The sequence below is a fragment of the Eschrichtius robustus genome, chromosome 12 (assembly GCF_028021215.1).
Source record: "Eschrichtius robustus isolate mEscRob2 chromosome 12, mEscRob2.pri, whole genome shotgun sequence".
In the NCBI taxonomy this organism is placed as follows: domain Eukaryota; kingdom Metazoa; phylum Chordata; class Mammalia; order Artiodactyla; family Eschrichtiidae; genus Eschrichtius; species Eschrichtius robustus.
This window is the reverse complement of record NC_090835.1, coordinates 46,387,662-46,656,245: the sequence shown is the minus strand read 5'-3', so window position 1 is coordinate 46,656,245 and position 268,584 is coordinate 46,387,662. Positions and strand designations below refer to the sequence as shown.

At 46.8% G+C, this 268,584-nt stretch overlaps 11 protein-coding genes and 1 non-coding gene across 31 annotated transcripts; 4 read left to right on the top strand and 8 right to left on the bottom strand.

Annotated features, from left to right (window-relative positions):
• Positions 1–5,845: 5,845 nt before the first annotated feature.
• On the bottom strand, positions 5,846–34,874 carry KRBOX1 (KRAB box domain containing 1). The gene is made up of 9 exons (XM_068559170.1): positions 33,911–34,874; positions 31,836–32,568; positions 31,199–31,303; positions 21,688–21,770; positions 19,250–19,359; positions 19,019–19,059; positions 18,559–18,675; positions 11,233–11,363; positions 5,846–6,113 (listed from the first exon to the last, which is right to left on the bottom strand). The coding sequence occupies exons 4-8, from the start codon at positions 21,721–21,723 to the stop codon at positions 11,356–11,358; spliced, it is 312 nt and encodes a 103-aa protein (XP_068415271.1). The 5' UTR covers positions 21,724–21,770; positions 31,199–31,303; positions 31,836–32,568; positions 33,911–34,874; the 3' UTR covers positions 5,846–6,113; positions 11,233–11,355.
• An 8,670-nt stretch (positions 34,875–43,544) lies between these two features.
• Positions 43,545–56,270, bottom strand: ZNF662 (zinc finger protein 662). Its single transcript, XM_068557685.1, is given in 7 exon segments — positions 43,545–44,373; positions 44,376–44,414; positions 44,417–44,803; positions 45,836–45,937; positions 48,295–48,408; positions 49,063–49,189; positions 56,235–56,270. Coding segments are annotated over 6 exon segments (1,272 nt in total). The 5' UTR covers positions 49,097–49,189; positions 56,235–56,270; the 3' UTR covers positions 43,545–43,777.
• Positions 56,271–59,066: 2,796 nt separating this feature from the next.
• On the top strand, positions 59,067–61,839 carry CYP8B1 (cytochrome P450 family 8 subfamily B member 1). The gene has a single exon (XM_068557334.1). The coding sequence runs from the start codon at positions 59,195–59,197 to the stop codon at positions 60,728–60,730; it is 1,536 nt and encodes a 511-aa protein (XP_068413435.1). The 5' UTR covers positions 59,067–59,194; the 3' UTR covers positions 60,731–61,839.
• Positions 61,840–66,106: 4,267 nt separating this feature from the next.
• ACKR2 (atypical chemokine receptor 2) lies at positions 66,107–137,869 on the bottom strand. 5 transcript variants are annotated; one of them, XM_068557335.1, is made up of 4 exons: positions 137,805–137,869; positions 136,968–137,056; positions 110,393–110,682; positions 66,107–68,486 (listed from the first exon to the last, which is right to left on the bottom strand). In XM_068557335.1, the coding sequence occupies exons 3-4, from the start codon at positions 110,508–110,510 to the stop codon at positions 67,297–67,299; spliced, it is 1,308 nt and encodes a 435-aa protein (XP_068413436.1). In that variant the 5' UTR covers positions 110,511–110,682; positions 136,968–137,056; positions 137,805–137,869; the 3' UTR covers positions 66,107–67,296. The 5 variants fall into 5 exon arrangements, 4 of the variants coding, with proteins under 4 accessions (XP_068413436.1, XP_068413437.1, XP_068413438.1 ...); XM_068557336.1 differs by lacking the exons at positions 136,968–137,056; positions 137,805–137,869 and adding an exon at positions 114,761–114,888; XM_068557337.1 differs by lacking the exons at positions 136,968–137,056; positions 137,805–137,869 and adding an exon at positions 114,180–114,244.
• Positions 114,872–121,801, top strand: HIGD1A (HIG1 hypoxia inducible domain family member 1A). Of its 3 annotated transcripts, XM_068557340.1 has the most exons (5): positions 114,939–115,026; positions 118,722–118,838; positions 119,252–119,366; positions 120,003–120,137; positions 120,819–121,801. In XM_068557340.1, exons 2-5 carry the CDS (start codon positions 118,782–118,784, stop codon positions 120,866–120,868), a joined length of 357 nt encoding a protein of 118 aa, XP_068413441.1. In that variant the 5' UTR covers positions 114,939–115,026; positions 118,722–118,781; the 3' UTR covers positions 120,869–121,801. The 3 variants fall into 3 exon arrangements, with proteins under 3 accessions (XP_068413442.1, XP_068413441.1, XP_068413443.1); XM_068557341.1 differs by lacking the exon at positions 118,722–118,838 and having other exon boundaries at positions 114,872–115,026; XM_068557342.1 differs by lacking the exon at positions 118,722–118,838 and having other exon boundaries at positions 114,957–115,026; positions 119,256–119,366.
• Positions 137,870–138,635: 766 nt separating the features above from the next.
• CCDC13 (coiled-coil domain containing 13) lies at positions 138,636–166,555 on the top strand. The gene is made up of 15 exons (XM_068558070.1): positions 138,636–138,856; positions 140,717–140,865; positions 143,007–143,149; positions 144,727–144,816; positions 148,847–148,963; positions 150,211–150,315; positions 152,457–152,618; positions 153,233–153,409; positions 155,316–155,522; positions 157,063–157,202; positions 157,684–157,767; positions 159,976–160,098; positions 164,262–164,416; positions 165,720–165,834; positions 166,396–166,555. The coding sequence occupies exons 1-15, from the start codon at positions 138,636–138,638 to the stop codon at positions 166,553–166,555; spliced, it is 2,148 nt and encodes a 715-aa protein (XP_068414171.1).
• On the bottom strand, positions 145,562–145,634 carry TRNAE-CUC (transfer RNA glutamic acid (anticodon CUC)). The gene has a single exon. It is a non-coding gene; the product is annotated as a tRNA-Glu (tRNA).
• A 5,376-nt stretch (positions 166,556–171,931) lies between the features above and the next one.
• On the top strand, positions 171,932–181,005 carry HHATL (hedgehog acyltransferase like). Its single transcript, XM_068558071.1, has 12 exons — positions 171,932–172,071; positions 173,800–173,918; positions 174,312–174,379; positions 174,928–175,041; positions 175,168–175,362; positions 175,734–175,943; positions 176,175–176,346; positions 176,878–177,022; positions 177,139–177,174; positions 179,935–180,136; positions 180,541–180,682; positions 180,867–181,005. Exons 2-12 carry the CDS (start codon positions 173,813–173,815, stop codon positions 180,986–180,988), a joined length of 1,512 nt encoding a protein of 503 aa, XP_068414172.1. The 5' UTR covers positions 171,932–172,071; positions 173,800–173,812; the 3' UTR covers positions 180,989–181,005.
• Positions 181,006–181,350: 345 nt separating this feature from the next.
• KLHL40 (kelch like family member 40) lies at positions 181,351–189,107 on the bottom strand. Its single transcript, XM_068558255.1, has 6 exons — positions 187,782–189,107; positions 186,107–186,267; positions 185,725–185,832; positions 185,356–185,541; positions 182,716–182,862; positions 181,351–181,855 (listed from the first exon to the last, which is right to left on the bottom strand). Exons 1-6 carry the CDS (start codon positions 188,934–188,936, stop codon positions 181,744–181,746), a joined length of 1,869 nt encoding a protein of 622 aa, XP_068414356.1. The 5' UTR covers positions 188,937–189,107; the 3' UTR covers positions 181,351–181,743.
• A 4,130-nt stretch (positions 189,108–193,237) lies between these two features.
• ZBTB47 (zinc finger and BTB domain containing 47) lies at positions 193,238–207,056 on the bottom strand. 3 transcript variants are annotated; one of them, XM_068557519.1, is made up of 6 exons: positions 206,886–207,056; positions 200,955–202,523; positions 199,173–199,320; positions 197,724–197,839; positions 196,929–197,073; positions 193,238–196,665 (listed from the first exon to the last, which is right to left on the bottom strand). In XM_068557519.1, exons 2-6 carry the CDS (start codon positions 202,440–202,442, stop codon positions 196,325–196,327), a joined length of 2,238 nt encoding a protein of 745 aa, XP_068413620.1. In that variant the 5' UTR covers positions 202,443–202,523; positions 206,886–207,056; the 3' UTR covers positions 193,238–196,324. The 3 variants fall into 3 exon arrangements, with proteins under 3 accessions (XP_068413620.1, XP_068413619.1, XP_068413618.1); XM_068557518.1 differs by lacking the exon at positions 206,886–207,056 and adding an exon at positions 206,453–206,474; XM_068557517.1 differs by lacking the exon at positions 206,886–207,056 and adding an exon at positions 206,037–206,163.
• Positions 207,057–213,085: 6,029 nt separating this feature from the next.
• NKTR (natural killer cell triggering receptor) lies at positions 213,086–261,228 on the bottom strand. 12 transcript variants are annotated; one of them, XM_068557506.1, is made up of 18 exons: positions 261,143–261,228; positions 260,889–260,969; positions 246,196–246,270; positions 245,529–245,636; positions 244,974–245,018; positions 244,118–244,132; positions 243,121–243,208; positions 234,127–234,156; positions 233,459–233,604; positions 232,014–232,236; positions 231,424–231,579; positions 224,729–224,816; positions 224,089–224,234; positions 219,792–222,683; positions 217,317–217,412; positions 216,517–216,573; positions 215,926–216,030; positions 213,086–214,400 (listed from the first exon to the last, which is right to left on the bottom strand). In XM_068557506.1, exons 2-18 carry the CDS (start codon positions 260,944–260,946, stop codon positions 214,313–214,315), a joined length of 4,416 nt encoding a protein of 1,471 aa, XP_068413607.1. In that variant the 5' UTR covers positions 260,947–260,969; positions 261,143–261,228; the 3' UTR covers positions 213,086–214,312. The 12 variants fall into 12 exon arrangements, 10 of the variants coding, with proteins under 10 accessions (XP_068413607.1, XP_068413609.1, XP_068413608.1 ...); XM_068557508.1 differs by having other exon boundaries at positions 215,926–216,027; XM_068557507.1 differs by having other exon boundaries at positions 261,124–261,146.
• A 3,990-nt stretch (positions 261,229–265,218) lies between these two features.
• On the bottom strand, positions 265,219–267,912 carry SS18L2 (SS18 like 2). The gene is made up of 3 exons (XM_068558077.1): positions 267,693–267,912; positions 267,378–267,454; positions 265,219–265,488 (listed from the first exon to the last, which is right to left on the bottom strand). The coding sequence occupies exons 1-3, from the start codon at positions 267,759–267,761 to the stop codon at positions 265,401–265,403; spliced, it is 234 nt and encodes a 77-aa protein (XP_068414178.1). The 5' UTR covers positions 267,762–267,912; the 3' UTR covers positions 265,219–265,400.
• Between the last annotated feature and the right edge of the window lie 672 nt (positions 267,913–268,584).

Below are 268,584 nucleotides of genomic sequence, written 5' to 3'. Positions count from 1 at the left end.
CACGGAAGGAGAATCCGTTGACCACTTAAGGTCATTAACGATGAACAGTTTTTCTCCTTGAGAACTCATCAGTGTTTAAGTTGCTGCAGTAAGCCACTGATACCAACCTCTCCGCTAAGGATGCGAACACAGGGCCCTGTGTCCCCTGGGTCTTCATGCTCCTTGTTGGAGAGAAGACTGGGCTTGGAGTCCATAGCCCTGGAATTGGGGGCTGGCCCCTCTGTAAACAGCTCAGTGACCTTCTACCAGTGCTTGGACCTCTTTGAGACCAGTGTCCCTAAGCAGCCCAACGTTGTATCTCAGGATTCTTAACAGCCTGCAGGCAAGAAGGTGGAGGTGGGGATAGAGTCAGCAGTAGGACTCAGAGAATCTGGGAACCAGGCTAAAATATTACCCTCCAAGATTGAAACTAGTAAGAACCATTATTAGACGGACAAAAACTGGTATCTTCCCAGAAGTTCCCTGCTACAGAATGCTTTGAGGTTGTCACTGATGACAGTGCTTAAGAGGGTCTCCTTAAATTGTGTGTGTGTGTGTGTGTGTGTGTGTGTGTGTGTGTGTGTGCTGGGGCTACGACAGATGGAAAGGAAAGTATTTTTTTCAGTCCTTATCTTGTTCCAGATGCTTTCCAGAGGTTATTTCATTTCATCATCACAAGCAATCCTAAGAGAGAAATTTTGTTACCACCATTTTTCAAATAAGGAAACTGAGGATTAGGCAGTTGAAGTGACTTTCCTGAGGCCAGATAGTCAGTTAGTAGTTTAGCAAACCAAAGTCTATTTGCTAGAGCACGTGAGAAAGAGGAAGAAATCGATAAGCCAGGAACAGGGGGCAGGATGCGGTGCTGAAAACTAGAGCTTACTTGTGCATAGGGAGGACGGTGAGAACTGAGAATCTGAGTGCTGGCTGAGGAATGTGGAGGAAGGGGGAGAGGGACAGACAGTACAAACTTTTTTGTGTTTTGTCCAGATGTTTGGGGAGACGATGTGGTCTTTTGAGTCTCCTTTTCTGACTGCAACCCACATAAGATGAACATTCTTTGTCATGACCTTTTACACAAACATACACGTACAAACGTAACTAAAACAAAGTTTTATAAATCATTGTTACACGTAGTGCACTCCAATATGTTCTATTCTATTCCATCTTAATTATTTTTAATGGTGTTCTGTAATTACTCTATTTCTCTAACATCCACTACTGAGTATAGTTTGAAAAACACTGTACTTGAGAGTAGAACAGAGACATTTCTTTAATGTTTTCAAAGAGCTTTGTGGTCTTCTACAGAATGTATCTGTTAAATAGAAAAGGAATTGTAAAGGCAGGAATTTTGTTGGTCAAGTTTGAGAACACTGAGCACAGTTTTTTTTGGTTTTGGTTTTGGTTTTTGGCAGTAGGACTTGCCAGAGCCTTTGATGCTAATATATGTTGAGGTTTTCTGAGACAGGAGGAGAGTGTCCAGTTTTTCCCAGGTTTACTGGATGTAGAACTCTTTTTCAGAGGAGTCATCTCTCAGGACTCATGGGCCACCCTTGGGAAAAGCTGTTCCAGGACCTGGTCCAGACAACTGAAGTGTCGCATACGAACAGGGAGTGAAAACTCTACATTCTGAAGCCCGACTCCCAAGCTCAGCACCATTTTGTTCACCTGATACTCTGCTCAGAGAAGGATCAACTACCCGGATGGTGAATGTAGGAACTCCATTCGTAAATGAACAACTGCCACTTTTATAACCCAGAATGAATGTGAGCGGTCAGTGTCCAGGAATGACCACAGCTGAGGAAGCAGATAAACTATCCAGCTGAGGAAGCACGTGGGATCTGCAATCATCCACCTGCCTTTCACAAGATCCTGCCTAGACTCCTGCCTTCCCTTTCTTTACTAACTCCTAATTGAAACTGATTCCTTCCAGCTCTGAAATCCTATGAAGTTATATTAAATTTAGATAACCAATAAATCCCTCCTTTCTAGGAAACAGCACTTCAGGCAGTATTTACTTTCAGAACTTGGGCTGCTTGAGAGTTGGCTGCTCCCAGGATACTGGTAGGGCCTCTGGTTACACAGTGGAGCTTGCAAGTGAGAAACATTCAACTGAGACAGGTTGGCGCTAGTGAGGAATATTTTACTATTTCCACCAGAGAGAGCTTCCTACTTCATCGCAGAGTGAATCTATCTTCACCTTAACCATTCCCAAGGAGTCAGGCTTACAATTTGCTCTAATGACTTTTAGAGCTCCTTATTAATTGGTACCCCAGACAGCTGCCCAACTGGCTACTATTATTTTTTTTTTTTTTTTTTTGCTGCGCCCTGCACTTGCGGGATCTCAGTTCCCCGACCAGGTATGGAACCCGTGCCCCCTCCAGTGGAAGCGAGGAGTCCTAACCACTGGACCACCAGGGAATTCCCACAACTGGCCCACTCCTTGATATGGTTCCATGTCTCATTCCAACTCAGACTTACTAAATCAAAATTTCCAAGGCTTGAGAATCTGTCCATATTTTTTAAATTAATTAATTAATTTATTTATTTATGGCTGTGTTGGGTCTTCGTTTCTGTGCGAGGGCTTTCTCTAGTTGCGGCAAGTGGGGGCCACTCTTCATCGCGGTGCGCAGGCCTCTCATTATCGCGGCCTCTCTTGTTGCAGAGCACAGGCTCCAGACGTGCAGGCTCAGTAACTGTGGCTCACGGGCCTAGCTGCTCCGCGGCATGTGGGATCTTCCCAGACCAGGGCTCGAACCCGTGTCCCCTGCATTGGCAGGCAGATTCTCAACCACTGCGCCACCAGGGAAGCCCTCTGTCCATTTTTTAAGCACCATAATTAATTCTAAAGCACAGCTAGGCTGAGAACTGCTGAGCTAAGCAACTCCTCTTTCTTGGCTCCCATGTCTAAATGGCCATTCTAAATGATTCTGGAATCTCTCTCCTATCCATTCTCACTGCCACTTCTTTGACCCAAACTCTTGTCTCACTCGCAAGTACTCTTGGAGGGACTCCCAGGCTCTGCTTTTGCTCCTTCCAATCCATCCTGCACATCACTACAAAAACGTAAATGTGGACCTGCCACTGGCCTGCTCCCCATAACTCTTGGGATTAAATGCAAATTCCTCAGCGTAGCTTTCAAGGTCCTTCAGCGTTTGACTTCTGATGACCTCTCAGGCCTCTTACACATTTCTAAACCTTCTTAAGTGCTGTTCCCTCCATCTCAAAGCCTTTCCTTTCTTTTTTTTTTTTTTTTAATTGATTTATTTTGGCTGCATTGAGTCGTCGATGCTGCGCGTACGCTTTCTCTGGTTGTGGTGAGCGGGGGCTACTCTTCATTGGGATGCGCGGGCTTCTCATTGCGGTGGCTTCTCTTGTTGCAGAGCACAGGCTCTAGGCGCGCAGGCTTCAGTAGTTGTGGCACGTGGGCTCAGCAGTTGTGGCTCGCAGGCTCTAGAGTGCAGGCTCAGTAGTTGTGGCGCACTGGCTTAGTTGCTCCGCAGCATGTGGGATCTTCCCGGACCAGGGCTCGAACCCGTGTCCCCTGCGTTGGCAGGTGGATTCTTAACCACTGTGCCACCAGGGAAGTCCCTCAAAGCCTTTTCTTGATACACTCATTTCTAACCTGACACACCTCCACCGCCATTCACCCTCACCCCCAAATCCTCTCTATTCTGAAGACCCAGCACAGCGTGTTCCCTGAAGTTATTACCTTGTTAGTCTCTCTCATGGACCTTGGACTCCCTAGAGGAAGGGACCATTCTGGGCCTTCTGTGTCCACTTGCCTAGCACCAAGTAACTGCTCAGTAAATGCTTTTGAATGAAGAAATAAGAGAGAAGACCGTGGTTCGATAATGAATCTGCTGCTCACCAAGCATGGGTACTCAGTAAAGCAAGTCTGCTCCAATGGCTTCACGTTCCTCGCCTGACAAATAAGAACCATCATCCCTGCCCAGCCCACCTCCCTGGATTCCTACAACCATATAATGGGTTCATATAAATTACATCATCCAGAACAAAGCCTGTGCCATGACAAACTTTCAAACACATTTGTTGAATCCGTGAATGAAGGAATGAATGAATAAGAAAGAAATTTCCTTTGTGGCAGAGAATGCTAACATCCAGTTTACATTTTCTCTTTTTATCTTCACTCACTGAACCCCTGTATTTTATAGGGCAGCAGTGTACTCAGCCAAAAGAATTACGTATTTCACAACCCCACTTGCAAAAGGGGACAGTCGATGGGAAGTAAATGGAAGTCATTGAGTGGGGCCCACAGGAAGCTCTTCCCAGGGGGCTGGCATTGCTTTGATTATCGCTCAGCAAATATTCACTCCCCTTCGCCCTGCTGTGAGCAGAGCATGTGTCTGTGCCACTGTCGTTTGGCTTGGCCATGGACTCACCATAACCGTTAGAACGTGAGCAAGTAGAGGCATTATATCTGCTTGTGCAGCATCACTTGGCTTTCATTCTGGGGGTTCACCATGGAAAGAACAAGCCCTGGGTAGCCACTACCCTCTAGTCTGAGCCCTAGAATGAGACACGTGGGACAGACCTGAGCCCAGCTCACTGCTTAGAGTCACACCCAGCCGCCCCAGAGGCATGAGGATAAACGCTGCGGTTGGAAATCACGGAGTCTTAGAGAAGTTTGTTCCATGACATTATTATAGTAAAAGTTGAGGCATACAGGTAGGAGGGCCAAGCACTTAGAGAGTCAATCTAGGACAAAAGGGTCCCAGGTCAAAAAAAGAGCCCTATCATACCAAAAAGTCCCATAATAACATAATATATAATAAATTATTATACATATATGTGTTATTACTTCAACATAAAAATATAGAAACAGATGTCATATTAAATTATCTATTATTCTATATTATTTATTTTTGTTTCATAAATTCTATTATTTAAACAAAACAAAAATAGGACTACTTAGCAATAGTAATTAGTAGCAATGAAAAATATGTGTGAGAAAAATATAACAAAATTTTGGTTTCTTTCCTCTCATATAGCAATTTATTTAAACTCTTTATTGGATATTTATATAAACTATATCATTGTATATGCTTAAGCTATATAAGTGTAAGATTGCTTAAAAAGAGAACAGAAATGCAATAGGACTACTTAAACAGATATTACCTAGATTTAATTTAAAAACAACAATATGCTTCCTTCTATCCCATAATATAGTAGGATATTTTTACTCTCCTGTCAAAGATAAACTTTGACCTGTAGCTCTGCTCTTATCAAGTGTATGTTTCATTGATTCCTAGCATCAGTCCAATGTGATGACATCAAGCTAAATATCCTCTCAACAAAGGCATTCGACCATGGGAAACTTAGGATTTTATTTGCTAGGTTTATCTATGAACCTGCAATAGCAGGTTTATAAACTTATAGGAATTAGTTTCAAGCTCTCCAAAAATGTCCATCTACTTTGTATCTACAGGTTTGTTTTGGTAGAGCAGCTGTTTGTCAGTCAGGTACTTTGCATCTGTAAATTCATCAGATGGGCTATCTATGTCTGAAATGTCCATCATTTTTAAACACTCTGAAGCATGTTGGATGTCATCATAAGTTAAACCTCTCTTTCTCGGGGAAAATAGTTTAAAGCACAGAGGTAATCTGAAGTTGTAAAATTAAATTCTAAATCAGTTACAGTTTTAATAAATAAATTGGGATTAACGGATACACACTACTATATATAAAATAGATAACCATCAAGGACCTACTGTATAGCACAGGGAACTATGTTTAATATCTTGTAATAACCTATAACGGAAAAGAATCTGACAAAGAATACATATATATATATATATATATATATATATATATATATATATATATATATATATATGAACCACTTTGCCGTACACCTGAAACATTGCAAATCAAGTATACTTCAATTAAAAAAATTTTTTTTCTTTAAATTAATTGAGAAAGTCCTGTTTAAACGGGCTGCCCTTTTCTGGTGACACTCTTTTGGAGTTCTAAAGCAGTCTTACTTCCAAAAATCAAGTCATTTTTTGCTTGTATGAGTTTTTGTTGCAACCTATCCATAACATCAAATAACTCAGATGTACTCAGTTCATCCTTTTTCAGACTTTGTGGCCTCTTCAAAGATCATCAAACAGCTTTGAAGAAAGAGCATATAAATTGTTTTGCTATAATACTTTTCTCCACTCTCATTACTATATTTCCAAATTAAAGAAGGACATTGTTATAAACTGAATGTGCCCACAACCCCAAAATTCATATGTTGAAGCCCTAACCCCCCAGTGTGGCTGTATTTGGAGATGGAGCCTCTAAGGAAGTAATTAAGGTTAAATGAGGTCATAGGTGGGGCCCTGATCCATTAGGATTAGTGTCTTTATAAGAAAAGACTCCAGAGAGCTTGGTTTCTCTTTCTCTCCACATGCTCACAAAGAAGAGGTCATTTGAGCAGCCATCTGCAACCCATGGAGAGAGGCCTCACCAGTCACCAACCCTGCTGGCACCCTGATCTTGGACTTCCAGTGTGCAGAACTTTTCTCCACAGTGTACAATATGCTCTGTTTGGTTATTCACCGCCCTAATCCAGATGTACACGTCCTTCAATCTGTCATTAAAATAAGTCGTTTAGCAATGGAATAGAATAGAGAGCCCAGAAATAAACCCACACACCTACGGTCAATTAATCTTTGATACAGGAGGCAAGAATATAAAAGGGAAAAAGATAGTCTCTTCAGCAAGTGGTGCTGGGAAAGTTGGACAGCTGCATGTAAATCAATGACATTAGAACACACCCTCACACCATGCACAGAAATAAACTCAGATCGGCTTAAAGATTTAAACATAAGACACGACACCATAAAACTCCTAGAAGAGAGCACAGGCAAAACATTCTCTCACATAAGTCGTACCAATGTTTTCTTGGGTCAGTCTCCCAAAGCAATAGAAATAAAAACAAACATAAACAAATGGGACCTAATCAAACTTACAAGCTTTTGCACAACAAAGGAAACCATTAAAAAAATGAAAAGACAACATATGGAATAGGAGAAAATATTTGCAAATGATGCAACTGACAAGAGCTTAATCTCCAAAATATACAAACAGCTCATACAACTCAAAAAAAAACAAACAAACAAACAAACCAACCCAACCGAAAAATGGGCAGAAGGGGCAGAAGACATTAATAGACATTTCTCCAAAGAAGACATACAGATGGCCAGTGGGCACGTGAAAAGATGCTCCAAGTCACTAATTATTAGAGAACTGCAAATCAAAACTACAATGTGTATCACCTCACACTGGTCAGAATGGCCATTATTAAAAAGTCTACAAATAACAAATGCTAGAGAGGGTGTGGAGAAAAGGGAACCCTCCTACACTGTTGGTGGGAACGTAAGTTGGTGCAACCACTATGGAAAACAGTATGGAGGTTCCTCGGAAAACTCAAAATGGAATTACCATATGATCCAGCAATCCCACTCCTGGGCATATACCCGGACAAAACTATAATTCGAAAAGATACATGCATCCCTATGTTCACACAGCACTATTCACAATAGCCAAGACATGGAAACAACCTAAATGTCCATCAACAGATGAATGGATAAAGAAGATGTGGTACATATATATGATGGAATACTACTCAGCCATAAAAAAGAAAGAAATAATGCCATTTGCAGCAACATGGATACAACTAGATATTATCATTCTAAGAAAGAGAAAGACAAATACCATATGATATCACTTATAAGTGGAATCTAAAATATGCCATAAATGAACCTATCTACAAAATAGAAATAGACTCACAGACATAGAGAACAGAATTGTGGTTGCCAAGGGGGAAGAGGAGAGGGAGAGGGATGGACTGGGAGTTAGGGGTTGGTAGATGCAAACTATTACATTTAGAATGGATAAACAACAAGGTCCTACTGTATAGCATAGGGAACTATATCCAATCTCCTGGGATAAACCATAATGGGAAAGAATATAAAAAAAAGAATGTATGTATGTGTATAACTGAGTCACTTTGCTGTACAGCAGAGACTGGCACAACATCGTAAATCAACTATATTTCAATAAAAAAATAAGTCATTTAGCCTTCTTTTTCAGTGATGTCTGGGTCATACTGGCATTGGTAGGATAATCATTCTTGTTTTCATTATCTGAACTCTTAGAAAACATGGTCATGATATTCACAATGTCAAAAATTAAACTAGCACTATCTCAATACAAAGTCCAATAGTTAATCCACAAGCAAAATGAAAAATAGGCTGTCAGTGCTCATGATTACAACACACTTAAGGTGGACATTTAAGTCACATCATTTGGAGTGATGTTACAATGAATGCTCCATTTTTGTGAACCATAAGTCATGGTTGCCTGCATCAATGGTAAGGGAAAAAAATAAGCAACAGCAACTACAGAAGGCAGATAATCTATGCCATATCCATCTGACACTAAAAATAGTATTGCTTTCAGCCCCTATTTTTCAGGTAGCCTCGTGGGGTTCTATATTCTCCCCCAGACTTCTACATCCATCACCAAAAACTGGGACTTTTTGTGTCCTGAGGAGGGGTTTCCTGGGATGCTAAACTTTCAGTGCTAAAACTGGGACAGTACTGAGCAAACCAGGGGGTTAGTCACCCTTGCCTAAAGGAAGCTCGGAGTCTATATCAGTTATATCAACTTCCAGAATGGATGGATTCAATGAGTATAGCTATACTTACTGAGCATCCACAATGATCGGGTATATAGTGCAAGGTTTGTTCATGCGCATTTAATTTTTAAAAAAATATTTATAATAGCTCCACAAGTAGCTGTTATAGTCTCCATTTTATAGATGGAAAAAGTAAGCCTCAAAATCTAGGCTCCACCACTCATGGAATTGGGGAAAAGTGGAAAATGGATTTTTGTCCTTGCCTTGGCTAGAGAGGAACCATATCTGAGTAAACTAAGGGTCAGACACACTGGCAAAGAGGAGAAAATTCAGTAACTCTAAGGGAAAGACAACAAATTATAGAGGGGTGAGTTAGGGCCTGACAGTCCCACTGCCCTTTGCGCCCTCCAGGTGGCTCCTTTTGTTTCTGGAACATTAGGACCTTGTTTTATTAAGAGTTGCATCCCTTATGCAGTAATTCTTAAACTTTGTCTCTAGTGGCAGGTCAGAGAAAACTTAGACCCAAGGCACATGACCAGGGATGAGGCTGTAAACCACCTTATGGTCAGCATGTACTTGAATGTTAAAATAATTAATTCATTATTAAAATGTTTAAATACACTTTGACCTTGTATTTCAAAATCTTTGTCTGAAATTACTGCTCCAGAAAGCAGTAACTATGGGCAAGCTAATTAACGTTTATATTCCTTATAAAAGCAAATATAAAATGATGCCTTCCCTCTCTATTCCACAGTCTCTGTGAGAATTGAGAAGAAATAATTTACATAAGACATATTCTTTAAGCTTATTACTATTTGGGGAGTCAAGGATCCATGCTTATGTCACGACTGTATTTTTTTTTTTTCTGAAATTCTACCACTAGTTCTCACTTGTAAAACAGTCCCAGCTCAGCCAAGCAGGACATATCACATTTAAAGGCTAATTCCCTGGTCCAGACCAGAGAGTTAAGATAATCAGTATCTCATTTTCATACTTATTTATCTTGTGTTCCAAGTGTAGGCAACAAGGTGAGTATTGGCTATTTCAGATTTATTATCTTATCACCACAGATCTGAGCAACATTGTAATAAAGAGTATAACTTCATTATTGATATTTGATCACTAAGAGCTTTCAAGCCTCTTTCCTCCCTCTTCTCCTATTGCCCCACACCTGGACAGGCCTGTAAGAAACCCTGCGGGCTCCCTCTCCTGGTGCCAGTGGAAGTTCAAACCATGCCAGCCCCTGCAGGCACACTTAGAACCCTCATCCCAACGCTACTACCTACACAAAAAGAATATCCAAATGGCCAACAAGGATATGAAAAAGGTACTCAACATCATTAGTCATTAGGGAAATATAATTAAAACCACAATATGTTACATCTATACTAACACCAGAATGGCTAATATTATAAAGACTACCCAGGGGCTTCCCTGGTGGTCCAGTGATTTAAGACTCCGTGCTTCCAATGCAGAGGGCATGGGTTCAATCCGTGTTCGGGGAACTAGAAAAGACTATGAAGGAGGAGACTGCAGAGTATCTAAGACTCTCATACACTGCTGGAAGCAGGATACATCATTACAACTATTTTGTAAAACTTCTGGCAGTATCTGTCAAAGCCAAGCATATGCCTAACCTGTATGATGCAACAATTCCACTCATATAATAATTAATTAATATAAAATTATATAAATGTATCTATCTACCTATAGATATTCAAGAGATATACATGAATAGGTCAGTCAAAAGGCATGTAAAAGAACGTTCATAGTATTTACAAATGCCCCAAATCTGAAGCCAACCAAATATCCATCAACCAGTGGTATATTCAGTCAATGGAATAGCACTCAGCAATTTTAAAAAGCCTCTGCTACACGTAACAACATGGATAAACCTCACAGACAAAATGTGGTAAAAGCATCTAAACATAAAAGAGCAGATACTAAATTATTTTGTTTGTCACCTACACTAACCTATAGTAAGAGAAATCATTACAGTGGTTGACCCTTGGGAGGAGGTTGACTTGTAGGAGACATAAGGAAGCCGCCTGGGCTATCTTGATCTGGGTAGGAGGCATGAGACACCTCACTGTTTGCCTCCAGTGGAGCCTACCTTGCTATTCTCAAGCTTGCTTTTTCTTACTTAGCAATATATTGTGACCATTCCCATGTCAATAAAAGTAGCTCTCTTTCATCAAGTTTATGTTGCTGTCACCTTTTTTTATTGAACATACTTTCAGGAATCTTGTCTCCCTAAGCAAGTTACAAATGCTACAAGGGCAGGGGCTCCATCTCGCAAATCACATGAAGAAAGAGAATTTGGAGCTGTGGAGATAGTCAGATCTGGTTTTAAAACTGAATTTCACCACTTTGGGCTGTATAACCTTGGACAAATAATGTACCCATCCAGCCTCAGTTTCCTCATCTATAAAATGGGGATATAATGCCTACCTCGTGAAGTTTATTAGAAAGTTTTAAATAGACAACGAACGTAAGGAGCATAATACCTAATGGGTGCTCATCGAATGACAGCTGTCTTCTCTTCCAGCCTCATCAAGGCCTTGCTCATAGAGCCCTCCGAAAAGCTATGATGATTCTCTTACCTTGTTCCTGGAACCAAGCAGCAGTCTAGAGAATAAATGACAGGCAGCATCAGCTCAACGTGCTTCCTAATGCCAATCGCTTCTTCTCAAGGTCAGGAGACACTGTCTAGCTGATCACACCATTTAAGTACCTGAGGATGAATTCCGAGAACGCGTAGTAATGGGTATCCTGAATTGCTCTCCCCAGTCACAGACAGCAATCCCCTCAGAAGGCATAAAAATGAGGAAATGCACTGAACTTCAAGGCTGGCAGGTGGGGTTTGACAGAGACCACCTAGGCTAGTCCCAGAATCAGGAGTATAAGAGAAATGTGTTCAATAATGAGGATTTGAAGAAGTATATAGCACCCCTGAGTGGCCAATATTCCATATGGAAGCTGTTCTGTGCTTTGATGCAGCCTGGGGTTTCTCCTAACTGCTGTATCATGTCCTGGCTTCACAAGGGTGGAGACAGAACTAAGACACGTTCAGGAAAATGAGTACAGTTGGTCCCACAATCTGTTCCTCCCCAAGAAGATCTGTGGCTCTGAGCCCACTGTGCCTCTAGGGCCTCCTAGCTTCATAACAGGCATTAATTCAACAACCTCTTGCCATAGGCATTGTACAGACCTTAACCTGAGCAAGCCCCACTCCACTCCTTTTATTTTTTTAATAAATTTATTTATTTATTTATTTTTGGCTGCGTTGGGTCTTCGTTGCTGCGCGCGGGCTTTCTCTAGTTGTGGCGAGCGGGGGCTACTCTTCGTTGCGGTGCGCGGGCTTCTCATTGTGGTGGCTTCTCTTGTTGCAGAGCATGGGCTCTAGGCATGCAGGCTTCAGTAGTTGTGGCACGCGGGCTCAGTAGTTGTGGCTTGCGGGCTCTAGAGCGCAGGCTCAGTAGTTGTGGCACAGAGGCTTAGTTGCTCCACAGCATGTGGGATCTTCCTGGACCAGGGCTCGAACCCATGTCCCCTGCAATGGCAGGCGGATTCTTAACCACTGCGCCACCAGGGAAGTCCCCCACCCCCATTCCTATATTCTGCCCTCTGATCTTTCAATGTGGGTGGGATTCATGAAACTGTATTTCTTGCCAGACTCCTGCCTTCCACTGTATATGGCTGCCTATCTTCTTGTAGGTTTCCTAAGCAATATGAGGACAGATGCCATGACTAACTTATTCACAAATGTAATCTTGGCACCTATCACGATGCTTGGCACAAAGAATGAGCTTAATAAATGTCTGCCGAATAAGTGAATGTTAAAGTGCTTGAACTGTCCAATATATGCTGTAACTACTGATTGCAGAACTCATTTCACTCACTCACTTCTTGATCCAAGATTTCTTAAGTATCTCCCATGTGCCATGAACTATATGAGGGGCCAGGGTGACAAAGATGACTAGAACGTTATCCTCTGCCCACAAGGATCTCCAGGTGGGAGAGAGAAGGTGTGGAAGTGAATAATATGACTAGAGCTACCATAAAGGAAGGAGCAGGCTGCCCTTGACACCTGCCTGATAGGTGGGCTAAGGCTTCTGAGCCAGCTGACTGTTTGGGATGAGGAGGCGCTCCCTAAGTAGGCAACTCAGGAAGGGGAGGCATTCTACTCAAAGGGAACGGGACGCTGTGCATGAGGCTGGGTCAGGGTCACTTTGCATTGGCCAAAGCAAGTCTCATGGCCAAGCCTGACTTCAACAGAGTGTGAAGAATAACCCTCCCCCAGAGAGAATAAGTGACTCTCTGGTGAATGGCAATATGAGCTCATTGCCCACGTGAGCGGTCCTCCCCACAGACAGTAAGCTCCAGGACTGTTTGATACAAGTCAACGTTTCCATTCAAAGATCGACCAGAATTCAGGAATTGAGGGGAACCTACAGAGTGTCTCTCACATTTGATGATGCCAATCCGCCAGGTACTGGCTTTATCAGTTTTCTCTTTGACCGAGAAGCCCTGTGATCTGGCCATGTTGTGTGTACTTTCCTTCTTTGTCCTATTCTTCAGAATAGGATAGTCAGAGAGAAGACCCATCCATCTTTGGCTTTGTTTAATAGACCTTCTATTACTACTGAGCTATTGCAACAAATACTGACATTCTCATCTGGTCCCTCAACAGTCACTCAGTATGCCCTCTTAGCTCCTCCAAACTCAGGGACATTAATAAAACCTTGCTCAAATCTCCTCTGCTTGCTGCCTAAGAAACAGAAACTTTCTCAGAGAAGGCTTTGAGTCATCCCTCAGGATCAATTCAGATCCATCTACACAAGTCCTTAAGAAAGAAGAAAAGTCCTTAAGAATCGAGGCAAAAGGTAGTATATTGCAATTTGTTCTCTTCTCTTTTGTATTCTTGTCAGGACAAGATCAGTCACAAGGATGGGGAATTAGAGAGTTGGATGTCTGTGCTCAAATCATCATATTAAGTTAAACGTTTTTGAGTGGTATTTTAAAATATAAAATTTAAATTGGTCGTACCATATCCCTATTGGCTACAAGTTGGTAGATGCAGTGAAATTCAGAATGACATAACCCACTTTCTAACAATGTTAACAAATTTTGCTGTCAGTTCCCATTGTACTACAACACTCAATAAAAAAAAAAAAAACTTCTAATTTTGTTATAATTACACAGGCTTTTCTGAGATATCAATACACCTGGAGCAAAAACTTTATTAAAGTCAAACCCAGCAACATGGTGCTCTCAGGACATTGTTTCAGGTATTATCTCAATAACCCTCCACCTTATAGTGTCCATTTGAGGGCTTCTCCTCCATTCCAGTTGCTGGACTGGTGGTTGGTTCTCCTGGCATGGATGGCATGCACTGCAGATTCTATCACAGGGTGGCACAAGACTCAGGTGCCTAATTAGGTACCAGCATATTCTTGGCATTGGAAATATACTGAGGCATAGCCACTCCTCCTCACTAAACACTGTATTGCTTAAAATTAATTCAATTTTTAGCAAGTCCAAGCAGCTATCAGCTTCTTGTCATACATGCCTATCTCAACAGTTGGCTCTGCTACATGAACAATCAGATCTTCACATACACATTCATTTACGTAACATCGATTGCCAGCCAACACGGTTCTCTAGCCTTCTTCTCCATCGCCAGGCTGTGATAAAACTCTACAGTTGCTTTCCCCAACTCTTCTGTCTTTTGTTCCTATTATTTTCTGTAAGTGTCTGACTCCTCACCAGTAAGGCCTCTGAGTAAGATCTTCAGTTCTGAGTATGGAAGGGAAGACAGAGGCTGCGACTGGTCCTTCCACAGGCTCCGTGTACGGGAGCCAGGTCCCAGGAGGTCTTTCAGCGGCAGGGCCAGGAGTAGTGAAGAGAGAGAAGCCTGGGATACCTACCTCAAGAACCTAGAGTGGGGCACAAAGCAGCAATAGGGGTAGATGAAAAACGAAAGTGGTGCAACCATGGTCACACGTGGAGACATACTCACTGAATTTGAATTCAAACCTCTCAGTAAACCCCCATGTATTCATTCGTAAAATTCTGACAATAGGACTTCCCTGGTGGCGCAGTGGTTAAGAATCCGCCTGCCAATGCAGGGGATACGGCAAGATCCCACATGCTCCAGAGCAACTAAGCCTGTGTGCCACGACTACTGAGCCTGTGCTCTAGAGCCCGTGAGCCACAACTACTGAGCCCTCAAGCCACAACTACTGAAGCCTGCGCACCTAGAGCCCATGCTCCGCAGAAAGAGAAGCCACCGCAATGAGAAGCCCGCGCACCTCAACGAGGAGTAGCCCCCGCTTGCCGCAACTAGAGAAAGCCCACGGGGAGCAATGAAGACACAACACAGGAAAAATAAATAAATAAATAAATTTATTTATTTATGGGAAAAAAAATTGTGACAATAATAACCCCTTACTGCACAGAGCTATTATACCATTGAGATAAAGAATATAAACTCCACACCATAATACTTGGCTCACGTTAGGTGATCAATAAAGAAGATGTGGTGGACATATATATGAAATATGATGCAGCCATTAAAAAAAATGAAATAATGCCATCTGCAACAAAATGGATGGACGTAGAGGTGATCAAACTAAGTGAACACAGTCAGACAAAGACAAATATCATAGGATGACACTTACAGGTGGAATGTAAAAATTGATACAAATGACAACTTGACAAAACAGAAACAGACTCGCAGACTTCAAAAAGACATTTATGGCTACCAAAGGGGAAAAGTGGGCAGGGGGGATAAATTAGGAGGTTGGCATTAACATACACATACACACACACACACACACACACACACACACACACACACACATATAGTAGATCATCAACAGGGGCCTACTATACAGAACAGGGAACTCTACTCAGCACTCTGTAATAACCTAAATGGGGAAAGAATTCAAAAAACAACGGACTTATGGATATCTATAACTGAATCAAGTTGCTGTACACCTAAAACAAAAACAGCATTGTAAATCAACTCTACTCCAATTTAAAGTAAAAGTTAAATGAAAAACAAAACAAAAAAAATAAGGAAAGAAATGCCTACTCTATTGCCCTCAGGCCTAGTGACCTGGGCTGGTGTCACATCCCTGGAGCCTGAGCAGGTCTGGGTCCCCTGGCTGGAGTATGCAGGTGCTGAGGTAGCCAGGGGGGAGGACATGCCAACAAATGAGCCCCGCCCGGACTCAGGGTGCCCCGTCCCCTCTAGATGGGACCACGATCACCAGATCCAGGCAGGCCCTCCTACACCTAAGCCAAGCCTACTGCACCCAAAAGATGGTGGACCCTCTGGGCTCAAAGAGCGTTGACAAGGGACCTGGTCACCAGGTCCTCCATGGTAAGGTCCCCACCTCCAGCTCCTTCCTTAGAGTCGCCCCATGTACTGACGACAGCACCCTCAGCAGAGTGGTTATGCAGGGGTTGGCATCTGCCAGGGTAAGGGGAAGAAGGAATGAGGCACAAGCCCTTGAGTCTTTGTGCTGGCACACTCCCCTCTCATTGACAAGCCAGGAACACAACTTTCCCTAAGGCTCTGGTTGCCTGAGTCACCGCACTGGAGCATGAAGAAAGCCTGCCGCCTTGTGGCCGCTTCCTGTAACAACAGCTATAAACCCGGTGCTGCTGGGCACTTAATGTTCACAAGGCCTGAGGGGCGTTAAGTGACACCTGCCCTCAAGTAATGTCCTGGTGTAGGTCATCGAAGAAGAATTCAAAAACGGGAAGACTTTCCAGAAGCCCATTTCAAGAGGTAACTTTTACTCACACTGTTTAAGGAAAAAAATAAATAAAAGCACATGAAAAGATGCTCAACGTGGCTAATTATCAGAAAAATGCAAATGAAAATGACAACGAGCTATCACATCGCACCAGTCAGAATGGCCATCATCAAAATGTCTACAAACAATAAATGTTGGAGAGGGTGTGGAGAAAAGGGAACCCTCCTCCGCTGTTGGTGAGAATGGAAATTGGTTAAGAGCCGCTGTGAAGAACAGTATGGAGGTTCCTTAAGAAACTAAAACTAGAGCTACCAAATGATCCGGCAATCCCACTCCTGGGACTATATCCGCAGAAAATCCTATTTCAAAAAGACACATGCACGCCAACGTTCACTGCCCTATTGAAAATGGCCAAGACATGGAAGCAACCAAAATGTCCATCAACATATGAATGGATAAAGCAGATGTGGTTGACATACACAATGGAGTATCCATCAGACATTAAAAAAAAACAACAACAAAGAATGAAACAATGCCACCTGCAGCAACATGGATGGACCTAGAAGTGATCATTCTAAGTGAACTCAGTCAGACAGAGAATGACAAATATCATAGGATATCACTTACACATAGAATCTAAAAATTGATACAAATGAACTACTTCACAAGCCAGAAACAGACTCACAGACTTCAAAATGAAATTTATGGTTACCAAAGGGGAAAGGTGAGCAGGAGGGATAAATTAGGAGGTTGGCATTAACATACACACACTCATATATATAGAAAATATATCATCAACAAGGACCCACTCTATAGCACAGGAAAGTCTACTCAGCACTCTGTAATAACCTAAATGGGGAAAGAATTCGAAAAAGAATTCTTTTGATGTATTGATATGTATAACTGAATCAAGTTGCTCTACACCTAAAATAAACACAACATTGTAAATCAGCTCTACTCCAATATAACCTAAAAGTTAAATTAGAAACAAACAAAAAAAAAAAAGAAGAAGAAGAAGGAAAGAAATGCCTACTATATTCCCCTCAGGCCTGGTAACCTGAGCTAATGCCACATCCCTGGAGCCTGCGCAGGCTTGGGTCCCAAGGATGGAGGGTCCTGGGGCTGAGGGAGCTGGGGAGGCTGTGCCAGCAAACGAGCTCCCGCTGGCCCTGTAGTGCCTGGTCCCCTCTGCATGGGACCACCGTCACCAGATCCAGGCAGGCCCTCCTACAGCTTAACCAAACCTAGAGCACCCAAAGGATGGTGGACCCGCTGGCCTCGAAGAGCTTTGACAAGTCACCTGGTCTCCAAGTCCCCTAGCAGTAAGGTCCCCACCTCCAGCCTCCTTCCTTAGAGTTGCCCCACGTACGGACGAGAGCACGCTCAGCAGAACGGTTTTGCAGGGGTTGGCATCTGCCTGGGCAGGTGAAGGGTAAGGGGGAATCTAATAATTGGTACAAATGAACTACTTGACAAGCCCAAAACAGACTCACAGATTTAAAAAATAAACTTATGGTTACCAAAGCGGAAAGGTGGGCAGGTGGGATATATTAGGAGGTTTGGATTAACATATACACGTTAATATACATATAAAATAGATCCTCAACAAGGACCCACTGTATATCACAGGGAACTCTACTCAATATTCTGTAATAACCTATATGGAAAAGAATCTGAAAAAGAATCAGTATATGGATACATATAACTAAATCACTTAGTTGTACCCCTGAAAGTAACACAGCGTTGTAAATTAACGGTACTCCAAAATAAAATAAGAATCAAATTTTTTAAAATGTTTAACTTATTAATAATCATGAAAAGCAAAAATAATTTTTTCTATTTGTTTTGTTGATTAGTTGACAAGATAGTACTGCACTGAGTTTATCATTTTTGTAAAACTGGGAGAAACTGGTAAATGGTTATCACACATAACCAGTAAAGTACTTCGAAAAATCTTTCCACATATCCCCAGGGATAAAAGCATCCTAGTATGTAAGACACTGAAGCACGGTGTTGTGTACTCCATTTAAATAGATGAAAAACAGACCAATCAGAAACAGTGTGATTAAGGATCCCAAACACTCCATGATGCTGGGCACAGAGAACACACATTTTCATTTTAATCAAGTAAAAACAAAGGGCATTCCTTGTTTAACTCACCTGTAGAACCTGCTCTCCTGTTCCTCCTGCTTAGGGGTCCCTGGGGCTGGGTGAAACGTGACTCTTTCCCTTGCTCAAGATGAGAGACCAGAGCTAGTTTGGAAGTGGACAATGCTGCTTGAAGGGAAGAAGAAACAACACAATGAAGAGCAGAGTCACATGGGTCAGTCTCAGCAAGGAGAGGAACCCCGGGGGAACCGAGCAAGAGGTACCCTACAGAGGTACAGGAAGGGTTCTGGGAGGAGATCTTGGACAGTGCTTCCAAGGAAGCCTGAGACACTCTGGGAGGCGAATTTCTATTTAAAGGAAAACAAAATGTTTTACCTTCCTTGTTAAAGAATGGAAAATTCTCTAACTGTGGAAAACAGATGTATGGCTCCTAGGAGCAACTCCCACATGGAGACAAAGGGGCTGAGTTCTCTCAAGATAATCTGGAGGTTCAATACTAGGGTGAGGGTACCAAGAGACTGCTCGAGCCCTGGGGTACCCAGAGAATCGCCTCTAAGGCAGGTACAGAGGGAGGACAGCTTTTACGATGGAAAAAGAAGGAAAGCCTTCTTGGAAGCCAAATAGACTCCAGGGCTCTGTGTACCTGGAAACTCTTAACATCGCCATTTGGGGTCAGTTAATAGTTATAAGAGAACCTTTAACTTCTTAGGGCCCAGAGAGAACAGCAGCAGAGAGGCCTTACATAGAGTTCTCCAGCATCACGCTCCTGCACAAGGCCCTCTGAGCAGGTATCAAGCTGGCCCATTCCTTGTCAGTGAAGTACACAGCCACATCCTCAAAAGCCACTGATTCCTGAAACGACAAGTTCCTCCTATCCCAGGCCTCAGGACTTTGGTGATGGTCAAAACTGTCAATTGAGAGGCTGAGAACAGCATCCACAAGGAGGTATATTTAGTACTGGGTCCCTCATGTGCCTGAGCGGTCTTTGTGTAAAAGTTGCAAGGTGTAGAGGAAGAGGACAAAAATTAAAGGCAGACAGCCAGCCAGAGTTCCACGTACTCTCCCAGTTAAAACAAAATACATCTTCACTATGAGCTTCCAAACATATGCGACCTCCAAATAGACTATAATATAGACGCTAGACTTGGGCCTGAGCATGAATGTATACATATAAAAGAAAAACTAACATATAACGGGATATGGCTGCTACCTTAGCTCCGAGCCCCTTCCCACGTTGTATAATATATTTGGGTGATTATTTGGGCTGCTCATATTCCTGTCATTTCTCAATTGTGCGTTCATCCAAGTTCTTCCTCATTCTTGCCTCCTTTCTCACTACCCCAGGCACAATGCTCTCACATTTGTCCAGGACTCCCCACCCCCATGTAGAGGTAGTGAGGTTAGAGAAGCACAGGAAAGTACTGCTTACTTGAGATGGACTAGAGAAAAGTCTGTTTATCAAAGGACAACATTAAGAGAGTGAAAAAGTGGGAATTCCTTTGCTTTCCAGTGGTTAGGACTCTGTGCTTCCACTGCAGGGGGCCCGGGTTCCATCCCTGACTGGGGAACTAAGATCCTGCAAGCCTCGGGGCACGGCCAAAAAAATAAATTAATAAGAGAGTGAAAAAGCAAGCCACAGACTGGGAAAAGGAACTTCATAGTACATACATCTGACATAGGACTCATATCCATAATTACTACAACTTGGAGGAAAAAAATGACACACAATGTAAGAAACAATGGGAACATATCTCAACAGTGACTTCACATAAGTGGACATCCACATATGCAATAAACGTATGAAATGGTGCTCTGTATCACTCCTTAATGGAGAAAAGGCAATTAAAAAACCCCAATATGATATCAAGAAAGAATGAGAGGGGGCTTCCCTGGTGGCGCAGTGGTTGAGAATCTGCCTGCCAATGCGAGGGACACGGGTTCGAGCCCTGGTCTGGGAAGATCCCACATGCCGCGGAGCAACTGGGCCCGTGAGCCACAATTGCTGAGCCTGCGCGTCTCGAGCCTGTGCTCCGCAACAAGAGAGGCCGCGATAGTGAGAGGCCCGCACACCGCAATGAAGAGTGGTCCCCGCTTGCCACAACTAGAGAAAGCCCTCGCACAGAAGCGAAGACCCAACACAGCAATCAATCAATCAATCAATCAATCAATAAGAACGTGAATTTCTAAAAAAAAAAAAAAAGAATGAATGAGAAGTATTTGCAAGGATGTGGAGCAACTGGAACTCTCTTGTACTGCTGGTAAAAGTATAAATTGGAACAACCATTTCAGAAGATTGCTGGGCAGCATCTACTAAAAACTAACCAAATGTATAGCCTATGACCTAGCAATTTGACTCCTAAAGATACACCCCAGAGAAATGAGTGCCTGTGTTCATCAAAAGGCATAAGCAAGAATGTTCGCTGCCTTCTTATTCATAGTGGTCGAAAACTGGAAACAATCAGAATGTCCATCCACGGTAGAATGAATAAACAAAATGTGGTATAATCATATAATGGAAAACTATTCAGCAATGAAAAAGTACAAACTACTGCTATGTGCAACAACATGGGTGAAGTTCACAGACATAAAACTGAGCAAAAGAAGGCAGACACAAAAGAGTAAATTTTGAATGATTCCATTTACATGAAGTTTAAGAACAAATAAAACTAATATATTGTCATAGCAGTCAGAATAATGGTCATCTTTTTTTGTTTTGCTTTGTTTTGTTTTGGCCACGTGGCTTTGGGATCTTAGTTCCCTGACCAGGGATTGAACCCAGGCCCTTGGCAGTGAGGGCGTGCAGTCCTAACCACTGGACCGCCAGGGAAGTCCCATAAAGGTCAACTTTGGGGTGGACTGCTTGGGATGGCGCATTAGGGAGTCTGCTGAGGTACTGATAATGTTCTATGTCTCAATATGAATGATGGTCTTACAGGTGTGTATATTTCTAAAAAGTGAGCTATACAGTGAGTTATATGAATTATAAGTTATACCTCAATGAGAAAGCAAATTTACATATTTATATATATATAAAAGTATGTTACATTTATTTTATATATGCATATGTAACATATATAAACTTATATTTATATACACTTGTATACTTTAATATGTGCATATATAAATATATCTGTACATATGCACATGCATACATGCAGGGGCAGAGGGAACCCAGCTCACCTGGGCCCTGGTTGTTAAGGACGCTGTTGTCGTCATCTGACCTCTTTTATTCCTGTCTCAGGGAAAGGTAACACTCTCAGGAACTGAAAGTAAAGAAAGAAGGATTAGTGACAATAATTCTACTGACCCTAATTCTTGCATATAGCATCTGACCCATTCTTTTTGGGGGCTACATGAACTATCAATACTATTCATTAGTTATTGCCTTGTATCGGTGGCAATTCTCAAGTCACAGAGGTGAGACAGCAGGCATAAGAAGGAGCACAGAAACAGAAATCGTGTGGAGAATATAATTAGCATACAATTTCCCAAGTACATATTAAGCTGACTGGTTCAGCGAACAGATGAGAAGGTGGACTGACAAAACTAATTTTCAGTACTCCAAAGAAGACATCTTAGGAAAGAGGACAGAAAAGGAAACTAGGGCATACAGTGGTACAGTGGAGAGAATGCTATGGGCTAAAAAGAAAGCTGGAGTTCCAATTAAGATCCCTAGAGTCAGGACTTCCCTGGTGGTCCAGTGGTTAAGACTCTACGCTTCCACTGCATGAGGGTGTGAGTTCAATCCCTGGTCTGGGAACGAAGACCCTGCCTGCCGCACGGTACAGCCAAAAAAAAAAAAAAAAGATCCCAACAACCCACACAGTACAGACAGTAGTAAAAGTCAAAATGAAATTTGAAAATAGTTTATTAGGAACATCTTTTTTTTTTTAAAGATTTGATGTGGGACCTCTTTTTTTCTTTTTTTTTTTTTTTGGCTGTGTTGGGTCTTCGTTGCTGCGCACGGGCTTTCTCTAGTTGCGGCGAGCCGGGGCTACTCTTAGTTGTGGTGCATGGGCTTCTCATTGCAGTGGCTTCTCTTGTTGCAGAGCAAGGGCTCTAGGCACGCGGGCTTCAGTAGTTGTGGCTTGCAGGCTCTAGAGTGCCGGCTCAGTAGTTGTGGCACACAGGGCTTAGTGGCTCCACAGCGTGGGGAATCTTCCCGAACCAGGGCTCGAACCTGTGTCCCCTGCATTGGCAGGCAGATTCTTAACCACTGTGTCACCAGGGAAGCCCTGATGTGGAATCATTTTTAAAGTCTTTATTGAATTAGTTACAATATTGCTTTTGTTTCATGTTTTGGTTTTTTGGCCACAGGCATATGGGATCTTAGCTCCCTGACCAGGGACCAAACCTTCACTCCCTGTGCTGGAAGGCAAAGTCTTAACCACTGGACCACCAGGGAACTCTTAACCACTGGACTGCCAGGGAAATCCCATATTAGGAACATCTTGATGTCTCTCTACTACTATTTTTTTCCTCTAAATACAGATTGATTATAAGATGATCATTCAATTTTATAAGAGTGTTGGGGATAGGTGGTGAGAAGAAAAACACTACCATATTAAATGGTCCATCAACTTCATGACATGTCTCAAATACTCCAAGTTCTAAATATTGTTGCATCAGGGAAGCCAAGCAATTTTATTTGTAAACTAATAGTTCTAACTCCCTTTCTAGGGCAGTTAACTAGCTCATCATTAGGAAATAAGCCTTCTGCCATTCTACAGAATGAATCAGCACGGTTTACACATTAAAGGCAACACCTGAAATACAAATAGCTGCCATCAGTTAGACTGGAAATCGTTAATAAGCATAAAAGTGCATGCACTCGTAGATTTTAAAAACAACTTCCATTTCAACTCCTTATCTGCAGTTTGCTATTAAGCCTCAGGGTCCATCAGACAAAAGACTTTATATAGCCAGCACACGGCCCTTTCCTCCACTGACCCTACTTACTGAACCCAGAAAGCTATCCAGGAAGGTAGAGGAAGCTGAGGCTGTCAGGGAAAGAGCTGTCAGGGGAGGCTAAAAACCACATCTTGATAGTTGCAGGGATTCCAGGGGCGGGGGGAGGGGTTGGGGGGGGGGGGGGCGAGGAATGGATGGGGAAGAGTAGCTATAAGTGTAAACAAAAGAACTTTAAAAGAAAACACAATGTGGTAATTCCCTGGTGGTCCAGTGGTTAGAACTCTAAGCTGCCAATGCTTGGGGCCTGGGTTCGATCCTTGGTCTGGGAACTAAGATCCCACGAGCCCTGTGGTGCTGTCAAAAACAAAAACAAATAAAACAACACAATGCAAACCTACACAAGTAATGCTGCTAAACTCATGGATGGTTTTTGTCCAAAGGTAACAAAAGCAGTGATTCATATGGAGTAAATGGGTACCCCTTGTAGTTGTGCACTCTAATTCTCTTAAATCATGATACTGACATCATATCTTTGTAATAAACATCCCTTACAGTGGATACTTAATATTATTGACATATTACACAAATGGCCTTAAGCAAAAAGGTGTGATCTGTACAGTTGACACTATGAAAAGCAAATCATCTGGAAGTAGAACAGCAGCAGAGGCCACCCTTACAAAGTACAAAACACTCCTACTTTCCTATGGGGAAAACCATAGCTATGGAATTGAAGCATAAACAACAAGCCCAGGTGGGAAACAAATCACAACATACTTCACTAATGGCAGGGACCATATGTTTTATCTGATCGATTGTGAACCTTAACAATTACGTTATGACAATTACGTTAAGAGAATGTAATGAGGAGTGAAATAAAGGATGTAAAAAGAACTAAATCAAGAAATGTCGGGCTTCCCTGTTGGCACAGCGGTTAAGAATTCGCCTGCCAATGCAGGGGATACGGGTTCGAGCCCTGGTCCGGGAAGATCCCACATGCCGCGGAGCAACTAAGCCCGTGCGCCACAACTACTGAGCCTGCGCTCTAGAGCCCGCGAGCCACAACTACTGAGCCCGTGTGCTGCAACTACTGAAGCCCACACGCCTAGAGCCCGTGCTCCGCAACAAGAGAAGCTATCGCAATGAGAAGCCCGCACACCGCAACAAAGAGTAGCCCCCGCTCGCTGCAACTAGAGAAAGCCCGCATGCAACAACGAAGACCCAACGCAGCCAAAAATAAAATCAAATAAAATTTTAAAATAATAATAATAATAAAAAATAATGTTTCTATAGCCCCAATACTGTGCATAGGATATTATATGCTAAACATTAGACACATATTAGGTGCTTGATGGATATAACCCTTCAAGAGATTTTTATTTTTATCTATTTATTTATGTTGCACTGCGCGGCATGAGGCATCTTAGTTCCCCAACCAGGGATGGAACCCTGTGCCCCCTGCAGTGGAAGCCCCAAGTCTTAACCACTGGATCGCCAGGGAAGTCCCAAGATTTTTAGATTAAACATTCATATGAGCCAATCCAAATCCAGGGCTCCACGTTCTCCAATTCTGTGAAGGAAGTAGCCTCCATGGGGGTGGGGGGAGAAAACCATTTCAGTCTTCTCAAAACTTTGGGTACTCTACGAATCGCTTCCAGATTGGGTTTACACCTGGCCAGGCGAGTAAGGCGAATAAAGTGATCACAGACTGATTTCCTGAGACCACCTGAAAAGGGAAAGAGCGTTAAGTAGCTGTGCACAGGCCTAGGGGTAGGGCTGGGGTCTCCGCAGCCTGGACAAGCGGGGGCTGGAGCCACCGAGGGCAGTGTTCTCTGCTGACAGCGCGTCCTGGAGCTCAGACAGTCTAAAAAATTTGAGGACCTCGGTGTCAACACTTGAATTTGTGTCAGTATCCAAGTGTGAATAGGCCACAGGCTGTCCTGGGGACGAGAAACTAGGCGTCAGGAGCCTGCGGCCGGCGTCCCCGGCCCACCAGCGCCCCCTCTCGATGCGAACGAGTCGAGCATGGGCGTTGGGGTGAAGACCCCCGTGCAGCAGTAGCCCCGCCGGTCTCCCCCAGGGTCCTTCCCGTCCTGCTCTGACCAAGCCAGACCCGCTCACCGTGGGCTCTGAGTGGCCTCTGCCCCTCTCCAGCGAACAGAGCTTTGGGGAACCACTCGTGGGTCCTCACAAACCAAAACCCTCACGCGCTAAAAGCAATGGCTGAGCCGGAAGTACGTCATCACAGTGACCTGTCAGCCTATAATTTACCTGAAATTCTCTCTAGTGATCTTAGAGGACCCCACATCTCAGTGGTTCCTCCTAGTTCCCACCAGACGAGCCTGAGGAAAAAAAAGGCGAGGTAGGTGTCTTCCTCTCAGGCTCCGCGTTCTTTTTTATTTATTTATTTGGCCGCGCCGCATGGCTTGCGGGATTTCAGTTCCCTGACCAGGGATCAAACCCTGGCCCTCGGCAGTCAAAGTGCAGAGTCCTAACCACTGGACAACTAGGGAGTCCACAGGACTCCGCGTTCTGAGTCAAGGCAGAGGGCTTGGCTTGTCCTAACCTTCAGGCCGCAGCAGGAAGCAGGGCCTTCATTCCATTGGCTATCGGGTGAAGGGGCGGGGCCCAGCTGAGCCATTGAGCAGCGGAGCCTGCGAGGTCATCCTTCCTGTTGGAGGCAGGAGCCTCTTCCCTGCCGGGACAGGCCCGGCCCCTGTCTGGCAGATTTTCCACCTACCGGTGAGTCCCTCCCTTCAGGGCCTAGAGGAGAAATCAGGGACCTGGAGAGAGAGCTGAACTGGGCTGAGGGCCTGACCTGGACGGGGTGGGGACCTCAAGACAGAGGAGGCACCGAAACGTCTGCTGAATGAATGAAAGTCGAGGAACAGAGTAGCGATCTTAATATATATCCAGAAGACCCTTAGAAAGTCAAAAAGGCGGTGCTTTTCTGTCCTGCATAGGGAGAGCCACCATGAATAAGTGAGGGAGGGTGAGAAGTGAATCCAGGCCCCAGCTAGAAGCCTACACACAGTCCTGCAACCTTTCTTAGACTTGTCCACCACTTCATTTGTCCACCACTGCCAAATGGCCTCATGTGTCTAGCTCCTACCCCGGCCACTGTGATGCCCCACATGGGGCTCACAGTTTACAAGTCTTTCCATCTCACACTGCCAAGAAGGCTGTGTCCAGAGGAGCATCCAGCCCTCAGCCATACCCTACTGAGGCCGACACTTCCCCGGGATCCATGAGGCCCTTGTGTGGAACCCAGGTCACATCTTTTCAACATAACCTCAAGTCCTCAATCGTCTGCATAACCTGAGAGCTTTATAGGAGTGTCTGTGGTCACCTCCAAAAGACCTTTAAATATGGGAGAGCAAGGGTTAGGATTTCCCTGCTCAGAAGAACCTGGAGTTTAAAGCATTACTGATAACATTGTTACAGAAGAGTGTCAGCTTACTCCAGGGCACTTCAGTATTCCTGAGGAATAAACATGATTTCTCTTTCCCTCCCACCAGGATGTTCTCAGATATAAGTCACTGCTTCTGCTCTTTGACATATTTTCCATGTAGAAGATATGGAGCCTGGAAATCATGCTGACAGTTGGAGTAGGCCATTCCCAATTCCCATCAACCAAAGACACTTGGTTAGGTAGGTTTGCCAAGGCAAAATCAAAACAACCTATGCCAGGGAATTCCCTGGTGGTCCAGTGCTTAGCACTCTGAGCTTTCACTGCTGAGGGCCTGGGTCCGATCCCTGGTCAGGGAACTAAGAGCCCACTAACTCTGCAGTGAGGCCAAACAAACAAAAAAACCTATAATATAATATTCATCTTAGAACAGCAATCTAGTTTTAGCAAAACATCACTGTTCCTCATATTAAATTAATGCAATTTGAATATTATCGAATTTGAATGTTCAGTTGTAATTGTGTAATAACCTATAAACATAGGAAATTTATATCAAGCTTTAAGGGTACAATATTTACAAGCTTTAAGGGTACAATATTTTTTTACACATTTTTACACATTTTACAAATTCTTACTCATCCAGTTGCTTTAAACATAACCCATATTAGCATATTTTTAGCCATTTAGAGCCTGCCTGCTTTGCATAACTCGTGAAACTGCACCTAATGTCTGCTAGACATGGATAAGACAAACCCTGTGGCCGTAAGAGACCCCAAACCGCTGCTGCCCTTCAACGCTCTCTGAAGGGCAGAGACTCCCACCTTGCTGTTGAGCAACACTGCCTAGACAAGTAAGCCTCCTTTCCAATTCGCCTCTCCACCCCACCCCCTCCCCGGGATTCCCTGGCCTTCTTCCCCTCCTGGGTTGTCCCTTCAGTAAGGGACTTCCCCTCTCCTGCGAGCTGTACAGAGGCCGCCCAATGTAGTTTGTTGTACAATAGTGCCATCTAGTGGTCTTATCTTTTTCTTTAAAAAATTTTTTTTGTATTGAGGTATTTGATGTACAATATTATATGTTTCAGGTCTTGTCTTTTCTTGATCATCCCTCAAATCCTTGAACTCACCACAGAATTGAAACAATATAGATATTCTTGCCTCTTCAGTTCTTTAATACCATTTATTGAATGCTGCTTAGATCATTACTAGTGGCATTGCATCATCATGCCACCCATGAATATTGGCTTCCAATGACATCCTCAAAGGTTATTACAATAACTGCAAATACAAGTCTTACACAGAATATTCAGGAAAATATTAATTGTAATAAGTTTTCTGGTCATGTTAAATTTACCATTTGGAATGTTATAGTCTAATCATTGAATCACATATTTTACAACCACAACTGCTCTTAAACTGCTGTCTTTGTCCATTCAGGCTGCTAGACAAAACACTATAGCCTGGGTAGCTTATAAAGAACAGAAGTTTATTTCTTACAGTTCTGGATGCTGGGAGGTTCAAGATCAAGGCACCAGCATGGTCGAATTCTGATGAGGGCCCTCTTCCTGGTTCATAGACAGGGCCTTCTTGCAGTGCCCTCACGTGGAAGGGAGCTAAGGAGCTCTGTGCGATCTCTTTTGCAAGAACACTAACCCCGTTCATGAGAGCACCTCCCAAAAGCCCTGCCTCCTAATACCATCACATCAGGATTAGGATTTCAACATATGAATTTTGAAGGGGACACAAACATTGAGACCATAGCAACTGTTATAATCACTGCATTCCTAGAATGTGATGTCTTTCAATGTCGGTTATCCTTCTCCCTTCCATACCACCACCAGCAACGGGGAGGATAAGCAATGGGCCCATGTGAAGAGTTAAGAAGAGCAGTTCAATTCACCCAGGAAATGAATGTCCCCTTCCAGCACAGCTTAAGACTGACCCAGGACAGCATGGCGTCACTGCATCAGTGGGGGGTAAGAGAGGACATCTATCAGAAAGCCTGTTGAAAGCCCTCAGAGGAGAGAGGTGTGGCCACCCCCAGAGAACTGCCTGACATGTTGTGCAGGGAAGAGTGACCACCCTCATGGCCAAGAGTGGGGAATGCACAAGATAAAGGATATTTGCTGCCACCTCTGTTGTCGCTGGGTGTTGTAGCCCATAAGCAGCACTGCAGTATGAACGCAGAAGAGCAAGAGCTGACACAGAGGCCCACACATGCAGCCCACCCCAAGGGATGACAGCAGACCCACAGTAGCCCAGAGCCTTGAACTCAAACCTGTGCCTAAGATGAATGAGTCACCCCAAATCAGTCAGCATCATTCTGATGGCCCAGTGTCATGTGATCCTGTGGGAAAAACCCAGGCTGGCCTCCCTCCTAGAACTGAGGTCCAGCCATAGGGCCCTGGCACAACCCTATAGGTGTGCATTCTGGAGCTCCTTAGGACACCTGGTCAGCCCACACACTGAGTAAATGCTCAGAGAGCACCCCAAATGGGAGAGACAGAGCCCAGGGCCCATGGAGATCACAATCTACTCTCGGAGCACCCCATGTGACAGTCCTATTTGACCTAGCCACACCCAGGCAACAGTAGATGACTTTTAAAATGTAGAGGAAGGGGAGACTTCCCTGGTGGTCCAGTGGGTAAGACTCCACGCTCCCAATGGAGGGGACCAGGTTCGATCCCTGGTCAGGGAACTAGATCCCACATGCACGCCACAACTAAGAGTTTGCATGCTGCAACTAAGAGTTCACATGCCGCAACTAGGAGTTCACATGCCGCAACTAAGAAGTCCACATGCCGCAACTAAGACCCAGTGCAGCCAAAATAAATAAATAAATAAAAGGATAAAAGTAAACCAATAAAAAAAAATGTAGAGGAAGGAACTAAAAGTGCAGGACCTCCTGCACACCCTGGGCACATGCCCTGGGGTGGGACCCTGTTTTCCTTGGTCTAATGGTGGTGCTGGGCATGCATTTAAGTGCATGGCCAGAGAGTTGCACATACCATTTCACAATGGCCAGAGGTTGGTCACATGGCCAAACATACCTGCTGAAAAAACTGGAAAATTAGCAATTTTTATGGAAGCAGGAGAGAATGGAGACTAGGTGACGAGTAACAGTCATTATCATGTCCATTGCACGATAGAATGCAAGATAGACTGGAAATGTGAATATCTAGCTTTCCTGTACTCTAGAGTGAAAGACAGCAACAGAGAAAAATGCTGGGAAAGGCCAGAATAACCCATAAGGCACATCACTACCTATTAGGAAAGAGTAGCCCCTAAAGAGATACAATCCCATAGGTGCATGACATGGCAAATGGAACAAGGGCAGGATTTCAACTCCCATCTGTCCTTTCGACCAGTTCCTCTTTGCACGATTATCACAACCATACAGGATAGACCTGGAAATGGCTCTGGATTCAGCCACCGGTAATGTCACACACTCCTCCCCCTTGTCAACTACTTGGTGCTTTTTCAACACATTTCTCCATATTTATACAATACGTTAAAAAAAGAAAAACATATAGCAGGTCTGATCTCTATCTCCTCCACACACTGAGAAAGGCTGTAACTCTCTGGGCCACAGCTCGGCAAATATTCCCAAGGAGAAGGTCTGGGGAATGTGAGATTCATGTTATGTGTCTCATCTCTCTCAAAAATCATCACATTGCATTGGTTGCTAATGAATATCTACAAACTGTTGTTCAGCGTTTTGTTTTGTTTTTTTAAGTGTGGTCCACTTTGAAAATTTTAAAAATCCAAAAATCCACCTCTTCTCAAGATGTAGAAAAACTGAAGAAGGGACTTCCTGGGTGGCGCAGTGGTTAAGAATCCGCCTGCCAATGCAGAGGACACGGGTTTGAGCCCTGGTCCGGGAAGATCCCACATGCCGCGGAGCAACTAAGCCTGTGCGCCACAACTACTGAGCCTGTGGTCTAAGGCCCATGTGCCACAACTACTGAGCCTGCGTGCCACAACTACTGAAGCCTGTGTGCCTAGAGCCTGTGCTCCACAACAAGAGAAGCCACCGCATTAAGAAGCCAGTGCACCACAATGAAGAGTAGCCCCCACTCGCCGCAACTAGAGAAAGCCCACACGCAGCAATGAAGACCCAACACAGCCATAAATAAATAAATAAAATTTTTTTTTAATCTGAAGAATATGGCCCCACCCTTACAACAAAAAATAGCCAGACTGGGACCTCCCTGGCAGTCCAGAGATTAAGACTGCATGAGGCACGGGTTCAGTTCCTGGTCAGGGACCTAGAATCCCACATGCTGCATGGTGCAACCAAAAAAAAAAAATAGCCAGATAATCTGAAATTTTTCTTTGAACACATTAGAGAGCTGAAGTCTCAGGGCAAACAACTTACCTAAAATCTAAGGAAAGACAGACACTCTCAAGGTCATTCCTTATATTCATCTCCTTTGGGGACAGTCCATCTTCCTGACCAATCCTGCTATGGAGAAGCTCACCACTGCAGAGTTGGAAATAACATTGAGTCAACTGGAGGGAAAACAAAAAATAAAAATACGAAACAACAATAACAAAACAACCAGCATATAAATTCATTGTAAATAGAATAAGGCTGTCTTGGGAATTCCCCAGCAGTCCAGTGGTTAAGACTCTGCCCTTCCAATGCAGGGGGCGTGGGTTCGATCCCTGGTCGGGGAACTAAGATCCCACATGTCGCATGGCACGGCCAAAAATTTTTTTTTAAAAATAATAGTAAGTCTGTCTTTAAGAAAACAGACAAAAGAGGCTGTAGTGAGAAACGCAGAGTCAAAGTGGTAAGCTTCAAAAAGTCTTAAGGCTAGATAGGATCAAAGAAAGGGGAAGAGATGGGGAGAGGGCATCTGGGGGAGCAGAAAAAGTGCAAGCTCAGAGGAAGAAACTGAAACAGTGTATGTTGCAGTGAGTGGAGAGGACTGGCTGGAGCAGAGTCTGGGGAGGGCAGGAGGTACAGCTGGATTGGGATAATCAGGCCAAGAAGGGGAGGGCCTGCTAACCTGCACTAGGGGGACACACAGAACAAGATTACATTTAAAAGTTTCTCTCCAGGATGAATTCTCCAATGACGAATAAAATTTGAGCTCTGAATGAAGACTTTCCCACATTTCTCACATTCACAGGGTTTTTCTCTAACATGAAGCCTTCAGTGCTGCTTCAATCCTGAACTCTTGTTGAAGCCTTTCCCACACTCTGCATTTGTAGGGCTTCACCCAAGGGTGGATCCATTGATATTGGGGTTTTCTTTTTCTTTTTTCTTTCCTTTTCTTTTTTTCTTTTGGATCCACTGATATTGATTTAAGCTGACTTTTTGCTTGAAGGCCTTGCTGTAGTCCTTGCATCTAAAAGGTTTCTCTCCAGTGCTGACTTGCTGGTGCTGAGTTGAAGTTAAAGGCTTTGCCACACTCTTTACACACCTGGAAATTGCAGATGTGTGAACTGACCCCAACATTTTTTTCTGATTTCTTATGTGCATGACATCTATTTTTTATAGGAATTTTCTCATTATTTACTCCCTCCTTTGCTGAATCTCTCTTATTTTTCTTCATTCCATCCCTTATGAGACTTCCTGAAGGCCTCTCTATCTTGCTCTCTGATTCACAGGTAACTTGAAAACCAGGTCCCTGGGGAAGGTCTCTTAATGTTCCTCTGAGGCCAAGCCACGGGATTCACTTTTCTCAGAAATGTCTTGTTTTGAGGCCTAAAGCGCAAATTCAGCCCTGATTTCACAACCTGAGAAAAAATAATAAATGCAAATGTTAGAGAGGGAACTAGATCATCAAAGATACGACTGTATGCTGTAAATACACAGCTTTTGGATGTTTACAAGTTGGTTTCACAGAGCATAGGGAATGAAGAAAGACAAGGAAAAGCCCTGGGACCCAAAAGGGAAAGGGGCTACATCTGGTCTCATGGCCAAAGATGCAAAAGGAGACGAGATAATTATGGTTGGTCCAAGAGAGTAACATCGTTGAAAATGGAAATCTGATCATGGGAACGGCCCCAGAAGACCAAAAAAGAATGAAAAGTGAAGAGGATATTGTGTTGGGTGGGCTGGTGAGACTCCTCTTCATCAATTAAATGTCAAACAAAAAATTAAATTAAATAACTTAGATATTCCAACTTAGGGGTATGTGAGGAATGCTATCACAAAGCTTGCAAATTACCTGAAAACATAAGCAATATAAAAGATTAGAGAAAACAACACTGGGCCAGGAGAACACAGATCAAACTTTCACCCACACTGACTAACTAACCATAACTGCAAGGTAACATTTTGCCATCATGATTTAGCCCTAGGCCATGACAAAATTTCACAGACTGGATGGCTTAACAGAAATCAATTTTCTTATGGTATAGGAGGCTGGAAGTCCAAGATCAAGGTGCCAGCTGGTTGGTTTCCTCTGAGGCCTCTCTCCTTGGCTTGCAGATGGCCAACCTCTTGCTGCCTCTTCACACGGTCATCCCCCTACGCATGTGCACCCCTGGTGTCTGTGTCCTAATCTCCTCTTCTCATATGGACACCAGTCTGACTGGATTAGCGACCACCATAACAACCTCATTTTAACTTAATTATGCTTTGAAGATCCTGTCTCCAAATACAGTCACATGCTGAGGTACTGGAGGTTAAGGCTTTAACATATAAAGTTGGGCGGGACACAATTCAGTCCACCTGCCTGCCATATGCTGAACCCATCCCCCTCCTAAGCACCGAAGCCTCACCATCTCCCTATGTACACGGTCCAAGCATGTTCCCTCCTCCTCAGCCCTAGCAGTTGCTGTTCCCTCTGCCTGAAAAGCTGCCCCTAAATATCAGCACATCTTGCTCCCTACTTTACTCTGGTCTCTTGTTCAAATGTCCCCTCATCAGAGTCTGTCCCTGATCACTCTATCTATCCCTTTCTATACCCCTTCCCTGCTTTACTATCCTTCATAGCATTTACCATTACTTGCCATAAAAATTTATACATTGTGGGGTTCATCCATGTTTAACATACACCCAGGATTTTTAGAAATCATGTATGGTAAGGTCACAGACAAGGAGACAACTGCCTTTAAAAGAAGAAGTACTTACAGTTCCTGAAAAGAGGGGGCATGCCACACCACGCAGGGGGCCCACGGGGAAGCACCATGGGGTCAGTCCGGAGGCAGAGGAGGGGGCAGAAAGCATAGGCAAAAGCCTTTATTACTAGAACGGTGGGAAGTTGTTAGGTGGGGACGTTCTCCTGCTGGGCAGGAAGCAAAACACAGATGTTGGGGTCTGTGGTTGGAAGGTTTGTAATATGATTTTTGCACACCCAAAGGGGAAATATAATCAACTTTGGCTGTTAGTTTGACCCTATGATCAATGGATGCCAAATCATCAATTACAATATTTCTATATGTTGGTTAGAATAGCCCACATTTTTGGCGTTACACCAATATATTCAAATGTTGCTTAATAAGAGAATAAGGGAATGAGTTTCCATATGACTAGTTTATGCCTGTCCTCATGTACACCCATGTTCTAAGGGTAATTCTTGCTGCCACCACTCAGGTTCCAGGCTTCATCCTGTCCTCTCAGGCCAGGTGTACCTCTTCTCTTATCTGAAACCTCTCAGAGGCTCCTTTGGGTGAATATAGATGGATGCAGTTTCACCTTGGACACAGTTTCCATGAAGTGCCTGCGCTGGCTTACCTCAAAACTCAAGTGGACAGAGGTCAAAGGGAACAAAGCTCACCTGAGGCTTGGTTTTAAGGGACACAACCTGTCATCATCTAGCTTCTTCAATTCTTCTTATGGAGAAAAGTATGATTCTCAGTAGCTTAAGGCAGAGAACGATACATCAGCAAGATGGACTGATCACAACTCCCATAAAGAACCTCTACCCCAGGTTCTGTTTTAACATTTAACATTGTTTGTACTGGCAGCATGATTCTCTGCTCACGAGAGGAAGACAACAGGGACGTCTCAGAATGCTGAGACAACGCACAGATCATTCCAGGAAGGAGCCTGAGAAAACTGTAGGTTCCATGAATCCAGATTCATAATCACAGGATCACAGGAAAGCATCCAGGAGAGGAAGCTGGGGGAGATAATGGACAGAGGATTAATAAGCCAAGAAGAAATGTGGAGCCCCCAAACTGTAAATAGAGTTCCCTAGAGACTACACACCAGAGATAGGAAAACGTTTATTAAATATGCAGGCATCATTAGAGCGAGACTGAATCCACAGCCTGTGCTTTTCAACACCACTGCATCTCTCTGTAGCATGATTGTGCTGATTAAAGCTCTATTATCAAAAACCTCAATTCAAGATCCCCTTATCTGTCCCACAGGACAAGGATAGGCTATTGATGTGATCTTGCCCTTTGAAGTATTTTATTCTTGTGTACTCAATGCTACCTAGCTTGTGTAGAGTATTAATGTATTTCTATTAATATGACCCAGTAAAATTATACTAAAAAAATTAATTTTACCCAGTAAAATTAAAAGTGACAGAACTGAATGAATCAATTTGCCCACTAAACAAACAAACAAAATGTACATACGGTGTGTTGAAAAACATAGCTCCCAATATAAAACCAATCTAGAAAGAGTGACAATATATTGAAGTTCCTAGCCACTCTTGGCTAAGTTCTCCACATATGTGTGGTGTGCCTTTAGTTTATCCAATGGCCCAGTACTAATACTAGTCTGATGTTTCCCTGCCTCCCCAGCACCATTACCTCATGCTCTTTGTCATGTGTCGACACTGGCTTAAGGATCATATTTTTAATTTAAATTAATTTTATAGGAGCCTAAACAAACTATGTGATGCATTCAAATGGCAGATATAACTATTGTGAATTATCAGTGTTCCCTCCATGAGAATGGCTTACTGAGAGTTGACTGTGTCTGGCTTCATGTGATAAGAATAGACTGATGCTATTCAGTCTATTCAGTTCCCTCCATGCTCCTGGCAATGTGTGAGCAATGTGTGGTTTCCTAGCATGTAATTGCTTTTAACAGAAGGCAGCAAAAGTAACTACCCTTTGATATGTGATGTTATTAGGATATTTGTAGTTTTCTTTCAAAAGAGAAGCTGGTGTGATTAGGTACCTTTTGTTCCATTAACAGCAATAATAAAGATGCTATCACTCCTCAAAAAAAAAAAATGCAGGCAAACACTGGAAGACCTTGAAAAAGTCCTTAACTCTCAACCTCTGTCTTTTTTCCTGTATTGAAATAAGATAGTTGGACTAGACAACTTCAAATGTCCTTTTCAGCAATAAAGTCAATGAGTCAAAGGAACAAAACTGAAACAAGACTTACAGATGGTTTAACAATAAATTTTGATGACTCCCTACTACTATTTTTTTCCTAAGATATATCAATGGATTTTAAGATTATTCATTAATTTTATCGCTCTGGCAAGGGTGGGGAGAAGGTAAGTCGGAAAAAAAAAAGAATGGTAGTCATGTTAAAATTACATCCCAAGTTATAAGGCATGTCCCAAATATTACACCATTATAATAGTAACCCACTTCCAAATCCCACTCTGTGTCAGCTCCTTAGTTCATCACTGGAAAACAGGGATCCTGCCGTGGATTGATTCTACGAGGTACACTCATTAAAGACAATGCCTGCAACACAACAGCTGCCACTGGTTAGACCACAGATTCCCAACTGCATAAAACTATATGTGCTGGTGGATCTTTACACTTTAACTGGTTTGTTTTGAGACAAAATGATTGCGATTGTCACACCCAGTTCTCCTCCCTCTGCTCACACATCATGCATGAACAGCAAGACAAAAATCTCACAACCCAATTTCAGGTCTGCAGTTTCCCCAAGTTCATGGCATTCTGACTCTAAAGACTTCCAGCGGGACTTCTCTGGTGGTCCAGTGGCTAAGACTCCGCACTCCCAATGCAGGGGGCCCAGGTTCGATCCCTGGTCAGGGAACTAGATCCCACATGCTGCAACTAAAAGATCCCACATGCCGCAACTAAAGATCCCGCGTGCCGCAACTAAGACCTGGCACAGCCAAATAAATAAATAAATAAATATTAAAAAAAAAAAAAGACTTCCAGGGACGTGAGGGAAGCAAGGCATGTGGGTCATGGGAAAAGTTGTCAGATGATGCTAGACACCACGTCTTTGTTGGTAGAAAGACTCTATAATAAGGACAAAGAGTAGTTAAAAGTATGAACTGAAGGACACAAAAGAAAACACAACACAAATTCTCACAGGTAAAGCTCATTTCACAGAGCTTCTATCCAATATTAACACAGGTAGTGTTTTCTTGCCAATAGAGTAAATAGGTACTCCTTGGACATGGATGTTCTATTTCTCTTTGTACCTATTTGTCTGATACAGTAGATATGATCAACAGACTTCCACATGTGGTTGCCCTATATGAGATTTTCTTAACAGCAGCACTAATGGCATTTGGGGCCAGACAATTCGTTGTTGTGGGAGACTTCCCTGTGCATTGTAGTATATTTAGTTGCATCCCTGGCCTCTAGGTGCCCACTAGATGTCAGTAGCAGCCCTATCCCCAATTGTGACAACAACAAAAAAATGTGTCTGCACATTGCCAAATGTCTCCTGGGAGAAAGGAGCAAATTCACTGCCAGTTGAGAACCACTGACCTATACTGATATATTCACACATTCCTTGAAAGAGCAAGGTGTGGTTGAGAATGAGAAGCAGAGAAGTATGGGTGTGGTTGAGAACTAAGTGGGAGATTGAGGAGGGAGCGTAAAATCATAGATTATAACCAATCACTGACATAGTTTTGAATACTCACCTAAGGAACTTGGGTTTTGTTTTATAGACAAGGGAGAATCATTAAAGGAATTTCAGAAAGAGGGTGATATGATTTGATTTTCATTTTAAGGAAATTTTCTTGATCTAAGAATGAGGGAGGATTGAAAAGACAACAGCTATCACAAAACTCTGACGTGGTAACTATGGGGAATAGAGCAGAGGATGTGGAAAGGAAATGGCCAAGCTGCTGCATCCGTGAAATGGAATCATTAAAACATAGTCTATTTATGAGGGTGCAGGACAGAGAGGAGCTGAAGATTTCCATGAGGTTCCTGGCCTGGACAAGTGGGCAGGTGGTGGAAAAAACAGGGGTTAGTGTGTACCTGTGGGTAAGGATAATAAGTTCATTTTTGTACATGTGGCTCCCAGATGTCGTTTATTTTTATTTATTTCTTTTGGCCACACCACGCAGCTTGTAGGATCTTAGTTCCCTGACCAGGGATTGAACCCAGGCCCTCGGCAGTGACAGCAAGGAGTCCTAACCACTGGACCGCCAGGGAAGTCCCCCAGATGTAGTTTAATCCAAATGGGTAAATAATCCTGTCACCTGGTGACACTGTATAGAGTTAGAAGAGGGACAAGATTGGATCCCTAGGTGACTACTTACCTTTAGAGGGTGGACAGAAATGGAGGAAGCTCAAAGGAGGCAGGAACTAACAGGTCAGGAACATCAGGAGAAAGCGGTGACCCAAGAGCCAAGAGGACATTTTCAAGGGGTGTAAATTATCAACAGGGATACATACTGTAGATGACGAAGCCCAGGAAGCCAGGCGCTGGTAGTAACCTCGGTTCAAGGAGTTTGGAGGGAGCAAAGGTCAGTTGCTACGGGCTGAGGAGCTGGTGGACAGACAGAAGAGAAATAGAGAGTAGCTGTCATGAACCAGAACTAGTCTTTCAGAACAACTCCCACTCTGCAGGGCAACAGCCTCCAGCCCCACCTGCAGGTGGACCCGGCATCAAGGCTCTCTGGATGGACCATGCCCACCTCTTATGTTTGCACTGAGTTGATTTTCAGTTTCCATATTAACATCACCATGTGCAGCTTCCCTCAGGTGTATCTGTCACCTTTTCAGAATACTTTCGCTATATATATCCTGGGGGTTCTTTTTGTTTTGAATCGTATTTGCCACCAGTTTCCAGCATATATCACTCCCCTCTTTTTCTTGTTTCCTCTTCACCCAGGCTTGTATTTTTCAAAGGAACATCAGGGAATCTGATCGCCACCCCCAAGGCAGAAATAGTAAGGGAGCTTAGCCCCATTTGCCTGAATACCCTTTGAGCCTCCCAGGAAAATAATAAAATAAATTTGGGGCCTGGTGGTTAGATCCCTTGCACTCAGAGTTAATATCTTCTCAAAGAGAAGGGGTCAGTCAGAGTGAAAAGCCTATGTCGAGTTTTCTACTGGGTGCTCTTGTGGGAAGAGAAATCTGTAGTGTAAGACACAACCCAAGACACCAGCTGATGGTCTGCCAGACAAATGTACTGTTTGGCTTCTTCTTTCATACCAGTTCTTTCTCATTTCTTTTGATATTATCAACAGAATAAAGTTTCTGTTATATACTTGACAATGAATAAGTTTTTATCGGCTTTAGGGGGTACAATACAGTGGAAATCAGAAGACGTCGGGTCTCCAGCTGCATTCATGCTAAGCACACTTTAGCCTGGACTACGTATGCTGGAAATGGGGATAGAGGCTGAACAATTCAGTTGCTTAACTCCAACATCTATATCACTTCCACCAGACAAATATAGTCCTTCTTTCGGAGAAAAAAAAATGGTTAAAGCCAGTTCTGTTTTCTCTTTCTGCTAAAGTAAGGAAGCAATTTTCCACTCTATAATTTACATCTCAATCACCGGCCAGAGAATTGTCTTTCAACATCAGAGAATCTTCTCTAGGTCTGAACTCTGTCCCTCTCAATAGGTATTGGAACATTGTCCTACCTCTGAACTTTTCAGTTATGTGAGCCTATAAACATCTTTTATTAAACTAGTTAGATTTGGGTTTTCTGTCATTTGCAAATTAATTATACTGATCCTGGCTTATATTTGAAAGCACTGTTTTCTTGTATAGCACCTTAATATCACATTTTCTCTTAGTGGTCACACAAGCTCCTCATTTGTATTTCATCTCAGTTGCTTGGAGGTTAAGTGTCTAAATAGGTACCTTTCATGCCCTAACCTTGACTTCGTGAATCCCACCGGACTAATGTTTGTCATACCGTAACATACCTTCCAAATTTGATGAAAATATACTCTCAGTTCCAGATTCTCCAGTGGATAATTTCCAATCTCTTTGAGGTATCTTCCAGGCTCCCCTACCCTACCTATGTGAATTTTGGGTTTGCCACGTCATCAATGTTTTAAGTCAGATCATGTGGAATGCCCAGGATTTTTTCATATCTGCTAGAGACTTTGTCTTAGCGGACATCCATTTCCACGTGCTATTTCTTAATCCTCCTAGAACACCTATCTTTTGCCATGTTTTGCTAATTCTCTCATTGTGACACTTCTAAAATTTGTCTTGCCATTCCACCACTCTGCCTACAAACATTTCCATCTTTGAAAGAGAGTTCCTAGGGTTGATCAACTTCCATGATCCTCTTCTGTAAGTCCAAACTGTTTCTTCTCTTTCATAGTTCCATTTCCATGGGTTCTCATTCTTATTCATTCTCTCTCTCTCTCCCATTTTAAAATACTAACATATATATCACCTGCACTCTGGGAGCTTTTGAATATTTAGGATTTTAATGAGCACCTCCTTAGAGTCCCAATTGGAAAGTCAACCCTATTTCAACTGCTGCCTGCATAATGTTGCCACTGGTAGTGTAGTGTTGCCACTCCCTCACTGATGCTCTTTCTTAGCATTTCTCCTTGGTGCTTCCCCCTGTCCAATTCCCTAAATAGAGTTGGTATTCCATAAGACTTCATCCTGGGCCCTCATATTTTGCTGTACTGTCTCTGGGGGCAGTACTGCCCAATAGACCTTTCTGCAATAATGAAAATGTTCTACGCCTACACCATCCAATAAGGTAGCCAGCTACCACATATAGTTACTGTGTGCTTAAAATCTGGCCAGTGTGGCTAAGGACATACATTTTAAATTTAATTTTAATACCCACATGTGGCTAGTGGCTACTGTATTGGATAGTGCAGCTCTAGGAGATTACATTCATTTCTTCCCATGGCTTTAAATACTTTCTGTTCGTTTGACCGCTCTCAAAGGTACAGCTCCAGGTATCACTAACCCAGAGGTCCAGACCATATATAAAACCACCTACTTGAAATTTCTAATTGTATATCTCACACTTATTGCAAATGTTAATCCAAAATAGAGTTCTAGACGTTTCCATCTCCGAACCTATTCCCATTCCAGTCTTATTCATTCTAGTAAATGGCACCACTGCCTAACTCAGCTGCTCAAGTCAGAAGCCAGAAAGCGATCCCTGATTCCTCCCTGTCCATTACCCTTGCATCTAAGCCATTGGCAGCAGCTCACTGATTTTATTTCCAAAATATATCTTAAATCCACCTTCTCTTCATTTCCATTACCACCACCCTCTCCAGGCCACCATCATCTCCAACTTGGACGGCTAGCAGTCTCCAACATGACCTCTACTTTCACTTTCGTCCCCTTACAACCCATTTTCTATTAGCAGCCAGAGTGCTCATCATCACCTTACAATAAGAATCAAACATGTCATTCCTCCACTGAATACCCTTCAATGACTTCTTTTCACTTAGGGTGGAATTGAATGATCTGGCCCATCGATCTGTATAATCCCAACTGGTGCCACACATGCCCTGTTCGTTTTGCGAAAACCTTCTGTTTTCTTGAACGTGCCAAACTCTTCAAACATCAGGGAGTCTGCACAGCTGTTCCCTCTGCCTGCTGTTCTTCCTGTTCTTGATACAAGAGGCTCTTTCTCATCCTCTGAGTCGTACCTTTAATGTTATCTCTTAGGATAGGCCTTCTGTGAGCATCTATAGAAAGAGGGCCCCACTTTCTGTACCTTGTTCATTCCCTTCAGAGCACTTAGCAATCTTTAATAATCTTGTTCACTTGATTTTCTCTTTGGTTGGTCCCTTTAATCTTCACTAGATTAATGTTCCAGGAAGGCAGGGAGCAGGTCTGACTTATCATTCCTTTACAGCACCTGGCACAGTGCTTTGCATACAAGCAGGTGCTCGGTAATATTTGCATAATAAACAACTTCCTCAAAACACGTGTTCACATCACTCATTTCCATTTCGTAATGGAAATGAGTCTGTGAACTCATGCTCGTCTGTGTAGTACAAAATAAAATTTTTACTGCTTATTAGAGGTACTCTAGCTGGACTACACCAGACCAAGTTCTACTTACTACATGGCCTTTGGCTTCAGCAGTCAGAAACTCCAGTTATCAGTATGTTTGTACTTTTCAGGAAGCAGAAGTTTGGTCCAAGCAGGCCTCTGGCTTCTCCTCCTTGCTCCTTTATCAACAATTATATTCACTGGCTGGGAGCTTATAAAGTGGGATGCCTAAATAGCAATGGGGCAAACTGCAGTCTGGAAAATGGCTCTAAAGGTGGGGAGTCTGGAATGGATGTTTCATCTGTTTTGGCCAGCGTTCTTCTTCTCTGAATAGGGCCTTTGGTTCTCTGACTCTTTAAGATGGTTCATACCATTCATTAATATCCTGCATTTCTTCATAGTTAATATTTTAACAGCCTGTATCCCCTTTCTAAAAATACTTTATTTTACAGACTTGATTTCTAGTTAATTTTGGAATTCTTCACCTTCCCCTTACTTGCTGCGTAGAATCTACGCATGCCATTTATGTTTGATCCTGGACCTATGCAGAGCATTTGTGACCCTGACGCCAAGATACTGGATTATATTTCCACTGCTAACTGATTGAGGATACCCAATAGAGCATGAAGTGACCACTTCTCCCTCCTTTGGTGATAGCCCCACAGCTTACTTCGGGATGTAGGTATTATGGTGATGAGAAGGGGACAGACTAGGAGAGAATTTAGGATAGTGGTGCAATGAGAGGGGTTGTAGCTCTACAAATTTTTATGAAAAAAAATTCCCACTTGGTTTACATTTTCCCAGTCCCAGAGTACTCTCTTATAACACAAGGGCAATCAGGTCTCCCAAGACTCTGCAACCCAGACTATCTCCACTGCTTTCCTTAAGTTACCTTGGTGACCTAAAGGAGGCCCACAACTTCTGAGGAACAGAAGGTCCTGGAGTTGGCAAAGTAACAGCAATATCACTATATCAAATACAGTTTTAAGTGGGGTAGACTTATGGAAAGTAGTATTAATAAGTAGTTGTGCAGGCGTGTACCCAGAAAGACACAGAAACAATGTATTGTCTCTGAGGAGGACTGGGAGACAGGAGTGACAAGGAAATTTACTTTTCACTGAACACCTTTTTGAACTATTTCAATTTTTTTTTATCATGAGTATGTTATAGCTAGTCAAAAATAAATACGTTTCAAAATTTGAAAAACATAAAGAAATGCGGTGTTGATCCTCAAAGAGTCATTTAGCCGGACTAACAGCATGAGACTATTAGAAAAAATATAAGACAGCACATAATTAAATACCAACTTGGGTGGTACTGCCTACAATTAGAAAACGAAGAGAGGTCTGTTCACCTGAAGGAGCTGGGTCTTAGATGAGGAAAGGAGACTTTTAGCCCAGGGAAATTTGAGCAAATAAAAACAGGCAGAAGCAGAAATGTGCACAGATAAAGAACAATAGATTCGGGAGTCAGATAGGCCTGGTTCCAATCTTAACTCTAAACTTTACTAGCTGAGTGAACTTGAATGAGTTTATAACCTCTTTCAACGTCAGATTTCTCATTTGTAAAATGAGGATAAGAGTACCTACCTTATAGGATTAAGAAAAGTTAAGGAATGTATGTAAAATGGTTAGCACAGTACCTGACATAGAGTAGGTGCTCAACTAAACGTTGCCTAGTATGAATATGGCTGAACAGAGAGACCAGTCTTGCTGGAGTACAGGGTATCTACTCAGGAGAAGGGGCAAGACAATACTGGCTATTACAGTTAAGCAAACTGTGGGCAGTCATCTCATTTTGTGGCTGGGGTTCCTGTAGCATAAGAATTATAAACAAGTATCACCATTATGCATTCTCTAATGTTCAAGAAAGTGAGAAGTCTGACAGTTATAGGGTTTCTCTTTAGCATGGCGCCTCTGGTGCATAATCAAAACAGAATTCTGACTGAAGGCCTTCCCACACTCATTACATTTATAGGGTCTTTCCCCAGTATGGATTCTCTGATGACGAGTAAGGCGTGCCTTGCAAATGAAGCTTTTCCCACAGTCAATACACTCATGAGGCTTCTCTCCAGTGTGGACCCATTGGTGCTGAGCAAGAGCCGAGTTACACATGAAGCCTTTCCCACAGTCCTTACATTCATAAGCTTTCTCCCCAGTGTGGATTCTCTGATGTCGAAGAAGGACTGGGTTCTGAGTAAAACTTTTCCCACTTTCCTTACATGTATATGGTTTCTCCCTGGTGTGGATTTGCTGATGTTGTGTATGGCTTGTGTTCTGACTAAAGCCCTTCCCACATTCCTTACATTCAAAGGGTTTCTCTCCGGTATGAATTCTCTGGTGCCCAGTCAGGTTTGATTTCCAAACGAAGGCTTTAGCACATTCTTGACATACGTAGGGTTTCACCCCAGTGTGAATCGTCTGATGTACAATGCAGTGTGACTGGAACTGACAGTCTTCCCGCATTCCTTACATCCACAGACTTTCTTCCCATATGAATTCTCTGATGTTGATCAAAGTCTTCATTTTGATCAAAACACTTGCCACATTCTTCACATATATAGAATACCTGCTCACGTAGACCTTTCTGAGGTACAAGGTGGGTATAAATATCAGCATCCTTCAAATGCTCTTCTACTGAGATCATCTCATCCTTGACAATCACTTCTGTAATGTCACATGTAGTGTTCTCCACACTTTCCCTACTGGGGTAGGCAGGCCATCTCCTTAACCTGCTTTTCTCCTCTTCACAGGTTTTTCCAAACCAGAATTCCTGGGAACCAAAGCACTGGGGTCCACCTGATAGCACCATGTGGTCCTGTGCCTCCTCAAAAGTATCCTCCTTCAAAATAAAACCTTCTTTCTCACTCTTGGACACAGACTCTGAAAGAAGAAACCAGAGCTGCAAATGTCATCATTACCCATGACAGAGTGACTAAGGTCACCAAGTGGTATTAATATGTCCATTTTTCTCCAAGTGCCACCCCTGTGTCTAAGTGGCCCTGACCTAGCTGAAAACGGTGAAACAGAGCTAACACACAGAAAGCAACCAAAATAAAAAGGCAGAAATTAGGCAGACAGTCCCTGAGGGCTGAGAGCTCTGATTTCCAGCACCAGAGCAAGCATGGGGCAGGCAGGTGGGGAGTTGGGGGTGGGGGATGCTCTTGGGAAATAGTTGAATTGAATTCTAAGGGAGTTAAGTCAAAATTCCTTCTAGGTAGTTCAGTTTATAACATGAGAAGAACTAGCCAGGATTCAGAGCAGAGGACCTGTTCAGAAATAAAGAATATCTGTGGTATACCTGGGGACCCTGAGCTTATCACACACGGTGGGAAGCACAAAGAAGACTCTCTCATACTTCTCAACACTGAATGGAAATAAAGTCTTCTCATTCAATCCAAACACCAGGTCCACCATGAAAAGTGCTTCCCTGAATTACTTTAGGCAGTGTTGGGCAAAGTGTCTCTTTGTTCCATAGTGTCTTATTCAAATCTCTGTTACAGCATCACATTTTGTTATAATTATACATTTTTGTATAATGTCTCATCAGACTGTGAGCCTTTCCGGGATAGGAGCCATATATTACTTGATTTTTGATCCCTAGCAATGAACACAATGAGAAAAATACAGCATTTACCTTTAACGTATTGATTGACCACTGCAGCCAGATAGGTACGCCTCTGTTCAGTTTGAGCCTAAGATGAAAGATCCATCCGAATTTAATTATCTTCACTTGTCCAAATAAAAGCTGAAAGTTTAGAGTTTACATTTCCTCTGATTAATTAGTTGATTTGGGGATTTTTAGACGGTCTTTTATTTAGAACATAAATGGAATGGAATTTTAACGTTTTACAAAGGAAAGACAGGAGAAAAATGTGTGACTGGGAGAAAAGTGCTCATTTCCCTCTCACTTACCGGTACAAATTAGGCTTGGACCCTCTCCTTGCAGTTTTGGTTTCAATGGCTCTTCCACCTGCTCAAGATGGGAGATCCCAGCAGGCTTTAGAAATGGATATCCTGCCAGGATCAAGATATAAATAAGGCTGACTCAGCTGGAGAAGTGGGGCCCATTAGGAAAGGAGCTGAGACGGAAGTGGTAGGGGAGAATGAAGGTTGGGGAAAGACTGGTAAAACAGATGACCTGAAACTTGAGAGTAATAAGAATATAAAGGATAGGAAATAGAGGTTCAGGGAGGTTGTGATTCCATCAGTTCACCAATATACAAAAACTTATCACTCATTTTAAAATGTCAAGAAGAAACAGCAAAGACTAAGGTCTCTTCTGCACCTGCCCCTAGGAGCTGAAAGCCAATTCATATAGAAAAGTATCAGGATAGGACAGAATTGCAAGGAGCTGTTCCTGAGGCTATGCTGCGAAAGCACCACCTCTTACTTTCCTTCCTTCCTATCTATTCATCTACTGCCTTCTCTTTTCACAAAGGATCAACAATGGGTCTCTCTATGGCATCCATAAGAAATGGCCTCAAAGCCTCATTCAGCCATTCCCAGAAGTCACTTCTTACTCTAACAATAAACACCGCTATTTACAAAGGTCCACTCTAATAAATTCTTCAGACTTAGCTAAGATTGGTCTCTTTGTAACTCCCATCCAAATCCTCCTAAGAAACAGATCAATTCTGCAATTTCCAAATGATGACCTTTCAGTGTGATGAACTGGGAGATTGGGATTGACATATATATACACTAATAGGTATAAAATGGATAACTAATAAGAACCTGCTGTATAAAAAAATAAATTAAGTAAATAAATAAATATATGGAGAGGACTTAAAAAAAAAAAAAATGATGACCTTTCATGCTGCTGAGGCAAAGGACTGTGTGCCTTGTGAGTATTCTCTTCTTCAAGACTCTGAGTAGGGACATGAGCTCCAAGGAGGGCTGCTGCAAGTCAGGGAGTTAGGGTTTTGCTCAAGGAATAACTTAGCTGTTAGCTTTCTGCCTAAAGCAGAGATGAGAATGCCCTTGAGTGGCAGGGAGAGTAGGTACTGAGATCCTGAGAGAATGTAGAGGACACTGTAGGTGCCTCCCTACATCCATTCTACCCCTCCCCCACTAGGGAGTAGCCAGGCCCTTTGGGTGGGAGTGATCCCAAGTTCAGCTCCTGGTACAGGCCCTCACTGAGCTAAGCCAAACAGGTTCTCCCATCCCACTCACTACGTGAGAGATCCGTTCAGGGACCAGCAATCCAGGCCAAGTCAATCAGTGCACAGCTTTTCCCTGGCTGTAGAGACCGATTGAGAGCCAGCATAAGACTTAAGATGGTGCAGCAGAGCAATACTTGGGATTGTGATTCACAATGGTTAGAGCCTAAGGAAGGCCTGCTCTGTTCCTCCCCATCGGTGTGAAGAAGCACAGTCCTGGTTACAACTATCAATCACCTTACAACCACGAGAGGAGCCAGACTATAGACAAAACCAACATACGAGGAGACAGAGAAGAGCAGAGACTGAAAATTCTGATCCAAATGTACCTGCAGCCCATTCTACCTATGGACTTCCCAATTACACAAAACAATAAATTCCTCTTTTTTTTTTTTTTATTTATTTGATTTATTTATTTATGTGGGATCTTCCTGGACCAGGGCTCAAACCCGTGTCCCCTGCATTAGCAGGCGGATTCTTAACCACTGCGCCACCAGGGAAGCCCAAATTCCTCTTTTTTATTTAAGCCAGTTTGAATTGGGTTGTTACTTGCAACCAACGGTATCCTAACATGGAAAGACTTCCAGACACAGCAAGGAACTGTGTGAATGGGGAAGTTGAGGGCACAGCTCAAGTCACCTGTGCCCACAGAAGAGGCTCTGTGGGAAGAAGATGAAGTGGGGCTGGGGGGCAATAAGAGGACACAGTTCTCAGTAGGAAATTAGGAGTAGGGAAGTCCTGTGTTGGGCCTAAACAAACGCCAGGGCTTTCCCACCAGAAATCGCTGAGGAACAGGAAGTATTTGGCTCAGGGTTATTTAGACTTCTTGATTTCTAATGATAAAAATGGCCATGATACCCCAAACGGCAGTCCGAATCTTCTGCTGGAAGATTATAAGCAGGCCAGGAAAGTAGAAAGGCCACCTCAGATCAGAAAGGAAACAGAAAAGTCAGGGAGTAAAGATACATAACGGCCCTGAAAAGAACAGTGGAGATGGGGAAGAGGCAAAACAGGTGTATAAAGATGGCACACAGAGGAGCCCGGATGAATAAAGCAAGGACTCAAGAAGATGGAAAACCATGGGAACACAGAGGAAAACAAGGAATCCCACTGGTGTCTACAGCACTAGGTTAAGAGAACACACACCCATGACAATTTAAAGATTAAGACAAGGGAACTGGTCAGATGACTGGCACATGTATCCTCACTCACCTGAGGAGCAGCCCCTCGGGCCCTCTCCATCCAGAGCTCCCTGAGGAGCCAAGCTCCATGGTGCTTCCCCTCGTTCCAGCTGGAAAATCAGAGCCGGCTCGGGAAATGGAAATGCTGTTTGACAGGAAGGAAATGGGACAGGCAGGTGAGTAGGGTGACACAGAGCAATCCCAGGGCTCCTCCCAGGCCTGTGTCTTCAGGGGCGGGAGGGGAAAGAAGGGAAATTACTAGGGAGAACAAGAAAAAGAAGTCCGGGAAAAGGGACAGGAGGCCCAGGGGAGAGGGGCCTGGAGGCTCACAAAGGTCAGGAAACAGAGAGGAAGTGGTGCTCAATAACAGCGTGAGTGAGCAAATAGATGACTTCACTCTTTGAGGAACTGAGCTTTCTTGTGCTTTCCCTCTCCGAGAGCTCTCAAGTTCAGACATCTGCATGAGGATGGTTGGTATTTGGCTGGGTCTCCCAAACTGAGGTGGTGGGAACTGAGGGCTCAGAGGGGCACCAGGAATCTTCTCTCCTCCCACTGTATCCACAGCACATGAGTCAGGAGAACAGAAGCTCTCAGCCGGGGGTAAGGAAGTCCTATGTGAGGCCCGAATTGATACCAGGACTTCCTACTTCCCAGCAACCACTAAGGTTGGGTCATTAAGAATCCAAGAGCCTGAAGTTGCCACTCAGCTGAGGTTATCAAAGACTCCTGAGCCTTTGAGGAAGAAGGAGCCAAGAAATTCCAAAGGGTAGAGGCAGAGTCCAGAGGGAAAGACCCTTACCCAGGGAAGCCACAGCCCCATAATCCTCCAGCATCACATCCCTGTACAGGGCCCTCTGAGCAGGGGCCAGGCCGGTCCATTCGTTCTCAGAGAAGTAGATGGCTACATCCTCGAAGGTCACTGACTCCTGAAACAACATGTGTTTAAATGCCCTAGGACAATCCCAGGACCCAGGCCTGGAGTCTGGGTAGACCCAGGCACTAAGAGGTACTGGAGGGGATGCCCACTGAGTTTCTGGATTCTGAATGTCTAAGGGAACTCTCAACAGATTTTTGCCCCCTACTTACAAAGATACAAGGGATCAGCTACCAATCTTCTCATGTCTCTTCATTTTTACTTCAGCAAACATCCTCTCATCTTTTTCATGAGTCTCTGCAAGTTTTCCCTTTTCACTCCCGTATGTGCTCTAAGTGCCATCCTTTCTCCACAGTGTATCCTCCTTCAGAGGTCACCAACCCTTGATAACAAGAGCAACTGACATTTATTGAGTCTGTGCCAAGCACTTTACATATATTACTCTGGGTACGCCTCACAGCCTGTGAGAAGGACATTAGACCCATTTTACAGAAGGGAAACTGAGACTCAGAGATTAACATCCCCCGAGTTAAAGAGCTGGGACAGAACTCAGGCCTGTTGGATTCTCTGGCTCTTACCTACTATGGCACACTGTCTTCTATCCTCACTCCTGCCACCCCTGCCACCCCTGTCTAGGACTCTGGCTCTTCTCTCCCTCCCAGTCACTGCCACCAGCCAAAGAGGCAACTAAGGGCCCCTCAGAACACTCAGGCTGCTCGAGAAGCTGTACTCAACAGGGCAGAGCCCAACTCTGACTACTCCCTAACGCACCTACCCTACTCTTTCTTCCCCACATCCCAGTCCCAATGTTCCTTTTTCTGTATTTCTGGGAGCCCTAGCTCCTGCACCTGTTCTTTTCTTGCCTTTCTCTCTCACTCTCTTCCTTGAGAAACACAAACAGTGCTAACTTGGAGCCATCAAGACTTATTATAATTCCCAGCCACTGCCTCATTCAGGATCTCAATCTCCATACTATGGAGGAGCCAATTCTGGTCCATTCCCATCAGTCCTTGCCCGGCAATGTTCCCACAGCAACTTACCCAGCATGCCAAGGCTCAAAGACTTTGGCTGGCTCACTTTTGCCTGCCTAAAAAAGTCCAACTCCTCTGAATTGCAGACAATTCCAGTCACCATTCAGGGACCCAGCTTACTTCCCAAGGATCATCTCCTGCAAGACCACCCTCATGCCCTATACTGTCACGGTTCCGTTATGAACCCAAACCCTTTCCTTGCCCAGATCTGTATCCTTGGACCTACACCCCTCCCCGTCCCCAACCCCCCTCCACCCCCCGCCTGAAGATCCAGATCCTTCCTCCTACTCCTGCAAGCTCATGTTCTTCTCAAGACCCACCTCAAACAAAACCAGCTCTGTAAAACCAGTCGTGGAAATTCTGGCCATTCGTCGCCGCGCACAGCGCTCTGTGCAGGGACACCTCTGCCCCAGAATTGGCTCATGCCTGTGCATCTGCACGTGTGCTTCCCCTGCCGCCGCAAGCCTGGGGGATGTCGAATCCACTCTGCCCCTACCTGTTCCTCTGCAGAGGCCCTCAACTCTGGGCTGTACCCCGATTTATCGGTAGCCGCACTGCCTCCTCTCCGCCCCTCATCTGGGCCTAGAACCCGGGTCAGGGCCGAGCCAGCTTCGTGGCGCCGCCTCAGCGCTCACCGGGCCCGACCGGGGACTGCCCGGAGTCAGGGAGGGACGCTCCAGACCCGGGCGGGCCTGACATAGCGGCCCCCCGCCCGGGAGCCGCCCGAACAAGAGCCAGGCTCCAAGCCCCAGCCAGCCCCATGCCCAGCTCCCCACTTTCTGCGTGGGCCAGGTCTCTGCATGCGAGAGGCGGGGGCTGCAGCACTCTTGCCATTCCGGCTTCTCTAGGACGGTGGAGGGCTCCGCGTCTCCATGGTACTCCCTTCTCGCCAGGCAAAGTAGGGAGGGGAGAGTGGTCCAGCTCTCCCAGAGACACTGAGGGCTCCGGGCGCTGCAGAAATCAAGGAGAACGGTAGGGGGGGTGGGGGGAGGCTGGGGAGAAGGCTTCCTCTGGGAATCCTTTCCTGGCCCTTTTCTTCCCACTGACCACTCTTCTCCACCTCGTTGCACCTTTGTAGGATGGATGCTGGTATAAGGTAGCACATCCTTCACTTGACTATGCCTGTTCACATATCTGCCTCCTTTTACTAAGTTCTACATTCCCAGAGAGCAGACTATGTCCTTGATATGTTCATCTTTGTGCCTCTAACATCCGCCCAATGTCTAGCACCTCTTAGGGCCCAATTTCTTTAAGTGGCATAGAATGTTTGTTGAATAAAAGCATGATTAAATGTTGAACCAGTTTTTCAGTTGAAGAAAGTAAGGCCCAAAGAGAGGAAACGACTTACCTAACATCACACAGCATGTCAGGAAGCTATGCTTTTAAAGAAAGTTGTGGAAATAAAGGAAGACCTCCCAACTGAGAACAAGCAACGGCTATTTATTCAGAGCTTATTATAGCAAGGAAGTCAGCCACCATACTTGCATTTGGCAGAGAAGTGGGAAAGCTTTGTAGTAGGAAAAAAGGAAGGCTTCAGGTATGCTCTGAGTAAAGATTGTAGGCATGAGGGCTTACTAGAAGCAAAGCATCTTATGTGATTGGTTGGGAAGCATTATTCAAATTCTGGCTGTTTGAGGCTGGTTACTACAGGGGTTATTTTGGCTTCCTGGACTGATTGCTACAGATAGTAGTTTGAACTCTTGGACTGGTTATTGCAGATAGTGGGTTGGTTTCCTGGACGGGCTGCTGCAGATTGTGGGTCACAGTTCTATTTTTCTATATGGTTTGGCCATTGTCCATTTGTATATTCAGTCTCTTGGGTGAACAAGGTAGGAAGATGATGTCTGCTTCACAGGAATTCAAGTCTACAGGTTCAGATGCATTATAGCTACCCAGGTACTGAGAGCTTACAGATACCATACCTATGAAAAGTCACAGAGCAAAGGAGACCTCAGATGAACTCCCAGGCTTGTTGGTTGGTTGATTCGTTTCTAAGAGGATACTGGACTAACTCATAAAGGGACACTAGCTGATAGTCTGTGAGTGCTGAGAAGGAAGCAGAGACTCTTAACTTGGGGAAGATCACTAGGAAGGTTGAGCATACAAAAAAATGTTCCCATGATTTTCTTTGGGACCAGATGGAGAAAACTGAACTGGTGACAAAACAATTATGGGAGTTTTAGCTCAGAACAAGGAGACCTCAGATAACTGATGACTAAGTCATCGTCCACCTGAAAAAAAGGTCTCTTATGACTATGATCAGCGTTTGGTTCAAAATTTTTTAGAAAACTAAAGAGGAGAGAAATAGTCTATCATAATTAACCATATATTTTTACTCTATTGTTCTTCTGTCAAACACACAGCAGCAGGCAAGGCCAAGGCCAAGGCCAACTCCTAACTGATTTGACCAGTAAAGCTACAACATGCCATTTTTAGATTTATATAATAATGTATTACTTACATAAACAGCAAAAGGAAGAGTAGCCAAATATCCCAGTTCCCCAAGTCCTTGACCCACACACCAAAAACAATGACACGGAAACGAAAGGGGGCTGGATGACTGCAACGTGGGTTGTGGGATACGCCTTGCTGAGGAGACAATTTTAGACGGCAGCTAAACAGTATTAAAGTCTACAGTTATAACCTGAGGAGAGTGGGGCAGAAACCCTCATACCTCATCAGAATCTGGGAGGCAATGACAAATTGTCTCATGTCAGCCTCCCAGGGGGATAGGGACAGAAGTGGGAGATGGTCTCAAAATCTTGTAAAGTTCCTCTCATCCTCTCATGTTCTGGAATGATCACAAGATGATCTGCCAAGACTCAAATCAGCTATAGTTCAAGCCTTTGCCTGCACGGCCTACACAGATATGCATGAAATTGCCAGGGCACCATGGTAGAGCCATTCCCCTACAACTTTACCTCCTAACTTCTAACACAGAAAGAATTCTCGGGAGCATAAGTCACCACATAGGTCATCAGATACTCTAATTAATTGTACAGATAGAGGATTGGGCCAAATATATTCCATTTGTCTTAGGTAGCACTGGACAAGAGAGACCATGATTACGACTCACGGTAGTATAACCAGGCTCACTGGAGGAAAGACCATGTCAGGCTCCACACCCAGAGCCAAGCCAACTAAATGTGTCGTTAATCCAGGTGAGACAAGAAAAACTAGCAATGGCACATACCCCAGCTAAACTGGCTAGCAAAAAATCCAGGGCAATACAATTGTCCATTACCACTCATGCTAGAGAATTTAGAAAAATCACTGATCTGTGAAAAATGTACAAGAGAGTCCAACATAACAGTATGAGGCTAAAGGGAATCACGTCAATGTCCACAAAGTTAATCCTGTTCTATTGTTTCTTGATGAGGCTGTTCCTTTCTGGAGTCAATGGCTGTTGGGAGGATTCTGAGTTTTTAAACTAAGATCATTTGCTGGCCAGTAGTCAAACTGAGGGTAGTGGCAAAAGCCTGGGTTAAATCGGCCAGATATCTCATAGACAAAACCTAAGATAGATTAACGATCCCTCCCTCTGCCCCTGACTTCAGAGTCTAAGGTGTTTTCTTCTTCCCAACCAGGGTTGTTCCTCTCCTTCCACAGCCACATGATCATTACGACCAGTCTCTGCAACAATTACTTCACCTTTTCCCCAATCCTCCCCATGTCTTCCCACACTATACGCTTCAGCTCATCCCTAGTTAGCTCAGAAGTTCCTACTTATAAAACGTGTAACACCCTAGACCATCTCCCACCCTCTGACATGTGAGTCATGCCAAAATCACCTTAGGAGTTATCACCTCATAATTCATGATCATTATAATCATTTTCTATAATTGCCTAAATCCAGTTACAACTATAATTTCCCACCTGAGTACTGATTTCACTATATGCCATAAGTTTTGGTTTTCATTTTCGTTCATGTCAAGGTATTTTCTAATTTCTCTTGCAAATGCTTCTTTCAAGAAGGCATTAGGAAGCTTGTACATGGATTCTTGCAGACTCCATGTGTGTCTTTTTCCCTTATGATTTGGCTATGTACCCTTAGTACGCCACTGTAATAAATCTTAGTCATGAGTAAAACTATATGCTGAGTCCTGTGAGTTCTTCTAGGGAATCTCTGAATGTGAAGGTGGTCCTGGAGATCCCTGATATGGGTTATGAGAACTAGATGGCATAAAACATGTAAAGTATTTGGTGTAATTCTTGGCTCATGGTAAATTCTCAAAATAAGAATGGTAAAATTCTTAAATGGTAAAAAATAAGTGGTCACGGTGGCAATGGGGATGACCAGCACAGGGCCATGAACAGAATAGGCACCCAATGTCAATTATTCCAATCCCCATCCTACTCCTTCACTCTCTTCCCCTATATGCCTTCATATCTCTTAGCCTCTTAGTGAATGAACAGCCCAATACCTTCATAATGGCATCTCATTGTCGGCAAGTACCTCAAGTTCAGCCTCCTGTTTGATATAGCAGAACAGCAGGGCCCAGAAAGGTGAAATGAAATGTCCCATATCATGTCGTGAGTTGGTGACAGAGTTGAGACAAGAATCCAGGTTTGCCCTTTAAGTCCTACACTGGCTTCACTGTCACCTGGTACATGAGATGCAGACTAGGAGTAAGGTAATTAACCTGGGGCCAGGCTGTCAAGAACCCAGGTGCTATGGATGGGTTTCCTTCTCTTCCTGGAAAAAAGAAAACTTGAAAGCTAGGGAGGAAGAGGAACCATAAATAAGCCCAACTCTAAGTTAAATGAGACTACTTTCTGATCTAAAGGTAGAGTGAAATAATTTTTTTCCCTGCATCTCCATTTCAAAGGTACTGCTATTGACTCCTAGGGGTGAGGCAGTGGGCAGGAAGTGGCTAGCACTGGAGGAGGAGTCAATATCACCCAGAATTGGAACAAAGGGCAAACAAGACTCAAGGGATAGCTAGTGTATCCGGTCTAGAGCATGCCCAGAGGAACCACAGCAGGTAAACGGAATTCTTTGGCCGGTGCACAGTTGCTTAAAGTTCTGGGCCATTTATAGAATGAAAAGACATGAGATCTGACGGCACCAGAAACCCACTTGAGCCCTGTGGGTCAACCCACTCAACCCAGGGACTTCCCTGGTGGTCCAGTGGTTAAGACTCCACGCATCCCTGGTGGGGGAACTAAGACCCCACATCCCACATACCGTGCAGCGCGGCCAAAAAAAAAAAAAAAGAACTCAACCCATCCTCCGGCCCACCATATAATGTGCAAATGAGGTGAGCAACAGAGGAGCACAAAAAATGTTGAAGGATAACAGAAAGGGCGGGCTCGTATAAGAGGAGAATTCCCAGGCTTGTGGCCTTAAGTGGTGGCTTCTCTCAGAGCGCGCCCGTTGGAAACAGCAGCGGTCTAAGCAGATAGGTTAGGGGGTCCCCTGAGAAAGAGAACAAAGAATGACTTTCTTGAGAACCCATTTTGGCCTAACCCATTTTGTGATCTAAGCCTGGCTGCAACGCTTGCCCTTGAACAGGTCTCAGTAATTAATGATCTTAAAGGAGGGAATGCAGAAACACGGGAGGAGCAGTCAAGAAACCATAGTGCAGCCTTGGGGCAGCCTCCTGGTTCCTCAAGGGATATACATAATAACATATCTTTGAGTTCTGCAGGAACTAAGGCCCCCCCCCCCCACACCCAGGTGGAGGATGGAATTAAGATGTCAACCCTCCTGAATTCAATCAACTAAAGCTTGGACTCTGTCAACCTTTGCCCCGATTCTGTGCTAAATTCTGCTCCCCTCAAGCCCCCCTCATGAATATGCATGGAAATATGCATGTATCATTAGCTTAAACCTTCCCCAACTTTGCTGTTCAGGGTGACACTGCTTTGGGAAAGAGCTCTGGTGTTCTCCTTACTTGCTGCAAGTAATAATAAAGCCTTCCTTCTCCCGATCACAGTGGGCGGGAAGGAGTCAGCCCTCTCCGACAAGTCATCGTCCCCCCCCGCAGCCCCACTCCCTTACTGATTGCTCCGCAGACGAAATGAGAGACACACAGCCCTCTGCGCAAAGTTCCGCCAACTTACGGACAGAGGGCGCCTCCGGACCAAGAACTGCCTGCGGCGCCTACCTAAAGACGCCTTTATGGAGTGGGCGGGGGCCGGAAGTACGTCACCGCCTTTCCGGCCCTCAGGCCCCCCCCCCCAAGGCCGCTCTAGCAGGCCCGGAGGTCGCCTATGCTTATCGTTGATCCTCCTCGACTGCCCCGCCCACCATGGTGACTCCGCCCCCACCCTCACCCGGAGGTGCGGCTGGAGTGGGGAAGGCTGAGACTAGCTGCAGGCTTGCGGTGCTCACTCTGCACCGCTGGGCCCCGGCCACTCCGGAGGACTGGGAAGGCAGCCGCGTGGGCCGATTTCCCAGGAGCAGGCCAGCCTCCACCTGCTGGTCCATCTGGCCACCCTTCAGTGGCCCGGACCCAGACGAACGGGTGGCTGGACCTGCTGGCGTGGGAAGGGCTCAGTGCAGCGTGATGGGTCAAAGCCGGAGACTCTTCCCCCTCCTCTGAGCACTCCGGCTCCCTTGGGACGACCCTGCCACATGCTTTAGAAGCGCGGCCCCTACACCCTTACACACAGCACACATTGACCTGGCCTTGTCCTCCGGGTCTCCACTTAATTACCACCTGACCAGTGTGGCCTCCCTGACTCCCCACCCTCCTTCCCGCTCTGCCGTTTTTTTTTGTTTTTTTTTTTTTTTTATTTTTGGCTGCGTTGGGTCTTTGTTGCTGTGCGCAGGCTTTCTCTAGTTGCCGCGAGCGGGGGCTACTCTTCATTGCGGTGCACAGGCTTCTCATTGCGGTGGCTTCTCTTGCTGCGAAGCACGGGCTCTAGGCGCCCGGGCTTCAGGAGTTGTGGCTCGCGGGCTCTGGAGCGCAGGCTCAGTAGTTGTGGCGCACGGGCTTTGTTGCTCCGCGGCATGCGGGGTCTTCCCGGACCAGGGCTCGAACCTGTGTGCCCTGAGTTGGCAGGCGGATTCTTAACCACTGCGCCACCAGGGAAGCCTCCTATTCTGCCCTTCTTTGCAGCACTTAACACAATTGTAATTCTATGCTTCTTCAGTCAAGGCCATAAACTCCAAGAGGGCAGGGACACAGGGTCTATCTCATTTAGGGTTGTACCAAAATTTCTGGCAATTGAGTGCACATTAAATATTTGTTGAATAGATAGAAGGTGCTGTTCCAAGAAAGGGGGGAATGAATGGATGAGTGGGTGTGAGTGAATGAATGAATAAATGAAGGTGAGAATGAATGTAAGATGGTGCTGCCATCCATTAAAAACTGAGGGACAAAGTTCAGCTTTTTGGAGTAGACCCACAGTTTCTGATCATATATAAATATATACATATACATATATATATATATATATATTTTTTTTTTTTTTTTTTTTTTTTTTTTTTTTTTGGCCACACATCTTGCAGAATCTTAGTTCCCTGACCAGGGATTGAACCCGGGACACCACAGTGAAAGCACCAAGTCCTAACAACTGTATCACCAAAGAATTCCCTTTCTTTTTTTATGTTTTTAAAAATTTATCTATTTATTTATTTTTATTTTTGGCTCTGTTGGGTCTTCGTTGCTGCACGCGGGCTTTCTCTAGTTGGGGCTACTCTTCGTTGCGGTGCGCGGGCTTCTCATTGAGGTGGCTTCTCTTGTTGCAGAGCACAGGCTCTAGGCGCGCGGGCTTCAGTAGTTGCGGCTCGCGGGCTCTAGAGCGCAGGCTCAGTAGTTGTGGCACACGGGCTTATTTGCTCCGCAGCATGTGGGAATCTTCCCAGACCAGGGATAGAAGCCGTGTCCCCTGCATTGGCAGGCGGATTCTTAACCACTGCGCCAGCAGGGAAGTCCCAGGAATTCCCTTTCTGACCGTATTCTAAGGCTAAGGAGAGTTGGTGGAGCTGAGTACTTGCTGTGGTTGCCATGAGCAATCAGAGAGGACTTCGTGGAGGCAGAGTGTGGATGCTTTCAGCTCCCTGCTGGGAGGAGCTGCACAAGGCAAAGGGAGCTCCCTCAAGAGGGGGTGTAGGAATCTTATGGTCGTCTGAGGAGACAAAGTCCCTGTTTGCAGGTCATTTAGGAAGTTAAAGAGTAACTTGGGGGTTATCAGAACTGGTTGAATCGAGTCTGAACCTCATCACCTATTGCAACAATGAGCTAGGTTGCTTTACTAAACCCTGAGAGTCAACGGCACAGCTTTCCCCTTCTTGGGCCTGCTGGCAGGGACCTGGCCTGACATCTCACAGAAGGTCCCCGGTAAACTGTCAACTCACCTCACCCAAGCTAGAGCAGGTGTCAGAAAAAGTCTCCACTACACTCTGAACCTAGATCCTTATTGTAAAATAAAGCAGTTTGTTTGAAGTCCCTATCATCTCTGACATTTCATAATTCCAAGATTCCCAGTCTGTATTTCTTGCTAGAGAAGTATGCAAGCCAATTGGTGAGAGGCTTGGAGACTGAAGTCTGAGCCTGTGCTTGAAGGGTCCTCTGTCTGGGAGGTTCTGTGTGTCTTTTAAAGATAAGGAAGGGGTGGATGTGAAACTTAGTAAGTGCTCGGTGCATTTCTGCTAAATGAACTAGCAAATTAATGAATACATGAATTCATGAGTAAATTAAAGGAGTGAATAATCAGTAAGTCATGGGGGTGAGGATGGAGTCAAGGAAGGCCTGGCAGAGAAGATGCTGGAGCTGGGTCTGAAAAGGTCAGAACAAAGCCTGAAGCTGGTGAGGGGGCTGTGACCATAGCTAGAGGTTTCCTTCCGGGCTTTTTCCTAGTCCCGCCTCCTCCTCCCACATGACAAGGTCCTAACAAAATCCAGGGGAACGTTTTGCTCCCAGGTACTGTCTCGCCAGGGTTATTTACTGTAACTTGCAGTCACCGGGCAAGGTCCAGGTGGACAGATTTTTCTACCCTCAACTTGTCAAGACCTCCCAAACTCTCTGGCACCCAGAGAACAACGTGTCCAGAGCTCAACCTGGAAGAGCACAGCCATGGTGCTCTGGGGTCTGGTGCTGGGAGCTCTGATGGCGGCCACTGTGGCGTATCTGTGCCTGCAGGAGCTGCTCCGGCAACAAAGACCCAAGGAGCCCCCTCTGGATAAGGGCTCCGTGCCCTGGCTGGGCCATGCTCTGGCTTTCCGGAAGAATATGTTTGAATTTCTGAAGCACATGCGGGCTAAACACGGGGACATATTCACGGTGCAGCTAGGGGGCCAGTACTTCACCTTTGTCATGGACCCTCTCTCCTTTGGCCCCATCCTCAAGGATACGCAGAGAAAACTAGACTTTGTGGAGTATGCGGAAAACCTGGTGCTAAAGGTATTTGGATACCACTCCGTACCGGGAGACTACCAGATGATACACTCAGCCAGCACCAAGCACCTCATGGGGGATGGCTTGGAGGAGCTCAACAAAGCCATGCTGGACAGCCTGTCCTTGGTTATGCTGGGGCCCACGGGCCCCAGTCTGGATGCCAGTAGCTGGCGTGAGGATGGCCTCTTTCACTTCTGCTACAACATCTTGTTCAAGGCCGGCTACCTGAGCTTGTTTGGCTACACAAAGGACGAGGAGCAGGACCTGCTACAGGCAGAGGAATTATTCGTGCAGTTCCGCAAGTTCGACCGCCTGTTCCCCAGGTTTGTCTACTCCCTGCTGGGGCCCCGGGAGTGGCTGGAAGTGGGCCGGCTCCAGCGTCTCTTCCACAAGACGCTCTCTGTGGAACACAACATGGAGAAGTACGGCATAAGCAACTGGATCACCTATATGCTTCAGTATCTGAGGGAGCAGGGAGTCGCCCCAGCCATGCAGGACAAGTTCAACTTCATGATGCTCTGGGCCTCCCAGGGTAACACAGGGCCTACCTCCTTCTGGGCCCTCTTGTTCCTCCTGAAGCATCCAGAAGCCATGCGGGCTGTGAGGGAAGAGGCCACCCAGGTCCTGGGAGAGGCCAGGCTGGAGGCCAAGCAGTCCTTCAACTTTAAGGTCGGTGCCCTGCACCGCATGCCGGTGCTGGACAGCGTGATGGAAGAGACACTGCGGCTGGGGGCCGCGCCGACCCTCCTCAGGGTGGTGAACGATGACCACAGCCTGAAGATGGCCAGTGGGCAGGAGTACCTGCTCCGCAGTGGAGACATACTGGCCCTCTTCCCTTATCTCTCAGTGCACATGGACCCCGACATCCACTCCGAGCCCACCACCTTCAAGTACGATCGCTTCCTCACCCCCAGCGGCAGCCGAAAAGTGGACTTCTACAAGGCAGGCAAGAAGATCCACCACTACACCATGCCATGGGGCTCGGGTGTCTCCATCTGCCCTGGGAGGTTCTTGGCCCTCAGCGAGATGAAGCTCTTTGTCCTGCTCATGGTCACACACTTTGACCTGGAGCTGGTGGACCCTGACACACCTGTGCCACCCGTGGACCCCCAGCGCTGGGGCTTTGGCACCACACAGCCCAGCCACGACGTGCGATTCCGCTACCGCCTGCGCCTGTGGAGTGAGCTCTGCTCAGGTGGCCGCAAGCCTGGCTAGGGGGTTCCCTTGGGGTCTCCACCTCCTCTCACCCCTCTGAAGCCCCAGACCACCCCTTCCTCTGGCCTGCTTGCCCTCTCTGCTCTTCGGCCTCCTTCTAGTCACCTCACAGGCTTATTCTTCTCTCTTTAAAACACTGTCTCTCACAGTGGATTCTGCAGAAACTGCGTCTCACAGGAAGCCCAGGGAAGGGGCAGTATCTGTGGGCAACTCAGTTTGGGGGCTAATACATGCCTTGACAAGTCCTGCAGTATAGACACTGGTTACGGTGGGCAATGCAGCATCTTGCAAACGTTTAGTCTCCACCCTCCCACTCTGCTTTGTTTTTTTTCCCTCAACACTTATTCCACATCCTGTGGAATTCAGGGTTTAGGACAGTGTCATCCAATAGCAGTACGAGGCAAGCCACATGCATAATTCTTAATTTCCTAGTTGACACATTTTTTAAAAAGTAAAAAGAAAGAGGTGAAATTCATTTTTATACTATATTTTACTTGACCTGATATATCGAAAATATTAGCATTTCAACAGGGAGTCAATATAAAGGTATTAATGAAATATTTTTACATTTCTTTTTCCCTTCAAAATCTGGTATGTACTTTTTAACGCTTGATACTGAGCCTATCTCAGTTCAGACTAGCCCCATCCTAAGTGCTCAATAGCCACGTGGGGCTAGTGGCTTCTGTATTGGATAGAGCAGCTCTAGAGAAGGGCTGCCTTTCATGTAGGAGTTGTTCAAGGTCCCTCCTCTGTGCCCTCCTCTCCCCTCTGCACGCCTACCTTGGGTGATCTCAACCCCTCACTTGGTTTCCACAACCATCGCTGAGCTCAGAGCTCTCTGCTAACTCCAGACCCCCAATCTCCCCACAGGGGTCTCACAGCACCTCTGACTCAGTTCGGCCCACGCAGAACTCAGCATCTGTCCCCCAAACCTCTGCCCTGAACCACCTGCTTCTCCTGATTTCCCTGCCTCTCTTTACTTGGGACACCACCATCCACCCCCTCCCCCAAGGCAGATACAGAGGAGACACACTGGCTCCTTCCTTTCTCTCCCCCATAGGGGGAGAGTTCTGTCAGCCCGGCCCCCTGTGGTGCCACTGAACCTTGTCCCCCCCTTCCCCCCCCCCCACCCCCCACTGCCCTTCTCATAGCTCAGAACTCGACATTTCTCTCCACGTGGGGCCTGTGGGCCCTCTGTTTACCCTGCTGCCAGAGACTTTTTTTTTTCCAAAAGCACCTCTGGGTGTCCCCCTTTTACTTTTCTGGCTCCCCATCACCTCCACACACCTGACATTTAAGTTTTGCCACAGTTGGTCCCCAAATTTTCAATCCAGTGCAATTCAACTTTGGCAACTTTCTCCGGTGGCACTGTCTGTAAAGTACAGGGCTCGCTTTCACTGTTAACCCTGGTGCGAGCTACTCCCGGAAGCCTTCTTTTTTTTTTTTTTTTTTTTTTTTAATTTGGGTGATTTTCTTTTTATTTTTTAAAAGTTGTTATGAAATTGTTCCAGATACATTTTCTGGGAATGAGTTTTCCCGGAAGCCTTCTTGAACCTTGCCCATCCCATCCTCTGGCCAGAAATGGCCTCCATCCCCTGGATCTGATCTCCCCTACCACCGAGTGTATCACAGCACATCTGTTATGTCATTGCTTTCTGTGTCCTGGTTTCTGCCTCCTGCCTCCTGCTCCAGACTGGAGCCCATAGGGCTTGGTATCTTATCCCTTCATCTCTGACCCCAATTCCCTAAATGTAGATTAAATTACAGAAACATGACTTCCAGACTCAGCTAATTTACTTCATGTCCTCAAATAATTTCCTTCCCCTCCCACCTTCACTCAGCTTTCCGGCCTGTGAAATGGAGACAATCCCTGTTGCCAGGCGTGCTTACCAGGGCTGGGAGAGAGTGAGAGGGTGCTACTGCCAGAGCTGCAGCGGGCTGACGGCAGGGCCCTGGCTGGGGCTGGGATAGGAAGGGTAGCGACCGTGGAAGCTGATAGAGCGTCCTGGAGAAGGGAGGCCCAGGCAGCATGGATCCCTGTGGGAAGCATGCAGTCTTAGCCGGAGGTAACTCCTGGAGGAGACAGTATGTCTCTCACAAAAAGCAAAGCCCTTACCTTGGAATACACTCTTTTTCCCAGGCCTGAGGAATGTAAAAGAGATTAGCAAAGCTATCTCAAGCCAGGAGACCTCAGGGAACTGAGAGTCCTGGTTGTTCCTTATGGCTGGGGGCTGTGTGTGAGCCTGGTTAAGGGAAGAAAATGTTCAAGGATAGTTGTTGTAAACTTGTTGACGTCCGTGGTAGTGACTGAACTGAGACGATAAGCAATTCTATGGGTTCATTGTCTAATAATGAGTTCCTCTTCTGTCTATATAAGATTCAGTAAATTCTAAATAAAGTGCCTTGCAACCATCAGTTGTCTTGGTCCTTCTGACCCCATACTCACGGTGCTATTCAGTCCCTTACCCCTCTCCATTGGGACCTGGAAGACCCCCTGCGGTGGCTGGACCGTCGCAGATCCCCTGCAGGGACCACTCAGGGGGCTTCTCTCTGCTACCCCAACCCTACACCTCTGACTGGCCTCTTCCTTTGTCTTAAGGTTGCCTGTTTTGCCCCGAGTTTGGCCAGGATAACAGGCTGTTAGACTGGGTAGGGGCTGGGCCGGGGACAGGAGTCTGTCCTCACTAGCTGTGTGACTCTGGGCTGGGGCCTGCCTCTTTCTGGGTCTAGCTGCCCCAAAATGGTGACATCTGCCCAGAGCCTGATAGGGCTCTGACTGGCTAGGAGAAGCCAGACATCTGACCCCCTTCCACAAGGGCCAGGGGCACAAGGAGAAGAGCCCCGTGGGGAGCACAGGAGAGGGAGAAGGGGGCTTGGAGGCCAGGAGGTGTCTCTGGGCAGCTTACCAGCAACCTCCTCCACGCAGCCAGGCCCTGTGCCAGAGCAGGTGTGGGAACAGGGATAAAGACACAGGGCTTCCCCACACCTCCTTGGCCCTGCCCGGACCTGGGTGCTGCATCGCTTCATTTTCCACACACCCAGAGGACTATGGACCAGGAGCCGGGCCTGTGGACAGGCTGGGACGGGGCTGCGGGCCCGAGCCCACTAAGTCGGGACAAAGAGGCCTCAGCTGAGAGTGACCACGTGCAGATGTCCCAGGAACTGCATGGATCCTGTGATCGGTTTGAGGGTCTGCCTGGGACCGAGGGAAGCCTCAGGGGTGTCAGGTGTGAGGTGAAGACGAGCGTACCATCCCACAGTCAGGGATGTCCACCATAACAACAGCCCCCCCCTCCCCCCCCCGGGAGTGGCGAGCAGCCAGGATTAGCCTGTGCACGTGGAGGCCCATGCCCCCCTGCTGGCAGGGGAGGGGGCCCGTGGCAGCTGTAGTTGTATTCCCCCTGGCCTGGGGACTGCTGGACACACCCTCCACAAGGGCACCCTTCCTGCCCCGGCAGAGGCCTCGGGGCAGCGAAAAGACTGAGACCCACAAGGACGCATCTAGTCGCTGCCTGTCCTCACCCAGCAGTTCTGTCTGAGAACCCCTCATTTCTGCACCAAATTTTTTCTCCCTCTGTGTATCCTCTCTGAGGACAGCTTATAACAAAGCAAGATCGGGAATGACGTGCCCGTGGTGGAATTGCAGGCCCCTAGGAAAATAAAGAGATATGTTTCTATAGGCAGTAACTGCTGTGAACGCTCACACCACACTTCACCAGGTGGAGGGTGGGCAGCCCTGTTCCCAAGCAGAGCCATGCCCGCCCTTCTCCCTGGCTCAGCCGGGCGGGACAGTCTCCCTTGCCTCAGAGCCTGAGAGCCAAGAGAATCCTGGGGGCTTTCCTCAGACCTCAGGTAGGAAATACAGGTATGTTGGGCAGTGCAGACGGGAAGCCAAGCCTCGGGGTGGGCAGAGAGTGGCAGGAGGAACCAAGGTCCAGGCTGGGAAGTCAGGTCAGGATGGAGAGGGCACTGTCCTGGCTCTCTCCATCCTGACCTGTGTATGAGAGCCAACCCCCAATTCACTCCCTGACCAGTGCCAGCGAACCTTCTCGCAAACTGCGCCACACTCAGAGCCCTCACTGTGGTCAGCTGTGGTGTACGGCAACTAGACAGTGAGAGGGACCAATGGGCCACCTGCAGCCAGGCCTTCTCCTCCCCTTTAGGCACAGGCTTCAGGGCACTCCGTCTTATACACCTGTTATTCACAGAGAGCACACACCCACACTTAACGCAGCCGGAGAAAGGCACATAGGAACACACGGAAAACCCACGGGCACATACTCAGACCCACATGGACACAGAGACACATTCATGCTAGATCCATATACACAGCCATATGTGCTCCACACAGCCCCAACAGCAACACAGGCACACGCACACAGACCACACCCCCGCACACACGCAAATCCACCAATGCTGGTGACAAGCCCTGCTGGGTGTCCCTTGCCTGGCATACCTTGTCCCATCCCATCTGTGTATCATGGGCACCAAGTCAGAGACTCTGGGAACCTAGATCCTACCAGGACGGCTCAGGCTGTATCTCACCAGTCAGGCTGCCATGCGGGCAGGACTGAGGTCCCCGGTCGGGCAAGATTTCAAGAGCTCTAAAATAGAACGTCACCACCACATCCTCAGACAAACCACCACCTTCACATCCAGAGGATCTTCATTTCCCAGGGGACTGAGTGGGCGCACAGTCCTTCCTGACAGCGGGGAATCTGGGGCCTTGGGGAGAGAGAACCAGAGGCACTAGAGCTGACACAGTGGGAAAAGTCAGCCAGGTCAACTCAGGCAACATCCAGGGACAGCCCTGCTCATGACACATGTGCTGTGACCAGACCATCCAAGCTCAGGGGAAGAGAAGAAAGAGTGGGCAGGATACTGACCACCTGCTCAATTCTCTATCCATCCAGCTATTCATTCAAAAAAAAAAAAAAAAAAACGTAGTGAGCACCTACTACATTCCCAGTACTGACTGAAGCATGGGGGATGCAGATTTTACACCAGGCAGAGTCCCTACTCCCCTAGAGCTTACGTTCACCCAGCCACATGTCCTCCTGGTCTCCATTCTATCCATCTAAAGGTTTCCTTCTGAGCACTACTGTCTGGCAGGCTCTGGGCTGGGTTTTGCAGGACAGACATGGCAGGACATGGCAGGTTGTGCCAGGTGGCTCTGGGGGGTAGGAGAAAGCAGTGATGCTTTAGAAGCTCAGGAAAGAGAGACGGCACTGTAGGCCAGGGGCTCCCCGGGGAAAGGCTTCTCAGTGGACGTGTCAGTGGGCAGGAAGGATGCCGACCGTGGGAGACATGAGGCACCCAGGCAGGGCATATCCGTCAGGAATCCTTAGATCGCAAGTAACAAAACACCACCACCCCAAACTGGAAAGGAATTTATTGGTTCGTGTCACCGTCAAGTCCAGGCTTGGGATGAGCTTCAGCCGTGCCTTGATTCTAGGGCTCGAGCGCTGCCCCCAGGATCTGCTCACTCACTGCTGTCACCTCACCTTCTGAAGTTCGAACCAATGAAGGAGCAGCTCCAGACCTCACACCCCCTTGGCTTCAGTTTCATGCCTCTGTTCTAGCATGCTCTAGTCAAGTTACGTTTCACAAGCTCTGCCTGGGTCATGTGCCCATCCATAAATGAATCACTGTGCCAGGGAAACATAAGGTCGTCACTGGTCAAAGACCCATGCTCTACCCAACCTCTACCCAAAGCACAGGGCAGAGTGACCCCGGAGTGGTTTCCCAGAGCAAGTAGGATTCAGTTACACAACAAGGGTGAGGGGATACCTGGCTGGAAAATGATCCCTGTTCCATAAGGGAGCTGGAAAGCGCAAAAGCAAAGACGGGAACGTGCAGGAAAGAACAATGGGTGTGGCAACCAGGAAATGAAAAGGGAGGTGAAGGAGTACAAGGGTGAAATGGTGTATGGGATTCTAATTGTGAAAGCTCCAGCCTTAAATTGGACAAAGGTTCTGGACTTGATAGTGCAGGGTCTAGGGAGCCCTGAAGGCTCCTGAGAGGGGGCGTGGGAGGCAGAGGGAGGCAGATGCTCCTGGACCACCAGGAACACATGCTCACTCTGCCTCCCACCCGCAGACTCCCATGTGTGGAGGACCTCCAGCCCCTCCTGACTGCCAGACCCCGGAGCCACCATCAAGGCTGTGATAGTAAACAATCTTGCAATAATATTTCCCCAGCTGAGCCACAGGGAAGGCGGCAGTCTGGTGGGTGGCAGGCCTCGGGCTGCTCTGAGGGGGATGGGAGAGACGGCTGAGGGTGTTGTGGTTACTCTGGCTGCTGGGTGTAGGTTAGATGACAGGAGAGCACGAGGATAGGAAGCACATGGGTCAGCTGGGAGCCATTCAGGCCAGCGAGTGTGGAGTCCTGGCAGGCAGTGGAGAAAGAGGAGGGAGAAGACAGGAGAGAGCGAACGCTGCTGATGGCTGAGGACCAAGAACTGGCTTGTTCAGCAACACGGTCACTGAGACCTCTGAAGGGAGGGCTTCGGTGGATGCGCAGCTGAGCTGGGTCCCATCTGCTCTCGTGGACGGCGGTGCGGCCACTCAGGCTGAATTCTTCCCCGCGTCCCCCTTGTCGGGGGAGCCCTCAGCCTGCCTCTCCCCGAGGTCATTCATGCCAGTTATATCTTCTTGGCCACTGAGCCTACTACTCTCAGAATAGCTGGACGGTGGGGCCTGGGCAAGGTAAGGAGCCTGGTGTCGTCGGAGCACAGTGGCCAGGAGAGCCTTGAGGTACTGGCGGAAGCGGCGGCTGGAAAACGCATAGAGGACGGGGGTGAAGCAGCAGTGGAGGAAGGCGATGCCCTCTGTCACCTGCAGCGCGTAGTCCAGGCGCTGGCTGACCGTGCAGTCCCCAAAGACTTGCAGGTCCAGCAGCGAGTGCAGAAACAAGGTGACGTTGTACGGGAACCACAGCACAAAGAAGGCCACCACCAGGCCTATGGCCATCCTCAGAGCCCGGCTCTGGCCTGGGGGCCTCAGCCTGGCCAGGACAGAGCCAATGCGGGAATAGAAGAAGATCATGGCAAGGAGGGGGAGGAGAAACCCCAGGAGGTTCTGCTGGAAGCGGAGGAAGAGCTTCCAGATGGTCCCATGCCCCCCAAAATCCGCAAAGCAGTCCCACACGCCTGGGGCGTTCTCATGCGTCCTCACGAAGACCATGTCGGGGACGGAGGCAGCCAGGGCCACAGCCCACACGGCAGCTGCGAGGAGCAGGCTCTTGGCCCGGGTCCTCAGCCGGTGGTGGGGCTGAGCGCAAGCAATCTCCAGGTACTTGTCCAGGCTCATGCAGCTGATGAAGAAGATGCCACTGTAGAAGTTAACGGTGTAGAGGGTGCTCACCACCTTGCACAAGAAACTCCCAAAGACCCAATGCCGGGCCACAGAGATGCCCCAAAAGGGCAGCGTCACCACAAACAGGAGGTTGGAGACGGCCAGGTTCAGCAGATATATCTCGGTCATCCGCCTTCGAGGCACATACCGGAGCAAGACCACAAGGAGAAGGAGGTTCCCGCCCAGGCCCAGCACAAAGATCAGGCCATAGAAGAGGGGCAGAAAGACTCTGCCGAACGACAGCACCTCGTCCTTCCTGCAGAGCATGAAGGCCACGTCGCCCAGGTAGTACTCATAGTCATAGAAGGAGCTGCTGTTCTCAGAACCGGCCACCTTGGCGGTGGGTGGCAGAGGAGAGGCGGTGGTGGCCATGGCGGGAGGACACATCCAGGGCTGGAGCTCTGTGGGCCAGACAGCAGTGTGAACAACAGGAGACGAAGCCACCCTCTCTCCAAACCCACTTTAGCCACTGCTCTGGGGTGTCCAATAGGCTCTTCGCATTTACGCCAGTAACCCGTAGGCTAGCAAGTACGAGAACAAGCATGGGGAGCCCAAGGCTACCACTTCATAGTTATGTCACCTTGGGTAGCTGACTTAACCTCAGGTGTTCTCACAGTACTCACTTCTTTCATGATGGTTTCTCTTCTCTATTTTCCCCCTCATCATTTATAAAGACTGATAATGTCTTTCATGTTTTTCTTTATTATTTTGGGATACCAATTCACCTATCTATTGTGTACATACTCTTCCTCATGCGTGGCTTGAAATTATTCTTCTTTGTGTGGCTTATATTTTTTTTTTTTAATGAGAGCTTCTCTTCAGTGGAGCTTGCTTTTTCTATAAATACCTAGTGTGTCTACTCTGGCTTTGAGCTCTCTTTACTTCTCTCACTTGAGGATTTCCCTTCCTTTGGTTATTTTTTAAATATTTTATTTATACATATTTAGTTTTATGTCAATATCTTCATTTATAAATATTTAATATTTTAAAAATATTTTATCCACTATTTCCAGGTTTTCAGCAGAAAGGTGTGAACCATCATGTCGACAGACTCAGAACTAAACCTAATCCCTCAGTTTCCCCATCTTTAATATGATATTAATTATAGTGCCTTTTCGTGGGGTTCTTGTGAGGCTTAAATGTTATAATTCAGGCAGAGCATTTCGAGCTCTATGAAGAATGCCCAGAACATAGGAGGCACTCAATAAACATTTGCTTAAATTATTGCTTTGCCCAGAGCTGAGTTCATCATCTTCCAAACCAGCCTCTTCTCCTCTCCTTTGTCTATCTAACTGAACAGCACCACCAGCTACTTGGTCATCTAAGACTGAAACGTGGGAGACATCACAGACCCCTTCCTCACACCCCTCATCATCACCCTGTGTGTCTCTACCTCTTTACTGCTATCTCCAGGTCCCATAAAAATACATACATGATAAAAATATTTACATGATACTCTTTTAATAAAATTAAGACAAATGAAACATATATATACAACAACCACCACCTCAGGAAGGCTATAAATGTATGCTGTGAAGGAGCTCAAAGAGATGAAAGACAGGGGAAAGATAGGCACCAGACTGAAGATGGTGGCTGCTTGGGCAGGAGAAGCCAGAGACATGGGATGGGGCAGGTGACTGTCCATGGTCAAGTTCTCTCTGGGCAGCAGTTTCCCAGGTTTTAATTGTACTATTAGACATAATTTTAAAAAGAGAGCCTCACGTGAACCAGTGAAAAACGTGTCATGAACCAAGGATTATGCTCAATCCTGTTCTGTGTTCTAAAAGGAGAGAGACTTCATGTTCAGCACGTTAGATTGTTCACCAATGGGGAAGAGGGTTTGGGGAGGAGAGAGGAAGGAGATAAAAAAGAATCTGTGGCCCAAGCAGGCAATCATGCACAGGCACCAGAATAAGACCTGTAGGCCGGTGATGATAATGGGCCACAAACCCAGAAATACAAATCAACTCCACCTTGTACCTCTGTATTTTAGTTTTTATTCCTTGATTCAAATGAGGTTGAACTTTTAATACACCTAACGTATTATTTTGTATGTATGTCTTCTGTGCATGATTTATCGTTTTAATGGGTGGGATTCTCACTTTATAAGAGGTTTTATATAGTAAGGATTTTAGCTTTCTCCATATATATTGCAAACATTTTCCCCAGCCCGTCCCAGTAGAAGTTTTGTCTGGTTTTTTTTCCAGGTAGAATTTTGAAAGAAATGTTGACTCAGGTCCTCAGCTGACCCTTCTAGTATCCATGACACCGTGACCCTGTGATGGAAATATGCAATTCTGCTGAGGCAGAACCTCTCTCAGGAGAGCCCTGGAGTCCTCCTACTCCTTGAGCCTCTGCCCCACCCTTGGGCTCCTGTCAACTGGCTTCTGGGCCAGATGTTGGGGAAACACAGACGTCCTATCCCCACCCCAAGACCTCGGCCTGGGCAGCTTTAACTAGGGCTGGGCTCTGCTCCTGACTGGCCTCGAGAACTTGGCCCTGTGCCTTCCTTTCTCCATCCTTCACTCCCTTCCTGTGCATCTGGGCTCTCCTGTCCCTGAGCCCCTCTTTCCTGGGCGCCAGTATGGGCACCCCCCACCCCCAGCACATGGCTGGTTTGGGAGCCCGTGAGCTGCTGGCGTTGGGAGGAGGGAGTGCCCTTCTGCACTTGGGCCTGACTAGGGCTTATTAGTCAGGAGTTACCACTAATTAAATACCAGCTCTTCTAGTCTGTTAGCACTGACCTTGATCCTGACCTGGCTTCTGAAAGTCTCTGACTTTTGCTTCAACAAACAACCAAGTCTGATAATTGCTTTGATCAAAGCCAGAAGTCAGGGTCAGCAGGCCCCAGGCTGGACCAGGTCACCTTTACAAGGCTCCCTTCACCTGGAACACTCCGTTCTTTTCCCTCTCGGGGCCTCTGGCCTCCTGATCGTTCACCTTGGGAATCTTTCCACATTCTCTGGACCTCTGGGGCCACCAGCCCCTCCCATCACTTTCATCAATAATACCAACAAGGATGACAACAGCAACCAGCATGTGTCATACGCACATGACAACTGGCCAGGCACCTTCATATCAACTCTGGTAGTCCTGGAAGGCAAACCAGGAAGGAACTGTCAGCCCCACTTAACCCAGGAGCAAAGTAACTTCTCCACAATCACCCAGGAAGTCACTGGCTGAGCTGCATCTGAGCCCCAGGTCTTCAGACTCAGAAACAGTGCCTTGTCCTTGTCCCTGGTCCCATCTCAGTCTCGGCCTCTGTTCTGCCCTGTCTAGCAGTTATCAAAAGGGGCCACCTGAGAGAGGTGTGATTTGAGCTCAGGAGGTCTTGGTTGCCCAGGTTTCGCCCTCATTGGCTGGTCCAGCCTCGGTAGATTCCACCATTAATGCCCCCAAGGCTTTATGGAGCCTGCTTGAGAAACGTAGTCTCCCTACGGTCAACAGAGTAGCCTTCCAAAAATATCCACATCCTAACCCCTGAAGTCTGTGGATATGTTACCTTACATATCAAAAGGGACTTGACAGAAGTAATTAAGGATCCTGAGCTAGGGAGAGTACCCTGGATTATCCCGGTGGGGCCACTGTACTCACAAGGTCCTTTACAAGGGAGGCAGGAGTATCCGAATCAGAGAAGGAAATGTGACGATGGAAACAGAGGTCAGAGGGATGCGGTTACAAGACAATGGATGCAGGCAGCCTCTAAAGGCTAGAAGAGGCAGGGAACTAATCCTCCCCTGAGCCTCCGGAAGGAATGCAGCTGGGCTGACCCATTTTAGACTTCTGATCTCTAGAATTTTAAGATAATAAATTTGTGTTGCTTTAAGCCACTGAATTTGTGGTAATTTGACACAGTGGCAATAGGGTCACTTCTGGTGACCCTTTGTGCCCTCCGCATCTCACACTGAGGGAGTGAGAGTGCATGGTGTCCACCTCCTCCAACTTACAGGTGGGGAAACAGAGACTCAAAGAGAGGGAACTACTTGTGCAAAGCATACAGTGAGTCATCTCTGTACGGCTGCACTGAGCCACAAACCCCATGTCTGACTGCCCTTCGGGTCTCTGTTACCCCACCCCTAACACCCCATCTAGCCCTGTTCTGTTTTCCCTTTTTTTGTTTTTTCACTTTTCCTTATTACCTGAATTCATTTATTTGGCTTACCCAGAAACACCTTGAGGAGTGAATTGCAGTGTCAGTTATTCACGTCTTAGCAGATAGTAAGGCAACCCCGAATGAAGCTCTGGAGTAGAACCTCTGGGGAATCCGGAGAACTAGATAGAGAGGAGGCCGAAAGGAGCAGGGACAGCAAGGGCAAGGTCAGCTGAGCTTCCCGTACAATGAAGCCAAGGGCACAAGGGCAAACTACAGCTTGTCTCTGGGGCAGTAACATCATCCTGAGGCTGCTGGCCTGGGCTGGCTCCAGCTTTAACTTAGCAAGAATCTGGCTGGAGATTAATGTCTTCTCCTGAGGATCCAGGCCTCCCCTCCTCAGGCCTCTCAGAGAAGTCAAAGTTGAGGCAATAAGAGAGAGGATACTGCTATGTCCATCTAGACAGGAAGGTAGCTATGTTAGTTGAGCTCCTTCTCATTTAATCTTCACCATAGTTCTGATAAGCAGTACCATTATGATCCCCATCTTCCAGATGAGGAAACTGTGGCTTGGAGAGGTGAAGCCCAATTGCCCACAGCTTAAGATCAGCAAATGATGGGCCCAGGATTGGATGGCCCTAACAATACAAGGTAGAACTGTAACAGAGAAGAACAGACCTGACTCCACATTGGCTCTGTTGCCTGGGCTTAGCCATGCAGGCTCTGCACCTTTGTCTCATCCAACAGGAAAAGAATGATGCTTACAGCCTGAAATATACATAATAACCCTTTCTCAAGGCTCTGCCTCGCAAGCTTGACCATTAAAGGCGTAACACTTTTCATTCACATAGAGATAAAAATTTGCAGAACAGAAAATAACATTTGTCTTGTGGAAGGTTTACAGGAACATCTGACCAGTCCCACGTGGTCAGCTGCAGGAACAAAGGATTATCACATCCCCACCGAGGTCTGGCTGGTACCAAGAGGTCTGCAACAACCAGCCACACCCCGCTTCCCTTTTAGTATAAAAGAAGCCTGAATTCTAATAACTCAGGTAAGATGATTCTTTGGGACACGGGTCCCCCATCTTCTCGGCCTGCTGGCTTTCTGAATAAACTCGCTATTCCTTGCCCAACACCTCGTCCCCTGTCGTGCAGGGGAGCAGTACAAGCTTGGACTCAGTAACAGAACTGGCCCTTTTCCCCCAGCTCCCCTTTTCAACATGAACCAAACTTGAGTTTGAAGGATGAGCCCCTGATAGTGGGACTTCTGACCTCATCAATGGGTGGCAGAGAAGACTCAAAGTCAGCCATATGCTGAGGCTGGCTCGTACCGGCTGGCGAGAGCCAGTAATGCAACATCTGGGAGGCATTCAACCACCAATCGTGGAATTAACCAATTCCACATTCAGTGATAAGTCAGTAGCCTGAAATGGGTCAGGGTGGGAATATTTACACCAAGGCAAATGCTGTAAACCGGAGCTTCCCTTCCCTCGCCCACCGCTGCTGAGAATCGGCTGTAGAACCTTTACCAGCATACCTCTGACCAGGACCCCATGGAGCATGACCAAACCTGCCCGTCTTGCTGTCACCCACCACCTTCCCTTTTACACCTTTCACATCAACCCCATGGCTGCCCTCCTCCCCAGCCAAGAGGCCTTGAGGACCGGGTCACGTGTAGGTCCCCTCCCAGCTGACCACAGCACCCCCATGCTGAGTGTGCTGCCCACAGTCAGCTGAGACCAGTGAATAAACAAGATCAAACGTGACCCTAAGAGGCCACACCGGCTTTCGTAATATAAAACAAAGAATAACATTTGAGATCACTTTCAGTGGACGATAATTTTGCTGGCTTCCTTGGAAAAAGATTTATATCCTTTAAAATGCAACCTCAATCCTCCCCTCCCAGGAGGCTACCTGGGCCACGGGCCTGGTGAACCCCCTGCCCCAGCCCCCCAAGCACTCACAGAAGGTCACTCCTCAGCCTCAAATCCACCTCCCAGAAACAGAGTCACCTTTTGAGGATCACTTGCCTCCTCTGCTAGACTGGGGATTCCCAGGCGCTGGAGCTCCCCGGCACAGGGCTGACATCTGAGAGGCATTCAACAAATGACCATGCAATTAATCAGCACAGTCACCCTCTCCCTCCCTTTTTCTCTCGCCTCCTTTTTCCCTTGTCTGATTTTCTCCCTCCCACACTGCTGCCCGGCACACAGCTGAGCCAAGACCCTCCTTCCGTGAGTTATTTCCTCAGCTTGGGCAAGCTCTGCCTCAGCAGTCTTGGGAGCCTGTGACCATGGAGTGTGACCGGCCCAGAGCCCCCACTGTTTCCACTTGAGCCAAGTTCAAGGCCGCTTCCAGCTGGCGCAAGCCTCCCTGTGGCCACACCCTGCTCCCTCCCTCAGAAGGCTCCCCTGACTGCTTTGGGAGGACTAGGGTGGAGATAGAGTCCCAAGGCCTGGACTCCAACCTGGCTCAGCTGGTGATGGGCCCCCCTCTCTGCCTATAATTCTAGCATTCCCATCCCATCCCAGCCCAGCTGTGGCTGGAAAAGTTGAGGCAGGAGTTGTGAAGTGACTGACACTCCGACCACAGTGTCGGGCTGTGGAAAGTGCTCTGCTGGGGCACAGGTGGGGGACCTGGTAACAGCATTGGGATCTCTCTTTTCTTCCTCCTGGGTTTGGGAAAACACAAGATATTAAACTCTACTGTATGTATAACAATAACAACAATACCCACCACTTACATAGCACTTCCTATGGGCCAGGCTCTGTTCTCAGAACTTTACATGCATTAATTCATTTCATCCTTGCGATAACACTCTGAGGCGGATAGTTACTATCTCTATGTTACCTGTGAGGAAACTGAGTCACAGAGGGGCTAGGGAACATGCCCAAGGGCACACAGCTAGTAAGTAGCAGGGCTGGGATTTGAACCCAGGCCCAGAGTCTGGGCTAGCTCATTAAAAGACAGGGGTGAAGGTTGGGGACTAGAGATGGAGAGTGACAGGAGACCAGGCTGCCATCGCTCAGGATGCTTGAATGGAAGGCTGGTCGTGGGACTGATGGTACGTGAATAGAAAACAGGAAAAGGAACTGGGAGCCACACAAGGACAGGAGGAAAGAGGTCCAGGGCCGTGGGAACGGCACGCAGGGACAGAATTCAGGAATGACCAACTCAGGGGGCAGAGGTGGGTCTCTGCTCCACTGCTCAGTTTGGGATGCTCTTGGGCTTAAACCTTCGTGCAGCCCCAAGACAAAGGCAGGGCTCTCATCCTAAACCCTTGAATTCCACGAGGCTGTTGTCTCATCATAAAATAAATAATACTACAGCAAAGGATTTCGTGGGATTAAATGTGGTGCAGTTATTATAATGGCTAACACCATGGAGCCCTGACAGTGTGCTGGGTGCAGGGACAAGGAGCTTCACATATATTATTTAATCCTCGTATTTACTTTATAGAAATTAAACACTATCATTAGTCCCGTTGTGTAGCTGAGAACACTGAGGCAGAGAGATTAGGGAACTGGCCCAAGAGCAAGTGAGTAGTAGACCAGGAACTAAAACCCAGAGTCCATGCCCTTTTTTCCACCATGCAGCATGGCTTAGTTCCCTGACCAGGAGTTAAAACCATGCCCTCAGCAGTGAAAGCACAGAGTCTTAACCACTGGACAGCCAGAGAATTCCCCAGAGTCCATGCTCTTAAACACTAAATTACATTGCCTCTCAAAGAAAATAACAAGTGAGTTGTGGTCCCTCCCCCCGTCGCTCCCCCACTTGCCCGCCAAGCTTTATATGTGTTAAGGTACTTACTGCTCTCACAACGACCTTTTGAGACAAGCACTATTGTTATTCCCATTTTACAAGTGAGGAACTGAGGCTCAGAGAGGGGGAGTAACATGCCCAAGGACACACAGCAAGGGTACTGCAGGATTAGAAATCAAGTCCCAGCAGTTGGCTCTAGATCTGGAGCCTTGAACCACACACTGCGAGCTGCTGTGAGCCCTCGAAGACTCACAGGACCGACAGCTGCCCCCTGCACGGTCCCCCTTGGGAAGCATGGCATTTGGATTCATTGTGATGTATAAAACACAATGAAAACAATACAAACCAGTCCTGACATTTACATGAGGCTCTTTTATACCCTGGTCCTTGCAAGTCTTCCTGGCTTCCCTGTGAGGAGGGGAGCAGGTGTCCCCTCCCCGGTTTCACAGGAAGTCCAGGGCCTCACCACAAACCAGGCAGAGCTGACCCTACAGCGCTGATCACTGAGCCCTGGACCACTGCACACACTCTCCCTCTTTACGTTTTTAACGTGTATTTTTCCTGATTACAAAAGTAATATATGCTCAATGTAAAATGTGAAAATACAAGAAGAAAAATAGAAAAGAGGCTAAAAATCTCCCCATAATCCTACCTCCCTCCAAAATAACCCTTGGGAACATACTGGTGTATCTTGCCTTTTTCACGCCCAGAGCCCCCATCTCCTGCACTAACCTTCCCTAGGTTTGTGGAGTCACAGAGCCTGGTTGGAAGAGAGTGGCCTTGTCCGGTCCCCCCCAGGCAGGGGGCCCCTTGCAGCCTCCTGATAGACATGCTGCCTCCTACTCCCTGGGATCCATGAGGCCCACCCACTCCCCACTCCCTGGGACCCCACATTACTCCATGTTTCCTGGCTCTTACCAGGAAACAGAGATGCTTGTGACATTGATGAAATCATAAGAGCAACCCCTCCTCCCAAAGTTTGTTGCAATTAATAAAAACTAAGCAATTTTAGAGCCCAGCTCTTCAAGGAGCTGCTGCTGAAGATTTTCACATCTTTCCTGAATTATTTTTGCCTTTTCTTTGGGCCTCTCTTGTTGTTGCCCGAAATTTCGCTACTCGAGCTCCTCGCGTTTGCATTTCAGCATTATGCTGGGGTCAAAATGAAATACCCATTCCACCGCCACCACCCCCAGGGAAGGTGGTACACTCAGCATGGTGCAGCATGGAAGAATAGACTATAGATCGGTCCAGTTCTTAATGGCTGAGTAACCCTGGGCAAATTACTTAACCTCTCTGAGCCTTAGTTTTCTCACCTATAAAATGCTTCCTGGTGGCATTTTTATAATAATTAAATAAGTGCCTAGCACATAACTATTGGTTCCCCTCCAGACCCTAAAATTCATCCCCAACTTGGCTCAAGCTGGGATGAATAAGAGGGGATCCTGGGACTGTTTGGGGCAGATGGAGGGGCTGAGAACTTGGCAGGAGTTGGGGGTAAAAAGAGAGGATGGGGGGTGCATAAGGAGAGAGTGTGGATGTGTGCTGGGAACCTCAGCCCTGGGAGGGGGACCCTTAAAGGCCATCTCATCTGTCCCCATCACAGTACAGCCCAGAGAGGCAAGGGGATGCCTGAGGTCACCCAGCCATGTCGGTACCAACTCTCAGGGATTTCCAGAATCCACGAAGCAGATTCTCAGAGCCGGAATCAAGGGGGCAAGGGGCCAGCAGACCACCTTACTCCCCAGCTGCTGGGGCAACTGCTCCAACAGCTGCCCTAGAGACAGAGCTCCACACTCACCCCGCTTAGCACCTGCCTCTCCCCACACTGTCCACACCCTCCGGGCCACTAGATCCAGTCTCAACCTGTGGCCCCTGTGTAGGGCCCACCCCATTCCGAGAGTTTCAGAAACCTACCAGAGCCAGCCCCACTTGCCTAGGGATGTCCACCTCGCACCCAGGAGGTGAGCAGTAGCGCCTGGTCCTTCTTCCTCAGGGAAGTGCAGAGGGAGTGATTCTTCATAAGCTCTTCCCCTCCCTGGACAGCTTCCTGCACACATCCTGCCTTCCGGCTGGAACAAAGTACCTCTTTGCGCCTGCCCCAGACCCACCTCGGCTGCACAGCCACAAGCTGTTTCCCTCACTGAAAATGAGTCAAGCTCAAATGACTGTCCCCATGGAAGAACATCTCCCCCAAAGATAGTCTAATTACTTTGGAAAACATGTGTCCGCAACCACACTTCTCTGGAACGATTCCCCTGCAGCTGGGCCAAGGACAAGAACTGCCTCAGTCCAGACTTCCAGGCTTTCGCTTACCCTGTCCCCTATCTAGGTGGCCTTCCCAGCCTCCAGCTTCATTGGTCCTGGATACCTCCCCAGCAGGATTCTACCCACTCCCTCATTCACCCCCAACTCTCCTTCTCTGACCATAACTCCCTCCAAGCAGTGCTGTGTCTGTTCCACCCACAGTGTCAGCGATAGTCTCATCTCCTAGACTTTCTAGACCATCTTCCCTCTTTCCCCTTCCCTACTCCCCCTGCCACTCCCATCCTGGCATGAATCTCCACATAGCTAGCCGTCTGTTCACTTGTCTGCTCCCCTACTGGGTCACGAGCTCCCAGGGCAAGGACCATATCTGACCCACCAGCCTGAGTCCAGGGCCAGGCAAGAGCAGACTGAATGAACGAATATGTGTGTGCGACACACTGCCTGTCATATGCTTGGCAGTATGAGGGTACCTCTCCGCCAGGATGGCACCTGTGGTCCAGGGTCAATGTCTCAGCCACCTTCACCTCCAGCCCCACTGCCAGCCTGACACACAGTAGTTGCTTGGTGAATGCTTGTTGCCCCTACCTGAATTGAGCAGTAATAGAATAATGTCAGGTGGTTACAGGCACTGGCAATGGGGTCACACAGAGCTGGGCTTGAATCTGGCTATGTACCTGCTGTGTGACCTAGAGGTGGTGGCTTCACCTCTCTGAGCCGTGGTTTTCAGATCTTTTGGGGGGGTGGGGATGGTGCCTCCCTCAGACAGGCCTGAGAACTGAATGTCCCCAGAGAGGTGGACAAAGGCAGACATTTGCCTTTCTCTGGCATCGACAGGCCACAGGAGGCCAAGCCTGTGATGGGTTCTCACTCCCACAGAGGGAAGCAGGGGACCTTCCTAGTGGGTGGGTCTCCAGGCCAAATGCTAGTTACCAATAGGGAGAATAAGGCCATAGAGTCCTGCTTCCACCTTGGGGAACAACTAAGTTCTAGAACCTGGGCTCCTTCCTCACCCCCTTTTTAAAATTTAGTTTAAAAATAATTTTTAGACTTGGCAAAAATTGTGCACAGAATTCCTGTTAACATCTTATAGAACCACAATACAATGATCTGAACCATGACACAATACTATTAACTAATCTGCAGACCTTATTCGAATGTCACCAATTGTCCCACTAATGTCCCTTCTCTGGTCCAGGATCTGAAGCAGAACCCCACCCTGCATTTTGTTGTTGTGTCTCCTTGGTCTCTCCATTCTGGGACAGTTCCTCAGTCTTGCTTTATCTTTCATGACCTGAAAGTTCTGAAGAGAACTGTAGAATGTCCCTAAATTTTGGTCTGATGCTTCTTCATGATTAGATTGAGGCTATGCATTTTGGGCAGGAACACCAGAGAAGTGACGTGTCCCTCTCAGCGCATGATACCAGATGTACCTGATTTTAATATGGCTCATTACTGGCAATGTTAACTTTGATCACTTGGTAAGGTAGTGTCTGCCAGGTTTTTCCACCATGAAATTACTATTTATTCCTTTGTAATAAGCATCTCGTGGGGAGGTACTTTGAAACTATGCAAATATCCTGCTTCTTATCATACTTTTACCACTAATTTTAGCATCTACCAATGATGCTTTCTGACAACGATTATTACTGTGGTATTTGCCAAATGGTCACTTTCTATTTCCATCATTCTTTCTATATTTTTTAATTGGAATTTTACTGTAAGAAAGTTAGCCTTTCTTCCTATTTATTTATTTATATCAGTATAGACTCATGAGTATTAATTTTATTTCATTATTATCATTATTTCTTTTGCTGTTCAAACTGTCTCATCCTCTTTTGAAATATCTCAAACCATCTGCTTCCTGCTGACTTGATTTCCCAGCCACAGCACATCAAACACTCCCTGATGGGCAGGGCAGGTCATGGGAGCAGCTCAGAGTCTTTGCATGAGTGGTCAGGTTTCCCTGGAACCCACTGAGGCATCTTTCCAGCAAGAGCTGGGCCTTTTCCTGGAACAGGCAGGTTCCAGTCAGGGGAAGTCAGTCATGGCTCCAATGCCAGGGAGTTCCAGGAAGGGCTGGCCAGGTAGGCCCAGGTCCTTCCACTCCTCCCCAGTCTGTCATCCTGCTCTCCACCCCAATCCTGACCCGGCCCATAGCTGCACCGGCCAACCTCATGTCCTGAGATTTTCGTTCTCGACTCCCCCTTCTCTGCTCTGCTGCAGTGACAGTTGCTGAGAAGCCCAGGTGGCAGACAGTTGGGCAACACCTACTCAAATTCATACAGAGGAACTGCTCTCCACCTAAGAGAGAGCTACCAGCTGTCTTCCACTGGCTGCAAGGGCAGCCAAAACAGTGACTGCAGTGCACTGCAGCAAGAGAAACTAGTCAGGGGGCAGTGGGACTTTCCCATGTGGGCTGCAGGGAGAGGGCTCTGAACTCATCTTCTCTGCTCTCTTTAAGATGTGCAAAGATTATCTTCCCTGGGAAGGGAGTAAACCCAGCCTCTGAAGCCACTCAGCCAGGATACACAGGCCTCTCCCACAGGACACAATGCCCTTAAACTATAGGGTAGTGACCTCAAAATCTTTACTATTCTGTCATACTCTTAACTCACAGGACACATTTACTAATTACAGTGAAAAGGGGCATCACGTTTTCAAAACACCTGCTTCTCTCTTCAGCCAAGGACTGACTGTGACTCTGTCAAGCTTTTGCCTGCAGTCTGTCCTCCACGAGCCAGCTCCAGGCCTGTCTCCCCCCAGAAGCCTCCCCAAGTCTCTCCGGGCCTCCCTGATGCCCTGCTCTGAGCCTCCCGAGTCTGTAAGGGAATTATTATTCAGGGGCAAATCTGTCTCTCCATCATTCTGCAAATTCTCCAAGGTCAAGGGCCTTGTTCCTCTGCACGCAGAGTATCCAGTGCTACCCACACAGAACAGGAGCTAGAGAGGCGGCCAGTTGATTTGCTGATGGAGCCCAGCCAGCACTTGACAAAGTGGCTTTTAGATGAAAGAGCCCCGGTTTGGCCCTGCCTCAGCCTCTGTCTCACTTGCTGTCTCTTTCTCTCTATTTCTCTGTATTCCTTGGGCAAAGTTCACCCCATTCTGGGTTGAGCCCACAAGAGGGTCAGTCTGGTCCATCTCCAGGGTCTTAAAGTTGGAATTCTTAAATCACAAACTTGCCCCACAGTTTAGAAGTTCTGTTAGCGCCTGTGTCTAGTCACTTTGATTAGACGTTGTGTCAAAATCTCAGACCAGTTTCTTCCTATTATTCTCCATTGACGGCACAGCAGGAAGGAAATGTTCATCTCACCTCTTCCATTACCTCTTTCTGCGCCGCCCCCGCCAGCTGGCCCCCTCCAGCCACCCCAGACATGTGTTGTCTCCCCTTTTGTACATCTGCCCAGGGTCTTGAGCTCAGGGCCTTGGGAGGGGGCTGCTTTCAGCTAAGGTGGGAGGCGGTATGTAATCTTTTCACCACTTACCAGTCCCTTGCTGTGGTAAAAACATATCTGTTTGAAATCAACATATTTATTCATTTATCAAAATACCTTCAACCATATATTACATGAGCTAATGTAGTGGTTCTCCAGATGCCTTCTCTGTGGGTTAGGCCAAGCTGAGGTTATCACACCCATTTTGTAGATAGGGTTGCCAAGGGTCAGAGAGGGAATGTCACTTGCCCAGAAACCCACAGTTGATAGGAGCCCCTGGACTTTCTGATTCCCATGCCAGTGCTCTCTTGCCCATAATGTATGTGAATATTCTGTTTAATTCTTTGCTCCTTCCTTCTCCCTTCCCTCCAACTCAGATCTAGTTAGCTGTTCTAGGACAGAAATTATTTCTTACTCATCTGTGAATCCCTCACAGAAAAGCCCAGCCAGGGCTTGACATGCAGCAGACATGCAATACAAGTGTACTGGGTGAACGTATGCTTCAACACTGAAAACTCCGCAGAATTACTTACTTTTACCTAAGACTGCTCCCAGTGCTGCTTGGACACAAAGACTCTACTCCCTGGGGCTTCTCTGGAGAGCAGTTGTAGAGGGTTGGACCCGATGATGTCCATACTCCATCAGCTGGCACACTCTGTTGTTGGCTCTGGGACTTTGCCCATGAGGACATGACTGAACCCAGGATGCCTGGCCAGCCCGAGGTCAGGGACGGCAAACAGCAGCAGCTTGCACGTACCCTCGGGTTCCAAGCAAAGACAACATCATGTAGGGCTTGGAAACTGGTGCTCATAACAGAGCCTGGAAGTAGGTGGGAGGCATGGACGAGCTGAGCCGCCAGCTTTCTGTGGCCAGTTTCATTTCTGTGGAATTATTTTCTTTTAAACACTTTTAAGGTCTTGGAAACTGAGGAAGCTGACTGTTAAAACAACAGTTGAGAACTGAAAGGCTTGCCGACCACTCCTTCACCTTTTTACCCCATCTGCCCATCCAGGAGGCCCTCCCCACATGTATGTCCCAGGCCCAGGCAGCCTGACTCCTGCACTCCCACTCTCAGCCCCCAGCCCGTTGGCTGATTGCACCTTCCTTCCAAATCCAGATGTTTTCTCCTCACCACGTATGTTTTATAGTTTTATTAAGTTTTTTTATTATGGCAATTTTCAAACATACACTTCGAGAAAGTGCCAGAATAGTATAAAATAATTCCCATGTATCCATCACCCAGCTTCAACGATTATCAACTAGTGCTCAGTCTTTTTACTTGCACTCCCTCCCACTTACCCCTCCCTGTGTTATTTTGAAGCAGATACCAGACATCATATCATGTGAGCTGTAAATATTTGAGTATGTGTCCTTAAAAGATAAGGACTTTGACCACTGTCACACCTTAAAAAGTTAACACTAATTCCTTAATATCAAATATCCAGTCACTGGTCTCATAAATTTTTCCCTTCACCATTTGTTTCTTCGATTCAGGATCCAAGTAAGGTCCACGCACCGTTAGTGGTTGATAATACATTTTAAGTATTTTTAGATCTGTAGGTTCCCTCTCCACCTCTATCGTCTTGCTTCTCCTTGCAACTTGGTTGTTCATCCTGTACGTAAAGTTCCCAGAGTCTGGACTGTGCCGGTTGCATCCTCATGGTGCTCTTTAACACGTTTCTCTGCTCTCTGTATTTCCTGTGAATTGCAAGTGGGAGGTTTGATCAGATTCAGGTTTTCAACTTCACAGGTAGTTCTGTTCTTCCCTCAGGAGGCACGTACTGTGTGGTCCGCTGCCCTTCTTGCGAGGTTGAGTGGCACTGGTGCTCAGTGCCCAGCCCCATTCATTCTTTAGCACTTGTATAATGGTCCTGGCGCACCTTTGACGACTTACAGTCTCCTCCTGCACTCCTGCGCACCCCTGACCTTGCTCAAGCGTCTTCCTCCTGAATGGCTTCTTAGCTCCTGGCATTCCTTGGAACTTGGCCACCAGACTCCTGTCAAGGACACACAGTACCACACAGAGCTGGGCATAATAAGCAGGGGACAGCACAAATTCCACCTGAAACATCCCAGGTAGGGGGATGTTCTTGGGGGACGGGAGGCCGAGCTATCATCACAATGTGAACCCTGACTCCTCCAACTAAAAAAAGAAAATTCTCAGAGGGCAGACAGCAGAAGCAAGAAGAACGACAATCCTGCAGCCTGTGGAACAAAAACCACATTCACAGAAAGACAGACAAGATTAAAAGGTAGAGGGCTATGTACCAGATGAAGGAACAAGATAAAACCCCAGAAAAACAACTAAATGAAGTGGAGACAGGCAACCTTCCAGAAAAAGAATTCAGAATAATGATAGTGAAGATGATCCAGGACTTTGGAAAAAGAATGGAGGCAAAGATTGAGAAGATGCAAGAAAGGTTTAACAAAGATCTAGAAGAATTAAAAAACAAACAAACAGGGGCTTCCCTGCTGGCGCAGTGGTTGAGAATCTGCCTGCCAATGCAGGGGACACAGGTTCGAGCCCTGGTCTGGGAAGATCCCACATGCCGCGGAGCAACTAGGCCCGTGAGCCACAATTACTGAGCCTGTGCTCCGCAAGAAGAGAGGCCGCGATAGTGAGAGGCCCGCGCACCGCAATGAGGAGTGGCCCCCACTTGCCGCAACTAGAGAAAGCCCTTGCACAGAGGCGAAGACCCAACACAGCCATAAATAAATAAAAATTAATTTAAAAAAAAAGAACAAACAAACAGAGATGAACAATACAATAACTGAAATGAAAAATACACTAGAAGGAATCAACAGCAGAATAACTGAGGCAGAAGAACGGATAAGTGACCTGGAAGACAGAATGGTGGCATTCACTGCTGCAGAACAGAGTAAAGAAAAAAGAATGAAAAGAAATGAAGACAGCCTAAGAGACCTCTGGGACAACATTAAACGCAACAACATTTACATTATAGGGGTCCCAGAAGGAGAAGAGAGAGAGAAAGGACCAGAGAAAATATTTGAAGAGATTATAGTAGAAAACTTCCCTAACATGGGAAAGAAAATAGCCACCCAAGTCCAGGAAGCGCAGAGAGTCCCATACAGGATAAACCCAAGGAGAAACACACCGAGACACATAGTAATCAAATTGGCAAAACTCAAAGACAAAGATAAATTATTGAAAGCAGCAAGGGAAAAACGACAAATAACATACAAGGGAACTCGCATAAGGTTAACAGCTGATTTCTCAGCAGAAACTCTACAAGCCAGAAGGGAGTGGCATGATATACTTAAAGCGATGAAAGGGAAGAGCCTACAACCAAGATTACTCTACCCGGCAAGGATCTCATTCAGATTCAGTGGAGAAATCAAAAGCTTTACAGACAAGCAAAAGCTAAGAGAATTCAGCACCACCAAACCAGCTCTACAACAAATGCTTAAGGAACTTCTCAAAGTAGGAAACACAAGAGAAGAAAAGCACCTACAAAAACAAACCCAAAACAATTAAGAAAATGGTCATAGGAACATACATATTGATAATTACCTTAAACGTGAATGGATTAAATGCTCCAACCAAAAGACACAGGCTTGCTGAATGGGTACAAAAACACGACCCATATATATGCTGTCTACAAGAGACCCACTTCAGACCTAGAGACACATGCAGACTGAAAGTGAGGGGATGGAAAAAGATATTCCATGCAAATGGAAATCAAAAGAAAGCTGGAGTAGCAACACTCATATCAGATAAAATAGACTTTAAAATAAAGAATGTTACAAGATACAAGGAAGGACATAATGATCAAGGGATCAATCCAAGAAGAAGATATAACAATTATAAATATATATATATAAATATATATGCACCCAACATAGGAACACCTCAATACATAAGGCAACTGCTAACAGCTATGAAAGAGGAAATCGACAGTAACACAATAATAGTGGGGGACTTTAACACCTCACTTACACCAATGGACAGATCATCCAAAATGAAAATAAATAAGTAAACACAAGCTTTAAATGATACATTAAACAAGATGGACTTAATTGATATTTATAGGACATTCCATCCAAAAACAGCAGATTACACTTTCTACAATGAGGTATCACCTCACACCAGTTAGAATGGGCATCATCAGAAAGTCTACAAACAACAAATGCTAGAGAGGGTGTGGAGAAAAGGGAACCCTCTTGCACTGTTGGTGGGAATGTAAACTGATACAGCCACTATAGAGAACAGTACGGACATTCCTTAAAAAACTAAAAATAGAATTACCATATGACCCAGCAATCCCACTACCGGGCATACACCCAGAGAAAACCACAATTCAAAAAGACACATGCACCCCAATGTTCATTGCAGCACTATTTACAATAGCCATGTCATGGAAGCAACCTAAATGCCCATTGACAGACGAATGGATAAAGAAGATGTGGTACATATATACAATGGAATATTACTCAGCCATAAAAAGGAACGAAATTGGGTCATCTGTAGAGACGTGGATGGATCTAGAGGCTGTCATACAGAGTGAAGTAAGTCAGAAAGAGAAAAACGAATATTGTATATTAACGCATATATGTGGAACCTAGAAAAGTGGTACAGATGAACCGGTTTGCAGGGCAGAAATTGAGACACAGATGTAGAGAACAAATGTATGGACACCAAGGGGGGAAAGCGGCAGGGGGTGGGGGTGGTGGTGTGATGAACTGGGCGATTGGGACTGACATGTATACACTGATGTGCATAAAATGGATGACTAACAAGAACCTGCTGTATAAAAAAAATTAAATTAAATTAAAAAGTTTTTTTAAAAGAGATTCAAAAAGCAGAGGAAAAAATAAATAAAAAATAAAATAAGAAAATTCTCAACAGGTGAGGTCAAGTGTAACTCAGAGTCAGCTGAGATCACACTGTCCTTTGAAACGGAATGAAATGGGCTTGCCTCCAGCAGGGAACTGCCCCTGCTAAAATTCCCAGGAGCTTATGTTGTCACGGTCACTTCGAGCTCTGAGTCTTTGTAACCTTGAACTCCCCAGCCCGCTCACAGGTCACCTCCCACAGCTGTTCCCTGCCCCAGCAGATCCAGGAGTGGGACTCACCCTCGTCACTCGACTTTGTCTCCTCAAAATCATTCACATGACTCATTTGCGAGCATGACAGATATTCCTTAGGTTTGGGGCAATGGTTGGGTTTCAAGTTGCCGTGTGCCTGGGCCACTCTTCATCCTCTGACTCCCCTCCCCACAGACACCCTCCCCTCATTAGTGAAGATCAGCCTCTGTAATGCCTCAGGTCTCACCCAACAGCACAGAAGACCTGGCAGAGGCTCTGAGATGCCACCCTACCCTGTCCCCATTCTCACCCAGTCCCTAGGGGTAGAAGGGAAAAGTGTGGTGATACATATTCCTCCCCCTTAGAACTTCATTTTTGTGACGACAGATTTCTGGGCAATGTGGCAAAGCCTTGGACTCCCTCTCAGAATAATATTTTTAAGAACACAAAACAAAATATGTTAAAAATGAAGTATAGTCCAGAACTGGAAACAATCCTAATTGCCCTTCAGTGGGCAAATGGTTCAACTAACTGCGTATGTGTCTACCATGGAATACTTCTCAAGGACAGAAAGGAACAAACTATCATCTACACAATTTGGATACATCTCAAGGGAATTATACATAATGAAAACAAGGCAATCTCAAAAGGTTACACACTTCTACAAACTTCTGAAAATATGTAAACCTTAAAAGGGTGGAGACTTCATTATATAACATTCGTGAAATGACAAAATTGTAGAGCTGGGGAACAGAATAGTGGATGCCAGGGCTTGGGAAGGGAGAGGGAGGCAAGAGTCTGCCTATGAAAGGACAGCATGAGGGGTCCTTGTGGTGATGGAGTTGTCTGGGGGCACACATATCTACACATGTGATAAACTGCATATAAAACTGGTGAAATCTGAATAAGGTATGTGGGTGGATATAGCAATGTCAATTTGCTGGTTGTGACAATGTACAATAATTTTGCCACAGGTTACACTGGGAGAAACTAGGTGAAAGGTATACAGGATCTTTCTGTATTATTTTTTGCAAATGCAAGTCTACAATTATGCTAAGATAATTTTTTTAAATGTAAAAAGTTATTCTGAAATGCAGTTCTTAAAGTATTTTAAAAACACATTTATGATATAGTAATATATGCATTTCATTATTGACACATTTAAAAAGATCTAGTGACAAATCTTACAACTACCATGACAGTGATGAATATAAATGATATTTTAAGATACCTGTGACAAGGTCCTGCTAATATTACTGTTTTGTTGCTTACATTCATAATCAAAGATGTTAATTTTGTCAGAGGTTAATGAAAATAAAAATGTAAATTTTCTTCCTATCCAAATTCAGGTTTCCCTGAGTCATATCATGCGCCCCCAAGTTAAGAACTCCTGCCTTGTTTAAAATGGCAACTTGCCTCCTCCGTTTTACAAGCTATAATGAACACAGAGGGCAAAGAGTAGTAGAGGGAGCGTCTCTGGAAGAGGCGGTGGTCACACTGCATTGGTCATGGCAGGGTGGGGCATTTTTGAAACGTTAATCGATGTTTCCCCCTATTGACTTTCCCTCCACTCAAATAGCCAGACCTTAGGAAAGATCTTTGAATTTTCCTTGTCCTTAGAGTACAGGAGTTTCAGGAAATTAAGGTTCTCTTTCTATCCTACATCAAACTAAAATAATATTCCCCAGGCTGGGGAGATGATGAGAGGCCTGAGGGAAGCACGTCAATCTAGACGCTAGACTGACCCTGTGCTCTGCCTACCGGTCAGAGACCTGGGGTTTGTGCAATCCAGGGGAAGAGAGACATGGCACACGGTGAGTCCAAGGTGAGTACGGCCACAGGCAGCCCCATCCCATTCCCTAGCTTGGCACAGAAGCAACAAAATGAACTGCCAGGCCTGAAGGTGCTGGCGGACCATACTGAGTGTGGATGTATAGGGCTGGTGACCAACAAGGAGGCAAGAAATGACGTCTAAGTGGAGGCCCATATGGACAGATTCTACCGAGAACCATGTGGCACGGTGCTTGCCTGGGCCTTGGCACTGACTGAATCTCTCAGACCTGATGCAATTCTGGGCAAAGGGTGACCCTCACACTGACTGATATTTATTTTCCATTATCCTGTGGATCGGAGTCTCAAAACAGAAAATAAGTTGTTCTAGAAAATATAATCCTATGTTCTTATATACTTGAGTTTGTGGTCAAGAGCTAGTGGCATAGCTCCTGCAGCAGGTGCTGTTGCTGGTGCTCCTATACTCTACCCTCACTTATACCTACTTAGTGTACACTGGCTGACTCCCTACTGGAAACACCCACGCTGCTTTGTCTGAGGGCTTGCTCTATCTAACAAAGCCTGTTTCACCCCTGCCCACCAGTGCCGCACGCCGGAAGTTCCAGGGAAGTAATGCCTCTCGCCGCCTCAAGAGCCCTCAACCAACGACTGGGCCAGAAGTTCCAGGGAACCAACGCTTCCCGCTCCCTCAAGAGCCCTCAACCAATGGCTGCGGTGAGTTGTTACACATATAGCCCACATCCCTTGCCCTTTGGGTGAAATAACTCTCAGGTGTATGGTCTATACTGTTTTCTTGAATTTCTCCAATGGGATTACACTCCAGTTACCCACAGGTGTAACTGGGTTGATAACACATCCTTTAGGTGACCTTCCCTCCCCTGCCTCACTTCCCCACTATCCTGCCTGTGTCTCCATCTCCCAGATAAACTACTACTTGAACCACATGACATTGCCAATGGCTGACCTTCTTTGCCTTATTAAAAAAAAAAAAAAAAAAAAGGCAACTTTATATAGTTCAAACTAAAATTTAGCTCAAATCTCTGTCTCTGGGTCTGCTAAGACATTTATCTATATACTCCATCCAAGAATTGTCCCCTTGAGTTGCCACCCAGCCACCTCTGCGGTGGATCAGTGGGAGGAAACTGCTGAACCAAATCCAGGAGAATGAACCCCTGAGATATAGAAGAGGACCAGTCTGCCTCCTCAGGTTCCACAGGACAGTGGGTCTCAGGAGAGGTGAGGCAAAACAACACAGAGGCTGCTTCAGGTTGGGGATATGCTCCACCCAGATATTACATATCACAGTGGGAAGTGTAGCCATAAAATGAGGAAACCATGAGATAATAAAATGCTGTAATTGGAAATGTGATGAAGTTTGGAAGCAGAAGCCCTGGGTGTGGGCTGAAAATCTGCAAAAAGGAACATTTGTATGATCTCAGGAAAGTGACTGTGAAAAGCACCAGGGCCCTATTTGGCCTGATTCCAGGCCTGTCTCCTAGAGAACTCAGTCCCTTGGAGGTGGAGGGCCCTGGGCATATAAATGGTCTGGAGAACACTTTGGCTAAATCAGAACCCCGAACATAGGGACTTCCCTGGTGGCACAGTGGTTAAGAAACTAAGCCCGTGCACCACAACTACTGAGCCTGAGAGCCACAACTACTGAAGCCTGCACGCCTAGAGCCCATGCTCCACAACAAGAGGAGCCACCGCAGTGAGAAGCCCGCGCACCACAACGAAGAGTAGCCCCAACTAGAGAAAGCCCGCGCGTAGCAACGAAGACCCAATGCAACCAAAAATTAATAAACAAAAACAAATAAATAAGAGCCCCGAACATGACATAGCACGTTAACCACCCAGCAAAATTAATCTGTCTCCATGGCTCAGAGGGTGTGGGGACCACCCCACTAGGCAGCAGGGCAGGAGCAGAACTTGGACCAGAAGCCAGGCCTGTTTCCACCCGAGCAGATGCTTTTGCCTGTAACCCACAGGAGGAAAAGCATTAACTTAGCAGTCCACTGCACAAGTTACACAAAATACTAATTACCCCGACTACCCATAATGTGCTTTGATATTTTCAATTGTATTGTTTCACATTTCTTAAATGCTGGACATGACACATTAACTGATTTCACAACTCACTTCTGGGCGGTGACCCACAGTTTGAAATACTGCCCTTGAATGTATCCAGAAATGAAAGGATGTGGACAGTAATGCTAGGCTTCTCCTAAATACTGTGTATTTACCATCAGCCTCCATGTCCCATTCAAGGCTGCAGAGAATGTTGGGCTGGGCCACGAGAGCCTCTAAAATTCTGTAAAGTGGACATAGAGAACAGACTTATGGTTGCCAAGAGGGAAGGGGGGGGGGTTGGATTGGGAGTTTGGGATTAGCAGATGCAAACTATTATAGATAAACGAGGACCTACTGTATAGCACAGGGAACTATATTCAATATCCTGTGATAAACCATAATGGAAAAGAATAGGAAAAAGAATTGTATATATATATAGACCTACATATATATGTGTATATATATGTATGTATATACAACTAATCACTTTGCTGTACAGCAGAAATTAACACAACATTGTAAATCAACTATACTTCAATAAATTAAAAAATAAAATAAAATTCCGTAAAGTGAAGGTGGTTCCTATTTCCTAATCCAGTGATTCAAACCAGGCATTGCCACTACTTTCACATTCTTTGCCACATCCCATACCACCTGTACTATGTATTATTGTGTGAATATTCTAAATCAACTCATCACTTTTTAAAACTTAAATACTCACACTAGCCTTGTCTTATGGAGTACTACTGGTAAAATCAAAGGTTTGAAGTTATTCCCTGATGCAAAGTAAAACAAAAACACAGTGATGAAAATAAAACATGCCTTCTGTGTTCCACGTTAAATCATAGAGCTAGTGGCCCTCCCTCCCCTGCTCTTTTCACAAGAAAATAATCCAGCCTCTGTATAGTTCAAACTGTCCTTAACCCGTAGAAAGGCTTTGTCCTTCTGTCTGTCCACCTCTCCAATGATAATCAGCACTATTATCATGGCTAACGACATTTAAACTCATTTAATCTTCACATCAGCCCTGTGAATTTCTCGGGTCACTCCAGTTTACAGATGAGGAAGCAAGTATGGAGAGATCAGGCAGACTTGCCCATAGCTAGGAAGTGATGGAGCCAGGTTTTGAACACAGGTCGTCTAACAGCAGAGCCTACGTGCCTAACTACTATGTTGTACTGCCCCCCTCTGAAGGTGCCCATCCCTAATGTCAGCCCTAGTGTTGCCTCTTACAGGAGAGCTTCCTGGACTACCCGTCCCATAATATTGTTCTTCCTCTATTCCCAAAGCACTCACTTCTTGCCTGTTTAATTCATTTGTAGGTTAATCATAAACTACTTGGAGACACTGCCTCTACCAGGCTGGGAGCCTTGAAAGGATGGCTACATGTTATTCTTCTGTGTATCTCTGTGTCCAACAGCCTGTCTGAGGCATTGGAGGCCTTCAGTGTCTCTTGGGCCCTGTGATCTCTCCTTGTTACTTAACAAACGCCCAGCACTCTCTGCAAGTCTCCAGCTCACAGGCTGGTTTCCAGTAAACCCTGGGAACAGTCAAAGGGTAGGGAAGATGAGTCAGAGACAATAGAATCAAGGGGTCTTAACCTGGGTCCACAGATTCCCAATGGACCCACGCCTAGTATGCAGGAGGTCTCTGAACTTAAATGGGAACAAGATTACATCCTTATTTTCACTGGCCTCTGATGGAAATTCAGCATTTCCTTCAAATGGAATTCGACCTGTGACTTTGTCACCAGTAAAGTCACTGAAGGTTTCATTTCACGTCACTATTATAGCAGACAATCTCAAAATATTTATACTCATCATTTCCTGGAAATTCTGGTCGTTTTCAGACTCACTGCTATATCTTGTATTTAAGACATCAGTAAAGAAACACATATATAGCATATACCATGCCACAGTAGGAAAAAATATCTTAGATCTGTATTTTAATAGGATTGGCATTTCTTGGCAATTTCAATAGGATCAGTAATCTTATGTGTTTTATTTTATACTTTTAAAAACATTATTTTGAGATGGGCCCATAGGCTTCACCAGACAGCCAGTGGAAGCCACGGTACAAAAAAAAGGTTAAGAGCTGGGTTTGGAGCAAGACAGATCTGAGTTCAAACCTTAATTCTGCCATTTACAAACCAAGTTACCTGGGCCTCAGTTCCCTCATCTGTATAACGGGGATTACTACTTACCTTACTGAGTTAGCATCTAGCATCTGAATAAAGGTGATATCCAAACCCAGCCTAGACTGCCTCGTGAAGCAGACAAAGCCTGGGGATAGTGGAGCCCTCAGCTTCCCACCTCTCCTGTCAGAGAAGTCATTTGTCCCCCTCAGCGTGGCTGAGACCAGCTCCCTGTGGCAGGACAGAAAGGCTAACTTCAGACCCTTCTTAGATACTCTATCCCATTTCTGAGCCCAGAATCTGCACCCCACTCCCCAGATTGGCTGACATTATGTGTCTCACAGGAGGGGCCAGTCACCCTCCTTTAAAAACACTGACATGCATTTCCACACTTTTCCACTGGGTGGAGCTAGTTCACACTCTTAATCTGTCAGCAGGACCAGGAGCAGAGCCAGAACATTTCGGAGTTGGGACCATCCCCCAACCCAGCCCCTGCTTCCTGACGCTCCCCCCGCTCCCGCCCCCAACCACCCTAATTGAGCCTGACGTGCAGAAAAGTGCCCCCTCTGTGCTCCTCTGCAGTAACCCACTACTCTTAGAATGGTGGTGACTATCTTGACTTTTAATATCATAGATTAGTTTTGCCTGTTTTTAAACTTTATTTAAACATAGTCATATTGAACATATTCTTTTGTGTTCGATTTCTTTTGCTCAACATTATGTTTGTGAGAGTACATGCCACTGTAGTTCATTTATTCTCATTGCCCTATAGGTTCCATTGGGTGAATATTCAATAATTTATTGGTCTGTTTATTGTTGAGTCGGCATTTGAATAGAGTCCAGTTTAGGGTTTGCTTTGTGGTTGCTCCCTGGAGGATGGTATCCATGCCTCCACCCATCCAAAATTGGTTTGGAGCTGGAGACTAATGATGCAATACACTCACAAGAGGATTTGAAAGATTAGTAACATAGCAAAGCTTTCTGGGGAGAGCAAGGCCCACATTCAAACCAGCCTGCTTGGCTTAAGCAGAAGGGGCAAGTGGCTCTAGTTTTTACAGTGGTTGGGGAGAAGACTCCCTCTCCCACTGGCTGAAGTTTGAGTGGTCTTAATATCCCACTCATGTCAAGGAAGCAAGTACCCGGGTTTTCTTATTGGCATGTCCAGGAGTGGGGCAAAAAAAGGAAAAGGGGAGTGATGGGGCTTGCAGGCTATCATGATCAAACATCAAAAATAGAGTCAGAGGGCTTCCCTGGTGGTGCAGTGGTTAAGAATCCACCTGCCAATGCAGGGGACACGAGTTCGAGCCCTGGTCTGGGAAGATTCCACATGCCATGGAGCAACTAAGCCCACGTGCCACAACTAACTGAGCCTGTGCTCTAGAGCCCGCGAGCCACAGCTACTGCAGTCCATGAGCCACAACTACTGAAGCCCGCTCGCCTAGAGCCTGTGCTCTGCAACAAGCGAAGCCACCACAATGAGAAGCCCATGCACCGCAACAAAGAGTAGCCCCCGCTCGCCACAACTAGAGAAAGCCCACGCACAGCAACGAAGACCCAACACAGACAAAAATAAATAAATAAATAATAAGATAAAATAAGGTACTAAAAAAAATAGAATCAGATTCTTTATTACACCATTACTACAAGTAGTACTGCTATGAACATCCTTGTATAAGCCTTTTGGCAAATATTACTCATTTCTCATGGGTGTCTCTAGGAGTGCAGTTGCTGGGGAATATGTTTGTCTTGGGTAAATCCTGCCAAATAGTTTTTCAAAGTGATTGTACCAAATTACATTCCATTCAACATGCCAGTTTGTCTATCCACTCTGCAGCTGAGGGACATTTGGTTTGTTCCCAGTTTTCTGTGATTACAAATAAAGCTGCTATAAACATTCATATGCAGGTTTTGGGGTGAATATAGGTTTTCATTTCTCCTGGGTAAAAACTAGGAAAGAAACAGCTAGGTTGTATGGGAAGTATATGTTTAGCTGTGTAAGAAACCAGGCAAATCGTTTTCCAAGGTGGCTGTACCATTTTGCATCTCCACCAGCAAAATATGCGAGTTCTAATTGCTCCACAATCCCCTAAGTACTTGGATTGGTCAGTCTTTACTTTTAGTCATTCTACTAAGTGTGAAGTAGTATTTCATTGTGGTATTTATTTGCATTTCCTTAAGAACTAATGACATTGAACATATATATATGGATGCCAACTTGCCATCCATATATCTTCTTTCGTGAAGTGTCTTTTCAAATCTTTTGCCCATTAAAAAAAAAAAAAAGGCTGTTTTCTTACTACTGAGTATGGAGGGCTCTCTGTTTATCTTGGATATAAGTTCTTTATCAGGTATATGGTTTGCACATATTTTCTCCTAGTTTGTGACTTGTGTTTTCATTACTGTAACAGTGTCTTTTGAAGAGCAGTAGTTCTTAATTTTAGTGGAGTACAAACAATTTTTTTCTTTTATGGGTTGTGCTTTTCGTGTCTTATCTAAGAAATCTTTGCTTACCCTCAGGTCACAAAGATTTCCTCCTATGCTTTCTTCTAGAAATTTTATAATTTCAGGTTTTACATTTAGGCCTGTGATTAATGAACCTATATTACCAAAACTTCAGAAGGTATTATTTGAAAGGGGGTTCTGATATTGGACGTATTGAAAGAGGTCAGAGTTTATGTCCAGTAAAACACTGAAGCTATACAAGGAGGGCCATAGTTTCTGTGCATAGAGTCAAAAGTTAAGGATTTCTGCTAATCCAGAGTTTATCTTTCAGAAGAAATGGCATGAAGTTCTAGGGATGATGGGGGCTGCTTTCCTCCCTGTATCCTCCCTTTGATAGATGTACCATCTACATACAGTACATACTTGGTAGCCTACAAATATGCCCTTTCAGGCTATAAATAATTTCCCAGTCTTGGCTTTCTTTCTCTGTTCCTCAGAGAACCATTTGTTTGGCCTTTCAAAAAGTTAAGAGTTGGGAGGGAGACTTGTTTAATGTAACATGACAAGCAAACCCTAAGTAGCATAACAAATACATAGAGAGTTCATCTTGCAATCAGGGTAATTAAATTTTTTTTTCAAAGTTTGGCTGTGTTGGGTCTTCGTTGCTGCGCGTGGGCTCTCTCTAGTTGCGGCAAGCGGGGGCTACTCTTCGTTGCGGTGCACGGGCTTCTCATTGTGGTGGCTTCTCATTGCAGGGCACAGGCTCTAGGCACGTGGGCTTCAGTAGTTGCAGCACGCGGGCTCACTAGTTGCGGCATGCGGGCCCTACAGCACGCAGGCTTCAGTAGTTGTGGCATGCAGGCTCAGTAGTTGTGGCGCACGGGCTTAGTTGCTCTGTGGCATGTGGGATCTTCCCAGACCAGGAATCCAACCCATGTCCCCTGCATTAGCAGGCGGATTCTTAACCACTGCGCCACCAGGAAAGTCCCAGGATAATTTGTAATGAATAACTTTTAACAATCGTCCACCAATGTCCAGGATCTACCTGAACCAATAGAAGGATTATTCCTCTTATGGAGTGAAGAACCTGGGATACTTCTTTAATTTTAGAGGTTATCTTTTTCTATCTACCTTGAGCCACGGTTAAAGTTCATGAGCTATTTTATTCTTCCTTTACAGAGGCAGAAGACCACTTGGTTTGTGAAGCCCCAATGGCATTAGTTGCATTAGGCCTTGTTCTAGAATTCCCACAGGTTTTACAATGGGCCTTGCAAGTTAAAAAACAAACAAACCAGTTCCAAGGATTAGCACTAGAAAAAGGACATGAAACCAAATGTTCCTATAGGTGAGTGGTTCTCTATATTACAAAGCAGCTAACCAGCAAACATGCTATGTCAGGGAGGATCCACGTCTTACTTAGGTAGCCTTTAAGTGAGGGAAATTTTTATAGCATTTAGCACACTGTGTCCCAAACGTGGAATACGCAGCAATCAGAGAACTTTAGAGACAATGCTAAAGTCTGTTGTGCACCAACTGCCAGGTGGTCATGGGTCACCACTGAAAAAGACATTTGAAGGAGAAGCTATGATGGAAAGGGGCAGGGAAGAGGGACCCTCCTGATATGCAGCAGTAAACTATGGTGGTAAGCAAGGTGAGGACTTAAGAATCCTATAGTACTAGCCCGGCAGTCTTCTCTTTCACACACTGGACCTGAGGGTATTTATCTGGCATCTCCACACAGTCCCACACTTTGTGGTCTTCACTCAGTGCATCTTGAATGCCACAAAGTAACCCCCTTTTCTTTCTAGGCTAAAGCTTCCCAAGGCTTTGGTGGTCTCTATGAATTGTATCCAGATTTACCTTGTTTGCTATCAGTTTTGATGTAGTTGTGGCTGGTCACCCTTGCATCCTTGAGGATGGTCTACAGCCTCACAGAGCCATAGGGATGGCCAAGAGAACATCATAGGGCTCTTTCCATCTAGGTTCTTTATTGGAATTCCTTTTCATAGACCCTGTATCCTGCTGGAACATGCGTGCTATATGGATTCTAGGGTAGCCTGGGCTGCAAAGGAACCCAGGACATAACTGAGTACTTGACAAAAAGAATGCAAAAGACAAGTAAGAAAGCTCTCAGGGTTGGAGTGACACTACTGGAAAACCAGCTAGATAACAGTGTTGATATGGCTTGAGTCTCGAGATCTGGTAGATTGAAGAACTGCAGCGTCAGAGTTCATCTTGATCTTGGAAGGGTTTCAGGCCATGTAAAGCCCCCTTGTTGCTGTTTTATTTAGTTTTCCTTAGTGCCATAATTTTGCTTCTAGCTCACCAGAGCTTTGGAAGTTGGAAGGGATGTGTGGTTTGTAATGTATACACACGTTTGAAAAGTTGTCCCATAAAATGAGAACATTAGTCTGAGTTTAGATACAAGTCTATCTTTTCCCAGACAGGAATGCATTTTTCGAGTTCTTCTGACTGTGGTAACATCTGCCTTCCACTAGGGGTCGCCTCACACTACCCAGAGAATAAGCCTAACAACTCAGATCCAGTGGACAACTCCTAAAGATTGGATCATCTTTTTTGGGTGCTTTCCCCCAGTACCAGTGACAGACGAAAGGCAGTGCACATAAGAAAAAAACTAATAAATTGGAAAACCCAGGTCAAGCCTAGCATTTTTTATTCTATCATGCTCCTTCATTTGATAGGCAGGGAGGAGAAGGAGGGACCTGCGACCACAGGTTGCCCATCCTGGTGGAGGCTATAAATAGGTAGCACAGGATAGGAACCTGCTAGTGTGTGGGCAGCCTTTTCTGTATCAGGGCCCCATTTTGTAGAGGCTCTTCGGTGGTTCTTACATTGGAAAGTGATTAGGGGCTAGAGACCAGAACAGGGAGCTTATAAATGTACTCACAATGGCCTGCTTCATCTCAAGCACTTCCCTTTATGGACTTCAACTGCTTTAAATAATAAACAAAGCTTTCCTGGGGAGAAATTCATACTTATAAATCCCATACACTAAACTTTAAATGTTAGGAATCTAAAGGTCTCTTAAATGTCTCAATATTAAGAATAATTTAGTAAGATTTCACCTTAGAAAAATGTATATTGCTCAAACATTTCAAACCAGTTACAAAGCTGTCATTCTACCAGACCAAACCCACCCTTCCTGTGACAAATATATAAAGCATCAAATATGTAAAGCCACTTACTTACTTCACACACAAAAAATATTAATGCTAATGGGTCTCTTCTCTTAAATATTTCTATGCTTTATTCTGAAGCTTCCCAGGTTAAAAGATGTTTACCCACCTAAGGAAGGAAGTTACCATACCAGTGTCTGCTAGCAGACTGTTGGGCTGGGAGGCTGAAAATCTTATTGAGAACCCATGGGCAACACTAAACTCTATATATGATTATGTTAATGACTCCAAAATGTCAAAGTGGTAATAATTGGGTGAAATAATATAATATAATATAACATAACATACTATAATATAAATATAATATACAATATCTTGGATTTTCTTTAAAATACTCTAGGAGAAAAAAGAAAACGTTGGGACTTCCCTGGTGGCGCAGTTGTTAAGAATCTGCCTGCCAATGCAGGGGACACAGGTTCGAGCCGTGGTCCAGGAAGATCTCACATGCCGCGGAGCAACTGAGCCCTTGCGCCACAACTACTGAGCCTGTGCTCTAGAGCCTGCGAGCCACAACTACTGAGCCCGTGCACCACAATGAAGAATAGCTCCCGTGTGCCGCAACTAGAGAAAGCCCACGCACAGCAACAAAGACCCAATGCAGCATAAAATTAAATAATAAATAAATAAAAGAAAAGTTAATACATAAATATATACCTAAATACATAAAGAGAGGAGTGGTCATCTAGTCCACTTCCCTGGGTTCAAGTTTTATGTTACGCATTTTTCTCCCTAAAAGCCCACAGCTCTTAGCCATGTTGATTTTTTGACTCAGTTTCAAAATCTTAAGATACATAAATGTATATATGTTAAGATATGTAAATACCTTTACATAAATATCTCTAGAGACCCTTGAACTTGAAGACCTGATGGAACTGTGCATTCTTTCATATTCATAGGACTATGTAACTCTTGAGGATCTTTAAAATTAGATCCAATTGGATTTTGGATATTTTATATATATACATATATATATATGTTTGGGGTTTTTTTTGGCCGCACCACGCGGCATGCAGGATCTTAGTTCCCCAACCAGGGATCGAACCTGTGGCCCCTGTAGTGGGAGTGTGGCGTCCTAACCACTGGACTGCCAGGGAAGTCCTGGATTTTGGATATTTCACATGGTTTTCTTCTGACTCAAGGGCAGAACGTATAGGTTCATGCTACTAATATTCCCTTTGAGACAGAAAATGTCTCCTAACTGCTATTTTTAACAGTTTCTGTATTCTTCATGACACCAATAAACGAGTTAATAACATGATTGAGTAGCAAACTCAACAGTAATGTTCAACAGTGTTTCTACTTAAATTCTTGAGTCTGTGATTGTACTTCCTTTTCTTTTATACTGAAAATCTTGATTCCTAAAATAATACACACAATCACTAGTATGTTCATTCTAATACAATAAAATGGTTTAAAAATACCATATTAATATGATCAATAAAGCTACAGAATGAAGTCTAAGATTTTTTATGCAGTTTCTTTTTTGAACTGTCTCCGAAAGTGTCACTCCCATTAAGTATGTGTGGGCAAACCATGTTCTAGAGGTGTGCTGTCCAATACAGTAGCCACTGGCCATATGTGGCTATTGGCTAGTACTTGAATGTCCGAATTGAGAAGTGGTGCAAGTATAAAGCACACACTAGATTTCAAAGACTTAGCACAATAAAAGAATGTAAATATCTCATTAATAATTTAATATTCATTATATCTTGACAATATTTTCAATATTTGGGCCTTGACTGGCAAGCAGGACTGCCCCACAACTGGAGTATTAGTAGGCAGAAGATAAAGAAACCACCCACTCATGCAGATGAAATTTGCCCTCCAGCACCCCCTACTGATAGACTTAACCCTGAGCCTGCTGACAGGAAGAAATGTTCTAATATCACAAGCAAAGCAATGAAGGGTGGATTTGGAATAAGGTGGCATTAAGTGACAACTGGGACACCTCTAAAGGTAGGAGGGCTTGATCTTTTGCTATCAGGGGCTTTTTACAGGTACATAAAAGACTTCCCAAAAAAGAATTTCACCAATAGCCTTAATGAGGTTTTGCCACTTCTGCTGGGTGGAAATTTCCTTGTTTTCTCACAGATCTCTGACTCAGTCTGGCAATAATGAGAGTTTGTTTGTTTTGCCTTAAACATTTCGGGAAATTATGGTCCCAGGATCAGTCTTGGAACTTCTGGGCCATCTCTGGTATAACCAATTCCAAATTATACAAAAGAGGGACCAAAATGTTTTAAATTAACTGACTGGAGAGATGCTGGAGTTTCCTTCCTGACCCAGACAGAAGCATCCATAGAACATTTATCTAACCTAAGGGGAAAGAGAGTACACCTGATTTAGAGGGGTCTGAGAGGAGAGGGTTACAACAGAGGTCAAACAGATAGACCAACAGGTTTAATTTATGATGCTTGCCAGAAGCAACAAAACCTTTCTGAAAAGTAAACCAGCCCAGGGACAGACCTTAGGTACAGCATCACCAGGAGTGGAAGGTAAGGGAGGAGAACATAAAAGTAAGACATTCAGGGATCTCATGAGCTGGGCACCTGCTGCTTCATCCTACATCATACCTCTGTTCTTCTGCTGTGTTGCTCTATATCCCGCTGACTATGCCAAATCGTCAGGGGTGGCGGAGTCACAGACAAAATTTCAAAGCAAGATGTTATCACTTGTAGGGACTACATTGCAGAAGAAAAGAAGGGAGAATAGGGTCATGGTAGATGGGCCTCTGCCCCAGACTCCTCCTGCCTCCCCTTATGTTCCCTGGGGCACTTTATAGTTGAGGGATACCACTTCAAGTTTCTGCCATGTCCTGTTCTGTATCCCTTTTGCCTCTCAGTTGACACAATGGAGAGACGACTCAAAGAGGAAAGCCACGTGGTGAAAGGACAAAGTGCAGGAGGCTGGTAGTCAAGAGGTCTTTCTAGTCCCAACTCTGAAATTGGTGTTTTGTAGGAATAAGGCCTCTCTGGGCTTCAGGGCCTTTATCTGTAAAGTTAGAGCTGTTCCAACTCCAGGGCCCTATCAGAAAAGTCAAAGGATGAAAGAGCTGACAGAGCTAGGATTTGGGGAAAAGGTGAAGAGAAAAAACAGCAGAGACAAAAGTCCTTGGCCTGATCTTCTGGTATTAGCATTGGGGAAGGTGACTCACTCTGGCCCACCCAGAATTGCCCATTATTCCTGGCCCACCACTCCCATTTTCTCCCCTGACCTCCTTGGGAAGAGAATTTCTGGTAAGTCATAGACAGACTGCCTTAGTCATCAACTCAATAGGCGCTATTGCCTAGAGCACAGTCACATGGATGACTTATGTGCACTTAGTAAGCTGATCTTGTTCAAAAGCTGTAAGACTCCTGACACACCTATGTGGACACGAAGACAGCAATTTTCCTGTGCCTTGCCTCTACCAAAGCCCAGGTTTACAGCCTCCTAGGTACTTTGCACTGGTCAAATAACATGTCTTATACATCGAGCCTCTGTGGCCCTCTCACCAACCCTCATCTCTTCTCTCGTTCTGTCCATCCAAAGCTTGCCCATTCTTCCACCCTGCTCAAGTCTGTTATCCCCCCAGACTGGCTCTGTCCCTTCTCTAATTCTCCAATATCAGGTGGCTTGATGTTCCCCTCCCCCAGGAGTGTTCTGCCCAGTAGTGTTCTGACTAGCTGTCAATAAATGGGACCATGAAGACTGTAACAAAGATATTACTCATTTGGTCAAATATTACACACAACTATGGGCCAGCCCTTATATCATCCTCCTGTTTTATTTAGTGTGCACCACCAAAATTGTAGGTACTTCATAATATAATTTTATTTTCTAATATAATTCTATTTTCAGAGGTTTATAGAGAAAACAGTTTACATTCTGGCTTGAAAACTGTCCTTACTACACTTTATTCCCGACAAGAAGCCTCCAGAAATACCCTAATTAGCCCCTGAAATCATTGGTCTTTAATCCTAAGTTAGACAGAATAAAATATCTAACTGCTCTGTGGGATGAACTCACCTCTCCAAATCTCGTAGCCTCAGACCTTCCCAGAACATTCATATATAGGTGGGCTCTGGGAAAATAATAGGCCTCAGAAAATAATTTATTTTGGTTCCACCAGAAGTGACCCTTCTCAGGATGAACTTGATCTGACTTTCCGTACCCGACATCAAAATGTAATGTAAGTATCCTGTGACCTACCCCACTGAGATTAAAGCTTCTGACTAGAGCTCTTTCCCTTCCTTATTGACTTTACATATATTCTTTCAGGCTTATAGTTTCTTGTATGGGGAAGATTGAAGGGTGTTTGGTAGCTAAAAAGCAATTCAATTTCCCCTTGCCACCCAAAATTGGCAAACAACCATCATCAAGTCCTTAGTGGGCCTTCTCCCTGTGGGTGAGAGTGTCCAAGCGGAAGCTGGGTGATAGCTGCCAGAGGGTTCCACACTGATTGACAACTGGGAATCAGGAGTCCTGAGGGTTGTTCCAACCTCACAGCTCTGTAAGTCTCTTTCCCATGCACAGAGAGAAACAGAGACAAAGTGGACAAGCCCAACTCCTAGAGCCCTTGTATTGGCACTTGGTCAGATCCTGTGTTAAAGGTTTCTCGTGCAGATGTACTGTCTTCTTAACTAAGCCGTAGGTTCCCCAGAGGCAGAGTGCCCTGCCTTTCTTTTCCTGTTCCCACTGTACTGTACTCTCTACAGTATACAGACTAGAGTTCAATGTTTAAAAGGTATTCAATAACCCCCAAATTCTCTCATCCTTTTAATGGCATGCTTTAAAGTCACTAATGAATACTGCATATTCAGGGATATGGAGATACAGTTAAGACTTGGTCCTTGCACAAAAGAAACCCATAACATCAGCATGTAGAAAGACTGACTTGTAATAAAGGTTATATCACAGCTATGGGTGTTGGCATATCTATATATCATAGTTATGGGTGACAGAAGTTCAAATGAAGAAATTGTATATTTTTGCTGGTGAGATGGATGAAGAAAGACTTGACAGATGAAATCCTTTGGACCTTTTACCAGGTGAAAGTGAATGCCTAAAAACTTGGATAGAACACTCCACTCAATGACAGCAGGGTACACATTCTTCTCAAGTGCACATGGAGCATTCTTCAGGATAGACCGTATGTTAGGCCGTAAAACAAGTCTCAATAAATTTAAAAGAACTGAAATCATACAAAGTATGTTCTCTGACCACAATGGAATTAGATTAAATCAACAACAGAAGGAAATTTAGGGGATTCACAATTATGTGGAAATTAAACAACATATTCCTAAGTAACCAATGAGTCAAAGAAGAAATCACAAGGGAAACTATAAAATACTTTGAGATGAAAGAAACGAAAAACAAAATACAAAAAACTTATAGGATACAGTGAAAGCAATGCTTAGAAGGAAATGTATAGCTGTAAATGCCTATGTTAAAAAAGAAAAAAGACCTCAAATCAATGAATTAACCTTCCACCTTAAGACCCTAGAAAAAGTAGAGCAAACTAAACACAAAGCAAGCAGAAGGAAAGACAAAACAAATATTAGAGCAGAAACAAATGAAAGAGAGAACAAAAATACAACAGAGAAAAAAAAATTTAAGTTGTTCTTTGAAAAGATCAACAAAATTGACAAAATTGAAAAAAAAAAAGGAAGAAGGAAAAAAAGGGAGAAGACTCAAATCACTAAAATCAGGAATAAAAGAGGGATTATAAAAAAGGAATAAAAAGGATTGTAAGGGAATACTATGAACAATTGTACGCCAACAAATTAGATAATTTAGAAGAAATGGACAAACTTCTAGAAACATACAAACTACCAAAACCGTCTTAGAAGGAAACAAAAAATCTGAATAGGCCTATAATAAAGGGATTGAATTAGTAATCAAAAAACTTCCCATAAAGAAAAGCCCATGATCCAATGGCTTCACTGGTGACTTCTACCAAACATTTAAAGAACTACCATCAATCCTTTCAAAATCTATCAAAAAAAAGAAGAGGAAGGAACACTTCCCAACTCATTCTATGAACCATTATTACTCTGATACCAAAATCCAACAAAGACATTACAAGAAAAGAAAACTGCAGACCAATATCCCTTGCGGATATAGTCACACACACACACACACACACACAAACAATTCAACAAAATACCAGCAAACCAAATCTAACAACATATACTACACACCATGATAAATTGGAATTTTTTTCCACGAATGCAAGGTTGGCCCAACATATTAAAATCAACCAATGTAATACACCATATTACTACAATAAAAGACATAAACCACATGATCATCTCAGTAGATGCAGAAAAAAGCATTTGACAATCTTCAACACCCTATGATATGATAAAAGCATGCAATAAACTGGATAGACACTTTTCCAAAGAAACATCAAATGGCCAATGAGCACATAAAAACATACTCAACATTATTAGCGTCAGGGAAATGAAAATCAAAACCACAATGAAATACCTCTTTACACCCACTGGGATAGCTATAATCAAAAAGATGAACAATAATATGTGTGGATGAGGATGTGGAGAAATTGAAACCCTCATTCATTGCTGCTGGGAATGTAAAATGGTACTGCTCCTCTGGAAAACAATTTGGTAGTTCCTTAAAAAGTTAAACATGGGGGAATTCCCTGGTGGTCCAGTGGTTAGAACTCTGCGCTTTCACTGCCTAGGGCGTGGGTTCAACCCCTTGTCAGGGAACTAAGATCCCACAGCCAAGTGCCATGGCCAAAAAAAGAAAGTTAAACATAAAAGTTACCATATGATCCACCAAGGTATAGGTATACACCCAAGAAAATTGAAATTATATATATGTCCACAGAAAAAACATGTATATGACTGTTCCCAATAATTTTATTCATAATAGCCAAAAAGTAGAAACAATCCAAATGTCCATCAATTGATGAATGTATAAACAAAATGTGGTTTGTGTGTGTGTACATATATATGTGTATACACACACACACACACACACACACACACACACACACACACACACACATATATCTGTGCATTGGAATATTATTTAGCCATCAAAAAGGAATGAAACACCTATGCATGCTACAACATGGATGAACCTTGAAAGCACTGTGCTAAGTGAAAGAAACAAGATACAAAAGTCCACATATTATATGATTCCATTTTTTTTAACATCTTTATTGGAGTATAATTGCTTTACAATGGTGTGTTAGTTTCTGCTTTATAACAAAGTGAATCAGTTATACGTATACATATGTTCCCATATCTCTTCCCGATTCCATTTTTATGACATATCCAGAATAGGCAAATCCATAGAAAAAGAAAATAGATTAGTGATTGCTTGCCTGGGCCGGGGGGGAGGTTGGGGGGAGACAGAGGGCGACTGAGCGTGATAGTTAATGTGTATCACCCAGATTTGGCATGATAAAAATGCTGGTCTGGAATTAAAGCTGACGGTTATACAACTTTGTGAATATATTAAAAACCACTGAATTGTACACCCTAAAGGGGTGAATTTTATGGTATGTGAATTACATTTCAATGTTTTAAAACTCAGATAAGTGATAGAATCGGAATCAGTGTGATATACTTAGCATAGAACAAAGTGGAACTAAACTTTAACTTTTATTTGATCATTTGTTGCAATAATGTTAAGGAAGAAAAGCAGAGCACGAGATTCAATGGATTGTAGTAATTCATTCTGCATAAGTTTAATGGAGTTCTTGCCATCCTATGTAACTATGCCAGTTGCTTCAGAGTGTACAAAGCTGAATGGTGCTCAGCTCCTCTCCAAGGGTCTTAGAAGCTAATGGAGAGGTTAGAAGAGGACACAGTGGACTGATAGCCCAAAGAGGGCTGGTTCTGCTTGTCTACTCAAGCATTGCGTATGTCAGAGCAGGCCACCAGGCTTCCATTTCTGGGAGCCCCAGATAGGCCTCCCTGGAAAGACAATGACTGGTGAGATGAAGGCTAACAGGCTGCCCCAGAGACACTTGATTAAGTTACAGAATGAAACCACACCTTGATCTCTCAGATGAGAGAGAGAGAGAGAGAGAGAGAGGGAGAACGGGAGGAGGGAGCACAAGAGCAGAGCTGTGGGCCCTTCTGTCCGGGGCCCTTGACTGAGAACAGGGAAGGACTGGGTCAGATTACTCTGACCCCTGACTTAGCTTAGTACAAGTTCCTCTAGACAAGAGGGTAGGGGAGGGGTGCTGTAAGACAGAAAAACTCAAACATAAGAGTTGTCACACAACAGGTTTTATCAGAGATTAAGAAAACAAGGGGAAGGGGTAACTTGTACAAGGGTTGTACTTGAAAAAGCACAACCTGGGTGGGAAGAGATGTCCTTCCTCAACTTCAACAAAGTGAAAAAGAACAGAGGCACAGCCTGGACCGTATGGGGCCTGATAGAAAAATGGGGCGTAGCTTAGCACCAAGTGATAGGAGACGGGACAGCATCACGCATGAACACCAGAGTGAGCATGACAGTTGACTCATGTCATGGGAACAGCAATGTGGAGGAGACACAGCTAAGATCACAGGGATGAAAAGAGATGTAAGACTGGCATATAGTGGATATAGCAGGAAGATCCTAGCTTTCTTGATGGGAGCAGATTGGAGTAATAACTCTTCTGTTACCATTTTTATCATTAGGTGTGCTTCCCTGACTCTTCATATCTGAGTGGGGCCCCGAGAAACTAAGGTTACACAGAATACAAAGCAAAATGCTAGAAATGACTCAACAAAATATAAAGTGCTGGGGAAAGGGAGCGTGTTTCAAAAGAAAAATGGGTAGCATCAGGGAATTCCCTGGTGGTCCAGTGATTAGGACTTGGCACTTTCACTGCTGTGGCCCGGGTTCAGTCCTTGGTTGGGGAACTAAGATCTTGCAAGCCGCACGGCGTGGGCAAAAAAAAAATAAAAGAAACAGAAAAAGGGGCAGCATCAGCTTGAAGATCAGGAAAGATTTTATTTACAAAGGTAGTGGCATATGAAGTTGAAAGGATACAAAAGACTTTAAAAAGTGTTTTCTGATCACGATAAATTTGGTTTGATAAATACAGAAAAGAAGAACACAGAGAAAAAAATGAAAATCACAAATCATTATTCTATACTCAGATAAAACCATCATTAACATTTGAGGGGGGACTTCCCTGGTGGTGCAATGGTTAAGAATCCACCTGCCAATGCAGGGGACACAGGTTCGATACCTGGCCTGGGAAAACTCCACAGGCCGCAGAGCAACTAAGCCCGTGTGCCACAACTACTGAGCCTGCGCTCTAGAGCCCATGAGCCACAAATACTGAGCCCATGTGCCACAACTACTGAAGCCTGCGCGCCTAGAGCCTGTGCTCTGCAACAAGAGAAGCCACCGCAATGAGAAGCCAGTGCATCGCAACAAAGAGTAGCCCCCGCTCGCCGCAACTAGAGAAAGCCTGCACGCAGCGACGAAGACCCAACACAGCCAAAAATAAATAAAATAAATTTTTTTAAAAAATAAATAAATTGGGCTTCCCTGGTGGCGCAGTGGTTGAGAATCTGCCTGCTAATGCAGGAGACACGGGTTCGAGCCCTGGTCTGGGAAGATCCCACATGCCGCGGAGCAGCTGGGCCCGTGAGCCACAACTACTGAGCCTGCGCACGTGGAGCCTGTGCTCCGCAGTAAGAGAGGCCACGACAGTGGGGGGCCTGCGCACCGCGATGAAGAGTGGCCCCCACTTGCCACAACTAGAGAAAGCCCTCGCACAGAAATGAAGACCCAACACAGCCATAAATAAATAAATTTTAAAAAAAAAGAAAAAATAAATAAATAAATAAATAAATTACATTCCCCTTTCAAAAAAAAACACATTTGAGGGGTATACCTTTCCTCATTTTATTTATTTATACCTCTATCTATTTATAAATATCTGTAATATCTATAAATATAGATATACAGATATGAAAGTGCATGTGTTTGTGAATATATACATACATATATATACCTACATCCACACACACACACATATTTCAAAACAAAAGTTGTGACTGATAGGGATTCTAACAGGGGAAATGGAAGGTAAGAGAAAGACCAGGCACAGGCAAGGAAAAGAAAGCACAGAGGCAATGGAACCTTCCAGAAAGAGTATGAGCTAAACAGGACTGGATTCAAATCCTGCCTCTGCTTCTATGGAAACATAAGCAAGTTACTTAACCATGCTGAACCTCAGTTTCCTCATGTGTAAAATGGGGATAATAATATTTACTTGATTGAGCTGTTTTAATGATCACTTGAGTACATCAAGTACGTAGCAGTGTGCCCAGAGAATGGGAGGCGCTGAGCGTGTGCTGGTGTTGTACAGCAGGCTGTTTGGGTAGCTGCATGTGGTGCTGCTTGTTTCTGATGTAAGATACTTGCAGGTAAGAGGGAGGCCAGGGACACTCTCTCACTATAGCTCACGGATCACAAGGATTCCAGATCCCAGCTGAAGGAAAGAGCGAACTGCCCTTAAGCAACAACTCACACAATCTCAGGAGAAATCACGACCTGCACAGGACACCTAATGCTTAGCCATCTCATGGCCTGTCATTTCCCTCTAATCAGACATACTGTACTAGGCGACAGGCCAAGGTTATGAGGTCACTTTTTCTACAGTTATTTTAATACTCATCATTCTAGAAACTCTTCTGACTCTCATAAAACAAAGTAGCAGAAGGACTTTGATGGCTAGCACTTGTCTGCTGATTCACTGAGTGAACTTGGGTCAGGCACGTAATCTTTCTTTTCCGGTTTTTCCAGAAACAGGGTAGGCGGGTTCCTGTCCCTGAGTAAAAGCATCAGCACAGGGAGAGTAATTCAGGGCCACCAATTTGGGTGAAGTGTCTGTCTGCATAATCCATTTTTCTCTCAGAGTTATAGAAGTAATTGTCTGTCCATCCATCTCTGGCAAAGGAGACCATTATCCTGTCCTTATTAAGATATGGATCTGATTTAGATGTCGGCTACGTTTATGAGCCCTCAATTCATTAAGCCATCAAGACAAACAGATGGTGCCTCACAATCAGTGTCACGGCAAAATGACTTGGAGGGCCTGGAGATCAGTCAATAGAAACCAATTTGCAGTGCCATTGAGTATGGCAGTGCCTTCCATAAGAGGCACCTCATGGGGCTTCCCTGGTGGCGCAGTGGTTGAGAGTCTGCCTGCCAATGCAGGGGACACGGGCTCGAGCCCTGGTCTGGGAAGATCCCACATGCCGCGGAGCAACTGGGCCCGTGAGCCACAACTGCTGAGCCTGCGCGTCTGGAGCCTCTGCTCCGCAACAAGAGAGGCCGCGATAGTGAGAGGCCCGCGCACCGCGATGAAGAGCGGCCCCCGCTTGCCGCAACTAGAGAAAGCCCTCGCACAGAAACGAAGACCCAACACAGCCATAAATAAATAAATAAATAAATAAATAAATAAATAATTTTAAAAAAACAAAAAAAAGAGACACCTCATTCTCAGAGAATTAGCAGGCTGTAAAAATAGCCCTAGGGCTTCCCTGGTGGCGCAGTGGTTGAGAATCTGCCTGCTAATGCAGGGGACACGGGTTCGAGCCCTGGTCTGGGAAGATCCCACATGCCACGGAGCAACTGGGCCCGTGAGCCACAACTACTGAGCCTGCGCGTCTGGAGCCTGTGCTCTGCAACAAGAGAGGCCGCGATAGTGAAGAGGCCCGTGCACCGCGATGAAGAGCGGCCCCCGCTTGCCGCAACTAGAGAAAGCCCTCGCACAGAAACGAAGACCCAACACAGCCAAAAATAAATATAAAAATAAATAAATAAATAAAAGATTACTATTAATTTTTAAAAAATGTTAATATAACAGCCACACTTTAAAAAAAAAAAAATAGCCCTAAATCATTGTTGGGAGAGACAGAGTAGGGGTAAGCAGAGAGGCCATCAGTATCCAAGGCAGTGGGGGAGAGGAGAGGAGGGTTCTGAAAGGGAGACTGTCAATGGTGGGTGATCAGGAGAATTAAGAAGCCACAGGAGTCCACAGTCCCTGCCCAGCTACTGCAGCCCCAGTAGCTGAAATGCAGCTAGAGTCCCTGAACTCAGGTACTCACCTCTGCAGAGAGATAGTCTTGAGTCAACAAGTATTTTCCACGTGCAGCACACCATCAGGTGCTGTGGGCGAAAATGTTTAACAGAGGTTCTGATGCCAGGGTGCTTGTAACCCAACATTCATGCATAACCACGGTACTCTCCATCATACCAAGTACCAGGAGCCAGCTGGGGAGCCCAGGTGGAAAATCAGATTTATCCTTTCTGGTGGAAAGAGCTGTTCACCTGTGGTGAACAGAAAGCTTTTGCTTCCAGTGATCAATTCTTTCTTTGCACAATCTAGTCAAATTACCTGTACAAATACAGATTATAAAAATAAGTCAATCTTTTCAGTTATATAGCTTATATAAGATTACAAATTTTCTAATTTTTAAAATCAGGATATAAACCACATAAAACTAAAAGACCAAATTCTGCTTACTCATTCTCTACTAAAAGACACATTTAATAAATTATATAGGATATAAAATTATATAAATTTTTTGGTCATTGTATGATCTGCATTACCTTTTTCTTTTTTTTAATTTTTATTGGAGTATAGTTGATTTACAGTGTTGTGTTAGTCTCAGGTGTACATAAAATTATATAAATTTTTAAGACGAGATGGTTGTGCTGTTAATTCCAAATCCAATTATCTCCAAAGCAAGGGAATGAGGCAGGAAGGTTTCAGCTCAGTTAGAGAAGTTCCGTGCCCACCCCCCTCCAAATAACTAACAGGAAGAACAAAAAGGAATTCTGAGGAGCTTCAGTGAATCCAAGATCCATTTTTTAGTGACAACTGCACGGCTTTTTGTTGGAAAATATTGTCAGTGAAAACAGTCTTGCATCAAGCGTAAAATGATGAAATGTATTTCCTTATTTAATCTGTTTAAGTGCTTTCCTGTATAAATGATCCTCTCAACATCACCGGGCCAGTTTGGTCAGAGCACAGTACTATGAGAGTGAAGGCACAGTCTCACCTCTGCCACCGATCTTCAGAAGGCTGGCCCCTTGTCATTCAGTTATCTGCCCACATGTCACTGGCTACGTGTGCACAAAAGTAGGAGTAGCATCAAGGATTTACCCAGGTTTCATGTTCGGTTAATGGGATGGACAGCAGTTCTACCAACCAAGTCAGGGAATTTAAAGAGAAAGTACAGGATTATGAGGAAGGGGTGTCCAGAGCAGGGGGAAGGAGAAGAGAGAGATAATTATGTTCAGTTACGGACGTGCTGTGGAGTCTGGAATTTTATGATGGCCTGGACCCTAGTCAATTCTCCCTGGAGACTGGTCTGTATGGACTATTGCTACTTTAAAGCAGCAGGCCTTGTCAAGGTGGTAGAGGGATGACACTACAGCATGTAGCAGCCTTCCCTATCCTTAAGACCCAGGATATGGGTTCAATATAAAGAATATAATGAGCTACGTATTACTCAATAGCCTTGTTTCCTGGCAGAGGAATGCTGACAGTCCTTTTCTAATGCATTCAACTTCACTACCAAGTACCTCAAATTCACTCAGCTCTTGAAACATCCTGCTCCAAAACCTTCAAGGGCCACCTAATATAATATTGTCCAAGTTCTTTGATTAGCATTTAAGGTCCTCCCCTGTGAGCTTAGGCCTACTTTCCATTACTCTGGCTCTGCTTTAGTCACAAATTTTTGCCTTTTCCCCATTCACTGTCCTCCATGCCAGAACTACAATCCCATAGTCTACCTCTATTCCTCTGCCCACTGTTTCCTTTTTCTGGAATACTCCTCCAACTTATTTACATGCTAGTCATCCTTCAAAGCCCACTCATTCAAGCCCCTGTCCCAAGAAGCCTTCTTTGAAACTGCTCACTCACTATGATATCTGCCTGGATTTCCATTCAAAGCACTTATCACAGACTGTTTTTGATATTTTTCTATACCTGTTCCTTTGACCTAATCAGATGACAAATTATTTCAGGGAAGGAACTGAGTCTAATTTCTGAGTCCTATACAGGGCACAATATACATGTCCAGTATTTGCTGACTGTGACTCTCAACTGTAGTTTGAAAATAGTCATAGATATTACCAACTTTCTCGAAAGTTTTAATATTTGTTTTAGACAAAATTCCACAAAGATCACACAGTATTTTTCTAAGGATGTCAAAAACCAGATAGTGTAGCTTTAAGCTGAGCCTTAGCCCAAATCTGAGTTTAGAAGCCCATTTCCCTTATAGTGCACATGATCATGTGTGGACAGCTACTTGGAGCATGAGAAGTTACAGAGGCTCTCTAAAGGGGGGAAATTAGCAAAGCTGTCAGAGACTTCCTGTGCTGCCTTCCTATAAATTACAGGTGGATTAATTTAATACATGAGAACCCAAATAATTTTTTAAAGTCTTCTGCATCAATATGATATTTTGAAATGACACAAAGTAAGAAGAATGGAATAATATATGTTGTACATTTGTCACCAATGTCTTATGAAAAATTATTATGAAAAATTTAATAGTTCAATCAGCTGTCACTGTTGTTTTCCTGTAACATGATACTGAATAAAGTACAGCAGAACAATCTTTAAAAAAAACTTCTGCATCATCTGATACGGATAGGCATCATCACCATTTACCAAGATTTTGGTTTCTACATATGATCAGAAAGAGATCATTTCTTACACAAATAGGGCAGGGTCTGCATCTTTCTGTACAATGCATGGCATAGGAATTTTTAAACTAATAGCTAACACTCCACATTTATTTCCCCATTAACCACCACTACTGTTATCCCCACTTTACAAAGGAAGAAAGTGAAGCCCAAGGTCATGGCTAGTATGTGCCTAAGTTGGGACCAGCACTGGTGTGCCTGACCCCAAATCTCATTCTCTGGAAATTAGCAAATTAGCTAACATTATTTTGATTCATATAAATCCTCTTCAGGAATGAACATGCTGTGGTCACTGCTGCAGTTAGCCTTTGTTTTTCCAGAATCAAGGGACTTGACTTCTGCTTTACTTTTTTTTTTTTTTTAATTAATTTATTTATTTATTTTTGGCTGCGTTGGATCTTCGCTGCTGCGCACGGGCTTTCTCTAGCTGTGGCGAGCGGAGGCTACTCTTCCTTGTGGTGCACAGGCTTCTCATTGAGGTGGCTTCTCTTTGTTTTGAAGCACGGGCTCTAGGTGCTCGGGCTTCAGTAGCTGTGGCACGCGGGCTCAGTACTTGTGGCGCACGGGCTTAGTTGCTCTGTGGCATGTGGGATCTTCCCAGACCAGGGCTCAAATTCGTATCCCCTGCATTGGCAGGCGGATTCTTAACCACTGCGCCACCAGGGAAGCCCTTGCTTTACTTATGCATATGACTTTCATATTCAAATCTGTCAGGCTCTTTTATCGCTTTAATTAACCTAAATGAGTTCCTGGTCTTCCTACTTATCTTTTTTTTTCCAATTTTTTTTTTGGCCGCACTGCGCGGCATGCAGGATCTTAGTTCCCCCACCAGGGATCGACCCGTGCCCCCTGAAGTGGAAGCGTGGAGTCCTAACCACTGAACCACCAAGGAATTGCCCCCTACTTATCTTTTAAGCTCTCCAGCTACTGCATCAGTTGTCACTTCTTCTTTTAGCATTACTGAGGCCCTACTGAGCTCAAAGACAGTGTTCAAGGAGATGCCTGCATGAAGCAGACAAATATACGTGCCCTCAAGCAGCTGAAAGCACTCCACATGACCAATGTAAAGGGTTTTTAATTTGTCGTGCTCAGCATGAATGTTTCCTACCAGTGTTTTAACTCAATTACGAGACAAAAGATTTTCAAAATCCTGAGCCTATGACACTGAGCTCCTACCTGTGGGATAAAGCACTTCGCAGTCTGCCTCGTTCCGTGGTTACATCCAGAGATTTTAGAGTCCCCACGGTAGCGCTTGATGCTTTGCACTAATTCGCCAGGTAGTTACCGACTGCTCTACGAACAAATTAGGGGCTCTGTCCCGGGAAGTTCACTGCCACAAGGGGCCTCTGACACTTCTCTCCTCAGGTAAACCACCCCGATCTAGGTGGAGTCACCCGTGCTTGCAATGAGTGGCTTCCTCCCACTACAGTGTAAGCGCCAAGCCGGGAGGCCGACAGCGCACGTTCGTGGCGGATAACCGCCAGGGCTTGGAGTGGCTCCAGCGCCCCACCGCCGCCGGCGCCCCCGAAGGCAGGAACGTGCTCCCTCCTCACCCGCAACCCCCCAAGGACCGGCCGCGGTTGAACCCCCTGATCCCCGGCCCCGCCCGGCCGGCGCTCGGGACACCGCCTTCGCGATGCTCGCTGCCGCCGCCGCATCCCGAGAGGAAAAGGGCGAGAGTAATCTCAAGTACCGCCGGGCCAAGGGCCAATACCCCGCCCGCGTCCTCCGCGCAATCCCGGTCACCGAGCTCTCACCTCTGACGCGATTCCTACGTGAGAGCCGGGCACGCGGAGTCACCGCCCGCGCACGTCGCCCCAGCCAATCCGGGGCTCGCGCCGGGCCGCCCCAGCCACCGCGTACAGGCCCGCACTAGCCCGCCGACCCCGACACCGGCGTCCCAGCCACTGGCTTCTGATTGGCTGAGGCCGGCTGTGGGCGGGACCGGGAAAAGCCGGGCCGACTGCTGATGCGCGAGGTGGGGCAGAAGCCGGTTGGAGCCTGCGACGTCGCGCCGTTGTCTGTAAGTGATGCATGCCGGGCTTTTGGGAGCGGGGGATGCCGGGCCTTGGGATGGGAAGAAGTGAGGCAGCGCTGGGCCCGGCTGAGAGCACCTTTGGGAGGGTTGGGGGTCGCAGGGCTGGGAGTGGGGGCGATGCCTGGGCTGAAAGGGGCGAAGTCTGGTTGGCGGGGCTCAGGCCCCACCTCGCGGTGCAGGGGAGGCGGGTGAGGGCGTACGGAGCCTATGAGGGGGATGCAGCAAAGGCTTGAGGAGCGAAGCCTCGCGGATGGAGCTGGGGAGGGACGGGGCTGGGGCCGACTTCGGGGAACTCGTAGAGCGGGGTGGGTGAGGAGGGATTGAGAGGGCGGGCGCTCTGGCCATGGAGTCCTGACAAGGTCACAGGAAGAGAGAGGGGAGGAAAGTTGAAGGGTTGAGAGGAGGGCGTAAAACCAAACGACCTTCCTGCCATCGGCTTCATCTTCTCCCCGGGCCGCTATTCCCTTCCACCTTTGGCGACCCTCTTCGGCCCTAGGGAGGTAAAAAGGACCCGGGCATGTATCAAGCATCTCTGACGTAATTTACATTTCTCCCTAAAAAGTAAACCTGCCAGATTAGAAATTACAAAACAGCACGGGATTAGTATTGGGAGCAGCCGAAATGATTCGGCAGGTTTATTCGCCTCTTTTATTATACCGGTGCGGGAAGCAGTTATTTACCTCTTCGGGGTAATCCCTATGGAAGGAATCTATGCTTTCGGAAGTACCCAGACCGGTTTGGATGAAAAGTTAGAATGGATTGAAGCGGTACCAGGCCCCAGCATGACAATCGTGTTTGAGTTGTGTATACCAGGGGTTCTCTTCCTTCCCTATGCACCAGAATCTCTTGAAGGGGTCTTCTTAAGATACAGATTCCTTGGGCCCTGCCCCAGACCATCTGAATCAGAATCTTCCGGGGTGGGGCCTTTGCAGCCATTTTAAATAGGTTGACAGGTAACGGATGCAAAATCAAAATTTGAAACCATTGTTGTTAGATAGTAGTTCCAGTGACCAAAATGACGGGCTGTGAAGATCCTTAAATCTTTTACATCACGTGATGCTGGGCAGCTCCTGTTCCCTTATGCCTCTTCTAGGTTCCCATGCATTTGGAAAGGTCTTCAGTAGTATCTTACCAAGTTTACAGACTACTTCGTGTTTTCCAAACTGGCTTTGAGTATCTGGTTATAGGTGCCTCTTTTTGTACCTGTTCAACTTTCCGACAGAGATCTGGGTCAGCTGCTGCGGGTGGATGAGAAAATGATAATAAAGGAAAATTCAGAAGTGGCGCTAGGGAAAAAAAAATCTTCAAATCACACTTGAAATCGTTAGATGAATTAAGTCACTGGGAAAGAAGGTTCCATTTAATTTTAGGCATGACTGACATTTTTTACAATTCAAAGAAAGAGATGTGGGCTCCTGTTAAGGAGTGGATTTTAAATGTTTTTCAGATTAAATACATACCAGCATTATAAGACAGATGATTTGGCAATATATTGTCAATCAAAAGAACCCACAACTGTGTATCAGGAGAGCTGGGTTCTAATCCTACCCTGCCAGAGATGTATTCCTGTTGTTGAGCAGTTCATTTAACCCTTCATAACCTTTTTTTTTTTGCTTCTGTAAAATAAGCCTATTGGCATGGATTAGTAATCTGGGTTTTTACTCTCAAGTTATATGATTTGTACTTACTGACCCTGATATTTTAAAAGTTAACCATTTTTTATTTAGGTGGCTATAAATCATGAATACTTGGGAAACTTCTAGGTGGTCATTAGGAAGAGAATTATCAAAATCTTTTACTCAGGGAGTGTTACAGATATATATTATGCTAGATATATAATTGGAACCACAGAATAACAAATAACTTTGTGATATGTTGGACTTTTAATATTCCCCTTTATTTTATCCTGAAATGTGCACACAAGGTGTTCTGGATCAGAGACAGATTATCATTAGTCACTTGAGACATAATGACCACATGGTTCCCTCACGCCCTGATTCTTTCCCCAGGGACTACTTTCTGAAAGCCAGATCTAATGTCCTGTCCGAACAAACTGCTGAAAGGTGATCCTCCTCCCTCCTGAAAGGAAGGAGAAGAGAACTTTTGCTCCATTGACCTGTTGGGACAGTTAAAGTTATCCAGATGTGAGAGATTAAAGGAAAAACTACCAACTTTCTTGCTTTTAAAGACAATTCCCAAATGACTTCTTAGTTTAGGAATAATTAAGGCAGAGGAAGAAAACATGCTTTTATATATGTGAAAGAAGGTGCTAGTTTTTAAAAGTGGATTGTGGTATATAATGGTTTTGTCTCTTGTGGTTGCAAGGATCCAAGACCTACTCAGGTTATCATGTGTTCTTTCATAGATACAGTATAAGAATGAAAAGAAAAATAAGCACTTATGTACATACAGCTTGACATTTTTATTACTGACTCTACAAATGTGTATAATTGTTAGTTTTCACTAAATATTCCTAATTACCTGAGAATAATTTTAATTGTTGAAAATATTACTTTAAAATTTATTCAACAAACATTTTGTGGTATACTTTATGTAATAAGCATCATGCCAGGCTATGGTATAGACACAAGCAGGACAGGTGTAACCTCCTGACTTCAAGGATTCTAGCGAGAAAAACAGTTAAACTTGCATTTATAAGAAAGAGTTATTATAGAGAAGGCATCAGGTCCTATGGGACTGCGTAACCAAAGCACTTACCATAAACTTGGAGAGTCAGAGAAGACTTTCCAGAGGAGGTCAGTTAAGGCAAGAAACCGAAAAATGGGAGGACTTAGCCCAGAAAGAGTATCTGAAGGAAATGAAAAGGGAAGAAACGTTTTAGGCAGAGGAATCAGCTTGTGCAAAGGCTTGGAGGTTTAGAGAGCATCTATTAAGAAGTTTAATGTGATTAGAATGTGGGGTTGGTGAGGGAGGTTGAAGGAGGATTTGTGATAAAACAGAGAAGTCTTTGAAACTTTTGCCTTTGGGAAGTTTAGATTGGTTATGAAGGAAACTAATAAACATACTGGCCTAAAATAAATACAGTATTTAATCTTACCATCTAGTACATTTATATAGTATCTTCTTGTTGCTGGTTGTTTGGTTTTTTTTTTTGCCACACAGCGTGGAGGATCTTAGTTCCCTGACGGGGGATTGAACTCATGCCCCCTGCAGTGGAAGTGTAGAGACTTAACCACTGGACCGCCAGGGAAGTCACCATTTATGTAGTATCTTGAAAGCCAATCTCAAATATTTCTCTGAAACTTCCCAAACTTTGTTATCCAAAAGACATCACACTCCAAATTCTCATTGTCTCTGCTGGCAAAGTGATCACACTCTGGCATGTCTATTTTAAAGAATCTAATTTGTGAAACATTATTTCAGTGTTTTCATTCTATCTCTTCAAATATATAGTGAGCATCCTGAACCTTGAGCTTGTTGAACCTTGTATATAATAAAAGCTCAGAGAAAGGGTTTATTCAATTAGCAGGTAATGGAGCACAATAAAGAAGAGAAAGTCTAGTTCTAATTTCTTCTATCTAGCTGTGTGATACTGTACAACTCATCTGGATTAAGGTTTTCTTCTCTGTCAGATGACAGCATTGGACTCTTCCCAATGAGGATGGGGGCTTGGAGGGACAATTTCACTTTTCAAACTAAGCACTAATCCTCCCCTCTAGAGTTGGATTTTCTTTGAGGACCTTGACTACTACTAAACCCCTTGAATAGCAAAGTGTTGAATGAGAGCTATTATTACTGAAGGGAGTATGACGCACATGAAAAACCCAGAAGCTAAGGTAAGACTATATGGGTAATGGCAGTTAACTTTTGAGTTTACTGTAATTGACGTCAATCAGAGACTTGTGCACTTACATACTATGTTTGACTCCCTTTTTTATCTACGCGTAAAGTTTATAGTCTGTTCAGCTCAGTCAGAAGAAAGTATGTACATAGTTACTGTGACTAAGGTGAAATTGAATTTGTTATTACTTTATTGTGATGAAATGCCTACTAGCGTCCTGTGTAAGAAAATTGACCAAAAAGGGAGAATGGAGCCTTGGTCCCTTTGTGATAGAAATGAATCTTTTTTTCTGCCCTCTAATTCATATAATCAGGCTAGTATCTTGCCTTTTTTGGTACCACTTAAAGGAATAATCTTATAAAAGAAGTATGCTTTTAACTGCAGAACCTCATGGAAATTCTGTTTCAGGAAGATTCTTCAATCACTATGTCAAGTGACACAGATGTTTCTCTTTCTTCATATGACGAAGGTCAGGGATCTAAACTTATCCGAAAAGCTAGAGAGGCACCATTTGTCCCCATTGGTAAGTTTGACTTTGATGATCTAATAAGCTATTGTAAGCTTTAACACAGTAGAAGTGTGGTAAACTTGTTTGGTTCATCAAGAATTTCCTGAAAGCATTTATTTTTGAATATATTTTCAGATCTTGAAATATGCTTAGATTGGTATGATGTAGCTCTCATTATAAAAATTCTTCTCTGTGTATTCAGACTTCTTGTTTTAGTGACTTATTTCAGTGAATGTGTTGGGACCTCAAGACTACCATCAGTCTCAATGATTTGCTGGAAGGACTCACTAAGAGTTGTTATACTGACAGTTGTGGTTTATTACAGTCTCTGCTATATTAACTGATTGCCTTTGGGGATGGAAGTGAGACAGAGAAGAGTTCCCCTGGCACTCTTAAAGGAATTTATTTACTGGCTTCACAAGCCCACATTTTAAAGATGCTCTTAACTTTCTGGATCTGCTACTGTTTGCTTCCAATTGTGGATTTTTAGTTCTGAGGGGGAAAAAATTAAAAATTCAATTTGTATGTTAGCTGGTTAATGGTCTCCTAAAGCATCCTTATAAAAAAAAAATAGGACGTTGATTGATGATAAAATCATCTTGATTCCCTGCCCCCATGCGTCTGACATACTTGTGACTGTCTGTTTTACAGGATTGGCAGGTTTTGCAGCGGTCGTTGCATATGGATTATATAAATTGAAGAGCAGGGGCAATACTAAAATGTCTCTTCACCTGATCCACATGCGTGTGGCAGCCCAAGGCTTTGTTGTGGGAGCAATGACTCTTGGTAGGTTCCTACAGGACATTTCAAATTTGTGGTTCCCCGTTAATGGATTTCTTTGTATATAAAACAAGGTGGATGCTTTTAGCTGACTTTGAAGCAGTTTGCAAATATCACTTATATTCATTTTCACATAAAAACTGAATAAAAATAGTTCAAGTAGTGACATAGTTTTACTGTCTATGATATAATCTTACTAAGGTTTTAAAGAAAGAAAGAAAAGATAGTGCTGCCCATCACTGAGTTTATAATTTCGTTGAAGAGTCTAGATATGTAAATAGGGTTGGTAATAAGATCCATCGTCTGGGAGAGACATGATTGCTGTTTTATTGAGTTTTTGAAGGTGGAAAAGACATTACATGCTTTTATAGACTTTATAATTAATTGACTTTATCTGGTATTTTATAGCAAGAGTAACTGCTTTTAAAGTTGCCAGATAAATATTGATATTTTAACAGTCTGACCTAGTCATACTGGCCTTGAGATACTTGGGAAATTGTGTAAAAAGAATTTTAGAAATTTGAATTGTTTAAGAAAGCAAGAATGTAAGCAGCCTAGTGCCTCGTTCCCCTTGTAAATATTGTATGCTAGCAAGGGTGCTGCTTTTAGCTACTTTATGAACCTGTTTTTAATTTTCTAATACTGAAGAAAATATTTAAATGCTTAACTAGCATTCTTTTTCTTTAGGTATGGGCTATTCCATGTATCAAGAATTCTGGGCAAAACCTAAACCTTAGAAGAGGAGATGCTGTCTTGGTCTTGGTGGTGCTTGCTTTAGTTAGACATCTCATATTGAGGTTATATGTTTATGTTGAAAATAAATTCTGTGGGTCAGACAATAACATGGTAATTTGAATATTGGCTTCCTTTCTTGCAGGCTTGATTTGCCTAGCGACTAGTTCACTAGCTAGGTCATTTAGGGGAGTCAGATTAGCACAAAAACATGTCACTTTTAAATGCACTTGATAGTGGTACAATGTCCACCTTCTTAAACTCTTCTGATAAAATTAGTTTTAAAGAGGACAACATGCCAAACCTGAAAATGCTCCCAGTTGCTGCAGAATATCATATGCTTTTGATGTAATGTAGGAATCCTATTTACCCCAGTTAATTTAACTCTTTCTGACTGCCTTGTGGACTGAGTACTGTTTTTAAGGTCTGGTTAGCTCTTGAAGAACCCTTTCAGAACAGTGCACAGAATACAACATTATAAACCTCCCAGCAACTATGTGTGTGTTTTGGTAACAGCTGCTTTGAAGTAGTATCTGTTTCAGAATCATAGTTGTAAACATGAGAATAACTTAACTGTAGATCCCCGTTTAGCTGTTTTGTAATTGCAGAATTATAGTTTGCTGCTGTTATATTAGAATAATTTTTAAATGGCATTTTGAAATAGAAGTGTGTATTTTAAGTGCTAATGCAAAGGTAAATGAAAAATACTTTTTAAATGTGTGCAGTCTGTTTATTTTCTCTGAAAGAATCATAAATGTTAAACTAAATAAATTGCCTATAATGGAAGTGATTTATGAGCAAGCTGGTTTGGTCAGACATTATACAAACTTTGGTATACTACAGAATGCTTTGTTGTACTTGTGAAATTCTCTTGTCTAACCTGAATTTACATTCCATGGTGATAACGTGGTAAATATAGTGTTATTAAAGTAAGTGAACACATCAAATGTTTTGTATTTATTTCAATTTGGAAACAACTATCATTCTTCAAAGTAGCACAAGTAGTTCCAAGAAAAGAGGGAGAACATTTTATGCCTTTTGTAGGGGCCATAGTTAAAGAGTATTTAACAAACAGGAATAATAGCTAACGTTTATTGAGCATTTACTGTGTGCCACACACTGCTCTAAGCACTTTTCATGTCTAATGTCATTTAAGTTTCCTAACAACCCTAAGAAGTAGGAGCTATGATCCTCCTTTCAGGGAGGAGGAGACTGAGGCATGAATAGTTTTAAGTAATTAACCCAAGGTCACATAAGCTAGAGAAGGTTGTAGGTTTGGGACTAGAACCTGGGCAGTCAAGCAGTAGATGCCAACAGAGACTTGAAATGTTGGCCTTTGTGAAGTTAATGCTGGGTGGCAGCGGTTATCATAAATTAGTACTGTTAGACAAGAGGGTACGGCATGGTCTTGGCTCACCGCTCCACTGACTATATAACCTGGACCAATCAAGGTTTTCTCAGTTTTCTGCTAGTTAGAAATGAGAGATTGGACTACATAATTTCTATAGTCCTATCTAGTTTATAGATCATTACATGGGTCTATGGGAACTGTGCTTTAAAAATATAAGCTATTACTAGGAACTCTTCTCAGCCTCCAGTAGGCATTATAGGAGTTGCTTGTAGGCAGTCCTAACAATTATTTCATGAAGGATAAGCCTCCTATAGAAGAACAAATTTGTGAACAAGTTTCAGAAACTCTTTCTGATGGATGAGTACATTATTGATTTTGTTAAATAAATACTAATTTGAGAGAAATTGATCTAGACAAATGCCAGAGGACAGAAGAACAGGAGCAAAATGTTGAGACTGTAGTGAGCATATTAAGTGATCAGGAGACAATAAGTAAGGGTGCTTGCCTGAAGAAGACAGTGGTAAATTAGGGTGGATGAATAGGCTGGCATCAGATTATGGAAGTTATTAAAAGTGGCTCAAGTGGATGTAACACTACTTTTTATTGAGTCAGACCTGGGTTCATGGTTTTGCCATTTAGGAGCCAAGTAGCCATGGTTTCCTCATCTGTAAAGTGAAGACAATGTCAGTGGCCTAGGGTTGCTGGGAAGATAAAATGCAATGGTGAACATAAAAGGGCTTAGCATAGCACCTGATGCATTAGTAATCTCTGAATGGTTGCTGTTAACCACTGTTACTGTTAGGCTTGGGAATGTGGCATCACAGAAGGTGTGTGAGCCCTCCTCTCACAACTTACAGTCTAGCAGAGAAGGCTGGCATTAGATCAGTGATTTCGAAAAGCATGATAAATACTAGGTACAGGATGCGGCAGACTGGGGGACCTAACCCAGGGCTGGAGTCAGAGAAGGTATCCCCAAGGAAGTGATGTTCTAACTTAAGATGATTTTTCATCTTAAGTTAAAACATCATCTTAAGACACTGATGAAAGAAATTAAAGATGATACAAACAGATGGAGAGATATACCACGTTCTTGGATTGGAAGAATCAACACTGTGAAAATGACTATACCACCCAAAGCAATCTACAGATTCAGTGCAATGGCTATCAAATTACCAAAGGCATTTTTTACAGAACTAGAACAAAAAAATCTTAAAATCTGTATGGAGACACAAAAGACCCCGAATAGCCAAAGCGGTCTTGAGGGAAAAAAACAGAGCTGGAGGAATCAGACTCCCTGACTTCAGACTATACTACAAAGCTACAGTAATCAAGACAATATGGTACTGGCACAAAAACAGATATATAGATCAGTGGAACAGGATAGAAAGCCCAGAGGGAAACCCACGCACCTATGGTCAACTAATCTATGACAAAGGAGGCAAGGATATACAATGGAGAAAAGACAGCCTCTTTAATAAGTGGTGCTGGGAAAACTGGACAGCTACATGTAAAAGAATGAAATTAGAACACTCCCTAACACCATACACAAAAATAAACTCAAAATGGATTAGAGACCTAAATGTAAGACCGGACACTATAAAACTCTTAGAGGAAAACATAGGAAGAACACTCCTTGACATAAATCACAGCAAGATCTTTTTTGATCCACCTCCTAGAGTAATGGAAATAAAAACAAAAATAAACAAATGGGACCTAATGAAACTTAAAAGCTTTTGCAAAGCAAAGAAAACCACAAACAAGACGAAAAGACAACCCTCAGAATGGGAGAAAATATTTGCAAACGAATCAACAGACAAAGGATTAATCTCCAAAATATATAAACAGCTCATGCAGCTCAATATTAAAAAAACAAACAACCCAATCCAAAAATGGGCAGAAGACCTAAATAGACATTTCTCCAAAGAAGACATACAGATGGCCAAGAAGCCCATGAAAAGCTGCTCAACATCACTAATTATTAGAGAAATGCAAATCAAAACTACAATGAGGTATCACCTCACACCAGTCAGAATGGGCATCATCAGAAAATCTACAAACAACAAATGCTGGAGAGGGTGTGGAGAAAAGGGAAGCCTCTTGCACTGTTGGTGGGAATGTAAATTGATACAGCCACTATGGAGAACAGTATGGAGGTTCCTTAAAAAACTAAAAATAGAATTACCACATGACCCAGCAATCCCACTACCGGGCATATACCCTGAGAATACCATAATTCAAAAAGGCACATGCACCCCAATGTTCACTGCAGCACTATTTACAATAGCCAGGACATGGAAGCAACCTAAATGCCCGTCGACAGACGAATGGATAAAGAAGTTGTGGTACATACATACAATGGAATATTACTCAGCCATAAAAAGGAATGAAATTGAGTCATCTGTAGAGATGTGGATGGATCTAGAGGCTGTCATACAGAGTGAAGTAAGTCAGAAAGAGAAAAACAAATATCGTATATTAACGCATATATGTGGAACCTAGAAAAATGGTACAGATGAACCGGTTTGCAGAGCAGAAATTGAGACACAGATGTAGAGAACAAACGTATGGACACCAAGGGGGGAAAGCAGTGGGGGTGGTGGTGGGATGAATTGGGAGATTGGGATTGACATATATACACTAATATGTATAAAATGGATAACTAATAAGAACCTGCTGTATAAAAAAATAAATAAAATAAAATTCAAAACTTCAAAAAAAGAAAAGAATAAGTAGGTTTTTGTATTTTTATATTCAGGATCCTGCTATTCCCGGAAAAAAGTTATCAGCCTATTTCTAGTTAACGAGCAATAGTGACATCCGGTGGTGACAGCTGGAATTTGACTCCACACATAAATCCCCAAAGTACCCTCTGCTTCTGTACCACGGAGTCAGAACTTTGGAGTAGAGGACTGGTCATGCAGACCACGCCTCTTGCCTCACCGGTGAGGAAACACTGCTCAGAGTTTCAGGAACTTGAAATTTAGGCTCTACCCCCATTAAATTTACAGCCCATCAAAACAAAGGCCAGAACAAAGCTGAATGAACATAAAGTATTTTAAAGTTCTCATGTGTCAAATAGTGGAACTGCCAATTATTTATATACTTAATCCTGTTTGAAAGCTCTTCAAATTGAACGGGAAATTGGAGAAAGGAAACCAAACATGCACCAACCGTGACTTGATTACCACTTTCTCAGTGAATGATTTACCTGCTATAAGTTCATGTAACAGCCACTACTACTCATGCATCCTGGCTTTATTCTTAGATAAAGAGAGCCTACTTTTCCCTTAGTCACTAAAATGGGGCAAAATAATTTGTTTTTAGCAAGACGAAAGTTAGGAAATTTTCTCCTAAATTCAGCAGTGATAAATAGTTCCAGAGTGGAGGCCAGCATCCAGTTGGTCCCCTCAGAGGAACCCAGGAACAGGTCCCCTCTGTAGTATCCTGAGCTTCTTGTAACATTGGTTTTAGGTCTTTTTCCTGTCCCCAGTGTAACTCTGAAGTGTCACAGAGTGACTAAAAGTTTACAACATGAGGTAGAAATGCCATCATCATACCTTTCGGCTAGAGCCCTATGACCTAAACTCAGCTTATCTGCAGCTATACTTACTGTCTTCCCCACTGGTGCTCCTTCTGAGATCACCCGTTCCTGTCAGGGATCTCCATCTCACACATGACACACCCTGGGCTCAAACTCAGAAGTGTCTTTCCTTCCTCCTGTTCATTTATCACTATAAAGCCAGTCACCAAGCTCTGCCATTTTTCATAAGCAGATTCCTTCATCACTCAGATTTGCTCGTTTCTTTTCCTTGTTGCCTAGGCCCTTCACCTCCTGTCCTGCCACCTAGCTCGAGCAGAGCCACTGATGCAAAGGCCCTGTGCTCACCACTGCCCCTGACACCTCTGCTTGGACTCTAGACCTTTCCTGAATGCTCCCCCTTCCTGACAATTCAGGGCACTCCTTAAAGACCCAACCCAATTCTACTTTTGGTGAACTCTGAACTCTCCCAGGCCATGGTGAACTTTACCTTTTTACAAATCTTGCTATATTTGAGTTTAAAACACTATGCGTGTTCCACTATGGTAACACTTTGTATAGTGCTTTGCTGTATATAAAGTGCTTTAACACTCTTTAAAGTCCCTCACAAAAAATGAAGTATGTATTATCCTGACGCTTTCAACGTGGAAAGCTGTAATTTACTCAAGTCCACACAACTGAAAAGTGACAGAGCTGGGACCCAAATCCAGAACTTGAGACCCCTGGTCTCATGGAAAGACTGCATGATGGAACAGAAGGCAGGTACATAAAATCATGCCTGTCCAAGAAATACTTGTTCTCCCTTCCCTTCATTTCCACCTTCCACTGCACACACATGCACACGTACTCCCCACTTAGGTCCCAAATCCAATACTTTTTCCCAATATACTGTAGCTGCTTTATCCTCAGGTTTTTTCACATATAAAAATCCTCAGTCAGTATTTGTTTTGGTCTTTATATAAGAAGGAAGCTGAGTGGATGCAACTAGAGATTATCATACTAAGTAAAGTCAGAAAGAGAAAGACAAATACCATATGATATCACTTATGTGGAATCTAAAATATGACACAAATGAACCTATGAAACAGAAACAGACTCACAGACATAGAGAACAGACTGGTGGTTGCCAAGGAGAAGGGGGTTGAGGGAGGGATGGAGTGGGAGGTTGGGGTCAGCAGATGTAAACCTTTGTATATAGAATGGGTAAACAACAAGGTCCTACTGTATAGCACAGAGAACTATATGCAATATCCTATGATAAACCATAATGGAAAAGAATATTTTAAAAAGGAATGTATATATGTATAAATGAATCACTTTGCTGTACAGCAGTAATTAACAGAACATTGTAAATCAACTATACTTCAACTAAAAAAAAAAAAAAAAAGGAAGCTGCGGAGATTCCCACATAACCATGGTCTTACTGTGGAGGCAGTAAATTAAAACTAGTAAGTACACAAGGCATTGGAGACCTAATCACCAGGGGAGAAACCAGTTATCACTGAGACAAGGTGACTTTCATCCAAGTGTTTTGAAAGACCATGATGTGAGCCAAGAGTGAAACTGAGAAATTTGGGGGGAAAATAGAAAATATATTACCAATCCATTATGCTTGGAGGAGAGCCACGGTAGATCTCAGCCATCAGAGAGGTCCCCTGGAACTAAGGACTAATGAATCTTGGCAGAACATTGAGTCTTCTAATAAAGTCAACATATGATGAATGAGATCACCATATACACAAACACGTCTTAGACAAAATTGCTCCATGGATAAAATAGGACTTGACTATAGCCAAAATGGTGTTAAGTTAAAAGGCAGAGTGTGCGGGGAGCAGGGGAGTCTGAGAGGCTGGCGGCCAAAAAAGAAAGCCCAAATCCATGGGGAGATGAAGAGGCAGAACTGGCAGTGCATATCCAGCACCTTTTAGCAAGAAGGAACTTGAACCTGGAGACAACAGACAATTTTTATCTATGGGTGCTTCTGACTGTGAAGTAGAATGTTTAACAAGGCTTAACCCTGGGTCAAAAATATTTCAATGCAGTTTGCTTCTGTTTGCTCTGAATCGCTCACAATATCTTTCTGATGACTCTTTTGGCTTCATGGGTGTCTGATTCTGGAAAAGGAGGAGCTCTGGATATGGGTCACAATCCCCTAGTGTAAACTAGTGCCTTAGTGTTCTTGTTTACACGTTAATCACTTAATACCATGGCTGGCATAAGTCTGGTCCGAAGAGACACTCCCGGTTTAATGACCAAATTAGATTTTGGACCTGCAAAGCTGAGGTCCATTAAGAGGAGAGCCCTGAAATGGGGAGAGCCAAATGGAGCCTTGGTTTTAAGCTGCAGCAAAGCTTACTTCCATTTTGAGGCAAAACAGCTAAGTCTGTATAATGCATGACAGCTGAAGAGCATTTCAGTTTACAAAGCACTTTCGTGACCTATTTGTTATCACGGGAATAAATTTACCTTTGCTATTTTAAGAAGAAAGTTGGGATTTGTGACTTGACTAATGTCAGAGAGTTAAAGCCTAGGTATTCTTACTTCTGACAGACTTTAGTCAATTCAACTTTGCTTCTCATAGTAAGAGTAGAATCACTAACTGCTTATGTTATATTTACTTATTTGCGGGAGAGAGAATACTATTTCAGTGAAGGGAAATCTATTTGGTGATCTTATCATCTTAAAAAAGATAAAGGTCCCAGTTTAAAGTTGGAGCTACATTAAACTGTGGGAAGGACGTAATTTAGCGATTAGAAAAAAGAGCAGTTAGACCCAAACAAATATGCTCAACTGATTAAAAAAAATTTTTTTACTATAAAATATACATAGCAATTTACTATTTTAAGCATGTTTAAGTGTACAGTTCAGTGGCACTAAGTATATTTAAAATGCTATGCAGAGTCCGCCCTTGGGGCCCCGCGCTTATCTGAGCCGTGTGGATGACGGGCTCTTGGTGCTCCAGCCAGGCGTCAGGGCTGTGCCTCTGAGGTGGGAGAGCCAACTTCAGGACACTGGTCCACAAAAGACCTCCCAGCTCCACGTAATATCAAACGGTGAAAATCTCCCAGAGATCTCCATCTCAACACCAAGACCCAGCTCCACGCAACGACCAGCAAGCTACAGTGCTGGACACCCTATGCCAAACAACTAGCAAGACAGGAACACAACCCCACCCATTAGCAGAGAGACTGCCTAAAATCATAATAAGGCCATAGACACCCCAAAACACACCACCAGACGCGGTCCTGCCCACCAGAAAGACAAGATCCAGCCTCATCCACCAGAACACAGGCACTAGTCCCCTCCACCAGGAAGCCTACACAACCCACTGAACCAACCTTAGTCACTGGGGGCAGACACCAAAAACAACAGGAACTACGAACCTGCAGCCTGCGAAAAGGAGACCCCAAACACAGTAAGTTAAGCAAAATGAGAAGACAAAGACACCGCAGATGAAGGAGCAAGATAAAAACCCACCAGACCTAACAAATGAAGAGGAACTAGGCAGCCTACCTGAAAAAGAATTCAGAATAATGATAGTAAAGATGATCCAAAATCTTGGAAATAGAATGGAGAAAATACAAGAAACGTTTAACAAGGACCTAGAAGAACTAAAGAGCAAACAAACAATCATGAACAACCCAATAAATGAAATTTAAAATTCTCTAGAAGGGATCAATAGCAGAATAACTGAGGCAGAAGAACGGATAAGTGACCTGGAAGATAAAATAGTGGAAATAACTACTGCAGAGCAGAATAAAGAAAAAAGAATGAAAAGAATTGAGGACAGTCTCAGAGACCTCTGGGACAATAGTAAACGCACCAACATTCGAATTATAGGGGTCCCAGAAGAAGAAGAGAAAAAGAAAGGGACTGAGAAAATATTTGAAGAGATTATAGTTGAAAACTTCCCTAATATGGGTAAGGAAATAGTTAATCAAGTCCAGGAAGCACAGAGAGTCCCATACAGGATAAATCCAAAGAGAAACACGCCAAGACACATATTAATCAAACTATCAAAAATTAAATACAAAGAAAAAATATTAAAAGCAGCAAGGGAAAAACAACAAATAACATACAAGGGAATGCCCATAAGGTTAACGGCTGATCTTTCAGCAGAAACTCTGCAAGCCAGAAGGGAGTGGCAGGACATATTTAAAGTGATGAAAGGTAAAAACCTACAACCAATATTACTCTATCCAGAAAGGATCTCGTTCAGATTTGATGGAGAAACTGAAACCTTTACAGACAAGCAAAAGCTAAGAGAATTCAGCACCACCAAACCAGCTTTACAACAAATGCTAAAGGAACTTCTCTAGGCAGGAGACACAAGAGAAGGAAATGACCTACAGTAACAAACCCAAAACAATTAAGAAAATGGTAATAGGAACATACATATCGATAATTACCTTAAAAGTAAATGGATTAAATGCTCCAACCAAAAGACATAGACTGGCTGAATGGATGAAAAAACAAGACCCGTATATATGCTGTCTACAAGAGACCCACTTCAAACCTAGGGACACATACAGACTGAAAGTGAGGGGATGGAAAAAGATATTCCATGCAAATGGAAATCAAAAGAAAGCTGGAGTAGCAATCTCATATCAGACAAAATAGACTTTAAAACAAAGACTATTACAGGAGACAAAGAAGGACACTACATAATGATCAAGGGATCAATCCAAGAAGATATAACAATTGTAAATATTTATGCACCCAACATAGGAGCACCTCTATACGTAAGGCAAATACTAACAGCCATAAAAGGGGAAATCGACAGTAACACAATCATAGTAGGGGACTTTAACACCCCACTTTCACCAACGGACAGATCATCCACAATGAAAATAAATAAGGAAACACAAGCTTTAAATGATACATTAAACAAGATGGACTTAATTGATATTTATAGGACATGCCATCCAAAAACAACAGAATACACTTTCTTCTCAAGTGCTCATGGAACATTCTCCAGGATAGATCATATCTTGGGTCACAAGGCAAGCCTTGGGAAATTTAAGAAAATTGAAATCGTATCAAGTATCTTTTCTGACCACAACGCTATGAAACTAGATATCAGTTACAGGAAAAAATCTGTAAAAAATACAAACACATGGAGGCTAAACAGTACACTACTTAATAACCAAGAGATCACTGAAGAAATCAAAGAGGAAATCAAAAAATACCTAGAGACAAATGACAATGAAAACACGATGACCCAAAACCTATGGGATGCAGCAAAAGCATTCTAAGACGGAAGTTTATAGCAGTACAATCCTACCTTAAGAAACAAGAAACATCTCAAATAAACAACCTAACCTTACACCAAAGCAATTAGAGAAAGAAGAACAAAAAAACCCCAAAGTTAGCAGAAGGAAAGAAATCATAAAGATAAGATCAGAAATAAATGAAAAAGAAATGAAGGAAATGATAGCAAAGATCAATAAAACTAAAAGCTGGTTCTTTGAGAAGATAAACAAAATTGATAAACCATTAGCCAGACTCAGCAAGCAAAAAAGGGAGAAGACTCAAGTCAATAGAATTAGAAATGAAAAAGGGGAAGTAACAACTGACACTGCAGAAATACAAAGGATCATGAGAGATTACTACAAGCAACTATATGCCAATAAAATGGACAGCCTGGAAGAAATGGACAAATTCTTAAAAATGCACAACCTTCCGAGACTGAACCAGGAAGAAACAGAAAATATGAACAGACCAATCACAAGCACTGGAACTGAAACTGTGATTTAAAATCTTCCAACAAACAAAAGCCCAGGACCAGAGGGCTTCACAGGCGAATTCTATCAAACACTGAGAGAAGAGCTAACACCTATCCTTCTCAAACTCTTCCAAAATATAGCAGAGGGAGGAACACTTCCAAACTCATTCACCCTGATACCAAAACCAGACAAAGATGTCACAAAAAAAGAAAACTACAGACCAATATCACTGATGAACATAGATGCAAAACTCCTCAACAAAATACCAGCAAACAGAATCCAACAGCACATTAAAAGGATCATACACCATGATCAAGTGGGTTTTATCCCAGGAATGCAAGGATTCTTCAATATATGCAAATCAATCAATGTGATACACCAGATTAACAAACTAAAGGATAAAAACCATATGATCATCTCAATAGATGCAGAGAAAGCTTTCAACAAAATTCAACACCCATTTATGATAAAACCCTCCAGTAAGTAGGCATAGAGGGAACTTACCTCAACATAATAAAGGCCATATATGACAAACCCACAGCCAACATCGTCCTCAATGGTGAAAAACTGAAACCGTTTCCACTAAGATCAGGAACAAGACAAGGTTGCCCACTCTCACCACTATTATTCAACATAGTTTTGGAAGTTTTAGCCACAGCAATCAGAGAAGAAAAAGAAATAAAAGGAATCCAAATCGGAAAAGAAGAAGTAAAGCTGTCACTGTTTGCAGATGACATGATACTATACATAGAGAATCCTAAAGATGCTACCAGAAAACTACTAGAGCTAATCAATGAATTTGGTAAAGTAGCAGGATACAAAATTAATGCACAGAAATCTCTTGCATTCCTATACACTAATGATGAAAAACCTGAGAGTGAAATTAAGAAAACACTCCCATTTACCATTGTAAGAAAAAGAATAAAATACCTAGGAATAAACCTACCTAAGGAGACAAAAGACCTGTATGCAGAAAATTATAAGACACTGATGAAAGAAATTAAAGATGATACAAATAGATGGAGAGATATACCATGTTCTTGGATTGGAAGAATCAACACGGTGAAAATGACTATACTACCCAAAGCAATCTACAGATTCAATGCAATCCCTATCAAACTACCACTGGGATTTTTCACAGAACTAGAACAAAGAATTTGTAATTCACAATTTGTATGGAAACACAAAAGACCCTGAATAGCCCAAGCAATCTTGAGAAAGAAAAACGGAGCTGGAGGAAACAGGCTCCCAGACTTCAGACTATACTACAAAGCTACAGTAATCAAGACAGTATGGTACTGGCACAAAAACAGAAACATAGATCAATGGAACAGGATAGAAAGCCCAGAGATAAACCCACGCACATATGGTCACCTTATCTTTTTTTTTAATTTATTTATTATTTATTTATTTTTATTTTTAGCTGCGTTGGGTCTTTGTTGCTGCGCACGGGCTTTTCTCTAGTCGTGGCGAGCAGGAGCTTCTCTTGTTGCGGAGCACGGGCTCTAGGCACGCGGGCTTAGCAGCTGTGGCTCACGGGCTCCAGAACGCAGGCTCAGCAGTTGTGGCGCACAGGCTTAGCTGCTCCGCGGCATGTGGGATCTTCCTGGACCAGGGCTCGAACCCATGTCCCCTGCATTGGCAGGCGGATTCTTAACCACTGCACCACCAGGGAAGTCCTGGTCACCTTATCTTTGATAAAGGAGGCAAGAATATACAATAGAGAAAAGACAGCCTCTTCAATAAGTGGTGCTGGGAAAACTGGACAGCTACATGTAAAAGAATGAAATTAGAACACTCCCTAACGCTATACACAAAAATAAACTCAAAATGGATTAAAGACCTAAATGTAACGCCAGACACTATCAAACTCTTAGAGGAAAACATAGACAGAACACTGTATGACATAAATCACAGCAAGATCCTTTTTGACCCACCTCCTAGAGAAATGGAAATAAAAACAAAAATAAACAAACGGGACCTAATGAAACTTAAAAGCATTTGCACAGCAAAGGAAACCATAAACAAGATGAAAAGACAACCCTCAGAATGGGAGAAAATATTTGCAAATGAAGCAACTGACAAAGGATTAATCTCCAAAATTTACAAGCAGCTCATGCAGCTCAATATCAAAAAAACAAACAACCCAATCCAAAAATGGGCAGAAGACCTAAATAGACATTTCTCCAAAGAAGATATACAGATGGCCTACAGACACATGAAAGAATGCTCAACATCATTAATCATTAGAGAAATGCAAATCAAACTACAGTGCGATATCATCTCACACCAGTCAGAATGGCCATCATCAAAAAATCTACAAACAATAAATGCTGGAGAGGGTGTGGAGAAAAGGGAACCCTCCTACACTGTTGGTGGGAATGTAAATTGATACAGCCACTATGGAGGTTCCTTAAAAACTACAAATAGAACTACCATACGACCCAGCAATCCCACTACTGGGCATATACCCTGAGAAAACCATAATTCAAAAAGAGTCACGTAGGGGCTTCCCTGGTGGCGCAGTGGTTGAGAGTCTGCCTGCCAATGCAGGGTACACGGGTTCGAGCCCTGGTCTGGGAAGATCCCACATGCCGCAGAGCAACTGGGCCCGTGAGCCATAATTACTGAGCCTGCGCGTCTGGAGCCTGTGCTCCGCAGCAAGAGAGGCCGCGATAGTGAAGAGGCCCGCGCACCGCGATGAAGAGTGGCCCCCGCTTGCCGCAACTAGAGAGAGCCCTCGCACAGAAACGAAGACCCAACACAACCATAAATAAATAAATTAAAAAAAAAAAAATGATCAAGTCCTTTAAAAAAAAAAAAAAAAAAAAAAAGAGTCATGTACCACAGTGTTCATTGCAGCTCTATTTACAATAGGCAGGACATGGAAGCAACCTAAGTGTCCATCGACAGACGAATGGCTAAAGAAGATGTGGCACATATATACAATGGAATATTACTCAGCCATAAAAAGAAATGAAATTGAGTTATTTGTAGTGATGTTGATGGACTTAGAGTCTGTCATACAGAGTGAAATAAGTCAGAAAAAGAAAAACAAATACCGTATGCTAACACATATATACGGAATCTAAAAAGAGGAAAAAAAAAAAAAAACGGTCATGAAGAACCTAGGGGCAAGAAGATGGGAATAAAGACACAGACCTACTAGAGAATGGACTTGAGGACACGGGGAGGGGGAAGGGTAAGCTGGGACGAAGTGAGAGAGTGGCATGGACATATATACAGCACCAAATGTAAAATACATAGCTAGTGGGAAGCAGTCGCGTAGCACAGGGAGATCAGCTAGGTGCTTTGTGACCAGCTAGAAGGGTGGGATAGGGAGGTTGGGAGGGATGGAGACATAAAAGGGAAGAGATATGGGGATATATGTATATGTATAACTGATTCACTCTGTTATAAAGCAGAAACTAACACACCATTGTAAAGAAATTATACTCCAATAAAAACATTAAAAAAAAATGCTATGCAACCATTACCATCATCTGCCTCCAGAACCTTTTCATCATTCCAAACAGAAACTTCAGAGTCTTTAATAATAACGCCCCATTTCCCTCTTCCCCTGTTCCCTGTCAATCTCTAGTCTAGGAACCTAATATAAGTGGAATCATACAATAGTTGTCCTTTTGTGTCTGGCTTATTTCACTTAGCATAGTGTTTTCAAGGTTCATCCACGTTGTAGCACGTATCGGTACTTCATTCCTTTGTGTGGCTGAATAATATTCCATGTAATGGATAATACCACATTTTGTTTATCCATTCATCGACAGATGGACATTCGGATTGTTTCCACCTTCTGGCTATTGTGAGTAGTGCTACTATGGACACTGGTGTACAAGTATCTGTTTGCTTTCATATTTTGGGCATACACGCAGAAGTGAATTTCTGGATTGTACTCTATGTTTAAATTTTTGAGGAACTGCCGAACTTTTCTACAGCGGCTGCACCATTTTACACTCTCACCAGCAATGCACAGGGGTTCCAATTTTTCCACATCTTGGACAACACTTTTTATTTTCCACTTTTTTAATAACAGTCATCCTGATGGGTACGGAGTGGTATCCCGCCGTGGCTTTGATTTGCATTTCCTTAATGGCTAGTAATGTTGAGCATCTTTACATGTGCTTATTAGCTATACGTGTATCTTCTTTGGAGGAATCTCTTCAAGTCCTTTGCCCATTTTTGAACTGGGTTGTTTCTTGTTGCTGTTTCTGAATTTACACAACTGATTTTTGACAAAGGTCCAAAAGTAATTCAGTTGAGGAAGGAGGATACCTTTCAATAAATACTGCTGAAGCAATTGGACAGCCATAGGTCAAAAAAAAAAAGAATCTCCATCTAAACCTCATATCGTACATAAAAATTATGCCAAAATAAATCATGAACATAAAACTTTAATGCTTTTAGAATATCACAGGGGGAAATCTTTGGGATCGAGGGCTAGGCAAGGAGTTCTTACACTTGACGCCGAAAGAAAGAAATTGGTAAATTGGACCTAGTCAAAATTTAAAATTTTTGTTCTGTGAAAACCCATGTGAAGAGAAAAGGCAAGCTACAGAACGGGAGAAAATATTTGCAAACTACAATCCAACAAACGATTAATATCTAGAATGTATAAAGAATTCTCAAAAGTCGACGGTTAGAAATTGGGCAAAAGACATAAACAGACACTGCACCAAAGAGCATATACCGATTGCAAATAAGCACCTGAAAAAAATATTCAATATCATTATCCATCACGCACATTATAACCACAATCAGAAGTCACTACACACCTATTAGAATGGCTAAAATAAAAAATAGTGACAACATCAAACACTGGCAAAGATATGGAGAAAGTGGATCACTCATACACTGCTGGTAGAAATGTAAAATCATACAGCCACTCTACAAAATAGGTTGACGGCTTCTTACAAAACTAAACATGTTATTATCATACAACTGGACTCCTGGGCATCTATCCCAGAAAAATGAGAAGTTAAGTTCCCACAAAAACCTATACATGAATGTTTATATCAGCTTTATCTGTAATAGCCCCAAACTAGAAACAGCCCTGATGTTCTTTGACCGGCAAGTGGTTAAACAATTTGTGGTACATCCATACCATAAAAAACTACTCAGCAAGAAAAAGGAACAAACTGACACATACAACAACTTGGATGAAGCTCTGGAAAATTATTCTGAGTAAAAAAGTCAGTCCCCAAAGGTTACATATTATATGATTCCATTTATATAACATGTCTGAAATGACAAAATTTTAGAAATGGAGAACAGATTGGTGGTCACAAGGGATTAGGGCCTTTGGGGGTGGGGAGGGAGGGAAGCGGGTGTGGCTATAAAAGCCCAAGAAGAAGAATCCTTGTGGTGATTTAAGTGTTCAATATCTGAGGATGGTGGTGAATATGCAAGCCTAAGCATGATAAAACTGTACAGAACTAAACACACACACACATGAATACAAGTAAAATTACCAACGTCAATATCCTGGTTGTGATATTGCATTAGAGTTCTGCAAGATGTGATCTGGTGCCCCACCTTCATGCATGTCTGTGGGTGAATGCTTTATGAGGAAAAGAAGAAAGAAAAACAACCGTGAGATATCTGAAGACTTTCTAATTATAAAGACCTGGATACAGTAGTGACTTAAATTGGTAAGTGTCTTTTAAAAAAAACCAAACATACAAGTGTTTTCCACTTTGAAAATAAACCGTGTTCACTATATTCTAAATCCTCTAAAGTGCAAAAATAAAAACACAGCACTGCAATTCCAGCACACGAATACAACCATTTTTAACTTCAATATTTCTATGCATTCTTCCGCAGTCTTGTTTCTGTTCCTAGGGGTTTTTAATTTTGTTTTTTGTTTGTTTTGGCTGCGCCATGCAGGGCATGCGGGATCTTAGTTCCCCGACTAGGGATCGAACCCGTGCCCTGCAGTGGAAGCGCGGAGCCTTAACCATTGGACCGCCAGGTAATTCCCTCCGTTCTTAGTTTTTAAAAATACAACTTCATTTACTTAGCAATTACTATTTCGTGTCCTGCCTTTTTCACTCACCGTCACAAAATAACCTTCTCCCCCGCCACTGTTCCACATTTTCCAAAGACATTCTGAATGGCTACGTTAAATTTCACGGTGGGATCATTCACCGTAATTCCCCCCAGCAGGACTGCGGGATGCGCATCTCTGCGCACAACGTTTGGCCCACAAAACTTTTAAAATATGTTCCAGAAGCGGACCACTGGGCCAACCTTAAAGTCTCATACACAAGACGCCCTCATCCGTCAGCCCACCTCGCCTATGTACTTACCGCCTCAACCCGGACCATCTGCGCCTCTGTCCCTTTCCGAACTCCCGGCGCCCTCTTGGTTGCCGTAGACTCGTGAGGACGTCACGCAGCGGCGTGGCTGGTTTCCCTGGTGACGGTTGCCGGGGCAGCGCAATAAGGCGTCTCGAAGAGGTGCCCGAGCTGCTGCAGCCAAAGAAGGCAGCAGCGGCGTGACCACTGTAAGTGCGGGGAAAAGTACAGAAGGGCCCGGGCTGAGCTGGGGGAGCCGGCAGCCACCGGGGTCCTGGCCGGAGCCAGGGCTGCATACCTGTGTGAAGACTTATGGAGTTGTACACTCAGGACTTATGCACTTTACTATGTGTAAATTATAATTCAACCTAAAATTATACCTTAGTTAAAAACAGTAATGATGTCTGAGCCCCATTGCTAGGAATTAAGATTTTAAATGGGCCAGGGATGTGCCCCAGCATTGCTATACTTTAGGAACTCCTAGGAGATTCTAATGGTCAGCCAGAGTTGAGAGCCACTGTTTTTAGGGACAGGAAGGAGTCAACTGTTGAATCTGAGTGATGGGGAGAGTATTCTGATGCCATTCGAGGTCTGGTGGCACATGCAGGCATGGGAGGGTGTGTAGAGAGCTGACGCTTAGCTCGGCTCAGCTTTGGCTTTCAGGGGACCTGAAGTGAGGGTGGGTCTTCCAAGCTTCCTCATGGACACAGGCAAAAAGATAAGCAGCCAACTCCAGGCTTGGGGGTTGTAGACAGGGCTGACTATGTGCTGAGCACTCTTGGGAAAGGAGCAGTTTGTGGAGTTTGCTTAGGCTCAGGCTTCTTTTCCTACTCCAAAGGCAAGATGGCAGAGGATGAAGGCTCACAGGACACCTTGAGGCTCCAGTTCAGGGCCATGCAGGAGATGCAGCACAGAAGGTTACAGAAGCAGATGGAGAAACGGAAGGAAAAAGAACTTAGCCTCCAAAGCAGAGTTGATGACCAAAAAGAGCCCCTGGAGATCTCTGATGGCTTCAGTGTCCTCCAAGCCGGGGAGCAGAACTCAAAAACCAGCTTTGAGCAGAGGTAAATGCAAGTTTGGACTCTCCCAGGAGCACTGCAGGGAGGTAGGGAAGGTGGGGGAGGACGATGGCAGACAGTTCGACAGGCAGGTTGACCAGATGTGTGTTTATCAGCTGAGACCCAGAAGTTTTGACACAGAGATTGTTATTGAAGACTCTTGCATCGGATAAAGGGACATAATTAGACATGAAGTGTGTTCAAAAACCACTTAAAGTCAAATGGAAAATTTGAAACTCATCAAGGTGTAGTTTATTCACTTGAATTTTCTTACGTAGTCTCTCTTTCACGAAAAATGTGTTTTGGTTTTTGAGGAGCTGGTTGGCTGGCCCTGATGATTCACAGGTGATCACTACTCCAAACCTCATCTGGGACTGTTCTCCTGTGTCAATTTCCCTTTCCTGACACATAAAGACACATAAACCTACCTGTCCTAAGGAAGCACTTTATGGATTCCTTGCTTTTATATGGTTGGTGAAACAGTTGAAGGGAGCCCAGAATCTTCTCATTTTGCTTTAAATTTGCCAATGTCACACAGATGCATTGATTTATATTGGTTATTAGAAGCAGGAGTCTGGATTGAAACAAAATTCTTTGCTAGTCATTTTGCAAAAAAAAAAAAAAAAAAAAAAATCACAGCAGTTGTTGAGCTATCTCTTTGCTTCTGGTTTCACCCAGAATCTATCTTCTCCATCTGCAAATTCTACTTTTCATGGTTTCTCGATTTTCACAATGTTCTACTGAAAAATGCTAATTAGGAAAAAACAAAGATTTCTCAATAATTGAAAAACTTCATACGGCTCCTAAATATTAGCTCTAAGTTAACCCCAGACCTATTCCCAAATGGTCTTTCCCCAAGTCAGAGAAACTGGAATTTGTGGAGACTTGAGCTGTTGGTAGAATAACACCAACACTAATAATAGCTGTTAGTTAATAATTACTGTTATCTATAATTTCTGTGACTTATTTACTTCCTGAGCAACTGCCTCTGTGGAGCTGGCTCCATGCCTAATGGTAGAAGTGATCACAGACCCACCAGTCACATGTTTCTCATGTTCTAAAGTTCTAAGAAAAATGACTTGCAAGACAATTGTAATATACAGAACTAGCCACCTATTCTGATTTCCTATTGGGTTTACCTGAGACCCAGAGACCTGGTCTCAACTTAAGGCTTAGACAATCCCTCTTTCGTCTTCTAATATACATACGCAATTAAGGCTGTCAGTTTCCTTCTAGGTATCACTTCAGCTGCTGTTTGCAAGTTTTCATATATATTGCTTCTACAGCCAATCCATTCTAAATGCTTCATAATACACGTTATGATTTCTTCTTAACCCATGAATAAGTTAGGAGTGTGTGTATGTGTGTGGTTTTTTTTCTCCATTCCAAGCATATGATGGGTTTGGAGTTCTGTGTTTTATTTTAGTTTTGTTCTCTTCTTAGTATTGATTTCTAATTTTAGTCAATTGCCATTAAAGAAAATGGTCTGTATGATGTCCATTATTTGGAATTTGCTAAGGTTGCCTTTGAAGCCTAAATTATAATACATCTTTATGCATGTTCCATGGATGCTGGAAAACAGTTATGAATTCTCTGGGTGGGGTTTTATACAGCTCTGTTGAATCCGTAGTAAACCATGTTATTGAAAACTTCTTTCTCCTTTCACTTGTGTGTGTGTCCTTAATCGTTCAGTTTTGAGAACAGTGTGTTAAAAATCTGCTCACTGAGATTCCCTTAATTTCTCATTCCTATTTTGTACAGGCCAGTTCTTATCTCCATCCAGTGCCCAACCAGGTACAACAAACCTGGGCTGTGGAGGCCTGACCCCTGCCCATCGGTTCCTGTGATTCTGCCTTTGCCTTGCAGGATGCTTGAAGATGAGATCGAACGGCTTCGGGATCAACTCAGGGAAACAGTGGATGAGAACGGGCGATTGTATAAGTTGCTGAAGGAGAGGGACTTTGAAATCAAACACCTCAAAAAGAAAATAGAAGAGGACAGATTTGCCTTCACAGGTAGCTCCACCGCTGTTGCGACAGTTTCTGCTCTGAAGTCCAGGTCGGCTGGCCCAGCTGCCATGGAGCCTACAGGGCAGGACAAACAGCAGGTTCCAGAGGGCAGGTGCTCAAGAGACAGTGCAAGGTTCAGCTGTGCTCAAGCTTGTCCAGATGAATCCTGGAAGTGAGGGAAAGGGGAGAGGAATGGAGCAGGCCAGGTAGGCCAGCATGCTGGGAAACGGAAGCACAAAAACAGCAGGGGCAGAAGGCAGGCATTCCAGGCAGTGTGGATGACCCCGCTGGGACTCATGACAAGAGTCCTCCGTGATGCTCGCTGCATGTTCGGTGGGCCAACGGCATCCATTCTATCTGGATTCTCCGGGTCAAACACTGTATCATGGACGTGAAAAGGCCCCAGTGGAAGTAGGCATTTACTCTACACCACTTGCTGTTGCTGCTCCAGAAGGGTGGACAAGACAGGGGAGTTAGCTGTTCTGGGAGGATTTCCTGAGATCCAGCAGCATGTACAGTGGACCTTGGCCCTTCAGGTCGGAGTTGGACCCTGGTTCTATTGCTGGAGACCTTGACCCTGTGGGTCTGTTAGGGACCTTGGCTTTGTGGGCCTGGAGATGACCTTAGCCCTGTGGGTGTGGGCTGGACATTGACCACTGACTCTGTGGTTATGAGCTAGACCTTGTTCTTACAGATCTGGTGGGGACCTTGGCCCTGATTGTCCTCTGCTCGATGTATGCCCGTTGAGCAATTCCCAGGTGGCCCAGTGAGAAAGCACAAAGTCAGTGTCAGCAATCACAGAGGGCATGACGCCTCATCTGGCATCTGCCAGAGCGTCTCTCTCTGCCTTTGCTAGTAAATGACTTTAAGAGTAGGTGCACCCAGAGGACCAGTGCTGAATTAAAAAACAAGGGGAATCTGGTATCTTAAAGGCCCTTGGTAGCCTGTTGTGCTTCCCTCCATTCTTTGGCCTCTTCTGTCTAAAACAAAACCACACTGAAGAGAAGACAACACCTAACCTGGCTCGGGGTTCAGATGCGAGGGGGCAGCTTCTGCAAGGGTGTCGAGAAGTTGATGGGCTCCGGGGAGGGCAGGAGGTGCCTCCTCACCCCAGGAGACCTGGGAGACAGGGCCTGCCCCCTCTTCTCCAGCCTGCCCCACATCCTGTCTTCTGCTGCTTCTGCTGGCGTGCTCATGGCCTCATCTGAGTGCCAGCCCTGAGCCTCCCTCAAGACCTCTTAAATCCAGTCCTCGCTCAGAAGTCCCCATTTCTGATTTCCAACTTCATGTTTTGAAGAGAAAAGTCTGACAGTCTCAGTTCATGTTTTTAAACCAGGCTAGAGTGACAGGCTGCTGAGAGCTGATGAACTGGTTTTCCTTTGGGTGGACTTTTAGTGTTTGCTTTAGTTTAGTTTTTCTATTTCTTTGTACAATTTTTTTAGTGATTGGGCTAGTGCTTACAACACACATAACTTTTCATGGTCTACTTAGAATTAATATTTTACCACTTCAAGTGGAATGAAGAAACTTTACCACCGTATAAGTCCATTTACCCTCCCCCCTTATATTACAGCTTTTATATGTATGATGTCTGTATATGTTGAACATCCCATCAGACTATGCTATCATATTTGCTTTCAACCATTATACGTTTTAAAAAACTGAAGGATGCAAAATAGTCTATTATATTTACCCAGATATTTTAGCATTTCTGTGATTGCCCACTCACTGATGCCCCCATTATAATGGGGTTGCAGCTTCAAGCGTGGGGCTTGTCTGGAGACAGAGTTGGGAGAGAGCCCTGGCTCGCTCTTAGCCCCACTTCCTGCCCTTCGGACTAGAGAGGGCTTCTCTTAGACTTCTTTGTGATGTCTAGTTCCAGGATTTGTAATGCTTTTGGGTCCTGGGAGGAAAACATAACCAGAGAACTTACCAGTGGACCATTTGTATTTCTAGGTTTGGTTTCCTTCCCCAGGTTCTTTCTCCTTTCTCCTGATGTGTCCTAATCCTCTTCAACAGACACGAGGTGGCCGAGGGCAGCTACTCATAGTTGCCCAGATGGCTGCTGGCCCAGGCCAGCAGCAGCAAGCCTGTTCGATGTGTGGGCCTGTGTTTTTAACTGACTTCACTGTTTTCCTTCATTTTAGGGACGGCTGGTGTGGCTGGGGACGTGACTGCCACCAAGATCGTTGAGCTGTCCAAAAAGAACCGGGTGCTGATGGCAGAGTCCGAGGGTGCGAAGACCAGAGTGAGGCAGCTGAGCAACCGCATCCAGGAGCTGGAGCGAGAGGTGAGGGGCCTCAGGCGCCCCTGCCCCGGGCTCCCCGTACCCCACGCCACTCTTCCAGAGAGGGAGCACGCTTAGATGCTGTAGGTCCTTCCCAAGGACTGGTGGGTCAGTGTTTTCAAGGAGTCCCTCAGTCTCTGTCATATCCTGAGAGGGGAAAGTGTCGGGAAGCAAGGAGGACGCAGGCGGTGGAGAGATAGCCCGACACAGCAAGGAGGACGCAAGCTTGGAGCCTGACCACCTGGGTGTGAATCTCAGCTCCACTACTGACTTGTGTTGTGACTTTGAGCCAGGTATAAACTCTCCGTGCCTCCACCTGTCACGTGGCAGTTATAATGGCACTCACCCCAAGGTTTTCTGAGGATTAAATGACTTAACACTGTAAAATGCTTAGAAGAGTGCCTAGCAGGTAGTTTGCACCAGAAAGGCATTGTTGAATAAATTAACAGGGATCCTTGCTAATCTGAAACTAGAGCCAGGAGCATTCCACCAGTTCGTCTCACTTTTGTCCACCTTCCTCCTTCTGCTGCCCCAACCTTCCCACAGCTAATGACAAACCCCTCCAGTCGAGAGAGGGCACAAGCCCCCAGCGGTTCATGGTCCCTCAGGAGCTAGAGTGAACCTACGCAGCTTCTCCTTATGTGGCTGGAGGAGCAGAGGCTGGCAGAGGTTAAGAGGCTTTCTCAAGTCACGCAGCATGTGGTGGTGCCGGATTTCAGATCCAGTTCTGTTGCCCTCCAAAATCCTCCACAGTCATTACACTTGGCATTGAATTAGACCTTCTTTCTTCTATAACGTATTTTTTGAGAACCATCGCAGGCTCTGGGCCAGGCCCTGGGGAGACCGTGGGGAGCAAAATAGGCCTGGTCCTTGCCCTCCTGGAGACAGACCAGCATCGAGGGCCCCTTAGAGGAGGGAGTATGCACAGTGGGTCCCTGGAGGATGAGAAGGGGCCAGACTCGGAGTGGTGGGGGAGAGGCCTTCATGCAGAGGACCCAGCAGGTACAAAGGCCCTGAAGAGGAATAAAGGCCTGAAAGGGGACCAATGTGGCCGAGCTTGGAGCATGATGAGGTCAGAGAGGTGGGAGGGCGGGTTGTGCCCAGCCTTGTCAGACAGGGATGGTCTTTGTGTGAAGGACAATTGGGAAACCCTTAAAGGGTTGGTTGGCTGTCTGTATACAGCAGTGGTCTTGGCCACCAGGCCATGAGCCTGAGTGGCAGGTTTCTCAGTGTCTCTGACCTTGTCTCCTCAACTGTAACGTGAAGTCCGTAGTTCCTTTTCTCTCCGCCTCCCAGGCTGTTGTTAGATGCAGACCACGGTTGCAGGATCATTATTTACTAAGCTGTTCGTGAATCCTAGGCTGCGACTGGGGAGTGGGGCAGACAATCAGTTAAACCCTCTCCCATCGCAGAGCGCCTTGTAAAGGAGAGTTCTTCCATTAATGGGCCTTAAAATGAGCTGAAGGGACGGACTGCTGAGATCCGTGACCACACATCCGACGGCAGCACCAGAGCCCTTCACTCAGGCGCCGCAACTGCTGAGCAGAATTAAATATTAAGTGCCGGGTTTGCTTTTTCAGCTGCAGATGGCCCTGGCCAGGCTGCCAGCCAAGGGGGCCACCGACGCAGGAGCCAAGCTGCCGAAGGCCCAGATGGGAGACAGAGCCTTGGTATGAATTCTCTTCTGTGCTGGGGAGTGTGTGAGGCAGCCACGGGCTTGGGCCTCCCCTCTTCCATGGGGGCGTAGGTGCCTCTGTCCGGCGTCCACCCCATTGCTGAGCCATTGCAGCATCCTCAGAGCCGTCAGGGGACAGCGGCCAAGTCTACCGCCTGAGGTCAAGAATGCCCCGGTGAAGGCTGGTGAGGGGCTAACTCTGATTTAGTCCCCAGAGAGGGAGGTCAGGAGGGGCCTGAGGACCCTGGGATCCTAGACTTTCAGGACCAGGAGGGAAGACCTGATCCAATTAGCCTCCTGCTCTCAGCCCAGCTGTAAAGGATGTCCGTTACAGCATCCTTACTGGGGAGACATCCAGCCTCTCTACCTTACCCCAGGGACAGGGAGCTCACTCCTCCTCAGTGGAACCCTGCTTTTTGCTGGGGCAATCCGTATTGTAAGAAGTCTTCCCTTTGTGGAACTCCAAATCTACAGCGTAAAAGTGACTATTGGGAATGGGGCTGTTCCCAAGATCTCATTTTTCCTAAGCCAATGAGCCTCCATGAAACTCAGGGCATGGGAATTGCAGCTCCATGAAAGGAAGGCAGTCTGACTCAGTGGGCTACCGGGGAGAAGCATGGAGCCCAAGCCAGACAATAAATAGCTAAGAGTCTCAAGAACATCCCAGGAGGCCTCCCCTTGGTTTTCTTTTTTCTGTTTTTTTTTTTTTTGGCCACACCTCATGGCTTATGGGATTTTAGTTCCCCGACCAGGGATTGAACCTGGGGCCTCGGCAGTGAGAGCGCCAAGTCCTAACCACTGGACCACCAAGGAATTCCTCCCATGGTTTTCTTAAGAAGCCAAATGAGTTGGTGAAACGGAATCCAAGCCTCAGGACTCCTAGTTCAGTGCCCCTTTTCCACCCGATCTTCCCTGTTGTCTACGACTCAAGATCAAGCCGCCTCGTGCCTGTCTTGAGGAGAATACTGCCCTCGAGTGATGGGCCCCTCAGGTTCCAGGGGTGAACGTGTCTCCTGAAGGCTAGTCTTGTGTAGATCTGTCTCATTGCTGGGGAGGCAACGGAGGGGCTCCGCCCTCAGCAGACGCTAGACTGAGTGTCATTCAGTGCCTTCCCCAGCTCTGAGGGACACTTCTAAGCTGCCCCTTGTTTATCCGTATCTCTGACTGGGGCTGTCCTAAATGGGAAACTACTTGTTCAGTCACTTGTTGAGCCTGACAATGTTCTGAGCCCTGGAACACGGAGAATCAAAGACAGGCCCACTGTCCACAGGGGGTTCAAGAGGGGAGATGAGTAGGCATACTAAAGGAAGGAGGGGGACAGGGCCTTCAGAGAAAGCCCCTAGGCTCTGGGTTCACAGAGGGAGCATACGCTCTACCTGAGGCAGCCAGGAGGTGGGATGGATGAGGGCTTCCTCAGGTGGCCTTGCTGGAGCAGGAAGATGGGGGTGGCCCTTCCAGCAGAAGCAGTGCAAGCTCAGAGCAGGAAAGCGTCAATATTCCTGTTTTGTTTGTTAGCTGGGCATCAGCTGGGTAACGTTTGGCTGCAGCCCAGGGCCCCTGAGGAGGAAAAGGGGAACACATCCAAACAAAGCTGGGCCGGGGTCACCTGTGGAGGGAGGCCTTGATGGTAGCTGGAATAGGAAGTCCAACTTCATTCTGTGGCTGCAGGGAGCCTGGGAGGTTTCTGACGGAAGAGTGCGTGGTGGGTTGCAGTCTCCATTCCTCGGGACACGTGTTTTCCCGGGCACCTTCTGATCAGAGAGAGGACAATAGCCATGTCCCCCTCGTTAGACTGTTCAGGGCGACCCAAGCCTGGGCCATACTCCAGAGCCTGCAGGTTCACTCCACATCCCAGCCCAGGGCTCCAAGCACATTCCAGAGTGGAGCTGAGCGCCCTCACTCCGCGTGGGGCCTCATGAAGCTGTGGTGTGAGTGGCCTTGGCGCTATCTGCTCCCATGGACACCATTTCCGGCATCGCCTCAGAGGAAACAGCCCCAGGGTGGGGAAAGGGCGTGCCCAGGCCCAAGACACCCACAAAGCCTGTGAAATCTCACTCTGGGCAGAAACAGCTCTGAAATGTCAGGCAGGTAGGGTTGGCTCAGCTTCCTGGGAGGGGAGGTCTGGGGCCTGGCAGAGCAGAGAGGGTGATGCCCTCACCAGAACACCATATGGCCTTCAGCCGCCTTTGCCAGCTGCCCACCCAAGCCAGGCTATGCCCCCCAGCATCGCCCCCCGTCAGAATCTGCCCCAGAGGGCACCCTTTACGTGCGTTATCCCATCAATACTCACATGTACCCCGGAGGCTGGTATAACGTGCCCCCATTTCACAGAAGAGGAAACGAGGCTTGGAGATGGTTATTGCCGCCTGGGTCTCAGATCCGGATCCAATCGGTGTGCTCCTTCCGTGCCCTCAGGCTCCCAACTGCTCTCACGGCTCCTGTACCGCCACCCACCAGAGCCAGCAGGGGGCTCAGGGCACCGAAGATCTGACAGGCAGGGACTGTTGCTTCCCAACGCAGGGCAGATTCAAAGCAGCAGCTTAGCAGGGGAGCAGACAGGCTCCCAACAGCAGTGGGGAGGGATGGCACACAGCCAGGCGGCGGAAGGACATACAAAAATATAGATTAAAGAAAGATGCACGTGTGTCTTATGTAAATTCCCAATTTGCAAATTCTGCTCACACTGGTTACTCTGTTTGGCCTCCTGGGGGTGCTGTGAGGAAGCAGCCGTTTCCTAGATGAGAAGACCAGATGAGTCCAGGCCTTCTGGGCCCTGTGTGCAGGTCTAGTTTCCTTGACCAGTGGTTTTCAGCGGGGCTGCCCAGAGCCTCTGGGGTCCATGGAACTCCCCAGACCCAGTCTTCTGGGATCTGTCTTTCACGCTAGCGTTCACAGGCGGTTTTGTCTGTGGCTACTAAGGAAAGTTCAGAAAGCCGCTGCAGGACCCATCCTGTTTCCCAGAAGTCTAGTCCACCCGATCTGCTGGGACAGGAGCAGATGGTCTTAGTGTCATTGCCTGATGGGACACTCAACCCACCAACCGATGTTTCTGTCACCACGATGCCCTGGCATCAGCAAAAGCTTATATTGGGAGAATCCGCCAGTGCAAAGGAAGGACCAGGCCTCTAATCCCACTTCTGTCACCCCAACCAGCTGTGTGCCTGTGAGGCCATGTTATTTCCCTTCTCTGGACCTTATCTGCCTCACCTACGGAAAGGGTTTGAATGGGCTGACCTTGGAGTCCCTTTAATGTCAAAGTTCTGAGAGCTTCAGGAACTTCTATTTAAGTCATAAATGAGGAACACATTTGAGAAAAGTTTCATCCAAATAGTTTAAATGAAATATTTTTTTAAAAAAAAGACTTTGCTAAGAGTTCCAGCAGGCAGAGTTTTCATGGCTCCTGCAGTTCTTCAAGCCACAGAAATGGAGCATTTGGGGATTAAACTGGGTCCTTATTTCTATTCAGTGAGCTCACTGCCGGGAAAGGGAGCCCAAGGCCCAGTCTGACAATTCTAGGAGAGGGAGGCCCCAAGTTGGGATGGTCATGACCCTCCTGCCAAGCTGGGGCTGCCTTCGCTAAAGGAGCCAGTTCCCTCTTCATCCTGAGTGAGGATGGATTTGCTATGATGCCAGTCTCTGAGCACAGCAGAGCCCACAGCCTGGGAGTGTCTGGGGGTTGGGAAGCAGCCCCCTCCAGATGCTCCCCGTCTGCGGCCACCACCCACGTCCCCCTGTGTGCACCACACTCGGAGCACAGGGCTCAGCCCCCAAAGTTGGGCTGCCGGGATCCACGTCCACGCTCCCCCTTACCTACCAGGTCCCCCAAGCCGAGGGGTCACCCCCCTCCAGCCTCTGCTCTGCATCGCTAACAGAACCTACCTCACAGGGGTTGTGAGGATGAAATGGGTTCCTCCTCGTCAAGCACTTCGTGTGGTACCTGCACATACCTGGATAAACGGGGGCTGTGATTATGGTTACTATCTAGGCCACAAATGACTGCTCTCCCTCCTGTCTTTCCCAACTAGCAGGACAGCCCAGAGGTGAAGGTCTTGCAGGACAGGCTGGCGGCCACAAACCTGAAGATGAGTGACCTCCGCAACCAGATCCAGGCTGTGAAGCAGGAGCTCCGGGTGGCCCAGAAGGTATTTCCAGGCCAGGGTTCAGGTCCTCGTGGGTGGGCCTGGGCCTGGGAAGGCCATGGCTGGGCCAATGGCTTCCATTCAGGAGCTTGGCCCCGTGAGCATCATGCTGCTTGTTCTGGGTCAGGCTCAGATCCAGTAACTTCCTTCCACCAGCCCTTGAAACAGACCCAGCAGGTGAGGGGGGTTGCCAGCTGCCTGCGGGGCCCTGCATAGAAGCCCTTGTGGTGCCCCCCCAACCCTGGATGGGGGAGCACAGTGCTGTCCACCCTGGAGGGGCCCTTAAACCTTCCCTGTGCTATGTGCACCCCAACAGATCCTGGGCATCTCCTTAATAAGCCACCTTGGACTTGGAAGCCTACCAAGACCCATCTCCTGTCCTCTGCTGTCTGTAATATTAGAAAATGTAAAGGTTGTTTGTGTGTTAAAGGCCCCTTTCAAAGGAAAATGCTCGGACTTGGGAGGCAGGCCCAGCTGGTTCATTATTTATTTTTATTTACATAGTGAATTCTCTGGCATTTGTACCACCAGCAGCGGTTCCTGCTGGAACCACTCAGGCCAGCCAAGATTTCCAAAACAGAGTTCTATTGTGGAAACAAGCACCAGAGACTTGGTACGCTAGACGGGTTTCCGTGACAGGCTGCAGAGCGGCCCAGGGCACAAGCTGGGGTGTACTGTTTCCACCTCAAAGCCTCGAAGTTGGGCCTGAACACCTCTCTGCAACAGCCCCAAAGCTGGACCCTTCTGGAACCAAACATCCCCAAGTGACATTCGGTAGGCCCCCCCCCCCCTTTGCTGCACTCAGACATGGCCCCTTGTCAGTGGCTTTGCACGGAGGGCGAAGCCCTGTGGCCATGTCCTCCCTGGAGCCATCCAGAATGATCTCAGTTCTGGGTGACAGGTGAACAAATTTGGAGTAGGTCTTGGTCAACTCTGTGGTTCACTCATCCCAGAATGTGTCAAGGGCAAGGGGCCCCACCCGGGCATTGTCAGCAGTTCCTTGTCTGCTCTAAGCATCACCAAGAAGTGCTGAGGATGATGGGTTCACTGCTTTCCCAGGGAGAGCTGCTCTTGGAGCGTGGTCAATTGGCCTTTGAGGCAGGGAGCGGGGGAAGGGGGAAGGTTGTGCAGGTGGAGGCCGGGCCTTCAGGGAGCCCCATGCACCCAGCACTGTTTGTGCACGTGCAGCAGCTTTAGGGCTCTGGCAGAGCCCTCTCTCCCGGCCATACTGAAGGCCTCACCTTTTTCAGGTGTTAACCAGTGAGGTTGGGGAAGATGTGAACATCCAGCAGCTCCTGTCCTCGCCTGGGACGTGGAGGGGTCGGGCTCAACAAATTCTCGTCTTGCAGAGCAAGGTGAGCGAGTCATCAGACTTCTCCTGGCCCTGAACGTTAGGTTTTAAATGCCCCAGAAAGACCCACGCTGACCCACATTAGAGACACAGAACCCAAAAAAGGCCTTTAGGTTCTGCAGAGCGCACTTGCAGGGCTGTTGTTTTACATTCTCCCCAGCCAGCCTGGTTTTCATTTGTTATTAAGTGAACGAGCATTTATATAACACTACATACCAGGCACTGGCGCTCAACAAATGCCAGAGCCTTTGATTTATTTTACTCCAGGCAGATTTTTTTTCCCTAGTTCATGTAAATTTGCGTGACTGTTGTACTTTTAGGCTTTTTCCAGTTTCGTCCAGATGCCTGTAGGCTTTTGAAGGTTTTAATTACCACCCCCGCAAAAAAAACTTAGCCTGTCTCCCTCTTTATGCTCTAAATATTTTGGAGCGTCTCTAGAGGCTAGGAACAGGGGCTCCGCAGCCAGACTGCTTGGCTTCAAATCTCAGCCCACCACCCACCAACTGTGTGGCCTTGGGCAAGTTGCTTCGCCTCTCTGTGCCTCCTCTGTGTACTGTGGATAATGACAGTGCCTACCCCACAGGGTTGTTGGGAGGACTGAATGAGTACAGATGTGTAAATTGCTTACCACAGTGCCTGGCATGCAGGAAACACCATCCGAAGGTTAGCTGTACCAAGAAACCAAGAGTCACACAAATATGTGTGTCGTTTCCACTATTTGCCAAGTGCATCGCCTTCATCCCCAGGTTCCCAGGCGGCTTGTACCCTCAGGGTCTCCTGTGGGATCCCTGAAGCCAACATGAAGGGGGAGAGGTCTCTGAAAAACTGTGGTTAACGACCAGTGTGTGGCCTTGTGGTTCAAGAGACCTGAGTTTGAGTCTGGCCTCAGTCACTGGTCTATAAATTTGGTGTCTTTGGGCAAACCTCTTCATCTCTCTGTGCTGCAGTCTCCTCACCTGTAAAATGGAAATAATAATGCCTTCCTTGTAGGGTTGTTGTGGGTTAAGTGAAATATCGTTTGGGAAGCGCCCAGCACAGTGCCTGGCCATAATAAACACTCAACACATTAGTTATTATTGTTAGTGTTGTTAAGCTGTGTAAACAAACGGTTAAAAGTAATAGTACTGTGTTAAAGCTTTAACGTTTAGATGGAATTACCACACAGTGCCACACGAGGGCACTGAAATGTGCTTTCAAAGCCATACTGAGGCCCTTTACCAGGGATCCTAGTGAATTTTGCCCCTGGCTCAGGTTTACCCAACTTTGTTCCATCGTTTATGCTGTGTTGACATGGAAATCAGGGTTAGAAGGACCCTAGGAGTTATCCACTTTAAACCCAGTGTGATAAAGCCGTCGTTCTGTCGGATGACATTCACCTCCCCTGTGCTGAGGGCTTCACCCAGGCCATTTTGGGGTTTCTCGAAGTTGCCTAATCCTAAAAATCACCTGTAGCACTTGTTTAAAATGCAGATCCCCGAGTTCTTCCCCTGGAGCTCTGACTTGTTGGTATGGAGTGGGCCCCAAGATTTGTCATCCCAAGAAGCATCTTGGGGATTCCCAGGCTCAGACAAGTTCAGGGTACTGAATTCTCATAACAACATTATGCAGCGTGTACTCACAGGCCTCTTCACGGATGAGGGACCTGAGATTCAGAGAAGTTAAGTAATCTGTGCACAGTCACACAGCCAGCGAGGCTTTGAGCTGGTCTCCCGGCTTCCAAACCCTGCCCGCCCTCTTGCAGCATCTCCTCCAAGTGGCCAGGAGCCCGCAGCCTCCCGAGGAGCCCACCCAGGCTTGGGTGGCCTGTCTGTTAGCTCTTCCTGGTACTGAGACCTGCTATCCTTTCCCTCCCAAGTTCCTGGGGCTACACATCTGCTTCTTGGCCTCAGAGATCGGGTGATTTGTCTCATTTACTTTGAAGTTTCTCTTTTCCAAGCTAAACCTCCCTAGTGTCTCCCCTTGTTTTGCTCAGGATGCCACCGCAGATCCCTCCCATCCCTCCCCCACCCCAGTCCCTCTCCTAGGGACCTCCACGTCCACCTGGAACCGTGTTGTCGTCTGTCTAGTGGGGTCTCCTGTCACATCACAGGGCGGCCCCCCTGAGGGTCGAGTCTGACTGCAGGCCTGTTGTGGAACCACCCTCAGGTTCGAGAGCTTGAGAAACAGCTGGGACAGACTCGGAGCCGGTCAGTAGAAACAGCCAGTGATGAGTTGTCTGTCTATCCCGATCCAAGGAAGCTGTCGGCACAGGAGAAAAATCTGCTGAGGATCCGCAACCTGGAGAGGGAAAAACAGGAAAGCTGGGAGGTAATGTGTGCCTGGAAGGAGGTCAGGGGCGCCTGGGGCCAGGAGACCACGACCACCCCTGTGAGGACTTGGAGGCTCTGGGGTTTGGGGTCACCTCTGTGCATGTTCCTCACGTCCTATCCATCCCCCTTGAGCTGCCTGACTGGTTCCTCACCCAAGGCCCATTTCATGAACGTCGGGTGGCCCCATTCTGGCTGTTTTGGAGATGCTGGACCTGAAACTAGCTCTTGGTGGAATGAGGCACTTCAGTTTGAACCCCAGGCTTGGCGCTGTCCACCGAAGCATGGCTTTTCTCTTTTTGCCTCTCAGGCAGGGATTGAGGGTCCTCGGGACGACACACCCAGCGTTGGCCAGTGGGTTTCCTCTCGTGTCCGAGTCTGGCCCCTGTGTTCTCGGGCTGTCATCCATCTGGGTCACGTCCATCATGTGCTTGGGCTGCCTGATACCCCGGGAGGCCGAGGCTGGGAGTCAGGGGCCCGGCTCCACCGACTTGCTCTGTGACCTCAACAAGTCCCCTCCCAGCTCTGGCCTCACCAGCCAGTGAGAGCGAGGGCTCAGCCGTGGGCCGAGTCCCACTCAGCCCTGCTGCCCGTGACCGCGCCCTCTGGTTACAGAAACTTGCAGCGGAGCGGGATGCCCTCCAGAGAGAGCTCGAAGAGCTGAAAAAGAAGTTTGAGGGCGTGAGGTCCCGGAACAAGGTGCTGTCGAGCGAAGTGAAGACCCTCAGGAGTCAGATGGGGACCCTCGTGGAGAAGGGCCGGCATGACGACGAGCTCATCGACGCCCTCGTGGTACAGCCCCCTCTGGGACCCCCGCCCCACCCAGAGACCTGTGACCCAGCCCCAGCCCCTCCGGAGCCCTCCGGAGCCCCAAAACGCCACCTGCATAACCCAGGAGCTCATTGCCTCCACCGGGCCCAGCCCCAAAGCTTGGCCGCAAGTACGGGAGCAGCTCAGAGGTTGTCCGAGGGCCAGTCCAGGTCGTGTCGTGTGAGGTTGATGCCGGGCACAAGCCACTGCACCTGTGGACCCCAAATGAGAAAGAAGAGGATGAGGGGGCAGCAAATGGGATTACACCCTGGGATATTTCTCATGGAGGAACGGAAGGGACAACTGAGGGGGGCGCTGGTGCATATCCTTGTCTTTGTGACAGCATACAGCACCCCCGTTTCTGGGCACGTGCGGTGTGGTTTATAATGGTTAGTCACCAAGATAACCCTTAGGGACACATAATCCCATTTCACGGATGGGGAAACCAAGGCTCTAATTGGCTAGATAAGTCATCCAAGGCCACACAACTGAATTCAAACCAGATTTATCTGATCGTAAAACCTCCTTTGATTAACAAAGCCGCACTGCTTTCCTGACCCTAACCTGGCCTTTTCTCTCTGGGGCCTGAGCCACCCCAGGGTTTTGGCCTCTGAATTCCAAGTTGTGCCCACAGGCCCCTGGGGTGGTCATGACTGGCTTGACAGTGGTGCAAGGGGGAACTGACGCTGGCTTAGGCATGCCTTGGTCCATAATAATTCACCAGGCAGGGTGGTGGGCAGGGCACAGAAGACCTGGAATCTGGGCCCCCTCTGTTCATACCTCACTGTGTGATTCTAGGCTAGTTGCATCCCCTCTCTGAGCCTCAGGTCCCAGTTTTTATTTTATTTTATTTTTATACATTTATTTATTTTATTTATTTATTTTTGGCTGCGTTGGCACTTTGTTGCTGTGCGCGGGCTTTCTTTAGTTGAGGCGAGCGGGGGCTACTCTTCATTGCAGTGCGCGGGCTTCTCATTGCGGTGCCTTCTCTTGTTGCGGAGCACGGGCTCTAGTAGGCACACGGGCTTCAGTAGTTGTGGCACGTGGGCTCAGTAGTTGTAGCTCGCAGGCTCTAGAGCGCAGGCTCAGTAGTTGTGGCACACGGGCTTAGTTGCTCCGCAGCATGTGGGATCTTCCCGGACCAGGGCTCGAATCCGTGTCCCCTGCATTGGCAGGCGGATTCTTAACCACTGCACCACCAGGGAAGCCTCAGCTCCCAGTTTTTAAATAAGGTGTGGGCTGGATGTCCATTGAGGTCCCTGGAGCCACTATTCTTTGTCACTGAAGGTGCATGGTGAGGGCTGCAAACAAGCCCTAGCCCTGCCATTCACCAGCAGTGTGTCCTGGGCTCTCTGGGCCTCCATTTCCTCCACAATGAGGTGAAGACAACGCCCTCACCTGTTCCAGGTCGCCAATATGGTCCTTCTCAGCCCCCCAGGCAGGAAGCCTCCACCCCAGAGGTCTCCTTGGGAGCATCTCCAGGGATGCGGTCTCCGTCAGGTGCTGAAGGATCCGTGGTGAGGGGTCCAGGTACTACCTTCAAAGGTGGTCTTCCAGCACAGTGGGATAGGGCTTCTTTTTACCCACTGGCTGAGGGGCCACCATCTGAGCTGTTTTCTGTTGTCCTGAGAGCCCCGTGGATGTCCTTCTTAGCCCCGATCTCAGGGAGAAAGAAGTTGAGGACAGGAAAGCCTGGTTGAACCCCCCCCTGAGGACAGGCAAGGTGTTCCTCCTGCTTCTCAGGGAAACACTAGCGTCCCACTGTTAGGTTCCCGAGGGAGCAGGGAAGGGGTGGGAGCTGGGGGTGGGAGGAGGCGGGCTTCTCTCATGTCCTTCTTTACCCAGGGCCATGGCTGACCCTCGCCCACCCTCCCACTTGGCCCCGCAGGACCAGCTGAAGCAGCTACAGGAGATTCTGGGCAGCCTGAGCCTGCAGGAGGAGAAGACACGAGTGTCCCGGCACCACCTGGACCAGCAGCTCAACAATGAGGCCCAGCAGAGCAGCAGCCTCGTGGCCCAGCTGCGGGCCACGGTGGCTGAGCGGGAGGCCAAGGTGCGGCAGCTGGAGGTGGAGATCGGGCAACTCAGTATGCAGGTGAGTAGGGCGCTGGCTCAGCCCAGCACCCATTCCCACGTCCTGGCAAGTCCATCCAGTATCCAGAGAAACCTCAGCCACCTCCACTTCTCCCCACCTGCCTTCACTTGGGCTGTGCCACATCCTACCTGGTCCCACTTTGGCTCCCTGCTTCCATCTGGCTCCCCGGCCCATTGTGCACGCACCTTTCCTCTCGAAGGGACACACCAGATTGTCTCCCTGCTCCACATAAAACCTGTCTGTGGCTCCCCATCACCCTCCGCCTCACTCAAGCCTCAAGGGTTCGGGCTCCTCCCAGCTCACCCTCTCCCTCCCCAGCTGTGGCCTGCATCCTCATGGTCCAAGATGGTGGCCACAGTGCCAGCCTTTACATCCACATTCCAGGCAGTGGGATGGCAGAAGGGAAGCCACGCTCCTTCGTCCAGTTTGCAGGGTGCCATGTGACTAGCTCCTGCTGCCCTCCCTCCTGCATCTTCTCTTCACTCCCCACTTTCCACAACTCTGGTCATGTGGATACCATTTAGCTCCTCCGTGGCCTTGCTTTCTCCCCATTCTGGGCCTGTGCACATGCCTGAAGCACAAACCTTCCCTTTCCTCCCCCTCAGCCTTTAGATCTTATTAGTCAAGAGCTCCTCCAGGAAGTTCCAGGGCTCCCATTCTGGGTTACGTGCCCCTCCTGGGCACTCTCCTAACTCCCTGTACATTCCCAAGCCAAACTTTGGTCACGCTGTGTGATCAATTTCCTGTTTTCTCCCCCAACCTCTCCTTGAGGGGAAAAAGACCATGGTGCCTGGCCCAAGACTGAGCACACAGTAGTTGCTCAGTCAATGCTCGTCTAAGGAGTGAGCTCCTGAAGATATTTTCCCTTGGCAGAGGCCTGGAAGGAACAGCATCTTCACCTCACTGCTGTCCTGGCTCCAGGCACACAAAAGAAGGCTGATTCTCACCTCAGAGGCCACCGGACAGCTGGGGCCAAGCACTACCCACCAGACAAGCTGGCACACACTGCGAGTTTTCTCAGGATGGGCAGGGCTTGGGGGACATGCCAGGTTGTTTGGGGCTCACACCAACTGGCCCACCGTTGATGGCAGCCTGACCTCCTGCTGGGGGTCCTCCAGTGCTCCTCCTTCAGCCGGCCCCACCAGCCATCCGGAAGAGGGAGGGATGGGGGAAGGTCTGAGTGTCTCCAGCTGACAAAGGCCAGTGGCCTCAAGTCACACCTGGCATTCATCCGTGTGGGTGGGGCTACCTAGAGAGGTGGGCCTGTCCCCATACTTCCCCCTGGGACCTGAATGTGGAACAGCTTCCTGGCCCGGTCACCCTCCTTTGGCCATGAAGCTCCCTTTCTGAAGAGAGGCATTATTAGCTGTCATTATAATGCAAGGGGCGCCTTCACCAAACAGGCCTCGCTTTGCACTCCTGAAAAGAAGCCTCTTTCATTTCCCCTGAAAGCCCCAAAATCAAGCCAAGGCCCCCTCCTGCCTTCTCCAGGCCTCTGAGCCAAAGCCCTGAGAATGGAACCCACATCTGTTCCCTGCAGTATCTTCGGAATAAAGGAGTAGGCGAGGGGTCCAGTGGGCCCGAGGTCAACCCGGCCTCCGCCAAGTTCCCCGAGGACCCGAGCCTGACCAAGTCCCCAGCCTCAGCAGGCGATCACGCTGGCAGGCTTGGATCTTCTCGGTAAGACAAAGTGGGATGGAGGGGTTGGAAAGTGAATATTAATTATTCAGAAGAAAGGATGGGAAGCCACGGGTGCAATTTTATGATGTCTGTGGTGTTGTCCTTCCAAAGTGGCGGGGGGGCTTCCGTCAGCCCTGCATCTGCGTGAAGGAGCCAGTTAGGTCCAGATACTATTACTTCAAGAGCGTTTGGTTGCGGCTCCCTGTAAAATCCTCTCCCAGCTGGCCTCGAATCTCACCTGCTTCTAGGATTCTCAAACACACCTGTGTTGGATTGTTCGAGGCTCTGATGTCCCCTGCTCCTGTCTTGTTTTGAGCAAGCGAGAGTTCTGGAAAGGAGGGCAGCAAATCCACAGGGCTGCTGCAAGGGCCGGTGCTGGTCCCCTCCTCTGGCTCCCTGGTTCCCTGCGGGCCCCTGCTCCCCGCGCAGCTGGGCCCAGCCTGCCTGCCCGTGGTGATGTGCCCATTCCGCCTTCGCACAGCTCCGTGACCAGCCTGGGCCACACACTGGTGGAATCTGCTCTCACATGGCCTTCCCTGCACGGTCCTCACGGGCCCTCACCCAGGTAGGAACCCAGGCCCCCCCCGGGCCCTCACAGGCCTTCCCATGCTTGACTGCTCAGTCAGTATTGCCATCCCATTACAAGGATGGGAAACCGAGGCCAGGCCAAGTCCAGGGACTCTTCCAAGGTTCCATAAGGACATGGAGGGTCAGGGAGGTCCAGTGCCTTATCCAAGGTGATAGGGCAAGTGGCTTCAGAACTACAGTCTTGGTCTAGTGTTCCTTCCTGCTACCACAGAGTTAACACGAGGAATCTTCCAGGGCCTGGAGCCCAGCACCTTCCCTTGCCTCCTCTTGCGCATTGAGAGTCCATCTCTAGGGGGAGAATTGCACGTCATATGGGTTCCCACTTTAAGCCACTGATATCCCCTCAGCTCTCTGGCCCCCTCTTGTTGATAGAATCAAGCCTTAGGGCTTCAGTGGGCCCTTGTTCTTCCTGCCAGCTCACAGACAAAGGGTGGCTTTGTCCTGCCTCGGAGCCCCGTCCCGAGCCCTACCCACTGTCCACTGGAGCCATGCTCCTGCTGTCAGCTGCCGTTCCCACTCCTCGGGCAGGTCAGTTCAGGCTCCGATCGAGCCTCTGAGGGGCCCTCGTCTCACGTTTGACTTGCTGTGTGGCTCCGGCAAATCGGTCCTCCTTGGGCTGCTATTCCCCAAGAAGTGCTTGGGATACTTCTGGCCTGCCGTTTGGTAGCCCAGGTACCCGTGGGCCAAGGCCACCCCTGCAGATGCCCCATCCAGCAGCCTGGGGTCACAAGGGCACTGGGAGAGAGGGGCCCAACTCTGAGCCTCAAGGGCCCCTGCCACACTCTCCTCACACCACAAGGAAAACAGACAGGCTCTGTCACTCTGACGTGGTTGTCACAGTAGTAGAGGCAAGAAGACGGACAAGATGCCCCCAAGGTCCCTTCCAGGCTTATGTGGCCATGACCTTTGCACTCCACAGGGATACAGGAGCCGATGTGCCCTGGGCTGCCCAGACTGCTGGTTCTTAATCTTGTTTCTTCCACCACACACAAATATTTACTGAACCCGACCGTGTGCGGGCCCTGCCCTCATGGAACTTACAGTGCTCTCCCGCCAGTGACAGGACAGACGTTCACGGGGTGGGAGTGACCCCAGAGAGTGTGGGGTCACTGTCAGGGATGGCATGGCGGCTCTGACGGGGTGCCTGGGAGGCAGGCGGGGCGAGGGGATCAGCTCCTCCCCCAACACGTGAGATCACAGGGGTGACTGGCGTAGGGTTCCCCACTGCGCTGCGCACACGAATCAGCTGAGGATCTGCCAGGTTACATGCAGGTTCTGATTCCGCAGGTCAGATCCTCCAGGAAATGGGATCCTGCAGTTCCAACAAGCTCCCAGGTGATGCCACAGTCGCTGGTTCAAAGACCACACTGAGCGGCAGGGCCTTAGAGTATATTTAGGAGCCAGAAAATGGAGAAGCCTGTAGTCCTCAGAGCCCATCTCAACCAACCCCCGTTTAGAGGGAGGACTGGGGCCCCACCCTCCTATGATTCTGGAAGAGCAAGTCAGCATCACCGGGGTCTCCCTGGGAAGGGTGAGGGCAGAGCAGAAAGCAGCTTGGCACTCGCACATGGGCTCTGGGGGCTTGGGGTCGGGGACAGAGCTCACCTTGGGTCCCAACCCCAGCCAGCAGGTAAGGCCCAGTGGTGAGGAGGGAACCGGTGATGGGCTGGATCAGGGCTGGAGAAAACTGAGCAAATTACAAAGCAAGTGTCCAGGGTCCAGGAAAGTGGACTGGGCTTGGGGCCAGGCCAGGAGATACAGGAGGGCCAGGACAGGCTGACAGGGAGACAGAGGCTGGGCCTACCTGACACTGAGAAGGGCGGTCAGGTCCCAGGCCACACAGGTTCCCAGGGCACCCCCAGGTCCCCAAGAGCCAACTTCCATAGCAGCCAGACTAATTCCAGGCCCCTACAGGGATTGGATGGACAGAGGTGCTGATGAAACTATAGCCCTGCTGGGGTCTGGCTTTGGAGCCAGCTAAGTGAGGTCTAGAGACTTCAGCAGGGCTGGGAATAGTAAAGTGAGAAGAAGCCAGCGGAAGAGGCCAGGAGGCACTGGACTGGCTTCTCCTCTCTGGCTCCCTCTGAGGACCCCTGAATGTCCTTCCAGCCCCTCCCACCACCACAGGGATAAGCATCTCTTCAGGTAACCCTTAAGTGACCTCTGCCCGCACCTTGGTCCCCAGGTTCTCGGACTCCCCAGAACAAAAAGCCTGGCAGACACAGGTGACAGAGTTCAAAGCCCTGTGGCAGGCCGCTGAGGTGGAGCGTGACCGGCTCACCGAGTTTGTCACCGTTCTGCAGAAACGGTAACACCTGGCGCCAGGGATGCACTCTCACGGGCCTAGGTGGGCTGGGGGTGGGCAGCCTGGCCCAAGGGCATCCCTCTTGGACAGAGGCCAGGCCACGTCCATGACTGGGTCCACCTCACTGGTGAGTCTGGCTCCCACAGTGTTGGCCCCGGGCATTCCCAGCCACATCTCACGTGACCCTCAAGTGCCCCTCAGTCTCGGGGCCCTGTTGTCATACTTGTGGTTTGCCCTGTCCTACGTGCCCCCAGTAGGACAGCTGCATGCAGGTGGCTGTGAGGTGGGCATCTCAAGGGAGGGACTCTCTGGAGTAGGTAAATGAGTCAGATCAACTCACCAATAATGAAGATCTAGGATGAACATGGCACTGTACTCGGTGTCACTGGCGGCTTTGGTGGGAAGAAGTCCCAGGCTAGACTGAGGTCTGGAATTACAAAGAGGAAGAGAGCCACTGATAGATGGGGAGCTGAGACTTCCCTGGTTGGGGGAGGAAAGTATGTGACCCAAGGCAGTGCACCAGGGGGTTTGGTTTCCTCCAAGGGGTTGTTGACAGATTTCTATTCAGATAAATCAGCGTTCCTCGCTCAAGTGACCCTTTTGGCAAGAACTGTAGGTGCCCAGGCCAACACATGGCCCAACCATGTGACCTCCACACTGAAAAATATAAAGGACACCACTGAGTGTCTGCCTGAACAGGCCGTGTCACATGTCAGTCAGGGCTCTTTGGTGACAGACAAAAGAAACCAGTTCTGGCTAAGTTAAGGGAAAGGAGAGTGTGGGAAGGTGCTGGCCGACTCCAAGGTACTGCCCTCCGTTGCAGGGCAGAAGAGGAGCCCAAGAAGATCCAGGGACCTTGGTAGCAGGAACCCTTGAGTGGTCTCTCCTGGGCCACTGGAATGATGTAGGCCCAGTGGCTTTCAGTTCTTGTGCCAGTGGGTTCTAGGAGAGAAGGTCTAGCTGGCCTGGGTGGCTCATACGTCCAACCCTGGACACAGGCCAGGCACCCTGATTGGAAGGACCTCCAGGTGCTGACATAATGGAGGAGGGGTGGGAATTCCCTGGCTGTCCAGTGGTTAAGGCTCCGCACTTCCACTGCAGGGGGCGTGGGTTCGATCCCTGGTCGGGGAACTAAGATCCTGCATGCCGTGCAGCGCGGCCAAAAAAAAAAAAAAAATGAAATGGAGGAGGGGCATCTTGCTAAAGGGAAAGGTGGAGTACAGTCACCAAAGGAGCTGGGGTGCTGGGATGGCCACTCCCTAAGCAGTGAGGAGTGATCAGCTTTGTTTTCTTTTCAGTAGAAAAGGGAGGGTATGAATTTCAGACATGCTCAAGCAAATGAGAAAAAGTAACATTAATTCTTTTTCTGTCATTGAAATATACTGGAGGGCTTCCCTCCATTATATTATGTGGTGCAGTGGTTAAGAATCTGCCTGCTAATGCAGGGGACACGGGTTCGAGCCCTGGTCTGGGAAGATCCCACATGCCGCGGAGCAACTAAGCCTGTGCACAACTACTGAGCCCGCATGCCACAACTACTGAAGCCCGTGTGCCTAGAGCCCATGCTCCGCAACAAGAGAAGCCACCGCAATGAGAAGCCCGTGCACCCCAACAAAGAGTAGCCCCCGCTCGCCGCAGCTAGAGAAAGCCCGTGCGCAGCAACGAAGGCCCAATGCAGCCAAAAATTAAAATGAATAAATAAATTTATTAAAAAATACATAAAATAAATTTTAAAAAATATATATAATGGATAGTACAAGCCTCTAGCCTATCCAATGGAAGAAACATACCCAGTTATGACTTTCTCTCCCAATTCCTTTGAGTTTCTTTTTTTTTTAATTTATTTATTTTATTTATTTATTTATTTAGGCTGCGCTGGGTCTTCATTGCGGTGCGGGGGCTTCTCCAGTTGCGGTGCAGGCTTAGTTGCGGTATGCAGGATCTAGTTCCCTGACCAGGTATCAAACCCCGGCCCCCTGCATTGGGAGCGCAGAGTCTTAACCGCTGGATCACCAGGGAAGTCCCTGCTTTGAGTTACACCTGAGTTTGGGGGCAGTGAATTTGTGCATCAAGGTGACTTGGTTATCTACTGCTGCACCATCCCAAACCCAGTGGTCTCAAACACGATGGTTTATTCTTTCTTACCATTCTGTGGGTGGCCTAGGTAATTCTGCTGCACATCATGCCACCTGGATCACTCACATGCCCCGTTCAGGCAGCTCAGCAGGGGCACCTCCATTCTCCTGTATGTGGCCTCTCTCTCCATGTGGTGCCTCATCTTCCAGGGCCTCTGGGATGAGGGTGGGGCAAGCAAGGCACCTAGGGCACAACATTAAAGAGACACTCACTCTCAGAGTCATGCGTGTGTGATTCTCTCTCAGCTGATACCCTAGAGCTTTGGGGGAACTGAATTTTATTTAATTTTCATTAGTTTTGATTTGAATAGCTACAGGTGGACATGAGGCTGCAGCCACTGTGTTGAACAGCACTACTCCATCATACTCTACCATATTTCATGGTGTGAATATGTTGCCATTCATTTGGTCTTTCCCCTGTTGATGGACCTTTAGGTTATTTTAGTCTTTTGCTTTTGCAAATGAGTTTCAAGGAACACATTTGAACAGGTTGTGTTAGTAGCTGTATACTATGCTGGCATACAGTTTTGTGTTGGTAGTTGCATTCTTTTCAAAACTGTTACCATTCTGTTCCTTCTTGACTCTTCACCAAGGTGGGAAGAACACTTCCTCCAACTCTGCACGTACATATCCAGGCTTCCACTCTGATTTGCATGTGTGTATGTACGTATGTAATCCTTTGCTTGGGTGAGATCTCTTGGGACAGTCCTGGCCTTCTAGCTGAGCCTTCAGTATCACAGAAGTCTGAAATGCCATACCTAACCACAAGAAGGACCTTAGCCCCAGCCTCAGTGAAATTAATCAGATCCTTTAGTGAAATAACCAAATAACAAGTTCTTCAAGGCCCATGAATTCATGACAGGCATATAGAGAATAATAATAATAATAATAATAACAAACAGAAAGCAATCACTAACTCCAGGAAAAGCAAGCAAATAAGAAAGAGAATGTAATCATGAGTATACTGCCTGTCTGAATAATCGTCCTAATGTAACCCCCTGTGGTAGACAGGATTTTGTCCTCCGTGCCCTTCACCCCACTCTTGGGCCTGTGAATACTTTATGTTATATGGTAAAAGAGACTCTGCAGATGTAATGATCGTTATGGACCCTGAAATAGGAAGATTATCCTGGATTACCACGTGGGCCCAATCTAATCACTTGAGCCCTTAAAAGCAGAGAAATTTCTCCAGCCCGGGCCAAAGAGATGCTTCAGAAGAAGTTAGAGTCAAAGCATGAAAAGGGTATCTGGCTGGCTTTGAAGACGGAGGGGGCCAAGTAGCCTCTAAAAGATGAAAGTCATCCAGCTAACAACCAGCAGGAAACAGGGATTTCAGTCCTTCAGTTGGAACTGAATCCTTCCAACAACTTGGATGAGCCTGGAAGCAGATTCTCCCCTAGAAACTCCAGGTAAGAGCCCAGGTCAGCCAACACCTTGATTTTGGCTTGTGAAACCTGGAGCACAGAAACCAACAGAGCCTGCTGAACTTCTGATTTACAGAACCATGGAGCGATAAATCTGTGTTGTTTTAAGCTAAGTTTGTGGTAATTTGTTACAGCAGCAATAGAAAACTAATACACCACCTAACATTAATTGAGCCAAAAAATGGTAATAGAACTACACTGGGAGGTGGAGAGGCGATTCTGTTTGGCAAGGAGAGAGTACTAAAATAAAACTAAGTTCTCATGTTGCCTGACAGGAAGTCAAAAGAGTATATTTAAGACTTAAAAAATAGCAGCCTAAGCATCTGTAGAAACAGCTAAAAGCGGTAGAAGTGGTTGCTTCTGGAGAGCAGAAACTGGGAGTGAGGAGGGGTGGGGAGAGGCTGTGTGTTTTTTTGTTTTTGTTTTTGTTTTCATTTTAAGCCTTGGAGAGAACGATATGGTTTTAAATGCACATTCCTGTGTTACTGCAATAAAAATCAGGAAGAACGAGTCCCATGCCCGCTGGTGTAAGGTGGGCCCACCTCTCTGAGAGCCTGAGCAGGTGGGGCGCCAGGGATTATGGCAGCCCCTGCTCTCTCATCACCAGGGTGGAGGAGAGCAACAGCAAGCTTCTGGAGTCAGAGAGGAAGCTGCAGGAGGAGCGGCACCGCACCGTGGTGCTGGAGCACCACCTGGAGAAGATGCGCCTGGAGCCTGGGAGGACGTCAGCGTCTCAGAGAGCAGCCCCCAGGAGCAAAACAGGTAGGGCTGAGGTGGGGCCGGCCCGGGGTCACATTGGGCCCACGGCGCTCTGGGGCTCCTGGTTCTGGCTCGGGGGCCAGGGGGGAGAAGACACACAGCAGTAGGGGCAGGCAATGCTCCACCCCGACGGAGGGGCTGACCGCTGCTGCTGACTGGCTCCTCCCTCTTTCCTGAGCTCCTTACCTTTCAAGGGCAGGACCCTAAGGTTGCTTGTGTCACTTATGCTTTCATCCCATTGGCCAGATCCTAATCACATGACCACACCAGCTCCAGAGGACAGTTTAGTTGTCCTAAGTCAAAAGGTTAGTTCTACTGCTCTAACACAGTGGTTCTTAAGGTACAGTCTCCAGAAGGGGCAGCACCTCAGATGGAGGCGGGTGCTGTGGCTTACAGCTGAGTAAGGGGACAGGAGGTACAGAGAGCAGCTGTCTTCTACGGGGCGGCCACCCTAACTGATGAGCTGATGTCTGAGCAGGGATGGTGGAAGGGGGTGAGGATGTGGCATAGATACCAGAGGGAAGAAGAAGTGCAAGGGCCCTGAGGTGGGCGCACGGCTTGGAGGCTTGGAGGTAGTGAGACTGGATCATGGGGAGGGGAATATGTGGTGAGGTAGGGAAGTCACGAGGTGCTGAGGAGGTGGTCCCATCACACAGGCCTTGAGGGCCAAATGTGTCTTCACTGTGGCCTCACAGAGCTCTAGAGGCAAGAACTATTATCCTCATGTTACAGGTGAGGAAACCAGCTCAGAGAGGTTGATGGTTTACCTGGGGCCACACAGCAGGAAGTAAAAGCCAGGTCTGCTGATGCCAAGTGATTTTCCCTGCGCCTTGCCGCCCCTGAGGGCCTGTTCAGCACAGAGGTTTTCTGATGCTGTGACAGTGCTCGAGTTCCCCACCAGGTGGGCTTTGATTTCTTTTTCTGAGCACTCTTTGTCCCCTGGCCCCAGCCACCGTGGATCCCCTGTGAGTGTGGATGGAGACTGGAGGCGGGGGACCCAGTGGTAAGGGGGCATCAGATGCAGTGACAGCCTAGACTCAGACTCAACCTGCAGGCCAGACCTCAGGCCCAGCTGCCTTCCAGAAACTTATAAAGTGCAAATATGGAGAGAGTAGTGAGAGGAACCACCTCGGTACAAAGCGGGAAGTCAGGGCCTGGAGGAAGGCAGCCCTTGTCCTGCACCTTGAAGGAGGTATAATGTTTCAACAAGTGGAGAAGCAGGAAGTGGACAGCTGGGGGTGGGAGAAGGACGTGTTAACACAGGGCCATGGCCTCATCACAGAAAGTGGCTGCTGCTGCCCCACAGGTGTGCCCACCTCTAACACCAGGCACAACCCGAAGGAGAGTGAGAGGAAGGACCCATCTTCCGCCCAGATCTCCAATGTGCCCATGGAATCCCAGATGGAGGAGCTGACCACCAGGTGCTCCCTGCCCCATCTTCCTGAAAGGGTGGTGTTGCCTGGGTGGAGGTGTTTTGATAGGCAGAGGGATCACGTCCCTCCCCCTTTGACTTCTATTTGCCCAGAAGGCTGGTCCTGCTGGGTCCTGGGTTCTAGGCCTGCAATTCAGTAACTGGCCATCAGAGGGCAGAGAAACCCAGCCATAACCCTAAAGAGCCCATGGTCCCCAGAGAAGTTTGATCAAGTGTGGGTTACTGAACCCACTTTTCTAATTCAATTAAACCTTTTAAGGTCAAATGCAGTGGTGGGAAAGGGGGAACCTCTATAAATTAGTACTCATGCCTGAGGCAGCCAACATTTGGGGGAACAACAGGGCACCAGGCCCAGTAGCTGTGGCTGGGCCCAGACAGGAATCCCACATGGTATTCCCCCAAGGGTCCCTGAGAGGAGGTCAGAGAGTACCCTGCCTGAGTCTGAAGAGCAGCCGAGCTGGCAGCCATCCCCAGGGCCCTCTACACGCATGCACACACACTCACGTGTGCCAGCTCAGCCGCGCTGAGCCCTCTTCTCTGTGTGGTCTAGGTTGGCCATCCAGGTGGAGGAGAACGAAATGCTGAAGGCTGCCCTAGGCAGTGCCCTCCAGGGAAGGGAGGAGGACTTCCGAATGTACCATGAGACTCTGGGCCAGGTGAAAGGGGTCTTCCTGCAGGCCCTGCGGCAGCAGAAGGCGGACAAGCACTAGGATGGCGGCCCAGTGTCAGCCTGGCTGGACGGGGCAGCCTTAGGCCTTGAGAGGACGAGGCTCTATCTGAGGACTCCGTCTGCTCCTGGAAGCCAACCTGGGGCAGCCAGCTGGGCCCCTTCTCCTAGAAGAGGCTCTCCAAGGGCGACAAGAGCCAACATCCCATGGCAGGAGGGCAAAGGAGAAGCCCTGGGCACGCTTAGTGATGGCAGGGGAGGAGGCCAGCAGCCTGTCGGCATCAGCAAGAGCTCTGGGATGAGAAGCCGGCTGTGAACGGACAGATGCAGTCCCTTGGGCAGGTGCTTATCCCAGAGCCTAGCGGGGGACCCTGCATGCCCACAGGGCTCCACATGTGCAGGAGAGCCCAGAGGGCTCCAGGCTGGGCGCATCCCCCGGGCCGCCCAGCCCCGCCCCACCTCCCTCACCAGCGCATCCTCACACCCCACTCCTACCTCCATTGCTCTATCTGTGGGCATCCCCACCCTCTACAGACTTGGGGGCACCACGCTCCTAGCCACCTTGTCGACCCACCCCTTGGGGTTCTTCCTTAGGTGCAGACCCTCAGGCTTGTAATAATAATGATGATTTTCATGATCACCACAGCTCCCAGTGAGTGGGCACCTACTGTGGAAACCTGACCCCATCTAGACCTCTAGCAACCCAGGGGGTTGTCACCCTGTTCTACTGATGGAGAAACTGAGGCTCACAGAAAGACACAGAGCTAATATTTAATGCTGGCCTGCCTGCCTGCAAAAGCCAGGGTCCTCCAGTGGATCCGATTACCCAGGGTGGGCGTGCCTACCCACGGCTGGGCAGCTCTGTCCCCCTGCCAGCTGCTCCAAGAGGCACCTCTTTTTGCTTCCAAAAGGCTACAGCTGGTGGGTGCTGGTGGCAGAGGGCAGAGGTGGGGCCGGCTTGGAGCTCTGGGCAGGGGGATTTTCAGGCAGTGGGTCCAGGCGAAGGCACAGTGTACCTGCCTCACCACAGCACAGGGGTGAACTGGGAGGGCTGCTGCAGGAGAGCCCCCAGGCCCCTCTGTGACTGCCGCAGTGTCACCCCTCTCAACTGCAGTTACTGCCATGGGGAGGGGTGGCTCCATGGAGGGTAGCCACACACCCCGACCCCAGACACCCTGGCCACACCTGTGCACACAGGGGCTCACACAAAGACACAGATGCACACAAATACCTAGGCTCAGAAGCATGAATCTTATGTAGACACACATGTACCAGCAGATAGTGCTGACTCCACACTCATAGGCCCTGCCTGGCCATTTCCCTTCACATGGGATCAGAGAAAAACTTCCTTCACAGGAAAACTGAGGACCCTTTCATCCTGATGGCCTTCACTACACTTGCTGGGGGTCTCTAGACCTGTCACCCCATGCAGGGTCAGGGCTCCGAGTAGGGGGGCCAGCATGGAGTCCCTCCTCAGCCCCATCCCCGAGGAAGGGCTCAAGCAGACAGGGTCCCAGAAGCCCCAGGTAGCTTCCCCCATGGAGGGGGTTCACGGTAGGTATGCCACATATGTGAGTCGCTGCACAAGTGACACAAGTGACCGGTCTTTACGAGCGGGAATGTGCGTCTACATCCACACACACACACACACACACACACATACACACACATACACGTGTGTGTGAGGAGGAGCCAGCTTAGAGCAGGTCTGCTCCATTCCCCCAGCAGAATCCCTCTTCAGGACTCACTGAGTTAAAAGGTGCCAAGTGCTAGTGCAGCGGCTGGCACACAGTAAGCGCTCAATAAACGTCAGCCCACAGTATTACCTCTATTAGTTCCACAAATACTTGTTGAGCAATCACTCTGCCCTAGGCAAGGGGGTGCCAGGTGAGGCAGACTCAGTCCCCGAGCTCCCAGAAGCCCCAGATCAGCTGGGGAGACAGATTCCCAGGCCACCATCTACCGAGCCAGCTGGCCATCAAGCAGTCATCGAGTGCCAACTGCATACCAGCCTCTCCAGGCCTGTGAGGGACCCAGAGGCAAATCTGACTCGCTGCTGCGGCCTTCAGGGAGCTGCTTGTCCGGTCAGAGAGGCGTGGGAAATAGAGGGCCGCGACGGGGCGGGATGGGTTGGGGGGATGCAGAGACAGAAAGCTGCATCTCAGAGCCTCCCACCTTTCCTGCTGGCTTCCGGGCTCAATGCCCAGGTCTGGGTGGGGTGAGGGCTGTCTTTCCAGTCTCCCTGAGGTGTGGGTGGGCAAGTGGGGGGAGGGGAAGGCCCAGGAGAAGAAAGGGTTGTCAGAAGGACCAAGGGCTGGGGCCCTGAAGGATCTAACTCAGGTGGGCCAGGCACGGAGCGCGGCAACCTGGTCTGTCCAGGTTAGTGCCTGCGGCCCCTCCTGAGCAGCACCGCCTGTCCCTGCGGCCCTGAGGAGGACCTCCCAGCCCTCAGGCAGGTGGGCAGCAGGTGGGCTGGACCTGCCTTTCACAGATGGGAACACTGAGGTCCCTACCCAGAGCCACAAGGTGGTGGCAGCGGGAGACAGGTGCCTGGAGAGTGGAGGAACAGCAAGCAATGAGGCCGGGGGTGGAGGCACCTCACGTGAGGACTCTCCCTGGCCGCACCCCAGGCTGCAGGCCTGGGCGCTCAGGTTCCGACACTGACAGGTGAGACCCGGCTGAGCCATGGGTGTGGCTTGGCCACTGTCCCCTTGGGGGCCTTTGGGGCACCACAGCCGAATCGGACAAGGCTGCAGTCTGGCTCAGGCTGATTCAAGCCCCAAACACGTCCCCATGTCCCTGGGCCCTCCCCTGCTCTCAGGAGCCCAGGCCAGGGTGGCCTGCAGCAAGAGGGCTCCTCTGGGCCCTCACATCCGGTGGCCAGAACTAGCCTCCCCATCCCCTCCTCCAGCGAGCTCACGGCCACCCCACAAGGAAGTCTCTGCCCACGCACCCCCTCTCCTGCACACATGCTGTTATCTCCTGTAGTCCCTGAGCCTTACACACACACACACACACATGCCATAAACAACATACCACACACACACACACTTTCCCCGACTTTTTACTTTGAGCAACAACAAGAAACAAATGAAAAGGACTTTGAGACTTGAGAGAATTGGCCCCCTGCCCGTCTTTCCCAGTAGCCGTTGCTGGTCTTAGCCCAGTCACTTCCTGCCCCTCGTTTTGTGGGCACCAGGCGCCCTCCCCTCACCACCCCTCACTCGGGGGAAGCTGGCCTCAGGCTGTCCAGCCCCAGGTCCAAGGAGCCTCCCTAGCCCTCTACCCGCCTGCCATCCCCACAAGCCAAGCTCTCTACAGACCCCACTGCACGCGGCCTGCCTGGTGGACCTCTCCTCCTGCTGTGTGTGAGTGCTGCCTGTCTTGGCCTCTGGAGTGAGGGGTCTCAGCCTCTCTTAACAGCCTCTCTTTATGAGCAGTTCAGTGAGCCAGGCCCTGACCACGGAGTGAGCCGTCGAATCCCCCCAAGGGCCCAGTGAGGTCAGGGCCGGCAGTGTGCCCATTTACAGATGAGTATCTGAGGCTCAGAGAAGTGGGTCGCCAGCAAGGCGGAGCTCAGGCTCAAGTCAGCTGGCTGCACCTGTGCTCTTAACGGTGAAGCCAGACCACCACGTCTGCCTCCCAGAGCCATTCTCTTAGAGCCTCACGAGGGCACCAGCTGGATGGCCGGCTCAGGCTGGTCTCAGCCAGCACCAGGTGTGGGTGAGCTGGGTTCTTGCCCCTGCAGGGCAATCAACTCCAGAAGCTCATGCGGCTGACCCAGTGACTTAATCTAACCCACTCCTGTTTGTCAGTTTCCTCTTCTATCAACTGGGGAAAATGGTAACAACCACTTCCCTAGAGGTTGTGGTGACATTAAAAAGAGTTAATCCAGGTACAGCCTTAGAACTATGATTAACTTATTTCTCCTCTAACAACCATTGACTCTACCTCAGGACTCTACTCAGGTGCCCCACCTCCTCCAGGAAGCCCTCTGTAATGCCCACAGTCTGGCTCAGGCACACCCCCTCCCCGACGCTGGCCTCCTCTAGCACCCAGGATCCATGACTGCAGCCCGCACACAGCCCCTCCAGTGCAGTAATCACTGTTCATGCTTCTCAGAGTCAGGGACCCGCCGTGCAGGCCTCCGTGTCACTCTGTGGGGAGTGCGTGCTGAGAGGAAGCTCAGCGCCTCCAGGTATTGTGGGAAGGTGGGGCACTCTCCCTCCCAGGCCTTGCTCAGGCCCTGGAAGTGCCCCTGCTGAGGGTCGGGGTAGGAGAACACTTCTTCCTCCTCTAGTCTCCGCTGAGCCTATGACTGGGCTCAGAGGGTCAGCACGGGCTCCAGGACCTGTCCTGTGACTCATTATAGTCACACAGCTCCTTCTACCCCCCAGACCCCAGACCCTGCCCCCCATGCACATGCATAAACAGGCCCTCACAGACTCTGAGATCCTCATCCTAAAGGACCCCAGAGTGGCTGGATCCCTGGGTGGCACTGGCCTTGGGGAGGTTGTGAGGGACCCTGGCACACTGCCCACCATGGAGCTCCGAGGTCCTGCATCCAACCATGCATCCGTCCAACCAGCTGGGCTCTGAGGCCACGGTGGGGTGGCCTTCAGGATACCCCTCTGCATCAGGTAGGCTGGGCTGAGGCCTCGGCTGCCCCTTCCCAGAGTGAGGGCCCTGTCCCCCCACTCCTCTCCCCCAGAGGAGTCCTGGTTGCTTAGGAACATTGCTGTCTGCCTCCACCCTGTCGTGGAGAGGATGCCAGCCACTCCAAGGACCCACTCAAGTGACCCTGCCAGCTCCCCTCCACCTGGTCAGCTCCCTATGGGACAGGGCTCGGGTATAGGGCCCACATGTCTCTTGCCAGTTACAATTCCACTAGGCAAGTCAGTCCTCCCCCAGGCACTGATGCCTGGCCAGCCAGGACTCTGTGCATGATGAAATGGACCAGGGCAGGGGGCTAGGTGGGTGTGCCATGGGACAGCCGTTGGGAATTCACATGTAAAGGTGTACGCTGGAATTCATGGAGCTGCACATGAAAGTGTGTGCATGGTATGAGTGTGTGTGTCTGCATGGCGGGGGCAGAGCTCACAAGCCTGGAGAGGCCAGCGGGGGCCACCTGGAAGGCTTCCTGGAAGAGGAGAGTCCTGGCCAGCAGTGAGAAGGAGACACAGGCTCTACGGACCAGGGGAGGCAGGTCCAAGTGAGGTCCAGGTGTCCCTGTCTGAGCCTATGCCAATGGCCACCCCTTCTGCCCCTCCCCAATCCTCCCTGCAGCTCCCTGTGGCCAGCAGCTCTGCAGCACTCAGCTCTGCTCCACTTCCCTCCGCTCCGCTCCAGGAAGGCCACCTCCTCCCTGCCCTCCTCCTCCCCCACCCCTCCTGCTGTCACCACTCACCGTTCACAGCCTCGAGGGGGTGGGGACCCCAGGGCTGGACACACCGCACCAGGGCCCCAGAGCCCAGCTGGTCGGACGGTCGCACGGTCGGACGCAGGACCCCAGAGCCCCGAGGTGGGCAGTGTGCCAGGGTCCCTCACAGCTTCCTCAAGGTCAGTGCCAGCCAGGGATGTAGCCACTACAGGGTCCTTGAGACCTGTAGAGCCCACCCCAGGCCCCGCATCGCAAACCTCAGGCCCCAAAGTGGGCTTTACTCCAGGTGTACCTCAGGCGGGCAGGTCAGTGGGCAGGGGGCACTCCTCTGTCCACAGGCTGGCCCAGGTCTGGGGGTCTATCAGGAGAGGTCCCAGGCTGGGGGCCAGCCCTGGCCTTGCTCACAGAGGCCTCACAGGGGACACCCGGCACCGGCCATGGGGAGCTAAAATTGGAAAGTGGCGAGTGGGAGGCAGCTGACAAAGCTATTTCGCAGGCTCTTCGCCGTGCTCCGGTTTCAAGCTTCTGCTCCCTTAACCCGATCCTCAGGGCCTCCCTACCCCCAACCTGGCCCGTGGGAAGGTGCCTCAGCCCTCAGGCCAGCGGTGTAGATGTCAGGTCCGGCAGGCCGCTGGTAGGGGCAGGGGCAGCGGACGGTCTTCTCTGATCAGAGACTGCAGGGGGGCTCACTGAGAACACTCAATCCTGTCCCTGGTCCGCTGTGTGACCTTGACAGGTCCCTGCCCCTCTCTGGTCCATGAGCCCTCCATCTGTGTAATGGGGAGAATGCCGACTGTGGCGGCCCAGGAGAGCTGGTTTCGGAATTGGTGAGGGAGATTTAGAGGATCTGGGGCAGGAGAGAGGGCCATGCCAGCCATCTCTTGCTCAGCCCAGCCTGAAAGGATGCCTAGACATGTTCTTCCCTTCAGTGTGGGCCCTGAGTCTGTCACCCATGCGGCCCTTGGGAAGGCCACGGGTCAGGCCGGAGCGGGATAGAGAGGGCACAGGTGCTAGCTTAGGTCCCAGGGATGACCGCGAAGGACTCCCGGGGATGAGCTAGGCCCTGGCAGGAGGGAGTGGCCAGGCTCACCCTGAACCCAATACTGGTCAGCACCTTGGGTAGCGGCCAGCACACTCCCTGGTGTCTGCCTGGCCCAGCCTAGCCCCACACCCACTACCCCAGGGCACCTCTTCAAATAGCACAGCCTCCAGCCGGCATCCAGGGCCTGAATACACAGAGCACTGAGAGAGTGGGCAGGTGTGGCCACGGACACAGGCAGGAACCAGGGACGTGGCAGGCTGGGGCTCAGGGGCTGGTTGGGGTAATGGGGGTCAATGAGAAGCTATAGGCTGAATGAGAGGGATGGAGGTTTGGTGCTGGGGTAGGACCTGGGGAGGTCATGGGAAGTAAAGGCAGCTCAGGAGGGTATGGAATCAGAGAAAGGGGCCCGGAGGAGGTGGGGAGGTTTGTCAGGAGTTGAGAGAGACTTACTGAGGGGAGTGGGAACCCTGGGGGCCAGAAATATGATTGAGGTGATGCAGAGGGAGTTTCTCCACAAGAAAGTCATCTGAGACCTTGGAGGAGCAGTTTGAGCAGAGGGTGGGGACCGGTCCACCTGAAAGGTATGGAGGAGTGAATGAAGGTGAAGAAGGCAGGCTGAGAGTGAAGACCATGCTTTCAAGAGCCTTCAGTGGGAAGGGCGGGAGCGAGAGTAGCAGCTAGGATGGGGCACCAAATGGCAGGGGGCCTGGGAGGAGTGGGAGATGGGCGGGGAGAATGATGGCATGAGATGCCCAAGGGGCTGTCTCTCTTCAGAATGGGGACCCCATCACCTCAGTGGGGACCATGAACTGGGCTAGGCAGGGCTGGGGGGCAGCAGTGCCCTCACCCAATCTGTCTCTCTCAGCCCCATCCAGGCTATGGGCATCAAGACAGCCTTGCCCGCGGCAGAGCTGGGCCTGTACTCCCTGGTGCTGAGCGGGGCCCTAGCCTATGCTGGCCGGGGCCTCCTTGAGGCTTCACAAGGTAACAGCTGGGCCCCCGGACAGAGGGGTGGGACCATTCTTCTGCTGGGGGTCTCAGGGCTCCACCCAGCAAGGCCAGAAACTTAGAGGCTCCAGACTCAAGGGCAGTCCCTAGGCCTTGGGGCTGGGGGGTTGAGTCAGATGCAGCCACAGGGAGACTCAAATGCAGAAGCACTGACAGAAACCTGGACAGAGCCAGAGAAAGAGAGAGAGAGAGAGTGTGTCTCAGACACTCAGGGATGCAGAGACCTGGCCCCAGACACACAGTGAGACCCAGAGAGAAGCAGAGGCAGAGAGAGACCCAGACCCTCTCCCCTCCCCCCAGGGTGGTGTCAGCCTTGCTGTAGAGGCAGGTGTGGGTGTCAAGCGCCCTGAGACCAGACTCTGTTCTCAGGTGGGGCCCACAGGAAAGCCTTCCGGGAGTCTGTGCGACCCGGCTGGGAGTACATTGGCCGGAAGATGGTAGGTCCCTCGCACCCCAGGGTCCCTGACCGGGGTCTCTGACCCCTGGCCCATCTCTCCTGTCCCAAACCTTTCCCCGCTCTCCCCTGTTCCCAATGGTCCCACATAACAGAGGGCTCGCAATGGGGAAGGTCTCTGGCTTGAATTTTCAGCATCTTCAGTTTCTCCACTGGCCCCTCCTCTGTCCTCCTGGGGCCAAGTCAAGCCTGCCTCAGACCCCGCTCATTTAGGAAACAAACCGAGACGGGCTTCCGCAGGGCCTCCAGCACCATCCTCCCCAGGAACAATGCAATAATGGTGGAATGTCAGGCAATGTGCTGGACAGAGGGGGAGCTTGGAGCAGCAGGGCAGCCCACGTGGTGCCCCTCATTCCTCTCTACCTACCTTCCCGGTACTTCCCTCAGAGTGGGAGGCAGGGACCTCAGCCATTGCTCTCCTCTAATGCACAAGAAGACTCTGGGGGCAGGGAAGGGGCTGAGACTCTGACCAGCCCAAGTGCCAGCCCACTCTGCCCCCGCCCCACCTTAACCTGCCTGGGCCTGCCCCAGGACGTGGCTGACTTCGAGTGGGTGATGTGGTTCACCTCCTTCCGCAACGCCATCATCTTCGCTCTCTCCGGACACGTGCTGTTTGCTAAACTCTGCACTATGGTTGCCCCCCAGGTGAGCTGGACCTGAGCCCCCCCTGCCTCCCCCTCCCCTTCAGCTACAAGGGTTGCGGGGAAGCCATCCTGGGCCCCCACCTTTGCTCACATGGAGAGGTAGACGAAGCCTTCTCCCCGTCCACAGCTCCGCTCCTGGATGTATGCTGCGTACGGCGCCCTGGCGGTGGTGGGCACAATGGGCCCTTGGTACCTGCTGCTGCTGCTTGGCCACTGCGTGGGCCTCTATGTTGTCTCACTCTTGCGCCAGCCCTGGCTCTGTCTCGGCCTCGGCCTGGCCAGCCTTGCCTCTTTCAAGCTGGACCCCCTCATCTCCTGGCAGGTGTGCGCTGGGGCGGGGCAGGGGTGGAGGGTGCAGGGATAGGACCCCAAACCTCTCACCCCATCCAAAACGTTTGCCTCCTAAGTCTCCCCAGGCATTTCCTTCACTTTCCCACCTGTCTTCAAGCCTTTGACCATGGAGCATGCCCTGCCCACAAGGTGGTCGCCCTCCACCACAGCAGAGACATGTGCAGCTCCTTCCCTGCTCTGCCCCAGCACTTAACATGAAATTGGCCCTCGGTGGCCAGTGTTGACGGGCGCTGGCAGAGAGGGAGATGGCAGGACCAAGCTGGGCCCCTGCGGGAGGCTGGGTGGGCTTCCCAGAGGCAAGGGGCACCCTGGTGAGCTGGCGGCCTGTTCTCTCCCATCCAGAGCGGGTTTGTAACAGGGACTTCTGATCTTCAAGAGGTGCTGTTTCACGGGGGCAGCGGTTTCACGGTGCTGCGTTGTACCAGCTTTGCGCTGGAGAGCTGTGCCCACCCTGACCGCCGCTACTCCCTAGCTGACCTGCTCAAGTACAATTTCTACCTGCCCTTCTTCTTCTTCGGGCCCATTATGACCTTTGATCGCTTCCACGCTCAGGTGAGGGGACACCCTGTGGGCTCCCAAGACAGGCCTGCGTCCCCCCCTGGGCGGAAGTGAACCCCCCTCAGACCCCAGAGGGGCCCGTGTCTCCACTCTCAGGGTTGCCAGGATGAAGCCGCGTCTCCCCTCACCCTCGCATCCCCAGACAGCTAGTTCGTGACTCACCGCTCAGACAGGGCTCCTCGCGCAGGGCTTGCCTCCCCCGCTCAGACACTAGCCGTCCCTCAGGTGAGCCAGGTGGAGCCGGTGCGGCGAGAGGGCGAGCTGTGGCGCATCCGGGCCCAGGCGGGCCTCAGCGTGGTAGCCATCGTGGCCGTGGACATCTTTTTCCACTTCTTCTACATCCTCACCATCCCCAGTGACCTCAAGTTCGCCAGCCGCCTCCCGGACAGCGCCCTCGGTGGGTGCGCGCCGGGCCCAGAACAGGGACGGGGACGGGGCCGCCACTTCAGAAGGACGGACCCTCTGCGCCCCAATGGCGGCGGAGTCACAGCTGGGGAAGTTGGCGCCCCGGGGGACAGCACCTATCGCAGGGTGGGGGAGCGGGGATTTAGCCTTTGAAACGCGTGGGACTTGGAGGTAGGTTTGCCCCGTGAGGCCCGGAGTGGTACCCGACAGAGGCCGCCCACCTCGCCGGGGCCTGGGGCTGATTCCCCCAGTCAGAGAAGGTCTCCCCGGGGCCAGCCCCTCCCACCAGGACGTGGGGGCGGGGCCTGCGTGGGGCGCGGGGCTTGCGTGGGGGCGGGGCCTCCGCGGGGGCGGCCGGGGCGCAAGGACCTTCCCCCCACCACCCCGGAGCTGGGGAGAGAGTTTCCGTAGGGGAGGGCGGGGCTCCGCGCCTCCCCTGGATTTAGGAAGGCCCGGGGCGGGGTGGGGGACGGGGGGCAGGTCGGTGTGACGCCCCCGGGCCGTGACGACCCCTTGTCCCCAGCTGGCCTAGCCTACTCAAACCTGGTGTACGACTGGGTGAAGGCGGCCGTCCTCTTCGGCGTTGTCAACACCGTGGCGCGCCTCGACCACTTGGACCCGCCCCGGCCTCCCAAGTGCATCACAGCGCTCTACGTCTTCGCGGAGACGTGAGTGCGAGGTCTGGGGACTCGCCTCCGGGATCCCCACCTCCCTTTCGCCTCTTGCCCCAAGCCCCGGAGCTCGTCTCCTGGCTGATTCCCGCCCGTCTGCTCTCCTCCCACAGGCACTTTGACCGTGGCATCAACGACTGGCTTTGCAGGTGAGTTGGGGTGGGGTGGGATGTCACAGCCATCCCCCAGGTGTCTGAGCAGGGCAGTGGCCAGGTGGGTCCACGTCTTCAAAGATCACCCCTGGGCCAGAGGAAGCAGGGAGGGAGGGAGGAGGTCATGGCAGAGGTCTAAGTGAAAGACAGAGGTTTGGACTTGGGTGGGGCCCCTGGAGGTGAGAGGAATGGAGTGGAGACACACAGCAGGCAGCCTGGACAGGACTTGGCCGTGGATTGAGGGCATCAGGAAGGAGAGGGCAATGACTCCCAGGAAGTCGTGTGCCCGGAAGGACTCTGGTTGAAGGGAGAAGGAGGAGCCGGCAGAAGGGCCTGAAAGGAGCGGTCAGAGGAGCAGGAGAAAAGTCAGGACCATGGGACACCCTGGAAGCTAAGGGAAGACCATCCTGGCATGGTAGGGGCAACTGGGTCAGATGCTGCTGGCGTCAAGGAAGCCAGAGACTGAGCGTGAGTGTGGGCGGCGTGGAGGTTCTCAGCCTTTCCCTGGAGAGGCAGGGGCAGGGAGGAGTCGGGGCTAGGGGCGTGGGGGACAGAGGAACCGCAGGGTAGTTCCTGTGTGGACAGCTCCTGGAAGAAGCCTGGTACTGAAGGGGGACACACAGAAGTGGCCGAAGGGAGAAGTGGGTGTTTTAAAGACAGGAAATAATGGGACATGCTTGGGTGCCAAGGGGAATTATTCAATAGAAAGGAGGAAGTTGGCAGTGCAGGATAGAGGGGTGATTGATGGAGTGAGCTCCCTGAGAAGGTGGGGAGGCAATGGAACCAGGCAGAGCTCTGGCTTCGGGACACGGAGGAGGAAGAAAGGCCAGTGTGGATGCAGAAGAATGGCAGGTGAGTGTGGAAAGGTGAGGGATTCCTCCTGAAAGCTTCGGTTTTCTCCATGAAGTAGGAGGCAAGGTCATCAGCTGAGAGATGCAGGTTTGGGGGGCGGGGGTGGAGGGAGCCACACAGGTGCTGCCTCTCTTCTCCTGCCTAGATCACCACACCCATTCACACTTGCAGGAGAGATGAGGTGGAGTAGCCACTGCAGAGCCTCAGAGAAGATGCTGACCAGAGGAACCGTGGCACTGACAGCTCAAGTGGGGTTGGGGGTAGTGGATTTATGGATTCTAATATGTGAAGGTGTAGGATTTTTCCCATCAGGGCTTTGCTTCTTGGGTGCAGGTGAGGAGAAAGTGGGTGATTGGGCTTTCCCAGATGGGTGAGAAGGAAGAAGTGAGAGAGAAGGGTTTTTAGGTTATTTGTAATGATGACTCATTGAATATAGTTAAGAAGGGTGGTAAAAATAGGAGGGGGTCACAAGATGAGGAAGGTGGGGGGGGGGTCAATGAGATTGAAGAAGTGGAGCTAGGGAGTCAGGTCAGGTGGGGCAGGGTGAAGGATGGGAATTAGGAAGGAGTCAAATAAGTGGTGAAAAAGTTGGGGTGTGGCCATGGGAGTGGGTGACTGAGGTGGAGTGGAAAGGAAACCATTGGTGAAACGAGGAGGTCAAGGAACAGAGAGGCTGGTTATGCAATGGGTCCTCTACTGAATTTATTTAACAGATATTTATTGAGTACCTACTATGTGCCAGGCACTGTTCTAGGCACTGGGGATACAGCAGTGAACATGGCAAAGACCATGAACTCATGGAACTTACAGCCTAGTGGGGAGAAACAGACCATAAACAGGTTTAAAAAAAATAATTTTAGAGAGTGGTAAGTGTTATGAAGAAAATAAAAGAGTGTAATGGGGTAGAAGCTTCTTTAGTTGGGGTCCGGGTAGCCCTCAGTGAGATGAACTGAGACTTGAGTGATAACGAAATTTGGAGAAGAGAATTCCAGATAGAGGGAACAACAGGTACAAAGGCCTTAAGACAGGAACCGGCTGTGTGTGTCTGAGTATCAGTAAGACCAGTAAGGGGAGGGCATAGTGAATGAATGGGAGAATGGTGGGTGATAGGTAAGGGAGGGAGGCAGAAACCAGATGACGTGGGATCTTCTAGCCATAGGAAGGTGGTTGAGTCTATTCTAATTGTAATGAGGAGCTATTGCGGGAGGGTGTGATTGTGGAAGTGAGGTGATCTGGGTTACACTCTTAAAAGATGCCTCTAGCTGCTGTGTGGACAACAGACTGTAGGGGGCAGAGGCAGAAGCAGGGAGATGACTTAAGAGGCTCTTTCAATAACCTGTGTGACAGGAGATGATCGCCTCGACTAGGGTGGTGTTAGTGGAGGTGATAAGCAGTGCTCAGGACCAAGTGGAGCCTGTGACGTTTGCTGGTTTGGATGTGAGTGGAGAGGGGAATTGAGAATCCAAGATGGCACCAAGGCTCCTGGCCAGCAACTGAATGGATGGTGGTATCATTAGCTGAGAAGGGAATGAAGTGGGTTTGGGCAGGGATGGGGGAGTTGGTCATTCATGTGAGATGTCTGGTAACAGTTGGATATATGAGTCAGGAGAGAGACTGGGCTACAGAGACAGATTTGGGGCTTGTCTGCATAGAGACAGTATTCAGTCTTGGGTCTGGATGAGATCACTGGGAGAAGTGAAGGCAGCTAGAGAAGACGGGAAGTTCAAGGCTGAGCCCTCCACATTTTGAAGTTGGGTAGAGGAGCAGCAGCCACCTGAGGCCCAGAATGTTGAATGTGCCCAGGATGATAGCGTTGAGGAGCTGCCCCCGTTGTGTACCCTTTGCCCGTCTCCCACCTGCCTTTTCCCACACTCCCACTGGCCCCTCTTCCCGCCTTTCCTGCAGGTACGTCTATGACCACGTTGGTGGGGAGCACTCTGCGGTGATCCCAGAGCTGGGGGCCACTGTGGCCACATTTGCCATCACCACTCTGTGGCTCGGACCTTGTGATACTGTCTACTTGTGGTCATGCCTTAACTGCTTTGGCCTCAACTTTGAGCTCTGGGTACAGAAGCTGGCAGAGTGGGGGCCCCTGGCACGAATTGAGGTGAGCAAGGAAGGTCTGGGGCTGGGTTGTCTGGGACACTGGAGGGGGTGGCACTACTGCTCTCTGGAGTCTTCCAGCCACACTTGGCTCCCAGTCCAGAACTTTCTCACCACCACCCCCCTCCGGGTCGTCGGGCAGTGGCTCCCTCTGTGGGTACCTGGCGCTCCCTTCCCTTCTGCAGGGTCGGGGGGCACCCGGGCCTGGCTGTGTTGTTCAGGCCCTGCCCTCTCTCCAGAGTTCAGTTTCCCATCTTTTAACAATGAGGGAGAGCTGAGCGGGGACTCTCAGGGACACAGGCATATCCCCAGGACCCAGGTGGCCACATAGGCAAGGCCTCTGACCCGCCACGTCCTCTTTCCCCTGGGCCTCTTGCCTCACTGCCTATGTTTTCCTGGACCCAGCAGGCCTCTCTGTCGGAGCAGATGTCCCGCAGGGTCCGAGCCATCTTTGGGGCCATGAACTTCTGGGCCATCATCATGTACAACCTTGTAAGCTTGAACAGCTTTGAGTTCACAGAGCTGGTCGCCCAGCGCCTGCTACTCACAGGTGAGGGACGGGGGATACGGAATATGCCAGGTATCAACCTCAAGGACTGTGACCTCCTGAAATGTCCCCACCCCACCGCAATTCTGCAGGGACTCAGCAGGGCGGGACAGTCAAGTGGGGAGAGAAGAGTCACTGGGGGAAAGGGGAGCTGCTTCCAGGTGCCCATGACCTCTTCCCCACACAGGGTTCCCCCAGACCACACTGGCCGTCCTGTTTGTCACCTACTGTGGTGTCCAGCTGGTGAAGGAGCGAGAGCGAACCCTGACGCTGGAGGAGCAGAAGCAGGACAAAGAGAAGCCCGAGTAGGGGAGGGGGGAGAGGGGAGAGGGATGGGCTCCGCTCAGCTATTCCTGGGAGGGGCCTGACTGATAGAATAAAAGACTTTTCTACCACGGTTTGGCTCTTCCCTGCCCCTTGCTCCAGCAGCCTCCTGGCTCCCTGTCCAGGCTGGATGAGGAGCTGGAGGTTCAGGGAGGGGGCTCAAGCTCTTGGCGCAAACAGAACGTGTAGGAGACACACGTGGAGGGCAGAGACCACCGACCTTGGCAGCCCAGCAGCTGAACACAAAAGCCCCAGTTCTTCAAAGCACCTGGTCGCTGACGCTTGGAGCACCTGATCCCAGACCCCGAGCTGCTTGCTCGGAAGGCACTTTATTCTTCTTACAGGAGACTTACCCAGGCTGCAAGGTGCACTCGATGGGGACCCTCCCCATCTGACAGGCGAGAAGACTGAATTCTGTGGGGAGTTTATGGGCACACACAGCCAGGCCGGGGCTGGGCCAGGATGCAGCCCGACACCCCCCGAGGTTCTGCCTCATGGACCAAGAACACGGGGGATATGGAGACATCGGAGAGGCCAAAAGTTTCTCGTCCCTGCCCGAAAGGCTAGCTCCAGGCAGCGATTTCCCTTTCCTGGCTGAAGTGGCCCCTCGGGCACTATGACGGGATGGGATACAGGTGGGCTTTGCCTCTCCCAGACTCCTCCTGGGAGCCCCCATCCCAGAAGGCCGGGCCTGTGTGGGCTGCAGCATGGGGGGCGCGCAGTCAGGTCGTCTGGGCGGGTCACAGCTTGGTCAGGCGCAGCACGTTGAGCCGTACAGGTAGGAAGGTGGCGCCAGCGGCATAGGTGACCTCCCGCAGGACCCCCTCCCACTTCTTCTCATCCTCATTGTACCTGGGGTGGGAGGAGTGGAGACAGGGACGAGGAGCTCGGTCAGCCAAGTCCAGGGTGGGACCCAGCAGGGAGGGTTGGCTGGGTGCAGTAGGCCACCCCTGGGGAGTGCCGCCCCCCAGCCTCAGGCCCATCTCCAGGAAGGTCAGCTCCTGGAGAGCGCCCACGCTCTGGAAAAGGGGTCCCACCCCCAAAGAACACCTGCCCTATGTTCCAGGAAGAGCCCCCTCTCAGGAAGCCCACACTCCTTGAAGTCCACCTCCCTCCAGGAAGGTCTGCACCTCCCCAAACCCCTCCTCTTGAGAATTTCTGTACTCAGCCCTCCGAGAAGTCCTCCCGGGTCCTCCTCTCCCAGCAGCACTGCTCTCTAGAGGCAGCCTGCAGCACTGGGCATCACTGAAGGTTCGGAAGCTGCCCCAGGCTGCCGAAACCTCTCCCCTCCACCCCCAGCTAGGACCAGCCATAGAAGCAATGGCTCTGAGAAGCTGGGATCCAGCTGCTTCTCAATCCCGACCCAGCTCTCCCCCTCAGGAGGGAGGGGAGAGGAAAGACCCGGCTGCCTCTCAGGGCCTGCTCTGCTCCCTGGGGCCCGGTTCTGTGGCTCTAGGCCCTAACCTTGGCACCAGCTCCTGACTGACACTGTCGATGCTCCACAGGGGGGCGTGGTGCCTTGTGTGCAAACCCAGACTTTCCCAACAAACTGGAGAGACCCTGGGCTGAGCAAGGCATGTCTGCTGCCCTGTCCCCACAGGATTCCCTGGAAGAGGGATCAGCTCTGCCCACAGATGAGCCTGCTGGGCGCTGCCTCGGTGCCCAGCTGGCCTTGCTCACGATTCCCCTCACCTCCCTAGGGCCAGGCTCACCTCCAGATGTCGTTGAGCTCTGTGGGAACCAGCTCCCCGGACTCAGTCTCCAGTGTGGCAAAGCCGCCGATGGCATAGAGGGTGCCTGCCAGGCTGACCAGGCTGAGTGAGCTGCGCTCTTGTGGGAAGGCCTCAAAGGGCGCCCACCTGGCAGGAAGGAGGGGGCGTGAGGAGGTGCCTCACCCGCCCCTGGGGGGCCGCAGCAAGCCCAGGGACTGTCCCCCACCAGCACTCAACAGCTTCAGGTGCACCCTGCAAAATCCGACTCCCAGGCACCCGTGCTCCCAGCACAACCTGTTTCCTGACCTCTCAGGAATGCCCTCTGGTCTTCACTTCTTCCCCATTCTCTTGCCCCTCCCATTTCCCTCCATTGTCCCCTTGTCATTCCATCTAACCTGCCCCATGAAACCCACCAGGGCTCTCTCCAATGTCCCGCCTTTGCTCCTGAACCAACTCCAGCTTGCTACCTCAGTGACCATTGAGACCGTCCCTTGCACTCCTGCCCCGTCCCTTTTCTCCCCTTCACGGCCCAGTGAATCTCAAGGTGCCTTCACTCCCCTCCCCTGGCTCCCGAAGTTGGGTCTTCATCCCTCCAAAACTGCTCTCGGGTCCCCAGCCACCACAGGGCTCTGGAATCCAGGGTCCACAGTATGCACTTCTGCTGATGTGACTTTCTTCACTTCCCACCTCCCAGCCTCACCTCTTGGGATTCCTTACTGAATAATGCATCTGCCCCTGCTGCCCCCAGGGCTTGGGCCTCGGCTTCTCCCACTAACATCCTCTCTCCTGAGGGAGCTTGTCCCCTCCGAGTACTGTCCCCCCTCCCCAGATCTCACCCTCGAGCTCTCTGTTTGCCCTAGTGGGCTCCTCCTGGACACCCAGGCACCTCAAATCCACATGTTTTAACTCGACCCTCATTTTTCCTACCTAACTCCAACAGTTCTTCAATAAGTGACGTCCTTGGGACTTCCCTGGTGGCGCAGCGGTTAAGAATCCGTCTGCCAATGCAGGGGACACGGGTTCGAGCCCTGTTCTGGGAAGATCCCACATGCCGTGGAGCAACTAAGCCCGTGCGCCACAACTACTGAGCCTGCGTGCCACAACTACTGAAGCCGCACGCCTAGAGACCGTGCTCCTCAACAAGAGAAGGCACCACAATGAGAAGCCCACTCACCACAACGAAGAGTAGCCCCCGCTCTCAGCAACTAGAGAAAGCCCGCGATCAGCAACGAAGACCCAACGCAGCCAAAAATAAATGAATAAGTTAATTAATTTAAAAAAAAAATGAGGGCTTCCCTGGTGGCGCAGTGGTTGAGAGTCTGCCTGCCAATGCAGGGGACACGGGTTCGAGCCCTGGTCTGGGAAGATCCCGCATGCCGCGGAGCGGCTGGGCCCGTGAGCCACAGTTACTGAGCCTGCGCGTCTGGAGCCTGTGCTCCGCAACAAGAGAGGCCGCGATAGTGAGAGGCCCGCGCACCGCGTTGAAGAGTGGCCCCCGCTTGCCACGGCTAGGGGAAGCCCTCGCACAGAAACGAAGACCCAACACAGCCATAAATAAATAAACAAATAAATTAAAAAAAAAAAATGACCTCTCACCCTCACTCAAAAGCATTCAGCTCTCCCTCTCACCCCCACCACCCAATCAGTTGCTACACCCTATTCTTCTGTCTGCTAAACTCTTGCTCCTGAGTATGGTCCCCGGACTGGCAGCATCAGCATCACCAGGGAGTTTATTAGAAATGTACTCTGAGGTCCCTCCCCATTCCTGAGAATCAGAATCTGCATTCAGAACATGATCCCCAGGGATTCACGGGCACGTGAAAAGCGCTGGCCTAAGTCTTTCTCCAGTGCATGCTCTCTGCCCCATCCCTGCTGTACCCCCAGCTCCAGACCACCATCACTTCTTGCTATACAGCTGTACCCCTGCCTCCTAGAAAATCCCTAATCTCTTCTCTACATGAGCTGCCATGAGGCATCTTAGGAAAACACAGAAGGGAGCTTAAAACCCATCAGAGGCATTTCATTACTCTCAGGATGAAGTCCCTCAGCCCAACTGCCCCCTCTCCAGCCCCAGTACCCACAATCCCCACCTCCCTTCACCCACCACGCTCCATCCAACCTGACCAATGCCCTTTCCTCCAATGAGCCTGCCTTTTTTTCTCCTAAATGCCTTGGCACCAGCCTTCCTTTGCCTTTGGGCATCCTTCTCCCACCACCCCTTTAGCTGGCTGAGTCCAACTGGTCTGCCAGCTCAGTTTTCTTCGTGATCTCCCAGGGCAGGGCAGCTTCTGTCTCAGTCACTGCTGTATCCCTAGCACCAGGCCAGTGCCTGGTACGAGTCTCTGAATGAGGAACCTGGCATCTCCTGGGAGCTCTCTCCTGCAGACCAGGCTGGCCACAACCCTTGCCCCACCTTGTTGGGGAAGCCCACCTCACTGCTGATCAGAGTAGAGGGGCTAGTTCTGTGCTGATGTCCAAGCTGCACAGTGGAGACTCAGGACAGAGGCTATGTTTCCTGCCAGGGCAGACACAGAGAGGGCTGACATAGGCCCAAAGCCACACAGCTGGGCTGGTACAGTGGGGCCCTTCGTCCCTGGCTGTCCAGTGGAACGGGGACAGGGAGGGGGGAAGCAGCCATACTTGCTGTCCACGATGTTGTACACCTCAGCTGAACCGGTCAGCCCTGTGTCTGTGACCCCAGCAGCCACAAAAATGCGGCCGTCATGGATGGTGGCCCCGAAGAGTGAGCGGGCAGTCTTCATGGGGGCCAGCTCCCTCCACTCGAACTTCTTAGGGTCATAGACGCACATCTTGTTCAGGCATTTCCTGTAGGGCGGGGGGCAGTGAGTGAGAAGGAGGAGGCGGGAGCAGAGCCGCCTCTCCCTTGGCCCAGTCCCTCCAGCTGCCTCGCAAGGCAGTCAGGACAGACCCCTGACAGCCTCGGGGAGACGCTGCTTCCGTTCTACCCGCCGACTCGGCTGCTGCACTCCTTCCTGGCCCGCGCCTCACCTGTCGCTACCTTTGCCGCCAATGACGTAGACAAGGTCCATATGGGAGAGCACAGAGTGGCCGTACACGGCATAAGGCAGCGGGTCCGATTCGCCCCATTTGAACGACCTAGAGGGGAGGGGAGTAGGGCGCTCTCAGCCCCCGTCTCTGCATTCACCCACCACCCAACACATATTGGGATGCCCCCGATTCGTTACCGGAACTCCCAGACCTCTTAGCTCCTCGCTCCCACCCCACCTGCCAACCCCGCCCAGCCCCTACCCAAGCCCGCCTCCGCCCCCAGCCCTGGGCTCTCGCTCCCCCGCCACGCCCCGCCGCCGTCCTGGACCAGCCCCCAGGCTCCTCGCCCGGATCCTCGGCCCCGCCCCCAGGCCGCGCTCACAGCCTGTCGTAGCACATGACCGAGTCCAGGCTGCGCTCGTCGTCCTTGAGCTCGCGGCCGCCGACCACGTAGATGGAGTTAAGAGCCTCTCCCAGGCCGAAGAGGCAGCGCGGCGAGGGCAGCGGCGGCATCCCCAGCCACTCTGAGTCCAGGTGGTCAAACTGCGGGCCGGGTGGCCAGTCAGCGACCGCCCCCCACGTCCTCCACCAACCCCCCCGCCCCAGTCCCAGCCCGGCCCCACCGCAGCCCCGTCTGGCCACCCCCAGGTCACAGAGGAGTCCGGGTCTCCAGGGAGGGCCAGCGCAGACTGGAGGCGGCGCCTGGAGACAGTGCCTCTCCTCCTATCAGGCTGAGAACAGCCGACCGTCCCACCCCCCGTAGGTGCCAGGAGACCACCGTTATATCACCGTGATGGGGCCATCCCATACAGAGCTGAGAAGGTGCCGCTGAGAGGGAGGCCCAGCTGCTGTCCTGGCCTTCCGCAGTACAACTCCTGAACTGGGGCCTGCCTGCTCCCTGTTTTCCACTCCATCCCACTGCACAGGAAACATCCAAATACAGCCACTCACCCCTTAAAATCTACAGTGTAAGTCTGCGACCCTGTGTACCCCAAAAGGTTTTTTTTTTCTTTTCTGGCACACCCCTGCGGCTTGTGGGATCTTAGTTTCCCCACCAGGGGTTGAACCTGGGCCCCCGGCAGTGAGAGTGGAGTCCTAACCGCTGGATCGCCAGGAAATTTCCCCCAACAGTCTTTTAATAACCATACTAGGGGCTCATCTTTTGGGAGAGTTTTCTGAGGCCTGAGCACTGTGCTGATGAACACTTTATAACCATCAATTAACCTTCAAACAACCTTATCAAGCAAGGAAGAATAATATCCCCATTTACGAACAGAGGCCCAGAGAGAATAAACAATGTGCCCATGATGTGCCTTGGCTGGTGGAGATGCCCCCCCTCCCACCCGCCCTAGCTTAACCCTGGCACCACACTGTCCCTCACGCCTCTCAAACCTGGTCAGGCCTCACTAAGCACACCACTCACTATAGGCTCCTTCCCATCTCCGTCCCCTGCTCACTGGTTCCCAGCCAGAAGCACTGCGCCCTCCCCTCCATGTCTCCAAATTCACCCAACTAGCAAGGCTCACACCTACATGGCCAGTCACCAGAAAACCATTCCTGCCCTCTGAGATCCCACCGTCACATTATAACTTGGACTGGGCACCCCACTCTCCTGGTCCTTCCCGGGCCTCAGTTTCCCCATCTATGCAATGGGAAAGCAAGGGAGGATGGTCCCCTTGTTTGAGACACTCCGTTCCACATTCCAGTGCTGGCCTCAGGCAAAGTTCTTGGCCAGGACCCCTACACTGACCTTGCTCTTCCTTCTCACTGTCCCTGACCCCACCCGCTGTGCAGAGCTAGGGCCTCCAACATATCAGACCATCCTGAGGCTGACATCTCCCTGAAACTGAGACACCAAAGTTATGCATCTTATTGTCAACTGCCTATAACTATCTTCAGCCCTCAGGCAAGTGGCTGTCAGTCATCCTCCCCCATCTACATCTCAGCCTAGACCCAATGACATTCCCCAACAAGGAGACACAGGCCTCTCCTGGGCCCCAAGGCTGGCCACGCCCCTCCCAAGGCTGGCCACGCCCCTCCCAAGGCTGGCCAGGCACCTGCAAGAAGTAAGCACTCATGGGGTCCTCTTTGTTGTCCTCATTGTAGAAAAGGCCCCCAGCCACGAAGACCTGGTTCTCCTTGGTCACTAGACTGACGTGGTTCTTGGGGATCTGGGTGGAGAGGGAGGCACAGTAGCACTCGTTGGCTGCCGGGTCATAGGCCATGGCGCCCTCCTCACTGATCATGAAGATGAGGTCCTGTAGGAACATGCCAAAGCGCAGGGTGTCATTGAGGATCCCGGGTAGGATGCGCTCGGCCTCCTCTTCATCCTCCTCTGCCTTGGCTTCGGCTGTGCCCTTGTCAGTGGCCTTGGCCCCCGCTGCCTCCTTCCCCTTCTTCTTCTTGCGCAGCATGGTGATGCGGCCCTCGTGTGCATCCTTCACCATCTGCACCTTGCGCAGCAGCTCGGGCTGGGCACGCACGAGAGGGTGGCGCTCCACGCGGCTCTCTAGGAAGGCACGTGGCAGCAGGCGGCAGCGCACGCTCTCGAAGACGGTGGGCAGCGAGCGCTGGCGCTCGGCCTGCCCCTCGGCGTCGCCACTGCTCGCCCATCTCATCACCGCCTCGAACACGGCCTCCTCCTTCTCCACGTTGAGGCCATCGCTGGAGATGATGGCGATGAGCTCGTCAGCCGAGAGCCCGAGGAAGTCGGCGTCGCGGGACACCAGCGAGAAGCGCGCGCAGATGAAGTCGCGGGCGGCCACAGCAAGGCGCGCGCAGTCGAGCAGGAGGCCTAGGCGGAAGACCGCCAGGCAGTTGGCGAGGCACAGGCGCTTCTGCAGGAAGGACACGCAGATGGTGAAGATGGATGGGATCTGGAAGCGGTGCGCCGCGGCGAACAGGTCCTGCACGCTTGCCTCGTCCAGCGCGATCTCTGACGTGTACAGGTAGTGTAGCACCTGGGCCACCACGTCAGGGGACACCTCCTCCAGGCGCAGCTCGCCCGCGCGCTCGGGCTCGGCCAGGAAGCGCGCCCGGAAGTAGGAGCTGCAGGCAGCCAGCACCAGGCGGTGGCATGGGAACTCGCGCTCACCCACCCGCACCACGCAGTCGAGGAACTTGCCGTGGTCCAGCATGTCCTTGAGCCCGTCCTGCAGGAGCGTCTGCTGGTACAGCCGCTGCTCCTCCGCCTGCTCCAAGCCCAACGCCATGGTGGGTGGCCTTCTCTCCGCACTCCCTGCCTTCCTGCTGGGTCGCGCACAGTCTACGCAGCTGTCCGAGCTGGACTATATATAGAGGCGGACTGGGCCCTGTAAGGCGAGCTGCCTGGCCTCCTGCACATGACGCAGGGGGGACAGCTGGGCTGAGGCCCCCTCCCAGAGCAGTCTTGACTCAGCCCAGGGGCTCATGGGATGGGGGTGGGGTGTCTCTGTCCTCCCTGAAAGATGGGGGCCTCGCTGTCTCATTTCTAAACGGAGCACAGAGAGGCTTTGACGGCTTTCCTTGGTTGGGTGACACCTCTCAGGGGAGGGGATGACCCAAGCTCTGCCCCTCAGTCCAAGGAAAGGGAAGCCTTTGAGTCCCTCTTCCAGGGTCTCCCTTCCTTCATGCCTTCTCGGCCTTTCTACCCAGGTGCCTCTATCCTCCTCCTTGGAGTGTATCTCGCTCCAGCCACCCCTGGACGCAGTGTGCTTGGGTTTCCTGCTCAGTGAACTTGGGCATGGGGACCCTGTTGCCTCAACTTTAAAGTGGGAAGGCTTTTCCTCTTTCTGCCCCAGCTCTGAGTGCCTCCTTGGACTGTGCAAGAAAGCAAGAAGGTACTTAAATAAACAAGGTCACCACTTTCCTGTGGGTCCTGGGAAAGCCAGATCACTCTGTTGAGCCTCAGTTTCCCTTCCTACACAGCGAAGAGATGGGCGAGTTCAATTTTAAGGGCCTCAGTTCTGCTGAGATTCGGAAGCACTGAGTTTCTGTGTCCCTGCGAGTACACTGGCACAGGGTTTAACCCTGTAAGTCGTCAGACATGCCAGAAGATTTAATTTCATAGGATTCAACTATTCTAGGTGTTTAAACCCCCAGGGATCAAAAAACAAACATAACACTCAGAGTTTAATATTCCAGGAAAGCTGTCTATGCTCGGTTCTTGGTCCACACTAAGCTTGGCCTGAGCCTGCGCAGCCTTGGGGCCCCTGCACCCTGTCTAGCATGTGTGGAATCGGGGTAGAGGTCTGGGACAGCCGGTCCCGATGACCACCCTGCTCTGGACCTCTCACCACCCTCCCCCTACTCCACACATGCACACACACATCAGCCTCAGCCACCAAGATTAACTTGTTCCCAAAGTGCCAGAGGCTGCAGCTGTGGGTTAAATTTAGCCCCCGAGACACTGGTGTGAACTGTTACGGGGCATTCTCCCACCATTCTTCTGAGTCACTTGTTTATAACCTCAGGCTTGGGGGGCAGGGGGGATTGGCGAGGGGGCCTCAGGCTGGGCCAGGACTGAGTCACCTCCCCGTTTTGTGATCTCAGTGATGTCACCACTGCCTGTCCCTCTGATCAGTGCTTTCAACCTGCTTGCTCACCCCACCAGCAGGTCCCAGAGGGGCACAGCACCCAGGCAGTTCCTGGAGGTGGTCCTGTCTGTCTTTCGGAAAGGGCAAAGGCTCACCCAGGGGCCTCCAGCCCGGCCCTGGACTGCAGGGCACTTCCAGTAAGAACCATCAGTGAGGAGACCAGGCTCTGAGAGGCTCAGCAACTTGGCCAAGTCACACAGCTGGCAAGTGGCTGAGCCAGGATTCGAAGCAGATCTGCCTACCTCCAAAGACTGTGGGAATCCCTTTCTACCTTGCTGCTTCCTGCAAATAACGAAAAATGTCTGTTAGTCATAGTCTCATTTTCCAAAGACCAGGACAGAAGGTACTGACTGAACAATTAACTTATATTTATCAGATGACTCAGTGACGTATTTTTAGATTATGATGAATTCCATGGTGCTCATTTCCTACCAGGCATTCTACTAGAATGTTTACAAGTGGCTCATCCATTCATCGAGAACCTACTGTGCACTCTTCTAAATGCTGAGGATTCAGCAGTGAACACATTGGGCAAGAATTCCTGTCTTTATGGAGCTTACCGCCAGTCAAGGGAGGGGGCAACAAATAAATAAATAAATATATACAGGGTGTCAGATGAGAACTGCTATGGTGACAAGTAGCTGGGAAGGGGGCATGGGAAGTGACAGGTGGAGGTGGTCACAATTTTAAATGGAACAGTCAGGATGGACTCACTGAGAGGACTACACCTGAGCAGGTTCAAGCCAATGCAGAGGAGGTTTCCAAGCAGGGGAACAGCTTGAGCAAAGGCCCTGAGGCAGGAGTGCACCCCTCATGTTCCAGGAACAGCAAGGAGGCCAGTGAACAATGAACGAGGAGGTGAGTAGGAGAAAAGGGCAGAGAGGTTGTGGTGGGGTATCATGTCTGGCCAGTGTACAGACTTCAGTTTTTCCCCTCAGTGAAATGGGGAATCACTGTTTATTTTTAAATTATAATTATGGGAAATGCATGTATTTCCAGAGAGAGAATGATATACTAATCTCCCATGTACCCAGCATCCCATTTCAACAACTATCAAGTCATTAAGTCATGGCCAATCCTGTGTCATCTCTGCCCCACCCACTCTGTTCTCACCCAAGGACATGCCCAGGGATCGGATGTGGGAGCGAGGAAGCATGACTCCAGGGCTTGTAGTTGAATCAAAGGAAACTGTCATCTCACTTCATCCTTTTAAACGTTACGGCGCTAGGCTTCTCAACAGAAACGCGCCAGCATCTAAAATTCTGAGGGCAATGATTTCCAGCCTGAATTCTAGACCCAGGCAAACTCATTCCTGTGTCAGGGTGAAAGAAACAGTCAAGCTCTTTGGAATTTAATTCCCTGAAGTGGTCCTGAGGAGAAGGTAAATTTTAGGGTTAGGAAAAAGGAGTCCACCAAGACATAAACCTTCTAGAAGTTAAAGATCTCTGCACTGAACTGAAAGGGATACAGTCTCAGCAAAGTGGGACAGGGAACCACTGGCTGGGGGATGTTGTTAGGCAGTTTCTCAAGTCTCCTCATGGGAGCTGGTTGCAGTGTGTGCACCCCAGGGTCATCTTGCTGCATGGCTCCCTGGTTACAAGAGTGATGAAATTGATGGAACACCCGCCGCGTTTGCACATATTGGACGGAAAACTGGATTTATAGCAAAGGGTTTGGGAACGCAGCAGTGATAAGCACATAGAAACCGAAGCAAATCACGTTTAGGAGAGACACAAGTAAAAAGCTGTGCAAGAAAGGAAATGGAATCATATTCTATTATATGGCCTGGTTGAGATCAGTGTTTACACAGTCATAATAACGTACACACTAAATATTACTCTAACCCCAAATAATAATATAACCATGCTGGAAGGAAGGAGGAAGGGAAATTGTGTGCATAGTGTTCGTGCGTGTCATGGGAGTGATGAAGAAATACATCCATAGCTGATGCCTAAAACTGAAAAAAATCTGGAAAGTAGCGTTGGAGGTGTGCTTTTTGCGGGCATGAGAACACCAAAAATACCAGCTGAAGTGGAACTGCTTGCCTACCGGGAGTTGGAGAGGAGCAGGTGCAGGGGACTGCAGGTTTTTGTTAAAAAACGAAAGTTCTAGAAGTATCAATATTTGGCTTCTTCAACTATGCCCAAGTAAAACTTTCATTTTAAAAAATAGATATTTTCCCAGGGATTCTATAGAAAACAATGCTTGTGGCATCAGGCTGCTGCTCACAGCACGGTGGAGTTGAAGGGAAGAGGCCGTGGGGAGAGGCAGCAGACAGACCACAGATGGACGGGTAGAAGAGGGGAAACAGAGAGAAGCTGAATCCCCACAGGACACTGCAGGAGCAGCCAGGCCCGCAGGCCTGACAGCAAGCTTCAGTTTTAGGGTGACTTGAGCGAGCCCCTGTTCCCTTCAGAGAAGTGGGACCGTGTGGAAGGCAATGTCCCCATCCTGGGGACTTGTACCCCCTCTCTGGCTGGTTAGTGAACCCACCCACCAGCCTCCTCTCCTAGCCCTTCCCGCTTATCCCCCTCTCCAGGTATCTGGGACCAAGTGCCACATACATGGGGGCCTCATTCACCACGTGTCACCACAGCCTGGAGTTCTATCCCGCACAGAGCCAGCGCTCCAGTGAAATAATTCACGGAGGTCCGCAGGGAGAGCTGCCTGCTCCCTCCTCGGAGTCCGCTACCTGTCTTCCATCTGAGATGTCCTCCGGGGTGCTGACATCTGGCTCCTTCAGACCTCAGCTCCTGACCCTGGATGTTCCCCAGGAGCCCAGCCCACCCTCAAGGGAGGGAGACGGGGTGTGCAGATGCTCAGGGCACGGGTGTCCATGTGGTCTTCGGCCAAGCTGTCAGGTTCCGCGCTACTCTTGCTCTGGTCCAAGTCTCTTCAGCCAGTAGTCAGGGCGGCAATGTGTAAAGAAGAGGCTGGGCCAAGGGACAGTTGTACTGCCTTTATTCCCCTTCACTCTTCTCCTCACCCTTCTGTTGTCCCCCACACGCTCTGGGGCTGTGGGGTGGCCACATAGGGCCAGACATCAAGGGTCCACATGCCTGGGTACAGCCGTTCTGCCACCGAGCCCCCCTGAGGGGTGCCATGTTGGCCGTGGTGGAACGCATCAGGATCGGAAGCTCAGGTTCTGCCCCCGGCCCGGGTTCCTAGGGCTTGAGGCCCACCTCATCTCTCTGGCCACTCACCTCCAGCTGGCCCAAGACCAGGGAGTACAAGGGGAGCCGGGGAGGGGGCAGGCCCAGGTTCTGGGCTTGAGGTCTTGGCCAATTGGGCTGAGACGTCCAGCTGGACAGAGGGACGCCCTGGCAGATCTCCAGTGGGAGGTGATGATCCCAAGCCCCCTCCCCACCACCAGCCCTGGGAAGTGGGTATGATGCCCAGTCCCCTCACTCCAATACCCAGGTGCTTGTTAATTTAACAATTAAAAAGGAAATGTAAAAGCTGGTAAAACAAGAACCCCTATCCATACTGGCACTGCTGAGGTACCATTATTGCTTCAGACCCTTGTGGTCTGGCCAGAAAGGAGCTCCCACCAACACTGGCCCAAGGGGAAGAGAGCATTTAGCACCGGGGACACAGGGTTCCTGTCCCCGCTGGGGTAGGGGCCTCCCAGGAGAGGGGTTGGCCGTGCCCACCTACAGCTACAATGACCATTTGACCAGTGCCCAGCCTGCTGTCTGGACCCCTCTTGTGCCCTGAGAGGGGAAGCGTACAAGGACAGGAGACCCAAGTCCTGGGACAGGGTCTTGCTACCAGCTCCCCACACCCATCTCCAGCCTCTGCTTGTCAAAGTCTGGCCTCATGGACCAGAGGCGCAGCCTGGCCAGGGCCCCCTAGGCTCACTAAGGCTGCAGGGAGGGCAGCAGGTGACAGGGCCACCAGCCCCTATGGGAGACCCCAGCGTCAGCAACAGGGGGTGGGAAACTCATTGGAGTCCCAGCCCACAGCCCATTCGGGGAGATCAGACTTTTCTTAGGAAAATGTGGGCCAGCTCTGAAGCTGCCAGGCACTGGGACCAGAGGTTAGAAATAGCAAAGGGAAGGGGGGAGCAGGGAGGGGAGGACCCTGAGGACGTCATGGAAGCCCAGAGATCAAGGGGTGCAGGAGAGGAAAAGAGCTACAGTAAAGCAGGAGCCTGAGAGGCGCAGCGCTGACCCCATAAGAGGCTGGAATTCCCAGCCTTGGCGTGGGGGGAGCCTCAGTCCTGGGAGCCAGGCAGGGAGCTTTCCCCTCTCGGGGAGGGGACCACTTTTTCTCCCCAGAGGACAGCAGGGGCGTCTGAGGGTGTGTACGTAGACTCTGGCTTGCACTGTTCCTGCTACAGCCCCAAACTCAACCGGGCCAGGGCACTGCCCCCTCTAAGCCCAGAGAACCATCTGGGCTGTGTGGCTTGGATTCTAAATCCTCAAATCACTCGGGCTCCTTGGGCTTGCCCACGTCTGTACATAATAAAGTGCTTTGTTTATTGATGATTAAAATGTCCCCAGCCCCCTGCCCCAGTGCCATGGGCCTTACAAGGAGGTCAGAGGGGTCCTGACCCCCTCAGCCCTTGGGCTGGTGGGGCCAGTCCCCCCAACCCGCCCCCTGGGCTCAGGCCTCTTCCCACTCCAGCCATGCTGGGAAGGTGGTGATGCGGGGGCAGTCGAGGGGTTTAAGGTGCAAAGAGTATAACAGACAAAACTGTATAAACACAATAGGAAAGAGCTTAACTAGGAAACAGGTAGCTTATGGAACCTTCCTCCCCATTTCAAAGGCAGGAATAGAGACGTTAAATGACAACGAAAAAGGATGTCCTGTTAGTGCTGGCCTCGTGAGGGCAAGCGTTGGGCACAGGCTGGGTGGGGCTCTCCCGGTACCCCCGACCCCGACCCCCAGGGCCTGATCATGCAGGCTCCTCGCCCCACCCATGAGCAGAGGCGCAGGAGGGACGAGGCCGCTGGACACCAGCCAGGGGCAGGCTGTGGCCAGGCCCAGGGAGTGGCTGAGGCCTGTGCTGCCTTCCAGGAGCAGAGACAGACGCAGACACAGACGTCTCTAGCGTGGGAGATTCGGCTGGGGCAGCTGCTGAGGGATGGGCTGCTCCGTGAACAGCTGCCCTGCCCCCTGCCCCACTGATAGCACCTTGAAACCTCAGAACGTCTGCCCGAGCCTGCTCCTTAGGGCCCCGGCCCCTGGGGTCCACCCATGTGCAGGGGCTCCTGGGCTGCAGTACCTGGGGGCTGATGCTGTGGGAGCCAGCCCGTCTGCCCACCCAGGGCCCGGCCCACCACACCCTGAGGCCCGGCAGCTCCTGGGGACATCTTCCCCAGGACCCAGGGCCCTCGGTGCAGCCGGGAGCAGGTCAGGGATGCCATGGGGAAAGCAAATGCCTGGGGTCCAGCCCCCGCCCGCCCCCTCCCCACGGTGCACAGCTGCAGTCGGTGCACCTCGCCACGCACGCCCACCCCACACAACCCCCCGGCGTCCGGGCCCAAGTCCCTGCCTCGGCATCCGCAGCCCTCACGGTGGGCCCACAAGTCCTCCAAAGGGGGACGGCACCCCAACTTTTCCCCAAACCCTCCGGGATGAGGGGCGAGTGAGGGGGCCCAGGAGGGGCGGGGATGAGCAGCTGAAGGTGACCTGGGCTGGGCCTGGCCACGCCCCTCTGGCTGAGGCCTCAGCGGAGTGACCAGTCACACCTGCTCCCCAGGTCCCTCCCCACCCGTACCTGCTGCCTCCAGCGCCCCCCTCACCTGGAGGGGGATGCTGTCAAGAGTTTCCTCTCTTTTCGTTTTCCTTCACTTCCAAAAAACAAACAGACAAAAAGTAAAGGCTTCAAGGAGCCGCTGAAAGGGGGCACTTGGGAGTGAGGTGTCCTCCGCCAGCTCTGGGGGCTGCCAGCCTGCACAGCCCCCAGGGTCAGGGGCCCCGGGCAGAGCGTGTCCAGCCAACTCCGGAGGTGTTGCTCCCCCCGCCCCGCTCCACGACGACGAGTGGAGGGTCCTGGGCCCCGCGCAGCAGGCAGGCAGTTAGTTGTTGGTGTTCAGCCTTCCGCCGGGGCTGGCAGCGGTGGGGAAGAGCGGCGGCGGGGGAGGCAGGGTCTGGGGCAGCCCGGGCAGCAGGGGGAGGACCTGGGGCGGGGCGGGGGGCAGGCCCGGGGCTGCGGGGGTGCTGTCGCCGCCGGCCAGGGGGTGGCTGACGCGGAAGCACTTCTCCTTGTGCGCCTTGAGCATGTTGGAGAAGCGGAAGCGCTGGCCGCACACGTCGCAGGGGTAGGGCTTCTCGCCGGTGTGCGTGCGCCGGTGCCGCTTCATGTTGGGCCGGCTGGTGAAGCTCTTGCCGCAGATCTCGCAGATGTACGGCTTCTCCCCTGCGGGGTGGGTGGTGATGGGCCGTGGGGAGTTGCTGGCGGGCCGCTATGCGCCCACCCCACCCTCGCCCCGGGCCAGCCTCTGGGCGTCCACGGATCCATCCATCCCGGGCCCGGCCCTGGCACTGTCGGATCCTCGCCACCTTGGGCCAGCCTGTACCAGCCTCGCCCGACCTTGGGAGGCAGGGAGGCCGGCGCTGAGCCTCCTAGCGGAGAAGGGGGCCCGGCCCGGTGTGGAGTTCCTCCCCGTGGGGCAGCCGTACCTGTGTGGGTCTTCATGTGCTCATCAAAGTACTGCTTCATATTGAAGTCCTTGCCACACCACTGGCACATGAACTGCTTGTGGCCGATGTGGATGCTCATGTGTGACCGCAGCTGGTACTTGTACTGGAAACGCTCGTTGCAGTTCTGAGGGCGGGGTGGAGGGTGAGGGGGTGAGACCCGGCGCAGAGCAGGGAACAGCCTTCAGGGAGGGAAGTGCTGGCCCGAGACCACAGGGCTGTGGGAAGGACTCACATGGGGAGGGGCTCCTGGGCAAGGAGGTGTGGATGCAAAGGCCAGCCGAGGTGCTCCTGGGGTGGGGCAGTGCACGGGCACAGGTGGAGAGGCCACGGGCATGCAGGGCCCAGGCAGGAATGGGGCTCAGGAAGTGGGAAGAGGCCACAGAGTGGAGGGAGCCCTCATGCTTAAGGCCCTCCATCCTTCGTCCTGGTCCAAAGGCCCCCCCTCATCCCCACCTGCAGCTCCATCTCTGATCTCTCTGCCTAAGATGCTCCTTTCTACACCTCTCCAGAAAGCCTGCCCCATGGTTCCGGCCCTTGCAGACTTCCCACCCTGAACCTTCGGGGGCTGTGTTAGGGTGGGGTGGCAGGGGTGTGGGGGGAGGTGCAGGTGGGCAACCAGGTAAGGATGGAGTGGGAGGCAGACATCAAGGAGGGGCCCCTCTCTTTCTGCATCCTATACTCCAGGACCCCAACCCCTGGTTTTTAAGCAGCTGCTGCCTCTGATCCCTGCCCCGTCCAGGATGGCTCCCGGGGCAGGAGGAGAAGGGAGCTCACCTCGCATCTGAACGGCTTCTCCCCGGAGTGCTGCAGTGAGTGCACCTTGAGAGACATGCTGCGTTTGAAGGACTTCCCACAGGTCTCGCAGGTGAAGGGCATGTCCTTGGTGTGGGCTACAGGGCAGGCACCATGGCCATGACATCTCGGGGGGACCCATCTGGCTCCTCCCAGGGGACCCCTGCCTGACCACCCCCCAGATCCAGCCCAGATCCCACCTCCCAGGGCACCACCTACCCTGGGGCCTGCCCCATAGCCTCTGTCCCCCAGGCGAGGCCCCTTCCCTCCCGGCTAGGTCTCTCTGTTTGGTCAGACAGGCATGGAGGCCCTCTTGGTTCTTTAGCCTCTGGCCTCACTCCCAAAGCTTCGGGGAAAGATAGAAGGATTTCAAGTGGGACTGGCCTCGGCTCAAATCCTGGCTCAGCCACCGGCTCCCTGCATGGCCAATGTGTGCCTCAGCGAGCCTCAGCATCCTCTTCTATAAAAAGAGGGTAGAGTGGTCTTGCGCCTCCAGGGTGGCTGGGTTTTACAGAGGGTGGCACCTGTAAAGGCCTCAGCCTTGGGTCCCATGCCATCCAGAGGGAGTTAGTTACCTGCGCTCCTCCCAGAACAAACTCCAAGGAAGATCTGGGAGGAAGCAACTGGAGACACAGAGGGCCCCCCCTCAGAGTTCAGAGCTGGGGAATCCAAGCCCAGGAAGGACCACCAATCCTGGGTTACCCAACATGCTTCTGGCCGATACCTAGACCCCAGGGTCCCAGCTCCCAGTCAGTTCATGCTGGAGGCCTCTAGCACCGTCTGGTAGAGAACGGGGGTAAGGCCTGGCCAGGGCACACTGCCCCTCCTTGGCTACCCCTCCCTAGAGCTCCAGGCCCCAAGCGGGCAAAGACGGGAGGGCCACCTGGACACCAGACTCCACTAGACTCCCACCTAGAGGGGAGGGAGAGCCATGCCCAAGGCAGCGAAGTGGCCCAAAACACACTTGGGGGCCTCCTTAGCGTGTCCAGGTATGACCCCTGGGGGAGGGCTGCATTCAGAGAAGCCTGAAGCCCTATCAGAGGCACCACTGTCCTCAGACTGAGACTGGGCCTGTGTCAGCCCATATGGCACTTCATGTAATTTAGAAAAAGGTGCTCTAGTGGACACAGCCCCATGTCAGGATGCACAGCCTGGTTGGCAGTGTGCTAGCTGGATTCTGGTCCCCACCTGCCATCTTGTCCAGGAGTCCTTGTGCCATGTGCAACCTGCCCAACTATGCATGGCAGCCCTGGCCCCAGAGCCTGTCCAGGACACACCTGCCACTGCAACCAGCCCCCCACCCCTTACCTCCCAGCTACGAGGGGCCTTCTCACCCCTTCATATTTGCTTGGATTGTGAGGTGTTTCCCAGAACACCCAGCAGCTGGCCCGCTTGGACCTCAGGCTCCATCCCTCACCAGCCTGGACTTACCGACCATGTGCTTGCGCACGTGAGCCATGGTGTAGAACTTCTTCTCACAAATCTCACAGGAGAACTTCTTTTCTGCGTAGCCGTGCACAATCTTATTGTGCTCGTGGAGGGACCAGAGCTTCTTAAAAGCTTTGCCACACGTCACACACTGCGGGGTGAGAAGACTTTAGGCCCTGGGTCAGGACCATGTGACCTAGGACTAGTCACTGCCCCTCTCTGGGCCTCAGTTTCCCCACCTGAACTATGCTGGAGAGAGAGGCCTTGATGTCCAAGGACCAGCCAGATGTGATGTTCTGAGAGCTGGGGGTGGTAACTCCCTAAATACTTACCCACCTACCCACCCACCCAGGGTGGGTCCCTCATCCTGAACTCACTAGGGTCAGGGGCCACCTCTTCCAGGAAGTCCCTCCTCTGTGCTCATTTCAACAAGGCATCTTTCTACAAAGAAGAGACACAACTGGCTGAAGGACCACAGTGGGTGAGGAGGCTACTCGGTTCATGGAGAAGTCCCTCAGATAACAGGTCCTGGCAGAGCTGGGCCATTACCTCTGCTGCCTCCCCCTGCTGGGACCCATGCCCTGACACCATGGAGATCCCCAAGGAGACAGATTCCAAAGGACTGGGGACTGTAGGAGGTACAAGGGCCTATCAGGCAATAGACGGTGGCGGGAACCTTGAGGGCCACACTCCCCCCCTCCTCTTCTCCTGGGCCCTTGTCCTACCCATCCCTGCAGCAGGCCAGGGCTCGGGCAGAAATTGGGTCAGGGTGCCCAGGACAGAAGAGGTACAAGCGTCTTTCCCCTTCAGGAGGGAAGCTCAGGTGTGTGCGCACGGAGAGTCAAAGGGCAGCCCAGCAGGCAGGCAAGTGGGAGCGTGGGCAGGAGGGTGGGGCAGGAATCCAGGTAACCCCCAGATAACACTTTCTCCACAGGGCACTGCAATTAGCAATTAGTTCAGGCAATTAGCACCCGCCTACCTACTGCCCCCCAACCTCACTCCCAGTCAGAAAAGGCAAAAACCAGCCTGGCTGGCCCTGTGCTGCCTGCACCCTGAAAGGCCGGGCTGGCCCAGACTCAGGCTGGCTCAAGGCTTGGCAGCCAGCCCAACTCCCCTGTTTGGCCCCGGCAGCCCCTGCACTTCCCAAACTGCTCATCCAGTCCCTTTTCCCAGGCCCAGGCCAGCTGGTACCTCCAAAGAGCTGAATGCAGGGGTTTCTTCCTGCCCCGCTGCCCCTTGCTCCTTTCAGCCTTTGCAGGAAGTGGGAAATGGCGCCCCCTTCTGGGCAAACCCCTCCTCCCCTCATCTGTGGTTTTGCGCAGTGCACAGTCTGAGAAACTATATGTGGTGGCCCTGTTGGCCTTGCGGCAGCCCAGAGATTTACTAAAACACTGACTCATCCCTCTTCAGAGCTGGCCGTCCCCCAGCCTCACGTGCTCAGACAACTCTCATCCTCTCATCCTCCCGAGTCCGGGCTCCCCTCTGCCCCTCTGGCCAAGGGTACTGTTTGTTCTACCCCTATCTGCACGTCTCTGCACGTCCTGAAGCCCAGCTCTATCCACCTCCTCCAGGAAGCTCTCCCTGACGTTATCCCTTGAGCTCTCACCACCTTGGGCTCACCCTTGGGCCTGGGCTGGTCCCACTGTCCAGGGGGCCAAGCCTGGTCTCTGCAGACTGTGTGGGCAATGCAGGCAGCAGGACACTGGGTGCCCAGGGCCCAGTTCCAGCCTGGCCCAGTCTGGCTGGCTGCCCCTGTGGGCCCCGTGAACCCACCCCGAGGCCCACCTGGATGTTGCGCTCGCAGTCTGTCTGCCGGTGCAGCAGCAGCTCGCTCTCTAGCAGGAAGCGCTTGCCGCACTGGTCGCAGATCTGCATGCGGCTGTGGGTCACGTTCATGTGCTTCTCCAGGTACCAGCGGTTGTTGAAAACACGCGGGCACTTCTGGCACGGATGGTGCTGCTTCTCCTCCAGCTTCACCTTGGCCCCCAGACCGTCAGCGGCCTGTGGCCCTCGGGCTGGGGCAGGAGCCACTCCTGCAGGTGGCTTTGGCCGCTTCCCACCCTGCCGCCCAGCCTCCTCAGGCTCAGGGATGCCCCGGCGACGGGCGGACCGTGTTGCCATGCGACTGTGGGGAGGGGGGTCTGCCCCGCTGCCGCGGCCCCCTGGCCCCTGCCTGCCCCCCGCCCCCCCGTCCTCCTCCTCCCCCTCCCCCTCCTCCTCCTCCTCCGAGCTCTCCTGGTCCGGCTCGCTGTGCCCTTCCTCCTGCCCCTCCTCCTGGTCCGGCTCGCTGTGCCCCTCCTCCTCCTCCTCCTCGTCCTCCTCTCCCTGACTGCCGCCCTCCTCCTCCTCCTCCTCCTCCTCCTCCTCCCCTCCACTGCCACCGCCCTCCTCTTCCTCCTCCTCCTCTTCCTCCTCCTCCTCCTCGTCGGCCTCCTCCTCCTCCGAGTGTCTCTGCAGCCCGTCCTCCCCGCCCAGCACCATGGCGGCCGGGCCTGTGGCAGCGCCCGGCTTCCCCTCGGGCCCTGTGGACACGTGCAGTGTCTGGTTGTTGAGGTTCACCTCCACGATGATCTGGGACTGCTCCCGGTGACCGTAGGCGCCGGAACCCCCAAGCTCCTCCTCCAGCTCCTCCCCACCCTCCAGCTTGCACAAGCTGGCCGGGGGCCGGCCGGCCTCCTCGACGCCACCCTCCTTCTCCTCCTCCTTGAAGAAGGGCTGAGCCGGCCCGATGGTGGCAGGCACCGTGCCACCTGTGGCCCCAGCCCCGTCCTCAACGCGCACCGAGTAGGGGTCAGGGCCCTCACGGGCGTAGATCTTGGGCAGGCCCGGGGCGTCAGCCTCCTGCTTGATGTCACAGTAGTAGGGCGGTGCGGCCGGGGTGCAGCTGGCGGCCGGCTGGGCAAGGGCCACGGCGCCGGGGCCCGGGGGGCCGAGGGAGCGGGCGTCCAGCAGCTCCTGGCAGGACGCGGCAATGTCGGCCATCTGCAGCAGCGAGGCGGCGCTGAGCACCTCGTGGACGTTGGCCGCGTTGACCAGCAGCTTGGACGTGTAGATGAAGTTGAGGATCTGCTGCAGGCCGCCGGGCGCCAGCGCCTCCAGGGACAGCTCCACGCGCTGCAGCTGCTTGTTCTGGGTGAAGAGCGAGTGGAAGAACTGGCTGTAGGCGGCCAGCACGCCCTTGTGGGCCGGGAAGACGCTGCGCTGCGGCACCAGCACCAGGTCCACGTCGCACAGGTCAGGCTGGAAGAGGCGCTGCTCGTTCAGGCGGCCCATCAAGCAGGCGAAGTGCAGCGCCACGTCCTCCACCAGCGAGAACTCGGCCGCCGGTGAGTCCGTCGTCTTCTCAACCAGCAACTGTGGGGCAGAGGGCACAGGTCAGGTCAAGGCCATCTGGGAGGTGGCCACCCACCCATCACTCCTGGTTCCATGTTACAGGGAAGGTGCCGAAGCCCAAGCAAGGACGAGGGGGAACCAGGATTCAAGCCCGAGTTTGCTTCTCCTCAGAGCTCAAACTCTGGTCGTGACCTTCGGAGGCCGCATGTCAGCTCCTGGGTCAGTGGTTAACTTTCCCTGGCCTCCAGCTCTTCCACTGTGAAATGGGAGAAGTGGTCCCAGGAAGGGGAGGGGAAGAGGAAGAAAAGGGAAGGAAAAGGTTCGAGGGTGACCAACCGCCCAGGTGGGCCAGGAACCTAGGGGTTTCCTGGGATGCGGGGCTTTTGATGCTAAAACCAGGGCTGACCCCAGCAAACCAGGACTGGATTGTCTCCCAAAAAGCGTCCCCAGAGGCATCCCTTCAGCATTTCTGGGCCCCACGGATTCTCTCCTCCACACTCACTCACATACAAATAAAGCCAAGCCTGCCTAAGCCCAGACAGCTCAAGAACAGGTCAGGCTCACTGGCTCACTGCTCTGCCTCTGGCCACTGCACCCCTGGGGCAGCACCTGAGCGGACCCCTCAGCTCACCCACAGCGGCCCTCGAGGTCTAGGCCTGAGGCCTTGCAGAGGCAGAAACTTTTGTGAAGAAATCCAGGCCCACGGTCCCACTGCCCTGTTGGAGGAGGCTGGCGAGCCGTCCCCTCCTTCCTCAGCCAGAGCTTGGGCCAGGCTGCCGCCTGTGGCCTCAGGCCTGGCGGCAGCAGCTCCCCCCACAGAAAGGTTCTGTAGGGGCAAAGGACACAGCTGTGTTACCTGTCCACCATGCTTGAGGCAGGAGGCCCCTAAGGCTTGTCCCAAACCCTGTTCCCTCTGGGCCCCCAGACCCCAGGTCAGGTGTGGTCCAGGCCCAGAGGTTCCGAGATGGCCTCATCTTGGAGGTCACACCACTGGGGGCTTCTGGAGCCTGAGGGAGGCCCTTGAATCTGATGGGTCAGATTCCTAGACCCTTGGACCACACCCAGTACCTGCGAATTGCCCAAAGTAATTATTCCTGGTCGCACCACAGCGGCTTCCCCAAAAGGTGGGCAGCACAGACAGGCAGGCTGCCCAGTCCCTTGCATGGGTCCAGCGCACAGCAGATGTTCAATTAACATCTGTCGGCCATCTGCCTGGCTGGACCAGCCCCGCAGGTTCCAGGTTCTGGCCCTCCTCAGGCCCTGTCCAGCTAAGTCAGAGCCTCCTACATTTGAGGGTACCTTGCTGCACTGCAAAGACATCAGCTCCCTGACCCCGTGCACCTCTCTGGAAGCCCTGGGATGAAACCCCAGTCCTGTGCATCCACAGCCCAGCCCTCCCCTTCATGCCAGTCCTTCCGGTCACCTGAATGAGAGGATCTGCCCTGGGCCTCGGGATGAGCCTCAGGGAGCCTCCAGGGGCCACCTGCTGACAGATCTGCCCTGGGTTTCACCCTTCACATCCAGCAGCCCAGGACAGCACCCATGCTCGCTCGCTCTCTCTCTCACCACCATCTCTCTTGAGTTCTCCCCCAACGCCTCCATCCCCCCAGCCAAGAAGCCACCCATCTGCTCCTCTGTCTCAGGGCTGCTGGCCCGTCCAGGCTTGACCAATCTAACGGGGATAAGGTGCCAACCCCCTCCCATCTCCATCCACTGACTCATTCTGATTCATCTTCTGGGACCAACCCCTATTACATAGATGGGGAAACTGAGGCTCAGAATGGGAGGGTCCCACAGCAAGCAGGAGCAGAGGCCCTAGACTCTTAGCTCTGCAAAGGCCACCCAATCTGTGCTGGACTAGACACTATTCCACATGGAAGTATTTCTTGGCCTTTAATGACTTAAAAAGCAGGATGAGGCATCTGGGGACCCTCCCACCCAGGGGACCAGCTGTGCTTCCCCAGACCCCATCACCATCTCCGGCGACCTGCACCCTCCTTCCCAGAGCTGCTGCCACCTGCGAGTCAGTGAGGGGTCAGGGTGCAACTTGGCTGTAACAGGGGTTCCTCAGGGCCTCCAGGGGCCAGGCAGTGGTGGGGAAGTGGTTTGGATAAGGACTTGCCAATGTCGGACCTGTTGTGGGGTACCCACCCTAGGGCACAGGGTTCTGGTCCATTGCTCCCCCTTCACAGAATGCCCTCCAGTGCCTGCCTGCCATGGGGCAAGGGCAATGCCCGACACTTCCCTTGTGCAGATCTGGTCCCAGGATCCAGTGAGGACCCCTCTGGCCTCAGCAGGGGACGAAGGGTTAGCCTAGGGGGTAGTGCTGCCCCAAAGACTCCATTTCCAAGGCAATGCTCCCAGCTAAGCCAGCACCATCCTTGGCCCTTGAGGGGCCCAAGAACCTTACAACCAGGCAGCCTGACTGGACTTCCTTGACCGGGCACATAGATGCTGCCTAAGTCCATAACTGGCAGCCCCTCAGCAGGGCGCGGCTACCCCCTAGCCTGGTACCTCCCACACAGGGCCACCAGCTGTGTCTGCCTCTCCAGCCAGATGTGCTAGTTCCCTGAAGCTGCAGATGCCCCTCCCCATCTGGCTGTGCCAGCTGCAGCCACACACCCCACCCCCAAGTCCAGGCCAGCCCAGCTAAGATACAAGACCAGGGGAGTGGTCAGGCACTTCCGCTGCCAGGGCGTTTCATGCCCTCAACCCTCCCCCCAAGCCAGGCTGGGGGAAGGCCAGGTGCCAGGGACACCTGCCGAGGCTGCCTTACCATGGTCAGAGCCTTCTACTCCTAAGGGGTACCCTGCCGAACTGTCACGAAACCACCAGCTTCCTACCCTGCCCTGGCATCTCCCTGGAGGCCCTAGGATGAAACCTGGGCGTCCATCTGCACACCCTACTCCCATGTCAATCCTTCCATCGCTGGGCAGCAGTGGGTGGGCCCAGACTGAGCAAGGGGGCACAGGCTCATGACTTCCAGCCTCCTCCTTTTAGGGAGGAGGTGTCTATGCCAGCCTCCTCTCAACTCAGGCCATCCGTCCTTTCCGAGAAACAGGCCCAGAGAGGGCGGGAGACCGGCCCAAGGTCACACAGGAGTTTGGACCTGAGCTGCAGGCGTCCCCCACATTCCGCTCGGCCCAGGAGCCCCGAATCCCCAGGCAGGGCGTCTCCAGCGCCCACGTGGCCCAAGGCCCAGGCGGGAATCCGACCTCCTCCCTCCCCCCATCACCCAGTCCGAGGGCGGTGCCGTCCCGGGCTCAGAGAAGCGCCCCCCTCCGCCAGTGCCTAGCAGGACCTCAGCCTCTCGCGCCCGGGCCCCAACCCCAGGAATTTAACCCCTTCCCCGCCGACGGCCGGGTCAGAGCGCCGCATTCCCAGCCCGCAAGGACCCAGAGAAGGGGTCGGGGAGACCCAGAGAGGGGTAAGATCCCTCACATCCCTCCACCCCGAGCCGGCCGGCCGTGCGCTCCAGAGGGCAGAGCGGGCAGGTGGGCGGATAAGCGGGGGGACAGGCAGGGCCTTGCGTACCATGGTGCCGTGGCGCTGGGGGCTCACAGGGCCCCGCGGGATCGCGCTGCCCCCGGCGGCCGGGCCGGGGCCGCTCCATGAAGCGCCGCGCTGGGGGCCGCCCCCGCGCAGGGCCCCGCGACCATGGCCCCCGGGGGCGCGGCCGGGCGGGCGGAGGCGCAGGGCCGCGGCGAGTCCAGCCGCCGAGCAGCTGCGGCCCCAGAGCCTCGGGCGCGGCGGGCGGGGGGCGCGGGGCGCCGATTGGAGCCCGCGCGTCAGCTGGGGCCGCCGTCTGGACGCTTAAAGGGCCAGGCCGCCCTGCGCGCCGGCGGGGGTCGCGGACACGCGTGGTGCGAGCCGTCCCGGTGCAGCCCGCCCCTCCTCGGGCCGCCGGGCCCCCTGGCCAGGACCCGTCGCTCCTATCCTAGCGGACGGACCCCGGCCTCACTCTCCCGCGGCGAGCCCCCTTTCCTCCGGGAAGTTCGTCTGGGAGTCTAACCTCGGTGTCCTCCAGCTGCGCCACAGAGGCGGGGTCGGAGTAGTAGGCGGCCCTGAAATCGGGAAGCTGGGCCCTCCCGCCCCCCGCCCCCCCAGCCCTCCCCCCGCCTCCCCCCGCCGCAGTCAGCTGCAGAAAAGGCTTACACCTGCTCCCCTGAGCGACCTCACACCGAGGGACCGAACCCCCGTAACCTAGCCGCGTCACCATCCCCACCCTCTGGCCTGGGCTGCTCAGACTTTAGGGTGAGTCTAGGATCTCCAACTAGCCTGGCCGCCCCCCGCCCCCGCCCCACCCCACCCCACCCCACCCCAGGACAGCTCAGGGTTTGTTTGGTTCTGTGCCTCCAGGACTTGGTTCTGGTCGACCCCTACCTGGTGGCTGCCTCTGGCTGCCCAGGGCCGCCCAGAGCAGGAGATGCGAGAACCCGTACCGCAGCTGCACTGATGAAATCCTTTAATGTGACAGGCCCACAGGCCCAGGTCCCACTGTGTCCCCCAGCCGTGTGGCCTGATGGCTGCCGAGAGGCCGCCTTGCTCCGTCTCTGCTGGGGAGATGCAGCCAGGCCTGCGGAATGCTGCTCTGGCATGGACACCAGTGGGGGCTGGGGGCTGGCTGTGCTGGCAGGAGGCTGCAAAGGAACACTGCCAGGCTGAGCAGGCAGCAGGGTGGGGACCACAGGGTGCTGGGCCTGGCAGGGTCTAGGTGGTGGCTGGGCCGCCATTGTGGCGAGGGGGCCTCTCGTATGGCCCATGTCATCATTCAGATGCCTTTCTTTGCCCCCAACTCCAAGCTGATGGCTGCCCCATCTTTGGTCACTCTCACATTGCCCCCATCTGCAGTACCACAGAGCATCCCCCATCCCTCCGCTCACATGTGCACTTGTGCTTACACACCCGCCCGTGCCTGGCTGTAGCAGTGTCCGCTGAGTACGCCACCTTACTCATGAGTGGGCAGGGACTCTGGGGCCTGTTCAGAGTGACTTGGTTCTGGGTGCCAGGGAAGGAAATGGAGCAGAGGCCAAGATCCCCGGCAGGCGCCATCCTGTAGTCTGATGTCTGTCCTGTGAAACTGCATGGACCTCCCCTGAGGCCGGGATGGGTAGGCCCTTAAGACAGGGCCATCCATCCCAGGGCCAGGGAGAAAACATCTCACGGGCCAAGATGGGGGTGACCGAAGAGCACCAAGAGAAAGAGGAGGAAAACGCATGGCCAGATGGAGGGTGAGGAAAGACCCCGGTGGAAAAAGAGATGGGAAGAGAGGAAGGGGCACAGATGGGGACATGCCCCCAGAGAAGGCCACTGCAGACATCGCCATGGTGGGTGCAGAGACAGCTGGCTCAGCTCCCAAAGACCTCAAGCTGAGGCCGGGCCAGAGCAGCCTGCGTGCCTGACCAGCCCATCACCTCAGGGCTGCCTTCCACTTCTTCCTCCATCCCAACCCACTTCCTCTTCTGACTCAGTGGATCCTTGCACGGGCCTGGGAGGTGGTAAGAGAGGAACTGTGTACCCATTGGTGGGATAAGGACAGTGAAGGTACAGCAGGACAGATCACACAGCAAGACACCAGCGTCAGAAGCCAAGAAAAGGGAGGCTGGAGGAGTCTCCCCCGCAGGGTGGGAGGAGCCTGGCAGAGAGGGCTGCACAGGACACTCCCGGGCCCACTTCCCAGCCAAGGTTTGGCAGGGGGTGTGGCCATTGTGACCAAGGTAGGGCTGCTGGCCCTTTTGGGATTGGCCTTGGTTGCAGCAGTCAAGCCAAAGGAGGGGCTGGAGGTTGGGTGAGAAGGGAGGGAATGGGGGCTCAGTCTTCCTGAAGACCCCAGCTGTTCCCTTTGCTTCTCTGGCCTACAGCCCATCTACTGTGGGAACCCCAGGACAGAGCCAGCTCTGGGAGAGGCTACTGGCACTTGGGTCACATGAGACTTGGCAGGAAGGCACTGTGTGAAGAGCTCAATCTGGTGGGCTCAAATGGGGCTGCTCAGAGCTGAGGACTGAAAGTTGAGTAACACTAGGGCAAAAGGAGAGGAAGGGAACTCCAGGCAGAGAGAATAGCACCTGCACAGGCCGGAAGGGAGGGTATAGTTAAACATCTGCAGGGAACTAGAGGTGATTTGAATCCAGATTCTCGTCTGGTGGGAGTGGTCGGATGGAGATAGGCAGAATTGTTCTCTTGGCCTTGGAAAGGGTCATGCCACAGGATCTTCCCCTCAGGGTTGGTCAAGGCAGGCTTTCTGGAGGGTGTAGGGTGGGACCAGTTATCGGGGAGGGGGATCCCAGGCCAGAATCGCATGCCACAGGGGCAAGCCAGGAGTCTGTGGAGACAAGGGCAGGGCTGGAGGATCCTCAGACACTTGGGACTGGGTGCTGGCAAGGTCGGCAGAGCCACACCCCTGCCTCTAGAGGCCAGCTCATGGGTTTTCTCACAACTTCCCTAAGCTTCTAGACCAAACTTCTCTCCCAGTTCGGAGAGGAGGAAGAGACTCAAACCATGCCGTGGGGCAGCACACGTGTGCGTGTGCGCAGAGCAGGGCTGAGCCTCCCTAGGCGGGGCATGGAGCTGGTTAACTGTGATGGGGGAGGGAGCAAAGAGTGGGCAGGGCCAGAAAACAGAAAGGGACATTGCAGCATGGGGCTGGTGGGGTGGCAGGGAAGTTCCACCTACCTACTAGGTGCTGACCCAGGGCTCTGCAGGGTCGGGCAGCACGGATCTCTGGGTGTGGGGTTGGAGGCGGGGTGGTGGATTGCTCCTGTCCTGAGCTCAGCACTAACAGGCTACAGCTGTAGGGGGGTGGGGCCCTAATTCAAACCAGCAGGTTGCCCAGTTCCCTCCCAGAGCATAAACGTCATGGCCTAGGCATTCAGGGCCTCCCTGGCATCCACCAGGATCCTCTCCCACCCTGCTGGTTCAAGGGGCCCTGGGCCTCTCACCAGTGATTGAGCCTGGCCCTCCCTGTGAAACTTGTGGGACAAGCACTCTGATCTTGGAGGCAAGCCCAGGGGCTAGTGTCCCTGAACAATGTGTGTTTAGTTCCAAGCATTTAATCCTCACCACTCCTAAGATAGAGGAGTTGTATTATAAAGGTCAAGCAATTTACCTAGCTATCCGCCTAGAAGTGTCAGAGTGGAACTTGGACCCAGGCAGTCTGACTCAGGCCCCAAACCCTTAAGGACTGTGCCATAGAATAGTTGCTCATAGAGGTCTTTAATTTCTTCAAAATAAAATCAGATTGGGCCAGTGGGATCCTTCTTGGTCTTTCTCTGGGAATCTGGCCTGGTGGTAGAGGTTTTAGTTGCAGGAGACCCTGGGGGACCTGAGACTGGGAAGTTCCAGCCCAGAGCCCGATCCTGTGGGCTCTCTGGGAGGCTGATTCATCTCCAGACCGGCCCAGGAAGGGCCGAGCACCCCGGTTCTCATGTCTGGTTGCACCCTCTTTCGGGGTTTATGAGCTGAGAGACTGACAGTCTAAGGACCATTAGCCTCACGTTGCAGAGGAGGGTCAGGCCTCCAGATGCAGAACGCAGGTGTCCGTCCTGAGAGCTTGGGTCACATTTTCTACCCCAATGTCCTCAGGACTCTAGGCTGGCGGAAGAGACGCAACCCCACCCAGGGCAAAGTGAATCAGTTATACATACACATACGTTCCCATATCTCTTCCCTCTTGCATCTTTAAAGAAAACCGTCCACGAGAGCCTCTTGCTCCTTTGTGTGTGTTGCCCGGGTGGGCTTTCCTTGCCTCATCAAGCTCATCAGGCGCTGACTGGAGCTGCCTAGGGTCTGTCTGCAAGAGTGCACGCGGTCTTCTTCCAGGGTGCCAGCTCTTCTCCCTGACCTTTACAGCGTCAAAGAACTTCTCCCCGCTGAGCAGGAGTCCTCTTGGCACTCTGCCCAGTTCATTCTATCACCAGTGCCTCACGGGATTCACCTCTCGCTCCGGGCAGTGGCAGAGTGGATTCCCTCTCCCAAAGACCAGCCGTCTGAGCCCAGGCTCTTCCCACGTGAGCCATGGCTTCCAGCCCCTCACCTGGCCACACAGTTTGTGTCACTCACTCTGCACCGGTGAAGCCTCCTTTCGCTTCCGAACAGTGATGCCTAGCCAGCGTTCATGGTCACTCGTGAGAGGGGCATTTCCCCTGAATTCTCTTGCCAGCTAATTCAGAATAGAAAAAACCAGTCTTTGACACATTTCCTCCCAATACTGCCCAGCTGATCAAGACAATCACTATCAGAATTTGATTAAAGATCCTTGTGTTCTCTAAAAAATAACACCCTAAAGGAACCTCACTTGGGGATTTCCCTACAGCAAACAGACTCTACGATTTTAATTAAATCTTAAGGCAACACATCCAGATTTGCCTGTTTTCAGGAACTGCCGGACTTGGGGGTTTAGTGTTAACTTTGAAAACTGAACCTCTGCCAATCTTACTGTGTGAGGTTATGTTGTATTCACTAAGAAAGTACAAATCCCGTTGAGTTCTGAGGAGAATAAAGTTAATTGTACTTGTCCTGCAAATTCTCATGTGGATGCTAAAAATATCACCATGAATGTTTTCTCCAGGAGAGAGTGCTATGTGCCTGCCTGGTGAACCACTGTTAGGGAGGGAAGGTGGAGGCTGCAGGTGGCGTAGCAGGTAAACATGCTGTCCCTAGGCAGCATCTCACAGATGGGCGGGGGGACGTATTCCCTCCTCAGCAAAGGCATCTGTTATATGCAGGTCACCTCAGCTGGATGACAACAGAGCCTGGAAGAAACGTGGAGTTGGCAGGGGAAGGAAGACCAAACACCATCAATGGTTCTCTGCGTAGGTGAACGTTTCTGCCTGAAGTTCTCTCTAGCTCCACCTCGTGCCCTACCACTAATACTCGGCCAGAAGACGAAAACAAGCCACAGACAGATGAGATGAATGAAGTCTCTTCACTGGCTGGGTCAGCAAGGAGACTCAACGTCTCCTTTTCCATTTCAGAAAGACTATTTGAAGTCTGGATGAATAAAGAAGGATGAAACATGCACAGACTCAAACTTAGACTAAGTATATATTTTAATTTCTACAAGGCCCCCCTTTCCGGTTTTAGGGAAATTTAAATGAAGTGTATACAAATCAGACATTACCAATATGTACAAAAGTATTTTCTACAGTTTTTGAACAATACCAGCTATATCGTATTTCATTTGCAGTCAACAGGACATTACAAAAACAGTCCAATAATGCATTGTCTATTAAGAAGCACAATACACATAATTCAATTTTATTAAAAAATAATTTAAAATACAGAACAATCCCCTTTATGAAGAAAAGCTATTTCTGTAGTCCATTCAGTAAACACACAAGTTGAATGCTGCAGCTGAGGGCTGTTCTTTTCCATGGAGAAAACAAACGAGGCTTCTAGGGCCCACCTTTTCAGGGTAAAATTCTACCCACAGCACAACAGGCGAAGTTATTGCCTGTGGGAGGCAGAATTCTAAAATGTCCCTCCCCCTATTTCATGTCCCAATCCCAGGAACCTGTAAATGTGATACCACTTCTGTGACTATGTTCTGTGGCACAGCTGACCTTAATATAGGGAGACTATCTCAGTGGGCTTGATCAAATCACACGAACCTTAAAACAGAGGAGGAAGGCAGAGAGACCTGAAGCATGAGAAGAAGGCCTCCTCGATGGGCCATTGCTGGTTTGAAGACGGAGGGAAGCACACAAGAAGGAATGCGAGCAGCCTTAAGGAGCCGAGAAAGAGGACCCCAGCTGACAGCCAGCAAGGAACTGAATACTGCTAACAACCTGAATGAACTTGGAAGCAGATTCTTTCCCAGAGCCTCCATAAAGGAATGCTGCCCTGCTGACCCTTGATTTCAGCCTTGTGAGACCCTGAGCAGAGAATCCAGCCATACTGTGCTGGACTCAGGAGCTACAGAACTGTAAGCTAAGAAACGAGTGCTGCTTTAAGCTGCAAAGTTTGGGGTCATTTGTTACACAGCAATAGAAAACGAATACACTGACCAAAGGTAACTCTTCTTAACGTAATTAGATTTGGCAGTTTTTGTTTGGGTTCTAAATGCAGTTTCTTTCCACTGCGTATTATTAAAGCAATATTCTCCTCCGCAGGCAACCTTTGAAAACCCTTCATATGATCGCACGTTGTTTTGTATTCACTATCAAGTATGTTTGTTTGACTTAGGTCCTATTTTCTAATGTATTCTCATCTATCAACTTGGCAAACAACTGGCCACTTAACCCTGTTTACGAACCTTTTATGGGTGATGGTTTTAATATATCCAAGGTCACCCCTCCATCCATCAGGGGTGGTCAGATCCCTCCAACTGAGGGCTCTTTCCCACTTCCCAAGTACACCAGGCAAGCCCTGGGGTAGGATCGCACAGAGTTCTGCATCAAACATCCAATATGAATTTCTTCTGCATAACTGGATTAAACTGGCACTAAGGTGATTAAGTACACTTGGGGAAAAAACTCAAACTAAAGGTTAAAAAAAATCTCACCAGTTTTTACAGGTCAAATCATTTTTGCAGGAACCACCCAAGACTGTGAAAGTGTGTCATCTATGCAGTACTGCACACCCCGATTCCCTGTCTGTTGTCATAGGTTTACCATCTCACACAAGGCTTCACTGAGTCAGTGCAGGCCACTGAAACAGGGAAACATGCTGGCGGGTGCGGAGAACAGTTCAACTGCTCTTGCATCTGCCTCTTACTTGAAAGACCTAAAAGTAAAGCCCTGCAAAATGTGCCCAGGATGGTGGCAGGGAGATCTTGGTGTTACTTTTGAAGTCCACTCTCCAATCAACTCCTCCAGGGGCACACGCATCAGTTCTGTGCAGCAGACCCCAGTGGCCACACAACCCCATGCCAATCCTGCCCGCTCCATGGCCCCCAGCCCACACCTGTGCTTGAGAGAGGCCCTCCAAATATTTAAAGTGAATAGAGCTTAGAAGGACCCATGTTTGGTGCCAATGAATTTTAAAAAATTCATTTCTCTCTCTGACGGAATTCCAATGTACAGTATATAAGAATAATGCACCAAAAGGTACCAAACACCAAAGCATAAACTGGAATAGAATTGTTTTTTTACAAACCGAACTTCTGATAGTATTTATTAAAAAGCACATAAAACATTAGGGCTTTAGAGACAGTGCAGGTATTTATAGTTAAGGCTGATTTACTCTTCTTAACCTCACCCGCCAGCCTGAAATAATACAGTGGGCTGTATGGTGACTACTTTCCTGATCCTCTGAGACAACAAAGAAGTAAGGAATGAATTAAGAACCCCAGAGCCACTGCCTTATACTCCTGGCTACCATTAGTATCAATTCTGGGCAGTTTGTTTTTAAGAGCACACATGTAATAAGGTTCTGTGTAATTGGTATATAAGTATTTGGTCACCTTTCACAGTTCTCCTTCACAGTTCTATGCTTGGCAGCATATATGCTAAGACCTTAAAAACGGGCAAAAAGAATCTGTATTCTAAGAAATACGTGAGATGGAGAGAAATAATCTAGCTAAAATAATGTTGCAAATCATATTTAAATTTCATGATTTCTTGATTCAAGAAAATGAAATTCATTTCCATAGTTGGCTACTGTAAAATGTGGCATACAAATATTTTTAGGAGACATATCTGTATTTTAAATTCTACGCACATGTAAATGAACAAATAACAATAAGTGTCTATTTTTCAACTTCATCTCTAATATTGAAATAGAACAACAGACTGCCATTAAGTTTCGTAGACTTTTAAGTTACCAGATATTTACAAATAAGATATAATTTGTATCAAAAAAAGGGGACACTTTCAACTATATCTGCTGCTTTCACTGGGACTCCGGTGATGAGAGTAACTTCGGTCACTTTCACTGTCAGAGCCATAAGATCTACAACTCCTGTATAACAAAACAAAAACAGAAATACCTTTTAATTGTCAACCCTTTGAATTCCTCTTGTAGCTTCTTTTTTGATATGAGTGGCCTGAAAGCAAGTGGCTTGAAGAGGCACAGCAGTGGGTTGGCGAGTGGGGTACTGACTGTGGCAATACTGTGGACTTTTCAAAGATGTCAATGACAGATGGTGGTAATACCGAGGTTAAGATAAAATAAAGAAACTTCTTGGGGAATTACTTGAAATCCACTCATATATGTGAGAATAATTTTCCATGTTACCCAAAATGAACATCAATATTTAATCAGACTGAGGAAGTAAGGGAAAAAAGGCCCACAAAGAGAGTTTCATTAAAAGACAAGGAAATCAAAATCAAATCAAAATGGGAGCCCAATGAGGGGTGAGGCTGAGGTGGGGCAGGGACAGGACCACTGGGAGAGTGAGTCAAGAAGACTTGGTTATGGTCACCATTCAGTTATTTCGAAAAATATTCAGAGAGAGCCAGTCACTTTGCTAGATGCAAAGGGCACACACAGAGTAGACTATGTAGAGTTCCCTGGGGCTCAAGGATAGTATAGAATAGGGGGCAAGATAAATAAAGCACATGCGGCGGGAGGGCAACATATCTCAGAGTGAGCAGTCAGGAAGGGCTTCCCTGGGGCAGTGAGTGGGTTGCAGTGGAGACCTGCAGAGTAGATGAGAATTGGCTATTTCAAGAGGCAGGAGAGGAGATGGTGAAGTGGGCATGTGAATCTCTAGGCAGAAAAAAAAAGGTTCCAGAATGTTAGTGCAGGGAAGACAGAAAAGCCCAAGCTGGAGTTGGTAGGTGGAGAGGCCTCCATGCAATGCTGAGGAGCATGGACCTGCCCCTGAAGGCAGTGGGGCATCCTTGAAGAGTTTCAAACAAGGGAGTGTCCAGATCACACTGATATCCTACAAGCTCGACTGACTGTAGTTGTAAAGTACGGGGGAAGGGTAAGACCAGAAGCCACCAGGAAAGGGACATTACAAAAAGCAACCCACAAAGACTTCTGCAGTATGAGCCATATGTTACATAAAACATATCTATAAATACATATAATATATAAACATTTTTAACCATATAAACTGCAATCCTAAGTGATTATTATATTTTATTATATGTTACATTTTAAAAAATATTACCTTTTTAAAATTTAAAACACTGACAAATTGGCTGTTAGTTCTAGCAAGCAACCCTATTTAAAGAATGGGCCATGGTTTGAGTGGCCTTCTCTCTTTATTCCTTCCAAAAGAAATGTTTGTCCAAGGATATGTGAATATTTAAAAATCCATTTTAGATTCAAACATTAACAACCACCAATAAATATTACCCAGCAACTCTTAATACAAAGGCCACTTTCAGTAACTGCCTTTGGGGCGATGAAGTTCAGGAAGAGAAAGAAGTATTTCTGTCCTCAGAAGATGGTGCTTTCTCTTCTACAGCAGTCTCTCACCCCACACCCCAAGTGCCCACAGTAACTTACAGTGCTTGAAAGAACAGAGACCCACCTGGACCGCCTATTGTAGCTTCTGCCTCGGTGATAACTGTCGCTCCTCTGGCTTCTACTTCGACTCCGACTCCTGCTGTAGTAGCTGTCGTAAGTGTAGGACCTGCTTTAACAGCAATAACAAACACTAAATCTTCCCATTCAAATACTCATATGTTCCCGTTTCTTTTTAGGTTCTTAACTGTCCTCTTAGAACATGGGCACTATGTGACAGTAGGAAGACACATCTGCAGAACAAGTACTGGAAACATTTAACAACTGCCCCAAATCAGACTTACCATATTAAACAGAAAAATGTTAGTTTCTTTTCTGCATTGAAAAATATCACAAAATTAACACTGAGTTAGTTCAATTGACTCTCGTGGATCTTATTAGGCAATTATAGTCAATAAATCCCTGCCATTACAATTCGACATCAATTATCACTTTTGACACTAGAGCACAATGGGCCAACAGATTAAAAACTGTTCAAAAAGACAAACGTATGCTTTTCAATAAAATACAACACCTTTTAAAAGGGAATTAAGGGCTTTATAAAACAAGGCCCTTTTAATTCTGCCCCCGCAGGTGGTTTCCCAATCCCTGTCCATACCTGGACCGACTGTGGGGATCGTACGAGCTGCTCCTGGATCTGCTCCTGCTGGACGTCCTAATAGTAATCACATGAGGGGCTATCAACTTGTGGATCAGGACAGGCTGTATCAAAAATCTAGACATTTATTTGCCCATCAAGGAGAAAACACAATGCAATCCGGCAGCTATATTTATTTCATTTTCGTATCAAAAGTATATTGGAATTTTTTTAAAAAGCATGTTGGATTTCATAAGAAAGGTTATAAGTTTTACACAATTCTTCTATGAGGTGCACATCAAGAAAGTCACTGGGGAGGAACTGGGTGGGGAAGGGGAAGACACAGGTGGGACACTTGTAAGTAAAATGAAGCTGCAGCAGTGGTAAATACCTGAGAGGCAAAAGAGGGCTGGAAGAAGCTGGGAAAACCAGAAACTTGGGGTCACCCACCATACACACACTTCTTCCTTTGTCCTCTTTTAATAATCCTCCTCTCCCAATATCTAACCCGAGTCAAGAGATGACTGCAGATGGAAACTTAGGTTAAAGAGGATGTACTGGGGGTTCAGGTAGCAGTCAGGGCCTCTTTTAAATATTTCTACTGCTTCTCTTGCCTCACTCTGATAAGATCCCATCTTGAGAATAGCCAGTAAGAATCCAATAGCCCCTTGAAAGAAAGAGTTAGGTGAGAAAGTAGGCCTGTCTGATATTCAGCGATGACAAGATCCTTTTCAACAGCTACCCCACTTTGCCTGTGCAGGGCAGGCCTTCAAAAGAAGACAGATGGAGACCACACAGTAGGACAGGATTCACAAGCTCACCTATGACTCTTGTAACTGCGGTAGGAACTGCTGCGGCTTCTTGTGCGGCCTCTGCTGTACCACCCTCTGCTCCGACTTCTGGAGTAGCTTCTTGATCTACAAGTAAGAGTGGGAAAAATATAAATCATGCTAACTCATTATGCTGTTAAAATTAATTACTAGTAGGGCAGGAGGGGGAAAACCCAACAAGAGGAAAGGTCTCTGGAAAGGTCCCTCACGAACTCCTCACAGCGGGTATCACAGAGACGGCTAATGAGGGTTTAAACTGAACAGAATGAAATAAAGAGAAAACAGAAAAGGCTGATACAGGTATGTTCATAGGAGCCCTATCTGTAATACCAGAAGAGGAAACAATCCAAATCTCCATTAACAGTAGAATGGGTTAAAAAAAATTAACACAGATATAAACTGAAATATTCTAAAGTAGGAAAATGAACTACAGCTGCATGTATCAGAAGAGGTAACTCTTGGGAACATAATGTTGAGTGAAAAAGGCAAACGTAGAATATCTATACATATAAAAAAGGATTTTGTTTGAAAACAAGCAAAAGCAACATTATATATAGATAGAAACATTTATAGTAAAACTACAAAGAAAAACAACAAAATTATAATAGAAGTTTAGAATAATGTTTAACTCTAGAAGAGAGAAAGTAGGGTAGCATCGGGTAGGACTACATTAGGTATGTCAAAGCTCTATTTTTAAAGCTAGATACCATTTAAAATTATTTTTTATACCTTAATCATTAAAAAAAATTTATACCTATTTAATATTTAATAAAACAAACAAGAAGCTTAATGCAATTTTGCCCCCACCCTGCTTCCCCTAGTTTATGCCTGCCATTCAGGAACTGAACAATACCCCTGTGTATGTGCTACTCAGGTAATATCTTCATAGGTTTTATTCAGTACGTACTTATGCTCTGGAAGACAGATGCAGTTTATTTGCAAAGACACATTCTGTTCTCATAAGATCCTAGTCATTTACTCAACAAACAATTATAGAGCGACTCTGTTAGGTGAATGAAAGAGGAGTAGCAAACAGCCCCTGACTTCACTGAGTTTGCAGGCCAGAAGGGAAGTCAGGCCCACGTAAGTAACCGAAACAGGGAGGCAAAGTTTAGCTATCTCAGTCTACCACCTGTGAGCTGTCCAACTTAAGAGCAAATTTCTTAGCGTTTCTATGCCTCACTGTCTTCATTTATGAAATGAAATACCACCCACTCCAAAGGCAGGGGTAGGAAGGTGGATGAGAGTGGCCAGCGTCACCAACAGCTCAGAGCTGTCGGAGCGTAAACAGTAAGTACACACCGAGCAGACAGGAGGCTGGAGTAGCTCAACAGGCACCTTCATCTAGAATATGAACCCGGAGAGAAAAGGCCAGGATTCACCAGCTCTCTGGGCCTTGCTGGGAGTCAGAGCAGGAGGAGGTAGAGACGCCAACAACTCAAGCATGGAATGGTCTGAGAGGGAATGAGGAGAGCTAGCAGAGGGCTTCTAGAAGGACTGAAGGGACTGAAAACCTGCCCTGGCACTGGCCATGCGGAAGTACCTGAAAATCTTAGTCAGCTGAGTGAGATGGGGGAGGGAAGGCACAGAATACAAACAGCAAGCAACTGAAGAGTAAATGGGAGATGGTTATTGTAGATGGTAAATGTTGGCTCCTATTTTTAAAGAAGTCTGGGTAAGGGAAGAAAATGACTGATAGATAACTAGGAAGAAAAAAAGTTAAAGATTCTTACTGCATTTTAAGTTCAAGTGATGAAAGTCAAGCACAACGTAATAAAGGATATGAGTCAGAGGCAGTGAGGCAAAACCATGAAACATTTACAAGGAAAAGAAAAGAATACAAATTACTTATTAACTTCATACCACCATCACCAATTTTTTTTAGTTTTAAAAATGCTCATTCTCTGCATTAGCCAGTCTATGCTGATGACAAAAGTTAGACGTAACCTGAACCCAAAATCAACCAATCAATCTTAAGATGATCATTTTTACCATTTCCGGCCCCTTGAATAAAGATCAACTAGATGCATGTCCTCGGCAGCTAACTTTGCCTCTCTGGCCCTCACCCTCCACTTGTATAAAATGGAGGGTTAGATTACTGATCTCTAAATCCTACATATTCTGTAAATGCAAGATTCCCTTCTAAGGCATCACTAACAGCAGAGAGAGCGGCCTCACTCCTTTAAAAATGGAGAACTTGCCACCTATCACGGCAACTCACTGCAATTGCCATGGAGCTTTAATTGACAGCAATAGTTATTTTACCCTGAGCCCAAATTTCTTCCCCTGAAATCTCCACTCCCTGTGTCTTCAGTCTGCTCTGTGAGTCACACAGCACAAGCTTTCTCCTTATTCCCTCCCAGATACTGGGAAATAGTGATCTTGTCCCTAACTCTGAGGTTCTTCCAAGCAAAACAATAAGAGACTCTCCTTGGGAGAAAAAAAGGAAAAGAGAATAATGCTCACCGATAAGATGAGGTGGAACTTCTCGATCGACTTCTTGAGTGACTGTAGGAGACAGACCTTGTTCTGTGCCTTGATTTGGTCTCAGATTTACTTCGAGATCTACTTGGACTCCTGGACTGGCTGTCACCATCCCGACTAGGTGTCTGCTCATCACTCGAACTCTCCTGATTTCTTGGCCTCCGGTTTAAGCGTGCTGTCTTTCTTACTTCATCAAAGAGAGACCCAGGCCGAACTTTATTTTTGCTTTTAATTTCTATTCTCAAGCCTTGTGGTTTCATTTCGGGCACAGTAGTCAGTGCCTTAACTTCCACAGCACTTGATGTCGTAGCAGATGGTGCTGCCAGGTTCCCCACACCTTGCAGGGGCTTCCACTTATTATCCATGAGGCTGGTCTGGCTTTTCTCAGCCACCTCTCTCTTCACAGTGCTTTCTACAGCAGTGGCCAAGCTGGCGGAGCTGCTGTCCTGTTTTCCCACCTCACCCACCGTTTTGCTATCTGACATGCTGCTTTCCTGTTTTCCCAACTCTGCCTCAGGATGCTCTGTTGGCATATCCTGCTTCAGAACAATGCTTATATCCGGGGTGTCAAGCCTTGAATTTCCTAGAGGGGAAGCCCCCTCGGCCTTTGCTGGGGAACTCCTATCAGGAGTGCAAATCTCCATGTTGTCATCTGTTTGAAGCATATCCTCCACTCCGCTTGGGATGCTCTCTTCAATATGCTGAATGTTCGGGGGAGAACTGACTACATTTTCCTCAGTGTTTAAAGCTGCGGGAGACACACTGAGCTTACTATCATCTTTAGTAGGCTGATCAGTATCTGATGAAACCGTTATTGGATTATGTTTACCTGAAAGGTTGCCATCTTCACAGGGCTTCTCAGTTTGGGGAATACTTTCTTTTACGGCTTCACTGTTTTCAGAAAGTTGTTTTTTCTCTTTTGCTTCCTGAGTAACTTGCTTTTCATTAATCTCCTCCTCCTCCTCTTCACCAAATTCTAGTGGAGGCTGCCAGTGAAATGCTTGTTTTCGTTTTGGAGCCTTGTGTTTTTTATCTTTTTTCCCTTTCAATTTCTCTTTTGCTTTTTTGGTATGTTCCCTTTTAAGATGCTCCTTTGAGCTGTGTTTATGCCTGTGTGGTTTTCCTCTACTGTTTTCTGAATTGGAATAGAACCCCTCAGAATCAGAGGTTGATGACCGCTGTTTGCTTGATTTCCAGGCACTATTACCATCAGGCAGTAAAGTATTTGCTGAAGACTTAGCTGCTGGTTTGGCTTTGATGTGAATTTCACCCAACTCTGACTCTGAATCTGAAGTGGCTTCACCTTCCTCCTTATCAGAAGATGGCCGGGAATTATTTTTACTGTTTTTAGTTACATCTTGTTCAGAATTTGACTCAGAGTCCCATTTACTCCCAGCATAATTCTTCCTTTTGGGCTTACTGGCATTTCTAAAGTGATCGGAAGGAATTTCTTTCAAAGTTCTTTTTTTTGAATGAGAGCATTCCCGTTCAGGCTTAGATTTCTCTTCATCTCTGTTTTTCTCTTGTTTATTATTCATGTCCATTTGGACTTGCTTCTCTTTTTCCTGGGCTGACTGTGTAACCCGAACACTTGACTGTTCACTGTCTGAAGAATAATCTAAAGATGACCTGCTTTCACTGTACTTTCTATGACATGAAGACTTGTCTCTGCCTTTGACATATTTATTACGAAGTGTCTTTTCAGAGCTGCTGCTGTGCCTTTTATTTGAGGTGTTATTTTTTTTCCCATTGGATCTAAATTTTCTCTTGCCTCGTCTTCCATCATCACTGCTAACAGAAGAGTATGAAAATGATCTACTGCACCGTGAGCGGTCACTGTATTTATTTCGTGAATGAGATCTAGATGAGGGAGACCTAGACCTTGAATGTGAACTAGCTAAACTTCGAGACCTTGTGTATGACCTGGAATAAGATCTACTCCTAGAAGATCTACTCCTTGACCTTGGTGAACTTTCTGAACTTCTATCACTGTATTTTGAATAAGCGCTCCGATCACTTTCTGAATTTTTTTCTCTTTTATGGTAGGATGATGAACTACCAGTCTCTTTAACATTTGCTAAACCATAAGTGCTTTGGATGGGCAGCAAATGGGTTGTTTTAGCTTTCATTTCCTGAATTCGTTCATAAGAGGGCTTCCAGGGCTTCTGTCCAGGCTTCCACCTTGAAGGAGGGGGGCTGTCACTCAGTGGTATTACAGCAATATTTTCCGCCACCACTGGTTGTACTAAAACATTTTCATTTTGTGTCACTGTTGCTCTTAAAGGTTCTGTTTTAACAGGTTTATTTTCACTTAACTGAGAGGCTGTTCCTCGTGGTGATTTTGATGCTGTTCTTTGGTGCCCTGACTTAGAACTAGATCTGGACTTTGATCTACTTCGAGAATGTGATGAGGATTTTGATGGAGTCCTTGATCTTGAGCTTCCTCTAGAATAAGACTGTGAGTGAGATTTTGATCTGTATGAGTCTCTGCTGGAATGGGTTGAAGAGCTCTGGTCATCCTTATCAGATTTAGACCAGTCCCTCTTGGACGACTGATGAGATGACAGTGAGGAAGAACGAGATCTCCTTTCTCTATCACATGAGGATTTCACTCTTCGGGTGGAAGATTTTAAGGATTCTATGTCAGATGGTACAATAATCCTTCTCTTCTTAGTCTGTTTGTGCCTTCTGCAATGTTTCTGCTTTTTAGCTTTCTTTTTATGCTTAACCTTTTTCTCTTTTCTGCGTTTTTTATGGTGACCATCAGAGTGTCTTGCTGTACTTAGATCTGAATAATATCCATTATAGGACCACGATCGGGATCTCTGGGACAAGCTTCTTTCATCCCATCGGCTTGAACAGGGGTCACTTAACCTATAGAAAAGGACATAATATGCATGCAATTATTTACAAGCATGTTTTCTATGCTTTAAAATTAAAACACATTTGTTGTCAATACAAATGCATCAGCAAAAGCTTAGTTAACAACCAAGCACTGACTCTGTCAACACTTTAAGCACACGTAGGAAGGATAAACCAACAGCTGACAGGCCTGGTCCCGACCTTGTAATTTCAAAGAGATCACTACTATCAGAATTACGGAAGGATTTTTTTCAGAGCCAAGCTAAGAATTTTCAAATTTGATAGGAAAATAGTTTTGACAAGCAAACCAACTACAGCAATCACAAAAGCACTGCTGACCTACTGAATTCCTGGCTATCATCCACTCAGTAACACTCTGCCTCCAGGAATAATTTCTGAGGGAGAATCAAATCAAGTTCCCAAACAATTCTGTTAATTCTCTGCAGATACAGGATAACTGCCTGAACTTTAGGCGAAGCCTCTTTTTCTTTTTTGGCTGCACGGCTTGTGGGATCTTAGTTCCCCAACCAGGGATCGAACCCGGGCACCAGCAGGGAAAACTCCCGAGTCCTAACCACTGGACCACCAGGGAATTCCCGAGAAGGAATTCCCGGGAATTCCTTAAAAACATGACTACTGTTTTTATCTCAGCCTCACAGAGGTAATCAACAACTTTCCCCTAAGGTTTTAGTTAAACTACTTAGTACAGAAATTAGGGGAAAAGTACATGAAAATAGATGCAGACTTTACAATATCTCAGTGGTAATGACAGGGCTCAAAACTGAGAGTTCTCAGTGCCACTGTGTCTACACCACTTCCACACAGCAGACGCACACCTTTTCCTCCCTCTTCTAACTTCGAACCATTCTGCTGGATGCCCACAGAGAAAAACAGAATTCTACCATGAACAATTACACACGGTCCCATTGGTATATTTTGCACTAGCTATTCTGGGGCCAGCCCCATTTCTAAAATAGATACTGCACTGTGGAGTGTCACTGAAGACAGGAGATGGATACACTTCTGAAGAAACAAAAGTCCCTGGGGTCAGAAGTTAACACACACACTGGGTACAGATTTCCCTATCCACCCATTTATTCATTAGTGACTATGAGAACAGGCTAGGAAAGAATCTGCTATATAATTTTTTTTTTTAAGTCCTGATTATTTCTAAAATTGAACAAGAAATCTTTAAGAAATTCAGGAGGGTTATAGTCTTGTGAGGGAAAACAGAATTTTGATTTAAGCGCACCCAAAGTCAAGCAGCCCTCCTCCCATTTCACCAAGCATTCCCAAATGTATTCTCTTTGGTCACAGTCTAATTCTAAAGGTAAATATTTAGTGAAAAGTCCAGAAATATGTCTCTATCCCCTTAAGACTTAAAACATAGAGGACACAGGATTGTACTTATACTTACTTATCTCCTTTACTCCATTTTTCTCCACTAGGCGGTCTATATGCTCTTAATCTCTGCATTTCTTCTTTCCAGTGAGGAGGAGTTTCACTGCTATCATCATCATCTGATTCGGAACAGGATCTTGATCTTGGAGGTGTGTGATAGCGCTTTAAAAACAAAGTTAGGAATAATTATCCTCAAAGTATCTCTTAATTGTAATCGCCTATAGGACAGAGGTAGGTATAAGACCCAATCTCTGACGCCATTCAAAGGCAATAACGATTGAAGTACCAAGAAGATGGTATGAAGTCGTGTCAAACTAAAAAAAATGGGAAAGCTGGAGATTCACCTGTAATCACACACAAAAATTTCCTCTTTGAAGTCCTAATGGTTATATTCATTAGCCTAGATTATTCAATATACTAACATTTCTCAGCATACTGATTATTTCACATTCATTTCATATTCAAACCCATTCAAACACAGCAGTAAACACTAATCTAACAGCAGTGCCTTCCCATAACTATATAGAATACAGCTAGCTCCTTGGACAGATTTTGGACTATACCTAAGATTAAAGCTAGGATTTTGCCTATAGGTAAAAACATTTTACCGCTTAAGATAAGTAATTTGAAAAAAAGTCCAGTTTTAACACACATACAATTGTGCCCCTTCCTTTAATCTTCCGTCCAGACTTTGATACAGATGGTTTCTGATCACTTACAATGGGTGTAATATCAGGAATCTTCCTGGAAAAGAAGATTGAAAATTAAAAAAAAGCAAATGCTAGGCAGTTTTCTCAGTGTTTAAATGCAGAATTTATGTTCCTATCATACAAAAACACTTCATTTAGATTCAACACTTTTGTAGAATGAGGCACTCCACATAACCTAATTTTCTAAGCAAATCCTTTAAATACCAAAACTTAAAAAAAAAGTAACCCAACTGAGTAGAAATACACGATACTAGTATCTATCTTTTAAAGTACAGAACTACTTTCAAAAAAAACCTTTTTTAGATGTCTCTTGTCAAAACAGTAATGTTCTTAGGGAATCCTGAGGTATTGTTGACTCTAATGCTCAAGTGTTTTTAACAGTTTTAAATTTTATTTTATATATATATTTTAAATTATTTATTTATTTATTTTATTTATCTCGGCTGTGCTGGGTATTAGTTGTGGCACGTGGATCTTTACTTGCGGCATGGGGGATCTTTTAGTTGCGGCATGCGGGCTCTTTACTTGTGGCATGCGGGCTCCCAGTTGCGGCATGCGTGTGGGATCTAGCTCCCTAACCAGGGATTGAACCCAGGTCCCCTGCACTGGGAGCACAGAGTCCTACCCACTGGACTACCAGGGAAGTCCCTTATTTTATATTTTTGATAGTTTGTTTGTCTACCCCACTTTACTATAAGCTGCCCCTCCTTCAATGCTCTGAATCTGCTACTTTATCTTATGGGTAATTCTAAGAGTACAGTTTTTATGGCAGCTACAGTCCTCCATGCCTTAGAAGTCTTTTCATACTTGAGTTTGTTTTGTATCTGTTATTATTAACATAATGGCTAGCTTTTATTGAGGACTTACTATGTGTCAGGCATTATATTAATAAGCATTTTAAACATACTTTTTTTATTGGGTAAAAATATATAACATAAAATTGGCCATTTTAACCATTTTTAAATGTACAATTCAGTGGCATTAATTATACTCACAACGTTGTGCAACCATCACTACTATCTTTCCAAAACTTCTTCATCACCTCATCCCGAAACTCTACCTATTAAGCAATACCTCTCCATTTCCCTCATTCCCTTAGCCTCTGGTAACCTCTAATTTATGGCTGAATAACATTCCATTGTATATATATATATACATATATATATATATATATATATATATACACCACATTTTGTTTATCCATTCATCTGCTGGTGGACACGTGAGTTGTCTCCACGTTTTTGTTACTGTGAGTAATGCTGCAATGAACCCTGGAGTACAAGTATCTGTTTGAATCTATTTTGAGTTCTTTTGGATATGTACCTAGGAGTAGACATGCTGAGTTACATGGTAAATCCATGTTTAACTTTTTGAGGAACCACCAAACTGTTTTCCACAGCACCTGCATCATTTTAGGCTCCTCCTAGCAATATATGAGGATTCCAATTTTCTCCACATCCTCACCAACACTAGTTTTTTGGGGTTTTGTTTTAAATTACAGCCGTCCTAGTAGGTGAGACACAGTATCTCACTGTGGGTCTGATTTGCATTTTCCTAATGACTAATGATATTAAGTATCTTTTCACATGTTCGTTCCCCATTTGTATATCTTCTTTGGAGAAATGTCTATTCAAGTGCTTTGCCCATTTTTAAACTGAGTTGTCTTTTTGTTGATATTGCTCATGCTTTTGGTGTCAAATATAAGAATCCACTGCTGAACCTAAGTTCATGAAGGTTTACCCCTATGTTTTCTTCTAAGAGTTTTATGGTTTTAGTTCTTATATTTAGGTCATTGACCCATTTTGAGTTAATGTTTGCATATGATGTGAGGTAGGGTCCAACCTCATTCTTTTGCATGTGGAAATCCAGGTGTCTCAGCACCATTTATTGAAGAGACTATTCTTTCTCCATGGAATGGACTTTGCACCCTTATCTAAAATATAATGGCCATGCAAAGTTTGAATCTCAGCATCAAAGATTAGAATTTTTATCATCTTGGGCCAGTTATTTAGCTCTTTGAGCTTCAGCTTTCACACTTGTAAAACAGAGGTAACACTTCAATTTACCTCATAGGGTTTTATACGAATTAAAGAGATAATGTATGAAAAACTGTTAGTTCAGTGCTTTGCATATAGTAAGGGCTTCCCCCCAGAGCAGGGTTCTCAAACTCAAATGCTGACAGGCAGGTAATGTAAATCAGTGAAGTGGACACAATAGAATAGTTCACTTTCCACTTGATTATTCTTCCACTTGAAGAATAACAGTTCAAGCCCAGTGGTACACTTCAACTTCTCTTGGTCAGGAGACAGCAGAGATTGATATGAATAGGGACAGCACTCTGAGTAGCCACTAATTTTTGCCTTGCAGTGAAATAGAACCAATGTTTTAGAGGATTCTTCAATTTCTCAAGAGAAGACAAAAATCTGAATTTTTGTATGAGTCAACAATGTTTGAGCCAGTATTTGAGCCAATGGTGACTCCAGACACCTGGGAGCCAATTTTTAAAAATAAAACAATAATATGAAGGATAAATAACATAGGTCTATACTCCAATGTTTTCATGATCCACCACCAGTTTTCTCTTCTGCTACAGAGGCTCTCGGACCTGAGTAGGTCCCATATTTCAGGGTCTGAACCTCAATCATGGGGGACCAGATATTGGATGTTCTCAGTGTGTCCACTATGCCCATCCTCTCGGAGACTCACACTGCTCACCTAATCCACATGCCACTGAGGTACTAACCAGAGGTCAATATAATAAATGACACTGGGAAAAAAAAAATCTAATGGCCATAGATGTATGGGTTTATTTCTGGACTCTCAATTCTATTCCATTGGCCTCTGTGTCTATCCTTATGCCAGTACCACACTATTTTTTTTTTTTTTGAATTTTATTTTATTTTTTTACACAGCAGGTTCTTATTAGATACCACACTATTTTGATGACTGCAGCTTTGTAGTAAATTCTGAAGTCAGGACATATGAGTCCTCCAACTTTGTCTTTCTCCCTCAAGATTGTTTTGGCTATTTGGGACACCTTGCAACTCCATACGAACTTGGACATTGACTTTTCCATTTCTGCAAAGTCTACTGGAATTTGACTGAACCCATAGCTCACTTTGAGTAGTACTGACATCTTAATATTAAGCCTTGCAATCCATGAACATAGAATGTCTTTCCACTTATTTAGGTTTTAATTTCTTTCAGCAGTATTTTAGATATATACCTATAGTTTTCATTGTACAAGTCTTTCACCTCCTTGATTTAATTTATTCCTAAGTATTTTATTCTTTTAGATGTTATTTTATGGAATTACTTTCTTAATTTCCTTTTCAGATTGTTCAATGCTGGTTGTTAATAAGTGTTTTAGAGGCATTAGTTCATTTAATTCTCGTAACGACACTATGAGGTATGTACTATTATCATCTCCATTTTAAAGACAAAGAATTTTAAGATTAAGAGGTTAAAAATGCTGCCCGGGCTTCCCTGGTGGCGCAGTGGTTGAGAGTCTGCCTGCCAGTGCAGGGGACGCGGGTTCGAGCCCTGGTCTGGGAGGATCCCACGTGCCGCAGAGCGGCTGGGCCCGTGAGCCACAATTACTGAGCCTGCGCGTCTGGAGCCTGTGCTCCGCACCAGGAGAGGCCGCGACAGTGAGAGGCCCGCGCACCGCGATGAGGAGTGGACCCCGCTTGCCACGGCTGGAGAAAGCCCTCGCACAGAAACGAAGACCCAACACAGCCATAAATAAATAAATAAATACATAAAAATTAAAAAAAAAAAAAAAAACGTTGCCCAAGGTCACGGAAAGAAATGAAACTTGACTCTTATAACCATTTTATAGGGTTTTCCCAATCAGGAATCTGGCTCCAGATAAACATACAATATTACTATAAGAAAACCTTGAGTAAAAAGTATATTATAGTCTCGTCAGTCATTTCATATTCATGACATCATCTGATTCTCACAATGAGAGATGTAATAGGGACTCTTGGCAGGCAATTGTTAACCTCGTTTTCCTCATGAAGCACAAAAGCACTGAACCAAATGACTTGCCTATTAAGTGTTCGGCACAAATTAATGTTCACCTGGGAACCTTTTAGATGCTGATCCAATGCTGCCACCCTCTATCTCCTCCCCACAACATTCTGATTTAATCTGCTGTATGGCCCAGAAACTGGTATTTTTAAAAGCTTGCCAAATTACTCTGAAGTGCAGCTGAAGATGAGAAAAAATGAATTAGAGCAAGTGTGGAACCCAGCTTTCGCTAAGTGAATTATAAGTGATAATGAGCTTAACTGCTGGTAAATTCAATACGGTGGCAAGCTCACTAAGGTTGACAGCCCGTTTCTTATCCTTGCATACCTTGCATTCTTAGCACACAATTCTAGCTCCCAAACAACTGATCACATCTCAAACATTCTAATGAAATAGATCAACTTGCTATCTTTGTATGACAAAACTACCTGCCAATTATGATTTAAAATAATTCTGCAGAATATAACTTCCAAAGATGTTATGTAACCAAAGAAGAGTGATGACCAAATAAACTTACCAGCAATATTCAACCATAAATACAAGACACTGGTATAAACTACTTTAAAAATACCAGATAACAGGGGTCGGCAAACTTTTTCTTAAGAAGAGAGTCCAAGAGTAAATATTTTAGGATTTTTAGGCCAAGAAGAAAATTAAGATAACTATGTAACAAAAAGAAAACAAGTTTTCACAAATGTTTTATCAATGAAATTCGAAAGTATCATTTTTTGTGACACAGATCTACTAATGAGAGGAGTGGAATTCTTTTTTAGGGAGAATAACATTTCACTTCATTTAATTAGGGTTCAGTATCCCCTATCAAAGCAGATAATGTTAATACTGTTCTTCTGGTAATGCTGATCTGTAATGAGATTTTTACATACTCCATCTCTGAAAATATCTTTCCACACAGATGGATTTTATGTGTAGCACCTGAAATACTGGAGAGTTATAACTGCATCACTGTGATGTGCAGTGCACTGAATAGCATGTAAAGCGATGAGTGCACCCCATACAAACTCTCTGCAACTCCTTGATTCTGCTGCTGTAACACAAAAACAGCCCAAGAAAAACAGTGAACAAATGGATGTGGCTGTGTTCCAGTAAAACTCTATTTATGGACACTGAAATTTGGATTTCATGTAATTTTCACATGTCACAAAATATTATTCTTCTTTTGATTTTTTTCCACAAACATTTAAAAACATAAAAACCACGTTTAGCTCATGGGCTGTACAAAACCAGGCAATAGGCCGAATTTAGCCGATGGATGACTATAGTTTGCCAACCCCCGCTAGATGACACTAAAACTGACCTTTCAAGTTTCCTACTTTCCGAAAACCAAATGGATTTGATCAATGAATGGTGTCTTATATTTTCAGAAAGAAGGATCCCACTAAAATTTGTTCACAATATATTATATTATATATAATAATAATATAATTAACAGCAAAACTACTGATACCTTACAAAGCTCACTAAAAAGGTTTACACAACTGTCATAAAGAGAACATTCAATTTTTAAAAATGAAAACATCAGTATGTTAAGCTATTAGTTCAAAGATACATCCCACTTCATAATAGCTTTTTTTTTTTTAATTAATTAATTAATTTATCTATTTTTGGCTGTGTTGGGTCTTCGTTTCCGCGCAAGGGCTCTCCCCAGCCGCGGCAAGCGGGGACCACTCCTCATCGCGGTGCGCGGGCCTCTCAGTATCGCGGCCTCTCTTATTGCAGAGCACAGGCTCCAGACGCACAGGCTCAGCAGTCGTGGCTCACGGCCCCAGCCGCTCCGCGGCACGTGGGATCCTCCCAGACCAGGGCCCGAACCCATGTCCCCTACACTGGCAGGCAGACTCCCAACCACTACGCCACCAGGGAAGCCCCATAATAGCTTTTTAAAATGAGAAAATACAGAATTTTAAAATATCTAATGAACGAAACAATAACCACATGTAGAGACTTGATCGTGAACAGGGACATGTGCATAACTTCTCAGGCTTCAATATTAACTCTTCATAGGAAACTTGTCAATTACACCAACCACTTTATGGTATTTCTATTCATACATTTCCCTTAACAATTCTAAACTTAAGTCTAACACACAAAATACATTAATTACTATTTTTGGAGACCAAATCTAAAGCTACATGTTAGCTTTTCCAGTATAGAGGATTTATCACTGAGCAAGTTGACAACAGTAACATATGGGACTCAATTTTATCCCCAGTCATCACGCAACAATTTTGCACTATAAACTGGAGTATGTTTTATCACTCGATTGGATCCGAAGAGTTCAATTAACCCTCTGTTTTGACAACCAAAATCTCACCTCTAATGAAAGGCCAAATAAATGAGATTGGTAATGAAATCTTTCCAGATCTCCACTAAGAACTTCTCCCCGATCAACTTGCCAAACCCCCTCTTTCTACTAGCAGAATGTGAATTTTGAAAGGTAGGGTACATGTCATTTATGAATCCAATATCTCCTCCAGTATATTTCAAAGTGCTCTATGGGCCACGCTCAATAAATGAGTGTGGACCTGCAATGAGCTGATAGAATCACCAGTCAGAGAAATGAAAACATGTAGGTTAATCATCCTTACGGTTCAGGCTCCACCGTGACAAGAGGCATATCTCTTCTTAGTAAAAACCGGTTCTCGGGCACTGGAGGAATCTCTTCTGGGCGCACCACAGGCTTTTCCCTTTTAGCATTTGAATCGATACACCTTTTTTCATTGGTATCACTCCTCTCAGAGTGACTTAGAGAGAACAAACCGAATCACCAATTAAGATGTGTAATGTCTGCATTTTATAATAATATTAAATAATATAATAATATAATTAACAGCAAAACTACTGATACCTTACAAAGCTCACTAAAAAGGTTTACACAACTGTCATAAAGAGAACATATAAAACATCGATGCAGTGAAAAAGCCACAGTACTAAAATTCTGGTAAGTATTGCCAAATGATCCTTTTTTCTTTCAGGGATTATTTTCACCTGCAAACGCATAAATCTTTGATATGAAACATCTGTGCTACCCTTGATTTGCTAGATTTCAATTTAAAGTCCACAAAATGCTATCCTTTTCAACAATAGGTAACAAAGCTAAGTTTACAGAATCACACATACTTTCCCCATTCCAGGTGTTTGTTTTTTAGGTAAGACTACCTTGCTGTTTCACACTTACCCTTTTGGGCTTATTATATGTTTATTCCTTGGCTCTTCTGAACTGCTTGCTTCCTTTCGTCTCTTCTTAGAATGTTTAACTTTTGGCCTCCTCTTATGTTTCCTTCTTCTGCTTCTCTCACGTTCAATTTCACTTTCTGAGGATGATTCTGAAGAGGAAGAGGAATTGGAAGAGGAATCCGAGACTTCTGAATGAGTTGGTTTCTTCCTTTTTTTCTCAAAAACTTTTAAGAAATATGAACAAAAATATTAGTACTGGACTTCAGTGCCTATGTTTCAGAGTAAAAAACATGATTACCAAGTATTGTAAAACATGTTTTGTATAAAGAAAACTAAAAACAAAATTTATTTATTCTTTTTTTAATTTTAGTTTTTTTTAACATCTTTATTAGAGTATAATTGCTTTACAATGAATGGTGTGTCAGTTTCTGCTTTATAACGAAGTGAATCAGTTATACATATACATATGTCCCCATATCGCTTCCCTCTTGCATCTCCCTCCCTCCCACCCTCCCTATCCCACCCCTCTACGTGGTCACAAAGCACCGAGCTGATCTCCCTGTGCTATGCGGCTGCTTCCCACTAGCTATCTATTTTACGTAAAAACAAAATTTAAATAAACTTTTTTTTCAAGTTGATAATACAATTTGCTGGTGAGATTGTAAGGTAACAAAGCCTTCATGAAGTCTATATTCTAGTTGGGTCAGAGAAGAAAATAAGCAACTATATAATATGACAAATGATAAATGCTAAAAGAAGGGGGAAGTAAAGGCAGGGTAAAGGGAACAGGGAAAGTCGAGGTAGTTTAAGATAACATTTGAGCAGAGACCTGAAGGAAGTGAGGGAGGGGGTCACGCAGGTATCTGAACGAAGAATATTCCAGAGAGAAGGAACAGCCAGCACAAAGTCCCTGAGTGCTTGGCATGTCTGAATAAAGGTCAACGTGGCTGGCAAGACAATGAATCAGGGGAAAGAGAGATTAGAGAAACAGCAGAAAGCCAGAATCCCTTACAGACCACTGTAAAGACTTTAGCTTTGGCTGATGGAGAGGGGGCCCTTGGAGAAGATGGCTCTGGTTGCCGCTGAGGACTGTAGAGGGTCAAGAGTGTAAGCAAGGAGACCAGTCAGGAAGCTATCATTGCTGAGAAAAGATTACAGAGGAGCAAGGACAGAGGCAAAGTGAACAGTAATGAGGCTATTGCTATCTTGTAAAAGATACCTGGGTTTGGACCACGCTGACAGCAGGGTAAGTAAAAAGAAAAGGTCAGATTTGAAAAGATTCCCTGATGGGTTGGATACAGGGTATGATATAGAGGCATCAGGGCTATTGCTATACTACTCGTAGGAGTTTCTTCCGCTACTGAAATCTAGGAGGTATCTTTAAGTTACAGTCTTCAACATGTGTTACCTGTATCCTAGCTCCCTCTACCCCCAAAACACTCTTACCGTCTTTTGTCGACTTCGTGGCAAGCACCCCACAGTCAATAACTCGCACATCTGCGTAAGGTCTACTTGCAGCATCAGTTTTCAGATTTTCAATTTGTTCGATTACTTCAAAACCGGAAATAACTAGTCCAAACACAACATGCACCCTGTTACAATACAAATTGAAGAAAAAATTGTTTTGACGATAATTAAGCCATGAGCAGTAATCAAGACAACTGTTATCAATGACATAGCCACAGACCTGAAAATAAGAGCGAAGTGTTTGATGTATGAAGCAACTAGAAGGGAATGAGAACTTCTGCTTCATAAAAGGAAAAAAAAAATCTCAAACTGGGCCTTAGTTTTCTGCCTTAAAAACAGTGGTTCTTAACTATTTTAGAGTAAAGAGTCTGATAACAATCAGATTGCACTTGATACTCAGACACCATCCTTACAGGGTCACTCAAGAGCGCATGCCTGAGAAGTTCACCCATGAACCCACGCAAAGACCCCTTCAGTGACATGAGAGGTCTCAAGACCACTGCACCCTGTGATCCTTAGGAAGAGCTCGGCTATGAGAGATTAACCCAGAGATCAAGAGCACCCCCTTGAGGGTTCACCCATGGTCTAATCTGTCTTGGACTGGCCACCCAAACACCTCTCCAAGATAAAAAGAACATAACTCTTACCCATCCAGGTGTGGAGCAGGCTTCGTGGTACTGTGTAACAAACATCAACATAAAGAAGATGGCAAAAACCAGGTGTTCAGGTGAACAGAGCGGAAGGGTTTAAATCACAGCATGTAGAGAACAAAGAGGTAAAGATAAAAAGATAGGGGAAAAAGTTAAACATGATACACACCTGAACTTAATAAGCTTAAAAACAGCAACAGTAGTCATTTTACTGATTTAAAAAAAAAACCCTCAAGATTATAATGAATTACAAACTCATATCTCTCTCCAACATGAAGACTATATATGTATACATATATGTGATATAGGTTTGAAATACACAGCATAAATATACATTAAAATTAAAGTTATTCTCAAATCCAAAACAACAACAACAACAAAAGCAAAAACAAACTCAAAATTTATCAAGATAATTAAACAGGAATAAAAAACACCTAGCCATTTGCTTATGGAAAGAAGTGTGACCAACACTTAACACTTGCCCCACATACTTAAATGAATTTTTCTATTCATTATTTTTCATACTGAGTCAGTCTGCATCTTTTAGGCAGGTCTCAGGAGTCCTGTTTTCAGAACTTCCTGTCCCTCTTCCTTCACCTAAGGTGACCCTCTGCCACTCACAGCAACTCTGAAAATGCAGTAGGGAGCAAACCTTCAATCTGCCAACACTCTGACAGCAAACTAAGTAATCATGGCATCATAGACACTTTAAGTTTCCATGGCCCAGAAAACACCCAACCGGCTGCTTCTATAGTCACAAACTGGCAGTCATTCTTGGGAAGTCTATGGGGTATATTCGGTTAAGATGTTTTGAACCCAAGCTAGTTTTCCCATAACACTTTCACAGATCTTCAGATTACGTGAATTACAGTGGGAAAAAATTCAAAAGCAGATAACTAGACTCAGAAGTATCTATCACAAACATCTTAGTTTATAAGAAAGAGAAATAGTATTTGAGAGAAAGGTCACTGGATTATCAGGCCATGTTAAGGCAGTCAATTGTACTAGAAGCTCCCTTACCAATTTTTATACTCATTTTAAGGCAATTCGAAGAAACGTAAGTCAGTAAAACACAATTTTAACCTTCACAACAATGTTAAAAATCATTATTCTACCAGGAAATGTAACACTTATACTTACATTAAGAATATTCAGTTCTGTAAAAGCACTACAGAATTTAGTTTTAAAAAATTAAAATATCAACTCAAGAAGTGCCAGAATTTTAAAGGGAATCTTGAGTTTTAAAACCACTAGTCTCAAATTTTCCTTAGATGATTGAGAAGTGGTAGTTTAAGCCAATGTAACAATAAAAATGAATAAAAACAGGCAGAAGAAAGAAAGAAGAAAAAGAAAATCTCGCGAACTGGTGAGTCACTGATGCTTAAATCATGAAACTAGCATCCCGAAATTACCTTGGACAAGAACTTTAAGATAGAATTGTGCTTCCCATAATTAAAAAACTTTACCAAGCACAGTAAGGATAGTAAGAAATTAGTACATACGCTAGACAGTGATTCCACTGTATGAAAGATGGAAAGAGGTAAAAATTTTAAAGGTAAAAATGTTCTACAATATAAGGGATCAAGGGTCTCAAACATGCAGTAGTGAAAACAATGATTTATTGATTAGATATATTCCTCTTCCTTTGTCCTTTCTCTCACAATTCTCAGATATTCTGGTAATGGGGAAAAGCCTACAGATCGTCTTAAAACACAAACAACCCAATTCAATTTGCATCCTGGCTAACAGGAGTGCTATGAAAACCACCTCAGAGCAAACCTTTGGAGCAAACAGTGAGATTAAAACATCTGAGCTAACTGCAGTGATGGAGGAACATAATACTTGAAACTCAATTTGAGGATAGAACCTTTATGGACAGATTCAAGTTTTGTTTTTAATTCAAATGAAAACTGAAGACAAACTTGGTCCTTTAGTGCAGTAGTGAAGAAAACAAATGAAGACAAGAGCAATTCTTCCAAGGACAAATTTCACCTGGCCAACTGTGCCTAAACTGGTGGGAATAATTAAGTCCATTACTCGCATCTGCAATTCAGGATGCAGAAGTACAAATTTATGCTTTAATAGGGTTAGACTACATAATAAGAATACTGCAAGTATCTTAACAAAAGCCCCCTGGGGTTCTCAGCCCACACTCTAAGAGTAGAAATTCCAATGTAAAGCAAGCTTGCTGGCACTGGGCTGATGGGCAGGGGGAAATGATATGCTCGGTCCAAGCCATTCAATTCTACTAAAATGGGCAAAGAGATCTCATCCCGCCAACTCTTAATTGTACTGATGTTTCAAAACTATACAGCTGTAAAGACCCAGGGAGTGGTAACATATGCTCGGTAAGTTAAGACCTTAAGGCCAGAGACTATCATAAATATGTAAGTTTATACATGCTTATGAAAACATACCTAAAGGAGAAACAACCACAAGAACATTTTAAATTAGAAAAGCTTTCAATATTTTCACATTTCCATTTTCTCCTGTCACTCAAACACTGATTTTCTAGTTTCCCTCACCTATGAATCTGCTTTAAAAATATATGCACAAGGGTTCATTTAAACCTTGTAAATCTTAGAAACTGAAAACTATCACTGTTACTCCAAAAAACAATCTATATATATTTTTTTACCATTATCAAAGCAGCTTTCGGCCTTATACAGAAATTAACAGTTCTGTACTGAAATGAGATCTAAACCATTATATACAATATAACCCACCCCCCAAGATGTGTGGGAACTTGGTGGTAACAAGCCACTGAAATTAAAATTATACTTCCCAGGATTAACCATGAACAATAAAACACACTTGTTTTACATGTACTGCTGCCACAGATCAAGCAGAAAGTTTTTTTTCTTAAAATGGTTCAATGCACATAACAATAGGATTAAAGAGATAAAGGCAAAGAAAGAAAAAGAGAGAGCCTTAGAGTAATGAGACATTACCTTTGGAGCGCACGGTGTAACACTCTTTCTGTAAATTTTACACAAAAATGGCAAGAAATAAATTGTAATACACTTTTAAGACAAGACTGAATCTATGTTTTAATATCAATATAACTTTGAAATTAAATACTTTCAAGTTTTATGCAAAGCAAGAAAGCTTTTAAAAAAGGAGGGCTCTAAATTTTCTTTCACATAGGATATGTATGTAGAGATGAATTATGTTTAAGAAAAGCATTGTGGTTGAAGTGGGAATCTGCTCAGGTCCCTAATATTGTAACACCAGAGTGTGAATAACAGCTAGAAACAAAACATTATATATCGCTTAACAAATCACAGAAACTGGCTAAGTCATCAACTAACATCCTTCTCAAAGAGAGAATAATGTATCCTGAATACATACATAAATAAAAAATCTGAATGCCCAGGAGCAGTTACTAGCAGTAGAAATCAAAAATTTCAATGGAAAGAACTGAGTTAAGAGACTTAAAACAAAATTTGAGGGAACTTTTTTTACTAATTCACTTCAAACAATTAAAGTACCTTTCATGTTTCTACATTTGAAAGCTCGTTTGGTCACGCATCAAAACAGACTACCATCAGGAGTTAATGACCAAATGTTTAGACTGTAGTTTCTGTTCACTGCCATTACATACACTCTTATAGTTGTTAAGGAACTGAAAATAATAATAATAATAATAATAATAATAATAATAATAAAGCATACCTAGAATTTTAAGGATCTTCTCAAAGGATAAAAAGGCAAGAGAGGTATAAGAAAAAGTATGCTGTCAAATCTTGGCCACAGTACTTTCTTTTCCTGTCTAATCTCTGATTTTCTCCATTATGAAAATTTTTTATTCAATGAATATACACTGTCTGACCAATTTTAATCTGATTAAACTTTAAACATATCTGTTACTATTCAGACCAAAACCTATATTACATACAGTGGACAAAATTCTTTATAGGGGTTTTGGATATATGAAATCTTGAAATATTTAAAAATAGCTTTAATTTCTTATAAAGGCATTGATACATGAATTACTGTCAAAAAAAAATGTTTCAAATAATGTGGTGTTTCCAATGAATGTTGTTAAAAAAAAAAAAAGTGACTCTAGTTGTAAAGTAGTATGAGAGAAGGAAACAAAGACAACCTATTTCTGTCTTAAGCAGGCTTTAACATGCAATTTTTCCCTTCAATTCCTGAAACTATCACCCCTGTAAGAGGCACCAAATTGTACAGAGTGACAAAGCTCATGTAAGGGCAATGGAAACTAACCAAGCCACGTTACAGTGCTCTACCTATCGTTCCATAAGTCACCAAAATAAAACAGCTTTAAAAAATTCAGCACTAACATTAACATAATACACAGCAAACACCATGAGATACAAAATTCCTTCCAGGTTGCTACCACAAATGTCACACGAACACTAAGTAATATTAAGACTGGATGTTAGGGATGACACTTGATATCCAGAGACGATGGATTATGGTTAAGTGTCGTGAAATCTGTTCATGAAAAAATCCTGAAATTAACATATGAAGGTATTACCCCCAAAAAAGTAACGAAAAAAGCCAGAACTTCTCAGGTTATTAACATTTACTAGCATTTCTTCTCACACAAATTCATGAATATGTGGAGGGAAAAAGATTTCTACCCCAAATCTACTTTTGCTACCCAAAAATATCAATATAGCTTTACAAAGCCCTTAAAACCAAACCACCCCTCAACTTCCCTTGCTCTGCTACTCTGAAACCATCAGCACTTCTCTCCCATTCAGGTAAGTAGCCATTCTTAAATGACATAGAATATATCCTAGAACTTATGTTTTCCTCCCACAGTCCTATTTATGACTGTTAAGATTTAACACACACTTTTTGTTTAAAGTTCAAAGTTTGAGTTTTTGACATTATCTTATTTTCTTGTATTTTTATAATTATCATGACCACTGACAGTGGCCAACGACAAAGCCTGTTCTCCAAGGCTCTGTGGGTCTTTTCATTCCCTGGTTGCGATATGAGGCCTGCATAGACTAAGCCAAGGGAGATGAGAGCAACCGCCACTCCAACATGTTCTAACAGCAGCCGATGAAGAGACTGCAGCTGATTTAGGCAAGATGAGCCAGAGTTTCTTTGCAGCACCTTTCAGACTGATGAAAATTAAGCAATTACAACTATTTCCTTTAGGAGAGACAATATTTGCATATAAATCATGCCACATATTCAGAAACCTAGGATCAACCTACAAAACACTTTCTTCCTTTTATGTCTGCATTTTCACACCAAAATGTTTACTTTACATTTGAAAGTGGGGTAGATACTTTACAAACAGAAAAGGAAAAACAAAACTAACTCAAGGTATATACAAGACTAGATACAAGGCTTCCTGATAGCTAGGTTAGTGCTCTAACCAAGAGAATAGGTATTTAACACAAAGCTATAAATCACCTAACTAATCTTTTTAATGACTACTTTATGCAATATTTTCTTTATCCTTTTGATGAATGAAAATAAAGACAATGAAAATCAGAGTCAGAATTAATAGATTGTCATGACTGACAGCCAAAGGAAAAGAAAAATGCTTTCCTATGTGTCATATTATTCTCCAGCAATGCTTGAGGTGTCTAAAACTTACTAAAATTAAAATAAATTCAGGGGAATTCCCCGATGGTCCAGTGGTTAGGACTCTGCGCTCTCACTGCCGAGGACGTGGGTTCAATCCCTGGTCAGGGAGCTAAGATCCTACAAGCCGCGTGGCGAGGTAAATAAAATAAAATAAAATAAAAATAAAATAAAGTAGAGTAGAATAAAGTAAAATAAAATAAATAAATAAATAAATAAATTCAGAGCAGACTGGTCAATAAACCTATGTAGCTTACAGTGTGCAGCATTCTCTTTCTAGCTATCAATTTCTTTAGGATTATGAGTAAAACTCCTACAACCTAGGCTGCGTATGTCTTTTCTTCCTTACTCACCATTATCTATAGAACAAAGGATCTCTAAGTTCTTTTCTAGTCTAAGACTTTATAATCCTATAGCTTTTACTGTGGCTTCTTCCTAGTCTTTGGCCTAAAAAATAAATAATAATAAAAAGGACCCAGTTAACCAGGTTATTACTACTCTGGTCCCAGTTCTTTGAATTCCTTCAAAAATAGCTCAGCATGAACAAACCATTACTTCCTCAGTGATTCCCGGGGATAGTGCCATATATCACTCCTTTCACGTTTCCTGAGAAGTACTATTCCAAAAACAATTAGTTTTCTTCTATTTAGGCCCCTAAAAGCAAAATCACTATGACTAATATAGTAGTAGATATAAGTAGTTACTGCAAAAATTACAAATAGCTTTATGGAAGATTATCTGGTTTTTATCACACATATAATTTTTCCACCCAAAGAAAGCAATATATACAAAAATATGTTTAATAAGATGATGTATATGCCTTAGGAAGGGGAGGTTTTAAATGTTTTAAGTAATGAAGACAATAGTTATTCTTGAGCACAATAGTTATTGCTCAAGAATTCTTGAGGAACATTTTGTTCAAGTACCCACACTAACTGCATCAAATTTACTCTTTAGAATTACAAGGTAACAGATTTATAACATAAACTACAAGTACAATTTTGCAAGGATATGTTAGAAGTCCTTATTAAGCCTATAAAACTGGAACTATAAAGGCAATTCTTGGCATTTTATGATCCATTCTCACACTATCCTTTCTTTTTCAGGCTGCAGAACTGCTGCTCAAGGTGCCACAGGAAGAGCTGTGGGAGGAGGATGAAACGCAGGAGCCACCCCTGGGGAGCCATCAGACAGCTCAGTGACCATCAACCCTCGGAACCTCAACTTGCAGAGCGACTGATTATCTGTGGTCATCTATACAATTTGAAGATAGTACATTATACTTTTTTACTACTTCCAATTCCAAAAGGATTTGGGCTTGTAAGACATAGACTTTCAAAGATATTTCTTTCATGGGCCACCATCTCCATTTTACCTATCCCTTCTATAAAAGCAAAGAAACATTTTGTTTAGCAAAGTGAACATTAGTTTTATTTTATCCTGCAACCCCTGAGGAATTGGTACTTTTAGCTCACATTAAAAAAAGCACACACATAAAAACTTCTTAAAAAAAAAAAGAGAGAGAGAAGGATTTTTTGTGAGTGCAAAAATGTTTACTTCCAAGATTGCTTTTAACTGAAAATTCATTTCCAGAAGTAAATTTCAAACTAAAAGTAGAAAATTTTCTTTCAATCACAAGTTCACAGTGATTTTAGTGCCATCTACAATCAGTTAATTATGAAAACAAGGTTAAAAAATTTAATACTGATTTACAGGTGTTAAAATTTTAATTTGGTATTCCGTGTCAAAAAATAGTCTAATGTAAAATTAAGCTACGTAGAAAACAGACATGGCTTTAATTTTATTTGATACTAAACATTTCTAGAAAAGACTTAAGCAAGTACTAAATAACAAAAAAACAAGATATTCTAAATTTTCTGAAGAGAGACTCTCATATACTGGATTTTAACTAATGTATGTAGGTGCACGGGTTTTAACTCTAACGTTTTCTAAATAAGCTAATTAGTATATAACAATGGGAAGAAGCTGCTGCTACCTGATAAATAAAAATTTAAATGTACTGATATAAAAAAGGAAACCTAAAAGAAACTTTAGAGCCCTCAGATGGTAGCTTTTTGACCAATGAATCATTAGTTTATCATGTACACAGTTCAGATAAGCTTAAAAATGGAAATGGGAAACCTCAATCAAAGAGTAAACAGCTTCTACAACAAGTTTTTCAAAATATTTCCCCCTACTTTTTTTTGGCCCTCAAGGAGGTTAAGAATCGAAAAATACTCTAGTAAAGTAGTGTAATAACTAATACTCTATGGGATCAAAACAAGACACAGGAATAACTGTTTTAGGCCTTCTTTTTTTCCTGCACAACTCCAAGCATTATCATCTTCTACCAGCTTTCCATTTTTAGGACATTCTTAGGAACAGAATGCCCCTTATCTGAACTTTATCAGATCATGTTGGAATCTGTTTTTCACACAAACTTAAAGTGTGAGATTTATTTTATATGAATAATTTACTCCTTTAAAGACAGGGAAGCGCCATTCATACTCATCCATTCAGAAAGATGACAAAATTTTTTTCTGGTAAACCATGGAAAAATATTTCTCCAATATACATAGCATAACTGCAGAGATTTACTTCCAATCAAAAGCATTAAACTCCATGCTAGCCAATTATCTTTCATATCTTATATCATGGGATTATAATAAAAATAGGTTTTGGAGTAGCTTTAGATAAGAATATAACTAAAAGTATGCCGAAAGTCTTTCAGATGAGAAATAAGTAAGGTTTTGGTTGTGTATACACATACACGTAAAGCTGTTTGTTTTTTAAACATCAAATTCAGCATTCTGAAGTTTTCTAAGTGATAATATCATAAACTTTGGTGGAAATGATAGCAACATTGGGTTAACTCAATTATGCATAGAGGTCTCACAAAGTTTAAGATTGTTAACAATGCTGGCTTAACACCAAATCATTTATCTCTATACAATGTCAGAAAACAATGGCACCTCTCTCAAACTGGTTCAAAGAACAACAGTTAGAGAAAAAGCAACCATACTATGGTTTACTCAAACCAACTGCTTTCCATGCCAAGGGCACATCCAGTCCTAGTCATGGACAAGTTTTAAATGTTCATCAAGGGTTTATGTTCCAATCCAGATTTGGTAATCTGAGCCCCCAAATTTGTTAAGAGTCAAAGCCAATTTCTTTTCTTAAGATGACAACATATTCTGAAAATAATTTACATCTTTTAAGTTACGCCTTTTAAGTACCATTCTTCAAATCCAGGATATACGCTTACCACTGTGGCTGTTAGAGCTTACCAATTACTATAACATAATAAAACCCAAGTTGACAGAATCTAGCATTAAACTTGGTTTAACGATACCATCTTTCTCATGAACGGCGCTTCTCTGTTTAGAAAAAGCTCATCTCTGAATTATGCCTACTCACATGAAAAACTGGGAACCATTGGTATGTTTCCCTCGATTTGCCATTGACAAAAGGAACGCTCTGTCATGTTTGAGAATAAAGTTTTCATCTGTTTGAAGAAAACACAAATTTGTCAGTCTACAATTATAAGTCACTTTTAAAGTGCAATGTTCAAAGTAATAAATAGAAAGCAAAGGATGAAATTCCTCTTCTGGTCAGTACAGATACTTGACTGAATACTTTGAAAAAAATTCTTTTAACTAATCAAATAACAAAAGCATAAAACAAAAACAAAAACTCTACTTATTTACTACTTAGCCTTGAGAAAAAGAACATATATTTAATACTTTTATACAAACAGCCTTAGAACAGTCACTTTTAGTAGTAACATATTTTGGCTAAATGATGTTTAAACTATTAACTTACAGGGAAAACTAGCAAGAAAATTTTAGAAAAATCTTTACAGTAAAGCTCATTTCCTCCAAATTTCCAATTAACCTGCATAATGCACTATACATGGAAGTTTAATAATCCTCTTACGTGCTTAATTTCTATATGGTAAATTTATTACTCAATTCAATTGATGCTAGACTATGAAACCAAAAACCACAATATTACAGTAAGTTAAGTTGTAGGGACATGCCTAAATTAAATTAAGTTATGTAGATTCTTTCTAATCAATAGGATCAAAAATTATCTAAGGAAGCAAGTCCTGTAAATACAAAAATTTAAATGGCAAAATACAATTTTTAGATATACAAATATCTGCCACAGGGAACAACCACATTACAGTGGCCTACAGCAGTAGTTTCAAATTGTTACATGCTAATAGAACCAGCTAAAGAGCTGTTTCCTACTAGTTCAAAGGAAAAACTCTGTCATAAAGATCACTTAGAGATGGATTTAATTCCAGCAGAAATATCCTGAAAACTAATTTAAATTTCCTTTTAACACTCATACAAACAAATCTTTCTTTAAAACAAACAGAAACATAGAAAACTTTAAAAAAAAAGATTACCTTGGGAACAGGCTTCTGAAAAAGTAGTAATCCATTTTCCCCCAAAAGAAATATAAAAGACTATTATAACACTGAAGCTATCATGGCATTAAAACCTAGTAATATTGGATCCCATTATAAATTTCCGCAACTGACTTTTCTAAGGCTTTTTGGGGCAAGTGCAATAGTTAGATTTATGCAAATACTACTGTAGGAAAAAAACACAATCATATAGCTCTAGTATACAAAAGAAAACATACAAACCTTTGAGAAAGGAAGAAATACCAAATTTTATTCAAAGAAATTGCTTGGTTTAGAGAAAATAAACATTAACTAGATTCTTTTCCCTGATGTGGAAATAATAACCCATTGGGAAAAGAAAAGAAGATACAGATGCATGTATGAAACAGTATACAGAATTTTCCAAGTCTTCAAGCAATATAAGAAATCCAGCCACAACCTGACCCAGACTGTCCATAAATTTATTAGGAAGGGTGCAAGGGAACAGAGTTGGAGTTTGTGTTACTGAGCTTCGTTCTCTTACCTTTTCATTTTGCAAAAGACCACATTCTCTATAAACAAAAGAATATGTTGACAGTTTTAGGCAGGAAGATAGGAGTTTTCATGTATATAGTTGCCTAACCTCCATGCTGAAAGTCATGTTTAACCATAAAGTTAGCCTTAATTAATCTTGTCAATTAAGTTATATATTACAATGTAATTTATCCCCAAGTTCATGCAAATAAAGTATTTTCATGCAGCATTAGTTTCATGCAAAAAGTGAACTATAAGTAAACCTTTTCTCATTAAAAGTACATGATCAAACTTGCTTTAATATCAGAACTGAGACAAAAGACCATAAAATATTAAGCCTTACCTTTAAAATATCCACCATAAATTGATTCTCCACCTTTTCCATTACCTGAAAATAATGAGCTACATTAAACAATAATGAAAACTAAAAATATACTAATACACATAAATTACTTTTTATGGTTTCAATTTGCTGAAGGAGTAATTACTGCAGATGATAAAAATTCTAAGACTCCTCAATTAACCTCAGTTTTAAACTATAAATCCAATCCCATTATAATAAAAACTATTTAAAAAATTCTCTCCATAACCCACTTATTTCAAACAGCAATCACACCAACAAAATTCTAAAAGAATAAAAACAATTGAACAGTACTTTGGCATTCACTGTAGCGTATTCACCAAGTAACTGTATTAAAACTGCATAAAAACAAACAAAAAAAAGTCTTAGTATTTTGCTTTTTATACATTCTTGGCCTACAACATTCATTCATCCAACAACTATTCACTGACCACCTAATATTTACATCATACTGTGACACTATATTTACAATTAAAAGTAATAATGAGATGCTTTAGAAACTGATAGAGTTATTAAGAGCATAACTTTTAGCTCTACCTTCACTGAAGTCCCCACCCTGAATCATAAAGTTTTTAACCACACGATGGAATGTAGAACCTTTATAACATAACTTCTTCCCAGTTGTTTTCCCAAGGCCTTTCTCCCCTGGAAAAAAAAAGAAATGAAGTTTAGCTACAAACATATCCTTCCATGGAAAGCACCATGCAATTAATCCTTTGTCAAATCCCTCGTGCTGGGCACTGTAAGAGATAAGTAACAAATGTTTTTCCTATTTTTTCTACTTTTTAAAAATATAAATCCTATTACATGTAACAAAGAACAATCTCATTATGTTCTGCTTCTCTATTTTCTAATCTTAAATTTCTTGTGAAATCTGGAATGCTAAATTTGTTCAAAGTACTAAAATCTGTAAAATTCTACCAAAATAAGTCAGTTTTGAATATACTATTATTTTATAAACTACAATGGATAAAGATTTCATTACATATGGTGGTACTTCCTTTTTCATTTCTGAGACCATTTCTTTCTCCTCTCTTCCCTTTAAGAAATGCTTCCCTAACATCATATCAGTGAAAATAATATTTTTTATTTGCTAAACTCATTTCACAGATCATTACTTTTTAAGGAAAATATCTACTCTGTTAAGCAAGGTAAAACTGTAAGCCAGGACTTCTCATTGGAAATAATTTAATAATTCATTTACCTGAGCATAGGCAAAGGAAGTTTTTGCAAGTTTTTGGACATATATCTGAAAAGAGCTGAAACATAATGCGACCAACTGAAATAAAACACATGAAAAAACGGTAAGCAAGTTGATTAAATATATCATATTTTATATGAGAGAAATAAATAGAATTAACAAAGAGCCCATTTTTGTAATTCATTTTAATTTTTTAAGAGATTCAACAGGAAAGAATTTAACTAGGCAATACCAACTAACAAGAACCCCACTCTATTAGCATTAGGATTCACATGCAACCAAACTGATTTCAGCCCTAAAACTGTAGGATTTTAAGTGTCTTTTAAAGGGACCTTATATTATTAGATTCCTTATAGTGTATCTCCTACCTGAACTATTAATCTTCTTTAAAAATACTCTCGAAGGACTTCCCTGGTGGTCCAGTGGTAAAGAATCCGCCTTCCAATGCAGGGGACGCGGGTTCGATCCCTGGGAACTAAGATCCCACATGCCGTAGGGCAACTAAGCCCGCGCGCTACAACTACTGAGCTCGCGCAGCTCAACCAGAGAGCCCGCGTGCCGCAAACTACAGAGCCCATGGACTCTGGAGCCCGCACACCACAACTAGAGAGAAAAAACCCGCCCGCCGTAACTAGAGAGAAGCCCGAGAGCTGCAATGAAGACACTGCGCGCCGCAACGAAAGATCCCACGTGCCTCAACGAAGATCCCGAGTGCCACAACTAAGACCCGACACAGCCAAGGAAAAAAAAATACTCTTGGTAATAGTTGTCTGATTTATGCTTGAACCCCTCCAGTGATGAGAACATCATATCATAAGATAGTCATTCCGGCCAGTACTGTTAGAAGAAAGTTCTGTCCTCTACATCAGCTTTTTACCTTTATGAAAAAACTGTTTACAGACAACTTCCTGAACTGCCACTCACAACTAAAACTCACATTCTATTCCTGAGAGAGTAGAAAGAGAATAGGTATGGTTCCTAAAAACTAACCAACAAACAAACAACCCTACAATAAACAGGAAATGAGAAGGAGCAAGTCTGAAAATTCGATTTAACTATGCCAATAGAGAAGTGTTTCACAAACCTTTTGGTCTCAAGACTCCTTTATACTATTTTTCCTTTCTTTATTTTTTAAAACTTTTAATTTTTTTAGTTTATTTAATTTTATTTTTTATTTTTCTTATTTTTATCTTTTTGGCTGCATTGGGTCTTCGTTGCTGCGCATGGGCTTTCTCTAGTTGCGGCGAGCAGGGGCTACGCTTCGTTGCGGCACACGGGCTTCTCACTGTGGTGGCTTCGCTTGTTGTGGAGCACAGGCTTTAGGCACATGGGTTTCAGTAGTTGCAGCACGCGGGCTCAGTAGTTGTGGCACACAGGTTTAGTTGCTCCGCGGCATGTGGGAATTTGCTGGACCAGGGATCGAACCTGTGTTCCCTGCATTGGCAGGTGGATTCTCAACCATTGCACCACCAGGGAAGTCCCTCCTTTAAACTCTTAAAAATGATTAAGCTTTTAAAATGTGGTTATATTTATTGCTATTCACTGTATTATAAATTAAAACTCAGAAACTTTCAAAAAACAAGAATACACAAGCACACATTCCATCAGCTGTCAGAGTGGTGACATCATCACATATTGTGTAATCTCTGGAAAACTCGACTTGTGAATGAGAGTGCAAGAGGCAAATTACATTATTCTAAAAATGGTTTTGACTTTGCATACCTCCTGAAAGTGTCTCAATAAAATAAGAAATGGAATTTTGATTTATAATCACTTTCTTGAGTTCCCTTTCCCTTTATTCTACAAAATCTTTTCCATTATGAACATTTGGATATACTCAAGGAGACTTGTGGAATAAATCAAAATTAACTGTGGACCAAGCATAAGTCATTTGCAGTACAGACACAGAATGATTTACTGTGTAACACTATGATTTTAATTTATTCCTGGCCATGTCAGTCAGTTCCTCTGAGGACAAAACAAAGCTACTGCATAGGGGCTTCCCTGGTGGCGCAGTGGTTGAGAATCTGCCTGCCAATGCAGGGGACACGGGTTCAAGCCCTGGTCTGGGAAGATCCCACATGCCGCGGAGCAACTGGGCCCGTGAGCCACAATTACCGAGCCTGCGCGTCTGGAGCCTGTGCTCCGCAACAAGAGAGGCCGCGATGGTGAGAGGCCCGCGCACCGCGATGAAGAGTGGTCCCCACTTGCCGCAACTAGAGAAAGCCCTCGCACAGAAAAGAAGACTCAACACAGTCATAAATAAATAAATAAATAAATAAATAAATAAATAAATAACTGACCGTGAATTTCTTAAAAAAATAAAAAATAAATAAATAAATAAATAAAAATTAAAAAAAAAAAAAAAAAAAGCTACTGCATAAGAGACAGCCTTAAAGGATAAAAAGTGGGAGATGGAATCATATAAGGAGACTTTCCCAAGTCAACAGTGCCAAATGGAGTGCTGGAACCAAATTTTAAAGCAATTTCAAAACCTTCTAGCTGATCTTGATATCTAAAGGAATGAAGAAAAAGGTAAGAAAAGAAAGTAAAAAGGAGGACAGCAATGTATCTAAAATCATTTCAGAATTTTAAAAATTGCATGTAATATCAGTAATATTAAATACTACTCTTTGTATTTACATGGAACTATTTTACCAGTGTGATAAAAGTATTTCCATCACTCTTCATAAATCCCTAAGAAATGGCTGGCTAGGTGGGTGTCAAGTTCAAAATCATCTAGCTTTGCAAACTAGAACATACTTAGATCTTTGGAATCCCTTTAAGATAGTTAATTTTCAGAATAAAAGATATAATCAAAACTGAAACTTCGCCTTTTCTTTTAGGAAGTAACTTCAATATCAAGGGGTTTTTTTGCTTTTTTTAAAAAACTAATTTATTTATTATTTGGTTGCACCTGGTCTTAGTTGCAGCAGGCGGGCTCCGTAGTTGCAGCACGTGGGCTCCTTAATTGCGGCAGGCGGGCTCCTTAGTTGTGGCATGTGAACTCTTAGTTGCATGTGGGATCTAGTTCCCTGACCAAGGATTGATCCCGGGACCCCCGCATTGGGAGCACGGAGTCTTATCCACTGCGCCACCAGGGAAGTCCCTCAAGGGTTTTTTAAAAAAATCTTTAATGCATCCAAGTGAAAACTGATGAAAGTTTCAAATATTTTTAGTTTCTCCTTTACAGATGATTAGTAGTTATGAACACTCTAGTGGTACAATACATATGAAAACAGTTAAATGTGATTATATTTCCAGGTCTAATATTCAGAGAGGGATATCTAACTACAATGATTTTAAAAAAAATGCTCATCTCTAATATCTTACCCTCTAACGTGATGAAGAAGAGAAATTTCTACTGACCTCTCATTCTCATGGGGCAGGGGTTAGAGCAGAGGTTTTGTCTTTTCCATGGCATTGTGTTTTTAAGAGCAAAAGAAAAAAACTGAACAAAACCAAACTGTTTTGGGCTCAATACCATGGTGCAAGGTTAAAAACACTGCTAAAGGCTCTAAAGTAAATGATGTACATATCAGAACTGTAAAATATCATACTGGACAGCTAGTTCATCCACCAATGTCAGAATTTCCTTTGCAACAACACTGACAGATGAGTACCAACAAAGGTAGAAAAATAACAGAAAAGCACAGGGACTCAAACAGGGGTAGGAGGTGAGAATTAGAAAAGGAACAGCCATCTTATGTTAAAGGTAGAAAAGGAAAAATCTTTGTATATTTCACTTGGCATTTTGAGGCAAAGAAAGAAAAGGAGAAGGACAGGGCTAAGAAGTGAACTTTCTTCTCTCAAAGTCCCCATAAAAATCCATATGAATTTGCCTTCATGGCCTTTCAACCAGGCCTGGTGTTATTACTGGGATTCTCTGGGCCCTACTTCTAAAAAAATAAGGAGAAAAAGGGGTGGGGAGCACACTCTTGCTTACAGAAATGGAAACAAGACTTTTCCCTAAAATTGAACATGAGCTCAGTGCTCGAGCTCATGCTCATGCATGTGCACTAATTAAAGCAACTTTAAAAAAAGTGTGTCAGATACTGTGCTAGGTTCTTTACAAATACAGGCAGCTCTGCAATAACGAGAGAACTGAAAGAAACATTGCATTATCCAAAATATCACATATAAAGACAACTGTTTCCATGGGACAATAGGGGTTGGGGACAAGGGAATTTCAGGTCATAGTAAAAATGACTGTTTTCCTTAAGAGTATCAATAATAAAGGCATGTTTTTAGTTATAAGAACATGTCATAAAACTTAAACATCATTGAGGAAACCCTACAATTGATCACACCTCACTCTGGCCTTCCTCAGCACTATCATTAGCATAACCCTTCTTGTGGTCTTTCAAATTACTATTAGGACAACAAGAATAACTCAGAATAGCAGTGCTGTTCACAGTTCTTCTCTTCCACGTCACTAGTTCCCCACCTTGTTATCTAATTGTGTCACAACACAAACGGTATTGCTCCTTAATTAATCTATCCATTAGAATAAATTCATTTTACAAAAACACAATCTGTAAGACAGGTGGTTGTATTATTTAATTACTTTCCAAGAACCTTATTATGCAGGCACTATTGCACTGAAGTCCTATTAATTTATGAGTGTATAAAAAGGGGAGAAATCATTTAAATAGTGCAGACCACTGCATCCAGTCACTGTATTCATGAGCTTATGACCCAGGGTGTTCTTGAGATGGGAGATTCATTTCTCCTGTTCCCTCAGCACAAATCAGATCTCATATGCTCGTTCTATCTCAAAGTATAAGCTATCTTGAGTGTGAGTCTAAAGTTTAAAGGGTAATTTTGAATACAAGCAAATTTCACTGTACTGCTATCTTTAGAACCACAATAACAAAACTCTATAGTATTTCCATTTACAAAGAGGTCAAGTGGCTTGCCCAAGGTCATAAGCAGTACTCAAACATTTGTCTTCCTCTTTACTTAAAACTTATTTCTCGGTTTCAGTTCCAAATACTTTACAATGTTTACTAAGAATACACTTTTTAAAAAAATAAATTTATTTATTTATTTTTGGCTGCGTTGGGTCTTTGTTGCTTCGTGTGGGCTTTCTCTGGTTGCAGCGAGCAGGGGTTACCCTTTGTTGCGGTGCGTGGGCTTCTCATTGCGGTGGCTTCTCTTGTTGCAGAGCATGGGCTCTAGGTGCGTGGGCTTCAGTAGTTGCGGCTCGCGGGCCCTAGAGCGCAGGCTCAGCAGTTGTGGCACACGGGCTTAGTTGCTCTGCGGCATGTGGGATCTTCCTGGACCAGGGTTTGAACCCGTGTCCCCTGCATTGGCAGGCGGATTCTTAACCACTGCGCCACCAGGGAAGTCCTACTAAGAATACATTTTTTGTTCAGTTTCTTCAATTCACGTGAACCTTGAGCAGTAAAGTTAAAACACCCATTTCAATGATATCCCCATTTTATCTATTTTGATAACTTGCCAGGGTTTTATAATATTGCTCTGAGGCCCACATAAAGCAAAATTCTAAAGTGAAGCATTCCTTTAAAGAAACACTTTGGTTATCACTTTGGAAAACCAACTTTAAGCCTCTGACAAATACAAAGTAAGTAATGTTCTATTTAAAAAGGGAAGGGGGGGGACTTCCCTGGTGGCACAGTGGTTAAGAATCCGCCTGCCAATGCAGGGAACACGGATTCAACCCCTGGTCCGGGAAGATCCCACCTGCCGCGGAGCAACTAAGCCCGTGCGCCACAACTGCTGAGGCTGTGCTCTAGAGCCCGTGAGCCACAACTACTGAAGCCCGCACGCCCCAAGCCTGTGCTCCGCAACAAAAGAAGCCACCACAATGAGAAGCCCGCACACTGCAACGAAGAGTAGCCCCCGTTCGATGCAACTAGAGAAAGCCCGCCTGCAGCAACAAAGACCCAATGCAGCCAAAAGTAAATAAATAAATAAATTTTAAAAAATAAAAAGGGAAGGAGCTGTATTCCTCTAAAATGTCAATGTCATAGAGACCAAAAAAAAGGCTATGAAAAAGAAGGATAAAGAGACATGACAGCTGAATGTAATATCTGATGCCAGACTGGATTTTGTACTGGAGGGGAAAAAATGTTATAATTGACTTTTTAGGCTAACTGACAAAAATGGAATACAGAGACAGTAGATTAAAGTATTATATCAATGTAAATTTATGAAGTTGGTAACTGCATTGTAGTTATGTAGGAGAATATCCCTATTCTTTTCTTTCTTAAAAATTTTTTTAATGTTTCTTAAGACTCTTTTAATGAATATCCCTATTCTTAACAAATATACACAAGTATTTAGGAGTAAAGAGCCATGATGTGGGTGAACCGCAAATGGTTCAGAAAAAATTGTGTGTGTAGAGAGAGAGAAAGAGAGAGATTAATAAAGCAAATGGTATAAAATGTAAATAGGTGAATCTGGGTAAAGAATAGATGGGCATTCTTTTTCCTATTTTTATTTTTCAACTTCTTATAAATGTGAAATTATATCCAAACAAAAAGTTTAAAACATCTGCAGATAAAGCCCAATGCTTGAGTTCTATGAAAGCATGTGTCTATAAGAGCAGTTCTCAAACTTTTTGGTCTCAGAATCTCTCTATACTCTAAACAATTCCTGAGAACCTTAAAGACTTTTTAATATGGGTTATTTTAAATAATTTACATTTTCAAAAATGAACAAAAAATTTAATGAGTGTCATTGTTTTACATTTTTGCAAATCTCATTAATGTCTAGTGTAATAGAAGATAGTTAGATTTTCCTATCTGCTTCTGCATTCAATCTGTTGTGTCATCATATGCCATGCAGCCTTTGGAAAACCGTACTGGATACAAACAGAATGGGAGTGAAAAAAATGGGGGTTTGACTCCTCCTGGCCTCATGACACCATCTCGCGGTTTGAAAACAAAAGGTCTACACCATTATACTACTATAATGTAGTATATTACAACTATAATTAATTTTAAAATACCTTACATAGACATTCTCATATAAAGTAATCAGATGAGTTTTAAAACTATACCTTAGGCCTCTAAGAAAGAAACACCCTTCAGGGGTGATAAATCAAAGGCCGTACTCCAGAGGTGGCTTCTAATATTGCTTTTGCTATCTTTATTTCTAATCAAACAGAGGCCTTGTAATTAGCAAGATGAATGTTAGGAACAGGTTCTTATTGGTAAATTAGTGATGTTTGGAACATACAGACTGAATAAAAACATTTGGAGATAATCCATACCCTTCCATTAACAGGACATATAAATCTGGAGTCACCCTTTGGAGTGGAACCTAAGGCTGGGTCCACCAAAAAGGTCCTGGGTCTAGTCAAGATTTTGGAGGATTCTGGTGCAGAACACTAAAAGATTCGTGTGACAATTTTCAAGACCAGAAATCTTTCACATAAAGAGTGTTTGGAGCACTGAAAAGGACAGAACTGGAACGTCATTCAACTTACAGAACTGGTTATATGACTTACTTGTGTGCATACTTGCTTGCCAACGTCTACATGTGGCAAATGAGACTTGCTTTCACTGTGCCCTGGTAGCAAGGTTGTGACAAAGGCAATCTATAGCCATCACCTAACTTATCGGAGACTCCCCGATATACTCTAAAAAGAACTTAATAGCCATTCTTAACTAAACTGGCTTAAATCAGTTTGCAACAGATATCTAAAACCTGGTCCCCTGGGCTCCAGTGCTCCATTTCTTGATACAAGATCTGAATAAGGCAAGTAAAAGGCAAGTTTCTGACGCACCAAAGAAGGAAAAACAAGATTCCTATTTCATGTCTGCCCTGGAAGGTACTCAGTTTAACCAACCACTAACAGCCATAGAGAGAAGTAACATTTAACCAAAGAAGGGTGGGCCTACCTGTCAGAAAAATAAAGTTGTCAATGAGAATTTCATATCTATACTTCCAAACTAGGTATCATATTTCACACAAAAAGCTAATACTTTCAGAAAACATGAATTTATTTGTAAAGACGATGAAAAAGGATTGGCTAATTTCTACTAGTTAGGACCTTTAAAAAATTTATAAGGAATTCTAGGTTCAGTCAAGATGGAGTAAATATACCCTGCCCTATCTTTCTTATTGAATGCACCTAAACAACCTTGGACAGAAAGCATGGAACAATTACCTAAGGACTGAAAAATAAATGGTAGTAGGCATTGGGGAAGGACATCAGAACACAAAAGCCCACCAAGTTGGCAATGAATTTTGTTTTTGTTTTTCCTACCATATCTCTTGGCCTGGAATCAAAAGCAATCTGAAACCTGGAACTGCCCACTGGGTACAGAGAGAAAGAGCTCTAAGAAAAGCCCTCTATTTCTAGAAAGGGGGCCCCAACAGATCAGAGTGAATAGGGGAAATGTCATTTTTTTGGTGTATTTTTTCCATACTCTCTTGTCCCAGCTCCTAAGGAATTCTGCAGTGGCAGCAGCAGTGAGAGCAGTGGTGACTGGGCAAGCATATAAAACTCCAAGGGAGGGGAACCCTTCTCTCTGACTAGAGGAACTGTGGTCCCAAGAGCTTAGGAAGAATTCCTGTTGCATTTTACTCCCTATCCTGTTGCCACTTACCCTCAGAGGCAGAGACAGACACAGTCATGGGAAGCACATGGCAGAACAGGGAAACTAAAACCCTTGCTTTCTAGCCAGATGACCAAAAAAGGGAGTCCCTAAGGGCCAGAATGTGTTGGGGAGATCTCAAAAAAGAGGGAGCTCAAAAAACAATCCCATTAAGTCGTACATGAATTCCTGGGCTTATCCATGAACTATGCATGGATCTGACACTAAAAAGCAGAAGGTGGGTGGGAACTTGCAGGCTGAACCTAACTGGGTTGACTGTTTGCTATAACATCATCATCATCAACAACACAAGTCCATATTCTCCCCAGGATTTAAACTAGATCCAGGGTCATATAACATAACATACAAAATGTCCAGGATACAATCCAGCATTTATCGACATTTAAAGAACCAAGAAAATCTCGTATCTCATAAGGGAAAAGAAGACAATCAAAGACAGCAACTCCGTGATGATACAGATGTTGAAATTATTAGACAAAGACTTTAAAGCAGCCATTACAACCATACTCCACTAAGTAAGGACAAACAGTCTTAAAATGACTGGAAAAATAGAAAGCCACAAGCAAAACCAAAAGGAAATTTTAAAATGAAAAAGTATAATAACCAAAATTAAAGATTCACTGGGTGGGCTCAAAAGGAGGACAGAGATGACAGAGGAAAAAGTGAACTCGAAAAAAAAAAAAGTGAACTCAAAGACCAGTTAATAGAAATTATCCAATCTGAAAAACGGAAAAAAAAGATGGAAAAAATAAATAAACAGAGCCTCAGGGACCTGTGGGGTAGTATCAAACCTCTGATATTTGTGTCATCAAAGTACCAGAAAGAGAGGAAATAGTGTTGGACAGAAAACATATTTGAAGAAATAACAGCTGAAAACTCCCTAAATTTGGCAAAGGACAGACACAGATTCAAGAAGATCAGCAAACCCCAAAGAAAATAAACACAAAGAAATTCACACTACAATAAAACTGCTGAAATCTAAAGACAAGATAAATGTTGAAAGTAGCCAGACAAGAACAATACATTTACATTTGGGGGAGCAACAGTTTGAATCACTATAGATTTCTTATCAGAAACCATACAGACCAGAGGGGAGTGGAACATTTTTCAAGTGTTAAAAGAAAATAACTACTAACCCAAAATTCTATATATAGTGAAAATATTTTTCAAGAATAAAGGCAAAATAAAATTTGCAGTTGAAGGAAAACAAAGAGAATTTGTTGCCAGAAGTTCTGCTCTGAAGAAATACTTAAAGCAAATTCTTCATGTGGAAGGGAAATGCTACCAGAGGAACTTCAGACTTCAAAAAAGAACAAACAGTAACAGAAAGGGTAACGATAAGACTATTTTTTTTCTCCTCTTAAGTTATTTAAAATATGTCTGACAGGGCTTCCCTGGTGGCGCAGTGGTTGAGAATCTGCCTGCCAATGCAGGGGACACGGGTTCGAGCCCTGGTCTGGGAAGATCCCACATGCCACGGAGCAACTGGGCCCGTGAGCCACAATTACTGAGCCTGCGCGTCTGGAGCCTGTGCTCCGCAAGAAGAGAGGCCACAATAGTGAGAGGCCTGCGCACCGCGATGAAGAGTGGCCCCCGCTTGCCACAAATGGAGAAAGCCCTCGTACAGAAATGAAGACCCAACACAGCCATAAATAAATAAAAATTTTAAAAAAAATGTGTGACATTTGAAAGCAAGTTTTCAGTGTTTGTAGATGTAATACATAGGACAAGTACAACATAAGGTGAGAGGTAAAGGATGCTATATGTGGGATGGTTTTAACAGTTCTCTTGAAGTGGTAAAATATTAATTCTAAGTACACTGTAAAGAGCCAAGCATACATACTGTAATCTTTAGAGTAACCACTAAAAAAACTATACAGATAGCTCTAAAAATTCAATCGAAAATTTAAAAAATACTAATTCAAATAATCCAAAAGGCAAAAAAGAGAACAGAATAAAAACAGAGGAAGTAAAAACAATTATTAAAGAGACAAATCCAAACATAACAATTATATTAAGTGTAAATAGTCTAAATATACTGATTAAAAGACAGAGAATGTGAAAATGGATTAAAAACCAAGACCCATTGATTTGCTATCTCCAAGAAACCCACTTTAAATATAACGATATAAGTAGGTTAAAAGTAGAAAATGATGGCTTCCCTGGTAGCACAGCGGTTAAGAATCTGCCTGCCAATGCAGGGGACACGGGTTCGAGCCCTGGTCTGGGAAGATCCCACATGCCACGGAGCAACTAAGCCTGTGCGCCACAACTACTAGCCTGCGCTCTAGACCCCACGAGCCACAACTACTGAACCCGTGTGCCACAACCACTGAAGCCTACGCACCTAGAGCCCATGCTCCACAACGAGAAGCCACCACAATGAGAAGCCCGCGCACCGCAACGAAGAGTAGCCCCAACGCGCTGCAACTAGAGAAAGCCCGCGCCCAGCAACAAAGACCCAACTCAGCCATAAATAAATAAATAAATAAAAGGTAGAAAATGACATACCATGTAAACACTAATAAAAAGCTGCAGTAGCTGTATTCACATTGGACAAAGTAGACTATGGAGCAAGGAAAATTACCAGGAATAAAAAGGGTCATTACATAACGATAAGCGAGTTAATACATTAAGAAGACATAACAATCCTGGGACTTCCCTGGTGGCCCAGTGGGTAAGACTCTGTGCTCCCAATGCAGGGGACCCAGGTTCAATCCCTGATCAGGGAACTAGATCCCGCAGGCATGCTGCAACTAAGAGTTTGCCTGCTGCAACGAGGATCCCATGTGCCGCAACTAAGACCCAGCACAGCCGAAATAAATAAATAAATAAATATTAAATTAAAAAAAAAAAAAAGACATAATCCTAAATGTGTAAGCATCCACCTAACAAATGAGCCTCAAAGTAAATGGAGCAAAACCTAACAGAACTGAAAGGAGAAATAAACTCACGATTATAACTAGAGATTTCAACACTCCTCTCTTGGTAATCAATAAAAGAAGAAGACAGGAAATCAGCCAGGATATAGACGAACTGAACAACACTATTAGCCAACTGGATCTAAATGACATTTACAGAACACTCTACACAAAAACAGCACAATATACATTCTTTTCAAGTGTACCTGGGAAATTCACCAAAATAGAACATATCAGACCTTAATAAATTTTAAAAAGCTGAGATCCTACAAAGTATGTTCCCTGACCATAATGCAATTAAACTAGAAATCATTATTAGAAAGACAACTGCAAAATATCCAAGTATTTAGAAACTAAAACACTTCTAAATAATTCATGAGTCAAAGACTAAGCTGCAAGGGAAATTAGAAAATATTTTGAACTGAAAGAGGATAAGCAATATATCAAAATTTGTGTGGTACACAAAATTTGTGGGGTCCTTCACAGAGGTAAATTTATAGCATTAAATACTAATACTTGTCAAGAAAGGTCACAAGTCAACAATCCAAGTTTCTGCTTTAAGAAACTAGAAAAAGAGCAAAATAAAGCCAAAGCAAGCATCAGAAAAAAAGAGCAGAAATCAATGAAATTGAAAACAGAAAACAAAACAAACAAAAAAATCAATGAAACGAAAATCTGGTTCTTTGAAATGACAGTAAAATTGATAAACATCTAGCCAAACTGGCCAAAGAAAAAAAGACAACAGGCACAAATTATCAATATGAGGAATAAAGGCAATACCACTACAGATCCCACAGACACAAAATTAAGGAACGATGTTGTTTGACAACTAAGATTAAATGGACCAATTGCTTAAAAGCTACCAACTACCAAAACTCACTCAAGGAGAAATAACAACATGAAGAGTTCTATAACTATACTCAAATAATTTAAAGACATTTCCTCTTCTAATATATACTTGCATTCATTTGGTGGCTTTACTATTCAAAAGTCTAATTCACATGTTTGCTAAAAAAATACACAAATTTCCACTGATAGTAATGCAAAAGAATACACACTGTGTTGTATTCAACTCAATTTTTATCAGTGCTGCTTGATATCTCATTAATGTGGATAGTATGTCCACTCTTAAAGGATCTCTGCTTATCAAAGTAAATCAAAGATATTACTTTATATTGATATTTATATCAAGTGAATTATTAACTATAGGAGAAGAGTATTACTTGAATAAGTACTCAATGACATACATACTAATGTTTAAATCCTGCAAAGCAGGACACCTCATTTCAAACAACTGAAGTGATCCTTAAAAAAAGCTGTGTAAAAATCAAGTATCTACTACTTACATAATATACTGAAAAGTACTGAAAAGTGCTAGAGAAGTATTATATATGAGACTGAATCATATGAAATTGCCAATTATCAACTGGTTCAACCGAGAACAATGTAAGCATTCCTTGTTTTCTATATGATTCAGTGTTCTCAAGAGTTCTAGTCACTTCTACCAGAACGGTATTACAGTGTTGGGGACCGAAGTTCATTTTACATTTACCAAACATATTCTGGAGATGTTTCATGACGAAAAGTCATTTTCAAAACTAGGATATGAACGTATATGAGGAAAGGAGTACTGTACTTTTACGTGGCTAGAGAACCTTTGTTTGACCTCCACTTTCCAGGAGTCTGCTATTTTTAACTCTTAAAAAAAAATAAGCCCTGTTATTCAAAACGTGGATTCACTATAGAGTAAGGATTAAGATCCACAAGCCTCAAAGTATGAAAAAGAGAGAATGCAACAAAATTACTAAGACCACATCATTCCTTTGCTCAAAACCCTTCAATATCTTATCTCACTGAGTCAAAGTTCTTACTATGGCCTTTACCCATTTCCTGCTTCTCACCTGCCTCCTTTACTCCAGCCCCCGTGGGCTTTTCTTGCTGTTCCTCAAACTTGCAGGTACACTCTCTCCTCAGGGCCTTTGTATTAACTACTCCCTCTACCAGGAATGCTCTTCTCAAAGATATCCACACGACTCACCTCCTCATCTCCTTCGGGTCTGCTTAAATGTCATCTTCTCAAAATGGCCTTTTCTGACCAACCTATTAAAACAGTATCCCTAGGGACTTCCCTGGTGGCGCTCCCAATGCAGGGGGCCGGGGTTCAATCCCTGGTCCGGGAACTAGATCCCACATGCATGCCACAACTAAGGAGCCCGCCAGCTGCAACTAAGATCCGACACAACCAAATAAATAAGTAAATAAAATAAATAAATAAAATAAAATAGTATCCCTCCTACAAGACAAAAAAAATTTTTTTTGGTTTATTGCCTGCCTTTCTCCAATAGAATATAAACTACAAGGAAGAGAGACCTTTGTTTAATGCATTGCTATATCCTCAGAGTCTAGAACAGCAGCACGTAGAATCTGCTGCAACAAGATTGGCACAAAAGACTGTATATATGCCTCCAATTAAAACTTCCCTCACAGATACTAAAAAAGAGGTAAGAAAACAGTTTGGAACCCCGCGCGCTCTGTAACTTAGAATGAAACAACTACCCTCTAGAAGAAAATATTTTATTTTCAACAAAATATACTAACGAATGGCTGGATTCCCTAAAAACAAAACATTAATGCTAAGCGCACACATGCTGCAAGTCTGTTGGTACTGAATGCTTTGGTTTATCACCCAAGACTTGTGCTAAGTCATTTTCCTACGAACCAAAAAATTCTGGCTAAAGATACTTAAGGAAAAATAAAAGCGGAGTTAACCTATTAATGCTGTACAAGTATTAGGAAATACAGAATATACGAGTCCAAAACTCACAGTACAGAGTGAGAGACCAGAAATCGAAATTGGGAGTGTTTGCCCCCTAGAGACACTGAGAGAGACAAAGTCCACAAAGGATTGCACCCCTTTTCTTGGCGCTAGGCACGGCATGAACACTCATTCCGGGGATGCAGGGGGGCATGGAGTTTGGGACTGTGAGGCCTGGATTCCGATTAGGATTGGAGTCGTGTATCCGGGCCGCCCTCCTCTGCACAGACTTTCGCTCGGGAGAAAAAAGAGTGGCGACTGCGCCTACCAGCTCCCAAAAAGGCTTGGGGGAGGGGTGATGAAGGTAGACCCCTCCCCTTCCCCAAGGCAAGCCCAGGGCCCGCAGGGCTCCCCAGTGTCCCGGCTCACCCGGCTCCCGGTTGATCTCGATGTCGAAGTGACACTGCGGCCGGTCCTGCGCCCCCATCGCGACCGAGGCGGCGGCAAGAGCTGGGAGAGACGGGGAGCAAAGCGGTCAGGGCGCGGGGTTAGGGCGGAGCCCGCGCCTCAGTCACCTCCCGCTGGCCTGGTGCGACAGCGCCCGAGGCCGAGACCAGCTCCTTCTCACCCCAGGCCTCCCGGCCCCCATGGAGCGCGCACACACATGCAGGCTAGCTCTTCACCTGGCTGGCCTCCAGCCTGAGATGCTCCCCGTGAGCTGAGGAGAAACCGCTGCCACCACGGCCGAAGACCAACGCCACTAACAGACCACCACCCCCGCCCCCTGGCCCGGCCTTCCAGTGCCACGCTAAACCCCGCGAGAGTCGGGACAAATACCGCGAGAGTACGGTCTTGAAGGCGGTGGGTAACCGAAGGGGGTGCGCTTACGTGGGCGTGCCTTGGAGCTCGAAGAGCCTCCAGCCCCGGCGCTCCTATTCCTGAGCTGGCCCTGTTTTGCCCCGCCCCTTTCCCCCCTTGTATGTTGGAATCAGTCGCCCAATCTGGGAGCCCCGGACGCGCCTGTGCTCTCTACTTTCTGTGGTCCTTTCTCCAGGGCCGTGTCTATGTATTTGCAGATACCGCGAGGCTTTGCTGTTTCCGAAGCTGCGAAACAGTTGCGAGAATGAGGTTGTTGACGTGTAGTAAAGCGACAGAGCTTTGGTTTTCTTTTTCTCAAGGAGTAGTTATGACACTATCCCGTTAGACCATTTGTCTCACTTCAAAGGCCTTTAGGCTGAATTGTGCGTTCGTCCCCGCTTTGGGGCCAGCGTCACTGGTATAGTTGTGTTCAAGGCCATTCTTCCTCTTTTGTGAAGTGTCAGTTCAAGACCTTTGCCCTTATTTGAATCGCGTTCTTCGTCTTATAGAATGCAAGGGTTCTGGATACTAACGTGTTGTTAGATGATATATGTATGTTTTGAATACAACTCTCTTGTTAGGTTTATGTAAGTGCGAATATTTTCTCCCAATCTGCGTCTTGTCTTTTCATTGTTTTGAAAGTGGCTTGTGCAAAGCAGTTTTTAATTTTTGATTCAATCACTTGATCAATTTTTTCTTTTATGGGTTGTCCTTCTTTGTGTAGGAAATCTCTGCCTACCCCAAGCTCGAGAAGATTTTCTCCTGTGTTTTCCTTTAGAAGTTTTGTAGCCCAACCTTACACCGTAGGTGTAAGCCTATGATCTATTAGAATTTGTGGATGTGGGGTCAGGTAGAAGTTGAGGTTCATTCTTTTCCCCGTAGGGCTATACAGTAGTTCCACCACCATTTGTTGAAAAGACTTTTATCCATTGAATTACCATGGCTTTGTGACCACACATGTGCGATTCTATTTCTGGACTCTATTTGTTACACTGATGTATCTTTAGGCTGGTGCCACACTGTTGGGTTGTAATTGTTTTCCATTATTTTCTTAAAATTGTAAAATATACTTTACATAAAATTATCTTTTAACTGTTTTTAAGCTTACAGTTCAGAGGCTGTTAACTACATTCACATTGTTGTGCAACCATCACCACCATCTATCCATAAGACAATTTTCATCTTGTAAAACTAAAACTTTGGGGACTTCCCTGGTGGCGTGGTGGTTAAGAATCCGCCTGCCAATGCAGGGGAAACAGGTTCGATCCCTGGTCCGGGAAGATCCCACATGCCACGGAGCAACTAAGCCCGTGCACCACACCTACTGAGCCTGTGCTCTAGAGCCTGCGAGCCACAACTACTGAGCCTGCGTGCCGCAACTACTGAAGCCCGTGTGCCACAATTACTGGAGCCTGAGCACCTAGAGTCCGTGCTCCGCAACAAGGGAAGCCACCGCAATGAGAAGCCGGCACACCGCAACGAAGAGTAGCCCCCGCTCGCTGCAACTAGAGGAAGCCTGCGCGCAGCAATGAGGACCCAAAGCAGCCAAAAATAAATAAATAAAAATTTAAAAAAAACTAAACTAAAACTTGGTACCAATTAAACAATAACTCCTCATTCTCCCCTCTACCCAGGATCTGGTAACCACTCTCTACTTTGTTTGTTTGTTTGTTTTTGTTTTACTTTATTGTGGTAAGAACACAACATGAGATCCACCCTCTTTAAAAATTTTTTGGCCGTGTCATGCAGCACGTGGGATCTTATTTCCCCAACCAGGGATCGAACCCATACCCCCTGCAGTCGACGTGCAGAGTCTTAACCACTAGATGGCCGGGTAAGTCCCGAGATCCACCCTCTTAACAGATTTTTAAGTGTTCAAGCTGTCTAATAAAGGGGGGCAGCTGCCATCCCACTCCAGCTGATGGTTGCCACATGGATCTGTAACCCAGCATTGCTAGAAAGCCAGGCTTTCCTAGGAAATCCTCTTGTTTTTTAAATATTAGCAACTAATTCAAAACTAAATACATTGCACAGCACCCACCATATCTGCTGATCAGATTAGGCCCATGAGCAGCCTACTTGGCATGGAGTATGAGCACGAACCACATGAATAGTAGAGGAGGGAGGAGACCAAGGATGGGTTAGAACCCTACAGATGGCAGAATGGGTGGGGGAGCAGGCTCCCTTCCAGACTTGAGAAGGCCTAGAAAGGGCCAGAGCCTTCAGCTAACACACACAGCTAACACACTTGGATGTTTACCACGTGCCCAGCTCTCAACTGCATTATCTCCACCTCGCAACGTGAGGAGGCGGATACTACTTTCATTATCCCCATTTTAGAGCTGAGGAAACAGAACTTTCAGAGGTTGTGTTAGATCTGGGACTCAAAATGAGGTCCCTCTTCACTGTTTACATGTTACAGCCTCCCTGGGTTGCAACCCTTGACTCCAACAAAAGGAGGTTTTAATTTTGGGTTCACAAGAATCTCTTTGCCTCATTTAACAGATAAGTCTCAAAGAGGGAAGGTTCCTTATAGAACAAAGCTAATAGAGGCAAAAAGAACAATAAAATAGAAAATCACCATTATGTAATCCCTGAGGAAGTAACAGATCAAAGCTGGGTAGATCATAATTTAAGTGAAAGGCTATCAGGAACTTGATAATAAATCAAAGTAGGTTATTTCCTGATGTGACGCGAAAGCAAGCACCTATCACTTCCTATGATGTATTCTTGCCAAAAATATTAGAACCTGAGTCTGAATGAGCCTCTACCAGTTTATAGGAAAAGTGGGCGATTAGTGGGACAGATATAATGACACCACAGGGACACAACAGAAATGTGAAAAATTTTAGAGCAAATGACCTAGTTTTTCCAACAAATGGCAAAGAAAAGAAAAGGGAACTGTGAAGTATTTTTAGAGACTTAAGGGACATCAACAAAATGCAGGGTGTAAATCTTGTTTGGATCCTGATTCAGACACGTCAACAAAAACACGTTTTGTGGGAACAAAAGAAAACTGAACATCGTGGAATTCAGGGCATGCTACTCCAAAATATGGCACCTTGGCATACTGAATATTTTAAGCTGAAGCAATTTGAGAAATGGCAGATGCTGGAAGGACTCTCAGACCTTCTCCCATGAAACAGGTCATGAGACCCTCATATTAGAAGTGTCCTCCCTACATCCAGAGGGACACAGATTTTTAACAAAAAGGCCTTACTAAGTTCCCTCCAGTTTACTACACTTAGCTCATACCTTTATGTCCTATAACATTTTTCCATGACTTTCTACTTTTCATCAAACTTACTATAAAAACGCTCAGGTTTAACTGCTTCTTTGGGTCTTCATTTCCTTATGAAGGCTCCCATGTCATATAAAACTTATATTAAATAAATTTGTATGCTTTTCTTTTATTAATCTGTCTTTCGTTATAGAGGCCTAGCCAAGAACCTTAAAAGGATAGAAAGAAAAAGATACTCTTCCTCCCCTATCACATCTTCTATTAGTAGATGTTAGATAATAATTAAGAATTACTATTAATTGTGTTAGCAATGATAATGGTGTTATATTTTTAAGTCTACACTTTTTCTCAAAAACCAAATGGAAAACTTATTACATGAAAATTCCTATACCTCAATATCAGTCTTTTGTGGAAAGGCAAGCTTTATTTCAAAGCAACCTGAAAAGAGCAGTCAGGGGGTCCACAACCGCAAACTGGCAGGAGGGAACACACAGTTACATGTCCATTGGCAGGGTCTCAGTCGGGAGTCTCGCCCAATACCTGCTCAGTTTCCTCTTCAGGTTGAGACTGAAAAGGTAGACTCGAAGATGCCCCTGATGTCCAAACACACTTATTTCAGGAAGGAGGACACCTGGAGTCAACTTAATTGAGCGAATCCGCTTAATTATTAAAATAAATATTTATTCTCTCTGAGAATATGGTTAGTTTAGTAGCTTTCTTTGCATTTTCGAGCCACAGAGGTTCCATTCACCTTCTAAGCAGTTGAGTTGGTAAGGATCCTGCCTCCATTTCCTAGGAAATAGATTACATTTGATTACTCCTCACAACAGCCAACTGGAAGATTATTCCATTGCTTTTGAGGCGCTGGTTGGGTTGGCGTCTGCGATGGTGGCCAAATAAATGAGATTTCTGTGTAACACATGCTGGTACCTATGGGTAAAAAACAGGTAAAAATTAGACGTTTGCTTTTACTGAACATGAACAAAAAACTGGAAAAGAATTTATCCACCCTAGTGAATGGCTCATCCACTGATTGGATCACTCAGTGTTGTCAACCTTCTTATTTAACATATTAAAGGAAAATATATCCAGAATCTTACCTGTTCTCACTTCTCACTTCCATAGCTACCTCTCTAGGCCAAGCCACTATCACTTCTTGCTTGGACTACTGGAGTAGTCTCCTAACCTGTCTCCCTGCTCTACCTTTGCACCCCTACTCTAATTATCCACATAGCAGCCTGAGTGATCACTGTACAATTTAGGTCAAGATCATGTCATACCTCTGTTCAAAACCCTCCAAAGGCTCCCATCTCATTATGAGTAAAGCTAAGCCCTCATGGCCTATAAGGCCCTACATGATCAGGGCCTCTAGTTACCCTCTCTGATCTCATCTCCTACCACTTTCCCTTTACTCACCGAGTTCTGGCCAGAGTGGCCTCCTTGCTATGACTTGAAGATATCCAGCACGCTCTAGCCTGGGGGCTTTTCCACCTGATACTCTCTCTGATTCACGTATCTGCATAGCTGCTCCCCCACCTAAGGCGTCTACTCAAATGTCACATCAAAGATACCGGGTATAAACTAGCACTCTTCCCCCCACTTACCCTGCTTTATTCTTATTCGAAGTGCTTATTAGTATGTGCCTAATTATATGATTCTACAATCTAGAAGGTAAGTTCCATGAAAGCAGAGCTGGTATCTGTTTTGGTACTGATTCCCCAGTGGCTGAAACAGTGCCTGGTACTCAGTATTACTTATAAAATATCTTGAACCGGGAATTCCCTGGCGGTCCAGTGGTTAGGACTTGATGCTTCCGATGCAGGGGGCACGGTTTTGATCCCTGGTCGGGGAACTGAGACCCCGCATGCCACACAGCACCCCCCCAAAAAAAAATCTTGAACAAACTCAAAGAAGGGACAAGACACTTCCATGATCAATGCACACTTACTATAATAGCGATTCTCAATCAGGGGGTAGAGCTCTCCACCTAGGAAGACAAATCAGGCTAGGGGGCAGGAAGCGTGGACTGTGCAGTGTGAAAAGGTCCATTAGGAGATTTTGATAACTTTCTTGCCCCATAGTTTGAGAATCACTGCACCAAATAGAGTGTTTTGCAACTATTTTCCATATAGAAAAATGAGAGTATTTACTATAAACTGTACAAAAGCAAATTACCAAATGCCAGTGTCCAATGTAAAGACTTACCCAAAGATGGATATCTCTACTATTCCACTGAGCTGTTCAGTGAGGGATTGCAGGTTACTTTTTTAGGGGGTGGGAAAAGCATGGCTTCAGTAACAATGAAATAAAATTTTTTTCTGTAATAAATGGGGCATAATTCCTGGAACGACATTTAGAAAAGAGGCTGTTTTCTCTCATTTTGGCATATGGCTAGACAGCACAATAAATTACTGTGCCAAATTTACCTCTGTCTTAACCTGGAAATCTTTTATTGGTCTTTGCATGTGTTACAAGAAAAGTATGAGCCAGGGTTCCACGACCAGAAAGCAGCCACTACTCTCATCATCTCCTGACACTAGTTTTCCGAGTGCTTTCCTCCCCATCCCTGCTGTCATCGGCTGACATGACTTCACGTGAAGCAGTCTTTGCAATGAGCACAATTCAAGTTTTGAAGAGGGAGCCACGTCTGACTCCAAGCTTCACAGTGCACTGTCCGTATGGTCTTGGGCAGGTAAGTAACCTCTCTGAGCCTCATCTGCGATCAATCACTCAAGACTCCTAGTTCAGGTCAGCTGCAGTATTCCTACACTGGCTTCCCCGCCAAACTCATTAGTCAGGGGAATAGGGAGGGGACTTACTGGACGCATTCATTCGCCCGGCCTTTGTTCTGATATTCCACAATACAGCGGATCAACTGATCATTCTCCTCCAGGAGCTGAAAGATCAAAGGGTCAGTGCAGCACGACATCAGGACGGCGGGGACAACTGCCTCCTTCCCCCGCCCCCGCCCCAATGCCGGGATTTCCAGCCCCAGCGCCTCTGCTGACTTCATTCCCAGCTGACGGCAAGTCACCCTAGGCACACCAGTCTCAGCTGCTCACTCCAGGAAGCTTCCAGCACCCGTAGCACTTCGGGATCTCTGCTAAGATCGCTCTGCCCGCATTAGAGCTCACCCGCTGGATCGTCTCCTGATTGACTTCCGCCTTGCCTCTCAGCCAGTCCGGCACGAAGGCCACCGACATCCCGGGAAGCCAGGTTGGAAAGCGGCCTCACGCCTTGCAGACCCCCGCGCGTCTAGACCAGAGCTGACCAGCAGCCCTAAACGCCCTACAGCCGCAGCAAGGACCCACGATAAGTGGGCCTACGCTCTCGACGTTGATTGGGTCCTCCCACCTAGGGGGCGGGGAACAGGCGGAACGTCATTTGTGATTGGGCGCGCAAGAGCGATTCTCAGCGTCCTCCTCCGACCCCGCCCCTGGGGCTTCGGTGCTGTTTGTGGTTCTTTTGTGTTTGCTCAAGCTAGCCTCAGGGGTGGGGTCCGGCGTCAGCTCCTCGCCTTTTAGGCTTTGGGAGCTCTTTGCGGCAGCACCTTCCCCAGGGTCACACAGTAATCGAGGCTGGAACCTGGATATCTGGCTCCAAATCCATACCTCTTTCAACACCACTCTGGTGCCTCCAGGCCTGCGTCTGGAGCCTGAACCCTGGGCATTGCCTCCTGCCAAGCCAAACCCTGCAGGGCCAAGGAAAACACTGGTGTCAGCTTTACCCTTTGCTGAGGGAGAAACTCGCCTATAGGCCTCTTTTTCCCTTGGGCCCTTCTTTTTTTTTTTTAAATCAGATTTACAACCCTAAAAAGCACTATTATTTTCCCCAATTTACAGATGAGAAAACAGAGGTTAAGTAACTTGCCCAAGATCTCATAGCTACTAAGGGCAAAGTCAGTATCTGAACAGAAGCAGTCTGGCTTTAAAAATTTTGATCTCAACCACTGCCCTGCACAGCCTATGCACCATAGTGCGGAGGTGGTTTGCTGCAAGATAAAGGGAGGAAGTGGGCCAACCTCTT

Bases quoted from the DNA above. Each gene is read 5' to 3' on its own strand.
- KRBOX1 (XM_068559170.1), bottom strand. From the start codon at position 21,723: ATGACGACAACAGCGTCCTTAACAACCAGGGCCCAG. The intron at 19,060-19,249 runs GTAAGGCCTCTC...TACCTGCCTTAG, and splicing joins GTGATGCTGGAGAACTCTAT to AGGCGATTCTCTGGGTACCC. The intron at 18,676-19,018 runs GTACCCTCACCC...CTTCCCTTCAAG, and splicing joins AGGGCTCGAGCAGTCTCTTG to CAGCATTGTCCACTTCCAAA.
- CYP8B1 (XM_068557334.1), top strand. From the start codon at position 59,195: ATGGTGCTCTGGGGTCTGGTGCTGGGAGCTCTGATGGCGGCCACTGTG.
- ACKR2 (XM_068557335.1), bottom strand. From the start codon at position 110,510: ATGTTGGGTTACAAGCACCCTGGCATCAGAACCTCTGTTAAACATTTT. The intron at 68,487-110,392 runs GTGAGTACCTGA...TCTGGCCCACAG, and splicing joins AAGACTATCTCTCTGCAGAG to AGCTCCAGCCCTGGATGTGT.
- HIGD1A (XM_068557340.1), top strand. From the start codon at position 118,782: ATGAGAGCTATTATTACTGAAGGGAGTATGACGCACATGAAAAACCCA. The intron at 118,839-119,251 runs GTAAGACTATAT...ATTCTGTTTCAG, and splicing joins TGAAAAACCCAGAAGCTAAG to GAAGATTCTTCAATCACTAT. The intron at 119,367-120,002 runs GTAAGTTTGACT...TCTGTTTTACAG, and splicing joins GGCACCATTTGTCCCCATTG to GATTGGCAGGTTTTGCAGCG.
- CCDC13 (XM_068558070.1), top strand. From the start codon at position 138,636: ATGGCAGAGGATGAAGGCTCACAGGACACCTTGAGGCTCCAGTTCAGG. The intron at 157,768-159,975 runs GTAGGAACCCAG...CTTGGTCCCCAG, and splicing joins CCTCACGGGCCCTCACCCAG to GTTCTCGGACTCCCCAGAAC. The intron at 165,835-166,395 runs GTGCTCCCTGCC...TGTGTGGTCTAG, and splicing joins ATGGAGGAGCTGACCACCAG to GTTGGCCATCCAGGTGGAGG.
- HHATL (XM_068558071.1), top strand. From the start codon at position 173,813: ATGGGCATCAAGACAGCCTTGCCCGCGGCAGAGCTGGGCCTGTACTCC. The intron at 174,380-174,927 runs GTAGGTCCCTCG...GGCCTGCCCCAG, and splicing joins AGTACATTGGCCGGAAGATG to GACGTGGCTGACTTCGAGTG. The intron at 176,347-176,877 runs GTGGGTGCGCGC...CCTTGTCCCCAG, and splicing joins CCTCCCGGACAGCGCCCTCG to CTGGCCTAGCCTACTCAAAC.
- KLHL40 (XM_068558255.1), bottom strand. From the start codon at position 188,936: ATGGCGTTGGGCTTGGAGCAGGCGGAGGAGCAGCGGCTGTACCAGCAG. The intron at 182,863-185,355 runs GTATGGCTGCTT...CCTTCCTGCCAG, and splicing joins TACAACATCGTGGACAGCAA to GTGGGCGCCCTTTGAGGCCT. The intron at 181,856-182,715 runs GTGAGCCTGGCC...CTCCCACCCCAG, and splicing joins GAGCTCAACGACATCTGGAG to GTACAATGAGGATGAGAAGA.
- ZBTB47 (XM_068557517.1), bottom strand. The intron at 197,840-199,172 runs GTAAGTCCAGGC...CCTGCCCTGTAG, and splicing joins CGTGCGCAAGCACATGGTCG to CCCACACCAAGGACATGCCC. The intron at 196,666-196,928 runs GTACGGCTGCCC...CCCACCCCGCAG, and splicing joins GCACATGAAGACCCACACAG to GGGAGAAGCCGTACATCTGC.
- NKTR (XM_068557506.1), bottom strand. From the start codon at position 260,946: ATGGGGGCGCAGGACCGGCCGCAGTGTCACTTCGACATCGAGATCAAC. The intron at 246,271-260,888 runs GTGAGCCGGGAC...GTTTTATTTCAG, and splicing joins CGAGATCAACCGGGAGCCGG to TTGGTCGCATTATGTTTCAG. The intron at 233,605-234,126 runs GTAAGAGTTATG...GTATTGTAACAG, and splicing joins CCTGCTCCACACCTGGATGG to GGTGCATGTTGTGTTTGGAC.
- SS18L2 (XM_068558077.1), bottom strand. From the start codon at position 267,761: ATGTCGGTGGCCTTCGTGCCGGACTGGCTGAGAGGCAAGGCGGAAGTC. The intron at 267,455-267,692 runs GTGAGCTCTAAT...TTGATCTTTCAG, and splicing joins ATCAGGAGACGATCCAGCGG to CTCCTGGAGGAGAATGATCA. The intron at 265,489-267,377 runs GTAAGTCCCCTC...TTTTACCCATAG, and splicing joins CGGGCGAATGAATGCGTCCA to GTACCAGCATGTGTTACACA.